Source organism: Pinus tabuliformis, chromosome 4_2, assembly GCF_031772625.1.
Source record: "Pinus tabuliformis cultivar Carrire ecotype Pingquan chromosome 4_2, CPIR1, whole genome shotgun sequence".
Lineage (NCBI taxonomy): Eukaryota > Viridiplantae > Streptophyta > Pinopsida > Pinales > Pinaceae > Pinus > Pinus tabuliformis.
Genome location: NC_142304.1, coordinates 752,688,345 through 752,976,702, shown reverse-complemented (window position 1 = coordinate 752,976,702; position 288,358 = coordinate 752,688,345). Strand labels below are relative to the sequence as shown.

Sequence of the window (288,358 nt, the reverse complement as noted above, 5' to 3'; positions counted from 1 at the left end):
ACCCTTGTATCAAAATAAGTTTCTGACTAGTCCTTGACATGCAAGGTGGCCTTAAGTAGTGCAAAAGTAATTGTTTCCCTAGTGGAGAAACTATGGATCGAAAAGTAATCTTCCAGCAGATTCAACCATTTATCTACAACATTTAAATCTACCTAACCTTCGAATATGGGGATATCGATGTTCAGTTGTACCTTGAAGGGGATGACACCTCTGAAGTGATTGGTTGATGAAAATGGACCGTTGGTGGGTATCCGTTGAAGGATCTGGGCAAAGCTGTCCATCATCTCATTCCTTTGTTGCCCGAAAGCTTCTTCAGGCAACTATTTAATAGGACCTCATGCTCCCATGTCTTTCTTTTCTTGAACTATCAAAGGTTGTGAATGTTGGTGGGGATGGTCTTGCGAACGTTCAATTAGTTCAACTTCCAACTCCTTATACCTCGAACTCATTGGGGACATGCATAAAAAAACTGAGAAAGAGCATATTGCTCTGATACCAGTGATTCCGATTTATGAAGGAATGAAATGAAACACAGATATAAACAAAAGCACATAGCTAAATCGAAAATAGAACTTCAATTCATTAATAACAAAGTATTGAAAATTGTTTACATGTAGAATGGAAATAAAGTAGTTTAGGCGAAGGTAGCTTATCTATAAGAAAGGATGTTGCGGCTACATGTCTTATGAACTATGTTACAATGATGCTCTTAGGCCTATTTATTATTTAAAAAAAATGGAAAACCCTAAACATCTAAAAACCTAACCCTAGGAGATGAAGCGCAAAAATTTTGCTGGCCCCATTGGGGTAAATTGGTACATCAACTTCTCGAGGTAATAATTTTTGCATACGATCTATTTAAAATAAAATCAAATATGATTCGACATACAAATGGGTTTCGCCATTCAATGCATGTAGGTGAATCCATTCAAATTAAATACTATCACATATATAATATATGGAATGACTCACAGTCCATGACATATGTAAACAGATTTAACACACATACGAATCTTCACATATATAGAGCACGAACACATATAGAGCACCAAACATAAAGTATTCACAAAGTACATAACGTTCATCGTATGCACATACCATAAATTAAATAACCACAGAGATGTTCATGGTCTTCAACCCAGAGTAGCAATACTGACTTCCAATACTAAACCATCAACACAATTTAATGTTCAACCATATGCACATAACAATACAATACCGATGCATGCAATCGGTATGAGAGGAGTTCAACACACAATGAAGAGCATCATTCAACACTAAATTCGCACCTTTCAACGCAAGCTCCAAAACTACATGGTCTCAAGCATTCAACATTGTATTTGCACCACACAACGCTACACTAGTTGTTACACCATACTCTGCTACACTCGTTCCTACACCATATGTTGTTACACTCATTTCTACACCATAACCTGCTAGACCGAGAGATTTAAGGCATTTCTCAAGAGAGAAATCAACTTCAAACATTTCTGAAGACTGCTACAATGAATTTCAACATAGAACTATGCAAAAGGATGCTCAAGAAGGTTCGTCGCATAGAGAATCCAAAGGGATAAGCCAACCTACACACTGATAGAGAATTAACACTCCACAGTTTGTAGAGGATAGATTAGGGAATCAAGATAGATTTTCTATCAAGGGAGAGAGGAGTTACTGAGTAGAAAAGACTAAATGGGACCTTGTAACTCTTATACCATATGAGGCTAGGCATTGGTAACTCCGTGAATGATATATTTGCATTAGAAAATATTATTGATATATACATTGAGAGAGAGACTCTTGGAATTCATATTCCAATGTCCCTTCGTTTTCTCATTTTCTTACTTAGAATATTTACAATGTTTTCCTAATCCCTAATGATTAGGCGTCAACAACTCCTATTATTTCTCCTTTAGAACTCTGCCCAGGAGGGCTTTGAACTGGCAATGAGGGGTAATAGAGTTAAGGTATTTTTTTTGTCTTCCCCTATTATGATCAAAGGTCAGGAATTGAATGGGATACATCTTGAGGGATATTAGAATTAGAAAAGGCTTGACGATTATGAGTTGTGAGACTCTTAGGGTGGAAAATCTCATCTCAATTAATAGTGGGGGTGTTTGAGTGCTAAATGGTCGCACCCTCTTGAGCCCAAGCCTTGGGATCTATCTTGAATCCCATGGCCTCCTCCCCTTAGTGACTGCACATGTGTTGCGAGAACATGGTTGTCAGAGTGAGGCAAGGTTGAATGTAGAAGTCATAATACCAGAACGGAAGAAGAAGCGATAGAAATAGGGGATAACATTAATAGATCTCAACAAAATTTTAAAGACAATATTACTTAACTCCACATATTGAAATATTTTATACATGACCCACATTTTTTTTCCCTTAAGGAAAAAGTCGTAATTTCTATTGATAATAGGAAATTACATTTTGTAGATGTTGGTCGCATATTCATATGAGGCCAATGGCCTGTCTGTATATACAAAAAACCTGAAAGAGACTGGATCTCCACGCAGGGAGTCATATAGTTGGCTGTCTATAACACCCATAGTGTTTTACAAAAATAATGCTATGTTCTAAGAGCACTAATATAGGCCGTTACAGAAAATAGAAATATACAATATAAGTCCATGTATCAAAATTTGCCAAAATTAGCTGTGATTGTTTTTGGGCGGGTCAATGAACCGTTCTATTGAGGTCCAAAAAAGGCCTGTGATAGTATTGATGGAAGGTTCCATCAATCTTCTCCTGGATCAGCCATTGATCTAGTTGGCTATGCACCGCTTCTTTGGAAAGTTGGTCCGCTTCGGTATTCTGTTCCCTATATATATGACGACAGACAAAGGATTCAAAAGATGTTGTCAGTCTTTTGGCTTCATCCAGTATGTGTCTCAAAGTATATGCATGACAATGAGATGCAGAATTTAGCCAATTGCAAACAATCTGTGAGTCTCCAAACAGTTGCAGGTGTCTGCAGTGTTTTTGGTGTGCAAAATGAATGATGTGTTTTGCTGTGCATAATTCGGCAAAATTGTTTGTGCCATTTTCAAGTTTGATCTGGATCTTGTAGCAGTGTGATTCATTGATGTATAATACAGCTCCACCACCACAGCCCGCATCCTGTGCGGATCCATCGAAGAAGGCCCAGGGCTTTGACTTATCAATAGCAATGGGATTAATAGTGCGGGGTGGGGGGTTGGAGACTGTTTCAGGTATTAGATTGTAGTCTGCTATAGTATGATTTAGTATTGTAGGCCAGTGGGGAGCTTTATTGTTGAAGATGATATGATTTCGAGCTATCCAAATAGCTCTGCATACCAAGAGCGGCATGTTAATGGTCTTCCCTGAGTGTTCTCGAATCCAATAGCTCCAAGCCTCCTGGATGTTTGCACCATGCCACTCAGTAAGGGAGGTATAATATGATGTTATTCTGTGCCAGAACTCTCTAGTGACTAAACAATGTAAGAAGAGGTGATCCGTGCTCTCCTCGTCGTTACAGCAGAGGTGACATCTGTATGGCCCGTGGAAAGATCTTTTCAAGAGATTTTTTCCGGTGGGGACTTTATCAAATATGATGTTCCACATTAATAATCGGTAGTGGGGGGCAGCTTGAAGCTTCCATAATTTTTCCAGAGAGGGAGTATATTCGGGGGCATATGTGGCTCCATTAATTTCAGGTACCCCATTTTGGGAGAGTACAATCCATGTTTAGAAATGGCCCAAATGAGCTCGTCCGATCCATTTGTAATGAGAGCCTGGGTGAGAGCGTCGGTGAAGTTACCCCATTCGTCCTGCCATTGCTCAGGTATACCCAGAGTCTCGGATGAAAGCCAAGCCTGTTGTAGGAAATTTGAGTTTTCACCGTCACCAATTTGATTGATATGTGTGATGCCTCTGCTGTGTAGATGTCCAATGAGGCCCTCCGAAAGTCTGTGTATATTACCACACCCGACCCATGGGTCCTTCCCAATTCTAATGCTTTGCCCACTCTTGATGCGCCAGGTAATACCCTCCCTCAAAAGTGGGAGAGAGCGCAGCAATGCCTTCCAAATATTGGATATGTTATGCCCAGGCTCTTGGTGCTGTCGGAACCAGTCCATGAGATGAGCAGGTCTGATGTATTTTGCTTGGGCGACCCGAGACCAAACGCTGTCGGAGGTCAGTAGCTACCATCCGAGTTTTGCAGCTAGAGCATTAGCAAAGAGATCAAGCCTTTTGATGCCCCAGCCTCCCCAACGTTTTGGCCTAGCAATAGTGTCCCATTTCACCCATGCAGATATCTTCCCAGTGTGCTATCCTTTCCATAGAAATCTAGAGCATATACTCTGAATTCTGTTGAGTACGCCACGTGGTATCCAAGCAAGGGTCAACCAGTAGACAGGCGTAGCTTCTATGACTGCTTTAATGAGAATCAGCCGACACGCTCGAGAGAGGAATTTGTGATACAATATCTGTAGTCTTTTTTCCACCTTGGCTATCAGCCAAGTCCAGTCAGCAATCTTGTAGCCAAGAGGTTTTAGTCTGTACCCCAAGTATTTGATACTGTCAGCTAGGGTCAATGAGGAGAAGGGGAACCGATGTGTGGCATAAGCAACTTCATGTCTAGAGCAACCAACCGTAGTGATAGTGGATTTACTATCGTTTACCATCATCCCCGTTGCTTGCTGAAATCGGAGAAAATTATTGTGGAGGGCAGTGACATCTCCTATGCCTCCATTTAGGAATATGAGGAGATCATCCACAAACAGTAGATGCGAGAGGAAAAAATTTTCCGATATATTAATTCCAGTAAGCAGATTCCTATCCCTGGAGGTAATGATAAGCCTGCTTAGCCCTTCCATGACTAGAAGGGAGAGGAGAGGGGAAAGAGGGCAGCCCTACCTGAGCCCTCTTTCCGATGTGAAGAACGGAGTGGCTTCCCCGTTGAGTAGAACACGATAAGGCACATTCGTGATACAGCTCATGACCCATTTAGTGAAGTGGTATGGAAAGCCGAGGTGTGTCAGAAGCAATCTGATGTAGAGCCAGTTGACTCTATCAAATGCTTTGGATAGGTCCACCTTCAAAATCATTCCTTTTTGCTTTTTAGTGTGGAGGGTATGAAGGAGTTCCTGAGCAGTAGCTATGGCTTCATGGATCTGTCGGTGGTTTAGGAAAGCGAATTGTTCTGATGAAATGTGGCGAGATAATATAGGCTTCAGACGGTTGGCAATGATTTTTGCAACAATTTTGTATAGACAATTGCAGAGAGATATGGGTCTGAAGTCATTGAATGATGCAGGGTGGTCAGCTTTAGGGATGAGGGCGATGAAGGTAGATTTTAGGGCCGAGGAAACTCTACCATCCTGCCTGCAGAGTTCGATGACTTTCAGGAGATCATTTGCCAGGATGTCAAAAAAAGCGATATAGAACTCAATGGACCAACCATCCGGGCCAGGGCTCTTATCCTTTTTAAACCATTTAATGGTCGCTTCTAGTTCCTCCATGGTCACTTCCTGAGTGAGGTCGTCATGATCCTCTTGAGAGACGAATCTGGGGAATTTCTCGGCCACCCTCATGATTTCGAGTATGTTGGCCTCCCTGGGTGCCTTGAAGATGCTTTTGAAATGATCAGTCGCTAGCTTTGCCAGGTGCCTCTGGGATGTGACGATATGTTCCTGATCATCCTTTAATTCCCAGATTGTGTTAATGGCCTTCCTGTCGTTTGCAAAATTGTGGTAGAATTTGGTGTTGTCATCCCTTGTTGTGAGCCAAATGGCTCTGCTTCTTAGCCTCCAACTTTCTTCTCTTTCTTTCAGGATATGTGTCCGTTTGGCTATGAGAGAGGTGTATAGATCCTTGCTTTCCTGAGAAGGGAAGATGCCTCCATCATCTTCCTCATGTGTTGCGATGATCCTTTCAGCCTCGCTCAATGTTTGGTCATCACGGAGACGCTTCTGATGGGCCCAGAGCTTAGAAATTGTTTTGAGCTCCGATAATTTCCTGGTGAAACCTTCAATAAGGTTTTCACCATCTCTGATGGGGTTATTCTACCAATAGTCGGTTACCATCTGGGGGAAGGATGGGTCCTGCAACCAGGAGGAGTTAAACTTGAAAGGGCTCTTAATTTTGTAATGGGTGTCGGAGATCTCCACATAGATTGGACGATGATCTGAGATGCCCCCTGATCCAATCCATTGTCTGATGTGAGCAATTCTATTGTATAGGGATTCTTTAATCAGGAATCTTTCAAGTCTCCTGGCTAAGCTCTGGTCACCGCATCGATTGTTTGTCCAGGTGTGTTGAAGTTTTTCCATAGGAGTGTCTATCCAGTGGTGATCTTCCAGCAGAGTAGATATTGTTTCCGAAAAAGGGTCCACCCTGGCTGCATGTCCCCAGGATTTGCAGAATCAAGGTCTCCTCCCATTATGATGTTATCTTCACGTAATAGGGCTGATCCCAGAAGGGAGCTCCAGTAGGTTGCCCTATCAGAGCAAGGGCCATATGCATTGATGAGGCGAACGTATGCATCTATACCAATATACCCTCGTCCACCCCAAGTATTCTTAAGCCTCAGCGCTTTATTATTGATACCTATGGCCAGTCTGCCAGATCTCCCGGAGGCATCTAAAGAAAAGAAGGTCCAGTTGGGTAACCAAGTTTTGAATATAGGCATAAGAGTATCAGCAGGACAAAGAGTCTCTTGTAGAAAAATAATATCCAATTGTGCGAGGGAGAGTAATCTCCTGAGTGCTAGTTTTTTGGGGTTACTAGCAAACCCTTTGTAGTTATAGGATAGTACCTTCATGACGGATGGGAGGCAGGGCCTGTCTGTGCTCTAAGCACCCTAAAGATGGTCTGTTGTCATCCAATGGCGACTTCGGCATTTGCAGTATGTCTAGCTTTCGATATGCGAGATGGCCTGCCCCGAGAGTGCTTGAGAGAGGCAGGCACAAAATCCAGGGCAAGTCCAAAAACATCCGGACCTCTGTCTTTTGATCTGGGGCGGAGGGACTATCTGGGGGGAGCAGGGGAAGATGGGGCCGGGAGCACATCAGAAGTAGTGGGAAGAGTCGGCGAGCTTGAGGAGGAGACCAGAGGAAGGGGAGGGATAGGGCAGATGAGAGAGGAAGGGAGAGGAGCGGTGGATGATATAGAGGATGCAGTAGGAGTTGTATGAGGGGGAGGATGCAAGTTATGCAGATGTGCAGATGCAGAAAATTTTTGATCAATCAACGGCGATAAAATAAAAGATGAAGATGGGACAGACATACCCGGCATATCGTCTCCCATCGGAGCAGTGACTGCGAGAGCTGAGGCAGATGATTTGCGGGTCTGAACCCCAGTCGAGGAACTCGGATGATCTGGAGGAGATCCGTCAACCTACCCCTGAGTGTCTCCGGGTTCCCTAGATAGTGGATGAGCAGGTGATGGGGAGGGTCTAGCCAGTGTATCTTCTTGATCTTGTACCATTCCTTTACGGAGAAGAGGGCAATCTCGATAAAGATGCCCAACCTTGTGGCATCTGCGGCATCTGTATGGGATCCCTTCGTAATCAATGATCTGCCTCCTGGATGAGTCCCTCCACTGAATCGTGATGTATTCCTGCAGACCTCCCCTAGTGTCCAGGTTGATGAGAAGGCGCACATAAGCCATCATGCCCGTGTGAAGATACGACTTGTCATAGTCCATGAAGCCGCCAATGGCATTTCCAATTCTCCTGAATATGTCTTCTGACCAGTACTGCAGGGGAAGACCGGGAAGCCTGATCCATACAGGTCCTATCCCAATCTGCTCAGTTGCCGGGTCGAATAACGGGGTCCATCGTTTGAGAAGGACCGGGGCGTGCTCGAAGTGCCAAAACGAGGATAGGACCCAATTAGTGTGGTCGGCATGAGCGAATCTGAATGCGAACCATCCCCTCACAAAGGTTTGCACGAAGGGGATGTCAACCAGATGTTGGCCCCAAACTTCTGTAGCCCAGGTCTTAAGTCAAGCTGCCGAGTAATTCCTGCCCTTGATGTGGCCCACAAGAACTCTGTCTGCAAAATCCATGACCTCGCCCCACTGTATGTCCTCTTCAAGCCTGAGAAAGGAATCCTCCGCCCTGGATTTGAAACATCGGTAGTACGATTTGTGACCAGATCTCGTCGGGGGGTTTGATACCGGGTCGGGGCCGAAACCCTGAGGGGGTGGAACGCTGGTTGCGGGGGGCAGGGGGATGTTACCGGTGGAGGAGAGGGGTCCAGAGAGTGGCGGGATCCCGGTGAAGCTACCAGATAGAGCACTGGCAGATGAGGAGGCGGTTAAGGGGGGAGCGGAAGGCGGAGTGACATTAGTTGACCAGGGTACCGAGGTTTGATAAGGGGCGGAACTAGGGTTAGGGTTTATACAGCCCGCAACAAAACCCAGGGTGGCCGGAGAGTGAGGAGGTGTAGACAAAGCCGGCCAGGTGGGGGGGGGGAATCCGAGAGAATCAAGGGATAGTGACGCGGCGACAACCCAGCGGAATATGAAACCAAATTTTCCGGGAGATCTGTTTGAAGCATACCTTCGGATGTGGAATAGGGTGTACGCCAGATGGAGACGCCCTCCAGCGGGTCCTCAGAGTAGTCGATAGCATCCTCATCCTCCATATTGACAGCGACAAACCTCGGAACAGCGGACACCTCGGTTGCAGTTAACCGAAGAGAAGTAAGGGTGAGGGCAGTGTCTGCCGTTAGCGGTTGATGGCGATCCGGTAACACAAAGCGGAGGTGTCGGTAGGTGAACAGGGATGCAGGGGGGAGCCCGAGCCCGAATGCGACCTAGAATGTGAACGGCGACCGGGGAATGTTGCGAGTGACCGGGTGGGTATTCATTCGTGAACCGCAGTAGTGTAATCAGAAACCCTAACTTTATCCGAACCCGCCGCACTCCATTTCCGCAGCGATGTGATCATACATGACCCACATTAATAACAAGATTTCTTAAATATCATATATCAATTTTATATTAAGAATTTAAATGAATAACACATTTTTCTTCTTTTAAGAAGTAATTGATATTTTTTACTTTTCATTACTTTTGTTCCGTATCTATATATATATATATATATATATATATATATATATATATATTCTTTATTTTTCTACATGGAGTTGATACTAAAATATATTACTTAGCATGGATATTCAAATAGATTGTTTTATGTTTTATATTGAAATTATTCTTAAAGGTATTCTTCATCATGTGAAGTGAAAATATAAGAAGTTTTTTCCTTTTAATCACTTTATCTTTCTTTAAAGTTATATAGAATTATGTCACTAACAATTACATCAAAATATTTTATTATTGCTTATAATCAATGAATTAATTTCACATTAGCTCATATTTATTTTTGTTTCTTATTATTGTTATTCTTTTTAAAAACATATTCTTATTTTATTTTATATTATACAGATTAACTAGGAATGGACCACTCAAAAAATTGCACATCTCCCTTATATTAGGTTTTAAAATAAATTTCTCGCCACCATATAATTTAAACCTTAATATATATATATATATATATATATATATATATATATATATAAAACCAAAATTAATACAAAGTTAGTAATGAATTCATCGATAATTAAAATCAAAACGAAAACTAATACCAGACTAACATTTCCCCGGTTAGTACTCCGTGGTTCTTATTAGTCCCTGCCATCTGGCAATGGCTAGGGACTATAGGAATCAGATTTGTTTGATTTAGCATTAATTTGAAGTACTATTTTGGAGAATGCGTTGGTTAGATCAAAGTTTTAAAATGCTCTGTGCCCTCCGTGCCAGGATGACCAAGGTGCTCAGGTTTGCCATCTTATTTGGCCTCTTCCCGAGGCGGGAGAGGCCAGAGCTTAGGCTAAGGGAAATAGGCGTGTATATTATTGCTGACCGTCAGAGGAATTTGTGTATTAATGTTAGCGTTTCTTAGCATTAGTTTGGAGTGTTTGGAATTTTAATTGAGTGTTTGGAATTTTAATTGTTACCAATTTTGATTTGAGCGTATTGGCAGGCACGTGTTCTGCATGTAGGGGCTGTAGCTGTGCAGCTGTCCATGCATGGAGCTTAATCTGGATCAGGTAGGGTATAACCTTGCGGGCGGTTTCACCTTGCTCTCCCGATGGTCTTCGTGCAGGTCAAGTTATCCGGCGTTCCTTCGATTGCCCTACCAGCTCTGCATTCCTTCGATTGCCCTACCACCTCTTCCTTTGGTTCACTCTGGTTCAATAGTTGTTAGGCTTCATTTATGTATGTTTTTTTTTGTTGGTTTCTGAAAGAAAGACTGTGCTGAGAGTGTTTGCGAGGCTGTTTGAGTCTTGTTTTTTAGAGCTTTAGGATTTTTGAATACGGGATCTGTCATGGAGGAGGCCGCGGAATGGAATTTGCTTTAGCTGCAACGAGATTTTTGCAGAATGTGTTGCTGGAAACATAGTCATGACGAGAATACAGTTGGGGATGCCTCGGTGTCCTTTCTTAGCCGTTAACAAATAACTCGAACGGTTATGGACGTCATAGGTTTGTATCTTGCAAGGAAACGGGGACAGAGCCTTGACATTGTTTGAGGAGGGATATTTTTGGTCGAAAAGGGAACGAAGAAACGGGAAATGGGCATGCAAGACTGTGTTGTCGAATGGAAATTTAGAAAGAAAAACAGAGGGCTCTACTGTTTCTGGCGGAGAAGTAGAGACATTTGCTGGATAAAAAAGGGTTACTGTACATAAATATCTGACAAATCTGCGCCAGGGGAAGTAAGCCTTGACATTGTTTGAGCAGGGATCTTTTTGGTCGAAAAGGGAACGAAGAAATGGGAAATTGGCATGCATGACTGTGTTCTCGAATGGAAATTTAGAAAGAAAAAAAGAGGGCTCTACTGTTTCTGGTTGAGAAGTATTTGGTGGTGGAAAAGTTGAAGTGAGGGGACATTTGGCGGAATATTGGGAAATCAAAGCTCGGGGGTTGTTCATTCACCCCAATCTTAAGGGTTGGTAACTCCAGGGAGCTCCAGCATGTCAGTTCCCCACCCGGGGCTATCGACAAAGTCCTAGGCCGTGCGACCCATCACCATGAAATGATCTCTCCCTTCCCGCCACCTTCACTCTCGTCTCCTTCTCAGCCACGACATGAGCCCCAGGCCATGCGAGGTCTCTCTTTCTCGCTCCCGCTCTTTTCCTAAATAAAGATATCTGAGCGCGTCGAGGCTGGCATAATAGGGCACAAACACATCTTCGGACTGAGTCGAGTCAGGCGTTAAGCAGCGGTACTGCTTCATCCTGGAGTGGAATATGATCTCCAGCATGTAAAAATCCGTGTCGAACCACCTGTCAGCGAGGGAGCTGTTCTACGGCTGCCCGAAGCCACCATTCACCACTCGCGGACATATGTTGAGCCATTTTGCAAGCGAAAACTCACACAGTTTCAAAACATCTGTGTTGAATTTCTCGGGCAATTCGTACATGAAAATCCTTCTACCTCTGCAACTGTCCTCAACGAGGCGCTCTGAGAAATCACAATCACATCAGTGAAAAGAGAACAACGATGAGAAAATTAATTAAATTTCCTGATTACCTTCTTCTTGATCGCTGGCTTTACTGTACGCTAAGGTTCTGTTGATGCCTCGAAAATCGCTGCAACAACATTGGGGGATAACCACCCGGTCCAGACCTTAAAAGCAGCTCCTTTTCCGTTTGGTGTGGTGGCTCCGACTGTTCATCTAGGTCCAGTTACCTTCTCCCTATTGCTATTGGTTTATAATGTATCTTTAACTACCAATAGACAGGGACATCAGATCAGTTCTTCTTGCTGATCAGGCAAGAGAATGACCCTTAAGTTGATTTGGGTTCAGCCAAGCCACAACTAAAGTTTTGCCTCTTTGAGGAGAGGACTTAAAAGAATGTAGAATTACTCTAAATGCAAGCTTACTCTATGATGCAAGCAAAAGAAGCTAATCTAAATCCTATCTTAACTAGGCAGATATAGATCTAACCCAACTAAGAGCAAGATAATTAAAGTATTGGGATTTAGATATGTCTTGTTTATAATGAATACCAAGTTAATGAAGTAGTTCAATTAACTGATATTATGGTTACCAAAACACATTCTATTGAGACCTTAAAACTGAAATAATAAACCAACAGCATTCAGGAAGTAGTTCACAAAATGATATTAATTATCAAATCAATAAATCCAATAATTGAATAATGATATGTGGAAATAGTTCACAACACATTATCATTCAATAAATCAGTTTCATAAACCAGATTTCAGAGTAAGTAGTTACTCAAAAATGAGAAATTAATCCATAAAAACAGAGATACATGATAACAACATTGAGACAAACTACCCATATTGAAAATAATGCACAAGCATGAATAAAATGAAACATTCCTGTTACCATAAAAATGAAATTGATATTTAAAACAGTAGTAGTAGAAATACCAATTTATTGCATCGATTTCTCTGTCCTTGGTCTCCAACAACCCTTTACATTGCTTGAATTTTTGCCTTCAAAACTAGAGCCACAATAGTGCAAGCTTTATTCTTCATGCATAATTCAATATACAAAGGGAAAATCCTCAATAATCCCCAGATCTGAGATTTTTCACTCCTCCCTCCTACAACTCTAAATTCCAATTACAATAGTGCTTTTAGAAGCTCTAAAATTGCAGAGGAGAGCAGCCCCTTTTTACATTCTGCAATCTGTTATTTATAATATTTGAGAAAGAATTTTTGGAGAGGAGAGTTTGTTGAAGAGAAATCTGCCAAATATAATTTTAATTGCTCCTAATTCTGATCTTCAATTGCTGGAGCATTCTCATTGCTTGAAATCCTTTTCTCCATATCTTTTCCACTGTTTTCCTGCAAAAGAAATCAAAATAAATTAAAATGCAATCAAAATATCATTTCTGGCAATTAAATCAAACCCAATCAAATTCTATTTAAATAAATAATTGAAAATAAAATATAAGCTCTGTATTGATGCTTGGAATGATTTGATTGGCAAAGGATATCATTGGCCAATGGATCTGCAATTAGAAGAGGCTTTGGATAAATGAAATTGAAGAAAATAACTCAGAAAATTGATTTTGTCTTCAAAATTCGGAGCCTGATCTTCTGCCTGATTTTTTACCCAATAAATGATCAAATCTGTTGGTGAAACCTCCTCCAAAATGTTCTCCTTGATTTTTTCTTTCCAATGAGCCGTCCTGGGCCTCATTTGGCCAAGTATAACTCAATTTATGAGCTTCCAAAGTTGAGGAGTCAAATCTGGCATAACTCTGGAAATTCTGTTGCTGGGCTAAAAAAATGTAATTAAAAACTAATCCTAAATTAGTCTCTAATTAATTCTAATTTAATTGCTAATTAGAAACTAAACTAATTATCAGTAAACTATTTATTAATTTAACTAACTAATATTTAATTAACTATTTATAAACGAATTTAATCTAATTAAAAACTAATTAATATTAATCTAACTGATATTTTAAATTTTAATTAAATTAATTAAATATTAAATATTATTAATTATAATATATTACATATTATTAATTTATTTTATTAATACAACATACTATTATATAAACTAATGTTAAGAATATACTAACCTACACTATTTTACTATATCTAATATATATATAAAATATTAAAACTAACCATATCTAATACGTATGAGTCCATGGAACAAGTCGTTTGACCCAACCATATAAAACTTTGCTTTTTATTCCTTTTCGCATCGGCATGGAGAGGGCTTATCGAAGTCTCTCGGCACTTCGCATCGGGAGGATGAAGGGTATTTGTTTTATAACTTTTTTAAAATGATGCGAAATCCCGATGCGATATATCGCATCGGGGGGTGACTAACAGGCTTGTCGGGGTTCTTTAAAAATTGTTCCGAATAGAACTCCCGATGCGATCTTTTATTTATTTTTTATATTCTTTTTTTTTGTTTGTTTTAAATTTTAATTTAATTAAATTAATTATATAATATATTAATTAATTTAATTAATTTAAAATTTAATTTTAAACTTAAATTTTCATTTTTTTTGTTTTATTTTTATGAACATAAGTTTTTAAACTATAGCTAAAAATAAAACTACAGCCACTTAGAAAATAAATGAAAAAATAATAAAAATAAACTACAGCCACTTGAATATTTGGTTTCTCGAGATTAAGATTTGATTAGAAAATTGGAGTGAATTTCTTAAGTCCCGATGCTTAATTATTTGGCTGCATAATGAAAAATGCTAGCAAAACCCTCTACAAGTTAATATTTAAAATGAATGTGTTATTGGACAAATTTATTTACAAAATGCAATATTGTACATTTTATGCATTTTTAACCCAGGCTAGATAAATGATGAGATTTCAAAGGAGTGCCATTTTCAAACCAGTTGACCAAATGAGGTGAAACAAGCGTCAATGGGAAGCTTGTAAAAAATCGATTCTAACAAAGCAATCAAAACAAGAATCCAAAGAAAACTAAAAATTAACGAAAGCATAGGGCAATTAACTAAAATAAAAATCCAAAAAGGTGCTTAGCCAAAATTTTTATAGAAAGGGTCCCCATTATTCGAAGTGGACGCATCAATAATGGGGGGGTGTTGTGTTTTTACCACAACAATTGGCGACACACGGGAGAAGAACCAGTTATCGCTTTTTGTTATGAATGAGATTTTCCTAAAATTGAAGTAAAAATAATTAAAGAAGAGAAAATTTTGCGTGAAATGCTTGACTAGGTTCATTAGTCTGACTAAAAGCAAGAATCATCTAACTGTAATTTTTCTTAAAATTCCTCATAAATTAAAATATTTCAAAACTCTATATCAGTCATTAATTAGCTGAAGGGATAAAGCAGGGGTAACTTTACAGCTTAGCTTTTAAGGTATACTCATTTGTCACAGGTAGAGCCACTGTTGCCAGCAAACATCCATAGTTTCGACAGGGTTACCTTTTAATCATCAATGATTCAGAATCCCATCTTTTCAAGAATTATTGACCTAGAGATAAATCCATTTATATATGTATTACTTTTTATTATTTTTTATTTTTTATTTTTTATTTTTTTCTATTTTTTTTATTAAATATTAAAAGCCATTGTCCTGGTTTGGTGGCCAGATAGTTGACAATGCCATTCACTGGTTAAAATTGGGCTGAACAAGCCGGCTCGTGATGAGACCCCTTGTCTTATAATTGTTTGCAATCATAAGCCATTACCCTGGTTTGTTTAGCAGTATTGGTAACGTCAGCCTATTTTTCCCCTATGATCATGGTAAGCAGGCTCATGATGAGACCTCTTATCTTTTAAGTTTAATTATATTTCTGGGTTATATTCTAGAAAATAAGACTCTTTGGGACAGGGAGAATCATTGACTCCTTAAGAGTTAAGAATGACAATTCCAGAGTTAAAGGTGCTTTGCTGTAAAGTGTCTTTACTTGGTTATAAATAACTTTTCTTGACTGATAATAAAACTTTGAAAGGTCTTAATAAAATTTTGAAATCTCAAAATGATTACAGCTTGATGAAAAAGGAAATTTTCAGATTTTATGATACTTTGCCAGCTTCTCTTGATTGGTAATATCTTTCTTAAGTATATCTGCTTTTTTAATAAGAAAATCAAACTCTACTAAAAGATGTAAGAAACAGCTAATAGGTGACTATTAACAATTTTTCTCCATGTATGCTGACCATTGTTAGGTAACAAGAAGGCCTTCCATATAAATAACGGCAAAGTCACCAAAATCAAAACTGAAAACCAAAAGAAAAGAATTCTTATGCTAAAGTGAAAAAAGAAATCAGCAATCAAAATAAAAACAAAGAAATCTCTAAAAATGGAAAGGAAAACCCAAGTCTCGCAAGATAAACTCAAACAAGAATGTTTATACCAATGTCTCCAACAATATGAAGAAAAAGAAAATAAGCATGTAATCATTTCTTCTTATGTTGAGATCTAGAAAAACATACATTGCAGAGTTGTGAATGCTTTAGGCTTTTAGATAATAGTGGTCGTAAAATTCAGCCACAATGAATAATTTCTGTTTGATATGAGTCTTCTTGTTTCCAAGCATCATCTTAATCATTTTCTAAAAAGGAATGCTTAGAGAAACAAACTAAAGGTTTAGAAACTTCATGGTGTGGCTGTTTCAATGAGGATTATCGCTGCTTCTTGAAATAAAGCCAGCAGAAGAGTATGGACTTTCGAAAATATGATCTGGCAGAGGATTGAAAGCTTTTAAATGGAGAGCTGCAAAACAGAGTTTTATATCAGCATAATTTAAAAACAAAAATGAAACTAGAATGATGAAATGGAAATTAATGAAAGTGGGTACATGAATCTTACCATTGGATCATTGCTTTTGATCTTACCTGAAAGGTATCAGTTTCTCCAAAGTTGCTGACTTCTTATTTTAATTAATATTAAAAACATGAAGAAGTCAAACTAACCAAAATCATATAACCCCAAAATCATTATTTATTTTATTTAAACTAAAGCAAGCAGTAAAAATGGAATGCTTAGTGCTCAAGGGAATTGAAATTAAAGCAAATGCATCAAAAATGAGAATGAGAATTTGCAGCAATGACTGTTTCTCAAAATATCACAAGTTTCATATAAATTCCATGATTTTATAAATAGTTCAGAATCAAGACCAAATCTACGATAATAAAGTTTAAATATGAAGATAGAGAGGTCTTGAATTCCATTTTTAATTATGGAATTATATATTTAAACTGAAATGTATGAGAAATTGAAATAATTTGGATATGCTGCAAATTGGTCATTAACTGCTTTCTTACCATAGTGGTTACCCAAGCTCGCTTTTAAAATAACACATTGCCGTATCGGATGATTCACATAACATGTTTCTTCACCATGCTTCAAATTTAATCTGCAGAACTTCACCTTTATTGCTATGCCATATATCGATTAAATGTTAATGGCTCATAGGCATGCATTGGGAGCTATTGCATCAGAGATTGTAATGGCAAATTGCCGATAAGAACATGTGCAATGAAATGAAGCGATCGCATCATTAAAGAAATATTATATCGGGGATCAGAGAATAAATTGCATCGTGCTTCCCATATTGCAAAATACACATTGTAAATTCAGAGAGGTGATGTGAGCGTAAGAATGTGATGAAATGATTGCGATATCAGCGATGCGATGGATGACGTAAATCGGCGATCGGCAATCTTAAGCACCCGATGTAACACAATATGATTGTTGCGATGCCGATATGCGATGAATGACGTGGCTAATCGGCGATCGCGATCGGCAATGTTATGCACACGATTTAACAATTCTCAATATGCCAATATGTGATGAAGAGTGGACCCGATAATTTTATGTTGAAAATTAGATAACATATCGGATCCGAAACATTGGCCTCCTTTAAAGTTATACTCCTACCATTATTGCGATTGAACGGACGCGATATTTTATGAATTTGATTTGAATTTCATATCGGATCCGGAATTATGTGTTTATCGCAATATCGGTAAAGTCGATTATCGGAGATAGGCGATTCATGTTCATGGAAGTATACTTCACTTGGAAAGCTCCGATAAGCGAAATGCAATATGACATATGAGTAAGATAATACATCGGAGGTCTTTAATGAACAATTTGTGATCAAAAGGAATGCTAAGAGCTACTTCCGATGAAATGTTGTGATGCGAATGGTCTTATGATATTTCTTGAAATTTCAATTGGGTTTTCTAATGAATGAAAGCAAAGCTAAAAAATGCTTAAACTCTAATGAATCAGAATTGAATTTCCCTGAACCTGTTTGCAAATTTAAAATGAGTTTGCTGCTTACTTCAGATTTTGAAAAGAAATAAAAACCTGCAAATAAAACAGAACATAAATCAAAAATAAGCTAAGAAAAACAGAACTAATAATGGATGAAAGTCAAGTTGTAAATGCGTACCTGAAAAGAATTTGTCGGTAAATTTTACCTCATAAATCTTCAAATTCTTCCTTTGATTAAAATCATCGCATTATTTATTTTAAATCTAAGTGCGCAATCAGCCTAAATGAAATCAATCATTCATGTTCATGGAATATAAAATTTACCAGAAATAAATATGAAACTATGCTTCCCTTTCGAAGTGAAGTAACAATTTATTACCTCTGCTCATTCCGAATTAATCTTGAGAAAAATCTGTATTATTATAGTGACTTTTTAATAATGCCTTTAGTAAATAGACATGATGCGTTTTTACAGCATCAGATAATAAACTAAAGATTAGAATGAGATTAAGCCACTAATTGTAGAAAAATGTCAAAACAGATTTAAATGTGTGCACTTGGCAAAATAGGCATCCTTAAGATCAGCTTTTGGCAAATTCTGAGGAATATAATATGAACTTCATATGATTGTTGTGACAGGTTAGATTGACTGATAATGATTGAATTAGAATTAGGCTTATCATAGTCAATCATACATCTCATAGGATAATGGGATCATGAAGCTTTTATATCCTCAAATCCTTACCATATAAATTTCAAAAGAAAATCTTAGAAGGAAATCCCGAAATGAAGAAAAGTGGCTTTGAGGCAATCGATGCCAAGTGCAATTTTAATTGAGTTTGATCAAGACATTATTCAAAATAGGCAGAGTAGAGAAATCGCTATAAGAAATTTCAAAAAGGAAAGCAAGAATTAAAATTTTCCGATAAGGAAAAATGTTTCCACTGAACATGTATGAGAAGGTTGATTGCTTTGTTTTATTTTTAATCTACAGAACTGCTGAAAATAAATTAACTACATAAAACTAACTAAATTAATTCTACTCCTATTCTAACCATATACATGAAAATGACTAGGTATAGTCATATTTCCAGTGTAGCCATTTTCTCATTTTTATTCCCGCGTTTATGTACAGTTCAAATGTTAGTAATAAAAATACAGATTTGACTAAACTAAGGAAAATAAATATGAAATCAGAATGTACAGTTATTGTTAGGGACTTAATTAAAATCTCTTTCTCCTGAAATTTCCTTTCCAATTGACTACCAATTGGATCATAAAAATCTGGATGGATTTCTATTAAGGATTGAGAAATGTTCAAAGGAAGAGATAACAGGCCAGATTGTGAAGATGAATTTTTAAATTCTTTGACCTGAAAAAATTTGTTAGTGTTATGTACAAATGTTAAATCATTGACAATTTTACTTGAAGGAAAAATTTCCAAACAATTTTCAAATGAGTCAATGAAAAATGGATGGAAGCCTTTCAAATAAAATGGCGATTTATTAATTGAATTGAATTGCTGGTCAGATTGCAAAAATACATTCTCTTGTTGACATTGCCTTTGAAAAAATCGAAGCTCTTGATGAAACATTAGCATTGATTGAAATTGAAATATTGATATCTTTTGATGCTCATGATTATAATATGAAATTTCAATTTCCCAATCGGGCAAGGCATCAATTGAGTGTTTGATATGCCAGCAAAAAGTGTGAAAATTCTGCAATATAAAATCAGAAAATAAATCTAAGTTTAAACAAAATAGCTGTGAAAGAAAAACTAAAATGAAGTCACTATTTGTACAACTAATGTTACAGCACAACTGGGATTGTTTTGAAATGATTTCATTTTCACAAGGAATGGCCAGATTTATGGAAATTGAATAATTTTGAATTCCAACTTGTGAAATAGAAAACGAATTATGATTATGAATAGGAATGGGAGTTTGATCCTCATATGAATCATAAATTGGATTGTTTTCAAGAATAATGAAATCATGAAGATAATTAGCTACTCTAAAATGAGGATTAGTTGGGATAATTTCTAAATTGAACCGTTCCTCATTCTCATATGTTATTTGAATTTTATCATGAGGATTCTTTTGAGAAAAATTGAAATCAACATCCTCAATATCAGAGTAATCATCATAAATGACCTCACAAGACTCTCTAGAATTCCCTTCAATCTCATCCAATATATCCAAACAAGGAGGAACAAGAATTTCATGTTCACTAATGGCAAAAGAATGATCATTAATTACTTCTCTATCTTGATAAAAATTTAATGGTAATTCATTTAGATCAGCCTCTGTTTTTTCTGAAATATCATTGATACTAAGAGGATAAAAATTACTATCATTAAAAATATCAGGATAAAGGGAAAAATGTGAACCTGAAACAATGCATTTAAAACTGTCTCTGTTTGAGAACTCTTGTGCGTTATGCTCATTGTAAATTTCACATTGCTGATCATTCCTTTGTGTGCATATGCTTTCTTGAAGAATGCTGCTTTGCTTTTCTGATTTTTGCATTTGCTCATCATGGAGAAATTCAGAAATTTGTACAGCAGTTTGCATTTTGATTGCTGCTTGTACTTTCTGATTTGCGATTTGATTTTCCGAATTTACTTCAAAGTAGATTTCAGATTTCAAGGCGGCTTTTTCTCCAAAATTGTTGTTGTTGTCTTCTTGCATTTGAATGGAAATATTTTCCAAGCTTTGTGAAAACACTTCATCACCATTTATTTGCACATCCATATTGGAATTCTCATTTGTATTGGAAGGGGATGGAACAAAGCTTGAATCAATTTCATATGGATTGGGAATGGTTGGAAGAGAACTAATATATTTAATCCAATCTAATGATTCTTCTTCCGTAGGTTTATCTTCGTCGCTAAATCTTAAACAATTCAAGTGAAATCGAATATGAAAATCATTAACAGATTCATTTTTAAACCTTCGTAGATATTCAATTTCTTGACATACCTGTTCATAATCGTAGCCGTCAAATTTACAAATGAAAATTGTAACAAATTGATCCCAACTATGGATTGAGGCAACTGGAAGAGTTTTGCACCAGTTTCTGGCTTTCGCCGCAAATGTCAGAGTAAAAATTCTACATAAAATGCCTTCATCAATTCCTTGAAAATCATAATTTGAAACATTTTGAATAAATTGAAAGACATGGTTAAAAGCAGAAGAATTTCTCTTACCATTAAACTTTGCCTGAGACAAGAGTCTTACCACTTCGGGTGGAGTATTGGAGGATGCACGTCCATGGATACAACTCCAAATTGGGAGCTTAAGAGGAGCCATAAACAAAATGTTAAAATTGAAAAGACTCCAATAGACAAATTTCTCAGGCCCTCCTTCTAGCGCCAAAAATGTTGATGCCTCGAAAATCGCTGCAACAACATTGGGGGATAACCACCCGGTCCGGACCATAAAAGCAGCTCCTTTTCCGTTTGGTGTGGTGGCTCCGACCGTTCATCTAGGTCCAGTTACCTTCTCCCTATTGCTATTGGTTTATAATGTATCTTTAACTACCAATAGACAGGGACATAAGATCATTTCTTCTTGCTGATCAGGCAAGAGAATGACCCTTAAGCTGATTTGGGTTCAGCCAAGCCACAACTAAAGTTTTGCCTCTTTGAGGAGAGGACTTAAAAGAATGTAGAATTACTCTAAATGCAAGCTTATTCTATGATGCAAGCAAAAGAAACTAATCTAAATCCTATCTTAATTAGGCAGATATAGATCTAACCCAACTAAGAGCAAGATAATTAAAGTATTGGGATTTAGATATGTCTTGTTTATAATGAATACCAAGTTAATGAAGTAGTTCAATTAACTGATATTATGGTTACCAAAACACATTCTATTGAGACCTTAAAACTGAAATAATAAACCAACAGCATTCAGGAAGTAGTTCACAAAATGATATTAATTATCAAATCAATAAATCCAATAATTGAATAATGATATGTTGAAATAGTTCACAACACATTATCATTCAATAAATCAGTTTCATAAAACAAATTTCAGAGTAAGTAGTTACTCAAAATTGAGAAATTAATCCATAAAAACAGAGATACATGATAACAACATTGAGACAAACTACCCATATTGACAATAATGCACAAGCATGAATAAAATGAAACATTCCTGTTACCATAAAAATGAAACTGATATTTAAAACAGTAGTATTAGAAATACCAATTTATTGCATCGATTTCTTTGTCCTTCGTCTCCAACAACCCTTTACGTTGCTTGAATTTTTGCCTTCAAAACTAGAGCCACAATAGTGCAAGCTTTATTCTTCATGCATAATTCAATATACAAAGGGAAAATCCTCAATAATCCCCAGATCTGAGATTTTTCACTCCTCCCTCCTACAACTCTAAATTCCAATTACAATAGTGCTTTTAGAAGCTCTAAAATTGCAGAGGAGAGCAGCCCCTTTTTACATTCTGCAATCTGTTATTTATAATATTTGTGAAAGACTTTTTGGAGAGGAGAGTTTGTTGAAGAGAAATCTGCCAAATATAGTTTTAATTGCTCCTAATTCTGATCTTAAATTGCTGGAGCATTCTCATTGCTTGAAATCCTTTTCTCCATATCTTTTCCACTGTTTTCCCGCAAAAGAAATCAAAATAAATTAAAATGCAATCAAAATATCATTTCTGGCAATTAAATCAAACCCAATCAAATTCTATTTAAATAAATAATTGAAAATAAAATATAAGCTCTGTATTGATGCTTGGAATGATTTGATTGGCAAAGGATATCATTGGCCAATGGATTTGCAATTAGAAGAGGCTTTGGATAAATGAATTTGAAGAAAATAACTCAGAAAATTGATTTTGTCTTCAAAATTCGGAGCCTGATCTTCTGCCTGATTTTTTACCCAATAAATGATCAAATCTGTTGGTGAAACCTCCTCCAAAATGTTCTCCTTGATTTTCTCTTTCCAATGAGCCGTCCTGGGCCTCATTTGGCCAAGTATAACTCAATTTATGAGCTTCCAAAGTTGAGGAGTCAAATCTGGCATAAATCTGGAAATTCTGCTGCTGGGCTAAAAAAATGTAATTAAAAACTAATCCTAAATTAGTCTCTAATTAATTCTAATTTAATTGCTAATTAGAAACTAAACTAATTATCAGTAAACTATTTATTAATTTAACTAACTAATATTTAATTAACTATTTATAAACGAATTTAATCTAATTAAAAACTAATTAATATTAATCTAACTGATATTTTAAATTTTAATTAAATTAATTAAATATTAAATATTATTAATTATAATATATTACATATTATTAATTTATTTTATTAATACAACATACTATTATATAAACTAATGTTAAGAATATACTAACCTACACTATTTTACTATATCTAATATATATATAAAATATTAAAACTAACCATATCTAATACGTATGAGTCCATGGAACAAGTCATTTGACCCAACCATATAAAACTTTGCTTTTTATTCCTTTTCGCATCGGCATGGAGAGGGCTTATCGAAGTCTTTCGGCACTTCGCATCGGGAGGATGAAGGGTATTTGTTTTATAACTTTTTTAAAATGATGCGAAATCCCGATGCGATATATCGCATCGGGGGGTGACTAATAGGCTTGTCGGGGTTCTTTAAAAATTGTTCCGAATAGAACTCCCGATGCGATCTTTTATTTATTTTTTATATTCTTTTTTTTTTGTTTGTTTTAAATTTTAATTTAATTAAATTAATTATATAATATATTAATTAATTTAATTAATTTAAAATTTAATTTTAAACTTAAATTTTCATTTTTTTTTGTTTTATTTTTATGAACATAAGTTTTTAAACTATAGCTAAAAATAAAACTACAGCCACTTAGAAAATAAATGAAAAAATAATAAAAATAAACTACAGCCACTTGAATGTTTGGTTTTTCGAGATTAAGATTTGATTAGAAAATTGGAGTGAATTTCTTAAGTCCCGATGCTTAATTATTTGGCTGCATAATGAAAAATGTTAGTAAAACCCTCTACGAGTTAATATTTAAAATGAATGCGTTATTGGACAAATTTATTTACAAAATGCAATATTGCACATTTTATGCATTTTTAACCCAGGCTAGATAAATGATGAGATTTCAAAGGAGTGCCATTTTCAAACCAGTTGACCAAATGAGGTGAAACAAGCGTCAATGGGAAGCTTGTAAAAAATCGATTCTAACAAAGCAATCAAAACAAGAATCCAAAGAAAACTAAAAATTAACAAAAGCGTAGGGCAATTAACTAAAATAAAAATCCAAAAAGGTGCTTAGCCAAAATTTTTATAGAAAGGGTCCCCATTATTCGAAGTGGACGCATCAATAATGGGGGGGTGTTGTGTTTTTACCACAACAGGTTCCTGAGTAGCCGTAGCTAGCCAGCAGCTAGAGACAGATGCGTGGAATGGCTGGTAAGATCCTAAGTTCAGTAGGGTATATGGCTTAGCAAGTAGGGAAAATTCATTAAAGCAAAGGTCGTAAGTTAATGAAGCTTAGTTTTCTAATTTTTATATTAATTCTAAAGCATTATAACATACATAAAGAAACCTTGGAGACCTGACATTCAGTCCCTCCAGATTTACATGTCCGAACCCCTCCTATGTGTACTAAAGTTATCCCCAACATCTGTTGGGCCATCACCTAAGCTGATTTGATGGGGGTTAAGGTAATTCAGGCCATTTGTATGTGTATTGTGTACACATTTCATTCCATTTCACATTATGCATGCAGCGCCCGCTACGTGTAAGTTACTTTTGTTGTTATATAATAAGGTTAGAAATGATTTCGTGGTTACCTTGCTTCCACTTCTTATTTTGCTTGGGGTCCACTACATTGGTCTATTTCAGGTATTGTTTATGTTATTACATTGTTTTGATATATTTTAGCCTCTGCAGGGTTTCAATTTTTTTACGTAAGGTCTGTACGATTTAGTTTTTGATATATTTCAGTCAATTTCAGTTTTCATCTTGGCAATGGTTTTTTTTTCACCCTGGCCAGTTTTTTTACCTAGGCTGTGTACGATTTCAGTTGTCATCTTGGCAATGGTTTTTTTTTCACCCTGGCCAGTTTGCACGAATTAGGTCTTCAGTTGCACCCTTCAAAATTATAAACCTCAGTTGCTGCATTTGACATCTGAATATTGGTCAAATCGCATTATATCTATAAGTCTGTTTGAATTTATGTAACTAAATTGCATGCATCAAGACTCCTGCATATTCTACTTGTACAATCCTCTCGTTTTGTTACGGTTGGTACCTTAGAAGTTTTTGGTGTCTCAGAGGCCCTGCAGCCATCGTAGACCCTATGAATCTTCGGCGTTAGCTTTTTAGGAGGGGCGCTTTTCACATTCTCAACTCGGTGTGAAAAATACAGAATCCAGTAATTTTGGTTCGCCGACTGTATCTGGCATGATATGTGTATCTTTTTCTAGTAACAAATTTAATAAGAATGCAATTTTTAGATCAATATGAACTTTGATTTCTTATTTCAGAAAGCCCTCCCTGTCGTTCTCTCATCTTGAATATCAGCTCAGCTTATATGTCTTAGACCATATCAACAAGTTCACATATTTCCATTTGATGTTGCTGCATTTCTGTATACCGCCTCGTTTCTGTTTCCGATATCTTCTTTTAGTTGTTTTCAATTTTGTTAATCAAGTTTAGCAACTTTTCATCTATTTTTAGCGTTTCCTCCATAAGCTCTTGATTATAGGAGATTTCACACGTATAGATTAGGAGCTTACATTAACCTCTTATTAGTGATACAGTTATAGCCCGTTTCTAACATGATTAACTAATAATCACAAAGCTCTGTGTAAGCTATTATGGATATTATGATATCTGTATAAACTAGTGATTACAGATTGATTCATATGCAATTGGGGACCCTATTGGGGCTTATGTTACTCGTCATATAGGGATTTAGACTATGTGTTAAGACTATTGAATGCACTATATTTATCTATGTTATGACAAGCTAACTAGTAGTGATTACGTGATGACTATGCTTACTCTGCTCATGAAGCTTAGTCTATACAAACTGCTACTTACCTTGGCCAGTTTGCAGGAATTAGGTCTTCAGTTGCACCCTTCAAAATTATAAACCTCAGTTGCTGCATTTGACATCGGAATATTGGTCAAATCGCATTATATGTATAAGTCTGTCTGAATTTATGTAACTAAATTGGGTGCATCAAGACTCCTGCATATTCTGCTTGTACAATCCTCTCGTTTGTTACGGTTGGTACCTCAGAAATCAACTCGCTCCTAACACCCTGTTAGACATTTACCTTCACTTGTAGCCTCATTGAGGCACCCTGTTAGACATCTCCCTTCACTTGTATCCTCATAGAAAGTATTCGTCGACTTTTCCATAAAAATAGTCATAAATTGGCATGAAAAGGCTAAATTTGGTACGCACTTGAGAATGATGAAGAGAATGGTTTCATAATCAGGTCATGATACATGTCTTGCATGGAGATTATAATGAAAATTAATACCAGGACTCTAACCAAATATAATTACAATTAGTACTAGCACTCTGTGCTTATTCGCAGGAATTAGGTCTTCAGTTGCACCCTTCAAAATTTTAATCCTCAGTTGCTATTGTTAAAAAATCATGACTACTGAAACAATCCCGTTTGCTGTTGTTAAATAATTATGATTACTTAAACAATCGTTGCATTTGACATCTGAATATTGGTCAAATCGCATTATATCTATAAGTCTGTTTGAATTTATGTAACTAAATTAGGTGCATCAAGACTCTTGCATATTCTGCTTGTACAATGCTGTCGTTTTGTTACGGTTGGTACCTTAGAAGTTTTTGGTGTCTCAGAGGCCCTGCAACCATGGTAGACACTATGAATCTTCGGTGTTAGCTTTTTAGGAGGGGCACTTTTCACATTCTCAACTCGGTGTGAAAAATACAGAATCCAGTAATTTTGGTTCGCCAACTGTATCTGGGATGATATGTGTATCTTTTTCTAGTCACAAATTTAATAAGAATGCAATTTTTGGATCAATATGAACTTTGATTTCTTATTTCAGAAAGCTCTCCCTGTTGTTCTCTCATCTTGAATATCAGCTCAGCTTCTATGTCTTGGACCTTACCAACAAGTTCACATATCTTCATTTGATGTTGCTGCATTTCTGTATACCTCCTCGTTTCCATTTCCGATATCTTCTTTCTGTTGTTTTCAATTTTGTTAATCAAGTTTAGCAACTTCTCATCTATTTTTAGCATTTCCTCTATAAGCTCTAAATTGCAGGAGATTTCACATGTATAGACTAGGAGCTTACAGTAACCTCTTATTAGTGATACAACTATAGCTCGTTTGTAATATGAGTAACTAGTTCAAACTATGTGATAAGACTATTGAATGCACTCTATTTACCTATGTTATGACAAGCTAAGTAGTAGTGATTACGTGATGACTACGCCTACTCTGCTCATGAAGCTTAGTCTATACGAACTGCTACTTATATATGCTTTTTCCTATATATATAGGTCATGTCTATTTTCCTCTGTTCCCTATGATTCCCATAGGTCATTCACCAAATACACGCGTAATATAGGAAGAATTGACATATCAATGGGTATACTACTTCCTTATTTCCATAATAGTATTGATAATATTAGCTTGTACATGATGGCCCACTGCTTGTATTACTCTTATTAAGTAGATATAGCAATGGTGATACATAATATTTATACATAGGATATAAAAGCCGGAGCTTGCTTACTGTGAACAAAGAGCTTGATTGGTAGGGTATACTAATGGTAATACTTTACCTTAATGAAAGGTGATATACTAGAGATGTCAAGTTTGATCACTACCTAATATCGATTGTTGGTTGACCAAGGGGAATGGAAGCAATATGGTGTACAGGTTGTAGCTCAAACGACATAGGTAATAAATAGTGATATGTAACTAGTTCAAATCCCAAAGTAGTAAGATGAGCTATCCGTATGGGCTGTAATCCCGAGCATTATCAATAATACATGGGGTCTCATCCCTATTCTAACCATACATAAGCTGTACCCATGATCTCTACTAATATAGTGTGATTTTATATTACTATAGAACCAAGCAGTGTATAAGCTGTATTACTTATGGTATTCATTCTACTTGATCTGATATGGAACTCATATCATACTAGTTCGATATAGTGCGATTACCAGTAATTACATAAGATAGGTTATATGCAGTTATAGAGCTTAAGTAGCTTACCTCCTCTCTTATATTGGAATAATGAAACAAGCGTATTCTTAACATAACGTATAAGGATAACACAACCACTATGTTTCACGTAATGTAATGGGCTTGATTAGGTTATCACTATAGCTTAAGACTCTGAGTAATAAACATACTAGCAATCACAGTCATAAGTATAGGAAACAAGTGTAATGATGCTGATCTGGAGTTTTAAGCACTGTACTAGTTATGTAGAAAGCTTTGGTAACTAATGTCTAAAAGGACTTTTACTTGCTGTCTAAGCTCTTATAAGTGCTAGTTGTGTTAAAGGTTTATAGTGTTTATTATAAATATACCTGTAATGAATAAGCATCCACATGTGCTACACTACTTCTCAGGTTCTCCAGTTGTTGTGTTTTTCCATCCAACTCTTTTGCAATCTCATCTCTGCACCCATCTTTTAATCTATTATCTGCTTGAAGTTTTGCAATCAAGGCACTCATGACTTTGATCCTCGTCTCCAAGACTACTTGCTCAGTAGCATTGATTTTCTCTTTAAGGTGGGATTTAGGTAATTTGACAATACCTTTGGCTCTGGCCCCATACCCCAAGGTGCTAATTGTTTTTTGAATGTCTTTTGGATCAGTGCTTGCACATAGAATCATCAATATCCTAGATTCATCATCTTTGAAAGAATCCTGAATAACAAGAGAATTTTACAAAACCCTCCTATTGGAAATGAATAAATGCATTGGTCTAGAAGACAGGCATACACTTTAGACCTTCATATGTAGTTTTATACTGATGCTAACTTGGTTCTTTTGCAGCCTCCGTCATCTGTTGTTCTCTCATCTTGAATATCAGCTCAGCTTCTATGTCTTGGACCTTACCAACAAGTTCACATATCTTCATTTGATGTTGCTGCATTTCTGTATACCTCCTGGTTTCCGTTTCCGATATCTTCTTTCTGCTGTTTTCAATTTTGTTAATCAAGTTTAGCAACTTTTCATCTATTTTTAGCATTTCCTCCATAAGCTCTGAATTACAGGAGATTTCACACGTATAGACTAGGAGCTTATAATAACCTCTTATTAGTGATACAGCTATAGCCCATTTCTAATATGAGTAACTAGTTCAGACTATGTGATAAGACTATTGAATTCACTCTATTTACCTATGTTATGACAAGCTAACTAGTAGTGATTACGTGATGACTATGCTTACTCTGCTCATGAAGCATAGTCTATACGAACTACTACTTATATCTCCCTTTTCCTATATATATAGGTCATGTCTATTTTCCTTTGTTCCCTATGATTCCCATAGGTCATTCACCAAATACATGCCTAATATAGGAAGAATTGGCATATCAATGGGCATACTACTTCCTTATTTCCATAATAGTATTGATTATATTAGCTTGTACATGATGGCCCACTGCTTGTATTAGTATTATTAAGTAGATATAGCAATGGTAATACATAATGTTTATACATAGGATATAAAAGCCGGAGCTTGCTTACTGTGAACTAAGAGCTTGGTTGGTAGGGTATACTAATGGTAATACTTTACCTTAATGAAAGGTGATATACTAGAGATGTCAAGTTTGATCACTACCTAATACCGATTGCTGGTTGACTAAGGGGAATAGCAGCAATATGGTGTACATGTTGTAGCTCAAATGACATAGGTAATAAATAGTGATATGTAACTAGTTCAAATCCCAAAGTAGTAAGATGAGCTATCCGTATGGGCTATAATCCCGAGCATTATCAATAATATATGGGGTCTCATCCCTATTCTAACCATACATAAGTTGTACCCATGATCTCTACTAATATAGTGTGATTTTATATTACTATAGAACCAAGCAGTGTATAAGCTGTATTACTTATGGTATTCATTCTACTTGATCTGATATGGAACTCATATCATACTAGCTCGATATAGTGTGATTACCATGGATTCACTGTAAAAAATCACTATAATTACATAATATAGGTTATATGTAGTTATAGAGCTTAAGTAGCTTACCTCGTCTCTTATATTGGAATAATGAAACAAGCATATTCGTAATGATCGTTTGTAACTAGTAGTAATATCAGACATATTATTAACATAATATATAAGGATAACACAACCACTATGTTTCACGTAATGTAATGGGCTTGATTAGGTTATCACTATAGCTTAAGACTATGAGTAATAAACATACTAGCAATCACAGTGATAAGTATAGGAAACAAGTGTAATCAGGATGATCTGGAGTTGTAAGCACTGAACTAGTTATGTAGAAAGCTTTGGTAACTAGTGTGTAAAAGGACTGTTACTTGTTGTCTAAGCTCTTATAAGTGCTAGTTGTGTTAAAGGTTTATAGTGTTTATTATAAATATACCTGTAATGAATAAGCATCCACATGTGCTACACTACTTCTCAGGTTCTCCAGTTGCTGTGTTTTTCCATCCAACTCTTTTGCAATCTCATCTCTGCACTCATCTTTTAATCTATTATCTGCTTGAAGTTTTGCAATCAAGGCACTCATGACTTTGATCCTGGTCTCCAAGACTACTTGCTCAGTAGCATTGATTTTCTCTTTAAGGTGGGATTTAGGTAATTTGACAATACCTTTGGCTTTGGCCCCATACTCCAAGGTGCTAATTGTTTTTTGAATGTCTTTTGGATCAGTGCTTGCACATAGAATCATCAATATCCTAGATTCATCATCTTCGAAAGAATCCTGAAAAAGAAGAGAAGTTTACAAAACCCTCCTATTGGAAATGAATAAATGCGTTTGTCTAGAAGACAGGCATACACTTTAGACCTTTATATGTAGTTTTATAATGCTGCTAACTTGGTTCTTTTGCAGCCTCTGTCATGAGACTTAACTGTCAGGTGTCGTGCTTGTCTTGTATTCTTCACATGTTACAATCTGTCAGTCTGTCATAAGAAATGCTTATTTTCAAGGTCAGATGTAAGCTTCAAGGCAGTTTTCATGTTACTGGTGTCTTGAATTGATGATATGCTAGCATTAAGCATCGATTATGCTTTATGTAAACTGCCTTACACTTTAGACGTTCATATATAGTTTTATAATGCTACTAACTTGGTTCTTTTACAGCCTCCGTCATGAGACTTAACTATCAGGTGTCGTGCTTGTCTTGTGTTCTTCACATGTTACAGTCTGTCAGTCTGTCATAAGAAATGCTTATTGTCAAGGTCAAATGTAAGCTTCAACACAGTTTTCATGTTACTGGTGTCTTGAATTGATGATATGCTAGCAATAAGCATCGATTATGCTTTATGTAAACTGCCTTGAATGCATTGCTATTGAAATTCCTTGTTATACCCATTATCTTTTAGTATGGTACACAGATCAAATTATTTGCCCCAATATAGTGATCAGTTGTGTGGTGTACGATTTATGTGTACCTACATGAACCATGGACTACAGGGATACTTTTTAAATTTTCCATGCTCTGGTGCATTCCTTTCATTAGTTTGATTATGCAATAATGGGCATTTGGATTGCAGAAGCTAGCAAGTATCTAATTTGTTGATTCCACTTATTAATTTGAAGCTATCTTCGACTGGTCATTGGATTGATATAGATTGATCAATGGATTTACAATGACTGATCCTAACGTACAGCAGGTTCTGCAGGTTCTTTTTTATCTTGGCAGTCATATTTTGAACTTCGGTATCAAAACTGTGCATTGGATGCTACCTGACATAAGCAGTCTGTGTAGCTTAGTAGACATTTGCAGTCCCAAAGGTGCACACAATCATTTCGTGTTCTATATTCATTTTCATTGTTCAACTTGCTATTATGATTCTGTGGTTGTAATTGAATTGCAACAGTAAACATAATATTGCATTGAACACTTAGTCGTCATCATGTCTTCTATGTCTGAGAAACACAAGTTGCAATTAGTATTGAAAAAGCATCACTTATTTCGTGTGGACAATTTCTCATATCTAATTGGAGACTGTTTATTCGATAGTTTAGAGCTTTTGCTAGATTTCCGATACACATCAGTAGAGCTAAGGAAAGGAACAATAGAATATTTTAGAGACTGTCTCGAAAAACAAGATAGTGAGGAAATTTTGTCTTATGAACATGAACTACATGAAGCCTCACTTAAAGAAATGCATAACATTAGCAACCGTGAAATCTATTTAGACAAAATTGCTAGATCTGCCTCAAACAATATACCCCTAGCATCTAGAGGTCTATGGGGAGATATTTTCTGCATCCATTGGCTATCAAACTGGTTGAAAATTCCAATTAGGGTTTGGTCCAAAACAAGGATGAGAGTGTATTTGCACTTCAATTCAAGTGTTACAACAAATACTCATGACATATTGTTCCATGACGAGGATCCTCTGAATGGGCACTTCGAGCCTTTGGTTCATAGGAAGCCTACAATTGGTTGTACCTTCCAACAACAAACCAATACCTCAAAGAACAATACTGAACCGCAACCTGAGACAAATGTCAATCTATTGAAGCTAAATTAAAACCATCTTGTCACTTAAACAAGCACAAGAGAAGTGTATCTTTTCATGTGCTTAAGTACATTGCTCCGAACAATCTGAAAAGACAAAAAATAGGCATTGAGTATAACAAAGTTACAATGAAACAAGAAGTTGTTCTAGAAAACATAGAAGTTGTTAGTGACTGTCATTTAAACAAGCACAAGAGAAGTTTATCTTTGCATTTGCTTAAGGACATTGCTCAGAAAAATTTGAAAAGGCAAATCATAGGCATTCAATATAACAAAAGTACAATGGAACAACAAGTAGTTCTAGACAACACAGAAGATGTTTGTGACACACCGCACACAGAAGATGTTAGTGACACACTGAGATTTCGATCACTTAGAAACTTGAAAGAACATATTAGAAGCAACGCAAAAACATAAATTGTAACTTCTTGTCCATTAGACAAACAGTCAAAAAGTCTATCTTTGCATTTGCTTAAAGGCATTATTTGGAAAATTTTGAAAACACAGAAAATAAGACTTGCGTTGAACACAACAATAATGAAACAAGAAATAGTCATAGAAAATGTGGACTACAATCCATCTGCAACAAGATCAAAGGATCTATCAGCACAATCAAAGAACCCAGTAAAATCTGAGACACTGAGATTTTGATCACTTAGAAACTTGAAAAAACATATTAGAAACAACGCACAAACAGAAATTGTAATCCCTTGTCCATTAGGCAAAGAGACAAAAAGCTTATCTTTGCATTTGCTTAAAGGCATTATCCGGACAAAATCGAAAACGCAAAAAATAGGACTTGCATTCAACACAACAAAAATGAAACAAGAAATAGTCATAGAAAACATGGACTACAATCAATTTGCAACAACATCAAAGGATCGTTCAGCACAATCAAAGAAATCAGGAAAATCAAACCTATCGATTCAATCAAGATCAATGAACAAATTAACAGAATTATCAGAGTTTGATCAAATATATCAAAGAAAAGTAACTGACACACCTATTTTCAATTGTTCATCATGTGAAACAACGTTTTTCAAAAGAAACATCTGCTTTGTGAAACAAGAAAGTCAAGCAAAACAAAATAAGATTAGGAAACTATCAAATAGTTTCGAGAATGTTAAATCTCGTGTTGAAAATTTCTACATTTGTAAACACTGCAAAAAAGAAATTAGACCTGAAACAATTGTTAAATATGCAGTTCCTGAACAGATAAGAAGAAACAATGGCACTAGAACACTGACAGAACTCACTGAACTAGAAGAAAGACTAGTTGCATTAAGATTTCCCTTCTTGCAAATAAAAGAAATGGGCCATCGACATAAGAAGTCGTAACTAGGCTTAACTGGAGGAGTCATCAATGTCCCCACTAACATTTCCAGAATTCAATCTGCATTACACTGACACGGTTGTCGTTGTTCTCAAAAAGAGTTTAAGGTTCAAAAGTGCTTATGCATTTGGTCGAGTTCGAGTTCACAAAGTGATGAAAGCATTAAAACAATTATGCAAAAGGATGATTTACAAGCTCGAGAACGCTACCATAAATGACAATTGGAAAGAGGCATTCCTACAAAAGCAAGAGGAATATCAAAGTTCAAGTGACGCTGAAGATAACGAACACGATAACCAAGACAACGATGAACCAACAAAAAAAACATTGGTCCATCGATTCATTAATGCACACACTGTCCATGACCTTGTAAATAAACAAATTAACATTTCACCTGCTGCTGGATACATGCCATTAGGAATCTTCAAAGATAAGTAATCATAAGAAATGAGTTTCCCATCGCTTTTCTATGGCAACAAACGCCCAGCTGACATCTCCAAAAACTTTACATATCAAAAGATTTGCCACTAGGAAGTGCTGCATAAAAACCACGATTTTTCTTATCATACTACAAACTTGTTCTATAAAGCAATTCGCATTATCATAAATCAGGTGTTGAATACAATGTGGATTAGAATCAGAAAAGGGAAGTTGAAAGGTAGAAAACTAGTTGCAAAAGAAGTTAAGTCAAAACCAAACCTAGATCGATTTTAAATTCTGACATTGGGTACATGGACCTAAAAACAATTCGTACCTCACCTGACTACCAGCAGCGAATACGGAACAAACTCTATGCAGTGATACGACAACTAGGGCTGCCCACTTTCTTTGTCTCCTTTAGCAGTGCAGAGCATCTTTGGGATCCTTTAATGCATGCATTGAGAGACATAAAACAAAACACTAGAAGACCAAATACAAGTGAACTTGATGAAAATGAACCTAGCTCATTAATAAGAAACGAACCTGTTACTTGTGTACGTTACTATAGATCTAGGAGGGATGCACTACATCAATTGATATCTCATGATCACAAGTATTATGGAGAGCTCACTGACCACTTCTATGTAACTGAATTCCAAAACTGGGGTAGTGAACATGATCATGGCTTACTTTGGATAAAATCTGCACCAATCTACGGTCAAAATACAAATATTGAAGTCGAACAATTCGTTGACAATTACTTGTCAACTAATTCACTCTTACTTGCGAGTGAACTTAGAGTTCTACAACACCATTGTCACACAAAAAGTTGTAGGAAGCGTGAAAATTCTAATTGTAGATTTAATTTCCCAATACCACCGATGAAAGTAACAAAAATACTTGAGCCTCTTTAATTCGATAGTGATAAAACAAAAGCACATGCAAAGTTAATCTTCGAAACAATAAACAGCACAAGATACAGTGAAAATGATACATTTGGTAGCTTTTTAGCCAACCTTGGACTAGTACACAATGAATACATACATGCTATCCAGTGTACACTAAATCGAACAACACTCTTATTGCAAAGGAAACCAGTTGACACCTGGACAAATAACTTCGCAAAACATATTCCAGGAATTTGGATTGCAAACGCTGATTCCCAATTTGTACTTGAGTCATATGCAGCTGCAATGTCTTGCAGTTCCTATATGAAAAAATAAGATAAAACACTCACAAAAACATTTAAAAACATACGCGACAATCATGTGAAAACAAAATATGATATCCTAAATACCATTAGTTCTTTAGGGAAAGCTTTGGTCAACTTGCAACAAATCTCTGCACAACAAGCAGTGCATATTGTGTTATCACTCCCACTAAACTGTAGTTCACGAAAGTGTGTATTTATTAACACATCTCATGTCGATGATCGTGCATTTGTTCTTAAAAGAAAAAAAGACCTGCAAAAGGAAGCAGATGACTCAGAAGACATAATGTGCCCATCAATTATTGACTACTATGCTCTACGACCTATCGCTATTGAACATGTATGCTTAGCAGAATTTGCATCTAGTTATACAAAGAAAGGACAAGAACGCAGAAAATAAAGTAGACCATATGTCATTCGATCTATTAGATATAACAAATACAAGGACATTGAAAGTCACTGTAGAGAGCAATTAATGTTATACTATCCCCATTGAGGAATTGAAATTGCAATTAAGCAACATCACACAACTTGCATATCTTCCGTTCGAAGAAATAGTCACGCAAAATGAACAAAAGTTCAAATTTTCTACAACAACTACATGGGGTGACATAGATGACGCAATGCACACAGTAGAAATAGAAACTGAAGAAATATTTGACATAGATAGTTTGAAATCAAATGAAACAGAAACTATAACATTTAACAAATCGATAGATGAAAAATATGAAAACTACGACTTCCAAAATGACTTGGAACATTTGCAAGATAGCAAGAACTTTGCTCTACCATCTACAATGCCATATGAAATCCTCAAACAACCACATATACTTGAAGATATAGAGTACTATGAATTAATGCGACAATTAAACACAGAACAAGCAAGCATAGTTACTGATCTTATAACAAGAAAATTGTACAGACCAGATGAGCTGATCTACCTATTATTAACAGGAGGTGCAGGAACAGGCAAGACACACACAGCCAAGGCAATCTTCCAATCCTTAGTACGCATACACAATGTGGCATTGCCTTATAACCCGTCACAACTAATAGGAATAATCGCTGCATACACGGGAAAAGCTACCTTTAATGCTGGTGGTGTGACATTGCATTTTGCATTCTATTTTCCCTTTAAAAAAGCAGATTGCCCCTCACTAAACAATGAAAAATTGGACACATTATCAAAGCATTTCCAACAATTGTGTGTACTCCTCATAGATGAGGCAGCGCTCGTTGGTGCAACAACACTATATCAAATTGATAAGTTCCTGCGACAAATCTTACACACATCAACTTCATACTTTGGTAATGTTGACACGATATTCTCTGCCGATCTTTACCAGGCAAACCCAGTCAGAGACTCTCTGATCTTTGAAAAACCCAAAAATCAACAAAAACACAATTCCATACGACTTTTGGCCAGAGAAAATAAAATGTTATCAATTTCACACAGCCATGCGCCAAAAAGACCCATTGTTCATTGATGTACTAAATAGGATGAGATTAAACATGCAAACAGATGAAGATATTGCTTATGTAAACAATAACTGCTATAGGATCCCACCTTCAAGCCCAGTTTTCCCATACATTTTCTATCGCAACAAAGATGTCCATATTCACAATGCGAAAATGCTTTCCCTAACAAAGGGGGAACAAATAATGCTCGTTGCAATTGACAACTACGAGATTCCTGGATCGAGTTATTTTGCCTTTGATAAATCAATCTCATTGCCATCAACAATTACAGTTAAACATAACATGTTAGTTGAACTATCTGCAGGAAATTACAATACAAACGATGTATTGGTTAATGGTGCTGAAGGGATTTTCAAATCCTATTCATCTAATAACAACAGGCTTGACATTGTCTAGATAGAATTTTCAGACCCAGAAATTGGGAAACAACAAACAAGCAAATTCAAACAACTATACGACATAAATATATTTCCAAATTGGACACCAATCTTTCAAATTGCAAAATTGCTAGCAATGTCTCGTAGCAAATTACAAATTACAATTCGAAAACAATTTCCAATCCAATTAGCCTGTGCACGAACAATACATCGAACACAAGGGTTGACATTGGATCAACTTGCATTTGACCCAACTGGTGTCACAAAACATGGTCTAGTATACACTGCATTATCACGTGTTAGAACTATTGACTCACTATACATGATTAACAAATTGACACAACGAAACTTCCATGTCAAAAGAATAATAATCAATGAGATGGCGCGGCTAGAAATAATTGGTGCATGGAAACTAGAATTCACAAAGAATAAATCTGTTAACAAGGATGTTTTATCAATTGCAAGCCTAAACACATGTAGTCTACGTGCACATCTTAGTGACATGATTGATCACAATGACTTAATGGACAATATGATTCTCTGTTTTCAAGAAACTCATTTGTACACTCCACCAATAGTCAAAGAATTCTTATCATTCAATTTTGCCACTGCACATTCTACACATGGAATTCTTACTTGCATAAACAAAAAAATACCTGTTAGAGCAACAAAGACATTTTGTAAAAACAAAATAGAGCTTACCCTAATTGACATGTACTTTCAATGACCAATTTGTTTAATGAACATTTATGCAGCACCATTTGAACAAGTATCCACGATAATGCAAATAATTAAGGAAGAAAAATCGCAAACTACATAAATTGATTGTGTTTTTTTAGTTGTTGGTGATTTCAACATTGACATACAACAAGAAACAACTCGTAGCAAAATCTTTGTACAATTTATGGAAATGAAAAGCTTACATGAAATAACAAGCAAACTATCTCCGCACCAAAAAACAGTAATAGACCATATCTAGACAACTTTGCCTATAAAACAGTGTGAAATAAATGTAACATGGGCTTATTGGTCTGATCATAGCATATTCTATGCGCTACTACAGCTCTAACGACCCTTGGTACAAACCAATTTTAGCGTGTAGAAAAATCAAAGTAGCATTGATATACAAGTTTCTCTACAATTTGCTAAACTTCATATTCAAACAAATGTTGTGTTATGTGAGCAATATCAATCTCCAATAGCCATACTAAAAGTCTATTTCTTGTAGCTTCCTTGCAACACTCTGCGCAAACTAATCTAGGTATGTAACGACACATAGAATAACATTATGCACAGATTTATTATTACATGGAACACATTTTGCTTGTAAACCTAATAGCTTGTACTCGTGTTGTACAGATAACTAATATGAAAAGACAACATGAAGAAGTAACTCCTCCAGAGGCTTGCTCTCTCTCAGAGACTTGCAACGTCTCAGAGACTGATAAACAGATAACTAATATGAAAAGACAACACGAAGAAGTAACTGCTCCAGAGGCATGCTGTCTCTCAGAGACTTGCAACGTCTCAGAAACTGATAAAAAGTAACTAAATAACCTTCAAATCTATTCTTACAAGTTTTGTAGTACAAACATAATGTTAATTCAGATTCTTTAATATTGTTCTACAGGCAGAAACAGGAAAATAAATCTGAAATAAGAGCTAAGCATCAACTATGCACACCGATCACAATACAGGAGTTGAAAGGCCTGAAAATGGGAACAATCTTTCACGGTCAGATTCTTGTAATATACAAAACACTGGTCGATCAAGTACACGAAATTCAATTGTTACGTGCTGACCTAGTGGATAGCAAAGGGAATATGACAATCACACTGAATGTGCCACATAACCTGATTGCTACTATTGAAGCCAAACTTGTAGTCGGCCAGGCAATTTGTATCAGAGATTTCAAGGTCTCTCCCAAAATAGTTTATGACCATGGAGACTGTACGTGCATACTTGTTCTACATGAGAAAAGCATCCTGGAAACAATCCCGCCCATCTGTACCCTATACACATTTGTACCGACAATGACTATTAGCCAACTCACAAGCACAACAACTACATTCACAACTGGCACAATAGCTAGTCTTGTAACAACTGCAAAAGAAATAGCCAGTCAATATGTGCTAACTATCAAGGACGGCCCAGCTCAAAAAGACAAAGCTACAGTATATACAAATTCAATCATTTATTCTTTTTAACATTTAAATCATCTATACTTTTTAACATTTACTTAAAAGCAATTACATTTAACACTAGTACATTTTGCAACGCAGGTTCATCTTTTCAGTACATTTCAATCAATTTTCAAATCCATACAACAACAAATTTCGAAACAAGAAGCACCAATGATGTTGTTTCGAAATCTTGTCAGAGGCAAAGAACATGGATCATTACGCACTTGCAGATCCACCTTCATTACAACCGTCACTTCGAACAGAGTACTTGCAGACCTCAGTAAACTAACTGTGTCAACAACAAAGGTTCTTTCATAGTGCACAAAATATATATTATAATTCTTTATTTGTTGTTCTCCTAAATTATGCTCGTTCATTTAACGCCCTCTTAGCATTTTTATTACAATATCTAACGCTAGACCTTTACTGAAACATCGACCAGGTTAAAGGAATGTTGACGATAGCAAACATACATGCAGAACCTTTTGTTACAATCTGCAACAATTGCTCTCTGCCCGTGGATACATTTCGAACAGTTTTCATGGATCAACTTAATTGTTCCACATGCAGAAAGTTAACCACATATCGACGCAGTTTACAATTGAATTGCATTATCCAAACAGAGGAACATGTTTAGTACAAGTGCATTCTAAAAGAAAGTTTGTTGCTCGAACTTTGTCCATCTTTAACAGGTCTGACATATGAAAAATATCTAGAAGACGTTGTTGATGTTACATATAGTTTACGAGATTTCCACGTACACAACAGCTTTCTGTTGGATAGTTCGGATGTCATTGTCCATACAGATTGACATATTTTATCCTCTGTAGGATTTGACTTTTTCAGTTTTCATGGTGTATTTCTCTCGAATCAGAAGCACACGCTAGGTGTGCCTCATCTCCTAGATGGCTTCATAGACACAGTTGATGTATATAGTCACTATAGTCACTTTCAGATGCACATTTAAGGGTTACAACTAATGCTCTTGTTCTTGTAATAATTAGGCTCTCTTGGAAAGATGTTTTACTGGCAGCAACTTTGTTTGCACTATCAAAAGACAAACGAGGTGAATGGTAGCAATCCCTTGATTGTTGCATTGTTGATATATCATGTTGTGAGGGTCATGGTAAAATACCCTTGTTGCACTTGCATGTTTTCGTTTTGATTCCTCTAGCTGAAACCATGAGGGATATGTAAACAAACCATTTGCTTGAATGACTTAGAAGTTAATTAATTGATTCGACAAAAAAGCAGGAGAAGCAAGAGTATATGAACCAATGGCCCTTTTCATAGCTTAGATAGCCACATTACCTTTTTGAAACTGTTTTAATGCAACATCAAAGCTCTCTTACATCTGAAAAACACTTATATCTTGTCTGTGTTACTGGTAGCCTGGTTCTATGAATCCAAGGTAATGAAGCTAACTAAGCTTAACCTATGTAATCATCTAAGCTTATGTACTTTATATCTATACCTATTACAGTAAGTGTGTTTAGTCATTTACACCTGTTTATGGCCATGTATTCATACCTGTACATATTATGGAATTCTCTATAGCTAAGATCTGAGCAATATAAGTAATTGGGCTTGAATACTGCTCTTTATTCATCATAGTACTTAATGGATGGGCATGATTTCATTCAACTCAACTAATGTGCAAGTCATAAAGAATGCGTTTGAATGCTACTTGTGTGCTTGTCATGCACTTTATTTTCCATCAATTACCAACTCACTGTCTTCTATAGGGTTCTGGTCCAACCATTGCTGTGAGTATTATAGCTTTTTCGCCAAAGAAGAGTGTCTGTCATTCCTATAAAGTTCAAACCTCCATCTCACTGAAAGTGGTCCAATTTTAATTAGAACTTGTATTCTAGACAGTAATAATTTAGTTCAACCTTCTTTCCTTTATCTTTTTACTTTTGCTAATTTTGAAATATTGGTTTTAGTTGTTTTTTTGGTGTGAAAATTGAAATTTGCCAAGGCTTATTCTTAATTATATTTTGTGTCTTTTCTAACCTTTCCACTTTGTGTCAACAATTAAACAAGAAAATCATGACCCGACATTGCGTTTAGGCTTATGTTTCTGAATTTTCTTACGCATGTTGCATGATATAGAGGTCAACTCCTGGAACTTGTTTTTGCATTATTATATGTTGTGTATAATAAGTTCTTTAAGCGACTGTTGCTTGTATTTTTAGGATATCAAGTATTGTTCTCTTGGTTGCCATTTGATTTTCAGGATATCAAGTATTGTTCTCTTGGTGGCCATTTTGCCTTTAAGCGACTGTTGCTTGTATTTTCAGGATATCAAGTATTGTTCTCTTGGTGTCCATTTGGCCACGTCTTTGTAAGCTAATATTTAGAAGAGCTTTATGTCGCCACTTTGTCCTCTGTGGTTTTTACAAAAGCTCATCAAGAAGCAAATTTATTAACAAGGAAACACTCAGTTAATCTCACTTTAAAGTGACTTCAATTCTGAAGGTCATGTCTCCTCTTGTTGGTTGCATATGGCTTTCATTTCACACATTAAACATACTTACATTGTAGGATATAAGGAGGCATGGGTGGAAAAGGTATGGATTTTTCTTTGGTGTCTTTTAATTGAAAATTGCCAAAGGTTATTATCAATTATATTTTGTGTCTTTTCTAACCTTTCCACTTTGTGTCAGCAATTAAACAAGAAAATCATGACCCGGCACTGCGTTTAGGCTTATGTTTCTGAATTTTCTTACGCATGTTGCATGATAGAGTGGTCAACTATTGGAACTTGTTTTTGCATTATTATATGTTGTATAATAAGTTCTTTAAGCGACTATTGCTTGTATTTTCAGGATATCAAGTATTTCCTTCAACTCAACCAATGTGCAAGTCATAAAGACTGCCTTTGAATGCTACTTGTGTGCCTGTCATGCACTTTACTTTCCATCAATTCCCAACTCACTGTCTTCTGTAGGGTTCCGGCCCAACCATTGCTGTGAGTCTTATAGCTTTTTTGAAAAAGAAGAAAGTCTTCCATTCCTATAAATTTTAACCCTCCATCTCACTGAAACTGATCCAATTTGAATTAGAACTTGTATTCTAGACAGTAATAATTTTGTTCAACCTTCTTTCCTTCATGTTATTACTCCTGCTAATTTTGAAATATTGGTTTTAGTTTCTTTTTTGGTGTCAAAATTGAAATTATCCAAGCCTTATTATTAATTATATTTTGTGTCTTTTCTAGCCTTTCCACTTTCTGTCAGCAATTAAACAAGAAAATCATGACCCAACATTGCATTTAGGCTTATGTTTCTGAATTTTCTTAGGAATGTTGCATGATAGAGAGGTCAACTGCTGGAACTTGTTTTCATGCAGCTTGAAGATGGGGACATCATTTGTTTACAGAGATCTCTAGTTACATCAAGGTCTACAAATTCCAAATTTCAAGCTTGAAATCACTGAATGCAGTGACTACTTTAGACCCAGCCTTTCTGTAGTGTTCACCCTCAGGTAGATATCCTATATTAAATAAATTTGGCTCGTTAAAATGTTGTTCTTGTGGGCACAAGGGCAAAAATTAGATTGTGAAGCACAAGCCAATGTGGTAGCACATGTTAGTGCTCTTATTGAAGCTTATGTGAAGCACATATCAATTTGTCTCTTAGCTTGCCAGTGCTGAGAGAGAAGTTGCAAAAATACATGGGGCGGCTATGATTGTAGCTGCAAAGGTGACCTTCTGTATATTAGAGACCATGCTACCTGCATAAGTAAGTAGTTCAGTCATCTGCATTAGAGTCTTATACATGGAGGCGCAATAAAATAGAATATATCTAGTATTACGTAGTGTGCTTTATAAGAAAGGGCTTTAGTTACACCTATTGTCTGAACATGTCTTTCATACACTCATTACTTGTCCTGTCTAGCCAATTGTTTATTAGAATAGCTTGGACCCAATCTACCACCAAGATTTCATTTGAGATCTGCCCCTGAAGTCAGATACATCACCTAATTTCGCATTTACTTTTGTCGCCACATAGATCATTTCATATGCCATCTACCTCTGATGTCAGATAGATCACTTAATTGCACTGATTGCTCACTTAACATAAGCTTTTCGTTTTATGGCGATCATTAAATACTGGCATGCTCCAATAAATGCTCCTCATATTGGATTATATCCCCTCCAATCTGATCTTCAAGTATTTCAGCTCCATTCCAAATCAATCCGTATATGTACTTACTTCTGCACATGTCAGGAATTTATCCCGCGTGATCTTGCACGCCTTTCCTTATTTGGTTGTACAGTAAAATATTCTCAAAAACCCAGTTCCATTCGCACTTAAAACCAGCTTGCAAACACGTTGAACTCTTTTATAAATTGGCAAAAGCAATGCCTAATTTCTCGCTTGCAAAACAAAACCACCTTCTGCACCTAGATATTGACATACATCTCCCCACTTCACATAACATGGAATCCATTAGCATAAGCCAACTTACTCAACTCGCGGCATTGTGTATCTTAGCACTTGTTCTCATGACTCTTCTGATTATTGACATCGTAAAAGTAGAAACACAAAGAAAAAAGAAACTAAGAAAACAATAACATCTCGAACGAAGAGCATATGAATCTACAACAAGTACTTGGCATGATTATGTACTATATTTGAGTTACAGCTCACATCTTTGTGGAGAGATAGTCAAAATTCTTAATCTCAAGCCTATTTTTGCATTATTTTATGCGTTGTCTTAATTCCCCGCTTCCTTCTCTATTACAGGTCTACGACGGATGCTTCAAATATGCATTGGGATCTGCCATGGTGGTGAAACTCTCATTTTTTATGCTTCTATCATCTCTGCTGGGATGCCGATGATTACAAAACTAAAATATCAAGCTAACAAAGGAGAGGCACTACAGACTGCCCTGATTAGAAATAACAGCGCTCCAGTGGCAGCGGGTATTCGAACGAAGCCAAAGCTTCAGAGTAAAAATGTCACATAGGATGACAGAGTTAAAGATGATTTTAAGATCGTTGAATCTAAAGAATCTAAACTGAGGACTGATAAATGTATCATTGATGCCAGTATTCCTTTCAGGGGAACTACCGTATACAAGTTTCCAGTTTTGTTTGGCAGCAGTTGCAGTTATCAATTGTTTGAGACAGTTTTGTATATATATGAAAACTTTCTGAAAAGAGTATCAGTCTGCTTGATAGGTCTAATGTCTTAATGGTTAGCATTCGTTCTTGTCTTGTATTCTTCACATGTTACAGTCTATCATAAGAAATGGTTATTTTCAAGGTTAAATGTAAGCTTCAAGGCAATTTTCATGTTACTGGTGTCTTGAATTGATGATATGCTAACATTAAGCATCGATTACGCTTTATGTAAACACAAATTCTTTGCCCCAATATAGTCATCAGTTGTGTGGTGTACGATTTATGCCTCCCTACCTGAAGCATGGACTACAGGGGTACTTCTTAAATTTTCCATGGTCTCGTGCATTCCTTTCATTAGTTTGATCATGCAATAAAGGGCATTTGGAGAAGTTACAAGGTAGCTATTACTCCATTTTGGCTTTCATGCAATATTAAACAAATGTCAGAAATGAGGTTTTCAAATGCGATTAACTACCAGATATCACACTCTTACGGTGTTAAGATTAGACTAAATTTGCTTCAAGCTCGACAGCTAGCTGGCTTCCATTCTTTTATTCCTGCTTAAGTGTGCATTGAATGTGGATTTCAAATTCATTCTTGTGTAGTCTGTTGTCTTTTGCTTCTGTCAGTTTATCCTTTTAGTCTATGGTTTATACTTTACTGTATATATGTATGGCAACCAATAAACAGAATGGGACTGAACTCTAAGAATGAGAGGCAACACAAACATTTCATCATGCATCCGAGAATGAACTCAAATGCGGTCCTGGAACACCCCAGTGAATTTAGAGACGGTAATGAGAACAAAAGTTGGCCTCAGTTGTAACTTATGACTGGCACCTACACAAGCTGCGACTTTCATTAAATGCTAATATATAGTTGTCTCTGCTGATGGTTATTTAGTAACTGATGGTTATTTAGTAACTGCATGTCTGCTTGTGAGTAATATTTACTTCCTCAATTATAGATTTGCATGATATCGCCTTCACTTGGTGCTGCATGGCGTAGGAATCGTATAAACATTTGCAAACAGAGTTGAAACATTTTTTTTAGTTCTATCTAATGATGGAGGGTTGGGGATGTAGATTGGTGTATGGTTTGATCTGAATGACTATGCTGACTGCTTCTTATCAAATACTATACAGGTCTAAGGCTAAGTTTTGAGTCTGAATTATCAACAATACTCGTAGAGATCGACACTAGTCACTTAGCAATGTATCAAACCCAGACTTAGATGCTTTCGCTTACTTGAAACATTTTTTCTTAGTTCCATTTAATGATGGTTTGATCTGAATGACTATGTTGACTGCTTTTTATCAAATACTATACAGATTAACCGAGGGTTTGCTGATTGTTGGCTGGTTTTCTTGAGCTGGCAGGGGAGCTTGTAAGCTGGGGCACTGGATGGGGAGCCGATCATGTTGAACAGCTAAAAGAGTTCATAGCAACAGAGTGCTCATTTATTTGGAAAAGGATTTGATTTCTGTATACCTCCTAGTTTCTGTTTCCGATATCTGCTTTTTGCTGTTTTCAATTTTGTTAATCAAGTTTAGCAACTTTTCATCTATTTTTAGCATTTCCTCCATGAGCTCTGAATTACAGGACATTTCAGATGTATAGATTAGGAGCTTACAGTAACCTCTTATTAGTGATACAACTATAGCCCGTTTCTAATATGAGTAGCTAGTAATCACAAAGCTTTGTGTAAGCTATTATGGATATTATGATATATGTATAAACTAGTGGTTACAGATTGATTCATATGCAATTGGGGACCCTATTGGGGCTTATCTTACTCGTCATATAGGGATTCAGACTATGTGATAAGACTATTGAATGCACTCTATTTACCTATGTTATGACAAGCTAACTAGTAGTGATTACGTGATGACTATGCTTACTCTGCTCATGAAGCTTAGTCTATACGAACTGCTACTTATATCTGCCTTTTCCTATATATATATATATATATATATATATATATATATATATATATATATATATATATATAGATAGGTCATGTCTATTTTCCTCTGTTCCCTATGATTCCCATAGGTCATTCACCAAATACACGCCTAATATAGGAAGAATTGGCATATCAATGGGTATACTACTTCCTTATTTCCATAAAAGTATTGATTATATTAGCTTATACATGATGGCCCACTGCTTGTATTAGTATTATTAAGTAGATATAGCAATGGTAATACGTAATGTTTATACATAGGATATAAAAGCCGGAGCTTGCTTACTATGAACTAAGAGCTTGGTTGGTAGGGTATACTAATGGTAATACTTTACCTTAATGAAAGGTGATATACTAGAGATGTCAAGTTTGATCACTACCTAATACCGATTGCTGGTTGACCAAGGGGAATAGAAGCAATATGGTGTACAGGTTGAAACTCAAACAACATAGGTAATAAATAGTGCTATGTAACTAGTTCAAATCCCATAGTAGTAAGATGAGCTATCCGTATGGGCTGTAATCCCGAGAATTATCAATAATACATGGGGTTTCATCCCTATTATAACCATACATAAGCTCTACCCATGATCTCTACTAATATAGTGTGATTTTATATTACTATAGAACCAAGCAGTGTATAAGTTGTATTACTTATGGTATTCATTCTACTTGATCTGATATGGAACTCATATGATACTAGCTCGATATAGTGTGATTACCATGGATTCACTGCAAAAAATCACTGTAATTACATAAGATAGGTTATATGCAGTTATAGAGCTTAAGTAGCTTACCTCCTCTCTTATATTGGAATAATGAAACAAGCATATTCGTAATGATCGTTCGTAACTAGTAGTAATATTAGACATATTATTAACATAACATATAAGGATAACACAAGAACTATGTTTCACATAATGTAATGGGCTTGATTAGGTTATCACTATAGCTTAAGCCTCTGAGTATTAAACATACTAGCAATGAGAGTCATAAGTATAGGAAACAAGTGTAATTAGGTTGATCTGGGGTTATAAGCACTGTAACTAGTTTTAACTTGATGCAGGGAAGGTCATGTCTATTTTCCTCTGTTCCCTATGATTCCCATAGGTCATTCACCAAATACACGCCTAATATAGGAAGAATTGGCATATCAATGGGTATACTACTTCCTTATTTCCATAATAGTATTGATTATATTAGCTTGTACATGATGGCCCACTGCTTGTATTACTCTTATTAAGTAGATATAGCAATGGTAATACATAATGTTTATACATAGGATATAAAAGCCGGAGCTTGCTTACTGTGAACTAAGAGCTTGGTTGGTAGGGTATACTAATGGTAATACTTTACCTTAATGAAAGGTGATATACTAGAGATGTCAAGTTTGATCACTACCTAATACCGATTGCTGGTTGACCAAGGGGAATAGAAGCAATATGGTGTACAGGTTGTAACTCAAACGACATAGGTAATAAATAGTGATATGTAACTAGTTCAAATCCCATAGTAGTAAGATGAGCTATCCGTATGGGCTGTAATCCCGAGCATTATCAATAATACATGGGGTTTCATCCCTATTCTAACCATACATAAGCTCTACCCGTGATCTCTACTAATATAGTGTGATTTATATTACTATAGAACCAAGCAATGTATAAGCTGTATTACTTATGGTATTCATTCTACTTGATCTGATATGGGACTCATATGATACTAGCTCGATATAGCACTGCAATTACATAAGATAGGTTATATGTAGTTATAGAGCTTAAGTAGCTTACCTCCTCTCTTGTATTGGAATAATGAAACAAGCGTATTCGTAATGATCGTTCGTAACTAGTAGTAATATCAGACATATTATTAACATAACATATAAGGATAACACAAGCACTATGTTTCACGTAATGTAATGGGCTTGATTAGGTTATCACTATAGCTTAAGACTCTGAGTAATAAACATACTAGCAATCACAGTCATAAGTATAGGAAACAAGTGTAATCAGGCTGATCTGGAGTTGTAAGCACTGTAACTAGTTTTAACTTGATGCAGGGACTTGCTGCCTCGCAGCTTCCCTTGTTTCATGTGTTCATTGCCGAGGAGATTCGAAAATATTCCATTTGTGGCTGGTGACATTTGTTGGTCAAACTCTAATACTCCCCCACTAAGCATTTGTTGGTCTAACATTTGAGAGGGCTTTGTTCATCAATGACACATGGATGGGGGCATTTGAAAAGTAAGCATTATGAGTGTATATATATATATATATTATAATACTGTAGAACTGGACAAGGATGCAAAACATAGACTGCTTTATTGGTTTTTAAAAAGTAATCAACTCGGTGTAAGTAGTGGGTAGCGGTTATTTCGCGGTGACCTTTCGAGGAAAAATATTAAATAACTGCGCATTGATGAGATCAAAACATGCGCATTATAACTCGCAGAGTCGTGTCCACATTACTTACAGAAATAGAAAACCTGTTTTGCCTACTCCATTCAAGTATGACGCTCACACCACAACTCGATGCTTTTCTGCTTCCACAACATCCTCTAAATACACATATATATAACTTCAAACCTTTATGCAAAGCGCTACTGCTTACTATTGAAGCTGTGCATCCACACCCGGCGTCACGGATTTATGTTTCCGTAAGTTATCGATAAAGCAATAGCCTCTCAATTCTGTTCAATAGCTAGAAACTTCATTTTCATCTGGAATTCTCTATAGGCTATTTACTTCGTTTTCATCTGGAATTCTCTACTGTTTACTGACGACTATGTAATGGATTCTTCATATTCAAACCATGATAGTGCATTTTTCGTGCGTATTGAAACGGCAACGGCGAACACCAATCAGTACTCGGCCCTTTTCTCCTATTACTTTGTGCAGCGGGAGCGGGTGTTGCTGGGGCTCTTGAAGTCGGTTTCTACGATTACAGTTGTCCAGAAGCGGAAACCACTGTGTTTTAGGTTGTGAGAGATGCATTCCTAAACAGTTCAGAAGTAGCTCCTGGACTCATAAGGATGCATTTTCATGATTGTTTCGTTAGGGTAGGCTTCAATATTCCATCATTATAATTGTATTAATATATCAACACCCAAGAATTCTGCTGAAAATGCAAGTTTTCACAGCCCTTCCTAATGCTTTCTGCTTACAACTACATGTGTTCCTCCCTGCCGATTTAGATATATATGCTTCTGCTTATCGTTATACATTATCAGCATCTACTAATGAGTCATATTCTAACACAATTATATGTTATAGTGGGTTTGAATGTTGAAATAATGTCGGCTTTCAGGGATGCAATGGTTCTGTTCTCATAGACTCCACTGCCAACAACACTACCGAGAAAAATAGTCCTGTTAGCAATCCGAGCCTTCATGGATATGACGTGATTGACAGGGAAAAATCGAGATTAGAGACCATCTGCCCAAACACTGTTTCCTGTGCAGATATCCTAGCATTTGCTGCTAGAGATAGCGCAAAGCTGGTAAGCATATCACAAAGTTACAATTTTATTACAGGAGTCTACATAACCGTTTAAAGTTTTATTTATTTAAAATTTTGAAGCATTACTGATTGGAGTCATTTAATTGTTTAAATGCAGGCATGCTGAATAAAGTATCTTAACTATTTCAATTTTCTTTCCTCAAATGGCATAAGTAATTACGTTATAAAAAAATACAAATGACTTTAGTAGTTACCCATTTTACGATACCAAATCCAGCGATACTGTGTATTCTAATTTGAGTCTGAAACAGTTATTGTTAAAACAGTGTTGAACAGCCAATAATGTTTTTATAATTGATCGCAGGCATCACCATATAAACTTACGAAGGGATGGAATTATTTCACTGGCTTCAGAAGTCGCCACAAATATACCTGCCCCTACCTTCAATGTAAGCCAGCTGACACAGAGGTTTGCATCCAAAGGTTTATCCCAGAGGGACATGGTTATACTCTCAGGTGCATACAAATTTTTGTGAACGTATTGATGTAGGTATATTTATGGTTGTGAAGTAAGAGCTTGCATTGGTTATACACTAGAGTAACCATATATCATATCAGGGATTAAGATTTCGATGGTTAGTAAAAATATTGTAATTTGTATATTCATCGCTGTAATTTGTAATGTTCATCCATGAGTGGGCTATTCATACAGGAGCACACTCAATTGGCATATCTCACTGCACATCATTCGTGAGCAGGCTCTACAACTTCAGCACCACTATTCCGACCGACCCGTCTCTTGATCCTAAATATGCTGCCCTCCTCAAGGAGAAGTGTCCTTAGGGAAGCCCCAGCAACAACATCACGACCGTGTTCATGGATATTATGACGCCTGAAACTATCGACAACCTCTACTACGACGGCCTTCAAATGAAACGAGGCTTGTTTACCAACACTGCTTACAGATCCAAACACCGCAACTGTAGTCAACGCAAGCGCTGGCAGCTATAACTTGCGCACCTCGCAGCAAAACTTTGCTGCTGCCATGGTTAATATGGGAATGATTATCGAACTGACAGGAAACGAGGGACAAATTCGTCGTAAATGCAGTGTCATCAATAATATGTCATAGTACATGTCTGCTACCTGATTAGTATGGCATTTAGTCCTCGGGTCACCGGAATTCGATTCATCTGCCTTTCTTCTGTTTGCCTTCCTCTCTTATATTAATATAATAAATAAATGGTCTTCATAATGTATTTGTTTTCCGCTTTGATACAGATAATGATATAGGAAGTTTAATGACTTTTTATTCATCTATTGGTTCCTCTGTGACTATGAAAATGATATATTACGGTCGAGTAACTGTTAAACTCAATTATTTAACTATGGTTAACGTTAGGCATAACAATTAGCGACATTGTTCCCCGAAATTCTTAGTTCAAGTTTTCCCGAATAAAACATGTAATCTAATATAAATAAATAAAAAAACAATAATTAAAAAAAAATAATTATTTAATTGCGTATGTCATACATTCTTCATGTTAACTCATAATAATGAGATATGAAGTCTTCATATTTGAGCAACGATCACTTAACCATGTAAATTTTTCCATATAATAATAATATATGATATTAACTATGAATGTAATATAATTATTTTATAAATAATTATATAAATAAATAATATAAATTTATTTTAATTTGAAATTTATTATGTATTTAAGAATTAGTTGAAAAAATAATTTGGGAAAATAATTATGTTTTAAATTATTTGATTTTTTTCACAGAATGACAGAAATTATATATTTCCATCATATTAAGAAATCTATAACTAAAGGCTGTAACCATAATATTTTTTATAAATTTATCTTAAACTAAAATCTATTATACATAAAAAGAGATCAATTTCTTGAATATATATATATATATACTTTTATTTATAATCCACATTGAAATATTTTTTATCATCAATATTTTCTTTAAATTTTACACTTCATCTTTATATTAAATATAAAAAAATACTAAATATGTAAAAGTCACTTTTTAATGTAATAATATATTATAATAAAAATACGAGAGCAAAACTTCACTATCATACCTATATAAGGCATCTCATGGCATAGAAGCATGTGTTTGACCGCACATTCATATGTTTAAATTCCTAAGATGTCTTAATGAACATCAAAAAAACTATCCAAAGGTGAATTTGGCATTTGTAGCATCGATTTATTTCCATACATAAGGGCACAACATAGCATAGATAGGATGACATTGGTTTTACTAACATGGATTTTACTTTTTCTTTTTTAAGTAAAGTAAGAAGTTCTATTAATTCAAGAAAATGTTACATTTATGCTTGTATCTTATTTCACTGGTTGATCATGTGATATATGGTGAAGTTTTATTTGACTTGTTCACTAGGTCATATATATATAAAGAGATAGACATACACAACACAAAACTATTTTTCCATACACCAGTAACCCTAATAAATGAAAAAAACCCAAAATTTGTATACATACCACAATCATGCTTTGCTTTTCAACATTAAGAAGGTAGTGTTTAAGATGGATTCCCAAACTCCTAGCCATAAAAAATTAAATCTCCATTTCCATAGGTTATCATTTCCATTTATAAAATCGAAAGTTACATTTCGCTTCTATTAGCCAATTATAGTGGAAGTGAAATGCACATAACTGGCTTTTATTTTCTCCATGCTTAAATTGATAGTTTATTATTGTGTGCACCCATCATAGCAACACTACAGTGTACACTTGAAATTAACATTTGTTATAGTACTGTAGATTTGGTAACATTTATATTTATTATAGTAAGTAGATTTGATTGATTTGTAGTAACATAGCAGTGTACACTTTTAATTAACACTTATTATAGTAGGTAGATTTAGTTCATTTGTTGAAATAATTTTCGAACAACTAATCTTTTTTTGGAATCAGTTGGATCTCACTGATCCAATAAATATGAGATGTATCTGTGATTAGTAATTAGTAATGTGTAATAGAACTTTTCAATAAATATGAAAGGTATCTGTCATTAGTAATGTGTAATAGAACTTTTCAATAAATATGAAAGGTATCTGTCATTAGTAATGCGTAATAGAACTTTTCAATAAATATGAAAGGTACCTATCATTAGTAATGTGTAATAGAACTTTTCATTTGTGTGTGCATCTCTATTTTTCTACTTGCTATCAAAGCTAATAGCTCTCGGTATACTCCTCACCAGAAGACCCATGAAATGTGTGAGGTTTCGTATACCAAATCCGATAGCTCTTGGTTTACTCCTCACCAGAAGGTCGAGGGAAATGTGAGAGGTTTCGTAAGGGATCATGGTGTGTCGTCAGCGCATTGGTCGGAGAGTGAAGGTACAGATAATTTCTGATTGTCTTCATTGGCATTATTTGCTTTGGTAACAAGATCTTTATACGCTACAACATACCATATGAATCCATCTCTACGTGATGCAGCAGTTGCCTATGTGACGGTACTTATTCCACCATGCACTTCGCGTTGATGGATTCTGGATGCATGAGCGAAGGTCTTCAGGAGCATTATGTGTTGACAGTAATCGGTACTCTCATGGTTAATGTTCTAGCTTGACGAGTTCAATTAGCCACGATCTCAAGGATTTGCATAGGCCTTTTTTTACTTCTTCCCGTAAGATATGCATGCGCACCTAAAATCCTTTTGGATATGAGCTACTCAGGATTCTGATGGAGATGACGATTATAGAAGAAGTGGGCAGTCGTTTCACAAATCTCCTCCGCCTTCGTGGAAGGAGATAACTCCAACAATTGTTTTGTCTTCAAGCTCGAGAACTTGTCCACTCGAAGGTATTGCTACTATTAAAGCTCCAGCTAGCAGATCTGTCATAATGTTTAGGATCGCGTGGCCAAAACTAGCTTCACACAATGCTAAATAATTGGATTGTGGTTCAATAGAGTTAGTTGCGACACCTTCCAAATTTCCCCCAAAGACTGCATCGGTTGGGTTGCCCTCAGACATCGCCTAAAGAGCTAAGACTTGAGGCATCTATGAATTACCAATTTACACTATTTCCGCTCGACGCCTCCTCCATTTCCCCTTGCATTTCCCCCAATTTCCCTTCCTAAGTATCTTCCTCTCCCCCAAAAAGAATCAAAGCAGTTCAACATTTCAAAGGAGGTGAAGAGCCAAGATACATACCCGTTGTCGCTCTAAGGTTGATGCCGTTGGTGCCTTCGCCTTCCCTCGCTTCTGTTCCAACTCCTTACTCCACAAGACAAATTAGAATCCTTAAACGTTTGCCTTGTATTAATTTCTATACATCCCTCCTCTCCCCTGCCATATTTCCCACCACCCTTGCATGTACTCATGCCAAAGGCCACCGTACCCATCACTTTGAGCGTGTGGGGGCGGTGGTACGTAATTCAATTGTACTCTTCATTATTGTCCACAGACACTTCCATCCACCGGCACGCACCCCGATCGAGGTTAATCAAGGTTAATCATGATCAATTATTATTATTATTATTATTAATCATGGTAAATTATTATTTTTTTCTTCTAGAGGCAAGAGAATTTCTCTGTCTAGGATTAACGACACCATGGGCTCTTATCGCTTTTCCCTTTTTACACCTGGATATTTCATAGTGTACATGTTCATGGGAAAAATTCCATGTGGAAGTTAGCGAAAATAGGTATTCTATTTTACATTGGAATTTCACACAGTCAATTTTAAATATCTTAAGATAGTTTTATCTTAAAAAATTCTCATTGGTTTAATGTTTTTCCTTCTACAGGTAATTTCATTTGAAGTATGTTTGTATACACCGGGACTCTAAAACCTCTGGTTTGTTCCAAGACTTTGAAAACGTTACTCCTTTTAGTGGTATATTCATCTCCTATTCTTAGGGTACTTTGCAGTCAATTTACTTGGGTTTTCTTGAAGGTTTGTTCCTTACATTTAAAACTTCTATTCAATTTCTCATTCACGTACCCAACATAGTCTGGAGCGAATATTTTGTCCCATAGTTGTACTATGATGGATATGGTAAGTTTTAATTTGATTTGTTCTTACAATTGCACTCTTACTCTTGTGTTTTATTGGTCAATATAATTGTGAGTGTTAATTTTCACAATGAATACCTTCAGTTATAGTAGATAAATGGTCTATGGAAGTTTGTTTTGTTTTTTCTAGAATATAACAATTTCCTTTTTCAGTTCAAGATAATTTGTGAAAAAAAAAAAATTGCATTGGGGTAATTGTAGTTCTTAGCCTACTATGGCCATGGTGAAGATAGTCATTTGGTTCATATTTGATTCGGATTTATGAATGAATGAAATAAAAAATAGATATAAACAGAAACACAGAGCTACAATGAAAATAAAACTTCAATTAATTAATAACAAAGTACTGAAAATTGTTTACGTGAAGAATGGAAATAAAATAGTTTAGACGATGGTAGCTTATCTCTGAGAAGAGATTTGGTGGCTACATGCTTTCTAAACTATTCTACAATGAGGCTCAGGGGTTTATTTATTATTGTTAAATAATCAAAAACCATAAACATAAAAAAACCTAACCCTAGAATATGAAGAACCAAACATTCGTCGCCCTAGTTGGGGTAAATTGGTTCATCAACTTCATGAGGTCGTAACTTTGGCATACCATCTTCGTTTGACATGTATGTTACCTCGTTAAAAATATATATCTGAGGACTATAAATTTTGACTGAAAACCCCTATTGCAAACTTTGGTTTTCCTATTTTCCAAAAAATGTCGTTTAGGGCCACAAAAAGGCTGCAAAACTTGAGGACCCGAAAAACTACGAGAAATAGTAAATTGTGCAATAATTGAGGAAACTGAAAGAAACAATGGTGGAGGTCCAAGTGGAATAGGTAGGTGGACACCAATATCGATGTGGATTAGTTCTCCCCATCGGGAAGAAATGGTCCCTATTGTGTTGAGTGCCTCTATGAGATGGGGAAACTTGTGTTGAACTTGGTCCCTACTGAGCCACTTACCTTGGTGCAAGAGTTGACCAGCTTTGACAACCCGATACAGTTCGATAGTTTGCAAGAAAGTTTTCGTGATCTGTATGTCCATAATCTGATTAGTTGTGTCTTTTTCCATGAAAACTAGTTTTATATCTATTGGTGTTAACTGTTTTACAATTCTTTATGTGTCCAACAATGGTGGAAAGTATCGCCGAAGGCAGTCCACATTGAACACTGGGTGGAGGAAAAATAATGGTGTTACAGGGAAAATTGTCTATATAGAACTGCTCTATCCCACTAAGGTGTGACAGTTGCCTTAGAAACAAACAGAGAAAAGCTACTTTTGTTTTTCCTTTATGGATTATAGACAGAGAGGAATAGAAAGACCAACCTCTGTCTTGCGCTAATCCCTTGATTCGATCCCTCTCTTCTTTGATAGTCCTCAGCTACCTGCTCCCTTGCACGCCCAGCTTCACAAAGTACCTGTAAGATCACAGAAGCATAGCACTATACAAAGACATGGATCTATATTCATAAACAATCTAGGATCATATGTAGATTGACCATACAAATGTAACAAGCATCAATGATACAAAAGCATGGAGGAAAACTCAAATAGCTTTTATTGATAAAACAAGAAAAGATCCAGGAGGAGTTACAACCGGTTGTTCTGACCCCGCATCAAACTCCCAACAAAGAAGCCCCTCTTCACCTCAAACAAACCATATATCACCCAACAATCTGATTTTTGTCTCACAAAACCAACAACAATTCCTTACAATATGTAAATTCCAGCCTCTGGATCTCTGGGATGAGGGATCCATATATAGATATCTGTAAGGGGGATGAGTCAGCTTGTGATTTGATTAGTGTCTTCTCTCTGATAGTTCTTGCTTCCACTTAGAGACTGAGGGTCTCTTACTCATCCTTGGTGGAATTCAGTGAGGCAAGTGTCACAGGGGAAGATTCTGGAAGCTTCCATTGTCTCTCCACCTCGTGGAATGACACTTCCATTTGTCATTTCTCGCCCATCGCACCCCACAGAAGGGACTTTTTAAATGCAACTCACCCTCACAATGTATTTAGGTGAGATGCAACGCACTTAGCCAATGGAGCAGCTGCAATGATCCTGTTTTGACCAATTCTGAGCAGTTTCTGGTGGAGAACTTCTGGGAGAAGCTGTAATCTGTTGACCTTGTTCCTTTAGTGGTTAGAACAACACTTTTAGGAACTTAGGAGCCCTTGGCTTATGGACATTTCATGCTTGGGGTTGTAGGGCACAAAAATGTCTATAATAGTTGCCCCCTAAAGTATGAGGCCGTTAACCTCTTGGTGTCGGGTGAAATGCTTTATTATGAGGATCCGAAGTTCTTTCAATGCTGGGAGGAGACCTGTAATAAGATACAATAAAATACATTATATTCATAATATTTTCATGATCTAGCTGAGGCGGGCATTCCCATGCTCAGCTTTATAAATTCATTTTCATGTACATAAGACAGACAATCGTCTGAGTGTAGACTGATGATTCCGGATAGAGCCATCATCCTTTTGATAGGATGATTATCTGTGTTCTAATGATGTACACTTAATGTTTTTATTTCCCTGAATATATATCGCAGCCCAGATGGATGAAACTAGATCTGGGGTCTTCAATCTCGTCTGATCTTCACTCGAAGTACAAGTCGATCCATGTGAGAAATGTTCTGAAGTCGAACATGGAAAGACATCGCTTGATTACCAGGCAATGATGTAAACTGTTAACAAGCGCGAGAGGAATCACCGATAATGATAATGACCCTCAAGGTACTGCAGTACAATTCACGTGGTGTGAATAAAGGACTTGGCGTTGAACACCACGCAAAATCTTTCGGTCGAAGGCCATTGATGTAAACCCGTCGCCGGAAGTGAGAAACTTGCCATTGAGGCATGCAAGCTTCAAAGTACTGAATGGGGTGTTTCTAGATCAACTTCTTGGATAATGAGCTGATGTCGACAAGAAGTGATCCGTCGCAGGAGGGCCTTAATGAATCCCACATCAATGACACGGAACGGAGCAAATGATTTTAATGGAGGTGAAAACGATCTGGTGATATAAGGTTCATGGTGGCGGTCATGAAAGAATGGAGTATAATGTATGGTAGTGGGTGAGACACAGGTGAATCCTCTGAATGACTTCTCTTGAACATATCGACGGCACTGATGTGATGGATTGGTAGCATTAACCCAAAATATGGATGGTATGGCGTGACCATGGTGATGTGACCAGTGAATGAAACGACCCAACCCGACTCGGACACGGAGTGGAAGTGTCATGTTCAAGAGCGACTTGCTACCAACAAAGTTTCTTTGAGTTTTCTTCCCAATTTTTCCCCAGTCATTACTGACCAGTACCTCTTTATTTTTGTCAAGCTTGAGGAGGATAACATATGCTTGTTCTATAATTTTCCCTTCGGGCAAACCCATCGCTATGTTTTAACGAGCCTAGCGATAGTGAAACTCGTTCTCATCTATAAACAAGTTTCTCACTATTAATCTTTTTAACAAGTTTAACGACAAAGATAACTTGGTCCTTTTCAATTTTAGAGAGTCTGCAAAGGAACATAAAGGTAACTCCAAAATTCCTTTTTCATCATCTAATCCCTTAAGTCCGAAAAAGTATAAAACAATACAGAAGGGATGAATTTTCGATACTTTTAACGAGCCGAACAAAACAAGTGCTCGATCTTTTTGTGTAATAATCCCTCAGGTCCAAAAAGATTAAAATCTAGAGGAGGAATAGCACTTCCTGTCCCTTTAACGAGCTGGAAAGGCCAATGGCTCGACAATCTTTTCATATTTTACGAGTCAGTTGAAAAGAGCTTAAAGGAGACTCGTCTTTTGAGGAATGAGTGATAAAACGGGTAGTAGCTGATTCCAGGTAAGGTTTGGAATTTTCCAATCACGGCAGTGTCACAAGGATGGCTAGTGAAATCACTCTTCGCAGCTGTTCCTCAAAATGGGTAAACAATCAAATGGAGGTGAATGATTGGCCAATGAAAAAGTGGAGGTGACGGTGCAAGCATGACCAAGGCTTTAATGGCTGAAGTACTACATTCACGATGGTTATTTACCGGGGAATAGTTCACTTTTTAAAGAGCTTAAACGTGGGTGGAAACATTTGCTCATGTCTTATGTTTATTTTTTAACGAGCTTGAACTATGTGCTAAAACTGCTCGATTAAATGGTCCCTTTTTTTATTTTACCATAAATAGCTCTGTTCTTTCAAAGATTGTACTCTATCTTTAATTGCTTCATCAAACTAGTCAGAAATGAACAATATATGCTTGAAAATGAGTTAGAACATGAATATTTTACTTTGAACTACGTAAAAAGTAATGAAAAAGTGTTTTTACCTCTCATTTTACCATTTCATTTGAACTTTGGTTTGTTGGAGCTTTGGAGGTGCTTTTTCCCCCTTGATTTTCATCAGTTGATTTCGGGAGATTCTGTGGATGATTCTCGGTGCCGTTTGGACCAAGTAGGAGCTAAACCTAAGCTCTTTCATTTCATGGTTTCCATTTTGCATCTTGAGCTTCATTCTTAGTTTTTCTGAGCCTCTGGGGTTTGAAGAACTCGTTTTGCCTTCAGTGCACCCTCTGTGTATCGAAAGTTGCGTTGAATGTTGACCTGTCTAAAGGCTATCTGACATTCAACGCACCTAGAACACTGCTGCAGGTGCGTTGGGCGCATAAAAGGAATTTAGTGCACAATTTTTGGATGGAAATTTTGCCCGTTTCTTACCAAAATGAGGATCTAACTCTTCTCTTGTTTTTTTTCAGAGATCTTTGGAGTAAGATGACCATTACATGGCGAGAACATGAGCATGAAGAAGAGGACATGCTTGCCCTACATGATCCGGTTACTGTAAACGCACTGCGGAACTGTGGCTTGCTGAAGTTTTTCCGCATTTCTAGCATGAGACAGCAGATCAACTTACTGCAGTATTTGCTCGATGCTTGGGATCCTACCAACTAGGTTTTCCAGATCAGGGGCAAATCTATCCCCTTGACTGTAATAGACATATATTTCTTGACTGGCTTGTCGAGGTGGGGTGCCCCCATCTCTTTGTCAGGTTCGGCCCGAGGAGGAGACTCTGTGAGAGATTACGTCCGCCGGTACTGCAGAGAAGGATCTCAGCCGAGTAAAGATGGCAAGATCATCATCCACGATGTCACTGATAGGTCCCTCAGGACTATTCTGTTTACTTTTGGTACGATGGCTGGTGGTGCGGCCCTTCATGTAGCCAACCGATCTTACATGCAGCATGCCTTGGAATGCCTCCAACCGAAGGTGTTCAACTGGTGCGACGCAGTACTTCTTGTGATGAAAGAACAGTTGACCAAGATAAAGAGCGGGAGGTTGAAGAACTTTGGGTATGGTTCTACTTTGACCGCCTTTGCCTTGGAGAAGATACCACTGATGCAGCCGCAGTACATTGCACTCGATTTACCTTCTCCTACTAAACCACGTATGCAGAGATGGGTTGACCATATGTCTAGGCATGCTGGCCAGTCTCAGATTTCATTTTCTGATACCTTCTTTAGGTGGTTTGATCGTCAGGAGATGGTTTATTCTGAGTATCCATAAGCTGGCATGGACTTCCGGGGTGATCCAGATTTAGTATTGCCGGATGGCGAGCAGTGGGGCGCCATTGGTAAAATATTTGACCATATCCCTATTTATCGTTTTTTGTTTATAATGTCCTTGTGCTTTATTCTATCAAGACTTTAATCAAACTTGTGTGTACATGCAGATGTTGATCCTGTTCGTCCAGTAGTTCGCCTGAGAGTACCGGCTGCTGCCCTAGTAGGAGAGGCCGTCGGAAGGGCTATCCTTCGCGACCTCGACGTGGCTGAGACTCTCACAGCATTACAGTAGCAGGTTGAGGGCCTCACTCTTGGTATTCCAGATGTAAGGACTGACGAGCTACCTTTGAGGTTACAGGGGCATACTACCAGTGTGCCCAGACGATGGACTCGTCTCTTACACATGATCGCACAGGCTGTGACTTGCTATCACGAGCATCATTAGACTAGGGTGCCCCTTAGCATTTTGAGTTTTTGGGTCATTTGACCGATTTTGTCTTGGTTACAGAACATTATGTGTAAAACATAAACAGTTATATATATTTTTGATTTTCGGAGTTTTACTTTGGTTAAGTTACATGATCCAAATGCAAACATTGATGGTATGTTTCTTTTTATAAATGTTGCAAATGTCTATCTAACACATAATTTGCTAATGAGTTAGTTAATGTGTTTAAGTTTCTGGAAATATGTTGATATTGAATAAAATCCAATTGTCTTTCCAAAATCTTAACCCTTAGGAACATGCGATAAATAGCTGGGTTTCAGACGGAATATATACCATTGAGTTGTAGTATTACGAGCTGTGAGTCTAGCCTGACAATTAGTCGATGTATACCATGTGTGATGGCATCAGAGAGAAGTTCTATCAACGCGCTATATTCAGCGATGTTATTTGTTGATCGACCAATACATAATCCTCTGAAACTTACTAACTCACCGCTTGGATCAAAAATAGCCCAGGCTGCAGAAGATAGGTTCTGCGAACTACGACTCGCACCGTCAGCATATCCAACACATGACTCCAATAGGTTTGACATCTGCAATAAATGTAAAAGTGGATTACTTGACCCAAATAAACACTTTAGCCAAAACAAAAATATAACAAAAGCACACAAGTTACCATTACTCATAGTAACGCTTGAGGTACAACCCATTACGAGGTTGCGCCAGTGGAATTCCGTCATAATCCATTAACTCGTAGGCTCCTTTTGCTAACACTCGTTTAACAGTATAGGGGCCCATCCATAAAAACTTAAATTTACCTACTCCCAATTTATCTGATTCTTGGTCATAAAACAAGACCAAGTCACCTTCTGAGAAGACACGGGGTTTGACATTTTTGTCGAACTGCGCCTTGACTCATTTCTTATGGGCTTCGTTAGCCAAATTAGCATCACAACGGGTTTCATCCAATTGGATTAATTCCAAGACATGAGCTTCTTCTTCTGAAGTTCTGGGGAGGAGATCAATTGCGAGTTTGAGAGACGAGATTTCACACTAGATTGGTAAGACTGCTTCCAGGCCATATACCAATTGGAAGGGTGTAAAACCGGTTGCATTCCTTACCGATTTTCAGTAAGCCCACAAAGCTGAGTACAGGATTAGGTGCCATTTTCTCTTGTGAACTCCAATCATCCTTTGCAACATGCACTTTAGGACGTTGTTGATTGCTTCAACTTGTCCATTGGCTTGCGGATAATATGGAGTGGAGCTGTCGTGAGACAACCCAAGTTTGGCAGCTAATTCGACCATCATGTGATTGTGAAAATGCGATCCATGATCTGTGACTATATCCTATGGTACGCCGAATCTAGCGACTACATGATTGAAAAAGAAGAGGGCAGTTGTTTCACCAGTATTATCTAATGTAGGCATCGCCTCGGCCCATTTGGTAAAATAGTCAACTGCGACTATGATGTACCCATGCCCCCCGGTCGAGGCGGGGTTACATGTCATGAAATCGATGCCCCATTTGGTGAATGGCCCAACAACAACTATTGGTTGCAGAGGTGTGGGTGGTCTTCTGGTTTTGCTATCGAAAATTTGACAAGCATGGCAACTTCTGACTACGGTTATGCAATCTTTGAACATTGTTGGCCAAAAGTATCCTGCTCGTAAGATTTTTTGCGCTGTAGCATATCCAAATTGATGCCCCCCACATGCGCCTGAATGACAATCATTCAGTACTTTTTCGGCCTCCTCATGGGTGAGGCACCTTCTCAGAACTGTATCGATACCACGACGGTAAAGTGTATCACCGACGATCATGTAGTCTTTTGCTTGGTATCGAATACGGTTTTGTTCAGAGTCGGAGGTGTTTGTCCTGTATTTTTGGGTTTGGAGATAAATGATTATATCCCCATACCACTCATTGCTTGCAAATATCAGAAACAAACTTTCATCCACGACTGTTTCTTCGGATGTGTCATCGTTGGACAACAATGGGAGATCGCACAATAATTCTGCGAAAACTGGAGCTTTCTTTGACTTGGATTTTACAAATTCCAAATCAAACTCTTGTAGGATTGCTATCCATTTTGAATATTTGCCCCCCAGCAATTGTCGCAACAATATATAAGTCATGGGGTTGCAATCTGATAGAATGGTAGTTTTCCGAAAGAGGACATAGTGTCGAAATTTCTGTATCACTTGAACAACTGCGAGTGATAGCTTTTCAACGTAAGAATATTTGCTTTGTGTATCATTTAGGTTTTTACTTAAATAATATATAGGATGTTCAATTCCATCGACTTCTTGAACTAAAACCATTGCGATGGTCGTATCCACTGCAGCCAGCTACAGGTTAAAATCTTTTTGATAATCAGGAGCGTACATTAATGATGCTTTCATTAGGGAATCTTTTAAAGCATCAAAGGAAGCTTGCGCAACCTGATCCCAGAAAAAGGGTACTTCATTTTTCAAAAGACGTGTATAACCTTTAGCAAGTTCGGTGTAATTTGGAATGAACCTCCTCAGAAAGTTCGCTTTCCCTTGGAGTTTCTGAATCTGAAGCAAATTCGAAGGTGGAGGCAAATTTATGATTGCCTGGACCTTACATGGGTCAAGACGAATCCCGTCCTTTGAGACTACAAAGCCAAGTAAACGACCAGAACTGACGCAAAATACACATTTGTGTGGATTGAGTCGTATCTTGTAGTGCCGACAACGTAGAAATATCGCTCTTAAATGCTGCGGGTGATCAGTCCGCTTTCGCGAATGAGCCGGAAGGTCGTCGAGGTATGGTTGAACGATGTTTTTGATGTCATGGAAGGCATAATTCATTGCCCTCTGAAACGTCGCCCCTGCATTCTTTAAACCAAAGGGTAATTTTCGATATGCGAATGTGCCCCACCGACAAATAAATGCAGTCTTTGACTGGTCCTGTGGGCAGATATTTATTTGATTATATCCGGAGAATCCAACCATGAATGAAAAGATTTCGCATCTGGCACATTCATCAATTATCTGGTCAATGAAGGGTGTAGGGTAGTTGTCTTTTGGACAAGCTTGATTTACATCCCTATAATCGACGCACACTCTAATTGTTCCTTATTTTTTCATAACAGGGACAATATTCGATACCCAATCGGTTAGAGGAACCGGGTAGATGAAACTAGCATGGAGAAGTTTTTCAACTTCTGCCTTAATGGCAGCGGCTTTCTTGCGGTGCACCAGCCGTAGCTGTTGTCGTACTAGTTTGACATCTGGATACATCTTAATTTCGTGTTCAACGATACTCGAGTCAATGCCTGGCATTTCATCATATGACCAAGCAAAGACATCTCTGAATTCGCGAAAAAGAGCGTTATATATCTCTAGTTCTGAAGGAGAACAACATTTGTCGACATAAATATTCTCTACAACATCTGTTTTGGTCGAGATATTTATGGCGGTAGTCTCTTCAATGTTGGACAAGTTTCGCTCAGAATCCACCGCGTTTACAGTATTTGATAGAAAATCAAAAACTGAAGGATGATAAAGGTCATCTTGAGTATCTTCTCCACAATCCGGAAGAAGGGAACGATGGTGGGAGTCATTCCATGGTGCTCCTTCAATTACCATTGATTGGACAATTCCTTCGTCGGTGACATGCACTTGCGACCAAGGATTTGAAGGGGTACCATATTATTTAGACCTATCTATCCAAACGCTTGATGAGCGTTGATTTGGGTTTGCCTCCCATGCTAGGAACATTGATTGCTACAATATTTCCGTTGGGCTTGGGGGCAAAACCATTGCATTATCCATGTCGATATTGTTTTCCGAGATCTTTTTAGAAGATATCATGTAGCAGGTTCTTATCAATTCCACTTCTGCCAGGTTGATTGGAGGTGGAAGGGTGAAAGTTCTCATTAGTATAGGATCTTTTAATAGGCCTACTCCGATATTTTGAAGCGAATGAGGGCTTCCATGGATCATGGGAATGCTTCCTGTAACTTGACAACCATTGGGGAGGAAGTTTTGTTGATCGACGATTGCCATCCCTCCTTGAAAGGGAAATGCAATCTTCCTAAAATAGGTCGACACAACAACCGCCATAGCATATATCCATGGCCTTCCTAGGAGGATGTTGTAATCAAGATTTCGATCGATTACTTCGACATCCATTTCTACTGTTTTCCCTCCTAGTTCAATTTTCAAGTTACTTAGAATACCATATGGGGTATATGTCCTTCCGTCGAATGCTTTTAATGTCGTCAAGATCGCGACAAGGTTGGAGATCCTAAAGTTTTCCACCAACTCATCGACATAATACATGTAGATGCTCCCTCATCAGTAATTGTTCGACGAACAGTTTTGTTGAGGGCTTTCACTTGAAAAAGGAAAGCTAGTTGAGCTAGTAATTGAGGATCGTATCCTTTATGATCGAAGGATACAAGATTGGAATCCTTTGGGTCTATCCCACCAATGGCTGATAATAAAGCCTGCCTTTGGGATGGGAAATTCTGTACTACTTCAAGAGTCGACATAGCGGATGGCGATTGGGCCAAATCTTCCACTATATTATAATGTTGTGCCACTCTACCGCGGGGATTAAATTTCGACTTGTGTACTACTCCCTTTGGTGGTTTTATCGTCAATTCAGGAATGGTAGGTCGCGCAACTTCTGTCAAAGTCAGTGTCGAACTACTAGGTTGATCTTTATCCTTATTGTTCGACAGCTGTGGATTCCCATAATCTTTGTTCCTTGTCGATATCAAAGCATCATTTTGTTGTTCTGAAACTGAAAACATTAGCACTTGAGACAGGGAAGCATTTTCACTTTCAACCAGATTTGTTCCTGGATTTGGAAACGTATCAATTAACACTACGGAGGTTTTTGAATTCTTCAGGAATTTCTTAACATCAGCTCTGTGTGGACAATTTGCGGTCCAATGATCCTCATCGCATATAAGGCATGGATTTTTTGGTTTCCTATCTCCAGGAGGGATTGAAGAAGATTTTTTAGGTGATGATTCCTCCTGTTTCTTCTTCTTCCCTTTGCCTTTCTTCTTGCTCCTCAGTTGTTTGGTTTCTTTGCCTTTATCTGTCGATACGGTATTTACTTCCGAAGCAAGAAGTTCATCTTTTGCATTTTGACCTGAAATCTTACGGGCCTTTTTGGATGTATCCTTTGTCGATTTTGTGTCTGTTGTGCCAATCACGCCATCGCCGGCATGAGAGTCATTGTTTGATTTAGGAGGAGGAGGAATTGAGAATTCCGGTATAGGTGCGTCAGGTATTTTATCGTAGAGCGTGCCAGACTGAGTGTAAATCAAGTCTAGATATTGCGCATGAGCAATAACTTGCTCTTTTGTTATGACTCCCCCCTTTGCCACATCTTCCGTGATGGAAGGCAGTAATGACTTGATAAACCATTCAGCTAATAGATGATCGGGGACATACATTTTTACCATTCTACGACGACATCGCCACTCATGTATATGATCAGATATGTGAGTGGCCGTTGTCTGTTTGAAATTGGTAAGAATTTCTATTCCCGTTTCGTACCTTATTGGTAACTGAAAATGGGTTAAAAGGGTTGTGGCTAAGGTACTGAAGTTGTCGAACGAAGCTCTAGGCAATTCGATGTACCATTTTTCTGCCGGACCCGTTAACATCCTCTGAAAGAGGCGAAGTCTTATCGAATCATCATTTAAGGTGTTTGATGAACACCATAGATTAAAGGTCATCACATGATTCGATGGATCTTCACTTGGATTTCCATTAAATTTAGGAATGTCTGATGGAAGTTTATGCGGAATTGCTGGCCACCAAGGGGCGTAAGCAATTGGATCGTTTGTTAACCGATTTAAATCAGGTAACTCTAAAGTTGCCACAAAGGGTAATTGTTGGTTCAGGCTAGGTGAAGCATACCCAAGATAAGATGGGATTGCCTGGGCAGTTGGTCTTTGCATACCGGCATAATGCATTTGATGCTGGTAACTTTGGTAAGGTTGGTGGGCATGACCACTGTAAAATTGTTGATTTTGACCGTTTTGAATGTACGGTTGCCCACTATTAGCAAAGATTTGTTTCTTAGAACCTTGGTATACTTGTTGGAATTGCGGTTGTTGGTATTGTACTAACCATGGTTGTGAAGCAATGTGCTGTTGACCGATACTAACAGTTTGACCAAGATGAGGGGTAATTGTACCCATTTGAACCTGTGTCATTCCACCAGTCGGCGATTGTGGTTGAGTACAGGGTCAAGGGGTTGTTGCATTACAACTTGAGAAACCTGAGGTTGGCATACAACAGGCAGCGCTTGAACTTGCGACACTGTCACAATAGCTGGCGTAGTCGGTATGTTTGACATAGGTAAGCATTGTTGCATCGAATATACAACTCTTGGTTGTTGAGGTAGTATTGGTACCCAACCGCTTGAGGTAATTCTAGTATAACCTGAATGTTGTTGTGAACTCATGTATGGATATCCTCCCAGAGGGGATAATGAAAGGGTATACTGCCCCCCATACGGTGGTAATCCAGAACTCAAGGGAATGGTTTTCCCTTGGGGGCTGGACTGCCCAAATTGACTTCCAAATGGATCAATTTGTTGAGACTCAACATAAGAGTTTCCGGATATTATTCCGGATGAAAAAACAGGAACAGACCATACTGTCGAAATAGCCCCTGAGTGGGCTCCTTCTAGCGGTTGAGAGCTAGTCAGGACAGATGGTATACCGGCGAACATTGTCGGAGTGATAACAGGGAGTTCTGCCATCGCCATGTCAGATGACACAGTCCTAGATGTTGACGGTTGTTCAGACATTTGTAGTCTATCCAAAATATTACCTAGCAATTCTACAGGAGCTTCCGCTGGTGGTAGACTAACTTCTGATGAAGAAGGATATAGAGTGATCCCGACTTCGAATTGGGTTGGAGTACTTGTTGGAGGATCTTCCACAATTTCTTCTATGGCAATCAGACTAGGTGGAAGGGGAAGACCGTCAGGTCCGTAGAATATTTCTGGTGCCGAAGAAGGTATGGAATCAGGAGCGACAGATGTTTGAAGAGCAAGACTTTCCGAACCGGTTGTAGATGGAACTAGTTCTGTAACACAAGTGTTTACTCTCAGACTAGGATTAATATTACTGTCCTTCTGTGGCTGTTGAACTTCTTCTGTAGAGGCAGGGATTCCAAAAATGTTTGGAGTAACCGGAGTCTCTAATGTCGTTGGAACACTTGTTCTAACTTTAATAGGAGATTTGGAACCGGTTAAACGAGTTCACTTTATCCGTACTGGCTTCGATTCCAGAGACAAAGACGGTTGACTTGTAAGCCTCCGCGAACGAGGGGGTTTCAATTGAATTTCTTCCACGATTGTGGATTACTCGATCAACTAAAATAAAGGGGAAGTATGTTTCCGAATTAAATGAATTTTAGACGCTTTGACACAACTTGTTTTTTCAATTTTTAAAAGTCGAGAAAAAACAAAAGATGGCTCTAGTCTCCTTCAAATTTTAATGAGCCTGAAGTGACAAGTGCTCAGATGGACCTTTTCTGTTAAGGAGTCTGAAAAGGAACGAAAGGGACTACTCTGGAAGTCTAGGTAGAGGGAGTACCAAACCAATCGCAAAACTGGAGAATACTTTTTACGGTACGACAGTCAATCTTCCCGAATGCTGTGTTCAATGCATTGTGATCGATAGGGCGGCAGACACGGCTTCCTATGGATAAAGGATTTAAGCCTATAGGGGTCTCCCAAAATATACTCGACGGTACGTGGGAGCACAAGTCCGTACTGGCACTTATCGTCTCAAAGTGGAGGAATCACCCAACCATCAGTGAGAACAACAGTTACCAGGCTTTACGACGCCGGAATATGTCTCTAGCCTAGACCTCTAAATGTTGTGCGTTAAGTTCCAAAGCGTTGTTAGATTCATTGAATTTATTTTAAGTTGATCTTGCTTATGAAGTTTTCCTTTCGGGTTCACCATGAGATGTAGATGTAATTCCTAAAATGCAATCTAAAGATGATAAACAAAATTTTTATCTCTTTTGTGCAATGAAAATCCTAGCTACTAGGGAAAAGAAAGACAGAATCTTTTCACAAAGAGCAAAGAGCACACTGTAAATGCACTTTCCTAAATCAAGCCAAAAAGACTGTCTATATGCAAATGCACATGCATGTATTTGTTTTTCTACTTTCTTAGTATATAGATGCTAAAAAGAAAGTTGATGTACAAATCTGAATTTCTTTTCAAGTGACAAACATAAACAAACTTCTTTTCGAAATCAAAAATAGAGATGATTACGACACCTTAAGATTTTGAAATGAATACTTGTTTTTGACACTAGAAAATTACAAATTCAAACCAAAAGCAATAGTAACAGGATAATCGACCATCAACAGCAATCAAACTTTCTCCTACTATTGAAATCGACACTTGTGACAGATTCAAATCAAAGGATGACAGTACGACTGCGCTACTTTTGCAAAGGAAAATTGTAAATGACTCAGCAAACACACAAAAACATCTACAGTTATTTTGTACAAAGGAGGCAGAATAACAGCAAGCAAAAGGAGTTTCAAGCAGACATATACTGATCACAGGCAGCAAAATTCAGGAATAGAACTGGAAAGGGTGATCCATAGAAGACACAGCTGCATAGAGCTAGTCTGATCAATGCACCTGTAACACAGGGAATCTGAAATGCAGCGCAGGTTGTCCACTCGGGAAGTGTGCTGAAATTTAGAATCTCTGAATAGTACCTGCGCTGGGCCAGAAACGAGACTCTGTTCAGGTTCCGGGTCACAGTTTGCAGTTCCTTCCTTAGTTTTTGGCCGAGTAAAAAGCAATCAGTAATGCAACAATCCAGGGTAGATCTAAGGAGGATCTAAGAGATATCACAAGGGTAATCAGATAGTTTGTGAATCAGTTGTGGGCGGATTGAAGCAACAGTTATCTACTTTGCATTTGTTATGGCAAATGCATTTCGAATGCTACTTGTAAGTTTATGAAACAAACAACAAAGAATGATACACAAACAAACTAATTAGACACTCCCCAGCGAAGTCGCCATTTTGTTACAGGGAAAAGTGTCTATATAGAACTGCTCTATCCCACTAAGGTGTGACAGCTACCTTAGAAACAAACAAAGAAAATCTACTATTGTTTTTCCTTTATGGATTATAGATAGAGAGGAACAGAGAGACCAACCTCTGTCTTGCGCTAATCCCTTGATTCGATCCCTCTCTTCTTTGACAGTGCTCAGCTACCTGCTCCCTTGCACACCCAGCTTCACAACGTACCTGTAAGATCACAGAAGCATAGCACTATACAAAGACATGGATCTATATTCATAAACAATCTAGGATCAGATGTAGATTGACCATACAAATGTAACAAGCATCAATGATACAAAAGCATGGAGGAAAACTCAAATAGCTTTTATTGATAAAACAAGAAAAGATCCAGGAGGAGTTAAGACCAGTTGTTCTGACCCAGCATCAACCTCCCAGCAAAGAAGCCCTCTTCACCTCAAACAAAGCATAGATCACCCAACAATCTGATGTTTGTCTCACAAAACCAACAACAATTCCTTACAATATGCAAATTCCAGCATCTGGATCTACGGGATGAGGGATCCATATATAGATATCTGTAAGGGGGATGAGTCAGCTTGTGATTTGATTAGTTTCTTCTCTCTGATAGTTCTTGCTTCGACTTGGAGACTGAGGGCCTCTTACTCATCCTTGGTGGAATTCAGTGAGGCAAGTGTCACAGGGGAAGATTCTAGAAGCTTCCATTGCCTCTCCACCTCGCGGAATGACACTTCCATTTGTCATTTCTCGCCCATCGCACCCCACAGAAGGGACTTTTAAAATTCAATGCACCCTCATAGTGTATTTAGGTGAGATGCAACGCACTTAGCCAATGGAGTAGCTGCAATGATCCTGTTTGGACCAATTCTGAGAAGTTTCTGGTGAAGAACTTCTGGGAGAAGCTGTAATATGTTGACCTTGTTCCTTTAGGGGTTAGAACAACACTTTTAGGGACTTAGGAGCCATTGGTTTATGGACATTTCATGCTTGGGGTTGGAGGGCACAAAAATGTCTATAACAAATGGGAGAATGTTTAGCTGAAAGGAATTGTATCCCACAACATTGTTGATGGTGTAAGGCTTGTATCAGAGTGGTTTGAGCTTCCAGTAGGCTCCAGAAAGGTGTTCTTTCTAAAAATACAACCAAACTTTATCATGCATCTGAAACTTCTGTGGCATCCAATGTTGATCATGCCACTACTTGTACTTGGCATTAGACTTATCTACGATGTTGTGTACATGTTGACAAATTTATTAGATGCATTCAATAAACTGGGTTTCTTATCAACCTTTTACTATACATGTGCAAATTCTATCTGTGTAGGTTAATGAGGCATGGAAACATCAATCAGACACAATGGTTGAAATATCAGACCCACTTGAAAGGGACATCGACGAGTCGAGCTATGGAGAGACCTATTATAATTATGTTTCACATAAGGAAGGCTCTCATCCCAAGTTCGTGGATACTTGGAGTTGTACATGCGTAGTATGTGCACTATTATCATGTTGATGATCTCTATATTGAAATTATTCTAGGGATGGAAGGCAGTCAACTTAGAGATCTTGATGTCCAATAATGTCGAGAGGATCAACTACGATGTGCTCAAGAACCTGTTATCCCAATCTAATATAATTGTCTATGGGATCCTAAAATGTACCCATACTCGTTCAAATAAGAGTTTGGTAGTTTCTTCTGTGGTGATGATCTACTTGCAATCAATCAATATATCCATCTTATAAAATATATCCACAAACACAAATACACAGTCATTACCAACCTTGGTAGAAGGGAGGCTCGACAGATAGTCCATGGAGATGGATTCCCGAGGGTATCTAAGAGTAGGAAGAGGAGTGTATATGAATTTCTTCTTTATTTTCCAACATCTGTCAGAGTTTTGGCCAATAAAAATTACTTTTGTAGCACAACCACAATTTTCGCCAGGCCAAAGTGTCCTACAACTTCACTGTAGTGTGCCTCCCATCAACTTGGCACACTCATTTGAACGAACACAAAGGTGGCCTGGGTACCATAATAATGCATCATGGGGGTGGAAATATGAAACTTGGTTTCCATCCACTAGCATCTCGTATGTAGTGGAAAACTTTGGATCATTTTTGTACAGTTGCGACCATCCAAGGTCTCATGGCAACATGAGTTTAGAATAGTTGCTAATGCTGCAACTGGGGGCCAGCTGAGGCAATCTGTAACATGATTGGTTCTACCCTTCTTTTATTTAATGTTCAAGTGGAACTGTTTCATAATTGTAGATCATGTTTGATGCTAATCATTCTACAACATCCCTTGTGTTTGTATAAACGAAATAGGTCAGTGGTCTGTGTGGATGACTGTATCCTTCCTCAGAATGTAATGTTTTCATTCTCGGCACACCTGCATGATATAATACATCTCTTAATCATAGGTGGGGCATTTCAAAATTCTATCGGAAAGCATGTCACTGTGATAGGTCACCAGATGCCTTTGCTGGGTGAGAACTTCACCAATAGCATAGTCAAAGGCATCTATATTAATTTCTAATGGTTGTTGTAGGTGTCAAAATGTGAGTATAAGTGCAGAGCTGATGCAGGGTTACCACGTTTATACCCACAATATGCATATACAATGCATAAATACATTTTTCCTAGGAATTTTAACTCTTTGACGAGTCAAAATCTCAACCATCAATGGTTAAGGACCCCTTTCTTAATCTCTGCGAAATAATTTATTAAAACCCAACATAGTCTAACCCTTAGGCAATATCCCCTTATCGGTATTTTAATCAACCCTCAAGCCTTCATTTATGGCTTTATTAAAGCCTTTCATTAAACCTTTCTATCGGGACTCATCCACTTCCATAAACCTTGGTTTAAGCTTTCGGTAACCATTTTAACCACATATATATAACCTTCACTCTTTAAACATTAGTTACATAGCATTTATCGCATAAACTTACCTTTGAACATGAAACTTCAAATTATATCAGAATACAAAGGAATAACCCGACCGAACACATATGCCAGACTTCAAACATTAAAACCCCGCATTTATAATTGTCGCCGGGTCTGCACTCATTCATCGCCTTTCCATTGTGCTCTCCATTCAAACTCTGATCAGTGATCAAATTATGACCTTTGATCTAGACTCGATCCAATGGTAGGACTTTCACCTTATCAACAGAACAGAACAACGACCATCTACCATCGATCTTCCTTCTTCATATCTGATGGTTGATGTTGGTTTCAGATAGACAATAAGCACGGGGATTAACCACCCGATAAAGGGGTTTCCCTTCACCACCTTTGTGCTACGTGTTGAATGGTGAGTGGAATTGGGTGCTCACCCTTCCATATTACTTACCATTTAAACCTCGCCTGATCTAACGGTTCTTATGCATCACCTCTTCACTTCTCCACTCGTTCCTTTCCTTTGACTTTAATTCATCTTTTAGTGTTTTTCCTTGTGGTTTTGGGTTTTCCTTGAGGGTTTCGGTTTTCTGCTCTTCCGCTTCCTTTGAGCTTAAATTCATGAATTCTCCCTTCGCTACCTCTCCAGAGGTTACTCTGATCCTTCAGCTGGATTCAAAGATCCCTCATGATTCCTCTGAATGATTCTCTCCTTTGCGTATCTACAGAACTCTGCCTGCAACCTTCTGTTATAGAACCTATGAATTCATAACTTACATGTAATTCATTCATTAAATACTCGTTTCACACACTTACACAGGTAGGAATTAAACCTCCGTATATATAATTATAAACAAATGATTACATATTGAGACTTTCTGTATCTCACAGGATTGATCTTCAATATCAGTGGCCTCCTCTCCTAGACTTTGCCCGTAGGCTTACATTTATACATAGGACTCTATAACCAATTTCCTGGTTTAGATCGTTAATATATTGAACTGACTCCTAAATGTCCTCTGTAGTTCCTCAAATCATGAAGCTACCTTAAGAGTTATAATTTACTTTTAGCTCTCTTGTCATTATTAACCACTCAGGTTCTCCTTCATTCGAGAGCATTTACAAACATCCTCACAACATCTAATTAATTCCTATCCTACTCAGTCAAAAGCCTAAATATTACATTAATTAAACACTTAGGAATCCAACTTCCTTAAAACACATGACCCCACTATGTCTATTAAAACACAATGATTTTCCCTGGGTTGAAAGCTCCTGCATCAGACTCCCAAAGTAAAAAGTATTCATGATCTCCTGATCATGTGTCTTCATAAGTTGATAAAAAACCTCCAGGGTCCCAAACTTTAGTTTGTAGCTGCCCAAATGCCTTGCACCTTTTTTTCTGCTGTATGTTTGTTATATTCTATTTCATCTTCCTCTCCTTGTCAATCAGGTTCAAGTTCTGATTGATCATGCTTCCTGTTGATATCAATTTCCTCCACATGGACTGTTTCATCATCAACTACCATAATTCTTCAATATATGTCTCCAGTTCATCCTTGGATTGGTCCATATTCTGCCTCTTACTTCTTCCTCTTTCTCTTTGCTTTAGGTTGTTGCTGTTGTCCACTAACTCTTCAAACTGTTGTTGTTACTTTCACTTTGTAGTTGCTAGTTTACTTTTTCTTCTACTTTGCTCTTGCTCCAACTTTTGCTTTGACTCCTACGCTTACTGCCTCCCTTTCATCCTTACCCTCTTTCATGATTATTCCTATCTGCACTGAATCATGACTTTCCAATATTCTCTCCAGTAATTGAGCATCTCTATTCCATGGATTAAATTCTTCCATAGAATATTCTTCTTTCATCTTTGTTTGGTTGCTCATCTGTGCCAAATTTCTTCCAGCATCTGCAACTAAACTTGCACTCACAAAACACTTGTTAAAATAAAAAAACATAAGGCTTCTGTGCCTTATCTTCCTTTGGAAATAATTCAGTTTGCTGCTCTGTTTCTTCCTCCTCTGTCAGCACATTAGTATGCTTTTTTGAATTCTCAAAGAATTCGTGAGACTGTGAGCTAGTCTCTCCCCCACATCATCTGCTCTAATGATGTCTTCCTACTCTTGTACACTCTAGTGAACTCCTTCTTCTGCAGTCACATTGTCATACTCTAAATTTCCCAGCAAATATTCCAGCAATGCAATTTCTCTGTGACACTTTGCAAGTACTTCATCATCACTTATAATCCCTGCATTTATAAATGAATTGTCAGTTTGAAAATTACAAGGCTCAATAGTTTCAACTATTGTTTCACATACCAGTTTTTCAAGCTAAACTTCATCTCATTTTCCCACAAGAAATTGTCTCTGTGTTGTAATAGTTTCAAACATCAATGCATTATTAAGTTCTTTCTACTGCAATAAATCACTGCTTCTCTCATTTAAGAGATATTCTCCTTTACCCTTTACTCCAAAGTATTCATCTTCTGAAAGCTACTCTTCCATCCTTTTGATAGCTCCAAAAGATTGCTCATCCTTTGCATAGGTTTCTTCCTTCTTAACATCTTTCAGTAGATGTCCTTCTTTTCTACTGTCTGCCTCAACAGCTTCAATGGTTATTTCCACGGTGCCTATCATCACGACAAATTGATGATCCTTTACTATGTTTTCAGCTAACATAGCCTCTTCTTCAAGTTTGCCTTTAATCTCTTCATGTTTACCTTCTCCAAGAGCTATCCTTGTCTCACCATCTGCATTAATATTCTCCTGCATTTGTTCTATATCCACAGACAAACTATCAGTCGTAAAAACATAAGACCCTGTGGTCCCACTTGATGTTTCAACCATCATATCTCTTCGTCGTTCTAAATCCTTCATATGATTTAGAAATTCTTCGATGGTCTCCTCTTCAATCTCCTCAAGCCCTTCACTTGGTTTCTTCATATATTTCCCCAACTGTATATGAGACCTATCTATCTCATCTTCTTCCATAATAGAATTTAGATTTTTCTTGTCTTCTTCCTCCTTTATGACAATATCAGCAAATTTTCCTTCTTTACATGTTTCACCTGCAAACATACACAAATTATCAGATTTAAAACCATGTGACCCTTTGGCCTCACTTGAAGTTTTAGTCTTCAAGTCTTCATCTTCACTTAGAACTTCACCCTATTCTGCTTCACAAATGGACACTTCCATTTTCATTTCCAACTCAACTTCCTTGAGTTTTTCCATCAGCCATCTTACTTGCCTCTGCTATAGCCTTTTCTACAACTTATGCCACCTCACTGGCTTCTTCCTCAAGACCCAACCTTGTCTCTGGATTTCCTCTAGTATTCTCCCTAATGCATCGAGTTGTTCTTTTAACTCGACAATCTCTTTGTCAATTTCCTCTTGACTCATCCCCTTTTCATTTGCCTTGGCATCCTCTTTCTTCACCTTTCTTCTGCTATGGTATTCCTGAGAACCTCTGCTATGAATTTCAATAGCCATCTTCTCCTTCTCTATTTTCATGAGCTCCTTACTTACTTACTATGATCTACATTAAAGGCTCTACAACAACAAGTCCTCCTTGTTGCAACTTACCTCACCAAGCTTTCCTCTGTACTTGGTCTTTTGGCAAGCCCTTGGTTCTTTGTCTCTAGAACCTCCTTTGAGCACTTCTCTCTACTCCTTCTACGCTTCAACTCATATGCAATTCTCAAGAACATAAGTGTCCTCTTGTATTTCAATCACAATGAAATACTTGGTGCTGACCACCTCTTCTTTCACATAGAAAGTCTTACCAGCGTCCTTCATCCTTTACCAATTCTACCCACATCCTCTGCGGAATTGCCTTTGTGATCTGCAACACTCCCTCTACAGTAAAAAGTCTCCTTCTTGCTACAAATTCCTCACTAAGCTTCTCTCCTTTGAGCTCAGTCTTTTAGCTTCTCTCTGGTTCTTTCCTTTGGAACCAATTGAGCACTCCTTGCTCTAGATTGTTGCAACCTTCACACCTTCTTATGCTATCACGTGCATATCAATATATAAACACACATTCTCAAATCAAAACAGAACATATCACCTCACCTTCAAGATCTCAGGATGATCTTGTTTCACCATTCCACCTGTACCTTGAATGTATTGTCCTCTGTTTCTTACATCTGCAAGTTCTGCTACACATCACCTCTCTGTGCCTACTTTCTGTCAGGTTAGAATATGATCCTTCCTTGCCTGCATAAACATCTTTGAAACATAACTTTATTCTCAATTCATTCACATAGAAATTTTTTTTTTCTGTTTTAACACCAATTGTTTCAATTAAAATTCTGCTTTGATACCAAATGATGCAGGGTTACCCTGTTTACACCCACAATATGCATCTACAATGCATAAATACATTTGTCCCCAGAATTTTAACTCTCTGAAAGTTCAAAATCTCAACCATTAATGGTTGAGGACCCCTTTCTTAATCTCTACGGAATAATTTATTAAAACCCAACATAGCCTAACCCTTAGGCAATATCCACTTATCAGGATTTTAATCAACCCTCAAGCCTTCATTTATGACTTTACTAAAGCCTTTCATTAAACCCTTCTATCGGGACTCATCCACTTCCATAAACCTTAGTATAAGCTTTCACTAACCCTTTTGACCACACACACACACACACACACATATATATATAACCTTCCCTCTTTAAACATTGATTACATAGCATTTATTGCATAAACTTACCTTTAAATGTGGAACTTCAAATTATATCGAAATACAAAGGAATAACCCGACCGAACACATAGGCTGGACATCAAAACATTATAAATTCGTGTTCATAATTGTCATCGGGTCCGCACTCATCCATCACCTTTCCATTGTGCTCTCCATTCAAACTCGGATCAGCGATCAAATTATGACCGTCGATCTAGACTCGATCCAAGAGTAGGAATTTCACCCGATCAACAAAAAAAAACGACGAACCTCCGCCGTCGATCTTCCTTCTTCATATCTAACGGTTGATGTTGGCTTCGGATGGACAATGAGCACAGGGATTAACCGCCCGATAAAGCAGTTTCCCTTCACCACCTTTGTGCTACGTGTTGAATGATGAGTGGAATCGGGCGCTCACCCTTCCATACCACTTACCATTTAAACCTCACCCGAAATACCACTTCCGCTTATAAACACGCCTTTTCATCAGTTATCTCTCGTGCTCTTCTCTCATGCGATGACCATTGGTCTATGAGATCTAACGGTTCTTATGCATCACCTCTTCACTTCTCCGCTCGTTCCTTTCCTTTGAATTTACTTCGTCCTTCAATGTTTTTCGTTGTGGTTTTGGGTTTTTCTTCATGGTTTCGGTTTTCCGCTCTTCCACTTCCTCTGAGCTTAACTCCACGAATTCTCCCTTCGCTACCTCTCCAGAGGTTACTTTAATCCTTCAGCTGGATTCAAAGATCCCTTATGATTCCACTGAATCATTCTCTCCTCTACGTATCTATAGAATTCTGCCTGCAACCTTCTGTTATAGAACCTACAAATTCATCACTTACATGTAATTCATTCATTAAATACTCATTTCACACACTTACACAGTTAGGAATTAAACCTCTGTATCTATAAGTATAAACAAATGATTACATATTGAGACTTTCTATCTCTCACAGGCTTGATCTTCAATACCAGTGGCCTCCTCTCCTAGACTCTGCCTATAGGCTTACATTTATACAAAGGACTCTATAACCAATTTCCTAGTTTAGATCCCTAATCTACTGAATTGACTCCTAAATGTCCTATCTAGTTCCTCGAATCATGAAACTACCTTAAGAGTTATAATTGACTTCTAAATATTTTGTCATTATTAACCACTCATGTTCTCCTTCATTCGAGAGCATTTACAAACATCCTCACAACATCTAATTAATTCCTATCCTACTCACTCAAAAGCCTAAATATTACATTAATTAAACACTTAGGAATCCAACTTCCTTAAAACACATGACCCCCCTATGTCTACTAAAATACAATGATTTTCCTTTGGTTGAATGCTCCTGCATCAAGAGTAGAGGTTTTGCTGCAACTCAATGAAGGCCTTCTTTTGGGACTCAGACCAAAAAAGAAAAACTTTCACTCTACCCTTGGTAACCCGACTGAGAGGCCAAGTGATATGAGAGAATCCAAACACGAAACTTCGATAAAAATTGTTAAGACCCAAAAATATGCGAAGGTCTGTTAGAGTGGTCGGGGCTGGATAATCTTGAATTACTTGGATCTTAGTCAGATCCACATGCACACCTTGTTTGTCAATGATGTAGTCCTGATAGTAGACCTGGCTCATGCTAAAGGTGTATTTCTCCAAGTTAGCACATAGTTTGTGTTGTCACGGGGGTTGAAGGACCTTCCGAAAGTGTTGCAGTTTCTCTTCCCAAACCTTGAGGAAGATGCGGATGTCCTCTAGATATACAACCAAAAACAAGTTAGTGAAGGGTTCCAAGATTTCATCCATTAGCCTCATAAAAGTTGCAGGGGCATTTTTGAACCCGAAAGGCATGGATAATGACTCAAAATGGCCCTTCTTGGATTTGAAGGTGATCTTCCATAAATCTATGGGTTCTGTTGTGATCCGGATTTAAACAGGAATGCAACAAATTACGGAGATAATCGTAAACATAGAGATGTAATGGAAATAATACTTCATTTCATTAATGTAAAATACTGAAATATGCTTACAAACAGGAATGGAAATAAACCAGCTAAGGTGTTGGTAGCTTATCTCTGAGAAGAGATGTGGCGGTTGCATGCCTCTGAATTTCCTTACAATGAGGCGCAAGGGTTTTTATTATTATTGAATAATAAGAAAAAACCCTAAACAACCAAAATCCTAACCCGAGGAGATGTAACACCAAGAGTTTATGGGCCCTGCTGGGGTGAGTTGGATAGCCAACTTCCCGGGGTCACGACTTGGTCATATTATCTCCGTTTGATGTGTATGATAGCCCATTGGAAAGATCTCTCCGAGGACTACGATGGAAAAGATGATTTTAAACAGACTTTTGATAGTGGTATATTTCCAAAAAAACGTCGTTTAGGGCCTCAAAATGGCTCTAGAAGTTTACGACCCAAAAAACTGTTAAAAATAGTAAATTGTGCAACAATTAAGGAAACTAAAAAACTCAAAGAAGCAATGGTGGGGGTCCAAGTGGAATTGGCGTGTGGCCACCAATATCCACTTGGATCATTCCTCCCCCCTTAGGAATCAATGGTCCCCATTGCGTTGAGTTCCTCCAGGAGATGAGGGAACTTCTACTGAACTTGGTCCCTGGTGAGCCGCTTGCCTTGGTGAAGGAGTTGGCATGCTTTGACAACTCGATACAGTTGGATATTCTGCTGGCGAGTGTGCTTGATCTATGTGTCCATGATCCAATCAGTTGCAGCTTGTTCCATGCAATCTGGATATAACTCTATGGGTGTGAGATGTTCTGCAATGCTAGATGTGTCTAGTAATGGTGGAAAGTATGGCTGAAGGAAGTCCACATTTAACATTGGGTGTAAGCCAAGGAATGGGGGAATGTTGAGCTCAAATGCATTGTCTCCCACAGCCTTGGTAATGGTGTAAAGACCGTATCGCAGTGGTCTGAGTTTCCGATAGGCTTCGGTAAGGTGTTCCTTTTGCAAAATGCAACCAGACTTTTTCGATCACCTGAAACTTGCATGGAACCCGATGTTGATCACGTCAATCCTTGTACATGACATTTGATTTCTCAAGAATGTCATGGAACTATTGGCGAATATGTTGGATGTGCTCAATGAAGTTGTTGGCCTTATCTATTTCAGACTAGACATGAGCCGAATCTACATGAGTAGCTGCAAATGGCATGGCCACATCAATGGGACATAGTGGCTGGAATCTCAAGCCCACCTGAAAAGTGTTGTGGCTAGTCGAGTTGTGGAGAGCCCGATTGTAGCTGTGCTGAACATAAGGGAGGCTCTCGTCCCATCTGTGTGGATGCTTTGATTTGTACATGCGCAGAATGTGTACGAACATCTTGTTGCCAACCTCTGTTTGGCCATCAGTTTGAGGATGGAAGGTTGTGGACTTAGTGAGTTTGGTGTCCAGTATCGACCTGAGACTAGACCAAAATGTACTGAGGAACCTGCTGTGTCGATATGAGATGATAAACTGTGGGATCCCAAAGTGTACCCACACTCGTTCAAAGAAGAGTTTAGCAGTGGCTTCTGCTGTTATATTATTGTTGCAGGCCACCATAATGGCCATCTTCGAGAACCTGTCGACGACCACAAAAACACAGTCATTTCCATGCTTAGTAGAAGGAAGGCCTGACATGTAATCCATGGAGATGGATTCCCAAGGTCGACTAGGGGTAGGCAGCGGGGTATAGAGGCTTTGCTTCTTGATGGTCAGTTTGGCAATAGCTTAGGCAGTGCATGATCGGATGTACTTCCCAACATCATGTCAAAGATTCGGCCAATAAATTTTGAGTATAGTTAAAGCATAGTCTAGTTATTCGATGTTGTTTCCCTTTTCTAGCATATTTTTTTATCAATTTAACCTAAAATTGATAAATGCATCATCTTATAAAATTTTCACCTTTTTTACTGGATTAAATCTATTTATACATTTAAAAACATGTTTTAAATAATAAAACATCCCAGTCCCTTATATTTTCAAATAAAAATATATTAAAAAATATTATTATAAATACACTATTATTAAATTTGTTTATACATTTAAAGTATATTTGAAATAACCAAAGATCATTCCCTTTCCAAAAATTATAATCATAAAATAAAAATATAATAAAAAGGGTTATCTAAAATACAACATTGACCCATGCATGAAGTGAAAATAGTGAACTAATCCATACACAAAGGAATTCGAACTGAAAGAGGATTCACGTCAAGTCAGTTCCCAGACTTCCAAAATACATGGCAGCATATATTGAACACGTAGCACTTTCCAAACCCTGCCGTCAGCCTTATGGATCATGAATAGAGCGGCGTGAATTCTCGTCATTTTCTTCTTTTCATGTCCTGAGTAAATTATATAAGTTTTTTTCATGTATAAAGTAAATGATATAAAAATTATATAATTTTTATTTAATGTATAAAGCAAGTTATATAATTTTTGTAAAAATGTGCTGGGGATTTATTTAAATCTAAATGATATTAATGTTAATTTTAGTGTAAGCATTATTTATTATTAAATAAAATTATATAAATTTAATATCTTACAACTAAAATTTTATAAATCTAATCTACATTACAATATAAATGTAATCATTTTACAATCAAAATATTTTGATTTAAAATATAATTATTTTACAATTAGTAAATTAAAAAAAAAATTATAATATTTATTAAAATTTTGAAAAAAATAATTATTGAACTAAATATATTGAAAATAAAAAATAATTTAAAATTTTTATTTTTATTTTTTTTATTAGTTCATATAAAGGAAATGGCTAATTTTATAAAGTTAGAAATAAATTTTGAAAACAAAAATTATTTAAAAATAGAAAATAAATAATAGTACACACATAAAATCTCAATATTTATCAAGGAATATGTGTTTGAATTGAAAATGAAAAATCTGTAAGTAATTGAAATGACACGAAAATACTTGCTTTGCTATCTGGTAATCAGTTGTTTGGACACACCTGAAACTTAGAATCTGCTAGCTTCTTTCTATGTATTCAGATTATTATATTTTCTTAATATAATTTATGATGGTTTTTCTCTCTGAAAAATCTCAATATTTATCAAAAATTTATTATTTTAGATATATATATATATATATGCATGCTACCAAGTAGGCTTAGAATTTGACGTCTCACAAGACGTATTTTTTATTTCAAAACGTATTTGACAGCCAGGGAAATATTTTCCACGTCAAGTTTGACTTCTGGTATACCTCTCCAACCCCTCAAAACAACGTCTAATTTCACAGGGAAAACATAAAAATCTATAATGCCCTATTTCATAAGAGTACCAGTACATAACACATTTTGAAATTAAAAAATCTTTATATGTTCCAGCGCCCCATTGCCTACTACCCTAGTACGTATCATTAATAGAAGAAAGTCTCGAGCTACCATTCGCTGCTCGCCCCGTACTAATGATATGTAAATTTATACTAATGATATGCAAATTTAATATGATGAAGACATGGAAATTGCAATGTTACAATTTACCTATTTCATGATCTCGCTGAACGCAACTATTGTATGTTGAATGCTAAATTGGTACGGGTGGATTTGTATTGGAATTTGGTTGTATATGATGTTCATTACTTCACTGTAAAACCTATTTGTTGCAGCCCCGCAACAAACCTCACTGTAAAACCAGTGTAAAACCAAACTGTTGTAGCCTCGCAGCCAATCAAGTATAGTTTGAGTTCTGAACATGCAAATCTGTCCTCCCTAATGGATTGAAGGTGTCTAATTGGAGCTTGCTAGGAGTCCTACATTTGAGTCACCCGTTCCTTTAAAGTAATCTGGTACTTCCCACATACACCTCTTTGATTTCTTCATAAGACATACCTTCAACCATGCCCTTCATCTTTGACGTAAACTGGATTTGCTCTATCTTTGACAACATGCGCTTTCATGTGAATTTTTATCGTTGCACGCTAGTTTTTTCCTGTAAAATTCGCAAAATAAAACTATCATGACTGGCCTATTTTGACTAGACTTAATAGTCATGAGTAATTGTTTTAGAAGAAAAAACACATTATATTTTATAAGAATATCTTTATCTTGCTTAATCAATCAATTAATTTAGTGATAATTAAATAATATAACCTCGTAAGATTTAATGTAGAAGTCACATGTCAACTGTTCTTGACTTTTTCTCATGGAAGAGAAAGAGAACGACTATCGAAACTCAGTCTTGAGATGAGATGTGAAGTGAAAAATTTTAGATTGTGAATAAAAATTCTAATTGAAATATGAAGATGAGTGCGGCATTGATTTCGTCTTGTTTGGTGAGAGTTTGCTAAGAAAAATGAGAAGAGAAAAAAGGAGAGTTTGCAGTGGTGTGGACCTAGCAAGGGGTGGGTTTTTTTTGGTTGTTAGTGTGAGTTTTTCTAGATTTTCATGTGACCTGGAATATGAATACTTCTTAGTCTGCTCCACGCTTGGTGGATTGGGATTGTTAGTGTCACTTTAGATTGATGGATGCAGCTATTGCAACTTAACACTAGGCTCGAGACTGTAGCGATGAGCATGAGACACAAACTGCAAACGAGGAAGAAATTTTTTGTTTTGATGGCAATGATGGAAGACTGGAACATTTTTTCATAGGGAGAATGTCAAACTACAAGAACTCTTGCTAGTTTTTTTAATATGTAACACAAAAGAAAAAGATGACAGTCATAAACTTACTGAAAACGTAAATTGACAGGCATGGAAAACCAACACCCATCTCCAAATTTTCAATTGATAGGCAATTGTTTTTTGAAATTCCAGGCATGCTACCAAGCACATGTTAAATCACAATATTTATGAAAAATAGTACACATCAAATCTCAATAAATATCGAATTTTCATTTCTACGTCTGTGCGTTAAAATCATCTTTGACTTTTAATTAATGCCTAAATTTTAAAATTAATTTAGAAAGTTTGCTTAATTTTTTGAAAAATTTAAACAATTACATTTTATTTTATCATATTTTTTGTGGTTTAAATATATATAATAATGTCAAATTACTTTTTATATAGATTTACTTATATATGTAATATTAAAATATATAATCTAAGCATCTAAAATTATTATGTCACTACTTAAATAAATTATTCGTAAGTTATAATGGGAAAATTTTAACAAAATCTCTTTTAAGCCTTACTACTAAGACTAAAATACTATTGCAACAACTAGAGAAAAAACCAGCAAACACATTTGTGATTTTCTATCGCTTTCCATATCAGTATAAAGATATTTTTGAAAATGCAATCTAAGTTTTTCTTCTAAACTCTTGTGCATTTGAGTCTCTTCCTACATTAATACAACTTCTTTAGATAATACAACTTCTTTAGATAGATGATCAACATTTGAGTTGAAATCTCTATATATATATATATAGTAATAACATGATTTGTAATTGGAATTGATATTCAATGGTTTAGTTTTATCATTCAATATTTTGAGATTTATACAGAGGTTGTATTTAGAGGATGCACATATACACGCGTGTATGCTTCAAAACAGTGGCGTATAATTTATGAATGAAATTTGATAAGGGCTTGTAATGACCACAAATTATTTTTGTGTTGATGACAGTGTGGCTATTATCTTGATTTATGTCTGATTATTCATTGGATTGATTTATCGCTCGATATGAGGATGGTTCATTACTATTTGGTATGATAATTTAATATTGGTCTAGTATTCAATCTTTCAATTACTTCAATAATTCAGTTAGTATTCAATAGTGATTCACTGATTGTATTTAGATTATGTGATTCAATATTTAGATTGATATATGGGTTTGGGCTTATTGTTGATGTGGGTACAGTGTGAAAATTTGATCAAAGGTGGGCTATTTTTTTTTGTTTGTTTGAGTTAGGTAGATCCAGTGTGAAACATTTTGAAACATGATCCGCAAGCTGCTGAGGGTTGGAGGCTTCAGTGAGGGGTAGGAACTCCCTTTTGGTAGGAACTTGTAAATGAAATCACGGGGTGTAGCTCCCTTCCAATGGATGTTGGAGAATGAGAAGAGGTTGTAGCCTCGTGCTGATGGGTGCTTACGTTCTGGTAGGAGTCTGCACTAGTATAAGATGTAATGAAGATTTTATTTATATAATAAGAAATAAGATAGAGATAACATCAACGATGGTTTTTCCCCAAATTGGGTTTCCACCTAAAATATTGGTGTTCAAATGTGTTGATGTGTTGCTTATGTGTTTTAATTTATATGTTCTTTACTCCATATCGGATGACTAATGAACTAACAATGAAATTATTAAGTTAAATGTTTGATGTAAGTTCTGGAAAATTAAGTAATCTGAACATAGGCGTTTTTTCATTCACTACAGTTGTGTACACACGGGTTTCATAAATAATAGTATCATACATATTTTTGATTATGTATTTGGAAATTAAAGTACATTAAAAATATTGATTCACCTCCCTCTCAGTATTTTTCTAATAGTTTGAAATCTCCGTCCGACTCGACATGAATCAAATTGTATTTTTAGGTTTTGGTTTATTGATTGATAAGGGTTCACCAGATACTAAAAACTTGAAGTAATTAGGTTATCCAAATCTTTTATTCACTGGTAGAAAAATTATTTTTTTAATATAGTTCTATCCATATTGGACTGGGATGCCACAACTGCTACATTCATTCTAGTTGTGGCCATGGGATGGTTTGTGATAAATCTACTTTCATGAGACAAAACCAGTGGGACACCCAACTGATAGTTTTTGACATGTATTGTCTAAAATTATTATTTATTTGCTATGTATATGGAGTATGTTTAGAGATCATCCACATACAAGTTGTCCCTACTGACTAGAATGAGCAAGGTTGATAGGAATCACAATTGTGTTTGATTCTGTTGAGTATTACCTTTGGGAGTGAATTAATAGAGTTCTTCGATTTCGACAAATGGATAGAGTTGATGTCGAATCCATTATGGCACTAGAGGATCTTGTGAGAAAAAATTTCCTATTGAATGGCCATAGTTTTGGGACCCAATATGCTTTCAACTTACATGCCCGACAACCTACACTTCATGATGACAAATTTTCATAATAACTTAGGAAGAAACATGGAGTGACAATTTTTTATAATAGGTTAGGAAGAAACATGGAGTGACAATTTTTTATAATAGGTTAGGAAGAAACATGGAGTGGTAATTTTTTATAATAAGTTAGGAAGAAACATGGAGGTCACTGCTATTGTAATCACGTTCAATATGTTTATGGTGTTAGAATATGGGTAGAGAATGCACCTTATGAAACACCCATTGGTTTCTTTATTAAAATTGAAAGTAACCAACTACTAAAGAATAATCTTGCCAACCTTCTGAATTTTGTTAGAGAATCTAATTCCAACCACCTCCTAAATGTCAAAACCATTCATACATGTGTATTAGTTCAAATTCAGTGATTCCAATTTACTTCACTCTCACCACAGTCATTTAATGTTGATGCATCCAAAATAATATTATTGAAATGAGTCGTAATATTGAGAAGAGAAAATATTTTCTCCACAGTATTAAATTTTTGTTATAGTACCAAAGATAGTTTGCATAGGACTCCCTGAGAGAGAAATAATGTGAATGAAATGAGGACAAAAAATGAGATCCTCCGTAAGACTCTTTAAGAGACCATTAGAAGTTTGAAAAACACTCCTGTGAGGTAGCCAGTTGCTACGTGAAGGCCAAGAATCCACGATGATACAGAACGTTGGCAAAGAGAAAAAGGAATTAAAAAAAAATGTTCAATGGAAAAACGCACCCACATTGAAGGACCACATGGCTTGAACTTGGAAAAATTATGACTCTCAGCAAAAGATTGATTTAGCGCTGCCATTTAGCATCACGAGGTGTATTGATCGTTGACTACTAAATTATGTGTGTCGCTAGGTACGATACGCAGATTATCAAAATTTTCAACCTACAATTTCACGTTGTTTGTTTGATGATGAGTGTTCATTTTAATATCGAAGATAGCACAGAAACTGAAACATTGAGACAACGAAAAGTCAAAGGATGGTAGTCATGAAAAATTTGATCTAAGAAATTCTTTTGACTTTTTTTTTAAAAGACCTTTTTAACCCAAAAAAAGAAGAAGGGAGTACGAATACTTTCGTGAGATATTCATGAGGCAAGCGGAAGGTTTCAAAAGCTTTTTTTATTCAAAAGGGACTTATATTATATTTTGAAGTGTGGTGGTATTATTAAAAGGAATGTGTAGAAGTTGCACGATCTCTTAAAAGGGGAAATGTTTATGAAATGAACGTTGGGAAATATTTTTAAAACTTGTTTTTTTCTCTTCGCATTCAAAAAAAATGAAAATTATGTTTGAGTGGTGAATTATTTAAATTGCATATTTGAGTGATAAAAGTAAATTTATTTGGGATTTAAGTGACTGAGAATTTATTTGCGATTTTTGAGCCAATATTTCTACATGCTCCCATCATGAGCCATAGCCATTATGTTGGAGATAACGGTGAAAGCTAAACTTAGGTTACTGTTATAATGATGATAGGATTGAGATTCTAATTTTAGATCTCATATCCTAATATCGAGGGAGTTGTTCAAACCATCTTGATTGTAAGAAAGGCTATATATAGTAGGTTGTTTTCCTGATTGTACAAAGTGTGTGTATGAAGCGCTTGGGCACTCTCCAGATATCTTACTTGGAGAGCCACTTAATTAATAGAACATCGTACTTTATCATGGTATGAGAGCTTCACGGTGGAGAGCACGAGTGAAGGCGTCGCATGTTTGAGGTGCATAAGCGCGCCGAACCACTGTGAGACTACGCGCATAATTTATTTTGTTAGTCTTCATAGATTTTAGGTGTACATCTGCGAATATCTGCGCGAGACCGTTGTATATAAGTGCGCTGACCGTCTTGCGTGTTGGGCTGCTGTTTGCGTGGTATGATTCATTTTTGTGCTTTGAAGCAGCGTGGTGGTGAGTCTGTTGGTGGAGTCATGGATCATCGATGGTGTAGCAGCTATCATCATCGATGGTGTAGCAGCTGAGGTGACAGCTGTGTGATCAACCTGCGTGTTTTCTTTTGACAAGATATTTGAAGTGCGGCAATGTCGGTGTCAAAGGATCTCTACCAACGATCTTTGAAACAGGGTGTGATATTTGATGTTATTCAACTTCAAACGTCAGGAGTTAAAAGGGTGCTACATCGGATCTTTTTTTTTTGAAATTGATTCCAAAGCATGCGAGGAAGCAATGCCCATTCCTTAACCTTTAAATGGCTTATTTAAGATGGACGATTTGTATTTGTCTCTCTGTATCAAGAAACAATGGCATTTCTAAGTGATAGCGGTTCACTTAAGTTGTGGTTTGATAAGAGAGGGGAGTGAGAGAAATGTGGAAATAAACATCAATTTTTTTCTCTGGTTGGTTTTTGTTCCAAACTTTGCAAGTGGAACATCCTTTGGGACGTTGGATCAAGTATTATACTATGGTTTAGATTCTTCTATTTGATTGCTAATTGGCATTCAGCCATATTGTATCAAATTAATTGCTACTAGTTTTTTGTGATCTTTGTCATTTTGTCCCCTAGAAGTAACTTAGCATTAGCTGGAAATTATCTGGATCACAGTTCAACAGTTGTTTTGGAAACTTACCGTGGATGCCAATGGATGGAATATAAAAAATGTTGTTACTTGTTTTGGGATAATATCACTAGGCCATGGATCAGACATCTTTCAGGGTTCACCAAAGCTAAGAATATTCACGCAGTCTGATACGCTAAGAATTTCAAGATTGGGGCAAACCCCTTCAGCGAACCTTATCTCTCATATTTTTTGTCCTTCCCAGTGACCATCCATTTTCAATTATCTGGAAATTTTATTGTTTTGAGTAACCTAGAAGGTGCAGGTTATGGAGATCTGAAAACCAACTTGGAAAATTTTCTTCTAAATTATTATATGCCACAAAAAAATGCGATTTTTTTTTTTGCTGATTTGAACCCATATTTAGAAATATGTGCATCAGAATTAGATAATGATAGCGTTTCCAACATGTGAGAGGTCATTTAGTTGCTCGTCGCCACAGCCGAGGGCACTAAGACCCGCGTGGCACAAAAGCCACAGTCTACAAAGTTCTACAGTTGAAGAGTTGCCAAAGGGAGAAGTTTCTCACCTATGTGGTAACAGGGTTGTTGGAACTCATTAGAGGACCGTGTGGAGTCGAAAAGGAATCTCGAAGCTAGATAAGTTGGACTTTAACAATATGTCTTTATTTGAAGATATTTTTAATTCTAATGATGACATTTTTCTCATGTGGGTGTTTGGCATTAACATGGGTAGTATATTCGAGTCAGAAGAAATTTCAGAAAAACAATGTGGTTCTCTTGATGACCATGAGAATCAAGAGGCACAGTCTATCGTGCAAGATTCACAAGCTGATCTTCAAGAAGGATGTGAAGAGGAACAAAGTGTTGAAGATCAATGGGATGAGCTAGATGAAGTTGATTGCAAAGATGTGGCAAAAGAAAACGCAGTTGGAGAAAAATTAAATTGTGATGATCTCATTAATATTTCTGTGTGTGCAGATGATTCCAACAACAACAAGGAAAAAGTAACAAAGTTTGAAGAGCATGGCTTGAAACACCATGTCTTTATGAAATCAACACAGAAGTTGCAGTAATGAATGGTGAAGACATCATCCTTGGTGTTTAGATGGTTGACACCGGAAATAGTGAGAAGGGAAATTCTCCTATCCAGCCTGCCATAATTCTGATAAGGGCAAGAATAAGAATTCAAGTTTTCCTTCAGAGGGGAAGAAATGAGGTGAAGATGCAGCACTACCTCATGGAAAAGAAACTGAAGATGAAGCCTCATCCACAAATGAACAAGTATGGGCTATGCTGCAAGAAGAGTAAAATGAAAACTCTGTTACCAAGTTTTTTCATGTTTTCAATTGTAAGCCTAGCTGAGACTAGACGAGTAGGCGTATGTTATTATTTAGTACCCTTTTCTCCATTAAGGGGGAGTTTTGGAGATAATGGAGAAAACTAAACTTAGATTATTGTTATAATGATGATAGGATTGAGACTCTAATTTTAGATCTCATACCCTAATATCCAGGGAGTCGTTCAAACTATCCTAATTGTAAGAAAGCCTATATATACTAGGTTGTTCCTTTGATTGTACACAGTGTGTATGTGTGAAGTGCTTGGGCACTCTCTAGGTATCTTACCTGGAGAGCCACTTAATTAATAGAACATTGTATTTTATCACATTATTATTAGAGCCAGAGGTTAAGCAGCAAAGAAGGCACCACAAAGTTCTTTTTTATTGTAGGTAGTCCCTATGTTTGAAGTTAGATTGGCTTTTTGACTCATAGTGAATCAACACTTAACAAATGGGAAAAGCCAAGAGTCCATGAAGGTTAAAGTAACAACATGAGATTATTTAGATAATTTTAGATTTGGAGGTGAAACGGCATAAGAACGTCATTCTTCGCTTAACTTCAAATGCCAAGACACCCGAGGAAGCCTAGCATACCCTTGAAAGTGGGTTTGGTGTAAGGGGGAGTATTGAGGATGAAGATGAAGGTGTATCTATAGCAGTAGATATACAACAAGAGAAAATTTTTGTTGAATCCCACTATGCTCATCCAAATGTGGATGATGAATGTCAAAACATAGCAGAAGAAGAAGAGAAGGATCACATAAATACTCGTGAATCCCGCTATGCACAACTGCAAGTGGATGAAGATTTGTTGAATCCAGCAACAGATCTTACTCATAACAATGAAACTTCCATTGGAGCACTCAATGCTATGATAAATGAAGCAATTATTATTGTTGATGTAAATTTTAATGAATAATTGTTGCCTAAAGATGAATGATTGTGGATGATGTAAAAAAAAACATCATATCCAAATGATGTTATTCGATGAGAGAAGCCCACTTGAATCTGAAAACCAGGTAGAAGACAACCTGTTTGTAGCAGCACATGTTAGTAAAGTGGAAGAGACAAAGATAAAGATAGAGGCAAAGGCAAAGAAGGAAGCCCACAAAGAGAAGATAGAGATAGATATAGAGGTAGAGGCAGAGAAGGAAGAGCAAGAAGAGAAATATCTCATTAGAGAGCACAACGAATAGAACCAATGTGGTTCTACAAATATTTTCAATTCTAGCATTGATTTCCAGTGTGCAGGTACACAAAAGGATTATGAAGAAGAGTTAAATTTTCTTGAAGCATGGCTTACAACACCATGCCTTGATAAAGGCTACATAGAAACTACATAAATTAACCTTGAAGATAGCTTGGATGATGAAAAAAGAAATGAAATTTTCAAGGATTGGAGTCGTGAAGAAATATTTTTTTATTATAAACTCATGTTGCTGCAAATTGATAATGAATATCACACAACGAAATATGACATGTGGCAAGAGTCCCCATACAAGCAATTTTTTGAAGAATTCCAGGACATGCTTAGGCAACCTGGAACAATAGAAGGGGTTCACAAACAAATGAAGAAATTGAGGTTTGAATGGTACAACAAAAAGAAAAAGTTGAATCAATTTACATGTTATTATATCTGGAAGAAGAGAAGAAGAAAAGTAAATATTGTTGATTTCAATTTTCAAATTATAAGCCTAGTTGAGACATAGACCGACTTTCATATTAGTTTAACTTATTATAGTGGTTGAAATTAAGGGGGAGTATTGGAGAATCTAATTCCAACCACCTACTAGGTGTCAAAACTGTCCATCCAATTGTCCTTGTTTAGTTTCAATTAGTCTAGTTTAGTTCAGTCTCACTGCAATCATTTATTGTTGATGTCCCCAATGTATTCTTATTTAACTAATTTGTAATATTGAGAACATGCACTATCTCCTCCACAATTTTCAATTTTTGTAAAATTTAACAAATTCTTTTAGTCTTAGACAACAACTAATGGATGGCGTTAAGATCACAAGTTCATTACAATCTTGAAGGAATTCAATTTCTCAACTATTTTGGGTATTGTATCACGACAATGGGAAGAGAATGACCAACATAGTCGACCTAAATGACTAGTGATTTCCTGGATGAATTTCAAAATGAGGAAGAGTTTGTTTGAATATGATTCACCTTTTATTAGTTTTGTGGATGTCTAGGTTAATTGAGGGAGGAAACAATTCTCATATATGTATGGAATCCCACTACCATTCGACATTGACAATGAACTAAATTGAAACATCATGGCATGAAGAAGGCTCGAGGTATGCTTGTATCATTTCTTGTTATTTTTTTCGTAATTGATATAACTACATCAAGTTTTGGTGATTATCTATCAATAAACTAGTTAATTGGGTCTATCTTAGAAAAAATTTATTAATTGATAAAATGTGTATGTGCATGGAGCACATTGAGCGAACAAAAACAATTCATATACTCGTTGATTGAACCTAATCGCTAATCATGCCAATTGCAAGTTTTATATGGGTCTCGGTTGACATGATTTCCATGCTGAACATGTAGTCCGTTGCTCATGGCCTACATTAATAGTGTGAGGTGGAGAACCTTCCCTGACCAGACTTTCGAATTCTAATTGTGGTCTGGGGATAGAAGGGAGTGCCAATGATCCAATAGACAGTATTGCAGATCTAGTAGGATTGACTCTGACATCGTCTCAACTACTGAATGAGTTCCAATCATCCAGTCAAGTCAACTCTATTTTTGACTCGACTAAGTTTTTCTTGTCTGAGTTACTATCTGACGAAATTCTTTCCAAATCGAAAACAATAGGATATACATGACTAATGGATTAAGTATCTTATATACATTTGTTGGCAGCTTTTTGTTCAGGGACATCAACCGGTACTTTTTGATAAAGTTCTGATAGCCAAATGGGTGGAGAAAGTAGAGAATCCTATTTAATTTGGTGAGAAATGGACTCGTTGAATATATTAATTTCTTGGATTCTGACAATTATTTCCAAATAAATTTTCTATTATGGTATTTATGAGAAAGATCTCAAATACCTATATATTGTAATTTAATAAACTACAAATATTACCTTGTGTAATATAACATTGGTACACTAGAGATATTATGTTCTTGTTATAGCATCATTTATGACCCTTGTATACTTGATGCTCTGAGTCAGTCTTGGGAAGTCCTTTCCATTCAGACTTGGTACATTTACTAAAAAACATTATTTTAAATTCCATACATGACTCTGCCCTTCAAAAAGCATGTGCACACATGGGTCCAACTATGCCCAACTTGCATATATAATTTGAAATATTAAAAAAATATAAAATAGCTATTTTATGGGAGGGGTTTACAGGTTACAACGAAAGCCCACATATAGGAGCCCATGGCCTAAATGTATCCCATATAAATACACCTCATGGGAAGGCCTAAAGGGGAAGAAAGATAGGATATTGATATTATATCCAATTGGTCCCTGATCAAGTCTAATATATCCTTGTGCCTCCTGCACTCCCAGCTATAGGAAACCCTTGTTTCCTCATAGAGATGCCCATCTCCTTTATATGGCATCTATGTGTATGCATTTTAAATAGGATTGTTCAGGCTTGGGATGTATGGATGTAGAGGAATGTTTCACTCAGTTCCATGGTCGAATCAGGTTGTATTCTTCCACATTCTTTGCAGACATCAATAAAGAAGCTTTGTCTTGTTCCTGATAGTTATGATCTTTATGATTTAACTCATGTTATGATCTAATTATGTATGATTTAATGTTTTATATCCATATGCTTATGTGGTCTAACATTCATATATTGAACATGCTTTGAAATACTGCTAGTATATATGCTTTTCTGGAATGTGTTACAGGTTTTGAAGCATTGGGGGAAGCAGAGGGTTTGGAACCTATGGGAACATCCTCAAACATAGGAGCTGATATTCCCACTATCTTGTCATCCCACTTTAGTAGTTTAAGAATTAGGATTGATTGTTTTATTTCTTCTGTTGGTGTATGCATTCGATCTGTTGGGGTTCTCAACCCAGGCCCTAGGGTATTTTATCTTGTAACAAAATTGGCAACTCCGTTGTGGAATACAATCTTGTATTTCCTTGTTTGGGTTGTTTCTCTCTTGATATGAGCCTTCTTTGTTTGGTTTCTTGATTTTTCTAGTATCTTTGACTTGTTTGCAATTTGGGAAAAAAGTCTGATCTTATGGATCAGGCGTGAAGTTTTATTTTTTCTTTTCTTTTCTTTTTCGTATATGTGATTTCTAATTCACACAGTCAGGTACACACACATTGTTTTCCAAAGTAACAGGTGTATATGCATGTTTCCTTGAGTACAATCGCGTATGCACGTTGCTCTGTCACTGCATAGTCGAGTATCCTTGGTTTTGAATGAATTTTTCAAATTATGAATCCAGCAAAGGCTTTCGCTTGATTTTTATTTGTTTTGTTTAGTCAATGATTGTCTCGGAAAGTCTTGCTTCTTGCAGATTTTCAGTTTCCTATCTCTCTTTGTGGAAAAACCTACTTAACCTAGGGTTTGCTTTATGGTGAAGTGTTAGTTTTTTTTATTTGGGTTCAAGGCTTCTTAGTGAATTTCTTGGCTATTCTGAGCTTTTGGAACAGGGAATTGGTATCAATTCAATTATAACCCATCCTTTACATTTCTTTGCCTTTCTTTCTTGAAAGTTGCCATATTTGGTTTTTTCTTGGTTTTTGATAAAGTCCTCCTTCAATCTTGAAAAATTTTTCTTGGTCTTCCTCAAATCTTTCTTGTTTTTTGGAGATTGTATGCTGTTGTTCAGAACATTTTATTTGAGTTTGCAGCAACTTTTCACTTTAAGGCTTACCATGTTAATGATTCCTATGGATTGTGAAATTTGAGGTTCTTTATGCTCAAATTTGATATTCAAGTCTTTAATAGTTTTTTTTTCTCAAGAACTCTTTGTGCCCTTAAAAATAAAAAAGATAAAAACATCTTTTTGTTGCTTTGCTTTTTCTTTCTGGTTTTGTTTTTGGTCTTCTTATCGTTTTTGAGCAAGTGTGAAGTCTTTTCATTAGGTTGAATTTGCTTGATTTTGGGGAAACGTTTTTTATTAAATTTGCTTTTTGTTTTTGTCAATTTTTAACCTCTTGATCACTTTGAGAAATACATTTTATTTCTTTAAGAGAAATCCTTGGGATATTGCATTAAGAATTTTTAGTTTGAATTAGGATAGATGCACTGTAAAACAATTTAGTCTTTTTGTAGATTTTGAGTGTGTGAGCATGTGTTTTGAAAAAGAAAAAAAAAATTCTTTCTTAGTTTGTTTGTAGAACCTTTCGTAGAAATATCTTTCATCGAAGAAAAAGAGTTGCATATCCATGTAGGTATGTTTTCTATTGCTTTTTTCTTGCATCAAATAACATCATAAGTTGCACTTCCATTTTATGCATGACTTAAGGAAAACGATTAAAATTGAGCGCTAAAACTAAAATGAACTAGAATTTTTTGATTTGTCATATATACATCAACTAGTATAGGTCATTTAGGGTTGTGGAATAGGTGTGTGGAGAGTCAACTCTCTAAGGCCACTCTGAATTTAAACATATAATTTGATTAAAAGAGTGAAATACAATGTCGTTAAAGAGTGATTCCATACACGTTGGTTGAATATTGAAAAGTATGGAAGAACCTGTTATTGTTTTGAAACCAACGTTTTAGACTACCTAGCTGAGTCCATCATCACAGCTGTCAATTGCAAGTTTAGGAAGAGAGAGCGTGGATGCATGGAGTGATTAATAGTTGATAGTTGATGGTTTAATCATAAGAATTTGAATGTCAACTATTTATCTGTAAAATTGCTAATATGGTTAAATTAAGTCTATTTAATTTCCTAATTTATTAATCAGAACTAGATGTAAGGGTTTAGTATATTTTAATGTTACAATATGTGTGTTGTTTAATGATTTTGAAGGTTTTTTTTTTGGCTTATTTCTTAACTACTGATGTTTAGTTTTAAAAACATTATGGGTTATTTGTTAAAGTTTAATGTTTAGTTTTAAAAAACATTATGGGTTATTTGTTAATGTTATTTATAGGTTAATTATTAATGTTTTTAATCTAGGTTTATATATGTATGTTACATTTTATTTTTAATGTATTGTGTAGGTTTATTTATGTAGTTAATGATATGGTTTAAGAATAGAATAGTATTAATTTTAATAATATTTTATTTAATTCTTAGTAAGGGTTTCCATGAAGTACTTAGTTTAAGACCATCATCTTTGTTCATGTTGTTTGATGATTTTTCTATTTCAATGGCTTCCTTCACTCTTCTTTTTAGATAATGATCTTCTTTGTGAATTAATTTAGCATGTTCCATCCAAATCTAGTGTGAGGAGGAATATGCGTGTTCTGCCAGGGCTAATTTTTCCGACCTATTCTTAGCAATGTCATTTATGTGTTCTTTTATCCTTATGCCTACTGATCTCCCTATTTCACCTATATATACCTTTCCACATGAACATGGGATAGAGTAAACTCCTTTGTGATTTTCGGGTCAGTTGAATCCTTGGCAGAATCAAGCATGTTTTTTAGGGTGTTAGGGGGAGCAAATGCGACCATGATGTTATGTTTGGTGAGAATTCCAGCAATTTTGTTGGTGGTTCCTTTTATATAGTGTAAGGAGATATTTGGGATTTCCTGAGGGGTTCTTTTTTGAGTTTTGTTTTTGTAGTTTTTAATAGTTTTTTGGATTATGTTTTCTTGGTAACCATCATTTTTGAATACTTTGAAGAGGTGGTTAAGTTCTTCCTCTTAGTGTTCGGGGTCACGGATTCTAAATGCTCTAGTAACTAGGGTTTTAATGACACCTACTTTTTGTTTTGGATGGTGGTGGGAGTTTGAGTGTAGGTATTTGTTCGTGTGAGTTTGTTTTCTGAAAACTTTGTGGCTCAGTTTTCCATTTTTCTTGGTGAGGAGGACATCCAAGAAAGAGAGTTGGTTGTCCTTTTCAATTTTGATTGTGAATTTAATGTGTTTAGAGAGGCTGTTGATGTGAGTTAAGAACTCTTTAAGTTTCTCCATACCATGGCTCCGTTTAGCAAATATGTCATCTACATATCTTTTCCATTCCTCAGGGGTGAAAGGGAAGGAATTAAGGGCAATTTGTTTAAAGTGTTCCATATATAGGTTGGCAGTTATTGAAATTAATGATAATGACCTCCTAGTAAGCTTTGACATAGTATCCCTCTACACTATGATTCCAATAATTGCCAACCTATATATGGAATACTTTTAACAAATTGCCCTTAATTCCTTCCCTTTCACCCCTGAGGAATGGAAAAGATATTTAGATGACATATTTTCTAAATGGAGCCATGGTATGGAGAAACTTAAAGAGTTCTTAACTCACATCAACAGCCTCTCTAAACACATTAAATTCACAATCGAAATTGAAAAGGAAAACCAACTCCCTTTCTTGAACGTCCTCCTCGCCAAGAAAAATGGAAAACTAAGCCACAAAGTTTTCAGAAAACAAACTGACATCGACAAATACCTGCACTCAAACTCCCACCACCATCCAAAACAAAAAGTAGGTGTGATTAAAACCCTAGTTACTAGAGCATCTAGAATTTGTGACCCCAAACACTTACAGGAAGAACTTAAACACCTCTTCAAAGTATTCAAAAACAATGGTTACCAAGAAAACATAATCCAAAAAAACTATTAAAATCTCCAAAAACAAAACTCAAAAAGGAACCCCTCAGGAAAACCCAAAAATCTCCTTACCCTATATAAAAGGAACCACCGACAAAATTACTGGAATTCTCACCAAACATAACATCATGGTCACATTTACTCCCCCTAACACCCTAAAAAACATGCTTGATTCTGCCAAGGATTCAACTGACCCGAAAAATCATAAAGGAGTTTCCTCTATCCCATGTTCATGTGGAAAGATATATATAGGTGAAACAGGGAGATCAGTAGGCATAAGGATAAAATAACACATAAAAGACATCGCAAATAATAGGTCAGAAAAATCAGCCCTGACAGAACATGCATATTCCTCCTCACACTACATTTGCATGGAACATGCTAAATTAATTCACAAAGAAGATCATTATCTAAAAATAAGGGTGAAGGAAGCCATTGAAATAGAAAAAAAATCATCAAACAACATGAACAGAGATGATGGTCTTAAACTAAGTAGTTCATGGAAACCCTTACTAAGAATTAAATAAAATATAATTAATATTAATACTATCCTATTCTTAAACCATATCATTAACTACATAAATAAACCTACACAATACATTAAAAATAAAATGTAACATACATATATAAACCTAGATTAAAAACATTAATAATTAACCTATAAATAACATTAATAAATAACATTAACAAATAACCCATAAATGTTTTTAAAAGTAAACATTAAACTTTAACAAATAACCCATAATGTTTTTAAAACTAAACATTAATAGTTAAGAAATAAGCCAAAAAAAAAAAAAACTTTAAAATCATTAAACAACACACATATTATAACATTAAAATATACTAAACCCTTACATCTAGTTCTGATTAATAAATTAGGAAATTAAACAGACTTAATTTAACCATATTAGAAATTAAATAAATAAATAGCCGACATTCAAATTCTTATCATTAAACCATCAACTATAACCTATTAATTGCTCCATGCATCCACGCTCTCTCTTCTTAAACTTGCAATTGACAACCCTGATGATGGACTCACCTAGTTAGTCTGAAACATTGGTTTAAAAACAACAACAGGTTCTTCCATACTTCTCAAATACAATGTCATTAAGTTGTCCGAGAAATCTCGTCTCTTGTGGGATTTAAGCACAAGGGCGATTGAGAGAAGGGAAGAGAGATACCCCATCTCGTACCTGTCGGATCCCGACCAAAGATGGTTCCACCCAGCTTTCGATACGAACTTGTGACCTTAGTTTCCAGTACTAGGGATCACATAGGTGACTACGGGGGGGAATACCCGTGGTACATAAGGCAGACATTGCATCACCTTCATAGTACTTTTGGAGGGTACCCGTGCTAAGTTAGCGTACTTTCACCAGCAAAGGCTTTTGTCTGGAGGTCAGTGTAACTATTACGGTTACCTTCGTTGTTAGGTTTGGGCCGTAATGATCCTAAACTATCTTTGGAAGGTCCTTTACTTCACTTGTATTTTGGTGTCCGGTCCTCATCAAGATGAGAATAAATACTTGGAAGTTTCTTGATTGGTTGCATCTTTAGGGACTTTATAGTGGAGTGCTCTTTTCTCTTTGTATTTAGTTGGCTTTAGGTGGATTTGACCTGTCACTTTTGGACCTTAGATTCTGATTGTCTGACCAACCACTCCATTGGTTTTGAAATAATTTTGATATTTCTTTTGAAAGTTGTGGGGGGGCCTCCTTAAGGGAAAAGGTTTGATTGTGCATCTCTCTTCCTTTGAAAGTAATTTGTATGATCCCCTCAGGGAAGGATCTACGTATAAGTTGGGTATGACCAATATTCCTATGGAAGCCAACCAAGGGATCCTTCCAAAAGGGGATCCTTGTGCTTTTCCATTCTTTAGAAACATTAGTACCCCCTTGATGGCCAGTTTGAATATTCATGGATTGAACATTGGACTACTAATTTGGCTGTGGTCCACTCAGAATATTCCAAATTTTCTTGAATATTATCAGATGAATGCTTTATTTTAAGGGTGTCAAATGGGTGTTAATTGTTCATCTTCTTCAAAAGAGAAATCTAGGATTCCTATCTCTCCTCCCTCTTGTAATAAGAGATCGAAAAAGAAAAGAAAGAGGAGGAAGAAGAAGAAGAATAGTTTTATCCATGAATCATCACCAACCCATGCAGTTCATGTTGGAGACAAGCTTTCAGCCATTGCAAGTGATGTTGGGGGCATAAGTCTAGTCACTACAAGTCATACTAGTGTTATAGCTCCAAATATCACCCTTGGTATTTGTGATGCTTGGTTTATGGCCTAGGGCAGCCCTCCTTCCAGACTTGGTCCAAATATTTTTAAAGCAATGTTTTACTCGCTGTACGCTACTTTTCCCTATGATAAAAGCATGTACACATAGGTTAGTCAATACCCAACCTGCGTATATGTGTTAAAACACATAAAAGAAGATTTGGACCAAGTCTGGAAGAAGGGATTGTCCTAGGCCATAAACCAAGCATCACAAATACCAAGGGTGATATTTGGAGCTATAACACTAGTATGACCTGTAGTGAGCATCCAGAAAAAATTGGAAGTCAAATTCCAATAAAACATGTGGAGAGCTTATCCTTTACATGGGCATCGTAGTTAGCACCTCACTGACATTGGTTGCCCATGCTGTTATATTGAGTAGGCTTGGGAGTCCTCTTTAGTCCCACCATGACTTGTGCATTGAAGACTCATTTCTCTTTGCTTCTTTGCTTCGTTTTAGCCTTATACCCTAGAGGCTCCTTTGTGTTGAGTTGTATTGCTGCATTGCATTTTGACTATTTTCACCTTTTGGCCTTGAGCCATCTTCACTTGGACTCGTGTTTAAGCCACTTATTTGACCATGTCTTCTGCAAATTCAAACTTGCAATCACTTAGCTTCTGTAACTTGACACACCCTTTGATCTGTGGAAGGAACACCCCTTTGAGTGTCCTTGACCAGTTTCGCCTCCTTGCATTGAGCATAGGAATGTTCCCATCCCAGGAACCAGATCTTTTGTTTCACTGACACTCATTCTTTCCACTGTACTATAAAATTCTTTTATTCTTTTTCCGGCTTAAAGAAAAAGAAAAATAAAATTATATATTCCAAAAAAGAGTGGGAACGGGACACCATTTCCATATATTATTAGTAGCTAGAGTTAGTTGTGTCACCCTTGAACAAAGCACTCAAAAGAAAGTCTCTCCTGCATTTTGGGCAGGATTTAGTTTGACTTAGGTACACCTTAACATTGTTATTGAGTCAGTTCTCCTCTGATTGGTTGTCTCTTCCAATCATATGGAAAGTTCGTTCGTGCCTCTTGCATGACGAACTTATATAGAGTTATCATATGCTGCCTCATAGTCATCATTGAGTCGTGATTTTGTTCAAGGGAAGTAAGCCTGAGTCGGCCTCCCTGCGGTGTCTCTTAACCTATTTTTCAGTTGGCCATCCCTGGTTGTCAGTGTCTTGTTTGTCATCACATCAATTATACTGGTCCTTTTCTCGTGCCGGTTTGAGAAGGTCTCCATTGACTTCTTGTTGGCAGGTCTTGTCCTTATCGACGATGACATATTACTTTGAGGGCAGGCCTAGAGCCGCACCCTAGCCCTATTTTCATTATTGATAGGTCACCTTGTGCTCAACATCGATCAATATCATGGGTCTTTGACTGATTGGTTTCCCTTGTGTTCGACATCAGCTTTCATTATCACACATTGGGATTCATGCAGTGCCTTGGTTTCCATTTAACCCTATTGGTGGATTCCTCGCCTCTGTGTCAGCTTTCATTATTGGTTGGTTCAGAGGGTTTCTATCGTGTGCTAGCTACATCTTGTGTACGCTGGAAACATGCTTCGGTTGGGTTACTACATCTTTTTTCATCTGATTCCTTCCACATTATTGGCCTACGGGTTACACTTGCACTAGATTGATGAAGGATGCCTTAATGCCTTCCTTCTAGCGGATCTTTTCCTATCGACTACAACTCATTGCTCTGGGGCAAAGATCTAGAGTCCATTTGGCAATACCTTGAGGTTTGCAGTCATAAGTGGCAGATCCTTCGCTATTGACAATGGGAAACCATCAATATCCCCTGATTGATATATTCTTCCAGGTGTTCGACCTCAGCTCATCCATTCACACTTGTTAGATTGTACTGGGTACCTTGACTCTCATTATCATTATCGATGAGTAGTCTCGCGTTTGTTAACAATATACATCAATGACTGCTAATCAAAAGATTTCTCACATGGTCGACTTCAGATCATTTATTCCCATTGTGTAGAAATGTACCACGGCAGTCGGTGAAGACCTCGGGTTGCATCAGCATTCTTTGGTTCACTTGTCAGTTTCTTCTGTTGTTGCTAGTTGACACCATCCACATTATATGTTGCAGTCTTTCATAGCGACATCTTATATGCTAGCATCCGAGTTGTGATGTAGTATCATATTATTCCATCATGTTGATTTGGTACTATTAGGATCAGTTTTTTACATCGGTGATCAGCTTCATCTTTTAGCTTCATTGATCATCTTCTTATATGTGATATTTAGACATGTACTTGTTCGATCACGATCAGATGATCCATTATGTAATTTCAGTTCTCTATACTTGTATACATTGTGGATCCACTTGTACTTGATATGCAGACATGTTTTACTTTCTTCGAGCATGGGTATGCCCACCTCAGACAGTTGTTTCTTTTTTATCTTCTTTTTGATGGATTGCCAGGCTGAAATTTCTGGTGAAGTGCTTCTCAGTTTTTCGACAGGTTTCCTTTCCATACACTTAATACATTTCAGCCATCATGTACCCCTTCTGACCGCATATATTAGGGGGCATTTGTTATGGCTCCAAATATCACCCTTGGTATTTGTGATGCTTAGTTTATGGCCTAGGGCAACCCCTCCTTCCAAACTTGGTCCAAATATTTAAAAAAAAGTGTTTTACTCTGTGTACGCTACTTTTCCCTATGATAAAAGCATGTACACCTGGGTTAGTCAATACCCAACCCACGTATATGTGTTAAAACACTTTAAAAAATTAAATTTCCTTAACTGTGGGTGGAATTCACAGGTTTTAACTATTGATTACCTCCTAGTGCCTGTGGCCCAATTGTTCCCAATTGTTTCCCAACTAAAAAAATAATTGGGAGAAGTATAAATAAGACTTCTATGGGAAGGCCTTAAGGAGGAGAGAAGAGATAGAATTACTATGCTGAGATTATCCCTTGATCAAGTCTGAAGTATCCTTGTGCTTCAAGCACTTCCCCAAGTTCAGAAAACCCTTGTTTCCTTAAGTGTTGATATTCTCCCACCTGCTTGGGATATCATGGTATTGGTTATGGAAGGAGGCTATTGAAGACTCGGAAAGGACGGACCTGGAGGACGGTTCTACTTGGAGCCGGAAGAAGGAGACTCAAGTGAACTCTTTCCATGTTTATTATAGTTTTCTACAACAAAAAGAAACATTGTCTTGTTCCTGAGATCGACTTTGTCTATGCATCGGATGTTGTTGCTACTTATGTATGAATGTGATTTGGATGTATAACTAATCATCTTACTTATATGATATAAAGTTGATTTCATTAAAATGCTTTATCTATATGCTGCTATGTATGCTCGGGTTGGTTGATTTGCAGATTTGAAGATCATCAGGAGTTGCAGAGGATCTGAACGTTGCTGGAACTACCCAAACAAAGGACATCCGGGTATGTTCATCTATACATAGTTTGTTTATCTAATCATGTTGCCTGAGCTGTATGTGTGTTTCTTGTTGTAGATTACTCTTGCTCTGTTGGGGTTTTGACCCTTCCTGTAACAATTAGCAATGGGTCACCTACCTCTGTGAGTCATATTTATGTTGACTCACCTGCTTATGTTAGTAGGACTACGGGCATAAGTCTAGTCACTACAAGTCATACTAGCAATGGGTCAGCTACCTCTATGAGTCATATTTCTATTGACTCACCACCTTCTATGAGTAGGATGGGGGGAACAAGTCTTATCTCTCTTGGGATAGAGTCACTAAACTTTGTGAGTCATGTTGGGGGCTCTCCACCAACCAATGCTAGTCATGTTGGTGGAATGGATGTTGATTAGACACCTAGGCATTGTAAGGGATACCATCTTGCTCATTTGTGCCCTATTATTTCAGTGGTACAAAGGTTATGGTTTAGGTCTGATGATTCTTCTACTCCTGAATTTTTTATGGTTTGTCAATGGTTTAATCAACCGTTGGTTGATGAATTGGTTGAGACAGTGCAATCTCAAGCTGATTCCACTCCCCTTTTGGGGGGTGAAGTGCATAACAATAGAGTCTTCTTGATTTCTAGTACATAGTCTTCTGGTCTAGGGGGCATTCTAAGTGTAGTTCCTCCAAGTTCTAGGCGTGGCTCATTTGATTGGGACAATTGTTTGGGCAAAGTGATCACCTGTCATTTAATTTGTCAACCTGGGGCTTTCGTAAACTTGTGAAGCACGCGTTCACTATATGTGCTAGAAATTGTCTTTCAGTGTAGATCAATCTAACTACAAAATAACGAAAACCAATTCATCTAATTCATGAAATTAAATAATGAAAATGAAATTCAACTAACCGATGAAATCAAAAATAACTAACATATACTTAGTTACTCCAACATTCAATTATGAAGTGCTACCTTCTTGAGATGATGTGTAAGAAACTATTTATACTTTAACTTCTAATGTCCTAGAAAAGCAAGTAAAGTGTGCAAAAAATAACTCAATAATTGCATGTATTAAATATTCAACCATTAAATCTTGAAATATGATTAAATAAATTTATTAAAATGATCTTTAGGAATATCAACTAATGCAATTAAATTAAGATCTTAAAAAAAAATATAAAAGCACGAAAAAGTAAAGCTCAATGATTGCATAGGTTGAACATTCAATCACCCAATTTGAGGTCACCTTCTTGGCTTGATATTTTATTCAATTATACAATGAATTGATAGTTTGATCTAAGAAAGTAAATAACAGAACATGAAAGGAAACTAAATAACTATGACCTCTTGCCTCAAACTTAGTCCAATTGGAAAATACATAAATCTTTCCTATTGAAATGTTTTTAGAAAAGAAAAGATTACACAGTCATTCTAAAACTAATACTAAGAAAGCAAATGAACTTTAATCTATAAAAGCAATTAAATCTCACACATTTTAGGTAGCTGATTTAAAAGTGTGAGAGATGGTAAATTGAGATGCTCCATATGTAATCAAAACCAAGTCAAAATTAAGGAACATTCATGAGTAAGGTACCATAATTTAATTATATATTCAAAGCTTGTGCATAAATCCAATTTTACAGATGAAAATGTTAGGAGAAAAATTCTCCTATTTATACAAAAATATGAGAAGCTATCTCATTAATGAGAGTCCATGAATCCCTCTGCATATCTCTAGAGTTAGGGTCAAAATAAGAAATGATAAGACACATATCTTCTTAGAGTTTAAATACGAATAGGAAATGAGACACATATCCTCATGGTCCCATGATCTTCTCCACTCAAATTCGAATTTGGTTTTGGGAGGCCACATAAGGGTCTTTTAGAAGCTTCCTTTTGACCTATACATGTCAACAATCTCATCCCACTTGTTAGGTATAAGAATATGCACATTATTTTCTAATTTTTAACTATAAATTCACTTAAAAATGATAAGAATTAAAAAAGTTTGGAAAAACATAAATGTGACCCAATAATGATAATGATAAGGTAAATGTAATGAAATGGAGGTAAATGTAATGAAATAGAGGTGGAGTGAAGGTGACAATATGGAAATATAAGTGAAAATGTAATGGAAGTGAATGACAATTTCAAGGGCCAACATACCCTCCAACTGAAGCTATTGCATGTCCTCATGCAATCTATTACATTAATTCTTTTTTATCCTAAAGCTTTGGCTTAACATTGCATGATATCATTTGATAACTTCATACTTCTGTAAAATCTTTTAGTTGAATTGAAACATGGTTGGTTCTTATGTTACAACCACACTTTGTTGTTGCATTGATTTTTTATCTTTGAACTTTGCATAATGATAATTTGATTATTGTTGCAAAGTATATCTTTATTGGATTACATCATAGTTGGTTCTTGTGTGACAACCATGATTGTGTTTGTATCCAAATATCTTTTTAGTACTTTTGACAAGCCTTTGTATGCTCATAATAATAATGTAATAGTTAATAAATTTTGAAAGTATGTGGGTTTTTGAATGTGATATGAATATGGAAAAATATGAATATGAATGTATTCCACCCCAATTGATGATATTGGCAATTTTATGAGATGAGGAAGATAAATGTTTTTTTCCAAAAATTATGATTCTAGCTTTTTAGGGAACTCTATGGTAAAAAGTTAGAAAATCACATACCTTAGCTTACACTTTAGAAATGGATGAGTTGCATATGTGGTGGCTACAAAATTCTAATCATAATCTTCTTCAAGTGGTTCAACAAGTCATGGAGAAAAGAGTCAAGATGACTTTTATTTGCTTCTATTAAAACTTGTTGAATCTGTTGCGGAATAGTGTTGATTCTGCTGCTACCATCTGATTCCGCAAATATTTTTGATTTTGCAACTGCCATCTGATTCTGCAGCTACTGTCTGATTCCACAACTGCCATCTAGTTCTGTAGCTGCATATCTTCTACATTTTCTCCAAAATGCTAAAAATTATAATCTTCATGTCTTCAAAACTCATTGGCACAATTCCTACTATGTGAATAAATACTCTGATCTCAAACATAGCAAGAAATTATTGACTTAGTGGCCATTAAAGGATTCCACTAATCAACACGAGAACTCTCACCATTGATGACAATTAGATTCAAGATGCCCAAACACATCTTGCTAAGTACGAATAATTTTGTTGTTGTCAAGTACCTAGAAGATCCGATGAACGAGGGACATTGATGTATTCTCATTGTTAGTCGGCATGAGGACTTTCCATTAAGGCATGCAAGCCTCAAGGTGTTTTTGCAAGGATTTTAGACTCAAAGGACTATGGACTCAATAATTTGCATTGAAGCAGGGTTTATTTTCAAAATGAAAAATGATAGAAAAGGAAAAATGAAAACGGAAGATGACAATGGAAAATAATAATGACAATGGGCAATAAGCATGTAAGTGAGCATCTTGCTTGTATTTGTGGGCCAGGAGGAAAGTGTGTGAATAAACGAAAATAAAAAACTGAGTCTTGTTGGGAAAAATGATTGTGGCTTGCATTGAATTGCTTGGTTTGATTTATAATTCAAAAGGGAGGAAAGGTAATGGTTTTGGTGGATATGGAAATGGACTTGTTCTTAAGTTTCTCATGGAATCAGTCCTTTGAAGACCAATTGTGTGCACAATTAGTTTTCTTCAATGATTATTCGATCATTCCAAACCTGCAAAAACACTTGATATAAAGAACATAAATGTGTTAAAAAAGAAATGACCAAATTACTTTATTATTCTTATGCAAAATGTAAATGTTAAATAAAATAGGTTAAGGAAAACCAAAAGTGTTATATTCAGTCCAATTCATGATATTGATAACAATCCATTTTTAAGAAATAAACATGAAAATTAAATTAAATCCTTGTTGTCGGATGACTTTATGCACTGGGCTCAGTAAAATAATTGGCATCACAAAGATTTGTTGTGCTTTGCAAGTTAAAACTTCATAGAAAAATACACAGCAACAATATTAATGGCAAATGTTCATAAATCATCTAAATAATTTTTCAATTGTTTTGCAAGCCATTATTGAATCGTCATTTGTGCTGCAAAAGTAACATGCTGTCAAAAATATTTGAAGCGGAAAAAATATGAAAAAGTACTTGTACAAAAAATATATATATATTTCAAGCAAATTTTGCAAGTATTTTTCTCTTTATAAATTGCTTCAATAAATTGATTGCACATGTATTAATCATCACAATTTGTTTTTTTTTCACAAATAAAATGATTTCTTTTATTCAATCTTTGAAAATTATTGTTGTTTTTTCATTACTTCAGAAGTAGGGATCTTTCAAATTCAAGCTTCTGTGATGACGGTTGGAAAATCAGTAGCTGCTGGATTCCGGGCCTTTCATCTTAGCCAGGTCCTTTTTTTTAAAATAATATTTAAGTTAAATTAGATTATAACCATGATAATTATTTCTCTTTATAACTAATTTTTTATTTTTTGCCCTTTGACTAAATCATTGTTCCGAAATAATTAAATAATAAATAATTATAATTAAAATTAAATTTGGTTAAACGTATAAAATTTTAATTTACTTTACAACCATGATAATTAATTTACTTTTATTTTTACTTTTTATTTATTTCTTCCCTATTGACAAAATTATTTTATTTGAATATCACTTTCCTTTATCTAGAATTATGTCATATGTGTTTTTCTTGTTATATTTTTTGGAATGAATGGTCATGTTAGTTATATCTAATTATTTATGTATTATTCTTATTTATTAATTTATTGAAATAAATAAATAAATAAGTGAAATAAAAATAAATAATAAATTATAATATTTTGTCCCTTTACCTATCGTGTCAAAAAATAGCCTTTTTTTTAGCCGTTGGAATGTATTGACTCTATATTTAACTTATAGCTACGATTTGATCATTCATCTTGTCTTGATGATGAACCACATTGGTTGGCTCGAAATGTGTCAGCCTAAACTTACAAATGTGATTTCTTCTGAAATTAGTTTCAAATATTCAAGTAGGGACCTTTCTGATTCTTCAGATTAATAGTGGCCTCGAAATTATCTTTCTTTGTTTCGCCTAGAAATCCACATCTCGCATTAGTCACTATCTGCATGTCTGGCACAAGTCACATTAATATATCAACCACAAATTTGAATTCACTAGTATTCATGCTTCATAGCATTGAAAACAGAATCACTCCCTGACTGCACTAACACGTGACAAAACGAGTATACACATGGGTTCAACATTAAGTTAGCAATTTCTTCCAAGTGTTCAAAGATGTAAGGAGGATAAATCTATTCAAATATTCAAGTAGGGACCTTTCTGATTCTTCAGATTAATAGTGGCCTCGAAATTATTTTTCTTTGTTTCTCCTAGAAATCCACATCTCACATTTGTCACTATCTGCATGTCTGGCACAAGTCACATTAATGTATCAACCACAAATTTTAATTCACTAGTATTCACGCTTCATAGCATTCAAAACCAAATCACTCCCTGACTGCACTAACACGTGACGAAACGAGTATACACATGGGTTCAACATTAAGTTAGCAATTTCTTCCATGTGTTCAAAGATGTAAGGAGGATAAATCTGTTGAAATTTTTTAGAGGAGCAAGATTCATTGTTTGATTAGAAGTCATAGTGAATTAAATTTTTTATTGTCAGCAAAACCTCGTGCATAAAAAACATTTGTTTTCCTCATGTAGTAACCAAATAAGGTCCCAAAGAACTGTGATTTTCTTCTGAATGGTTCAGAATCCAAGGAAATGGTTTCTGGGTTATTATATTACAACCCATGTTCCATTTTTTCAAATTCGTGCTAGTTTGCTCACAAACTTCATTTTAAAATTGGGTGTCAAGACAATTTACACTTTTTAGCAATTATGTCTTTTGCAAAAATCAATTTTGGATTTCTCCTAAATGGTTGCCAAAACCAAAAAATCGCACACAATTTACCTAATTTCACCCATTCTAGAGAAAAAACATGTCTCATTTTTTTTTCAGATTCACCCTTGTCTGCTCGGAATTTTCGTTTTAAAATCGTGTGTTTATGCTGCTGCGTTTTCTAGAAATGTTCTAGTGATTTTTGATTTGCAGGTTTCCAAGGTTGGGTTTGTGGCTACATGGATGTCTTCCAGCAAAGGAAAAGGGAATATCTAACTATATCGATCATCCTACAGACAATTATGGGGGACTCGAAATTTGGAAGGAGATAAAAGATGGGACAACGCTTTGAAGAAATCTAACTGCATCATTTTTGTAATCGTGCAGAAAAATCTTGCATTACAGAGGTAAGGATTTTTGCACATGGATTTACAAGTTTTGCAGTAACTAAATAATTTTTATGGTATACTAACAAAGCAATTTCTTTTTCTGATCCTCTAGGTCACACGAAGTGAAAAAGGAGAGCATACTTGAGAGATTTATTTTGTTAGCATAGTCAAGATTTTATCAATCTATTCCTCTGTAAATTTTGCAAACATAAAATGAAAAGGCTTGATCTCATACCTTAAATTATCGTTTGTGATCTTTGCTTTCGCTCCTTGTTCTAAACCATTTGTTTTATTGCAAATTTTTCCTACCAAGGGTTAGTAGGTGGGTGGTTCTTACTGCACCATAAAACGTCAAATTTATCCTAAAAACTATACAAATTTATTTTTATTTTTCCTATCTATCTAAAAACTATTTTTTTTTAAGTATATTCATGCTTCTAATGAAGCCATTTACGGATTAGAATTTTTGAAATTCTCAAATCCAAACTTGAAATATGTACCTGATTGTTTGTAAGGATATGCAAAATTGACTTGACCTTTCGATTTGCTGCAAGGATCTTTTGAAGAATTGATGAATATTGTGGTGTAACCACTTTTCGATACTATTCCCCGGCAATAATGCCAAAACGTTTGGGCAAAGTGATTTCCTGTCATTTAATTTGTCAACCCGGGTTTTCGTAAACTTGTGAAGCATGCGTGCACTGTATGTGCTAGAAATTGTCTTTCAGTTTAGATCAATCTAACTACAAAAATAATGAAAACCAATTCATCTAATATATGAAACCAAATAATGAAAATGGAATTCAACTAACCTATGAAATAAAAAACAACTAATGTATACTTAGTTACTCCAGCATTCAATTATGAAGTGTTACCTTATTGAGATGATGTGTAAGCAACTATTTATACTTTAACTTCTAATGTCCTAGAAAAACAAGTAAAGTGTGCATAAAATAACTCAGTAATTGCATGTATTAAATATTCAACCATTCAATCTTGAAATATGATTAAATCAATTTCTTAGAATGATCTTTAAGAATATCAGTTAATGCAATTAAATGAGGATCTTAAAAGAAAATATAAAAGCATGAAAAAGTAAAGCTCAGTGATTGCATAGGTTGAACAATCACCCAATTTGAAGTCACCTTCTTGGCCTCATCTTTTATTCAATTATAAAATGAATTGATAGATTGATATAAGAAAGTAAATAACAAAACATGAAAGGAAACTAAATAACTATGAGATCTTGCCTCAAACTTAATCCAATTGGAAAATACATAAATCTTTCCTATTGAAATGTTTTTAGAAAAACAGAGATTACACAGTCATTCTAAAACTATTACTAAGAAAGCAAATGAACTTTAATCTATAAAAGCAATTAAATCTCACACATTTTAGGTAGCTGATCTAAAAGTGTGAGAGATGGTAAATCGAGATGCTCCATATGTAATCAAAACCAAGTCAAAATGAAGGAACATTCATGAGTAAGGTGCCACAATCTAATTTTGTATTCGAAGCTTGAGTATAACTCCAATTTTACACATGAAAATGATAGGAGAAAACTTCCCCTATTTATACAAAAGGACGAGAAGCTATCTCATTAATGAGAGTCCATGGATCTCTCCCCATATCTCTAGAGTTTCAATACGAATAAGAAATGAGACATATATCCCCATGATCCCATGATCTTCTCCACTCAAATTCGAATTTGGTTTTGGAGGCCACATAAGGGTCTTTTAGAAGGTTCATTTTGACCTACACATGTCAACAATATCATCCCACTTGTTAGGTATAAGCATATGCACATTATTTTCTAATTTTTACCCATAAATTCACTTTAAAATGCTAAGAATTAATAAATTCTGGATAAACATAAATGTGACCCAATAATGATAATGATAAGTTAAATGTAATAAAATGGAGGTAAATGTAATAAAATAGAGGTGGAGTGAAGGTGACAATATGGAAATATAAATGAAAATGTAATGGAAGTGAACAACATTTTCAAGGCCCAATAATAATCTTGTCGAGACTCGTCTTCCTTCTATTGCACCTTTCCAAATAAGGGTTAGAGTTAACTCCACAAACGTCTATTGATGTATGGTGGATGAAGGATCCTTTTCAAGTATTATATCCTCCTTGACTTGGAAAAATTTGGGTTCTCCAAAGTTGTTGGTAGTTGATAGTTAGTTGCTAGCCTATGATAGAAGACATAGTGAATCTATCGATGTTCCTCCTCTATTGCCTATTACTTTAGGTTGGAAGACTGTCTTAATCGACATGATGGTGTTTAATCACCCTTTAGACTTTAATATGCTACTTGGGTGTGATTTTGTCTATTCTATGAATGTTGTGGTGTCTTCATTGTTTTGCATGATATATGTTTCTCATAACGGATTTATCATCACTATTGATAATATTGCATCTAATAATCACACCCCTAATTCAAATTTACTACAGAATACCCCTTCGTATGTTCCAACTGTTCAGGTAGACTCTACCCGACCATGGGTGAACTATGTGGAATTGTATCCTCAATGTTCAATTGCTTCTAAGAAGGATCCTTTGAACTATTATTTTCCTTCTCAGGACTTGGTCTCAATAACTGACCAAGTGATTTCTCCTATGGGGGCATGGGACTCCTTAATTCTCTCTTCTGATCCTTCTAGTTCTCATAATTTCTTAGAAGTTGAGTTTCTTTCACAGGAGGAACTTTTTGAAGCCATGAGTTTTAACTACCAAACGAGTCATTGGCCTGAGCTCCACAAGGGGCTTGTCCTGAAGAACTATTATGTGTAAGACGTAATGATGCGTGTTTGCCTATTTCATATAGTACATGTAAGGTACACATTTTCAAGTTTTGTATTCTATAACATAAGATTTTATTTGACTTTTATATATGGGATGTATTAACTTCTTGTCTAGTGTTCCTAATTATGTCTACAAAACTTCGAAGACTTCTCCTTTGGGCATTTTTATCATTGATCTACTTTGACAGGTATTGGTTCTTGAAACTGGAATATAGGTTAGGTTTTAACCTACATTATGCATTTATAAATTTCCTTTTCCATTTTGGCCTTTGGATCAACCCCACAAAGATATGATGCAGAACCTCTTGATTTCTTAGAAGTGTCATAACTTGTGTGGTGGAGCCTACCTTATCATGGGTTTCCTAGATAATACCTTATTGTCACTTGGCACCCATGTGGAACTTTTGTTCTTAGGCTCGGGAGTCCTCTTTAGTCCCACCATGACTTTGCGATGAAGCCTCATTCCTCTTCTTCTTTGTTATCTTTTTCGCTTTATAACCTACAGGCTCCCACATGTTGATTTGTACTCTTGCATTGCATGTTGACTATTTGTACCTCTTGGCCTTAAGCAAGCTTCACTTGGAATCTTGTATAAGCCACTTTTTAACCATGTATTTTTGCAAAATTAAACTTGTAATCACTTAGCCTCTGTAGCTTGACACCTTATGCCCATGGAAAGAACACTCCCTTGAGTGTCATTGACTAGTTTCATCACCTTGCATGGAGAATATGAATTTTCCACTCCAAGGAACTAGCACATTTGTATTTAGACACTCGTTCTTTCCACTGTACCATAGGAATTATTTTATTCATTTTCAAGATTTTCAAATATGAAAAAGAAAAAAAAATTATATATGGCAAAAAAGAGTGGGAATGAGACTTTACTTCCATAATTGATGGCAACAAGAGTCAGTTGTGTCCCCCTTAAACAAATCACTCAAAGCAAGTCTTTCATCCATCAGGATGGGATTTAGTTTGACTTAGAAGAGCCATAACCTTGTCATTGAGTCAGTTTTCCTCCTATTGGTTATCTCTTCCAATCATATGGAGAGTTCTTTTATGCCTCTTGCATGACAAACTTATACAAAGTCATCATACATTGCCATACAGTCAAATTTGAGTCGTACTTTTTTTCAAGGGAAATAAACCTAAGTCGACCTTTATACGATGTCTATTGACTCATTTTCAGTTGGTCACACCCAATTTGTTAGAGTTATGTTTAGTATCACATAAGCTATTTGGTCCTTTGCTCATGCTAGTTAAGAAGGTCTCCATTGACTTCTTGCTGGTGGGTCTACTCTTATCGAATTTGAAAAATTTCTCTGGGAGTAGTCCTAGAGCATCACCCTGTCCCTATTTCCATCATTGATAGGTGACCTTCTACTCAACATCGATCAGTATCATGGGTCTTTGACTGAGTGGGTTCCTTTATGTTTGACCTCAGCTTACGTTATCACACATTGGGATTCGTGCAGTACCTTGGTTTCCATTTGACCCTATTAATGGATTCCTTGCCTCTATGTCACCTTTAATTATTGGTTGGTTTAGAGGGTTTCTGTCATGCGCTAGTCACATATTTTGTACACCAAAAACATGCTTTGGTATGGTTACTTTATCTTTCTTCATCTAATTCCTTCCAAATTATTTTCTTGCAGGTTACACTCATGCTAGATTGATGTGGGATGCCTTAATGCCTTCCTTCCAGCATATATTTTCCCATCGACTCCAACTCATTTCTATGGGAATAAGGTCTAGAGTCCTTTTTTAGTACCTTAGGTTTTGCAGTCATCAGTGGTAGAATCCTTCGCTATTGACAATGAGAATACATCAATGTTTCTTGATTGGTAGATTCTCTCAATTGTTCGACTTCAGCTCATTTATTTGCAATTTTTATATTGCATTGGGGTACCTTGACTCTCATCATCATTATTAGTGAGTTGTCTCACATTTGTTAATGGTATACATCAATGACCGGTAATCAAACACTTTCTTGCATGGTTGACTTCAGCTCATTTATTCCTATAGTGTATAAATGTAAATTGGTAGTCAGTGAAGACCTCAGGTTGCATCAACATTTTTTGGTTGACTTGTTAGTACCTCCAAGTTTTTTCCAGTGACTGCAACCACCTTATTTATTGTAGTTCATCATAGCAACATTTTATATGTTGGCACCCGAGTTTCATGCAATACCATTATTCCACTTTTTGACTTGGTACTTTGAGAATAAGTTATGTGACGCCAATGATCATATTTCTCCTTTAGCATCATTGATCAGTTCTTTTATATGTGATATTGTGACATGGCCTTGATATGTACTTTTGCGGCTATGATCAGATGATCCACTATGTATGTCTCAGTTTCCTTTGTACTTATATACATATTGGATCCGCTCTACACTTGATATGAAAACATGATTTACTATCCCTGAGCATGGGTATACCTACCTCAGACATGAGCTTTCTTTCTAATCTCTTCCACTAGTTTGGCAGGTTGGAATCTGGTGATCTCCTCCCAGATCCTCACATGATTCTTTCTATACACTTAATACATTTTGGCCATCTGTTGAAGCCCCGAAAATCGGGTCGACAATAAGGGGGATACCCGCCCGGTCCGGACCTTGGTTGGCAGCTCCTTATCAGTTTGGTATAGCGGGTCCGACTGGGGATAATGGGACCAGTTTCCTAATCTATGAGTGTGTGTGTGTGGAATTCGATGTTTCTGATCTAACAATTCCTATTTAAGATGTTCTAATTCTAATTTTAATCTAATCCTATGCTATTGTAATCTAATAAACAGCACATCTAAATCTATACTAACCCGGGATGTAATTTTTCTATTATGTGATCTAAATAGATTTCAAATAACAACTGGTAATAAAGATCATTCAGTGATTATAAGAAAGGAAATCAATAAAGATGAACCACTTCGCATAAAAAGTTAGACGAAACAGTTGAGAAAAACATATCGCATAATGAGCTATTCATACATTAAGCATAAATAAATAGCTATCACCGTACAAAAGTGCCAAATGATAACTGAGGCATTCATGCAATAATACATAAACAACTAAAAACTGTATATCACTTTAACATATAAGCAGAAATGGTTAAGAGATAAAAGTACCATTTATGACTAGTCCTACTCTTAAGCTTCAAGTAACAATGATTTAACTCTCCTTGCTCTAACATCCACTAAGAGTACAAAAGTACAACATCAGTAGCAGATATCAAATGCAAACATCAACAAATATTGATCCATTCATTCACCAAAACCTCCTCTGAGGGTGCAAAAGTGCATGTTCTGAGGACAAGTTTTTGATAAATTTCTGGACCCTTCTCTAAATGCATGAGAAGGGTTTAAATACTACAAACTAAATAGCTTAATTACACAGATTCAGGATATGGTTTAAATGACTGTCCTTTTTCTAAGAAAAACTATTTCTAAAAATTAAATCTAACATCTAACTATTTGTGCATTTGCTCCTTAATATTGCAAGCATTCAGTATTTTACCTGGGTAGAGCCGGTTGACTGTCTTCCGCTTTTGGTTGAGCTAAGCAAACAGAAATGGTAAGAGCTAGCACCACCTTCTCGGGAAGATCGATGATATACTTGAGAGTTAGCCTCTGACTATGTGGATTTACTGCGTATGCCCAGTAATAATCCAAGTTGAACTTGGTTAACCCTTGAATTGTTTCTGCCTTCTTCTCTAGCTTTTTGTTTCGAGTTTGTTCTTTACCATTGCTTTCTTGCATTTTTCGGGCTTACAAATGACTGAGCAGTTAGAGGCTTTGCTTTTTGAGCAATTTTCTCAGTGATGCGCGATTAGTGCTAGGAAACTGCCATCATTCTTTGGTCCGGGCTCTTCTGATGCGTTTTTGGCTTTTAGCACCTTTTTCTTCACTCGGTATAAAGCTTAAAAATTTGCAAGAATAATGCTTTCATGAGCTCTTGACCTTGAGTCATTAAACTGCCTATTGATATCAGCATCATTCAATACTCATTCAACCATGGCTGTAAATGAAAGATCTGTAATGGATGGCTCAATAGCGTTCTATGAATCTGCGGCTCTGTTGCATGTGGTATGTGCTTATGAGGGTGTCTTTTCTCTCTTTGAACATTGGAGCGTTACCTTTTTTCCTCATAGCTTCCTGCACATCGCTTTGGGTAACTTCTGTTTTTCGTTCCTGCATTTCACAAGTGAGGAAAGAGTAATGACAATAAAAATCGACAGGAAAGCCTTAAACTCTATGGATGTACAAAAACATGCCACCTGATGTGAACTGACTCTTCAAAAAACACAAAACCATCTTTTGTTAACAACTGTCGTATAATTCAATAATTATCATTAAAGCATGTATCCAGTTCTTGGCTTATGGAAAACGTTTCTTGAATATTGAGCCGGGAAAATTTGCGATGGAATGTTTCTGTGATCTGTATCGCAGTATTTTATTTCGTTGTTATTTCATTTCGGTGTTTCATCGTGTTGTGCTATCGCAAGGTTGCTTGATCGTGCTATCGCAAGGTCGCGGATCGCAATATCGCAATATCGCGGCTCACAGTATTGTTATAATCGTTATGTGTCTTTCCTGCAGTTTTGCGATATGCGATATGCGATATCGCATATCAGTGATTTTTAATGTTTTCCAATGTGAGTGTTTATTAATGCATGTGATGCGATGGAGTTCGTGTCGCAATCTCGTAGTTTATCATTTTTACTCATAAGGAAATGTCCTATCCTTCTTTGCGCCATGCGATTTTTCTTTAAGGAGTAAAATACACGAGCCTTAATTGTTTGTTTGAATTTTTACTAAGGGTCCCCACTTACCTAGTGTTATTTCTAATACTAAATAAGGAGGGGGGTTGTTGGTGGCCACAACAATTGGTGATTCACTTGGAAGAACTAGTTATCTCTTTTTTTCTATTAAATTTTCTAAACTTCCAAAACATAAAATTTTTTAGAAAATTAAACTTTATTATGGAAAGATAAAGTACATTATGCTCTAACCTGTCAATGATATTTTGTTTCAACCATTTTCCACTTTGATTATTTGCTTCCTTAGGCTAGTCCTTGTATTTACATCAGCCATTACTTGGTCTTGTAAAGATAAAACAAAGTCTCCTCTGTAAAACAATTTTAAATATGCTCATTTGTCGGAGGTAGAGCCTCTGCTGCCAGCAGACGTTTATAGGCTCGACAGGGTTACCTGTTACCTAGCAATGATCTTGTATCCTACTTAAGGCAGCCTACAACTTTCAGAGAAAAATCCATATCCACACTTATTGCTTTGATTTTCTTTTTTATTCTTAAAGAACAATGTCTTAGTTTGGTAGCCAAATTATGACACAGTCATTCACTTAATTTATAACTTTGCTGAACAAGCTGGCTCGTGATGAGACCCCTTGTCTTTTGATTGCAACAATCTTGAGTCATTGCCCTGTTGTGGTGTACAGTATTAGCAAAGTCAACAAGTTATAATATCTGTGATAATGATAAGCCGGATCGTGATGAGACCTCTTAGTCTTCAAGATAAAGTGTATCCTTGGGTTGTTCCTCTGAAAGTTGTGATTTCTTTAGCAGGGAGGAAGTCATTGTTTCCTTAAGATAGCTCTGGATGACAATAATAGAGTCTTTGGAAACAGCTGTTCTACAGAGAATCTTTATTTTGTTATTGATACCTTTCATTGTACTGAGATAAAACAATTTCTTCACTAAGGGTTGTTTTCATCAAACTTTTTGAAGTTGAAACTAGTATCATATCTGAGGTAGAGTCTTTAACTGTATCTATCAATAATAAAGATCAGTGTTCCAAAAGATTTGCTATTTATACAAGCGAAAAGTTCAAAATATGAAAGAGAATTGGTGTCTTTTTCGTAAATGCCTAATGTAACCACTCACAACTGGTTTTATTACCAAAGATAAAGACAACTACTTTACAATAATAGAAGAATAATCTTCTATGGAAAATATTTCTTGAGAATTTGTCCATTAACAGGCAAAGGATCCCTCTTACCTGCTAAATCTTGTAACACAAACCTTGATGGATCTATGACTTCTACAATTTGAAAAGGACCAAGCCACATTCTTTGAAATTTTGTATGTTTTCCTTTTTCTTCATGAGCCTTGTCCCATTTTAAAAATAAATCTCCCATCTAAAAATATTTTCTGGTCATTATGTTTGAATAAAAAGAGGATTTTACTAGTGCTTGATGATGAGCATGCGTTTTCCTAGCCTGTTCTCGTTGTTCTTCTAATTTAATTATTTCCATTTGCCTCAGCTGTAAGGAGGAAGTGGATACTTCATCAATGTATTTAACTAAAGACAAAGATGGAATTGCTAAGTGAGTCGGAAGAACCACTTCTTTTCCATAAACTAAATTAAAGGGAGAAGTGCCGATAGAAGCCTTTTGCGTTATTCGGTCTGCCCATAAAGCATATAGCAAAGCCTTGTGCCAATTCTTATGATTTTGGTCAACTGTTCTTTTAATAATCCTGATTAGGTTTTTATTTGTGGACTCAACTAACCCATTGCCCTGCGGGTAATAATTGGCCAAATATTTAAGTTTGAATCCTCTTTTAAGTGAGAATTCAGTCATTGCATTTCCAGAAAAGTATGATGCATTATCAAACATTAAAGCGGATGGCAATCCAAACCTCGTAATTATAAATTGATCTATGAAATCAATGCTATTTTCAGAATTAGCCGTCTTGAGCGAAACTACTTCTACCCACTTAGTAAAATAATCTATTGTTGTGAGGATGTATCTATGCTGCTTAGAAGAGTGAGGAACGATCTCACTTATTATGTCCAATCCCCATTGACTAAAAAGTTTCTCGATGTTTACCGGCTGTAGTGGCAAGGATGGTTCTTTTGTCTTCCAGCAGTAGTTTGACAGACTTGACATCTCCTCACGTAACTGTGCGAGTCTTTAAACACCGTGGGCCAGTAATATCTTGCGTGCAAGATTTTATGTGCAGTAGCATCTCCAGCATAGTTTCTGCCTGCCGGCCTATCGTGGAGTTCCTACAAAACTTTTTCAGCTTCATATTTCTCAAGGCATCTAAGAAGAACAGAATCATAATTTACCCTAAATAGAATATCATTTGTGAGCTGATATTGTTTGGCTTTCAACCTAAGAGCTCTTTTCTTAGTATGATCGAGGTGTGAAGGAGCATACCCATTCTTAAGATAATAAATGATATCAGCGTATAATGACTCTGTATCATTTAGGCTTACCTCGCACATTTGTACTTCTCCAGATGGAATTTTATAAATTTGCGATGCTCCAACCAGCATTTTGCAGAAGCCTTGACCTCTTACAATGTTTGCTGGTTTAATCTCAATGTCATATTCCTGTAAGGCAGTAACCCAATTGGCCCTTTTATCACCCACGTCCTTCTGTACTAGAAGGTTCCTTACCGCTGGAAATGGTACTATAATCTTAGTATGGGTTTTAAGTAAGAAATGTCTGAAGTATTTGACCGCTTTGAAAACGACATAAGCCAGTTTCTCCACGTCTGAATAATTTTATTCAGCACCCTGTAAATTTGAACTGAAAAACGCAATTGGAGCTTCTGCTTTTTCTTGATTTGCTTGAGTTAGTATCGCAGCATATGACTTATCTGAGGAAAATGTGTATAAAATGAAAGGCTCTAAAAAATTCGGAGTTGCTAAAGATGGAGCATTAATAATAGCTTGTTTGATCAGGTTGAATGCTTCATGTTCATCTTGGCCCCATTTAAAATTTGAGTTCTTTTTAATCATGGTTTGCAAAGGAGACATGATTCATGAAAAATCTGGAATGAATCTCTTTACAAAGTTGATCTGACCAAGGAAATATTGCTTGGCTTTTTTGTTGTGAGGTAGGGATATTTTAAAAATTTCTTTGATTCTGTCGGGATCAATGTGAATACCGACTTTTGACACTATGAATCCTAGAATTTTCCCTTCACTTAGTGAGAAAAAATATTTCTTTGGGTTAAGTGAAATTCCATACCTTAAACACCGTTGAAAGATTTGTTTCAAGTCTTTGAGATGGTCGCTTCGCTTCTTCGAATACATGGTTATATCATCCAAATAAATTACTACAGATTTATTGACTAAACCTTTGAATGTGATGTCCATGGCTCTCTGAAATGTGGCACCAGCATTAATCAAACCAAATGGAATTTTTTGATATGCGTACGTGCCCCATTTAGTTCTAAATGTGGTTTTCAATTGATCATCCGGATTTACGAACACTTGATTGTATCCTGAAAATCCATCCAAGAAAGACATTGATTCTGAGCCCGCCACTGCCTGCAGTATCTATTCCATAGGTGGTAGAGGAAAATTATCTTTTTGGCAAGCGTTGTTAAGGTTTCGAAAGTCAATGAAAATCCTAATATCTCCGTTTTTCTTTCTAACAGGTACCATATTGGAGACCCATTTGGAATGTCTGACGGGAAAGATTATTCCGGCTTTCAATAACTTATTGAGCTCAGTTTTTATCTGATTTTCTAAATTGGGGTGGATCTTTCTCAGCTTTTGTTGGACACGTTTTTCATTATCGATCATGGGAATAGTATGCTGGATGATGGAAGTGTCGTATGTTTCCAGCTCATCATAATTCCACGAAAAAACATTTTTATATTGTCTCAAAAGACGAATATACGCTGATTTTTCTTCAGGGGTTAGGCCGAGGCCTAGATTAATGTTTTGTGGTTTGGCATCGGTTTCTAGGTTTATTAATTCATAGTTCAAGGTTGAACTTTGGAGTTTTGAATTGGTAGACCTTTTAAACGATCTTTCAAATCATACAAGTCTTCTAACTTGACCACCGACTTAGGTATAGGATTGTTAGTGCTATCTTGCTGCAATTGTCGATCATGTTGGTCTTCATCAATTATTTGATTGGAGTATGATCCTTCAGATGTGAGGAAAATTACAATATCGGGATCGTCATTGAATACTCTCCAATTTTTTATGTTATCAGGAATGGATGGTCTAAAGATTAATTCTATTGAGAATCTATCTGGGCTAAACTCTTCAGAAGGAATAAGCTTAGAAGCTACGTTAGCCAAAAGGTCTGCACTTGCATTTTGGAGTCTGGGAATTGAAGATATATTAAACGCTATGAAATGCTCAGTCAGATCTTAAACTAAGGATTGATAATGTTTTAAATGACCTGATAAGCAATGTATTGTGTTACGTACCTATTTAACCACAATCTCAGAGTCTCTGAAAACTTGAAGATACTTGACATCTAACCCAATTGCTTTGTACAAGCCTTGGACCAAAGCCTCATATTCTGCTGTATTTTTGGTGCAATCAAATTTGAGTCTGCATGTAAGCATGATTTTATCTCCTTTTGGAGTAATCAAAAAACATCCTGCTCCTGCTCCTTCGTTAGATCTAGAACCATCAAAAAATAATTTCCAAAACAAAGATTTATTTATAGGTTTATCTAAAAAATTGATACATTTCAAACTATCCAATCGAGAAAAATTATCGACTTGGGACAAAATAGAGTGTTCTAAATAGGGTGGCGCATGAGCATTGAAATTTCCAAGGAAAGAATCTACCGAGTACTTGCTAATAATGCTACTGTTATACGCTACTGGTTCATTCTCCCCCTCTAGCTCCGTTACTATGTACTTCTGGTGTAGCTCTCGTTCAACTTTTATTTGATTCCATTTACCGTAGTAGGGTAGCCACATGTGCGACCAGTCGGTTGCGAAGTATCCATGAAGTTTTTCTGACCAATCCCTGCTAAGGATTAAGCCATAGAATTCTGGAATATCAGCAACTAGAATGTCAATAACTTGACATACCTTCGGGTTGGATGACAACCTTATGATTACTTGATTTAGTTCACAGATCACTTCGACTTGAGATTGATCTAGCTGAATTATGCGTATAGCGGATTTTTGTGGTTGAACGTTTAAATTGGCACATATGGATTTGGGTAAAATATTTGATGAAGCACCAGAATCTACCAAACAATTGTTCACATTTTTATTGAAGATTCCATAAGTAAGGAGAAATGGGGGAGTGTGAGATCTTGATCTTCCTCCAATTACAGCGATGTCATTTGGATAAATCTTATTGATCGCGTTAGTTGGAGGTCTTCCCATATTATGAGAAGCTTGAGAAAGTACAGTGGTAGGAAAAGGTGCTACTGGCATGGCATGTAATTCTTTCATCATTATCTTCTGTTGATGTTTTAACTTGCTCAGTTCGTAAAGGGTGATGTTGTCCCTAGTCTTCTTCATGTATTCTATAATATTGTACTCCATTTCATCCGACACGATCAATGTTTTAGATGGAGTTGTTTCATCTGTTTGGGCTGGGCTAGTTTGAGTCGCTTTAGATGTCATTTTCTTTGATGTGACTTTATCCTTTATTGCAGAGCTTGCGCTCTTCGGCTTAGGGATAGTTTGGGGAGGATCAAGCTGATTTTTGGTTCGTGTGCTAACTAGAATACTTCTTGATATTCTCCTTGTGGGAGGATGAAATCCCACATTCCTTGTAATTCCACAACCTCTTCATCATCAGTCTACCCTTTAGTGGCCATTTCCTCTTCCTCTTCCTCGGATTCAGCATTTGAAATGGCATTGGGTGGCTTTGAATCCATATAAGGACCTCTTTTAAAAGCTCTATAGGGCTTTCTTGAAGAAGTTTCTGCTACTTTCTTTTTGATGTCAACCATTTCATTAGACATGGTCTTTAGAACTTTCTACAATCCTTCCAAATCAAATGGATTCTTTGCTTGTTTCTTCTTGGAGTCTTCCTTGAAGGTGACTTTTTTAGATTTACATTCCTCTATCGCAGATTTTTTTCCAGAGCTATTATTCGTTTCTCTACTGCTATTGCTTCTTTCATGTTATCGGCTAAGGTTGTTTTATTGGCCCTGTCCACAAAGATTGCTATGTTTGATGGTAGAGCGGTGATATACCATCCACATCATACTTCTTCGTTGGGCTGGGAAGCAGTAGTAATTTTGTTGAAAATTTTATTAAAATATAAATTGAAATCCTTGATAGGCTCTCTAGCTTCGGCTCTAAGGTTGGATAGGTCGTTGATTAATGTTGCCGTAGATATTTCATCACTAAACCTAGTTAGGAATTGCTCCTGGAATATGTCCCAACTTGCGATGGATCCAGAGGGTAATGAAAAATACCATGACACGATTGTTCCTTGCAGAGTATAAGGAAAAAGCCGAACAACAACATCTTCATTAGTAACCCCATTGAGATTAATGGAAAGCATGAAGTTGTTTATGTGATCTTCTGCTAGCATCCCTGCCTCGGGATTAAATTTAGGCAGCCATTTCACAGGATGGGTCGGTATTTCACTCAAGGGTGCACGCATTAGGAATGCCCCAGGGTTATTCCATGGAGACTGGGCCATTGTTGAACTGCTAACGGAGAAAAGTGTAGAAGATGATCCCTGTGGCTAGGAGGATGAGGATACTATGATTGTAGATGATTGAAGAGGGGTTGTGGGGGTTCCAGTGGACGGATGGACGATGATCTGGAGTGGTGGAGTGGATGGTTGACTTCGCAGTGAAGAAGTTGAGATGGATGATGTTGACGAAAGAGTCTCGCTGTCGGGCTCTTTGGGTGATTTCCTCGCTCTTTTCTTGGTGGGGAGAGGTAATTCGGTTGGCTGAACACAAATATTTTCACTCTTTAGCCTGGTTAGGGGATGAGCAGGATTGTAATGCGAAGTCACACTGCCTTGAGATTTTTCAGACCTTTGAGGAGAAATGGAAAATCGCTTAAGTTTGTGAATCAGAGATTCGACTTCAGGAAGTTCAACGGTAGATTGTTCTGAAATGTCAGGGTGGGTAGTAGCGGTTGATACTCAAGCGACTTCTAACTATGGATTTAAGTGTAATGGAGAAGTCGAGGGAGATGGTGAAGGCGATTTACTCTCTGAATGGTATTCAGATTTGGATTTACTTGCCATTCATAGTTCATGCCCTCCTTCTAGCACCAAACATGTTGAAGCCCCGAAAATTGGGTCGACAACAAGGGGGATACCCGCCCGGTCCGGACCTTGGTTGGCAGCTACTTATCCGTTTGGTATAGCGGGTCTGACTGGGGATAATGGGACCAGTTTCCCAATCTATGAGTGTGTGTGTGTAGAATTCGATGTTGTTGATCTAACAATTCCTATTTAAGATGTTCTAATTCTAATTTTAATCTAAGTCTATGCTATTGTAATCTAATAAACAACACATCGAAATCTATGCTAACCCGGGATGTAATTTTTCTATTATGCGATCTAAAGAGACTTCAAATAACAACTGGTAATAAAGAACATTGAGTGATCATAAGAAAGGAAATCAATAAAGATGAACCACTTCGCATAAAAAGTTAGACGAAACAGTTGTGAAAAACATATCGCATAATGAGCTATTCATACATTAAGCATAAATAAATAGCTATCACCGTACAAAAGTGCCAAATTATAACTCAGGCATTCATGCAATAATATATAAACAACTAAAAACTGTATATCACTTTAACATATAAGCAGAAATGGTTAAGAGATAAAAGTACCATTTATGACTAGTCCTACTCATAAGCTTCAAGAAACAATGATTTATATCTCCTTGGTCTAACATCAACTAAGAGTACAGAAGTGCAACATCAGTAGCAGATATCAAATGCAAACATCAACAAATATTGATCCATTCATTCACCAAAACCTCCTCTGAGGGTGCAAAAGTGCATGTTCTGAGGACAGGTTTTTGATAAACTTCTGGACCATTCTCTAAATGCATGAGAAGGGTTTAAATACTACTAACTAAATAGCTTAATTACACAGATTCAGGATACGGTTTAAATGACCGCCCTTTTTCTAAGTAAAACTATTTCTAGAAATTAAATCTAATATCTAACTATTTCTTCATTTGCTCCTTAATATTGCAAGCATTCAGTATTTTGCCTGGGTAGAGTCAGCTGACTGTCTTCGGCTTTTGGTTGAGCTAAGCAAACAAAAATGCTAAGAGATGGCACCACCTTCTCGGCAAGGTCGATGATATACTCAAGAGTCAGCCTCTGGCTATGTGGATTTACTGCGTATGCCCAGTAATAATCCAAGTTCAACTTGGTTAACCCTTGAATTGATTCTGCCTTTTTCTCTAGGTTTTTGTTTCTAGTTTGTTCTTAACCATTGCTTTCTTCAATTTTTCAAGCTTACAAATGACTGAGCAGTTAGAGGCTTTGCTTTTTGAGCAATTTTCTCAGTGACGCGCGATTAGCACTAATCGCGCATCAGAAACCACTTCCGTTCTTTGATCTAGGCTCTTCTAATGCGTTTTTCGGTTTGAGCGCCTTTTTCTTCACTCGGTATAAAGCTTCAAAATTTGCAAAAATAATTCTTTCGTGAGCTCTTGACCTTGAGTCATTAAACTGCCTGTTGACATCAGCATCATTCAATACTCATTCAACCATGGCTATAAATGAAAGATCTGTAATGGATGGCTCAGCAGAGTTCTGTGAATCTGCGACTCTATTGCATGCGGTATCTGTGTATGAGGGCGTCTTTTCTTTGTCTTTGAACATTGGGGCGTTACCCTTTTTCCTCATAGCTCCATGCACATTGCTTTGGGTAACTTCTGTTTTTCGTTCCTGCAGTTCACAAGTGAGGAAAGAGTAATGACAATAAAAATCGGCAGGAAAGCCTTAAATTCTACGGATGTACAAAAACATGCCACTTGATGTGAATTGGCTCTTCAAAAAACACAAAACCATCTTTCATTAACAACTGTCGTATAATTCATTAATTATCATTAAAGTGCGTATCCAGTTCCTGGTTTATGGAAAACTTTTCTTGAATATTGAGCCGAGAAAATTTGCGATGGAATGTTTTTGCGATCTGTATCGCAGTATCGCATTTCGCTGTTATCACATTTCACTGTTTCATCATGTTTTGCTATTGCAAGGTTGCTTGATCACACTATCGCAAGGTCGCGGATCACAGTATCACAATATCGCAGATCACAGTATTGTTATAATCGTTATGTGTCTTTCCTGCAATTTTGCGATATGCGATATCGCATATCAACGATTTTTAAGGTTTTCCAATGTGATTGTTTATTAATGCATGCGATGCAATGGGGTTCACGTTGCAATCTCGCAGTTTATCATTTTTACTCATAAGGAAATGTCCTATCCTTCTTTGCGCGATGCGATGTTTCTTTAAGGAGTAAAATACATGAGCCTTAATTGTGTTTTTGAATTTTTACTAAGGGTCCCCACTTACCAAGTGTTATTGCTAATACTAAATAAAGAGGGGGGTTGTTGGTGGCCACAACACCATCATATACCCCTTCTAGCGTCATATATTAGGGGGCATCTATTATAACATCATTTATCGCCCTTGTATACTTGATGACATGAGTCATGGCATTGGGAAACCCTTTCCATTTAGACTTGGTCCATTTACTCAAAAACATTATTTTAAATTCCATACACGACTCTACCCTTAAAAAAGTGTGTGCACATGTGGGTCTTGCTATATCCAACCCATGTATATAATTTGAAATATTAAAAAAATATAAAATCTATATTTTATGCGTGGGGTTTACAGGTTACATTGGAAGCCCACCTGCAGGAGCTCGTGGCCTAACTGTATCCCAAATGAAACAACTCTTTTAGGGTGATATAAATACACCTCATCGGAAGGCATAAGGGGAGAGAAAGACAGGATATTGATATTATATCCAATTGGTCCCTAATCAAGTCTTATTTATCCCTATGTCTCCAACACTCCTAGCTATAGGAAATCCTTGTTTCCTCATAGACATGTACATCTCCTTTATATGGCATCGATGTGTATGCATTTGAAAGAGGATTTTTGAGGCTTGGGAGGGACGAATCCAAAGGAAGGTTTCCCTTGTAGCCATGGTCGAATCAAGGTGTATTCATCCACATTCTTTGCAGACATCAATAAAGAATCTTTGTCCTGTTCCTGATAGTTGTGATATATATTCTTTAACTCATGTTATTATCTAATTATGTCTAATCTCATGTTCTATATCCATATGCTTATGTGATCTAACATTCATATCTTGAACATGCTTTGAACTGTTGCAATTATATATGATTTTCTGGAATGTGTTGGAGGTTTTGAAGCATTGGAGGAAGAAGAGGGTTTGGACCCTACAGGAACATCTTCAAACGTAGGACCTATGGGTACTATCTCTTCATACCACTTTAGTAGTTTAAGCATTAGGACTACTTGTTTGCTTGCTTCTTGTTGGTGTATGCCCTTGAATATGTTGGGGTTCTCAACCCAGACCCTAGGGTGTTTTATCCCGTAACACTTCTATAATTTTAATAATTTAGATACTAAGAATTCTCTTGCCACCTTGTCTTCAATTGCAGACATCCATAGTTTTGTTATTTTCTAATTTGACTTTCTAGTCTATCGCTGGTCAAAATTGGTTGTAATTTAGTTTCTTGAGTATGGAATTCATATAAGAATACATGAAGTATATTGAGCAACTAAATGTTTTAGTCAATAATTGGAGTCATAAGTTAAGGGTCGGTGAAAATAAGCTTGGTTCAAGGGAGGCGATCTATCAATATCTAGTAGATGGAATCATCCTTTTGGTAACATTGATTGATATTAAATCGACAAATATTATAAAATAGGCCCAACACTAACAAAAGTTACGATGATTTGTTGTTAAACTTTTCCTTCGTGAAAATTAATTGCAGAATCCAAGAATCATCAAAGGTGTGTGCAACAACCAATAAGAACTCAACCTAGCCACCCTTTATAAAACATACTCAATAATGCAACAACACATGAGCATTAATTGGAAAACATAACAGGAAAGTTGTTAATAATAACAATAGATATAATCTTAGGGAATAATAGAGCCTCTGTTATAGCCATGAGGAAAATCAAATGTGTTGTTTATAGAATTTTGTAGCAGAATTGGTAGAGCATCTAAGAAGCATATATTTTTTGACAGAAGTACTTGTAACAAACAAAGCATTAAAGAATGGGAAGTTAGATAAGCATAACAAACAAAAAGAAATGAAGTGACAACATAATGACAATATGAAACTATATTGATTGAGCCCTCAGAATCAAGTTGCAGAATGGATCTTGGGTTGTGACAATGACAAATAATAGCATGGTTTATGTCTACAATTTCAATAATTTTATGTATGAATGAGTAAATAATGGGAGAAAAAGTCACATGTTGGACTCATCCATAGAGAGGCAAGAGAGACCCCCAGATTGGAGAGAAGTTTCCCAATGATTCATGGTTGGAGTAGCAATATTTATGGTAGAAATACTATAGAGAATGATTGAGAGTTGAGATTTTCAATATGTATCCATATAGTAAGTAGAAGTAACAATTTACCTTGTATACGTGCATCTTTCTATCTAACGGGTAGTTTTTGATGCTAAGTAACCTATGTAGAGTAGTAGGCATGGTTTATGTGCAATAAGGATACTTCTACAATGGGTAGATGTCCAAGACATTATTTCAACCCAGCTTGGGATGAGCAAGCCATTAAGGGTTAGGGAAATATTGGCAAGGCCTCTTAGTCCTACGTAATAAGTCATCATACTTAATATATGTAAATCTATGTAATAAGCAGCAAAATCATATAACAAACCTAATGAGTGGTTGATTGGAGTGGGTACAACTTCTCCAACCACGTAATTTATGTATAAATATGAATGAAGGCTTAATGCAAAGTTGGTTGAAATTCCTTCTCGAAAATAATTTCTTCTTTGTGTGTATTACATGTGTTAATGATGTTTCTATAACATAGATTGTTCTTGTATGTGCATTTTACGTTAGGCTTACAACAATCATCATTTTTTCCAATATGTTATAATTCCTCCTTGAAGGCATCAAAATAATATTTATAAGTAGGATCTATCGTAAATGTTGTAGATTCACATCCTTCATGTCTCTTGTAGCAATCTTCCCACAAATATTTTCGTGGGGGACCTTAAGGAAGACAAAGGTGATATTTTTTATGATCCATATCGATATTTCAATTTCTAACAGAAAAAATCATGTATACAGTCCCTTGTAAACGACATGTTTGGTGGTATGAGCATGGAGTGTGCATGCATGCACACACACAATTGAAATATAGTTTTAATTGTTATTAATTTATATTTTGAAGAAAATTTCAACAATTTATGTATTTAATAAGAAAGCTCAAATGAACAATACATTTCACAACCATGTGAATTGGTGTATATAATCGTTTCAAGTAATGAACGCATAAGAAAGTGGGGGCATGGAAAATGATAGTTGCTTGTAGCTATTGAATCATTGCAATCACAAATTTTTCTTCAAATTGGAGAACTTCCAATTTATTTGTGTCAATATGAGTTTACCACAATATTACATATTTTAAAAAACATTTATTTGTAAACATTTCAATGAGAGTAAGTAATTGTACAAGCAAAGACCTATTTAAACACGTGCAACATCAAAATCAAAATACATCTCATTCAAAAATCCCTCAAAAGAATTGTAAATGTAAATAGTCTAATTCGATACCAAACTTTTTAATACACCATGTTTGGATATGAGAATTTTCAAATAAAGAATAAAAGTGGAATCCTTTTCACATTTCCTTGATAAATATTAAAAACAACATCGATGATGGACCTACAGGAATCATAACTTTTAATAATGAAGCTATATTGCATGGAACTAAAAATATATTGTAACTTCCTATAAATATAACCATTTTTAAGATGCCAAACAAATATTTTTTTCAACTACACCTTAAGTAGTAATTGTAACGATAAAATGGCATTGGAAATTTCAACTACAAAATTTGTCTCGTTTTACAATGATGGCTTTTGAAATTACAACAAAACAAGCATGAATAACCATCAACATGGCATCGCATCCAATTTAGTGAATCACTACCATAACTTCTAGAATTACATGTTTAAGGTTGTTATCCATCTTTAAAATTATATAGGAAAATTCAAATCTTAACTGAAAAACATAGATCACCGATACATTAAACGTTGTCGTATTTGTGATTATGAGAAAAAACTATGAATTACTTAATTGATTGAACTCGGATAATGCAATATTTCATGAACTTTTCCCAATGAGCTAATAAATTCAATAGATAATAAATACATGGTAAATATAAGATAAACCGAATTAAATTGCCTATAATTAGTTTTAACTATTTTGATAATGCGTAGGAATCAAAATCACCACTATAGTACCAAAACCACTATAAATTAATCAAATATAACAACTAGAATTCAACATAGTCCCAAAATATCTTAAAAATATAACAACTAAAATTCAACATAGTACCAAAACATCTCAAAAGTGAAAATTGCAAATACTAAGTTTTATTAACCTTTTTCCTACCTTAAATATATTCACAAAGAAAGCTTTTACTCCCTAAAAAATACAAAACTTAAAACTAACCATTTCAAATTTTAAAAATCAAAACATGTAATAATAAAATAGAAAATTTATGAAACATTTGAAATTAAAAGTGTAAATTAAGAAGAGGAAGTGTTCAGTATCAACAAGTATGTGTAATAAAACGAATTTAAATATTGACATCAAAAATAATATAATAAAAAGGAGTTTTCAGTATAGGCCTCCAAAATCATACAAGATGAGAAAAAATTTGAAATACCACACTAACACACAAAATGAAATGTATGAAAAATGTTTCAAATTTTAGTAATATCTAATCATTAAATGTAATCGAAAACCAACAAAAGTCATCACATAGCTAAACGTTTATGACCAAGATATTCTAAAAATTAAGATAGATTTGAACATCATATATGCTTCTCGTGCATGATTTATGTACCAGTTAATGTGATTCTAAGCATCGATTCTCTTCACATAGAGAGATGGTGTATGAAAATTTATAAAGCCTATTTTTTTTTCATAACTAAAATGCTCTATTGATTATGGTTGACTTTAATGTAAAATGTGAAAATTAAATTAAAAATAAACAAAGTCGCCAATCTCCCTATCTTTAAAATCCAAATAAAATATTACTATATATTTTCCTTACAACATTCAAAAGCAGTTATACCATTCTAAAAACTTTAAAATAGTATAGTAAATAATTTCAATAATTTTTAAAATATTACAGTAAATAAGTTTAAGTTGGGATCAATTTACAATTAAGAACTAAATAGAAAAGAAGCATTTATCTTGAAAAGGGAAGGAAAGAAGAAGGGGGCAATGTATTCTTTTTGTAATATTAGACTTGACGCAATTATTTTTTCGGGCTTTATTATTTTATATGTGTTTGTAATAATTTAGGTGGAAATGTTGATCGTTGGCAAGTTTAATTGAATTATATAAAAGGTTTTTTCTTTTCGAAATAATATTAAAAGCAACACATTAGTATTTTGGGTTTTTTTGTTTTTCCAAAAAATGTTAAATTGGTTGAACACAAGTTTTAGATAAAAAAGAGAAATGTGAATTTAGTGGTTAAAATTGTAGCATTCCGTAATTATCAAAGATTATGGGGAGATACGGTTGCCACTAGGAAATACCATAACTGAAAAGAAATGTAATTTTAGATGGGAAAAAAAGGTTAATCATTGTTAGAGATAAATCCATGTTTAAGAAGGCAAAAATGAAATATTTTTCCTATTTTGAAGGAGCCTAGGTAAATAAAAAGGCCAACAGACCTTAAAAGAAGGACATTGGTAGAGAAATACAGCTAGGAAGGAAAGTAATAAATACTGCTAAGTGAAAACAAATATAGTTTGTTTAGAAAATAAGGAGGAAGGAAGAAGCCTGGGTTTGAAGGGAGTTGGTAAGAGTGCAACTCGTTGGTTGGGTGGAATGTGTTGGTTCCCACTTTATTTCCCATAGTTGAGATAAGTAAACAAGTTTTGTACCATGTTCTATATAATATGTTCTACTCAATGTGTTAGTCTATAAATATTATTAATTGGTTTGTTGTGACTTAGAAGGAATACCTTAATATGTAGTAATAGGTATTTTGAAGAATCTAGGAATGTACATGGTTTCTAAGTAAGAATAGATGGTAAAACTACTGAATTATATCCCATCATTATATTAAATAATGAATAGGAAAAGAAGTTATGTTAGTGGAATAGAGAAAAGCCTTGCATAATTAAGCACAATGAAATACATACATGTATGTATAAGGTGAATTTGTAGAATTACATGCCCCCGTAAAGAGTTAGTAATAATATGAGAAGAATGAGTAGTATATATTAGATAATTAAATGGAAAACCCCATATGTATGTAATTTTGAGTAATAAGAAAAAATATAGGATTTTCTTGCTTAAAATTGTATAAAGTAGGCCTCATCATACTAATATGATGAATGGGGAAAGGAGATTGATGAAAGTGTTCCAAATATAGGTTGGAATGTTCATACATGAATTATTTCTAGAAATTCTAAAGTAAGTCTAAAGTTACGTGTATGTTGGTTACTTGTTATTGTTCAGTTGCTATTGTATATATTAATGGAATTATGTATTCTATGTATTAGGTGAAGTTTAATCTAAATGGATAACCCTTTGTTACATTCTTAATGTTTGTAAGAAAAATTTAATTTGTACAAACTACTTCTTTTATGTAAATTACAGCAATGGTATGCATAAATGTTTCATATTGAATATCTAATTATAGTTTTCATATAAGGGATAGAAACTAACTTGGAATTAAGAGATTCCAAGTCTAGAGAGTTGAAGAATTGTAAAGATAAATAATTATTATGTATGGGAAATAAATTCATATACATATGGCTAAATGGTTATGCAAGGGTAAGCATAAACAAAGAAGATATGGAACTTAAGATAATGTACAATAGAAGTAAAGGCATATAAATTACTTGTTGGAAGCTTAATGTATACTTCATGTATATAGAAACACAAAGGTTAGGAAACATGGATGAATGATATCAAATATAGTTAATTTAGCTAGCAAACAAAAAAATAAGTTGTTTGTACCAAAAATCATATATGCAATAGAATAGGTGCTATAGTGAGTACATTGGACTTAGCTTAATTAATGGTTACATAATATGGAATGAGAATTTAAAATCTCAAGAACCAGGATTTAAAAAAGTTTGTACAAGTAGATTTGTGTATAAAGAAAAAAAATCCTAGGTCAAATATTGTTATATAATAGAAGAGGAGGTGTGAGAAACTAGATTCATTGATGATAGCTAGAATACCAAGGGCCTTAACAATCTAGATAAAAACTTAAAGAAAGCCTATAAGGCTGCGAAGAATTCTAAGGGAACCTTGTACCTGGTAGAAAGTGGTATATGTATAATAAAAAGTTAATTTTGAGTCAACTAGAAACCCTATAAGGAGATGATGAAAGCTAAGGGAACGTTGTACGCGTATGAACTGACATAGGTATTATTGTTCCTTAAGAAACCAATTTACTAGCTGTAGGGAAATTGTGCTTAAGACAATAATAAATATTATTTACTGTCACTTATTTGTCACTTAGATATATGTTGTGTCTTTAAATGAAGGCCCTGGAAACTTGGTCTTTAACCCTTAGTACATGTATGACCAGAACATCTGAGAATGCCATTTTTTGCTAGATATAAATGACGAATGAAGAAAGCTTGAAGGAAAATTTAAAGATAGTATGCTGATCTTTCACTGAAACTACTATCCATCACTTAGAAGAATTATGGAAATGAGAAGTGAATCATAGACAATATGCTGCTTAACACAGAAACTACTATCTGTGAAACTGGGAGAAGTTAAAGATAATATGATGGTCTTTCACAGAAACTATTATCTATAACTTAGTAAAGAAGGTGAGAACTTCAAGTATAGGAGCACTCTTTTAAGGAATTTTAACTTTATCTATATCTAAGCAAATAAAGACCTGCAACTTCATTAGGATAGTTGAAAGAAGAAAACATAACATGACACATAACAGAGAAGGTTACAAAATTATACCCAACAACTCATGGAAACTTTTGATTATTTCGTTAATCAATGATGACATCAGGAATAAAGTGGCCTAGTCTCTGGGTTTTCCAAAATTTGAACCCTTTCTTCGTAAATTTTCCTCTTTTTATACACTGTCGAATAGTTGTTGATTTCTGAAACTTCCCAAATTATTTAACTGCTTTTCTAACTATATGAAGTAAAAACTATTACAAAATTTTACAGAGGGTAAAAGACACCTCAAACAACATGAAATAATAGGAACATAACTGAATTCAGAAGGGGATGATAACTGTTGGCTTTCTTTGTTAATCCGCTGTCGAATTCCTCTGTAAATTCCCTAATGATGCTTAATTTGTTTTAGTCATAATGAAATGCATTTATTTCTTGTAATCTTGGGCTTACATGGGCATTCTAATTGGCCAAAATGCAAAGAAACATACACTATTGTCTTCCTCTTCAGCTTCGGCTCTAACTCTGTTTTTTCACTTTACACAGCGAAGTTAACGTGACCTTTGATTAATACAAAACTCAAAAAGAGTTAATCTTGCTTTATAAATATGTTAAATCCGCCCGTTCAGTGCTCTGTTGACTTCCATTACAAATCGCAATCGGCTCGATATATCACTATAAAACTTAACTTTACGCACCCTTAGGCCGCATAACTATGTAAGTGTTGGACTTATGCATAAATCCTTTATATCTGCATTTTTATATTATATACCTTTTATAATGAAAATGTACCATAAAACATGCTTTTTCTGCTTTTAATATGGTCTGCACAACTATTGAGGCATACCTTTCTGCCGATATATCCCCACCGTAGATCTGCGCTTTTCGGATCAGATGGTCTATAAAGATTTCGGGTGGGACATAAGCCCAGAGAATACTAGCTTGAAACGGGTGGTTTTCTCTCTCCACCCGGCTGCTACATGTCAAATGATAAGTGGGATCGGGTGAGCTCCAATAAAAACCATTTACTGTTTTTTCTCTACCTGAAAACTTGCTTGTAGCTTGAAATCTACCTTTTAGTATGCCTTGCAGACCTGCTAGACTTATATAACACAATATATATCAACTATCGGATTCGGCCCGTCACAAATCGCAATCGGCATGCCATATACATATATATAAAGTGTTATGCGATGATCGCGAACCTACTGGGGCTTTTATATATATATATATATATATATATATATATATATATATATGCTTCGAGTCTGGCCTTTCTATTATAATCGTTTATAATAGAAATACATATAAAACTACGTAAACAAAATATATATGAAGGGCTTTTGATCTATCAATAAAAGCCTTACAACCCGCGATAAGAAAAATGCGATGAGTTATAAATTATAGCATATAAACTATCAGGTCCGGAATCCCCATCTCTCATTGCAATCGGTAAAGGAACCAACATAAATGCATAGAAGCCTTTGGGGACCCGCCAGAGTTATTAAACACGTTATATATATATATATATATATATATATATATATATATATATATATATATATATATATATATATATATATATATATATATATATATATATATATATATATATATATCTATATATATATAGATATATATCTATATATATATATATATATATTCGAGTCTGGCCCTTATTGCAGATAACGATCAGCGGGATCACATACATATAATAAGCGCTCTGTGTTATTTCGGTCCTGCGGACATTATAAAACATGACAGATGTAATATCAGATCCAGAACCCAATCGCAAATCGCAATTAACGCTTTTCAGCGGAACCAATCGTCCATAATCATTGCGGACCCGCTGAACTTTTAAATGCAGCATATATATTTCGGGTTCGGTGTTAACACTTTAACACTTGTTTCCTTTATAAATCCGATATATTTCTTTATTTCTTTTATGTTTTGATTTCGATATACAATTTATTAAATCTCCCTCTTTCCTTTTATTTTTTCAAAATATTTTTCAAGTGATTTTTTGAATGAAACAAAGAAAAGAAATAGATGTTACAACAGGTATAATAAAAAGTTAATTTTGAGTCAACTAGAAACATGTTGAAGACCATACCTAAAGCAAATAGAAGAAGAAACCTTTAGTCAATATGATACTTCAAAGTTTCATGATGATAAAAAGAAACACATTAAAGGGTTGGGGTTCGAAAATTACCCCGGAGAGGGTTTCTCCTGTTAACTCTTGTAACTACTAGGGCCTATTCATAAATTTGTTATAGTTATGTTGGTGGTGCTAGAAATCCATCAACAAAGGTGTATCCCCAATGAGAAGTCCCAATTCCATCTAGAATATTGGCCCGATTTCCATATATCTTAAACGATATGCCTTGGCTCTAACTATCAGCCAAAGAGAGAGGGATGCAATGGTTTCTTCAAAAAGAAAGAACGTGTGCCTAGTGAGTGTTCAGTTGTAAATGTGTCAAGGATCTTCTACTACAAAGAGGGGACAAAAGTGAGCCTCCAAGTGAGAGGTAGTAGTACCACCCAAAAAGCGACACACATGAACCAGAAGGATCCATCTAACATCTAGTGGAATAGTCCACAGAGGATGCAATGGTCATTACAACCAAAAAATGAAGAAATATCTCTATGATATCCTACAGGATAGTCCACAAGGATGGGATAGAAATAACAACCATTACAACACATTCTTAATAAGATAATTACTAAAATAACCAAAATAGTTCAACTATCTTAGCATATGTGAAAGCACACATGAAATAGAAACATCCACAAAATATTCTTACAAACATTCATAATCCATGCATGAAGAACGTGTTGGCCTTGAACGCTTTTGTTATTAAACAAAAGCTCCAAGACATGTGTTTACAATGTACATCACTAGCTCCAACAGTGGAGCATTGCAGCCACTCCTTGCTCCTCAATGAGCTAGATTATATCTCTAATGCCTTGTGGGAGGAGCCAAGATGAAAAGTATTTTGCCCATACAATGAGGGAGTATATATAACCAAGGGTGAATCGTTGACTACTATCGTAACTCTTTGACTTCCTATGACTTTTCAACCTACGTGAGTCTTTTCATTCCATGTGTGCCCTTTTGATTTCCAGTTTACAATACATTTTTTATACAATATACATGATCCACAATAGTAAGGTGGCATATGACCAGTCATGACATGACATGAGATGTCACTGCTAACATGGACTACTTGATCATGTGGCAATGTCAAGCCACTATTGCTACTAAGTGTTGGATGTCCTCTTTAAAATGATTTTATTTCCATCTCCACATGGCCTAGTGATGAAGAATCTTCAATGATCTCAAGTCTTGATTAGTGGTTACAAACTAATGTCCCTTCACTTTCTCTCGATCGATCAACTTGTAAGTATAGCTGTGAGAGATTATTTGAGAATTCTTCCCTCCTTCTTCTCCTTCTTCGTCATTCTGTCATCACATGATAGGGTACTTCTTCCTACAATTCACTCATGACGAGACAACATCAATTTGAAAACCCCCTAGTCTAGGATGATACATTTTGATCCACCAACTGAGCCCAAAACAAGTGACAAGCTAGGAAGAGGGACTCAGTGACTATGCAGTGAAAAGTTGGAGGAGCCATGGGAAAATCTTGGGCCTTGAAATTCCACAGTGCACAGTTTAGGCAGGTTTGAAGGATAAGGCTACACAATTTCTAGAGTCAGTACGACAGGCTGAAGGGATGGGCACTAGGAGAGCTCATGGCGTAGTTTTGTGAGTCAAGGAAGGTTGGACTGCTGTGCAACCATGCATTTCAAGGGCTCAAGTAATGAGCTTGAAGCTTGAGGTTATCAAGTTCACAATTTAAGCTGGGTTGGGGGACAAGATTGCATAGTTTTGGAAGCTAGTCAGGCGGGTTGTGGGAATGAGCACTAACAGGACACACTGCACAGTTTTGGGAGATAGGGGAGGCAAGGACACTACAAAGCTAAATAGTTTAAGGGCTAATAGGATGAGCTTGAGGTTTTTGATTGAGTAATGCGTAGAGGAGGCCAAGGTGGGAACAATGAATGCACAATTCTTGAGGTGAAGGTCTAGTTTTTGGCACAAGAACTGAATAGTGCAACAGTCCTCAGAGGTAGGAATTGTACATTGTACAATGCCAAGAAACAAGGTCATATCTAGAGGAATGATACTATGTGGTGCATAGCTCAAGGGAGGCCCGTTGAAGCTAGGTTGCCCAGTCAGGAAGTTTTTTCTAAAAATCGCTAAGTGTGGGATCAGTGAGATTGGTGTGAAGGGTGATGAAATTTGACTATGATCACACCCGTAGAATATTTGACGACACAAAAACATAGATCATCTGAACATATGAACAAACAATTTCCCTCCATGTGAGAGCTTTAGGGCAAATTGAGATAAGTGTAACACCAAAGATGCAATTTGTAATGACCGTGACGACACTTGTGCAACAGTGCTCAAAACTTTCGAAATGAAGATGACAGGTAATCACAAGGTTAGAAAAACTAATTTTCACAAAGATGACCTCTTATAACCACCAAAATGGGCTTATACACAGGATATGATAGCCAACATGTTAAAATATGACACTTTTCCTATCTTGCAAAGGGGAACACAAAAAGATAAGAAAATAAATGAAATGAGTTCCAAATTTTGAGAAAAAAACCGACAAGATCAAGGAGGGATATGAAATTGGGTATAGGCCAAAATTTTGGAGGGTGTTGTAGTAGCTACAACACTTGGCGACACGCTAGTAGAATTAAACTTATGTGTCTAAGTTGAATTTTCTTTGTGTAGGGCCCTGGTTCTTCAGGGAGTATATATTCATGGTGTAGATTACTTTGGTATTATCACTTACCCCATGAATAGACATGGTCCCCTTTATTCCTTCTCGGTTTAAAACAACATAAGGTTCAACAATATCGCACTGGTTCGAGTTGGGAAGGGTAGTGTAGCTCACGAGCTTAATATTTTCAGTATAATTTTTCATCTCTGGTGTTTCTCTACTACCAGCAGGCTTGGACAGTACCCTGACAAAGTCACGTAGGATCAAATACATTTCTCTGCTACTAGCGAGCCTAGACAATACCTTGGCAGAGTTTCTTGCTTCACCTCTCTGCACATGAATCCTTTTCTCTTCTTTCACCTTTATTTATTTATTTTAAGAGGACTATGCATCGACACTTATTTATTTTGGGGAAGAATAGGGATCCTGACTTATTGAGAGTAGAAGAGGTTATTCCTTTAGAGAAGCATACAAAGAGCTTTGATTTAGGATTTCTCATTTATATTTTCCCCTTCTCCGCTTCTACTGATTGGATAAGCATGAAAACAATGAAACATAAAGGTAAATTGTAGGCATGAGGTTTCCAGAATAGACATGGGTTCATGGTTGGACCAAAACTCTCCTTATGGATGGATCGTATTTTCTGTCGAAACTTCATCAGCTAAGAGATATAACAAACATAAGGAAGATGGACATAAGGTTATCCAAAAGTTTTAGTGTCACAAGACTCTTTAGAGTTCAGCCACACATATAATAAGAAGACAGAACATGCCTATGAACACTAGTTCACATGATGAAAATAGGAGGAAAACAAAAGAAACAAAATGAAAGGAAAGAAAACACAAAAAAGGAAACAACACTAGAAGCTAAGCAAAATAAACTAAAACAAATCATAATGCTAGAAAAAAAATAAGAATGTGCAAGTGAGACTAAAGAGAACAACACGAAATGAATGCAAGATATGGTAAATTAGGATGTGACTAATTCTACTCCTAACCTAACAAGTTAGATGGTCCGGGCCATGTATAATAAAATTTCTAGTGAATCCACCATAGTTGTTCCCTCCCTGCATCCACAATGATATGAATAATTAAAAAAAATATAAAGTAATTGTGCAACAAAAAAGATAAAAACATGAATAACTTGGAGAAAATATTTGAAGTTCTTTCCTGTGGGAAGAAAGATGTGTAACAACAACTACCTTCAACCAATTCACATTCTTACCAATCCGACAGAAAGAATGATCAGAAAAAATTCGAAGACTTCTTGCGAACACACCTTCTTCTATGTCATCCTGCTTAGCAAGCATGAGAAAAGGCTGGAACATGTTTATTGTAATGGAGCTTTCTAAGTAATATTGAACCAACCATTCAATGATTGGATCATAAAATTCATGATGATCCTCTTGAAAACCTTGAAATATTTGAAAAGATGGATTTTCAATTAGAGGCACGTGATTATAATAAGAATATTGTGAGGGAAAATAGATCTGATCGTATTTAGCAGTCATATCCAAACAATGAGGACTTGACATAACTATTAGTGGAGACAGAAGTGCCTCAACCACTCGAAAAAAATCTGAATAGTGAGATTTTTAACAATGAAGATTAAAGAATGTAAAACAATTTCCATTTGATATGTTGGTGGGAAAATGATAACATAAATTACATTCCACGAAGACAATATAATGATTAGACGAGCTTATTATAGCATCAGATTCCCATTTTTTTAATAAATTAAGAGAAATTAATTTGAACAGTTCTACGAATGCTCTGAACAACTGAACCAAGTTCCTCGCTAGCCAAATGTGATCAATTATTTTTGTGTAACTGGTGACAAACTATGTAAGAATCGTAATCACGAAAATAATTTAAAAGGGATTTCAGCACAACAAATACATGAGAGCAGTCCCGACACAGTGAATGGAGAGCTTGATTTCTATGATAAATCGTGCATTCATTATTACTCAAGAGGATTTTAGGTGCGATCAAGAGGGATATTTGTGATATAACATTCACAAGAAAAACTAGGAGATGACTATTAAGAGATGAATCTGATAGGAATGATTTCTTTGGCCAAAGATAGTCTTTGAAATGATCAACATTGCAATTCCATAAATCTATGAGAGATAGACACTCCAAGCCTTAGTTTGATGCGAGAGATTTGCATGAATATGAATAAACTAAAAAATATTTTTGAATTCGGTCAGAAGTAAAATTTTGAAAACTTGAAATCTCATACTTGAAATACCAAACATTTTTCAAAAAGGACTTTAAATCGAGTGAAACAATACTGAGAGGAGGGTTGTGTGGGAGAAACCAGATCTGGCTTAGTTCAGGGGACTTAGCGGAGTTGTGAGATCCTGAAACAACCGTCAACGGAAGTTGAAGTGCATCGACTTCCTATTAGCTCCTAGAACTTTCCAAAATTGTAAAATTGCATTTTGAAGATTGTACCAGAGCATGCATGGTGTGAGGATAAATTTTGCCACCGGTTTAAATAATACCACTTCTCACTGGATGACAACCATCTTTTTCACTGGTTTAACCATATTCTTCAACTTAAACAACCATATTACTCAAGTCAAAAGGTTCTTCTTATCGAAAATTCAAAGATAAATGAATCGAGGAATTTTCATGAGAAAGATGATTTGAAGAGTTGTCTTCATGAAAGTGAATAGATGACGAGGGTTGGAAAGAGTACTCAAAGATTTGATTATTTTGATTTGTATCATGGATAATCTCACTAACTTGTGCCATTTGAGAGGTGAAATCATTAGATGATGGACTTGAAGAACATGGAGTACCCCCGCCGCAAGTAGATGCAACATAGATGGTATAACACAAGGGATAGCGAGATGAAGAGGAAATTTCAATAAGCACATATTCTTTGACTGAATCAGATTATGGATCCAAAGTAAAATCTCCATGAAAAACCCAATGATCAGTTGATGCACCTAGGCATTCATGATCACATACATTAATAAAATCATCATCATTATAATGATTGTCCTGAGGCTATGAATTTATTGAAAACATAAAGTACATTTGATTCACTACCGAGATTAGCAGATTGAAAATCATCCAAGAATGGAAGCACATCATCTTCACCTGGAGTATTTGTAAAAATAGAAGAAATATTGAAAGAATCTTCACCTTCTTTCTCCTCTGCCTATGTAAAGTGATTGCCTTGTATCTGGTTGCAATTTCAACCAGTAACATGAAAATCAAGAGGGTATGAAAGTCTAGCTGGTGGAATAGATTGATCAGGCAGATCACAGTACAAAGAGTCATGGCATGTAGATGATAGAGGATCAAAAAAATCTAGATCATATTGGAGGCTAGAGTTATGAATGATAACATCATGTTGCGAAATGGGGATGTTAGTATTCCCCATGGGCCTCATGAGCCATTTTGGGATTTCCTCCATTGAATTTGATTCATGAGAAACAAAAGAAGAATGGGAAGGTGAATTAAGAATTTGATTTGCGTATTTCCAACTTCATAATCACCGCAAGTAGGCACCCACATCAAGACTGGTAAAGGAGGAGGATGAGGAAAAAAAGGAATAATAGGTTCCTCGTATGAAATTAGAGGTGTCTCATGGGTCAGAAGAGTTGGGGAAGTAGGGAAATAAGGGGGTTCAGGTTCATCGTGTAAAGAGATAAGAACCATTTACTCAAAATTTTGTTTCAAGAATTTCCAATTCATATCTTGTTTAGGAATTTCATAACAAAGGTGAAGGAATCGATCAAAAAAATCCTTAATTGATTTGTTAGGCTTCATTCTTAAGAGATTGATTATGTTACAAACATCTCAGTAATTATACATATCAAAGGCTTGATGAAACTCCCTGAGGAAATGATGAAGGGAAGGGATGACACCAGGTGGTAAGGTATGGCACCATTGATTAACACGACATTCAAGGGTGAGAAAGAAAATAACACAAGAAAATTATTCATCATTGATCTCATAAGATTCACAAAATTAAAGAAAATCAGAAATGTTCTTGGTTATGGATGTTCCATCCTCAATATCAAACTTTAATTGGGACAAGTCATAGAGAGAATCATCGGGGATTAAAAAATGATAAATGGAAAAATTAGAGAAATACCCCAGGATTAATATTTGAGTATAATCCATTTTATATAAGAGGTTCAAACCATATTCAATGGGCTCACCTTATTGTCTGGCCCTCCTTCTAGCAGCATTGTTGACACTGTTGGAAATTCATCAACCAAGGGGTCTCCCTGATGTTAAGTTCCAATTATACCTCACACTATTTGGTGTAGGAGCCCCATACGGAATATTAGCCCAGTTTCTATATATCTTAAAGATATACCTTGGCTCTAACTATTAGCTAGAGAGAGAGGGATGCAATGGTGTCTTCGAAAAGCAAGAAGGTGTGCTTGGTGAGTGTTCAATTGTAAATGTGTCAAGGTTATTCTACTCCAGAGAGGGGAGAAAAGTGAGCCTCTAAGAGAGAGGTAGTAGTACCACCCAAGAAGAGACAGACATGAACCAAAAAGATACGTCTAACCTCCAGAAGAATAGTCCACAGAGGATGTGATCGTCATTACAACCAAAAAATGAAGAAAGATATGTCTAATATCCTACAAAATATTCCACAAAGATGGGAAAACAATAATAAACATTACAACACGTTCTCAGTATTATAAGTACTAAAATAACTGAAATATTTCAACTATCTTAGCACACGTGAAAGAAAACATGAAATACAAACATTCGCAGAATAGTCTTACAAACATTCGAAATACATGCATGAAGATCAGCCCGTCTTCTATCCAAGCTTTGGAAGCAATATGTGGATGACACTAATGTCATCTGGTCATGGCCAATAGGAGTTAGATCTCTTCTTCGATCATCTCAATAATCAATCCTCGCCCATCAAGTTCACTAAGGAACAAGAAGTCAATGGTTGCCTCGCGTTCCTTGATATTCTTATCTCGAAGAATGAGGATGGTTCCCTCTCCCACTGAGTGTTTCACAAGAAAACTCATACAGAGTAGTATCTTCATGCTAGTTCCCACCATTTCCCAGCCCAGAAGTTGGGTGTTCTCAACACCCTAGCGACTTGTTCCTTAAGGATCTCTCATGAAAGGAGCTTTGAGGAGGAGAAGTCCCATCTTCTTAATGTCTTTGTTGATAATGGTTATAGTAGACATTTGGGACAAAAGGCTTTCTTCAAAGCAACTAAGAATTCGTTATCCAGAAAAGAACCGAAGGATCGGATTCCTCGTGTACATCTTCCTTATCTCCAAGGGACCATGGATAGGATTATTAGGTTTCTTAAGAAGCATAACGTCCCCGCAATCTTTAGACATCTTAACACCATTCGTAAGTCCCTCAGATCTGTAAAGGATCCTATCGACCCCAAGGACATGAAAGGTGTTTATATTATTCCTTGTTCTTGTGGGACCCCCTATATCAGTGAGACTGGTTGCTCCATTAACCAAAGGATTACTGAGCACACAGCTAACCTCAAGCATATGAGAACCAAGTCTTCCGCTTTAGCATAGCATGTGGAGAAAACCAATCATCATGTCTGCATCGAAGAAGCTAGTGTGATTGCTAGAGTGTCGCAATTTCATCACCGAAAATTTAGGGAAGCCCTTGAGATTGAAAAAAGGTCAAACAATCTCAATAGAGAGGATGGCTGGAAGATCAGTAGTTGCTGGGTACTAGCCCTCTCCTCCTAGTCGTTTTCTCCCTTTAGTATTTTATTTTATTTTATTTATTTTTATTTTTTTGGTAACTTTTTCAAATACTTGATTTCTGTAATATTTATATATTTAAAATCTTTGACTTTTAAACGAATATTAATATTTCTTTTTGATTTGATTTGATTTATTTATTTTATTTTATTTTAATTAATTAATTAATTAATTTTTATTTTTTATTTATTTATTTTATTTATTTATTTATTTATTTTTATTTTTATTTATTTATTTAATTTTTTTTTTTTGAATACTTGAATTCTCTAATATTTATTTTTGACTACTTTTGAGTATTAAACTTTTATTTTTATTTTGTATTTTTTTAACTATTTTTACCCTTAATAAACTATTAATTAATGTTGTAATCTCTCTAATATTTTTATAGGGATACTCTTTGACTACAAATATGATACTAATCTATTTATTTTAATATATATTCATAAATATATTTCCTTCAGCTTTTATTTTAAAATAGAAATAACTATTTATAGATTATTCTATTTTTAACTTATTCAACTAACTAATATTTATAAACATGTTTGATAACTAATTAATTTATTCATTTATTTTCTTAATTTAAATTAATATTTAAATGTCCCTTAACTTATATTTTATTTAAAATATAATTAACTTATATTTAATTAAAATATAATCAACTATTCTCTATGACTTGATTTATTTTATAATTATAATATATTAACTTGCTTATTCTAACATATATTTTCAATTATAAAAATGGTCCATTTATAAAGAAACTAATAACTGAACTTAATTAAATAAATTATGCCCTTCATAGTCTAACTAGCTGTTCCCTGGTCAATCTAGCTGTTATCATTTTAGCCATTACCTGATCTGGAAATTTGGTCATTGGACGTTCTGCCTGATCTCTTTATAATGCTTAGCAAGATCTGCTCATTCAACTTGTGCTGACGATGAACCACACTGGTTGCTTCAAAGTGCGTCGACAAAAAATATATCTATGTGATTTTCGCCGAAGATTCTTCTCAAAATTGATATGGATCACAGAAGCCTAAATTATTTAACATACTATCCTTGAAGACTTTTGTTATTAAGTAAATTTTCCAAGACACATGTTTACAATGTACATCACTAGTTCCAGCAGTGGAGCATTGGAGCCACTCCTTGCTCCTCAAAGAACTAGTTTCTCTCTCTAATGCCTTACGGGAGGGGCCCAGGTGAAAAATATTTTTCTCATGCAATGAGGAAATATATATATATATATATATATATATATATATATATATATATATATATATATATATATATATATATATATATATATAACCAAGGGTGACTCTTAAACAACCCTCATGACTACTTGACTTCCTATGAATTTTCAACTTACATGACTCTTTACATTCCATGCTTGTCCTTTGGAATTCCACTTTACAATACATTTTGAATATAATATACATAATCAACAATAGTGAGGTGGCATATGGCCACTGATGAGATGACATTACATGACACTACTGATATGGACTGCTTGATGATGTGGAAATGTCAAGCCACTGCTGCTGCTAATTGTTGGATGTCCTCTTGAAAATTCATTTCTTTCCACCTTTGCATGGCTTGGTGATGAGGAATCTTTAATGATCTCAAGTCTTGCATATTGGTCACAAACTAGTGTCCCTTCACTTTCTATTGATTGATAAACTTGTAATTTCAGTTGCGAGAGATTATTTGAGAATTATTCCCTCCTTCTTCTCATTATTCATCATCTTGTCATGACATCATAGGGTTATTATTCCTACAATTGACTCATGATGAGATGCCATCAATCTGAAAATGCCCTAGTCTAAGATGATGCATTATGATAAACCAACTAAGCCCAGAAAACATGGTAGACTAGGAAGACAGACTCAGTGACTTTGCAGTGCACAATTCTAGTAGGTAGGGGAAAATCTTGAGCCTTGATACTGTGCAATGTGAAGTTTAGGTAGGTCTGAGGGACAAGACTGTGCAATTTCTTGAGCCAGTGGGATAGGTTGAAGGATGGGCACTGCGAGAGCTCACTACACATTTCTGGGAGTTAAGGAAGCCTAGGCCACAATAGAGCTATGCATTTCAAGGGCTTAGTTAATGAGCTTAAGGCTTGAGGTTTCGAAGTCTGCATTTTAAGTTGGGAACAGGGACAAGACTGCATAGTTTTGGAAGCTAGTGGAACAAGCTGAGTGAATGAGCACAGAGAGGACACACTACGCAGTTTTGGAAGACAAGGGAAGAAAGGATATTGTGGAGTTGCACAGTTCAAGGGATCAAAGGTTGATCTTGAGTCTTGTGATTGCGCAATGCATAGTGGAGACCGGGCTGGGAGGAATGTCTACGCAAATCTAGAGGTGAAGGCAAGGGCTTGGGCACAAGAAATATGTAGTGAAGCAATCCTTGAAAGAAAAAACTCCACATTGGGTAGTGCCAAGAAACAAGGTCACAACTAGAGGACTGAGACTATGCAGTGAAAATCTCAAGGGAGGCATACTAAAGCTAGGTTTCTCAGACAGGAAGTTTTTTCAGAAAATGGCTAAGTGTGGGATCAATGAGATTGATGTGAACAGTGATGAACTTTGACAGTGATCACCCACTTAGAATATTTTATGACACAACAACATAGATAATCTGAACACATGAACAAATCATTTCACTCAGTGTGACAACTTTACAACAAGTTATGATAAGCATGATACCAAAGATGCACTTTGTGGTGATCATGATGACACGTATGCGACAGTGCTAATTTTTTTTGAAATGAGTGCAATGAGTACTTACAAGGTTGGAAAAAATAATTTTCAAAAAGATGACCTCTTAGAACCACCAGAATGACCTTATACACAAGATACAAAAACCAACATGTTAAAAGATTACACTCTGCCCATCTTGCAAATGGGAACATAAAACTATAAGAAAACAAAGAAAATGAGTTTCAAATTTTGCGACAATGACCAATAAGATCAAGGAAGGATCTGAAATTGGGTATAGGTTAAAATTTTGGAGGATGTTGTAGCAGATACAAGTTAGTATTGTAATTATAAAGAGAAATAGAGAAGAAGCATCAAAATTAAAGTCATTGAGTACTAGATTATAAATCAGATTATATCTAACTTCAAATGCACAAAAAGGAATGATATTATACCAGACAACAAGTGGGACAACTCTAGGAATACTGTGGTTGAACCTTGAATGGATGGGTGAATAGGTGTATTACCTTGTAAATACTTATGTAGGACCCATTACAAAATTTCAAATTTAATGAAAAGTATGGGTCTTTGCAACCCTTAGTCAGTAGAGCAAGAATATAGAACACAAACGCCTTTAGTAAATGAAGTATGAAATGGAAATGAAAAGCACTTGAAAAACAAATAAAAGAGAAATTTACAATGTTTCTCAGCAGTAGTCTCGTGGCCACCTTCTAAGTCAATAGGAACATGTTTTTCCCTTCCTTAAGAGGAATCCTGTGTCAAAAAAGCAAGAGGATATAGGTTAAAAACCCTTGTATGGAGCGAAGTAAACAATTTGAGTGGATTATACCTCAAACAATGAATACCCTTTTGTTAGAAAAATAGAACAAGCTTACTAACTAAATTCATAATTATTAGAGGAGGTTCTGTGGGAGAACATATTAAAAAAAAACCCCAACTGAGTTAGAGTTCATAGAAATAACAGAAAAATGAAATTTTCCATTTAGGGATCATACGACGGTGTAATAGAATCCCTTTCAGATAGCAAGAAAAATCATGGAATGGTTATAAGAAAGACATTCAATTATCATCTAGAAATTATGATTACCTTAAATAACATACAATTTCAACAAAGTCAAAATAATAACATGAACAAAGAAGAGAAACCAATAAAAATTAGAATTGTGGATAACATTTTAAACAAAACAACTATAGCAAATAGGTGAAAAGAGGGATTTTTTTTTCAAGGGACATAACTTACCTATTGTTCCATGGCATGAAGGTCGATTCCATGAAATTGAATGGCTCTGTGAGCGAAAAAAATCTCAAAACTCATATGACATGACTATAAGCTAGATCCTAGGTAGATTGCAATGAAGAAGTTGCAACTCTGAGGAAAAAACACAACAATTGATGGAAAAAAAGGGTATTCAATCGAATGAATTATGCCCCAAGTCATTTTGAGCTTTTGATTCTGCGGAACAATAAGGATTGTACACATGTGATCTTGTCACATGGATGCATCATGTCTTTCTCCTTAGCAAGTTCACAAATAACGCAATTTGGTACCCACAAATATTAACGAGTAAGGGAGTAAGGTGTTTGGTCTTGAAATTGTCATACATTTCCATTACACATTCACTATTATGTCCATTATATCACCTCCATTTCACCTTGATTTCACTACCATGTCACTAAACTCATCTCACTTTCATTATCATTGGGTCACATTTATGTTTTTCCAAACATTATTAATTCTTAGCCTTTTTAAGTGAATTTGTGGTTAAAAATTAGAAAATAATGTGCATATGCTTATACCTAACAAGTGCGTTGAGATTGTTGAGATGTGTAGGTCAAAACGAGGCTTCTAGAAGACCTTTATGTGGCAGCCTAAGGCCAGATTCGAATTTGAGTGGAGAGTATCATGGGATCATGAGCATATGTGTCACATTTCCTATTTGTATTGAAACTCTAAGAAGACATGTGTCTTATCATTTCCTATTTTGATTAGACATCTAGAGGTATAGGGAGAGATTCATGGACTTCCATTAATGAGATGAATTCTCATATTTTTGTATAGATAGGAGATCTATCTCCTTCATTTGGTAGTCTTAGAAAGATTTTTAGTTTTGGAAATTTTTTGGAAAGCCTTGGAGCTTTGGAAAGCTTTGGAGAGCTTTGTAAACTTTTGTAATTTTGAAGAATTTGAATAAAGCTTTGATGTTCTCAACATGGAAGGATATGTGAAGTAGATATCATGGAGCATATTAGAATGTAAGGTATAGTAGATTTTGTTTTGTAGTTTTGATTTGATTTCATTCAAGTATGTCATTTTGTTTTTATGATTGTTTTCAAGTTTTCAGGTTTATATTTTCCATTCATGCAAGTTTAATCCATGCAAGTGTGTTCAAATTGTTGATTGTAGATTTATCTAACTGTGTAATCTATGTTTAGCAAAATATTCCAAGAAAGAATTTTCCAATTGGTGATTGGAGCATTAGAGCACACAGTAGATTAGTTTTCCTTTACATGTTTTTGTATTTGCTTATTAGAGTAGTCACTCATTACATAAATAGATGTTTCCAAGGCCATTTGTTGATGATTAATCCTCAAACTAAATGGAGAAATTTTGTGTTTATGAATGAGATTTCTTGTTGTTCATTAGTTTATAGTTAGATAGCTTAATGTCATTTTCTTATCAATTTTGTAACTCATGATTTAAATAGATATTTCCAAAAGCCCTTCACTCATGGTTGAAATTAAGATTAAGTGGTGAAATGTTTTACTAATGATTGAGTTTTTCCTTGCATTTTCATGTTTACTTCTTTTAGAATGATGAATATTTTGTTGCAATTTCATTTTCGATTTTTGAACAATGAAGTATTGAATCCCTTCGAATGCTATCACAAGGAGGTAGTTCTCCCAAAACTGTATAGCAAAGTGATAAAACACTTCAATTAGATGTTATCATTTTTTCTTTCATTTCATAGACATTTTTCCGGCTTAGATTAATCTAACTGTTCAAAGTTTTGATTTGTTTCATTTTCTCCTTTCTTTAGAAACTAGATTTTAACATTGAAAGTCATTAGATTTAGTTGACCATTGACATTTAGAGATTTCATCTAAAAGCATAAATTTTCGTTCTTAGATTAATTTCCTTAAGCATAAGAAAAAAAATCCCCAAAAACAACATAAACTATAAAACAACGAAGTAAGAGAAAGGTTAACTAAGCACATATAGTGCACCACACTTCATCAATTTACGATACCCAGATTGATAATTTATGTAGAGCAATTTAGGACACTAAATTGACTAGACATAAGGGTATGATACAGTTGCTTTCTCATGAAATTTGTAAGGAGTAGTTAAGTGTAAGTCTTCACAAGTTCTAGAAAATATTATGGTTAACATATGAGTTGTATGTAGTTGGGGAATGCCATAACCTAATTTCAAATCTATATAAACCTATGCGCTATACAATTTTCCATCATTACAATACATATATGGTGGAAAGAAAAGCGTTGTGGGTACTATACTAACAAGTTCTAAGGTTTTGACCCATAATTTGTCATCATCATTTACATATGAATTTCATAACAAAAACCCATGGTCATTATTATTTCTATGTGGAAAGTATATATCCTTGTATTATGTTAAAATATCCTTGGGGAAAATCATTTTAGCCATAAGACTCAATGAGGCCTTAGAGAACCAATATTTGGTATAAAGAAATAATACCTCCAACAATTTAATAAGAGGAGAAACTATGCTAAACAATACCTTTAGTTTAGTATGACAATTGTATCAATATTTGACTGTGGATATATATATATATATATATATATATATATTTATTTATTGTGTGTTAAATGAGGTATCCTACATTCTTGAAGGGAATTGGAAACACATCAACTAGCCATTGATCGTTGAATAATGTGTATTTATTATGGCTCCATATGTGAATACATGAAGTCTTACTATAGTTCCTTTTCCCTTATGTGAAGATATCCCATTAAAAGTACATGAGCTCATTGTAATGTGTTTTTTCTCCATGTGGGTTTCTTATTAGAATCCTTTGGTTTTTAATTTTTCTATTCACATATTATTGTTATGGTTATACTAACGTTTATATATTCAAATGGAAGAGGGTATAAGTTCAAGAAATAATTGTATAAGGTTTAGGAATTATAGGAGACCTTACGGATGGTATCAGTGACTATGATAATATTATTAGGATCAATGCTAAAGGTTATACTATAGGAATGATTGGCTACACATTTATTGAATTTCCATTAGAGTTGGATTTTTGGAGATGTATTCTTGCTATTTTGTTGGGGTTCCGCTAGAGTTAGCTTTCTAGAGAGGCATGTTTAGATATTTTCTCAAGATTCATTGAGTGGGCTTTCTAAATATGTATGCAAAAATTGAAGACAATTTAATACACATAGAAACTAGAATATGTAAACCAAATATATGGAGTGCGTTGTTAGACACTACAGCACAATGAGAAGGGGGTAGGGGTGAATCAGTGTGTCATTTGTTTTACCAATTTACAACCTTTCATCAATTAGGAATATAGAATTCAATCTAAATCACTTGCAATATATCAGTAAACACAATAATGCATTATCAGGCTATCACAATATAAATAGTAAACAAAGAGGCCATCATATCAACACAAGAAAACACAACCATTTTATGTTGAAACCCATACTAGAGAAAACCACAAATCTTATTATTCTTAATCTTCAATTCATTTACATAGATTTGTAGGCTCCGACTAGATAGAGACAACTACCACCAATATTTGTAAGTTACAACTTGTGGTAGGCTACAACTTGATTGAGAAGAGAACATGAAAAATATGCAAGAAACTACTCACTATAAACTACAACCTGACTATGGAACCAGCCTCAACAATGAGCAAGCCCTAACCTACTCTAGTCTCCAACCTGATTCAATCTCCATTCTCCTTATTCAACTCCTTGTAGACCTTTGTTTCGTATCATTTGTGAATTGGACACATTGTCATCATTTATCATTGAACCATAAGTAATATCACAATTTGTAACCTACAACAACTACCACTTGAATCACTTTCACCGTAGTCATTTATCATAGCATGCAACCACTTTCATTGAAACCATTATCACAACCTTCAACCATTATTAATGCAACCATTGTCATAAATACTAACACAAACAATCATTTAAGCAACTATCACTAGTTGTTATGTTGTTGTCCATACTCTTCTTCTACACATTCTTCAATTTGGTCACTTAATCCGCTTCTTGGAACCTATTTTCACAATGCATCCAAAACCAATGCAACATAGTCATAACCCCTCAAATCATTAAAATGTATTATGGCCATAAAATAAGTGTGAAAATGGCATCACACAACTCTGATTGGATTGATCTCTAAGCCTTGATCCCATATCTTCTTTTGGAACTCACTTTGGATAAATACTCACCCAAAAAGCTCATAAAAGCCATATAAAAAATATCAAAAATTTAATGGTTCTAAAAAATACCCTTTTTCGGGCACTTATACATAATTCACTTTCTCTGGTGTCTCATCTATATATATCCCATATATGTTTGCTAATGATGCAATAGAATGAATACATATAAAAATAAAAATAAAACATTTTCAAATCAAACCTCTCAACCAATGGGGTCAAACACGTAACCTCAAAGTTCCTAATGGAGCTCTATACCAATTGCACTACCCAGTGTTTTGTGTAAGGTACCTCCTCCAAATTTAGTTTATTGACCACTAAACACTCATATGAACTGGGCATAAGGACCAATCATTTTTCAACTCATACATAGACAAAGTTCACTCATTTTGTTGGACCTACCTGTAACCAAACCATGGTGGGTTCTGCTAATGCAATCATCAACAGTCATTGTAAGGAAACAAGAACGGAAACCTTTATGATGAATAAATCATTCGTAATATTTCCTAGACTTAGAAGATATCATTTGATTCAAATTTTTATTTTGTTAAAGGCATGAGCATTGGCATATATAAGGCTTTCATGTAGTATGGTACTAAGAGGGCCAACCAAAATGTAAGTGATAATTCCTAGAAGGCCAAGGCTTTGATCAAGTCTAATAGGATCCATATGCTCATGCATTAATATATTCATGTGATCTGGAGCTTATGAGTGACAATGTCAGGGCTTAGTCCCTCATTTTCAATATAACCTCATTCATGTGATCATGACTGAAGAATGGGTCCTTAACATTCCTTGGTATCCTGCATGATTACATTAGCATGACATCATCATGCCACATGGCAACCTAGGAGGGGTGTCATGTGTCACTAACTTTGGGCATTTCGATAATCCAAAATTTCCATTGTTAATTTCCATATGGAAACCCCTAGTCATGACATGTCATTATGCTGACATCAGTTGTTGATGTATCCTACCACATGTTCACATATCTACCACGTCATGCCATGCAAATGTTTTCCACATGTCCAAGCTACTATGTCATCATTGAGTGGGCAGGGGACCCGAATGTCATCCACATCATCATATATATCCAACAAAATTGTGCGAAGCATCGATGCTTAGTTGGGCCTCTAGTGATCCAACATTGTTTTTCCATGTGTCATCATTCTATTAGATTTGGGGAATGTCTTAAACATCATGTAATTTTTGACACCATCCATTGTTCATGATTTACACAAGAGTCGCACACTGCTTAACGATGTTACTCAATGCACATGTTTGTGTGCCCAAGGTCATGGATTTCTCTCTCAATGATGGATTTTCCTTGAACATGTGCAATTGTTAACAAATTTTTTATTTGGGTTTTTTCCCTATAGTTTGGGCCTCCAACTAGTTTTGGTTTTCAAATGTCCATAACTTCTCATCTAGGAGGATTGTTTTAGAGCAGGGTGTACCATTGGAAAGGTATCAATGAGGCCTATGAAACCATGTCCTTTTTAGGGTATTCAACATCATAAACTCATCAAAAAGTCAAATAAATTCAAGAACCTTTAACTTCATGTTATGAGATATTCTAAGACATCCACTTGTGAGACTCCTTCATAGAGAGTATTGCTTCTTACTTAGGCATAACGAATAATGCTCTTGCTATCTCATAACCTTCACTTAGACATTAATGGCATATTTTTATTGTCAATGAAAATACTATGTGCAATAGTCTTACCCTTTATGATTGAAGGAAACACCATCACACATTGATGGTCATTAATGTCAACCATTCAAAAACTCCCTTGTTCAAATGCAATGTCTATAATTATTCCCTACTCAAATGCAAATGTAACTTTTGTAATCTCTCCCTACACAAATTCCTTCCTTTATCAATGTTAATGTATCAATGTATACAATCTCTCCTCCTTTAACATCAATGGAAAAGGGTTAGTGATGGTTGTTGAAGCTTCCATGTTGGTGTTCCTATACAAGTATCTAGAACCAAATTGTCTTTGTATTTCTATGTTACCATTTTGATAGAATCTCGCCCTAAGACCATGCTTCCATTGCTACTCATAGTTTTTCTTGTTCTTCTAAAGTATCCCCTTGATACCATCCACTTTCATATGGACTTGATCTAAGTAACCTTCTACTCATGATTGTGCTTCAAAGAAAAAATAATATCTCCCCCTAAGACCATGCCTCCTTTATCTATAAGTAATTGTCATCTCCGCATTTTTTAACTTCCCCTGACATAACCTTCTTCACTTATCCTTTCCTTAAACACAAAACATAAGAGTCATTATTCTAGAGAACTATAGATTCAACATACCTGCCACCAACCCTACTTATACTTTCTTTACATCTAAGGTATCATCACCAAACCATACTTGATCAAGGTAAATGTTATAGTCCACATACTTCCCTCATATATGTATTTGCTTCTCCAAGTTATGATTGGAAAATGATGATATCAAGTAGATTTATCAAATGGTTTGGATCTAATGATTCAGATCTAATGGATGTCCTCCTTGACTACTTCTTCATTTTCTTGCATAGATAAGAAATCCCTTTCTGTTGTACCATCTTACATTGATTCTGCAGTCTTGTTCTATATGAACTTTGTTGTGACATATGTGGCATTCAATGTTGGGCTTCAACACTTGCAAAAATGGTTTAGGAATTATCTTGATTTGGTCCCTATGTCTCCATTCTAGGTACCTCACCATATCCTCTATACCTGACCGCATCATAGGTTTTCCAATCCTATTCTTTGTGCCCAAACTTTGTAAAAAAAAAAAAATAGTCAAAAACGTTATTTTGACCTTTGCATGTTGAGAATGTGATATAGGGACTTAATTCCTTTAAGTAATTTTGAATTGAGTTGCTCTAATTCTTCAATCACATATTTTTTCCTTCTCATTTAGTGATTCATAAAGAAAATCCTTTATTTTTGTTCTTCTTCGAACTCGACTTTGAGAGAAAGAATGACATCTTCATTTAGACTTTTGTCATGAAGTTGTTGTATCAATGGAATTTATTTCTTTTTGAGAGTCCTTCTTTCTTTCAATTAACTTTTAAGTTCTCCCTCATAAATATCTTCCACTTCAAGTTTTTCAAATTTAGAAATGAATAATATTTCACCCGATTCTTCATCAGTCAAGCATTCATTTCTTTCATTTTCACATTGCTCTTTTTAATAGATATTATTTTGCTTACTAGCTCACTTTACCTTGTAATGGTTGGGTTTAAATATTGACTCACCATCATTATCATTCATCTTAGCATAAGGAAATTTAAATGCATAATGATGTATCTTTCCACATTCAAAACATCTAAAAGGAAGATTACCTTTGAACTTGCTAGTTCCTATCTTTTACTTTAGGACAAACTTCGCTTATTCTTCATTAGTGTTAGTGTAATATTTTTATTTTTATTTTTCTCTTCTTTTTTCCCCTTTAAATTTGTTACCTTGAATCCAAATTTGTATTCCTTTTTACTTAACTCATTTGTGGAGATAATTTTGATGAAGTTTATCCATAGACATTTTGTCTAGTTTTGTTAGTTCCTCAAAGGCGGATACTTTGAGATTGAATCTTGAGAGAAGTGATATTAATAAAATTTTAACAATATCTATATCTAGGACTTGTTCACTAAGATCTACAAGGGAGTCGACTATATTTTCCACTTGATGAAAATATAAAGTAATGTCCTTATCTTCTTCTATCTTCAAACTTTCAAATTGGCCCCGAAGAGCTTGCAACCTAAATTCTTTAACTTTCCCATCCCCTTCATAATAAGTTTTGAGCTTATTTCATACCTCATGAGGTACTTGAAATGGATTAATTTGACAAATTCATATTTTTCCAAGCGACTTAATATAGAATTCTCAACTGTGCATTATATGTGTATACTTCCTTCTCTACTACATTTATGGATTTTTGTATTTGTTCTCCACGATTTCTAAAAATTATACACCTAAGTAGATGAGATAGGTCTCAATCCTTATTTCCAAAACACATAATTGGTCCCATAAAATATATGGATTACCCACTACTCTAGGTTTGGGCATCTTCCTTTGAATTCAACCTTCCAGTAGTTAACAGTTCTGAAGGTAACCTTCTATGATTCCACCTTTTAAACGTAAGAGCACATTGAGAGGGGTGATGGTGAATTAGTACATCAACTATTTTACCAATTTACAACTATTTATCAATTATAAATGTAGAAATAAATCTTAAGCACTTGCACTATATCACTAAACACAATAATGCACCGTGATGCTATCATCATATAGACACTAAATCAATAGGTTAGAAACTACCTCCAAGATATGAAAAGTACCACTTGTAGTATGCGACAACATAATTAAGGTACCAACCTCAAAAATAAGCAAGAAACTGCACACTTTAGGCTACAACCTCGTTGATGCAACAATCTTAACAATGAGTTTGCTCTAACCTACTCTAGGCTTGAACCTAATTGATGGTTCAACCTTGACAATGAGTTAGTTGTGACCTGCTCTAGGATCCAACTTGATTGAGACCCCAATCTCCTTCTTCAAATCCTTACTGACTTCTATTTCATGTCATTTCAAACTCGATCCATTGTCATCATTTATCATTGATTCAAAAGTCATATCATTATCCACAATCTATAAACAATGCCACAACAATCACTATAGCCATTATCATTTCAATCGTTATCACAACTTACAACCATTGACACTGCAATCACTATTGCAAATTGAAACTATTTTCATAAATACTACGACAAATTGTAATATAAACAACTTCCACTAGATATCATTCTATTGTTCATACTCTTCTTCTATCAGTTTGTTATTCTGGTCACTCAATCCCCTTCTCGGAACCTCTTTTCACAATTTATCCAAAACCACCACAACCTACTCATAGCCCCTCAAATCATACAAAAGGGGCCATGGTCATCAAATAACTGTCAAAAGGGCCTTACACACTTATGGTTAGTTTAATTTCTAAACCTTGATCACCCAAATTCTTTTGAAACTCAATTTGGATAAATATTAACCCCCAAAACTATATAAAAATTAAGGGTTCCACAAGAGACCATTTTGTAGCCACACTTATACAAAATTCACTTTCTCGGACGATGTATCTATAGAAAGCCAAATTTTTTTTCTAATGGTCCAATAAAATGTCTACATATAAAAATATAAAAAATATTTTCAAACCGAACTTGTTAACTAGAGGGGTCAAACACATTACCTTAGAGTTCCCAATGGAGTTCAATACCAATTATGTTGCCTAGTGTTTCCTTTGGGGTACCACCTCCAACATTATTTTATTGACCACTAAACATTCATATGAATTGGGTGCAAGGCCAAATCATTCATTGACTCATATGTAACCAAATTTATTTCACTTCATCGAACTTTCCTGTAACCAGACCATGGCAAGTTCCACTAGCGTAACCCTCAAAAGTCACTATAAATAAACTAGAAACAAATACTTTTCAACAAATGAATCCTTCATAATATCATTAAGACTCAAACCAAATCATTCAATTGAATTGTGTGTTTTGGGAAAGGCATGGTCACTAGTATATATAAGGGTTCCATGCAGCCTAGTGCCAAGAGGGATGATAGCACTCTAAGTGATAATGCCTGGAATCCTGGAATTTTTACAATGGTAAATAGGATACATGTTCTTGTGCCTTAATATGTTCATGTGAACTATGGCTTATGCATGATGATGCCTAATATTAGCCCCATATTTTGAATATGAACTTATTCATGTGACCATACATGATCCAGATTTAAACAGGAATGCAACAAATTACAGAGATAACCATATACACAAAGATGCAGCGGAAATAATACTTCATTTCGTTAATGGAAAATACTGAAATATGCTTACAACCAGAAATGGAAATAAACCAACTAGGGCGATGGTAGCTTATCTCTCAGAAGAGATGTGGTGGCTACATGCCTCTGAACTGTCTTACAATGAGGCTCGAAGGCCTATTTATTGTTGAGAAACAATGGAAAAACCTTAACATTCCAAAACCTAACCCTAGAAGATGAAATGCCAAATTGTGGGCCCCGTTTGGGTAAATTGGTACACCAACTTCCCAGGGTCGTAACTTTGGCATACGATCTCTATTTGACGCGTACAATAGCTCGTTAGAAAGATCTATCCGAGTACTGCCACTTTGAGAGGCAACATCGGTCCATGGACCCATGTTGCCCCAGATTTCCCAAAAAACGTCGTTTAGGGCCTAAAAACGGCTCCGGAAGTTCAGGACCCAAAAAACTGCTAAAAACAGTAAGTTGTGCTACAATTAAGGAAACTGAAAATGCTGAGAGAAACAATGGTGGGGGTCCAGGTGGACTTGGCAGGTGGCCACCAATATCCACCTGGATCATTCCTCCCCCCTTAGGAAGCAATGGTCCCCATTGCATTGAGTTCCTCCATGAGATGAGGAAACTTTTGTTGAACTTGTTCCCTAGTGAGCCACTTGCCCTGCTTTGACAACTCGATACAGTTGGATATTCTTTTGGCGAGTGTTCTTGATCTGTGTGTCCATGATCTGATCAGTTGCAACTTGTTCCATGCAATCTGGATTTAATTCTTTGGGTGTGAGTTGTTCTGCAATGTCGGATGTGTCTAGCAATGGTGGAAAGTATGGCCAAAGGCGGTCCACATTGAACACTGGGTGCAGGCCAAGGAATGGGGGAATGCTGAGCTCAAATGTATTTTCTCCCGTAGCCTTAGTAATGGTGTAGGGACCATATCAGAGTGGTCTCAGTTTCCGATAGGCTCCAGTAAGGCATTCCTTTTGCAAATGCAACCAGACTTTGTCGCCCACCTGAAACTTGTGTGGCACCCAATGTTGATCATGTCGTTGCTTGTACTTGGCATTTGATTTCTCCAAGATGTCATGGACCTGTTGGCGAATATGTTGGATGTGCTCAATGAAGCTGGTGGCCTTATCGGTTTCGGACTCGACATGAGCTGAATTTATGTGAGTAGCTGCAAGCGGCATGGCCACATCAATGGGGCATAGTGGTTGGAATCCCAAACCCACCTGAAAAGGGCTATGGCCAGTGGAGTTGTGAAGAGCTCGGTTGTAGCTGTGTTGAACATAGGGGAGGCTCTCATCCCATTTGCGTGGATGCTTTGAGTTATACATGCGCAGAATGTGCACAATCATCCTATTGACAGCCTCTGTCTGGCCATCAGTTTGAGGATGGAAGGCTGTGGACTTCGTGAATTTGGTGTCTAGCATTGACCAGAGACTGGACCAAAATGTGCTGAGAAACCGACTGTCCCGATCTGAGATGATAGACTGAGGGATCCCAAAGTGCACCCACACTCGTTCAAAGAAGAGTTTAGCAGTGGCTTCTGCTAAACTCTTTCTTGTTGCAGGCCGCCATAATGGCCATCTTCCAGAACCCGCCGACGACCACAAAAGAACAGTCATTTCCATGCTTAGTGGAAGGAAGGCCTGACATGTAATCCATGGAGATGGATTCCCAAGGTCAACTAGGGGTAGGCCACGGGGTATAGAGGCCGTGCTTCTTGATGGTCAGTTTGGTAATGGCATAGGCAGTACATGATCTGATGTACTTCCCAACATCCTGTCGAAGATTCGGCCAATAGAAATAATTTTGCAGTACTGCCACTGTTTTCTCGACCCCGAAATGCCTAGTAGCCCGATTGTAGTGTGTTTCCCAAATCATCTTGGCAGGCTCGCTTGCAGGAAAACAAAGGTGACCTAGGTGGCATAACAGGGCATCCTGGAGGTGAAAATCTGGAACATGCTGACCCTCCAAGAGTGTCCGGTATGTGTGGCCGAATTCTGGGTCGCTTTTGTAGAGAAGTGGCCAATCAGAAGTCTCGTGCCCACAAGAGTTGAGCACGGTGGTTAACACCATGATCGGTGGTCGACTGAGGCAATCTGCCACATTATTGGTGCTGCCCTTCTTATACTTGATATTCAAGTGGAACTGTTGCAGGTATGTAGACCACTTCTGATGGCGATCATTCTGCAATTTCCCTTGGGTCTGTATGAACTGCAGGGGTTGGTGGTCTGTGTGGATGACCGTTTCCTTCCCCAAAATGTAATGCTTCCATTGTCGGCAGGCCTGTACAAAGGAATACATCTCTTTATCATAAGTGGGGTACTTCCGGACTGTGTCTGAAAGTGTTTCACTGTGATATGCCACTGGATGTCCATGTTGAGTAAGGACTACCCCAATAACATAGTCAGACGCATCTGTCTCGACCTCAAATGGTTGTTGTAAATCTGGTAATGCGAGCACTGGTGCTGTGCAGAGGCGATCCTTCAAATCCATGAATGCCTTCTATTGAGATTCAGACCAAAAGAATTTTGCTTTCACCCCTTCCTTGGTGACTTGACTCAAGGGCCAAGTAATATGAGAAAACCCCAACACGAACCTGCGGTAGAAGTTGGAAGACCTAGAAAGTTGCGGAGCTCTGTTAGAGTGGTTGGAGATGACCAATCCCGAATGACTTGGATCTTGGCTGGATCGACAGGCACCCCCTGTTCATCAATGATGTATCCCAGATACTAAACCTGGGTCATGCCAAAAGTGCATTTCCCCAAATTGGCACATAGCTTGTGTTGCCGCAGTGTTTGGAGAACCTGTCAGATGTGGTGGAGGTGATCTTCCCAACTCTGGCTGAAGATCAAAATGTCATCCAAGTATACTACTACAAAGGAGTTGGTGAATGGCTGAAAGATGTCATCCATTAGCCTCATGAAGGTTGCAGGAGCATTTGTCAATCTAAAAGGCATAACCAACCATTCAAAAAGGCCCTCCTTGGATTTGAAGGCAGTCTTCCACACATCAGAGGGTTCGATTGGTACCTGGTGATATCCTGACTTCAGATCGTTCTTGCTGAAATATTTCACCCCCTTTAGTTGGTCCAGGAGGTCATCAATCCACGGGATCGGGTACCTATTATGGACAATGATCTTTTTCAGCGCCCTATAGTCAATACAGAGCCTCCACGTCCCATCCTTCTTCTGTACCAACATGATCGGGCTCCCACAAGGTGATGAACTCGGACAGATGTGACCTTTCTGCAGGAGCTCCTGAATCTGCCTCTTGATTTCATTGGTCTCCAGAACGGAGCGCCGATAAATTGGTCCATTGGGTAGCGGCGCACCTGGGGTCAGATCGATGGAGTGCTTGACCTAACAGTGCAGAGGAACCCCTTCAGGGGAGGTGAAGATGTCCTCGTACTCCTCCACAACCTTGTCCATCTGTATTTGTCATGCAGAGGGACCCCATCTGGAGGCAGCGGCCACCGTCTTCTTCTTTCCTTGAGGGCGTATCATCAGGAAAACAAAATTCCTGGTTTTGGAAATAATCTTACTCCATTGTTTTGTAGTAATCAAAGAGATGGTGGTAGGTGGTGCTACCTCTAGTATCCTGTACAACTTATTTCCCAATGTAATAATAACAGCACGGGACCTTGATTCATACACAGCATGTCACTTCCATAGGTATGGTTGTCCTAATAATATAGCACAAACTTCAAGGGGAGCAATGTCACACAATACCTCATCCGTGAAGGGCTCGATGTTGTATGGAAAGCGACACTGTTGGCTCATGCGAAGATCTCGTCCTTGGTGAAGCCACCCAATGGTGTATGGCTGTGGATGTGCTATGGTCGGTAAGCCCAACCGCTTCATGATCTCTGCCTAAATGAGGTTCTTTTGACTCCCGCTATCAACAATGAACTGTATCGGGGAGCCCTTTACCCACATCTGGGAGTGGAAGAGACGCTCCTCCTCCTTTGGATCTTCGGGTTCATTTTTCTGGATCTTGGCGATAGCAACAGTGGCGTTGGGATCCACATCAATGATCTGCTTCCCTTTGTCATTCCCCTTATTGGGTTCTGACTCAGAGTTGGAACATGCATCTAATTCTGAAACCTTTAGCTCAGCCACCAGTGACTGCTTGGCCCGACACTCACTTGTGTTGTGGGTGGAGCTCTTATGGAACTCACACCATTTTCCCGTGTCCTTTTTCGGCTTCGCGGCGCTGTTCTTTGCTTGCAGCTTCGGCGAGTTGTCTTGGGCTATCCCGCCTTGGCTTTGTCCTTTGTTATGTGGTTTAGGGGCACCTTTCCCCTACTTTGGATTCGCAGATCCAAAGTCTCGCTTCTTTTGTTTAAACTTCTGCTTGACCTTGACGGCGTATTGGTATGCTATGCCGAGCGAGGAGATTTTTAGGAATTGTATTTCTTCCTGGATGTACTTGTGCAGGCAACCACGGTATTTGAGTGTCAAATGTTGCTCCGAATCCTTGATACCTAACTTTGTGCGAAGGGTATGGAAAATATTGGTGAACTCCGACACGTCTTGGTCCCTTCCCTGCCGCAGCGTGGTCCACTTTATGTATTCATCCTCATAGCTTCCGACAGGGTAGTACTGCTCCTTGATGGCATCCTGGAATGAATTCCCGGTGGGTGCGGCTGAAAATAGTGAGCCAGTACTTTCATCCTTCTGCTCGCAGTAGGTTTCCCACCAGTCCTTGACATGGGGGGCTGCTTTGAGAAGAGCGAAAACAATATTTTTCTGAATTGAAAATTCATGAACAAAAAAATAACCCTCTAGCAGATTTAACCATTTATCTACGGCATCTGCGTCTATCTGACCCTTGAATATGGGGATTTTAAAATTAACTTGTACCTTAAAGGGCGTGGCATTTCCAGAGTAGCTACTGGAAGCCGACGCGTCGCTTCTGGGTAGCCGCTGAAGGATGTGGGCAAAGTTGTCCATCATCGCGTTCCGTTGTCGCTCGAGGGCTTCTTCGAGCAAGATTTTGATGGTATCTCCTGCCCCCTCGTCCTTCTTCTCATCCGCCATGGGAGGCCGTCGGGATTTCCAAGGCTGGTCTTGCAAAGGTTCGACCAGTTCAAGCCCTAACTCCTTATATCCTAACCTTGTTGGGGACATGCAAAGAAAAACAGAGAAAAAGCAGACCGTTGTGATACCACTGATCTGGATTTAAACAGGAATGCAACAAATTACAGAGATAACCATATACACAAAGATGCAGTGGAAATAGTACTTCATTTCATTAATGGAAAATACTAAAATATGCTTACAACCAGAAATGGAAATAAACCATCTAGGGAGATGGTAGCTTATCTCTGAGAAGAGATGTGGTGGCTACATTCCTTTGAACTGTCTTACAATGAGGCTCGAAGGCCTATTTATTGTTGAGAAACAATGGAAAACCCTTAACATTCCAAAACCTAACCCTAGAAGATGAAATGCCAAACTGTGGGCCCCGTTTGGGTAAATTGGTACACCAACTTCCCAGGGTCGTAACTTTGGCATACGATCTCCGTTTGACGTGTATAATAGCTCGTTAGAAAGATCTATCCGAGCACTGCAACTTTGGGAGGCAACGTCTATCCACAAACCCATGTTGCCCTAGATTTCCAAAAAATGTCGTTTAGGGCCTCAAAACGGCTTCAGAAGTTCAGGACCCGAAAAACTGCTAAAAATAGTAAGTTGTGCTACAATTAAGGAAACTGAAAATGCTGAGAGAAACAATGGTGGGGGTCCAGGTGGACTTGGCAGGTGGCCACCAATATCCACTTGGATCAAGACATCAAGACTGGGTCATTAGAATTACCTGGTCTCCCACATGATCACATCAAATTCACATCATCATGCCCTGTGGCAACGAGAGAGGGGTTCCATGTGTCACTGATTTTTTGGCCATTTCACTAAGCAAAAGCTACCAATTTTACTTGACATTTGAAGTTGTATCCAAGTGTTGATCTTCAACAGCCCATAACTTCTCACGAGGAGGAGTTTTCCGAAGCAGAATACACTGTTCGAAAGGTATCAACGAGACCTATGTAGCCATTTAATTTGTAACATGATTTTGACATCATAACTACATCAAAAACTCAAATAACTTCAAGGAGATTTATCTTTATGTGATGAGATCATGTAAGAGAGCCAACTATCTTACTCCTTCATGGAGATTCCTTCTACTTCCGTAGGCATCATGAATTATATTGTTGTTGTCTTGAACCTTCCCTTTCACATTAATGACAAGAATATGTGCAACATATGAAAAAAATTAAAAATTAAAAATAAATAAAAAATTAACGAAAGGTTCCTAAGAGGTATTGCACATAATGTACATAAACAATTGTGTTTACCAAGTTCAATTTCCACTTTCTTACTCAACTATTTACCATTAGGTCAATTATTGTGTTGAAATTATAGTTTAATTGTTGGGGTAAACATTTATATTGAAGGTCTTGGAGGATACCCGTATCTTCAGACCTATTTGTTCATGAATATTAATCCCTTATGAATATTTTTCTAAAGTCTTCTAAAATAAGCAAAGATATGTTATCTTTACTATACATAATAAGTTTTGTGATTTCTTTTAGAAAAAGAAAAAGGATTCTCTTCATGATCGATTGATTGTTTTCTTCGTTAAATAAACTTTTATTTCATAATTTTAATCAATTAACATGAGTACTAGCACTACTACATATAACACTAAATTGTGAAAATTCTATGTTTTTCCCGCGACAATCATTTGTAGCTATAACGACAAAAAACATCATTCACCAAACTTTGGACATTTTATGGTCATATTTTTAACATCTCCTTGGTCATCAAAAGTTCAACGGTTGTTGTCATCACAATTAAATTCGTTGTTATTTCGACAAATATTGTAGTTTAAATGTTAGAAATTGATGTTTAGGGCATCAAAATTGCAACGTTTGGACAATGAAATTGTGATGGAGTTGGTGTAGGAATTGCAATGTTGGGGCTTCAGAATTTCTATGATTACATGTTGAAATTGTGACAAAGTTGACAATTAAAAATAAATAAATAAATTGGCCTCCCAAAAATGTGTTTCACCTTTATGTTAAGTTTGGGCAAGAACATTGAACTAAGATTCAAGAAAATAAATTCACCCTCTCTCCCCATCCCCAAGGGAAGAAGACTTGATAAATCCCATATGACAATTTCACAAACTTAAAAAACATAATAATACACTCTAATTTGATCTTTTTTTTTATGTAATTTGTTTGTTAAACTAGAGATAACTCGCTATTCTTTCCACCCCTACATGTTATTTTTGATATGTTTACATAATCTTTGTGAACATTTATGTTACCAATCTTTCATTGTTATTAGGATAGAAAATGTCAGTCAGTTGGCATGAACTTTTGGATTATTTCCACTTTTTTAGATCTACATATTGCTTCCATGGCTCAAGTTTCTTGTTGCATCAAATCTTGCATTATTTTCATTTTAATCTACAAATTGTTATCAGGAGAGAAAATGCCAATCAATTAAAATGAACTTATTTCAATCAATTGGTATGAACTTTTGGATTGTTTTCACTTTTTTAGATCTACGTATTTCTTCCATGGCTCAACTTTCTTGTTGGATCAAACCTTTCATTATTTTTGTTTTAATCTACAAACTATTATCGAGAGAGAAAATGTCAATCAATTGGCATGAACTTATGCTAATCAATTGGCATGAAATTTTAGGTTATTTGCACTTTTTTAGGTCTAAATATTTCTTCCATGGCTCAAGTTTCTTGTTGCATCAAAGCATGCATTTTTTTTTTTTAATCTACAAATTGTTATCGGTAGAGAAAATGTTAATCAATTGGCATGAACTTTTGGATTATTTGCATTTTTTTAGATCTAGAGATTTCTTCCATGGCTCAAGTTTCTTGTTGCATAAAACCCTACATTATTTTCATTTTAATATACAAATTAGTGTAACACTTATCATCGTATTATGCGAGCTACCACATCATTTACATGAATTTTTTTTAGATTTGGTCTCGAGGATCTCTTCTCTTCATCAAACCCTATGCATATTCTTTCAATAGGTTAATATGTTCATAAGTGTCTTCTTGTTGGCACATGTGGTTGTAATAGGTTCTTTGGTCTCTCTTGCTCAATGATTAGGTATCTATGATAATATTTCCTTGGCAAAAATGATGATTCTTCCTCCTAAAAGTTTAACCCATGACTTTTTGATCTATAATGCGATTTGGAGAAGCCTGTGTTATGAAAAAAGCTCACAAAAAGATAGAAAAGATAGATGAATGCCTTAGAAATCAGCCTCTTCGAGGGGCAACCTCCTTTACATTACACAAATGAACAATTCTTGGTTGATACAAATGACAGGGCCTCCTCTCTATATATAGGAGTCTAAGGGGTCATAATATAATCAAAGCCGACATAAGAATAATAATGTAAGGGCACAATAATAACAATAATGGGCTTCTATGGGGCACAATAATAACAATATGGGGACTAAATGGGCACAAAAATATAATAAGGGGGTTGTACTAATAACAATAAGCAGTTACACTAGTATTATAGGGACCCAACATGCCCCTCTCCTTCAAAAAGTGTTGTCCTCAACTTTTGAGTAGTTCTTGATGCTTCCGTATAAAATAATTGTCCTCGCAAGTGGAATCTTCAGCGGGTAAGTTCTTCCACTTGATGAGATACTCTGAAATTGACCAATTTCATAGTTGTTAGGTTCTTGTTTTTGTGACTGCTCCAGGCTCCAATATGATTTTTCCTTCCTCGTCAAATTCTGGGAATATTATTTGAACTGGGATCTTCTGCAACTTTTGAATGAGTGGCCACACATCTTCATTCTTCTTCCATTCATCCCTTGCTTCATTTATCTAATCTAGTTGGATAATAGAAATAACACAAAACAATGCTTCCACATCCTCATCCTTTCTTGAGAGTGTATCTGCAATAACATTTTGCTTCCCCTTTTTGTAGATGATTTCAAAGTCATAACCCAACATATTTGTGATCCATTTTTTATGTTCTCCTAAAGATAATATCTGTTCTAAAAAGTATTTAAGACTATCATGATCCATTTTTTACCCTGAAGTGTCTTCGCATTAGGTAAGTTTTCCATTTCTTAAGTTCATGTTGTATTGCCAACATTTCCTTCTCATAAATATCTTGCTTGAGATGTAGCCGTAAAAATACCCAATCGCCTACATCAAAACTTCTTTCACTGCGATTTTGATCTGCTCGTTGTTTCATTCGATTCTGCACCAAAGTGGCATTATCCTTTAAAAGTTGGAGAACTTGTTGTTGATACTCGATGTGATATTTCACTGCTTGAATCTTTTTCTTCTGGATATGTCCTTCTATCTTGAGAGTTGGAGAAGTCGTAATTTCTTCAAATGCATTAAAATATATGGTTGGATTCATTTCTTGATGTTTGATGTGATCTTTCACTTCTTCAACACTTTTATTCTTGATATGTCCTTCTATCTTGATAGTTTGAGGAGTGGTAATTCCAGCCAATGCATTGCAATATATGGTTGGATTCATTTCTTCGTTCTCGACGTGATCTTTCACTTCTTGAACATTTTTCTTCTTGATATGTCCTTCTATCTTGCGAGTTTGAGTGGTAATTCTTGCCAATGCTTTACAAGATATCGTCGGATTCATTTCTTCTTTCTCTGGGGTTGGTACCTGGTGTATATCCTCTTCTTTTGATGTTTCTTGATCCTGTCTTCATGTTCTTCATAATCTATGTAAAATAACTTCTTCTCAGCACACCTATGGCCTATAGTGTATTTTGTATCACAATTGTAACAAATCCCTTTTTCTCTTTTTTCTTCCAATTATTGTCGTGTAAACCTTGATGGTTGTGGAAGGCTAGGAGAAAAAACACTTCAATAATTATAGTTGTGAGTGGTGGGATTCCTTGTTTCCGTAATTTCTCTTTCAATTTTTCTTGCCAACCTGAATGCCTTCTCCAATGAATCAGGTTCCCAAAGACGTACCTCATGTTGAATGTTATCCTTTAATGTCCCTATGAAGACAATCAATCCTTTGCTTCTCTGGAATATCATTGCCCTTATATTCAATTTTTGAATGTCCTCAATGTGCATTTCCATTGAACCCTTTTGTTCGAGATTTATCAATTGGCTAAAGAAGGTGTTACTCTTTGTATCCTCATAATGTGATATCATTTCTTCCATGAAAATTGACCAAGTGACAAGTGCTTTACGAGAACAAAGCCCTTTATACCATAAAAATTGATTTGGTTCTAAATATAAATATGCAATATGTACCTTTTATAACATTTGAACCTCATGTAGAGCAAAATATTTCTCCAACTGTAGTATCCAATTTACCAGATCCTTATCATCAAACTTCCTCCTATTGCCTTTTCTTGATTTTGGGAGCTTGATCTTGAAATAACTGTAACTCGGTAATTTCATATCTCCAAGTTTTGAAATTGAGTCTTGCAGTAGCACTCTGAGTCCTCTTTCTAACCCCACAAGTCTAATCAATATTGTATTCCCAAAGAAATATTTATTCCCAAGCTCCCACGATGACCTAATTATAGACTAGTTCAGTAGAGTGAACTTGTACAACGTGCCATGTGTCACTATTTCAACCTTAGGTTCTACAAATTATACCCAAATAAAATAAATTTCATCCTCTTTCTGTAACTTCTTAATAATTTTCAATCTGATGCTCAGAGAGATAGTTACGACGATTTTCCCAAGCTCACCTATTTAGGATGTAATTCAAGAGTATGCAAATACCCCAACTTCCTCAGATCATATATCCAAAACTATAGCGAACCAAGACCTGAAATTTGGACCCAAGGTTTAGACCGGTTTATTCTCAAATGTTTTTTTTTTTAGCTTCTAAAACTTCATAGAAAAATCGTTATAGTGAAAATTCAACGATGCCCTCTTTTAGATAAAATTATGGAGCTTGCAAAAACTCTAACTTCCTCAGATCATATCTCTGAAAGTATATCGAGGCAAGATCTGAAATTCGTACCCAAGGTTCAGTGCGATTTCCTCTCAAATGGGTTTTTGTTTTAGCTTCTGAAACGTTGCAGAAAAAAATTTATAGCGCAAATTCCACGATGACCTGTTTGGAGCAGCGAAACCCTAGAATCCAAAGCTCTAATACCAAATGTTATGAAACCACCTCACAAAAAGATAGAAAATATAGATAAGCACCTTAGAAATCAGCCTCTTCGAGGGGACAACCTCCTTTACATTACACAAATGAAAAATTCTTGGATGATACAAATGACAAGGCCTCCTCTCTATATATAGGAGTCTAAGGGGTCATAATATAATCAGAGCCGACATAACAATAATAATGTAAGGGCACAATAATAACAATAGTGGGCTTCTATGGGGCACAATAATAACAATATGGGGTCGACATGGGCACAACAATATAATAAGGGGGTTGTACTAATAACAATAAGGGGTTACACTAGTATTATAGGGACCTAACAGCCTCCTTAACAAAAATCGCTATAGAGACATTGCTACTATTATATGTTAGAATGTATATTTACTATTTACAATATTTGATATTGTTAAATAATATATACTATAAGTATTTTCACAAGTGCTATAAATGATATTATGTACAATTAGTTTTTGAAAAATAATAATAATAATAATAATAATAATAATATATTATAATAAAAAATATCTAATTTAACCTTTTTAGGTTATAGTATGAACATCCATATTGTCTTTTTATTGCATTCAATTATACATACAATATATGTAATATAAATTAATATTAGTAAGTTAAAATTGCATTTTTAATAAATAAAATATAATAAAAATATTTAATAAGAGTGATTACAATACATGTCAAGTCTCACTAGCACAACCAGTTCACGATGGGCCTCATGAGCAAGATAACCCAGGATCAAACCTCACGGGGGGTGGTTGTACCCTGTGGTAGGGGGAGGAGACATGCTAAAAAATCCAGTCATCTAAGGGTTGTTGTGGTCCAGGCCAGGTCTAATCCTCAAGTGACTTTGATGGATTAGATGCCCCTGGGTCACATCTCCTCAAACCAGAGGTCAAGCTTGGAGAATCATAGAAAACATGATGAACAAAAAAGAGTGATAGAAATATGTATTAATAGTTATTTACATTATTTATAGAAAATAATCAGTACATTATTTACATTCCTTTTATACTTTTATTTTCAATTCAATCGACCTACTTACACAAATTTGTTTCCAGAATATGTTCCAACACTATCCTATTTATTTCATTTCATCGCAATTTATATTTGGGATGTTGCTAAAAATGGCATTGGTGCTTCTTATTTTTTTTGGGATAAATTTTCATGCACATGCGGATAGGAACATATCCCTCACATTCCAAATATATCTCAACTTTAGTTAGGTTTCACTCAGGGGTTTAGGGTACTATCAGAGAGCCAAAACACATGAATTTTTAGTTAACACCTTTCAACAAGGTTCTAATACAGGTTATGCCATATTTATTGAAACAAAATAGTCTCTAAATTCACTAAGAATTTTTGTAGACATCCCTCACTCTCTTTTGTCTTCACAATTTCTTCTTGTAGGAATGATAGAAAATTTGTTACTAGAGGTAGTTCTTTTTCTCTCATTATGGTATTTCTAAAAGTTTTTGGGAGACCATCACTAAACCACTTTCCTTGACTATATATATATATATATATATATATATATATATATATATATATATATATATATATATATATATATATATATATATATATCCAAATGACATTTATTTTCACCAGCTATGATATAGTTTATAACTTCAGACTTGTAATGATAACATTTAGGAAAAATTAAAACAAGAGAATTGTAGGTATTCAAAGGCATTAACAATTAAAAATCCTTAGAATAAATTTTGTTCCTATTTGATTAAGGTGCAAGGTTTATATACTTGTATCATATTCATGTAATATTAAGAATATAATGCTCATTTCATACTATGCAAATCATAAATACCTCACATAAATTGCTCGTGTCATTCAATCATGTGTAACTGAAATATTTCACTGGATTGACCAATTGTCTAAAATGCAATGTATCCACAATTATGAGTCAACATTTGAAGTTTCAAATAAAATTCATCAATAAAATTTACACCAGGAGTAAATAAATCATACTTATTCTACCTACCAAATGAAGTAATTATATAATAATGAATATCCAATGAACATGGTGGCCATCAAGTCTGTCTTGATAGTTTGAGAGTGAAATCACAAAAAAAAATACTAAAGAGAGAAATAGTCATATCATCTAATTTAATATAATCCAATCAATTTGGATGAAAATAATGCTAGATACATCATAGAGGAAGATGCCTCCTGCAATTAAAGTAGCTCGAAAGATAGTCATATTCTCTAAAGTAGTGGTAGGGACAACTCTGTTGTTAGCATTGTTCGGTGAAGTGGTCGCTAAGACATGTGAGGATATAACCTAAGTCTTCTAACTAAACCATATTTATCCATTAATTTAATTATAATAAGAATAAAATAACATGTTTATAACTCTACATATACTTGATAATAACATACAACTAAAATTTGATTTAAAACATATTAAACATGCAAGAAAATTCATTGGCAACAATTTACATAAATAAAACAACAATGGAAGAATATTTTTTCTAGTGACTTGGTTGAGATGCTTCTGACTCTATTAGGATGCTCCTACTGGGCTACCCTATTGAATTTACCTCCTAGCCAACTAGGAATAATTTCCTAGCCTAGGGAACCTCCATAGGTTGCCTCTCCCTGCAAGCCCAAGTCCTACCAGTTGTAGTGTATCTAGGTTAAAACTAACACTTTCCAATAGATCCAAGTTTGTGTTCTCTCATTTTTCTCTCCATTCCCCACTTCTCCTTCTCCACATTCCTCCTCCCAAAATAAAATCATCTAATTCAAAAATAAAGAACAAGGGTCTTGCCCTTCTCATCTCATCCTCATTCCCTTTATGTCGATCCCTTTCATCCACCTCAACGAATTACTATTAATTCCATGACTACCCCTCATCCTTTCAATTTAATGACCTTGATTTTCCTTTCCATATCTTATCCCAAATTAAATTTGAGAAAACACCTTGAGAATGGAATATTAATATTTAATTTATAATTAAACTGGAGAAGACAACTTGGAAAACCTTAGGAATTGAAATATTGATATTTGGATTAGAAATAAATTAGAGAAGACCATATCTTATCCAAAAGTAAAATTGAGAAGATACCATGCAAATTGAAATATGGATATTTAATTTACAAATAAATTGGATAAGACCATATCTTATCCAAAACTAAAATTAAGAAGACACCTTGGGAATTGAAATATGGATATTTAATTTAGGAATAAATTAGAGAAGACCATATCTTATCCAAAAGAAAATTTGAGAAGAGACCTTGAGAATTGAATAATAACAAATATAAAATTCATATCGGTAAAATAAAATTACAGATTCATAGGTGTAGGTATATACACATATTACTTAATAATTAAACACTAATTAAAATAAGCATGATAGGATCAGGTAGGGAATTACAAGAAAAGTGGCTAGATCATAGAGTTCGATCTGTGGGATATGAAGTTGAGTTTGGTGGGGTAGTGACTTTAGGAGGAGGAGATATGGTAGAAGAAAGATCTAGGGCAATTGCAGGAGGAGGATATATTGTTGATGGTGTTGTCAACAATTGAATTGACAATGACTTGGATGTTGCTACTTTAGGGGAAGGTGTGGGTGTTAGGTGTGAGATCCCCCAAGGTATTTTTTGGGGCTTAGAGCGCATATTTTGGTCAAAAATTGTAATTCCAATGTAAAAACTCCGCATTTTGTAGGTACAGAGCACGTGGTTTGTTAAAGAGTCATAGGGTTATTCACCCTTAATTTTGTTATTGTAATGTCATCTATAGAGATCTACCATGGTCTGTGGACCATGGGATTGTATAATTAGAGCGAGGCTCTAAGTAGTTTTAGAGCATAATGAAAATAAATAACATATGATGTGTGGGAGATAGATTTGAATTGTAAAGTCTAGTTTTGTGTCGTAGAGTAGGAGAAGGCTCTGTAGCTGAGTGGGTGGACCACTGCAGCTGAGTGCATAGGACAAGTCGAATATGTAACAGTTGGAAGTATTAATAAAGAGAAGTTTCCTATAATTTTTTATGAAACCAGGTCACAAAAAGATAGAAAAGATAGACAAACACCTTAGAAATAAGCCTCATCTAGGGGGAAACCTCCTTTACATTACACAAATGAACAATTATTAGATGATACAAATGACAAGACCTCATTTCTATATATAGGAGTCTAAGGGGTCATAATATAATCAGAGCCGATATAACAATAATAATGTAAGGGAACAATAATAACAATAGTGGGTTTCTGTGGGGTACAATAATAACAATATGGGGACTACATGGGCACAACAATATAATAAGGGGGTTGTACTAATAACAATAAGGGGTTACACCAACATTATAGGGACCTAACATGCCCTCTCCTTCAAAAGGTGTTGTCCTCAATGCTTGAGTAGTTCTTGATGCTTTTGTACAAAATTGTTGTCCTCCCATGTTCAATCTTTAGAGGGTACAAAAATTGATTGATTTCGTAGCTGTCGGGTTCTTGTTTATGTGTCTACTCTAGATTCCAATATGATTTTTCCTTCCTCATCAAGTTCTGGCAATATTGTTTGAACTAGGATGTTCTTCAACTTTGGAATGAGTGGACACACTTCTTCGTCCTTCTTCCATTCATCCCTTTCTTCATTTATCCAATTTGGTTGGATAATAGAAATAACACAAAACAATGCTTCCACATCCTAATTCTTTCTTGAGAGTGCATCTACAACAACATTTTGCTTCACTTTTTTGTAGATGATTTCAAATTCATAACCCAACATATTTGTGACCCATTTTCTCTGTTCTTCTAAAGATAATCTTTGTTCTAAAAAGTACTTCAGACTATCATGATCCATTTTTACCCTGAAGTGTCTTCCCATTAGGTAAGGTCACCTTTTCTTAAGCACATGTAGTATTGCCAACATTTCCTTCTCATAAATAGCTTGCTTGAGATGTAGCCGTAAAAATACCCAATCTCCTATATCAAAACTTATTTCATTGCGATGTTGATCTGCCTGTTGTTTCATTTGATTTTGCACCAAAGTGGAGTTATCCTTTAAAAGTTTGAGAACTTGTTGTTGATGCTTGATGTTATCTTTCACTGCTTGAATCTTTTTCTTCTTGATATTTCCTTCTATCTTGAGATTTTGAGGAGTGGTAATTTCTTCCAATGCATTATAAGATATGGTTGGATTCATTTCTTGATGCTCAATGTGATCTTTCACTTCTTAAACATTTTTCTTCTTGATATGTACTTCTATCTTGATATTTTGAGGAGTGGTAATTCTAGCTAATGAATTCCAAGATATGGTTGGATTCATTTCTTCTTTCTCGTTGTGATATTTCAGTTCTTGAACCTTTTTCTTCTTGATATGTCCTTCTATCTTGAAAGTTTGAGTGGTAATTGTTGCCAATGGTTTAAAAGATATGGTTGGATTCATTTCTTCTTTCTCTGGGGTTGGTTCCTGGTGTATATCCTCTTCTTTTGACATTTCTTGATCATTTTCTTCCTCCTATTGATAATCAATGTGAAATAATTTCTTCTCGACACACTTATTACCTTTAATGTATTTGTTATCACAATTGTAACAATGTCCTTTTTCTCTTTTTTCTTCCAATTGTTGTGGTGTCAACTTTGTAGGTTGTGGAAGGCTAGGAGAAGCAACACTTCCATATTTATAGTTGTGAGGGGTAGACTTCATTGTTTCCATAATTTTTCTTTCCACTTTTGTTGCCAACCTGAATGCCTTCTCCAATGAATCAGGTTCCCAAAGACGAACCTCATTTTGAATGTTATCCTTTAAAGTCCCTATGTAGACATCAATCCTCTGCTTCTCTAGAATATCATTTTCCCTTATATTCAATTTTTGGAAGTCCTTAATGTGCTCGTCCATTGAAAACTTTTTTTTGAGATTTATCAATCAGCTAAAGAAGGTGTTTCTCTTTGTATTCTCATAATGTGCTATCCTTTCCTCCATGAAAATTGACCATGTAACAAGTGGTTTATGAGAACAAAGCCCTTTATACCATAAAAATTGATACAGTTCTAAATATGAAGATGCAATGTGTACCTTTGTAACACTTGCACCTCATGTAGATAAAAATATTGATCCATCTGTAGTATCCAATTTACTGGATCCTTGCCATCAAACTTCCTCATATTGCCTTTTCTTGATTTTAGGAGCTCGATCTTGAAACAACTGTAACTCTGTAATTTAATATATTTCAGTTCTAAAATCGTGACCTGCAGTATCCCTCTGCGTGCTCTTTCCAATGCCACCAGTTCGATCGAAATTGGATTCTCTAAGAAAGAGTTATGCACAATCTCCCAAGATTACCTGATTATATACCTTTTCAAAAGGGAAAACTTCTATGAAGTGCCATGTTTCACTGTTTTCACCTTTTAATCTGAAAAATATATATAGAAAACTATAGTCCATCCTCGTTCTGTAACTTCTTACAAAATTTCATTCTAATGCTCAGAGATATAGTTATGAGAAACTTCCCCAGGTCACCTGTTTAGGATGTAATTCGGGAGCCTTCTGAAACCCTAAATGTCTTGGATGGTATCTTCGAAAATATAATGAAACAAGATCTAAAATTTGTACCAGAGGTTCAGACCGATTTGTTCTCAAATGGGTTTTTGTTTTAGCTTCTAAAACTTCATAGCGGAAAATGTATAGGGAGAATTCCACAATGACCTGTTTAGAGTAGCGAAACCCTAGAATCCAAAGCTCTGATACCAAATGTTATGAAACCAGCTCACAAAAAGATAGAAAATATAGATAAATCCTTAGAAATAAACCTCTTTGAGGGGGAAACCTCCTTTACATTACACAATGAACAATTCTTGGATGATAGAAATGACAAAGCCTCCTTTCTATATATAGGAGTATAAGGGGTCATAATATAATCAGAGCCGACATAACAATAATAATTTAAGCGCACAATAATAAAAATAGTGTGCTTCTATGGGGTACAATAATAATAATATGGGGACTACATGGGCATAAAAATATAATAGTGGGGTTGTCCTAATAACAATAAGGGGTTACACTAGTAGTATAGGGACCTAACATCATTTCTGTGTATTTATTTCTTGTTTTATGGATCTATTATCTTGGGCATGAAATTCACTTCTAATACTTATATGATGTGCAAATGTGTATAATTGTATTGATTAAGTGAATGCAAGATACAATATATGTTTACATGAAGCTAACTAAGAATTGTTAAGAAGATAAGTAAGATAGGCGGTGTAGTTTGGGGAAATAGTGCAGTTCACTGCCATAGCAACGTGAAAGCGTCTCAGCCCTTGGTTAAGGCTACACAAAAGATGATTGTAACAAATCACAAAGGTACTGAAGGTTGGAACAGTGCACGAAGAGACCTGGGCGAAGGCAGACATAGTTGGACTAAACTGACATCACAGACATCTCAAGGGTGTGGAAACTTGGTTCCAGCATCCCCCCATACTACTTCGGGTGAGACTTCAGTCTGCGCTCTATGAGATGATGTTGAAAGGGCCAATAGTGTAGGGTTTTTAACTCTGAACCTGGGTCAGGCCCCCATAATCCAACAAATGGTTCCGTTGCCATGACCAGAATCTGCATAGAGATGTCTTATGTCATATCATTGGAATCCAACTAAGAAATAAATTGAAGGTTGGTTGGACAAAAGAATTCACAAGTTTGCATCGCAAGAATACAGAAACCTGCGACTGTCAAAAGAAGAGTGGTTGGATAGATACTTGTACATGGAGATTCACAAAATATTTTTCTCGTCCTTCCCCACTGAGCTATACAAGTGGATCATGATGCTAGCAGATAGCCAAGTAAGGTGGAAACTTGACGATCCTATTATGTGGACCCCAGAGTTAGTGTTAAGTTTGGAGGCATCAGAGGATAAGATCACGCGCGTTGTTGATCATTTGCTCAATCATATTATAGGAGGATTTTTTAATGAGTTCGTGGTTGATACCTCATTCATCTAAATCGAGGCAGAATGACACTTTCTCAAAGGACTGCGAGGTAAGTACGTAAAGTCTTTGAATACTTGCATTAAAATGTTATTGTGCAAAAAGAGGGTTATGCGGTTACCTTGATGTTTGGAGCTACGTGAAGTGGAAAGGTTTATAAGAATGAAGGAAATAAGGGACCAAAAAATAACCCCTTGATTTCACCTCCACGAGGGAACAAGGAAGAGCTCGCGAAGGTCTCACTGCGAAGTTCCATCCATCTGATAGGGCAAAGAATTCCGCGAATACCACCTCCACCCACACCACCACTAGCTTCACCACCATCACCTCCATCTTCACCTGTACCAAGTCCACCACCACCATGATTCAATATGTCAAGCAGAGTGAAGTTGCTTGTGTTCCAAGGTTTGGGAAATGAGGATCCAGACCAATTATGGTTTGTTATAAGGGATGTGTGGGAAGCGCAAGGCGATACAAATGACCATATAAATAAGGCGATGCTATTTAGCACCCTAAAATATCGTGCACTAACGTGGTATATTAAGTACTGCAACTATAACCCGAATGCAAGAGTCACAGATATCCAAGCAGCGCTAAATAGAGAATTTAGTAAGCCTAAATTTGAATGGCAGTAGATTATTGGATTTAAAGAGATTACGATGCTACCAAGATAGACTTCTTGGGAGCTGGATCAAAGGCTGAAATGTATGATTCATGAAGCCAATATGAATCTGACAGATGGCCAACATCGCAAGTGGTTTGTAGCTTCGCTACTACCACTTTTAAGGAGTTCGTTTTCGCAGCAGAAGATAACGACTCATGCAGAGACCTTAAAGATTGCTATGAGGCTACATGAGACCCTTATGTAGGATCCTAACCTAGGAGTTCAATAGATCCACGCGTAACTAAAGAATCTATGCCTTGAGATGCAAAGTTTGAATCAGGATAGGATGGTTTGACCAGAAGTGTGCGAAGAAGTATGGTGTTTGAAATGCAAGAGTCAGGTTCATGACCAAGACCACTGCCCAGTTTTTACAAATTATCTCGTAGGAGGAGAACCGATGCCTTTAAGCCTGGAAGCTCCATAAGGACCTAGTGTGGCACCTGCTTTGTCATGTGCAATCTGTCAAATAGTTGGAAAACATGCCACAGATAATTGTCACTTGTTACAGAAGTATACGCAAAATTCGCAACAGTTGTTCTGCAAATTTTGTAGGTTAGTGGGACATGATGAGCATAATTGCGGAAGCTATGAGCTGATGATGGATAGAACTCCCACCTAGAAAGTCCAAGCCAAAACGTGGCCCCTTGACCAGAATGCATGAATGGCGCGAACAAGATTTCAGGGTGTGGACGAGGCGAAGGCAGAGGAGGACCTAGAAGAGGTCACAGACATTTGATTTGCTACAATTGCAGAGGACGAGGACATTACGCCTGTGATTATAGGAATCCAACGTGCCCGTCGTGTTTGTATTGCACAATGTTTGACCATGAGATAGATGTTTTTCCTACGCTAATAGCTAGGATACACGACAAAGGAGCGCTATTGCCTCCCCCGACTCAGAACCTACAGATGATGAGGTCTCAGCCATGCGAGGAAGATCCAAATGTAAACATTGTGCTCCGAAGTAGAATTACAATGAGAGATGACAAAGGAAAACATTCGGAAGACAGTACTTGGGTTCTCAAAGCTCTGGCGAAAGAAGCGGAGTTTGATTTGAAACACACTCGGGAAACCTTCATGGAAGCTAAGAAGAGTTTCCCTGATGCCTCCACTTTGGGAAGCAAAGATAAACCTGAGTCGGAAATGAACCCATCTATGCTCACAACGTTCTTGGAAACCTATATGAAGTTACTGTGTGACAGTAAGGCTGTGAAAGGGTTACAGAAACTCATCAAAAAATGCGTTGGGACCATGCCAGGAGAACTGCACATATTCCGGAAGATTGGAAAGCATAAGAAAAGGACGGGACAAGAAATGAGGCTAAACACGTAGATCAGAGAATATGAGATGGATCAAGCCATCCTGGATTTGGGATCGGATGCTAATGTTCTGCCGAAATAGACATGGGAGCGAATGGGAAGACCTACGTTGTCCTGGTCTCCAATTCAGCTAAGGATGGCGAACTAGTAGAAAATAATACCCATGGGGTCATTGTAGGGAATCACTATGGAATTGAAGGAGCGAGCGTGCTCGCTAATTTCGAAGTGATAGAGATTGTTGATGACAACAATCCCTACCCTGCGCTCCTAGGAATTGACTAGGCCACTGATATGAATGGGGTAATTAATCTTAAAAAGCAAAAAATGATCTTTGAAAAGAAGTCACTACGCGTAATTATACCCCCAGACCCTGCTGAAGAATCATGCTATATGGAGCCCATCCACGACTATGAAAGTGATGATGATCTGGACTGCATCTACAAGATAACAGCGCGAGACCAAGACTGGGTGAATCCCACCATGGATGGGTGGATTACATGGGAGTGTGAGAGTTCCTACACTTCAGATTTTGACGACGAAGTAGAAATATGGCAGAATCAGTTACACGAAGTAACTACATTGAACTGCAATATGATGACAAGGTCACTGCACTGTGTGTCAAAAAAAGTAAGAGATCTGCCTAGTTATGATTGTCTAAATGAGGTATATACCTTCTTGGATGCATTTGAAAGGGAGGTTCCGGAATAGTAATGCTTCGAGGCCTTCGACTGGGTACTGTGCGCTATGCCCGCGAGATGGTGGGGTACTTACAAAGGAAGCTTTGATGATTGCTGTGAATGTAGGAGAATGATGTGCACATGATTTGGAAAGCCTAAGGTGCGACTGACAGACAAGTATGATGGGAAGGATGATCCGCGCGTGCATCTTGCCAAGTGGACACAGGCCTATGGCGAAAAGCCACAACCTGAATGGGTGCACCTATTCTGTCATACCCTAGATGTTATACTAATGAATTGGTGTATAGAAACAGAATTCTGCCATGGGACATGTGAATGTGCTATCTTGTACGAAGGGTTCTTAATGACCTTCAGTTTTGAGGATGGGTGGGACAGTATTGATGAAGCGCTACAAGAGGAAAAAGTAGCCATCTTTAGGATACCACAAGAGCTAGTAGAATTGATTCAGCCTGAATGGGCTACTCGGTTGAGTCACGCGCTGGAATGTTTTAATATAACTGTTGAAGTGGAGGATGAGGATCCACGAATATTAACATTCCAGAAACAGAAGGCCACCATAAGGTTCGCGGGCAACAGATTGAAAAGCCTGATATGACCGTGCCAGTGAAGACCAAGTAGGTAAACATTGGTATGGAGGTAAAACCTAAATTCGTGAAGATCAGAGACTACTAGGATGACACGATGGTGGATAAGGTCGCTGAATTACTTCGCAAATATCAGGATTTATTCCCAACCAAGTTTACAGATTTGAAAGAAATATTCAAAGATTTAGGAGTAATGAAGATCACGTTAAATCCCGATGTGAATCCAGTTAAGCAGAGGCCTTACCATTTAAATCCGAAATACAAGGAGAAGGTCTGCATAGAACTAGACAAAATGCTTGTAGAAGGCATCATTGAGCCTGTTGAAGAATCCGATAGGGTAAGCCCAATGGTGGTACAAGAGAAGAAGAAGAAGGATGAGATAAGGATACACGTGGATCTCAGAAAACTGAATGACACTTATTTGCATGATCCATTCCCAAATCCTTTCACGGATGAAGTTTTGGACAATGTAGGAGGTCAGGAAGCATATTCTTTCATTGATGGGTTCTCAGCGTACCACTAGATCAAAATCGCACCAGAGGATAGGAGCACGACAGCCTTCGTGACTCTATGTGGTTGCTTTCAATATACTGTCACGCCATTTGGATTGAAGAATTCCCCTTCTATATTTTTGTGCATGTTTGTTGCGGCATTCAGGGAATATATTCATAAGTTCTTGGAGGTCTAGTTTGATGACTAGACTATATTTGGGCTGGTTAGGTGCCATGTAGTGAACTTGCACTTGATGCTGGATACCTGTCAAAGATGCCAAATCACACTCAACATCAAGAAATGCCTATTCCTTGCTTCTTTTGGGAACGTGTTGGGGCATGTGGTTTGTAAACAAGGGCACCCCATAATGATCACAACAATTCTGAACTTGGAAGTGCCGAGAAGTGTGAAACAATTGTGCACCACTTTGGGACATATGGGATATTACAGAAATTTTATCAAAGGCTATGCCTAGATCATCGCACCGATGGAAAAATTGTTGAAGAAGGATGTCACATTCTACTAGAACGATGCCTATAAGAAAAGTCTCGATATATTGAAAGAAAAAATGTTTACTGCACCGATTCTAGTCTTCCCGAACTGGAAGAAAGAGTTCCATGTACATGTCGAAGCGTCGTGTATAGCACTGGGGGCAGTATTGACGTAGGATGATGGAGAAGGCTTAGATCACCCTATCGTGTTTTCCAGCCGCAGATTATCCAAATCTAATAAGAACTATTCCACCACTGAGCGCGAGGGACTAGCTATGGTATATGCACTCCAGAAGTATCGACACTGCTTGCTAGGAGGCCATTTTACAATGTATATAGATCACTCCACGCTAAAGTACTTAGTCAATAAGCCTGTGTTGGGGGGCGCATTTGCAGATGGTTTTTATTATTCCAAGAATATGATTTCGAAGTTGTTGTGAAGCCTGGATGATTGAACGTAGGAACAGATCACCTATCGTGCATTGAGACTGGGGAAGAACCTACTAATTTGGAGGAAGGGTTACCTGACGTGTAGCTCTTTGTTGTGCACTTAGTAGATGGACATTTTGAAGATATAATTCACTTTCTAACAAATGGAACTGTGCCGAAATAATTAGTGGTGCGCGCGGTAGATTTCTCTATCATTGTTGGGCATATATACAAGATGGGGAATGATGAAATACTGCGAAGGTATATACCTGAATTTGAACAAAGCAGCATCCTCATGGACACTCATGTGGGCGACGTGAGAGGACAATATGTGGGAAGAGAAACCATGCAGAAGATTCTATGCACTAGGTTGTTGTGGCAAACCCTTCACCAGGATTCAGAAGCACATTGCAAGGCATGTGATGTATGTCAGTGGACAGGAAGGCCATTACAGAGGGATGAAATGCCTTTGAATCCACAAATGACGTTGCAACCCTTCGAAAAATGGGCAATAGATTTTGTAGGACCTATTAAACCTCAAAGAAAGATAGGCGCAAGGTATAATATCATTGCGACAGAGTATCTGACTTGTTGGGTAGCAGCACAAAAGGTGAAGGATTGCACGGGCGTAACTATTGCAAAGTTTTTATTTCAACATGTAGTGACACGATTTGGATGTCCGAAGATCTTGATGAGAGATTGAAGTACACACTTCCATAACGAAACAATCAGCATGCTGATGGAAGCGTTTTAGGTGTATCATCAGAAGAGCACACCGTATCACCCACAAGCTAATGGGATAGTAGAAGCATTCAAAAAAGCACCGGAAAAAATCGTGACCAAGGTATGCGACCCGCAATGAAGTGATTGGGACCTATGCATACCTGCAATGTTATGGGCTTATTGGATGACATGCAAGAAGCTGACAGGACAGACGCCTTTTAGGCTTGTCTATTGAGTGGAAGCTATAATGCCTATGGAATACATCATGCCTAGTCTGCGCATAGCAGAGCTCACAGGTATGACGGATTGCGAAGCCCTGGAGGAGAGGCTCACAAAGCTGGAAGAGCTTGAAGAAGAACAATTTTTAGCTAGATTCCACCAGCAGGTCCAAAAGCAACGTGAAAAGGTTTGGAACGATTGACATATTAAGTTGCGCACATTCAAGGTAAATGATCTGGTGTTGTTGTATGATAGTAAGTTTGATAAATTTTCAGGGAAATTCAGAATGCATTTGTTAGGGTCATATGTAATTAAAGAGATTACAGATGGAGGCATGGTACAGTTGGTCAAGTTACATGGAGAGCGCTTCCTAGGAAAAGTGAATGGAAGTCGTTTTAATCCATACACAGGTGGCCCGGCCACCTAACTAGCCGACAAAAACACAGTCTTAGAACTCTAGGGAGCTGAAAGGAGGCACAAGACTATAAACTACTCTGCCCGGGGACTGTGTGATGTTAGGACTGCGCACAGTACCGAAGTTTCACAAGATTTGCGATAGCGCGAGGGTAGCTACACTGCCACATGAGTCGGCTAGAAAGTGATCGTTGCAGTCACTATTCACAATTTGATGCTTGGTTTGAGACGAAATGGAGCGAGCGACAGGCATTTAATGTGAACATTGTGTGTTAGGGTCCCACCCTAACCCCCTTATTTATGTCATGGGATCACGTCATAGTCTAGAGTCAATAAAGCCCATATTAATATTTGTAAGTGGTTAACTCACAATTAATGACGGGACCACAGTTAGTTGCAAATGGGCAGTAGTATTAGATAGATGGTATTAATAAAACCCACGGTATTGGCCCGTGGTATTGCATGTAGGAGTCATATATAAAGGATAGACACTCCCTGCGAGGGGTATCGTGTCTTATTTTGTAATCGAGATCTGCTCTATTGGAGGTTGCCCCCTCGAAGAGGCATGTGAACATTTCTCTTTGAATAATAAAATCATTGCTATTCTGTGTTCTGGGTATCTTTTCTTCGCATATTCTGTGTTCTGGGTATCTTTTCTTCGCATATTCTGTGTTTGGGTATTACTTTGCAGGTTAAGAGCATAACAAGTGGTATCAGAGCACTTTCCAGGGCTCGGTGGGATCTCCAATTTTTAGCAATTTTTTTTTTGGCTAGAGACGTCTTCCAGCATCTTTAAACCACGGGATCTGTCGCTAAGCGCATAAACCTATGGATTTGGGGAGGCATGCATGTAGGAAATACAAGAGGTGGTCACGTCTGTTTGACTCCCTTGTAACCCCTGTGGGTACCCCTTCGAGTAGTAGCGCATTAGACAGAACCGCGCACGGACTGTCTTCCACGTACCCTCTGGGTATATAGGAAGCCCCCTAGGCTACCTTGAAACCTCGCCATAGATAAACCTTCGGCCGTCTTGTGGCTACAGTACACTGAGAACAGCACTCGGAGAGATTACTCGCCTGTACGATAGGGTAGTCGGGTTGTACGGCTAAGGGTATGGTCGATCATCCTTAGTTAGAGCCCTGAAACATTGGGCTGAGTACTACTGTCAGAACCTTATGTATATTGCGATCTGTAGCACCTGACACTCCTCAAGACCATAGTTCCCTTTCTATCGGGGGATCACACATCATCTATTCCAGATCAGCGGGTGCAAAGAAGTGCAGCAGCAACAGACATCAATCTGGCAACTCCATCAGATCAGCAGCAGCAGTTGTTCCACCATTCAGATCTCTCAGATCAACCAGATCGGAGTAGTTGTGAAGGGTTCCTGTACCTGGATATACTTTTCGCAGGACTTTTGGCGGCATTGACATTTTGAGGCTTTGGCGACTGCAGTATTGATCAGGAAGGAGTAAAACTTCGTTAGGAGTTTTCCAAAAGAAAAATAAAAAAATATCCAGCCCATCAGAATCAGGACAACGAGTTGAGCAAGGTGGTACCATTCAATTTCTTAGTAAAAAAAATTTAGGCGGTCCCAATTTTTCATTAGGTTGGTGTATCGTAGAAACTCGCGCTCAAGCGATGGCCAATGAAAGGATGGACAAAATTGAAGACCATGTGAACTCTCTCCAAACTGCGGTGAAGGAAATCGAACATGAGATTAAAGGAATAAGTCTCCAGATACAAATTTCACTCGTGAAGGGCAAGGAGCCAGCCCACGAGGAGGTGTATAATGGCCATGAATACCATGAGGGTGAGTCTAGCCACTCTCCTCACGTCTGGCACACCCATCCACCCAGTCAGCGACCTCCCAAGTTGGACATGCATAAATTTGACGGTTCTCACACGTCCGCATGGCTAGCACAAATGGACCAGTATTTCAAATTGAATCGTATCCTAGATGAGGGGACTAAGCTTATGGTGGGCACCATGTACTTGGACAATGAACGATGGCAATGGGGGGAATGGCATCAGCATTGCAATGGACACTTTCAGACTTGGGCCCAATTTGCCAAAGCTCTTCGAAATCGCTTTGAACAGGAAGACTCTTTTTTGGGGCGTCTCACTAAGCTCCGACATACGGGTACAGTGGAGGAATATATTACTGCTTTTGAAGCCTTAGCCTTCCGCACTAAGGGTCTCACAGATGAGTTCTACATGGAATGCTTTATCAGTGGTCTTAAAGAAGCCATCAAAGCTCAGGTTCTGCTCCACCACCCTCCCACGTGGACAGAGGCTTGCCAGGTAGCTCGTAAGGTGGAACGTGCATTAACAGCCCAATCCAGCCGCCCCAACTTCCCTGCTAAAGGTCGTCCCCCACAGGCTCCCAACACGACTCAGACACTTAAGATTCAAAAGGTGTCACCTGCAAAAATGGCCGAAAGAAGGAAGCAAGGACTATGTTACTACTGTGATGAAAAATATTCCCCGGGTCATAAATGCAGGGAGCCCAAGTTTTTTCAAATAGATGCCACTGACTACAGCTCCACCGAGGAAGATCCACCACTTGAGGAACCGGAGGCAATCGAGGAAGATAACCAAAAGGTGATTGTATCTGATGAACCAATTATTTCGCTAAATGCATTGGCAGGAATTTCTTCCCCTCAAACTCTCAAAATCAGGGGTTTTCTTAAACATCGCCCAGTAGTAGTCTTGATTGATAGTGGAAGTACCCATAATTTCATCCATCAAAAGATCGCTAAAGCAGCACATTGTTTTGTCCAGGCAGTTTCTAACTTCCAAGTCCAAATTGCAGATGGGGGCACAATGAAATGTGAAGGCCGCTGTGAAAATGTCAAACTCCAAATGGGGGATTATCAGTTGAAAACCCACATGTTTGCAATACACATGGGGGGTTGCGACATTTTCCTAGGCGCGGAATGGCTCCGCACTCTTGGGCCAATCACAATGGATTTCCAGGAGTTATATATGAGTTTTAAGCAGAACAACTCCACACATACCCTCCGTGGAATACAGGCGGGAGCCCCCTCTATCATCAGCTCGCATAGGATGGAAAAATTGTTAAAAAAGGGCCATCATGGAGTGGTAGCTCAATTTAATGCCATCCAGGTAGTCGAAACCATGTCTCTGCCAATTCATCCGGAGATGCAACAGATTTTAACTGAACATCGGACAGTCTTTGACAAGCCTCATGAGCTTCCACCCTCGCGAGGGGAACATGATCATAGCATCACATTGGTTCCAGGGGCCCAACCCCCAAATGTGCGGCCATATAGATATCCGTTCACCCAAAAGAATGAAATAGAAAAAATCATCAAGGAATTGTTGGAAGTAGGTGTCATTCGTCCCAGCATTAGTCCTTATTCATCCCCAGTGGTCATGGTCATCAAGAAATATGGGGAGTGGCGGATGTGTCCCGACTTCCGGGCCCTCAATAAGTTGACAGTCAAAGATAAATTTCCCATCCCGGTGGTTGACGATTTGCTGGACGAACTCAATGGGGCTCAATTCTTCACTAAGTTGAATCTTCGCTCAGGCTACCACCAAATTCGCATGAAGGAAGTCAACATTCCCAAGACGGCTTTCAGAACTCATGAAGGCCATTATGAGTTCCTGGTGATGCCATTTGGTCTCTGTAATGCCCCCTCTACTTTTCAGAGCCTTATGAATCACTTCCTCAAACCATATCTCAGAAAATGTGTCCTTGTCTTCTTCGATGACATCCTCATCTATAGTGGCACTTTGGTGGCACATCTTCAGCATGTAGATCTACTCTTGCAACTGCTCCGCAAGCATAAATTATTTGTCAAGATGTCTAAGTGTTCATTTGGCATGGAAGAAGTTGAGTATTTGGGCCACATTGTGGGGCGTGAAGGTGTCAAGGTGGACCCCAAAAAGATCCAGGCAATGCAAGAATGGCCTCAACCTAAGACCTTGAAAAGCTTGAGAGGATTTTTGGGTCTCACAGGATATTATCGTAAATTTGTCCGCAACTATGGCCGCATAGCGAAGCCCCTCACTCAACTCCTAAAGAAAAATTCCTTCTTCTGGAACGAGGAAGCACAACAGGCATTTACCGCTCTCAAAAACGCCATGTGTTCCACTCCCGTATTAGCACTACCTAACTTCACCAAATCCTTTGTCATTGAATGTGATGCTTTGGGTACAAGTATTGGAGCGGTCTTAATGCAGGAAGGGCGACCATTGGCCTTCACCAGCCAACAACTCAGTGGGAGGAATCTGGGCCAATCTACTTACAAGAAGGAAATGATGGCCATCTTACATGCAGTCAAGACCTGGCGACCTTACTTGTTGGGGCGACGTTTCCAAATCCGCACAGATCATCACAGTCTTAAATATTTTTTGGAGCAACGCCTATCCTCCCCACAACAAAATAAATGGTTAGCCAAAATGCTGGGATATGATTATGAAATCATTTACAAGAAAGAGAAAGACAACAGTGTAGCAGATGCATTGTCGTGCCAATTTGAGGAGGAAAGTACTCTACTCGCAATTTCCCTCCCCATTTCAAACTGGATTGAAGAGGCTCGCATGGAATGGTTTTCACACCCCGGGCTCTCCCAACTTATTTCTCAATTGCAGGAAGATCCTAATTCCAGCAAGGGCTACTCGTGGCAGAATGATATTCTTCGCTACAAGGACAGAGTCGTAATATCACCAACATCCACCCTGAAAAGTCGCATTTTGGCAGAATTGCACTCATCTCCCATTGTAGGACATTCGGGATTTTAGAAGACGTATGCTCGCACCAGAAGATCATTTTTTTGGACCGGCATGAAACAGGACATCCTTACTTTCGTAGCAGAATGTGACGTCTGTGAACGCCACAAAGGGGAAACCGTCAACAAACCAGGCACATTACAACCATTTCCCATTCCGGCATCAATTTGGACGGAGGTTTCCATGGATTTCATTACAGGTCTTCCAAAGTCTGGGAACAAGTCAGTCATCATGGTGGTTGTGGACCGACTGTCAAATTATGCTCATTTCTGTGCCCTACCAAAACCATTTACACCAAATTTGGTTGCTCAAACTTTCATGGATCAGATCTTCAAATTGCATGGCATGACCACTTCTATTGTGTCCGACCACGACCCGATCTTCACTAGTAATTTTTGGCAGGAAATCTTTAGAATACAAGGCACTCAACTCAAACTCAGTACTTCATATCATTCGCAAACAGATGGTCAAACCGAAGCCATCAACAAATGTCTAGAAACCTACCTTAGGTGTTTCACTTCAGAAAAGCAACACCTTTGGGTACAGTGGTTACCTCTGGCTGAATGGTGGTATAACACCAACTATCATGCTACCACCAAAATGACTCCCTATGAAGCAGTCTATGGTCAACTTTCGCCTTCCCCTACTTCTTATCTCACGGGGTACTCCAAAGTACAAGCCGTGGATCAACTCCTCCAACACCGCACAACCATGCTCGCCCATCTTCGCGAGAATCTGCATCAAGCTCAGAACCGCATGAAGCAACAGGCCGACCAACATCGCTCAGAGTGCCAATTTCAAGAAGGGGATCAAGTCTTTTTGAGGCTGCAACCATATAAGCAAACATCACTCAAAGACAAGGGTTGTCAAAACCTCTCTCCAAAATTCTACGGACCATAACAAGTACTTCAGCGCCTTGGAGAAGTGGCTTACAAGTTGGCTTTGCCACCTACAGCAAAAATCCACCCAGTTTTCCATGTATCGTGCCTCAAGAAAGTGATTGGGAACAATTGCCAAGTTCAAACCAATCTACCTGAATTGGACGAAGAAGGGTCAATCTAGCTTCAAACCGAACAGATTCTAGACACAAGGGACAAGCACCTGCGCGACCGCATGATTAAGGAAGTCCTCGTCAAATGGAAAGACACCTCTCCGGAAGATGCAACTTGGGAACCAACCACTATTCTTCAGAAGTTTCCGCAGCTTCAGCCTTGAGGAAAAGGTTAGTTTTAAGGGGGAGGGCATGTTAGGGTCCCACCCTAACCCCCTTATTTATGTCATGGGATCACATCATAGTCTAGAGTCAATAAAGCCCATATTAATATTTGTAAGTGGTTAACTCGCAATTAATGACGGGACCACAGTTAGTTGCAAATGGGCAGTAGTATTAGATAGATGGTATTAATAAAACCCACTGTATTGGCCCGTGGTATTGCATGTAGGAGTCATATATAAAGGATAGAGACTCCCTGCGAGGGGTATCGTGTCTTATTTTGTAATCGAGCTCTGCTCTATTGGAGGTTGCCCCCTCGAAGAGGCATGTGAACATTGCTCTTTGAATAATAAAATCATTGCTATTCTGTGTTCTGGGTATCTTTTCTTCGCATATTCTGTGTTCTGGGTATCTTTTCTTCGCATATTCTGTGTTTGAGTATTACTTTGCATTTTAAGAGCATAACATTGTGGGCTAGATCCTTGAAAATTCGTTGCCAATCGAGCCTTAATGGACCGAAAGTGGGGGGAATGGATGAATTCAAATTCAAAAGGCACTATAAATTACAAGGGGTTGTCCATCAAACAACACTTGGAAATTTGAGGAGTAAGTTGTTGCACGCATATATATTCATGAACCGAGACTTGTTCGATCTTCTGAAGGTGAATTCGTTGCTTGAGAAATTACTTGATATGTTGAGAGAATTGTGGAATCGCACTATGGTAGAACTCGAGGAAGCCATGGATATCGGAACAATGACCGCTGAGGAAGCTACGCAGGCAATTACAAAAGTAGAAGCCCCAAAGAGCGCTGAGATAGTCGCTGAAATACCTAAATCACTGTGCATGCTAAGACCCAAGAAAGACAAGCAGGCCATGGTATCGGTGCACGTATCACCTAGAAATCCAATAAGGACTAAGCTCACCATGGAAGAAAAGGGGAAGGCTATCAATTTGGAGGTCGATGAGGAAGAAGAGTTCGAAGAAATCCTGGTTAAGGAGGAGGATGTAGAGATGGAGGTCGAAACCCAAGGTGCAGACCCTCTCACCAAACTCCCTGCATATGTTCCTCTACGGAAGGGTAAAGTAAAGGTGCCCAAGGATATAGACAAGAGCAAGAGCTCTTTGCAGACTCCGTTGCTCCCTGACAACATTAATTTTGAAGGAGCACACTTGGGATGGTTGACCATGCTGAAATTTGAAGATTGAGACCTCGCAAACCACGAGAATTTCCCTTATCTTGTGACCGTGCGGCTAATGCGCAAGAAGATAGATGTGTCGGCTAGAATGACAGAGTTGGAGCCTCGCAAATGGCTCAGAGCTGTTCTGAACGAAGGGTTGCTAAACCTGCTCTGCGTGTCGCATTACCAATGCGCCACAGTGACCATTTTTGTCACCAGGCTGTTGTTCTGCTTGGTTCATGACTGGTGATTATGGCTGGAGGAGGCCATCCCCATCATAGACCATCTGATTCACAGGATTACTTGGCTCCCTTGCACAGTGGAGGACCCAGCAAACGTATTAAAAGGAAAGAGTGACGATTTGGCCATTGCAGAGACCATGAAAAATAAATTTAAACTGGGGAAGAAGAAGCGAGGGTATGCCATTTCTAGCATCAACAACCCTGTTGTCAAGGTTGCGACATAGATATTTGCAGGGAAGTTGATGCGGAAGTGTTGTGTGGATGAGGTATCAGCACTGGTGGTTGCATTAGCAACATAATGTGAATAAGGGGTTTAGCTTAACTGGGCAAACTATCTATGCGATGAGTTCCTCGAGAACTGCCGTGAGGCACAAGAGCAGGGAAAAACCTTTAAATATGCATGGCTTCTATTATCAATAGTATTGGTGGCTTGGGAAATGCCCAAAGATAGCCAGTTCCTGACAATTGCGCAGGACCTTCCAGAGGAAGCGAAGTACGCTTCAGTGTGGGCAACCAAGGATGCACAAAGGATAAGGGAAAGCAAAATATTATGTGTTCTCATGGAGATGAATACCATAATTAGGATTAATCACGAGCTACCGTTATTTCCCATGGTCTACAATGGTCTGCAGAGCTTCGCGGAGTTCAAAGCAGACTTCCACCATGTCTTCATCAGGGCATGGAAGGACCCTACGAAGATGTGGCGTGAGTTACCCTATTTGGCAACCGACGATGTCATAATCACTGTCCTTGAGTCTTGGTCACCCGAGTGGTGTGCCCCAGCTAGCTCTGCGGTGGAAGCAGAGAAGTTCGTCGGGCAGCAAAAGATGGAAGAGGCGAAACTGCAGATGGCGCAGCTGAAGGAAAAGTGTAGGAAGGAAGAAGCAGCGGCTAAGGCCTAGGTGGAGCACGACACTGCAAAGTTGGTAGAGGAGCAGCAGAAGAAGAGCACGAAGGACATAAGTCGCCTTCATTCGAGCTAGAGACCGATACAGAATAAGGTGGCGTAGACCTGTAGACAACTACCACCTATCTAAAACGTCTCCTCTGAAGAGAAAAGGTAGGGCCACAAAAGAAGATGAAGGCCTCAAATACTTTGTTCAACTTGATAACCCTCACTGAGGGGGATGTACATGATATTGGCGAGATGGTGAGGGATGTCACCGCGGAGGTCCTCCAACAGTTTGAGGATCAACACCATATGGTGTTGGGGCTCTCCAGATGCAGATACAGGAGTTGCAGGTGCACACTCCACAGGCTAGCACTGTGTCAACTAGCCTCACAGTAGGCACGTCCGTGGCCAAGGATATGTTGTGCGTCCAGATGACCAACACAATAGTGCTACCAGATCGAGCACTCATTACAAAAAATGAGGCTGACAGGCCTATGGTTAGCAGGTTGAAAGTATCAGGTAAAACATGGTTGCGCTCCCTTAGAAGATGCTCTATACTTTACAGGATGGAGTCAATTCAGAGCTTCGGGCCAGGGAGAGTCGCACAATACAAGTAATGGGTGAGCATCACATCAACATTGAGCAATTGAGCCTACAGCACGATGAGGTAGTGGCACTAAACAAAGAGATAGTGCAAGTGGTGAAAGAAGCCTTCTAGATGGTCCCAGAGTTCACAATATTACCAAAGGAATTCGTGGAGGCACACGTACATAAGTTAGCAGCAGGGGTGTGCGACACAAGAGAGGAAATGGTCAGGGTTCAGCTGGAGGTGAACCTTCAGATAGCAGAACTATAGTTGAAGGCGCAGCCTTCAACTCCACTAGAAGTTAAGGAACAACGCACCACCACGCTCCTAACAGCAATGGCAACGGTTAACAGTGCAGTGACAGACTACACAAAGCTGTTCGAGCAGTTGTTTGAGGTCCTCGCCACCCTGCAGGAGGACCCAAACATAGAGCACCTAGAGACTAAGGCAGGCGAGCTACAATAGAGATACGACGAAGTAAAAGGGACTGCGCAAACGGTTTCCATTACACAGAGGCTCGTGAGGATGCGGCATGCTAAAGTGTTCAAGGAGCAGGTGGATGCTGCTCAGCATAAGGAAGTAGTTTTGAAGACGTGCCTATAACCGTGGATCGGTGAGGCTTATACCATTACAACCACATTTGAAGCAAAGCTCACGTATCTGCAAGCAACACATGAGACGATTCAGGGCAGCAGTTCAGCCACAACGGTCACTGAACAACGTGTAGAGGATGTACAGTAGGCACTTGCTCAGTGCGTTGCCAAACTTGCAGTAATCCAGTTAGAGCTGGGATCTCTTCACGCAAAGACATCCGCATCGATAGAGTGACTCGAGGGTGAGTCACGATGTTTGTGTTGGGGGCTTATTGGGCACGGGATCCCACAAGGGATGTTTTGGGGCTTACAGCCCAGATTTTGGTCAAAAATTGTAATTCCAATGTAAACACTCTGCATTTCATGGTCACAAAGCGCGTAGTTTGTTAAAGAGTCATATGGTTGTCCACCCTTAATTTTGTTATTTTAATATCGGCTGTAGAGATCTACCCATGGTCTGTAGACCATGGGATTGTATAAATAGAGCGAGGCTCTAAGTAGTTTGACAACATAATGAAAATGAAGAACATATGATGTTTGCGAGATAGATCTCAAGTGTAAAGTCTAGTTTTGGGTCGTAGAGTAGGAGAAGGCTTTGCCGCTGAGTGTGCAGAGGCCTAGTAGTGTGCAACTAAGTGCGCAAACACCTGCAGCTGAGTGCACGGGGCATGTCGAGTCTGTAATAGTTGGAAGTATTAATAAAGAGAAGTTTGCTATCATTTTCGTGTATTTATTTCCTATTTTATGCATCTGTTATCTTGGGTATGAAATTTACTTCTAATACTTATATGATGTGTGAATGTGTATAATTGTATTGATTAAGTGAATGTAAGATAGAATATCTGTTTACGTGAAGTTAACTAATATATGTTAAGAAGATAAGTAAGATACACGGTGTAGTTTGGGGAAACAGTGCAGTTCACTGCCATAACAGTGCGAAAGCGTCTCAGCCCTTGGTTAGGGTTGCGCGAAAGAAGATTGTAACATATCGCGAAGGTACTGAAGGTTGGAATAGTGCGTGAAGTGACTTGTGGTAAGGCAAGCATAGTTGGACTAAAATGACATCACATACATCTCAAGGGTGCGGAAACTTGGTTCCAGCATTCCCCCCATATTGCCTCAGGTGAGACTTTAGTCCATCCTCCGCAGGCTGATGTCGAAAGGGCCAGTAGTGTATGGATTTGTTTGGCTAAATAAATCTAAACCTGGGTCAGGCCCCCATAAGCCAATAGTGGGTGTGGGCACTACCATAAAGGTTGAGCTCAAAAATATCAAAGAAAAAACATAGAAAAAAAGTGAATCGAATCGGCCATCTCTTTTGACAGTTGTTGTTGTGGAAGAATAGAGAAAATTCATGTCATTGAAACCTTACAATGTCGATATCTTCCTAAATATGAAAAAGTGAAGAAAAATCAAACAATGAGACTTAGAAGATGAAGGGAAGAAGACTTGATAAATCTCATACAACGAGAGGCTTAAATAAGGGTGTCACCACAATAACCATAAGGAAGAAAAAAAATTACTTAGCGATTTTTATAGTCACTGCGTAAGAAAGGAAGGAACCACAATAGCCTTCTCTTATTCTATGCAACTCTAGTACGAGGATTAAGTCAGAACAAGACCTATAGAGTAAATTTGCTAATGAACATAAGAACATGTCAAGGTAATTAGGAAATCACCTCACCCTGGAAGCTTAAATATCGAAACCCTAGGATTATAAATCAAGATGGAGCACATAAAAAAATACACACAAGAATTTATGAGTACGTGTGTGCAATAATTGTGACAAAACCAGTAAGGAGAATTGTAAATTGAAACGAATAGGTTAGGAAAAGAAAAAAAACTGAAAGATTGTATCTAAGCAACCATATTAGTAATATGCAAGTGATTTACCTCTACTATGGCAACAAAGAAGAAAACCTCTGCTCACAATCCTGTCTACCAATAGTATCTACATAGGTAAACAAAAATATAGGGCCTCAAAAGGGTTGAGAGATATTGCAGAATTGCAGTGTGGCATCCTTGCCCTATAAACCAATTTGAAAAATGAAATGTGTTTGACAATCAAATTTCAATGTTTTAATTAAACCTAATCACTCCCCAACATTAGATATAGGGTTACAATCTGAGGTGTTTGTGGTAAAAATATCCTCGAATGATGCAATCATTACGTGGAATGGATGTCATGACATCCAACCATAATGGGAAATATTGTATATCAAATTTTGAACTTTAAAATATTTAATTATTTTGGATTTTGATTTTTCTTTTTTATTTGTTCTCAATGTCCTTTTGTAAAGTAATTTTTTGAAATTATAATTTTAGATTATATGAAATCTTGTGACACCAAACATAGTCTATCACAATTGCGACAAAAAACTTCGATCATCATGATTGTGATGACTTAATCATATGTCACAATTATGACTTAGTCGAAATTATGATAAACATAAGCACCAAAACAAAAAAAAAATGACATATTTCTTAGCCTTTGTGACAATATGGGTCATACCATCAGACTATATCATCACTATTTAGTCTTACATGTATTAATACCAATCCATTTACCCTAAATTAAAATATAACCATAATTCTTTGTCAAAAATTACAATACTATAGTCCAAACCACTGTACACCATAAAAATGCTAAAAGCAAAAACCATATAATAAAAACAACCCATTCTTTCCTTCAAAATGCAAGAGGTCTTCCACTCAATTACTCGGTTGACACATTGAATAAAACCCATGTAATAAAAACCACCCATTCTTTACTTGAAAATGAAAGAGGTCTTCCACTCAACTAGTCAGTTGACACAATGTACGACGCATGTAGATAACCATGAAAAACATTTGACGCATACACATTGTACACCCACTTCTTACTTTAGTTCTATAAAAAAATGTCATAAAGTCGTAGGACTACAATATTGTAAGACCTCTTCAACATAAGAGAGTAGATATTTTTATTATCTAAATTATATAATAGAAAAAAGTTCATAAAGGCATTTCCTCTTCACTAGTCCAAGCTAACAAAATATCACAAATTAAATTAAGATGAATCCAAAGCACCTTCAAATATCCAATATTTTATATTTCAAGAAAAATACCATGCTATAAGCAGAAAATCCTTTATATTTCATCGAAAAATACAAAATTAGAAGTAACCATTACTTTATCTATCTATGTAGAAAAAGTAAAGTACATAAAAGAAAGATGGAAGTAAAAAATAAAAGAAGCAAAAACGTTTTCCTTCGTAGTGGATAATTTAGTGTTAGAATGTTTCTTTGGAACCTGGGTCACCGAAAAATAATCCCTATGCATAATGACTAACAATAAATGAGAACAAGAAATTAAACTAAAAATTTCAATTTGGCGGATGAGAATAATTGTCATGGGGATTAAAAAGCTTAATAAATAATGAATTTTTTCATCTCACACCCTTCTCACTAAAGGAAAACTAATTATTTTTCTTGTCCTATTAAGATGACAATTTTTTTCAAAAAGACCAGTGTAGATCATTTCAAGTGTCAAACATCCAGAACAAGATATTTTAATCCACTGAATTTATAGGAAATACAAGATTTTATTTATATTTAAACCATAAATTTTGATAAATATTTTGACAAAATTATTGAATATTGAACTAATAAATTATCCAAAGAAATTTTATACTACAAAATTTTTGGTACAACTATTTTCTAATATAGATCTAGCATAATTATGTCACAAAATTATTAGTGAACATGCATGTTAAATATAAATAAAGATGTAACACAAATTTAGATAATAACTTGAATTGACATAAAGCGAAACGAAAGTGAGATAAAGATGAGTAATTAATTAAACCTCATCACTCCTCACTATTAGATATAGGGTTACAATATGTGTTGTTGGTGGTAAAAATCTCCTCAAACGATGTGACAATCACGTGCAATGGATGTCGTGACATCCAACCACAATGCCAAGTATTGTATATCAAAATTTCAACTTTAAAAGATCTATTTATTTTGAATTTTAAGTTTTTTATTTTTTTTTGTTTAATGTGATTTAGTAAAGTAATTTTTTGAAATTATAATTTTAGATTAGATGAAATCTTGCGACAAACAAATTCTATCATCACAATTGTGATGACTTAATCATACTTTGCAATTATGACTCATAGTCAAAATTTTGATGAACATGAGCACCAAAACAAAAAAATGACATATTTCTTGGCATTTGTGACAATATAGGCCATACCGTTAGACTATGTCACTATTTAGTCTTATATGTAATAATGCTAATTCATTTACCCTAGATTACAATATAACCATAATTATTTTTGATAAAAATTACAATACTATGATCCAAATCACCCTACATCATAAAAATGCTAATAACAAAAATCATGGAATAAAAACCACCCATTCTTTCCTTCAAAATGCAAAAGGTCTTCCACTCAACTACTTATTTGACACAATGTACGAGGCATGTAGATAACCATGAAAAACATTTGACGCATACACATTGTACACCCACTTCTTACTTTAGTTCTATAAAAAAAAAGTCATAAAGTCATAAGACTACAATATTGTAAGACCTCTTGAATATAAGAGAGTGGATATTTTTATTATCTAAATTAAATAATAGAAAAAAGTTCATAAAGGCATTTCCTCTTCAATAGTTCAATCTAAAAAAATATTACAAATTAAATGAAGAGGAATCCAAAGCACCTTAAAATATCCAATATTTTATATTTCAAGAAAAATACCATGCTATAAGTAGTAAATCCTTTACATCTCATCGAAAAATACGAAATTAGAAGTAACCATTACTTTACCTATCTATGTAGAACAAGTATAGAAAATAAAAGAAGCATAAACGTTTTCCTTCGTAATGGATAATTTCGTGTTAGAAAGTTTCTTTGGAAACCAGGTCACCAAAAAATAATCCCTATGCATAATAGCTAACAGTAAATGAGAACAAGATATTAAACTAAAAAGTTCAATTTTGCGGATGAGAATAATTGTCACGGGGATTAAAAAGCTTAATAAATAATGATTTTTTTCATCTCACACCCTTTCGACTAAAGGAAAACTAATTATTTTTCTTGTCCTATTAAGATGACATCTTTTTCAAAAATACCAGTGTAGATCATTTCAAGTGTCAAACATCTAGAACCATATATTTTAATACAATGAATTTATAGGAAATACAATATTTTATTTATATTTAAACCATAAATTTTGATAAATATTTTGAGAAAATTATCGAATATTGAACTAATAAATTTTCTAGAAAAATTTTATACTACAAAATTTTTGGTACAACTATTTTCTAATATAGATCTAGCATAATTATGTCACAAAATTATTAGTGAACATGCATGTTAAATAGAAATAAAGATGTAACACAAATTTAGATAATAAATTGAATTGCCATAAAGCCAAACGAAAGTGAGATAAACATGAGTACATGAAAACAATCAATACTTTGTGTTTTTTTTTTTTTATGTTAACACTATTGTTTTATATGTGATAGACCAATAGTGTCAAATTTATAGTGCTAAAGATTGTCTTGATTGAGAATGCAACATTGACATTTTGGGTGCTTTCCATATGACGATGTAAGTTCAAGAAACCTATAAGAATATAGTGAAAATAAAAGCTTTTTTATGCATCACACTTCGTTTGCGTGTTTCGTTGATAAAAACCATGAACTTTTCTCACACATATACGAATGATATTTTATGTGAAATGGAATGGAGATTAAACATCGCATTTCTAAAGGGCATCCTCGTAATATAGAGGTTAGGAGCATCCCAAGCATTAGCTTTCCATTATTAAAATATAGTAAAATCCATGTCGTCTTACTTGAACTATGCCTTTATTTATTGAAATAGATTCTTGCTACAATGCCAAGATGGATAATAGTTCTTTAATTCTTGTCTAAAAAAACTAATGGTTTTTAAGTGCATGGAATGTTCCCTCAAATGCATATGTTTTTATGCAAAGAGAAACCTCTATATATATATATATATGTGTTGTGTTTTTATTAAAGTATATTTAATATTATTCAATAGTATTTTTTATATTAGAAAGATTTGTGATTCTTCTCGTATTAAACACAAAATTAACTTATACCCTCTCCCACACTTATAAAATTAGTGTAAATTTATTTTCATTAAATATATATCATAAATAATTAGAAAATTCCTTTTTTTTAAATTTCTCCTCAACTAAATCTTCTATAAAAGAAATAAATTTAGATTATTTTTATAACATTTTTTAAAATATAATTATTTATTAAAAACAATATCTGTTTTAAAAATATATGGCCTACCTAACTAAACAAGAATGACTCAAACATGAAATTTCATATTTGGGAAAACAACAAATATATGATAAAATAATCACTTGAATACTAAACGTTTTAATTATTATTAACCAAAACCGGTACATAATACATGAATAACAATCGTTTCACTTCATATCTCATTATCCTCATCCTCAGCAAAGAGCAAAAAAAATACGAAGACGATGTTATTATTATTATTATTATTCTTTCTATTACATTATTATTATTAGAAGGATGGAAGGCACGCAAAATAAACCACATGAATTGAATTCGTTGGAGACGAGGATTAAATCCCATTCCAAGCAACTAGCATCCCATCTGGGTGCAACGTCTCGCTCAGCCTATGAGCTATTGATGACACTGCACTTCCGACGAATTTCTCCCTCATTGCCTGTCAATTCGATGATCATTCCCATATTGACCATGGCAGCGGCAAACCTTTCTTGCCACGTGCGCAAGTGACGCCGCCCAGCGCTTGCGTCGACTACGCTTGCCGTGTTTCGATCTATGAGCAGCGATGCATCGGAGGTAAACAAACCATGTTTCTTTAGAAGGCCGTTGTAGTAGAGATTGTCGATAGTTTCAGGCGTATAAGTATCCATGAACACGGTTGTGATGTTGTTGCTGGGGCCTCCCTGAGGACACTTCTTCTTCAGTAGGTCAGCAAGCATAGGATCAAGAGATGGGTCAGTCGGAATAGTGGTGCTGAAGTTGTAGAGCCTGCTCACGAATGAAGTGCAATGAGAGACACCAATTGAGTGTGCTCCTGCATCAATACACCCACTCATCGATGAACATTACAAGTTACAGCGATGAACATTCAAATTGATATGATATACAGTTACTGTTTTACTCCATTGTAACTTATCTTATTGCAATGGAGGGCCTTACTTCACAAGCATACATATACCAACATCAATACGTTAAGAAAAATTAGTATGCACCTGAGAGTATAACCATCTCCTCCTGCGATAGACCCTTGGCTGCAAAGTTCTGTGTCAGCTGGGTTACATTAAAGGTAGGGGCAGGTATATTTGCCACGACTTCTGAAGCCAGTGAAATAAGTCCATCCCTTCGTCCAGCAGGAACATCCCAGCTCAGAGTATGTTTATGTGGCGATGCCTGCAATCAATTATAAAAGAATTCATTTTTGTTCAACATTGTTTTCTAATTCTTGAGGTAAATTAGAATACACATTGTCGCTTGCTTCAGTATCATATAAAGGGTAAATAGACTTATATTCGAACGATGTCTGTACAATGGTAACTACAGAGACATTTGTATTCTTTGATAACGTTATTTGAAACATTTGAGGACAGAAAATTGAAATACTTTTGATACTTTAAATTAATAAAACTTTAAATCCTTTTGTAGACTCCTGTAGTAAAACTGTAACTTTTTATAATTTGTGATATGCTTACCAGCTTTGTGCTATCTCTGGCAGCAAATGGTAGGATATCTGCACAAGAAACAGTGTTTGGGCAGATGGCCTCTAATCTCGATTTCGCTGTGTCAATCACGTCATATCCGTGAAGGCTCGGATTGTTAACAGGGCTATCTTTCTCCGCAGTGTTTTTGGCAGTGGAGTCTATGAGAACAGACCCATCGCATCCCTGAAAGCAGTCATGATTTCAACATTCAAACACACTATAACTTATAATTTCGTTAGAATTGGACTCACGAGTTACAGATTATGACTAGATGGTGATAATGGATAACGATTAGCAGAGGCACATATATCTAGATAGATAGGAATAGAGATGGAGAGGAAAATATGTTGATATGCTTTGTCCTATTGAGTGGGAAACGTCTAGAACTAGCCCAAAGCATGAAAACTTGCATTTCCCGAGTGTTGATATGTTTATCAAACTTTAATGATGGAATATTGAAGCCTACCCTGACAAAACAATCATGGAAATGCATTCTTATGAGTCCAGGAGCTACTTCTCGACTCTTCAGGAATGCATGTCTCACAACCTCGAACACAGTGGATTCCGCTTTTGGACAACTGTGATCGTAGTAACCCACTTCAAGAGCCCCATTAACACCCGCTGCCAAACCAGCACAAAGTAACAGAGCAAGAAGGGCCGAGTACTGATCGGTCTTCGCCATTGCCGTTTCAATACGCATAAAAACTGCACTATCTTGATTTGTATATGAAGAAACTATTAGATAGTCAGTACATAATAATTATAGAGCCTATAGGAAATTCCAGATGAAAAAGAAGTTTCTAGTTAGCGTAGAGAAGAAACATGCTAATGCTTTGTCGCTAACTTACAGAAATCCTTGCCACTGGGGATGGGTAAAGAAGCTTTGATTATAAGCAGTACCACCTTCAATAAACGCTCTGTATTTATAGGATAATGTCCAAACAGAAGACTTCGTGAAAATACATCAACCTTCCTCAGAAGTAGAAACGTGGACACGTCGTTATCAAGATGCAGTGTAAGCGTCCCGAATCGAATTCCTCAAAAGTCAGACTTGAATTGAATAGGTAGAACAGGTTTCCTATTTCTACACGTAATTTTGACCTTACAGCTATTCGACTAGTTATAATGGAGAGCGTCTGTAGATTGAGTGGCATAGTTCTGACATGTGTGCTAAATCTGCTCTCTCGAACTTTTTATATTGTTGACTATCTACAGAGTTTACCTCCTGAATTCCTTATATTGTTGACTATCTACAGAGTTTACCTCCTGAATTCCTTATATTGTTGACTATCTACAGAGTTTACCTCCTGAATTCCTTATATTGTTGACTATCTACAGAGATTACCTCCTGAATTCCTCAATTTACTATGTACAGAGACTACCTCTTCGAATCTTCGAGAACAAAAGCAAGTGTTTTTTTTCTCTATTAATATAATTTTATCAATCAAGATGAATCCAGAGCTAAGAGCAGGAAGGTATTTTTCTCTATTAATATAATGTTATCAAATAAAATGGGTTTTCAAGTAAGGTGCTTTTCTCGATTAATATAATGTTATTAAACACAATGGGTCTTACATCACATAACGAGGAAACTTTATGCACACGTTTTGATGTCATCAACATGCAGAAGAACCGCTACCGGCTACGTAGACTGAGTCCTGATCACTTTTTAAATGCCGGCCACTCTGACATCGCTCATGCATTTTTAAATACTGCCACTCTGACACCGCTCATGCAGGTGTGTTTTGCGTCTTTGTCCACTTATAAACCGCCTAGAGCAACCATTGGCTGTGAACACGAATTAGGTAATCAACTGGTTAGACACAAATAATAAACTCTGCTTACTTTTCAAATGCCGCCCATGGTGTCATTCCTGAACAAAGCTCTCTCAAACGTATGTGTAAGGTTGGTCAAATCGGGGAGTATTATATGATAATTACTTTAAACTTAGCCTAGCAAATCTCACCCACCACAAATAAAATATTTTCGAATCTCTTCGGCAATGAACAAATGAAATAAGTTTGCATCATTATAACAACTTTGCTGATAAGCACTAATACCGCGAGCCAGAGATGAAATCTTCCCAGCAGTGAGCAAAATGAAATACGTTAACATCATTATAACCGCGTGTGCAATGGGAAGCCTAGTATTGTCGTTACTTTGGGTATAGCAATGAGTTAATCATTAACCTTGTGTTAGATGTGGTTTTTATTTAATTATTAATGAATCAATCATCAATTCATTAACTTCTAACTTCGTATTAAATTTAGTTTTCATTTAATTCTATCTTTATATATCATTTTTGAGAGTTTATATTTTTTATTTAAAAAAAATAATTTTATTATTTTGAAGTGTAACGAATTTCAATGTAAACTTTCTTTTTTAAAGGTCAAAAAGAAGAGAAAGAAATATATGATGAATTTTTTTTAGCAAGTATGGAAGAAGGTTGAAGTATGAATAAGATTAGTAATGATAGATATTTTTTTAAATATTAGTATAAAATTTCACAAATGAGATTACTTCTCTTAATAGTATATGGTATATGATGCATGTGGTATATGGTTTGAGAGAAATTTAAGTTTATAAATTCCTATGATTAAAAAAATTCTAGCCTTATTATTTTACATTTTGACACACACACACGTATATTTTGAAATCCACTAACAATGTGTTTGAACTGTAAGTTTACATTGTATATTCTATAAAACTTGCAAGAGATTGAATTACTTATGTATTAAAAAATACAGTTTAAATAACAAAAAATTACACATGGTATATACATGCACATCTTAATTAGGGATCTACCAAAATAATGAATATAAAATCCATCTTAATCACAAAAATAGAAAACATCTAATGGGATTGAGGAAAACCTTTTTTCAATTTTTGAACTCTAAAATAAGTTTCTACCAAAGAGATTTCATCTCTCTAAATGGTTGCTAAATCTTTTATTATGATGGATATATCATGGTAATACAAACTTAATGTTACGAATAATGTTTCTTTTAGAGAGTGGTTTTAGGATTATTCGATTTTGGTGAGAGATTTTCTGCACAATATTCTCCTAATTCAAAATCTGTTGGATCTCATATGCACTATATTATTGTGATGTATATTGGTTTTAAAGATGAATATACAAATAAATTTTATGTTGTGCAATTAGATTTCTTACTTGGTATCAAAGCCTTTTTGGGCCATACTCCCTCATGAGAGAAGCGGTTATAGAGGGTCCAAGATACTGTAAGAGGTAGAGTAGAGTGATTGGTTGTGTGGATTTTGTTTTTTCCATCAATTATATGGTAGGAAAAGAGAGAAATTTGTATAAATAGGTAGCCCACTATATCCTAGTGTTGAATAGTCCTCAGTGTGAATGAGAGAACCCATGTATAGATCTTTCTACTCCTCACAAGATTGATCCACCGAAGTGTATGTGTGCATGTTTGCGAGTTTGATATTAATCAATTAATTGACAATATATGGTGTATGAGGGAAGCTTCTAGAAGATGAGAGAGTGAATGTTCAAGGAATCCCTATGGAGGCCATTGTTCCATTCGTCAATAATGATCATGTATTCTGTTTGCTTTACAATGAAAGATTTCCATCTTTCGCTATCAAAAAATTGCAGAATAGCTCTACAAATGCATCTAGATAAGTGTTTTCTATATCATTACATAATGATAGAATAAGGGCCTCATTGGTATGGAAGATATAAAAAAAATTTATTGAATGGCGAGAAAAGAAATTTGGGAGCTTCAAGAAGATAGTAAACAGTGGGGGTGAACGTAGAAGTTTTGTTTCTGGAAGAGGGCACCATGGTCTTGACAAAGTTGTTCCTTTGTTAAGTGTATAATTACCAAGCATATGATGAATTTACTAGGTAAAATTTGTGGCACATACTGGTGAGGGATGAAATCACTGTATCTCTAATTTGATATTTGTTCCACCAATTTTTCTTTACAAACATTTTTATTTTCACTTAATTCAAAAATGGAAATAAATATACACAAGGCCCAAGGGTTGAATCAATGCTCTTGAGTACTTATTTCTTGCAACTTTATATGTGACAAGAGCTAGATGTGGATGGATCTTCAATTTGCATGTAAATTTATTTAAGATTTTGGAAGCTCGGAATCAGGGTAAATTCACCCAAATAACAACGCCTATCATTTTTAAGAATTATGGATTTTCTGAAGCTGTTGGTTGTTTGATGCTAGATTTGTTAGATGCCAAATGTAAATTCTCTTTGAGCCACTTTTACCAATTGTATAGTTGGGATGGTTTATCTCTAAAGGTTACTACTCGAAGACCATGATCAAGGTGGTTATTTGAATGGAAATCATGATATCAACATTTAGTGAAGGTCATGGAGAAAATGAGGAACATTGGGTTTTGGTCATATGAGATTTGTTCATTGCTTTGTTAAGTTGTATGTTCTCCATATAATTTTATTTCTATATGTAAAAAGTGAAGAACCAACCAATTAACATTGTAACATAATGTAAATTGATTGTTCTTGACGGTTAGAAACCCCTGAACACATCAGCGGGTTGATTATGTTTACATATTGTTACAATTTGTGGTTCTTGGGGCTTGGAAACTCAAGAACAAGGACTATTGGTTACAGTATTAGATCCTTGTCTATTAGATAAGTCATGTTGTATGATTAGCTTTTTAATACATTAAATATCCAAATTTCATTCTAGAAAATGACAGAGAGATGAAAGCTAAATATCCAATAGATGATGGTATGTCCATAGTGTGATTTAGTTAACTTGAGAACTTTTCTTGTAGAAGCCCTCACGAGTAGAGTATGTAAATAGTGGTGATCATTACAAGTATGCCAATGATGGTCTGAGGCAGTTTTGTCTTAAATAGGTCTAGTGGTAAGGTCAAAGTTGTGGTGGAGAAAGAGCACAGTCCGAGAGATATCAAAGTGCCTATAAGTGCTTATCAAGACCATACCAGTATATTGAACAAATGTGACTTGATTGTGAATTATATGCGTTTTCTATACTGTAATTTATAAAATAAACATTATGGGAGAGTGTTAGGAATAATGTTTATTTCAGAGAGTTTTTTAATAATTGTGGGAGTTTGTTGAGAGATTTTCTCAACGACATTCTCCTAATTCAAATTTTGTTGTATCTCAAATTCAAAATTTGTTGGATCTTGTGCACTATATTAGTTTGACGTATCTTAGTTTTGAAGATGAATATACAATTTTTTTTATGGTGTGCAATTAGATTTCTTGCTCTTAACTCTGCCCAATATTTAAAATAAATATTTATTTTAATAAAATAATCCCTAATAAGCATTCATTATAGGTCATAAAAAATTCCTCAATAGCATTTCACACTAACTGCCTCACCACCTTCCCACTGCTAGGACATTTTGATAACCTTCCCTTGTTTGTTGTCCCACGACCTGGCCACCTCTCTACCATGCCTTAGCATAAAGACATATCGATTAATTTAACTAAACTAATAACACTGGTGACATCCATTCCCAAACTCTTCTTACCATAGATATACATAAGCTAGTTTTATAAAAAAGATTATGCAATGTACCAATTAAATGCTTTAGCTTTCTCTAAAACACCAAGAAAATAGTTGTAGTAGTTTTTGATATCATTATCTATTACTTATGCTTTAAGTTTCTCTAGAAAGCCAAATTGATGGAACATATTTTGATTTTTTTTATCTATTATGGTCGGCAGCTGGATCAAAAATATTCATAAATATAAACAATATATGAAGTATAAAAATTTAAAATTTAGGTTTCTTTGACTAAATCAATGACTATAATTCTTCATTTTTTGTCCCGTGAAACTGTGAAATTTGTATACTCTTACATGATCATGTACACCTTATGCTATCTTCTTCTTATGAAAGTCCTCAGTACTTTGGATTTTAATTCAAATCAACGTAAGCGTCTTCTTCATTTCTGCATTATAATATCTTAGCAACTGTCTTTATGCTGGTTCTACTTTAAAAATCAAAGTCAGTTTCTTTTTGGTGTTTTCATTACACTATCATAGTAATTGTTATTTTCTTTTCCTGTAATATTTGGCATGATAGTTAAAAAACTATTTACTCATAAAAAAATGATTTTTATAAGCCATTTTAATATGTACTATCAAACCTATTTCAAATGATGGAAGAATACTAAACATACAATACTACACATTTATCCACCAAACATATATAAGCTGAAAACGATTTTAGATGATAAGATACAAAATACTAAAAATGATTTTGAATTATACCTATTAATATATTGTAAAAACCATATAATACTTTTGCTCTTCCCCTTTTCATCTACTAATGTTTCATAAAACTTTAGGTATTTTATATTTGGTAACTCTCTGTCTTTCATAGTACTTGTTTGTCCAGTGAGGATGCCATAAAACAATATCTATACTTTAAAAATGATAAAAAAGAAGTATGCTCATTATTTGTTTCATTTAGATTGTATACTTCGAGCTTTATTTTTCCCTTGTACGGGGTGTACTGAAATGGGTTGTAATTTTCTTAAATTTTGAAATGGATTGTACCATAGTTGAAGCATTTAATTTTTTTGTTGAATTTAGGTGAGGAAGATATTCAAGAGATAGTAGATATTCACTATTTAAAATGTGTTTTTAAATATATGAATGAATTCAGCTTCTTGAAAAACCCTTGAAGCATTCAAATTATGTAGATTAGAAAACTCATATAGACCATTCTAAGAGATCCCCATTATTTTGGGACAAAATCAAAAGTATGATAGTTAGACTATGAGTCATTTAGAAATTTACAAGCAATAATAATATTCTAATTTTGTTTTGAGAAAGTCCTCACACATCTTCAGATGGGTTGTTTTGCGTGTGAGAAGGTGTGGGGCACGTTGCTTCCATCCCAATTAGACACGTAGCAACATGCCCCCTTAATTTCTTTAATATAAATTGTGATCAAAGAACATGGGATGTCCCTAAGCTATATTCTTGTACTTAGAATATCAAACACCACTCTTGCACTTCCACTATGTGACGAGTCCATTCACGCTGACAGTGGGTCTTCTCACTTACCTTGATTTCGCCATGTGACTGGTTTACTGCAACAACCATTCACGAGGGATCTAATTTCTAAGTTTATGGTTGGCACCTACAACACATCTACCAACATAATTTGACAACAGGTTATCCAATAAGGCAGGATATTTCACACTATTAAATTGGTGACAATGGAAATTCAAGAGAATTTCTCTTAGAGGAGTTGGCTCCATGGTAACAAACTCGGCCTTTCCCAATACTATGTGTCACATAAAAGACAATTTTCTCCTCTTCTGGCATTACTAATCCCTGACCTTCTTAGCATTCCTAGATAATTTCTCAGAAAGGAATGATAACTCAATGACGAGCCCTATTTTCTAGTCTATCATTTTATATCCTTGTTCTAAACTTGTTGTGGCCACAACATCCCTTAAATGGACTCAATGACGAGCCCTAATTTTCTGGTCTAGCATTTTATATCCTTGTTATAAACTTGTTGTGGCCACGAAATCCCTTCAAATTTTCCATTTAAGAATTCTTTCAAATGAATTTTGATTGATGTCATGTTCTCAATGTTTTTGTCGCACGGGGGCTTCACTCAATGAACCTCTGAAGTATCATGTGCATTCGTGGCATATTAAACAATACCCTTAATTTGACTACATATTGGAAAATACCTCTAAAAATCACATTATTTAATCCCCTACTAATACAAACCCAATACACCTTCCCAATTTAAATACCCCTACTTTCACTAGATATTGCAGATATCCATTTTTCATTAACATTTTTTATACCCCTTTATATTTTTTCATTAACTTTGGCCTCCATTTTTTATACCTGTCAATATTAAAACCCTCTACCCCCTATATATCCCCCAATATATTATGTCATTTTTTCCTCAGTAAATATCCCTCAATATGAACCCACGTGGTATGATATTGCTCCCCCAGTGAAGCCCCCATGTTTTATCGAATCCTAGTATACTCTTAACTCCATTGCGCTTATGGCCTTGGCTTTGAAATTGTTTTGGCATATCCTACATTTTAGGCATTGTGTTTGTCCCTTTTCCTATTTTATTATAATCCTCATATTGTTACATTTTCACATTCATGAGAACTTTGGTTTGTTGGGTGCGGGATCCCACAAGGGAAGTTTTGGGGCTTAAAGCCCAGATTATGGTTAGAAGTTGTAACTCCAATGTAAAGACTCCACATTTTGTGGGAGTGGAGCACGTAGCTTGTAGATGAGTCATAGGGTTGTCTGCCCTCAATTTTATAATCTAAGGTTGACTATAGAGATCCACCCATGGTCCACGTACCATGGGATTGCATAAGTAGAGCCAGGCTCTAAGTTGTAAAAGAATCAATCTTAGAAGTGTAAGGATGAAGAATTGAGTCGTAAGTGTAAAGTCAAGTCTTGGGTCATAAAGTAGGAGAAGGCTTTGCAGCTGAGTGCGTAGAGGCCTAGTAGTCCACAGTTGAGTGCACAGACCACTGCAGTTGAGTGCGTAGGGTAGGTTGAGTCTGTAACCATTGAAGCATTAATAAAGAGAAGTTTTACATCATTCCTGTGTATCCATTTATTGTTTTCTGCATTAATGTATTGGGTATAAATTACATTTCTGATGTTTATATGGTGCGTGAACATGTATGAACATGTTGAATAAGTGAATGCAAGATCAAACATCTATTTATGCGAAGTTAACTAACCTTAGTAAGAAGATAAGTAAGATTCGCATTATAGTTTGGGGAAATAGTGCAGATCGCTGCCATAATAGCGTGAAAGCACCTTAGCCCCTGGTTAAGGCTACATGAAGGATATTGTAAGAGACCATGAAGGTCTCGCAGGTCAGCATAGTGCGCGAGGTGACCTGCGCAAAGGTAGGCATAGTTGGACTAAATCAATCTCTCAGACATCTCAAGGGTGCGGAAACTTGCTTCCAGCATCCCACCATACTACTTCAGGTGAGACTTCAGTCCACGCTCCACGGGCTGATGCCAAAAGGGCCTGTAGTGTATGGATTTGTTTAGCTAATTAAACTCGAACTTGGGTAAGGCCCCATCAAGCCAACAAATGGTTCCATTGTTGGGACCAGAATCTACATAGAGATGTCTGATGTCGTATCATTGGAATCCCACTAAGAAGGAAATTGAAGGCTGGTTGGACAGGAGAATTCAAGAGTTCGTGACACAGGAGAACATGAACCCACAACTGACAAAAGAAGAGTGGTTAGACTGCTACCTATACACAAAGATCCATGAAATCTTCTTCATGTCTTTCCCTACTGAGCTATACGTGTGGATTGGGAAGCTAGCAGATAACCAAGGAAGGTGGAAACTTGATGGTCCTATTGTGTGGACCCCAGAGTTAATGCGCAGGTTGGAAGCAGTGGAGGATAAGATCACACACACCATTGATCATTTTCTCGATCGAATTATAGGAGGATTCATTACTGATTTCGCAGTTGACACCTCAGTTAGCTACAGAGAGGCAGAACGACGCTTTCTCAGAGGACCGTGAGGTAACTACATAAAGGCTTGGAATACTTGCATTAAAATGCTACTATGCAAAAAGAGGGTGATACAGTTACCTTGATGTTTGGGGCTACACAAAGTGGAAAAAATTACAGGAACGAAGGAAATAAGGGACCAAAAACCAAACCCTTTATTGCACCTCTGCGAAGGGACGAGGAAGAAATTGCAGAGGTCTTGCCACGAAGTGCAATCCATTTGATAAGGCAAAGTATTCTGCAAATACCACCCCCACCCACACCTCCACTAGCTTCGCCACCATCACCTCCATCTTCACCCTTACCACCTTCACCACCACTGCGATTCAATATGGCAAACACCATAAAGTTGCATGTGTTCAAGGGATTGGGAAATGAGGATCCAAACCAATTTTGGTTTGTTGTAAGAGTTGTATGGAAAGAACAAGGAGTTACAGATGACAATATAAAGAAAGCGACATTGGTTAGCACCATGCAGGACCATGCGCTGACCTGGTATATTAAGCACTGCAATGATAATCCAAATGTGGGAATCTCGGATATCCAAGCAACGCTAAATAGAGAATTTACTAGGTTGAAGTCTGAAGAACAGTTTATCATTGTATTCAAAGAGATCACAATGCTACCAGGCAAGACTCCTTGGGAGCTGGATCAAAGACTAAAATGCACAATTCGCAAAGCTAATATGAATCTAACGGATCGACAACATTGCGAATGGTTTGTATTATAGCTAATGCGACATTTGAGGAGTGCGTTGTCATAGTAGAAATTAACGACTCAGGCAGAGGCCTTAGAGATCATGATGAGGCTGCATGAGACCTCGATGCAAGATCCTAACTTGGGAGTTCAATATATCCACGCGTAGCTGAAGAATTTATGCCCGGAGATGCAGAGTCTGAAATAGAATAGGAAAACTTGACTAGAAGTGCACAAAGAGATGTGGTGCATAAAATGCAAAGGTCAAGGTCATGACAAGGACCACTTCCCGGTTTTCTCGAATTACCTCGCAGGAGGAGGACCGATGCCTTTAAGGCTGGAAGCGCAAGCAGGACCTAGTGTAGTGCCTTCTTTGTGGTGTGAAATTTGTCAAATAGGTTGAAAACATGCTATAGACAATTGCCATTTGTTATAGAAGTATACAAAAAATTCGCAGCAATTGTTCTGTAAATTTTGTAGGTCGGTGGGACATGATGAGTGCACTTGTAGAAGTTATGAGTTAATGATGGACACAACTCCCACCTACAAAGTTCAGGCTAAATCACGGCCCCTAGACCAGAATGCAAGAGTGGCTTGAATAAGATTTCAGGGGCGCACACAAGGCTGAGGCGGAGGAGGACCTGGAAGAGGTCGTGGTCAGCTGATATGCTACAATTGCGCAGGGCCAGGAAATTATGCCCGCGATTGTACAAATCTAACGCACCCATCATGTTTGTATTGCAACTTGTTTGATCATGAGACCGAAGATTTTCGTACGCTGATAGCTAGGATACGCAACAAAGGAGCGCTACCACCTCCCCTAGCTCAGAACCTACAGATGATGAGGTCTGAACCGCGTGAGGAATATCCAAATGTGAACATTGTGCTCCACAGTGGAATAGCGTTGGGAGATGACAGACGTAAACAACTAGAAGATAGTACATGGGTTCAAAAAGCTTTGGCAAAAGAAGCAGAGTTTTATTTGGAGCGTGCTCAGGTAACCTTCATTGAAGCTAAGAAGAGCTTTGTGGAGGCCTCCACTTTAGGGAGCAAAGATAGATCGAAGTCGCAGATGGACCCCTCCATGCTCACAACGTTCTTGGAAACATGTACAAAGTTACTGCGCGATAGTAAATTTGTAAAAGGATTGCAGGAACTCATTAACAGATGCGCTGAGACCCTGCCAGGAGAACCAAGTGTGGTCAGAAAGATTGTAAAGCATAAGACAAGGACAGGAAGAGAAATGAGGTTAACCGCCCAAATTGGAGAATATGAAATGGACCAAGTAATTCTAGATTTATAATTGGATGCGAATTTTTTGCCGAAGTATACATGGGAGCGAATGGGGATACCTATGCTACAATTGTCTCCTATTCAATTGCAAATGGCGAACCAAAAAAAGATAATACCCATCGGGCAATTGCATGGAATCACTATGGATATTGAGGGAGTGAGCGTGCTAGTAGACTTTGAAGCGATAAAGATTGGTAATGATAGCAACCCTAACCCGTGCTCTTAAGAATTTATTGGGCCACTGACATGAACGGGGTGATTAATCTAAAGAAGTGCAAGATGATCTTTGAGAAGAAGTCACTACGCATAGTTATACACCTGGACACTGCTGAAGGATTGCGCTATACAGAGCCGGTGCACAACTATGAAGGTGATGATGATTTGGACTGCATCTATAAGATAACAGTGAAAAAACAGGACTAGGTGAATCCCACTGCGGATGGACGGATTGCATGGGAGTGTGAAAGCTCCTGTACTTCAGATTCAGATGAGGAGACGGAGTGATGGCAAAATCCGTTACATGAGGTAACTACGCTTAATTGTAATATGATGACAAGGTTGCTGCGCTGCGTGTCAAAAGAAGTAATTTAATTACCTACTTATGATGGCCTAAGTGAGGTAGACACATTCTTGAATAAATTTGAAATGGAGGTGTAAGAAAAGCAACGCTTCGAGGCCTTGGATTGGGTATTGTGCTCTACACCTGCGAGGTGGTTGGGTACGCAGAAAAGGAGCTTTGACGACTGATGCGAATGTAGAAGGATGATGCGCACACGATTTGGGAAGCCTAGGGTGTGATTGACAGTTAAGTAAAATGGACGAAATGGTCCGTGTGCGAGTCTGGCAAAGTGGATGCATGCATATGGAAAACAACCTGCGCAAATGCACATGAACTTCACGCTGAAAGATATGGTCAATAAGTATGTGTTGGGGGGCCAAATGTGAAAGTGGCTCTTAATGTTGGAAAGACATTACGTAGGAAGGATAATTTCGTAGAAGGTTATCCATGTGGAAGCATTTGTAATGGTGTGCAATGCACTAACGAAGGTATGTAATGCACAACGAAGTGATTGGGACCTGCACATACCCACAGTATTATGGGCTTATAGGACAACATGCAAGAAACTGATGGGAAAAACACCTTTTTGGCTTGTCTATGGGGTGGAAGATGTAATTCCTATGGAATACATCGTGCCCAGTCTAAGCATAGTGACTCTCACAGGTATGATGGATCGCGGAGCCCTGGAGGAGAGGCTTGCGTAGTTGGAGGAGCTCGAAGAAGACTGAGTTTTGGATAGATTTCACCAGCAGGTGCAAAAGCAGCGCGAAAAGGCCTGGCACGATCGACATATTAAGTTACGCACCTTCAAGCCGAATGATTTGGTGTTGCTATATGATAGTAAGTTTGACCAATTCCCAGGAAGGATCAGAATGCATTGGCTGGGACCATATGTTATTAAGGAGATCACAAATGGTGGCGTGGTGCAGTTGGTAAAGTTAAATGGAAAACTCTTCATAGGAAAAGTCAATGGTAGTTGTTTGAAGCCATATACAGGTGGCTTGGGCATCTGACTAGCCGCAGGAAGTACAATCTTAGCACTCCATGTAGTTGAAAGGAGGCGCGGGGTTATAAACTACTATGCCCGGGAGCTACATGATGTCAGGACTACGCTTCGAAGTGAAGTGTCATAGGATCTGCGACATCGTGAGGGTAGCTGCACTGCCACACGGGTTGGTTGGAAAGTGACCATTACAGTCATTATTCACGATGTGATGCTTAGTTTGAGACCAAATAGGAGTGGGCGATAGGCATTTAAGGTGAAATTTATGGGCTAGATTTGGGAAATTCAAATTCAAAAGGTGCTATAAATTACAAGTGGTTGTCCAACAAACAACACTTTCCATTTTAAGAACTGAGTTGTTGTGCTATCAACTATGTATGTACATTTCGAACTTTAAGGCTTTGAGAGCAAGTTCAATGTTTGAAACATTGCTGAAGGAAACACAGGACCTTCTAACGAGAATGATGGCAGTGCCTAAGGAAGCCGTGGATACTAGAGCAATGACTGCTGAGGAGGGCGTGTAGGCCATAATGGTAGGGGAAGCCCCAAAAAGTGCCAGGATAGTCGTAGAAATCCCTAAATCATTGCGCACACTGAGACCTAAAAAATACAAGCAACCTATGGTACTGGTGCGCATGTCCCCTAGAAACCCGCTGAGAACTAAACTTAACATGGAAGAAAAGGGGAAGGCGATCAATTTGGAAGCCGATGAGGAGGAGGAAGACTTTGAAGAAATCCTAGTAGAGGAGGAGGATGAAGAAATGGAGATAGAAACCTAGGGTGTGGATCCTATGACCAGGCTGCTCGTGTATATTCCTCCACGGAAGGGGAAAGAAAGGGTTCCCAAGGACCTAGATGAGAGCGAAAGCTCTCTACAGACTCCACTGCTCCCTGATGACATCATTTTTGATGGAGCGCACTTGGGGAAAGTGCCGGTATTAAAATTGGAAGATTGGGATCTCGCAGACCACGAGAAATTCCCACATTTGGCAACCATGTAGCTCATTTTCTAGAAGAAAAACACACTGCTAGGAGTTATTGAGTTGGAGCTGCACTAATGGTTGCGAGGTGTAGAGAAGGTAGGACTATTAAACCTGCTCTGGGTGTCGCATTACAGTCACGCTCTAGTGACTATTTTCGTCATCAGGCAGCTGCTCTGCCTGTTGCATGATGGGTGTTTCTGGCTAGAGGAGCCCATCGCCATCACAGATCATTTGATTCATAGAATTACCTGGATACCTTGCGAAGGGGAGGATGTAGCGAATATCTGGAAGGGTAAAAGTCATGATTTGGCCATCGTAGAGGCCATGAAGAAGAAATTGAAGCTGGAGAAGAAGAAAAGAGGGTACGTGATCTCCAACATCAACAACGCAGCGGTCCAAGTTGCGACGTAGATACTGGCTAGGAAGGTTATGCGGAAGTGTTGTGCAGATGAGGTGCCCACGCCAGTGGTTTCTTTTGCCGCGTAATGCACATAAGGGGTCCAGTTTAACCGGGTGGATTACTTGTGTAGAGAGTTCTTGAAGAACTACTGCGAGACAAAGGAGCAAGGGAAGACTTTCCACTATGCATGGCTTGTGCTATCCATAGTGCTGGTGGCTTGGGAATTGCTTGAGGACAGCTAGTTCCCAGTGATTGTGCAGGATCTTCTGAAGGCAACGAAGTACACTTCACTATGGGAAACCAGAGATGCGCAGAGAATCAGAGACAAAAAAATATTCTGGGTGTTCATGAAGACTAACCGTAAGCTGCGGTTATCACCCATGGTTTATAACAGTCTGCAGAGCTTCACGGAATTCAAGGTGGACTTTCATCATGTGTACATCGGGGTGAGAAAGGACCCTTGGGAAGGCATGGAAGGAGCTATCTTATCTGGTGACAGACGATGTCACATTCGTCGTCCTTGAGTCGTGGCCATCGGAGTGGTGCACTCTAGCAAGCTCTGTGGTGGAAGTAGAGAAGTCCGCTGCACAGAGTAAGAAGGAGGAAAAACTGCGGATGGCATAGTTGGCAGAGAAGAAAAGGAATGAAGAAGCAGTAGCCAAGGCACAAGAAGTGTAGGACACTGCGAAGGGAGAAGAAGAGCATCATAGGGCAGCTAAGAAGGAGCATGAGGGAGAAAAGTCACCTTCGCCCAAATAGGAGATAGAAATAGAGGAAGGTGGCGTAGACCCACAGACAGCATCCAAACAACTAAAGCGACATTTCTAGAGAGAGCAGGTGGGGCCAGGGAAGAGGTCGCAGGCCTCAAAGACTTCTTTCGACCCGATCACCCTCACTGAGGGAGATCTCCATGACATTGGGGAGACGGTGAGGGACATCCCCACGGAGGCCCTCCAACAGTTTGCGGAGGAACACCAGATGGTGTTGGGGGCCCTCCAAGTGTAGCTACAGGAGTTGCAAGTACTGTGTCAACCAGTCTCGCACTAGGCATGGCAACGACTAAGGAAATGTTGCACGCCCACATAATTAACACCATAGTACTTCCAGAGGGAGCACTCATGATAGAAAATGAGGCTGACAAGCCTATGGTCAGCGGTTAAAGTGGATAGGGATAAACATGGTTGTGCTCACTTGGGAGACACTCTATGTTTTTCAGGACATAGTTACTACAGAACTGCGAGCTAGGGAGGGTCACGTGCTCCAGGTCATGAGCGAGCATCGCGTCAACATTGAACATTTGAGGCTGCACAGCGACGAGGTAGTGGTACAGGATTGATAGATTGTGCAGGTGATCGACGAAGCCTGCTAGATGGTCTTGGAGCTGGCCATCCAATTAGGGTAACCAACGGAGGAGTGCATCCAGAAACTAGTAGCAAGGGTGCGCGAGGCTAAGGAAGAGATGGCCAAGGTTCATCTAGAGTTCAACCTTTACATAGCCGAGCTATAATTGAAGGTGCATCCTTCAACGCTGCTAGAGGTTAAGGAAACACATGCAAACATGATTACCGTGGCCATAACAGAGGTCAACAGCGCAGTGAAAGACTACACCAAGATATTTGATGAGTCGTTTAAGGTTCTCACCACTCTGCAGGAGGACTCGAACATACAACACTTAGAAAAATAGGCGCGCAAGCTGCAGTAGAAATATGATGAGATAAAAGGGATCACATAGATGGTTGCCCTTACATAAAGGCACGTGCAGATGCAGCAGGCAAAAGTGCTCAAGGAGTAGGTGGATGCTGCTTGACACAAGGAAGTCTTTTTGAAGGTGGGAGTACAACCATCGATTGACGAGGCATTCGTCATTATAGCCTCTATTGAAGCAAAGCTTGTGCAGATGCAGGGAACACAGGAACAGATTTAGGAAAGAAGTTCATCTACAATGGTTTCTAAACAGCACGTCCAGGAAGGACAACAGGGAGTTGCTCAATGCATTGCCAACCTTGCATTAGTCTAGGTAGAGGTGGGAGATCTTAACACAAAGATCTCCACACCAATAGAGTGACTCAAGGGTATGTCATGATGTTTGTGTTGGGGTCCTATTGGGCACAGGATCCTCCAAGGGAAGTCTTTGGGCTTAAAGCCCACATTTTGGTCAGAAGTTGTAACTGCAATCCAAAGACTCCACATTTTTTGGGCGCATAGCACGTAGGTTGTAGAGGAGCCATAGGGCTGTACGCCCTTAATTTTGCAATCCAATCTTGGCTATAGAGATCTACCCATGGTTCGCGAACCATGGGATTGTATAAGTAGAGCGAGGCTCTAAGTTTTAAAAGAATCAAACTAAGAAGTCTAAGGATGAAGAATTGAGTCATAAGTGTAAAGTCAAGTCTTGGGTTGTAGAGTAGGAGAAGGCTCTGCAACTAAGTGTGCAGAGGCCTAGTAGTCTGCAAATGAGTGTGCGGACCCCTGTAGCTGAGTGCGCAAGGTAAGTTGAGTTTGTAATCGTTGAAGCATTAATAAAGAGAAGTTTTATATCATTCCTGTGTATCCATTTACTATTTTCTGCATTAAATGTATTGGGTATAAATTACATTTCTGTTGTTTATATGGTAAGCGAACATGTATGAATATGTTGAATAAGTGAATGCAAGATCAAACATCTGTTTATGCCAAGCTAACTAACCTTACTAAGAAGATAAGTAAGATCTATGGTATAGTTTGGGGAAATAGCGCAGATCGCTGCCATAATAGAGCGAAAGCACCTCAGCCCTTTGTTAGAGTTGTGCGAAGGAAATTATAATAGACTGCGAAGGTCTCGCAGGTCAACACAGTGCACGAGGTGACTTGCATGAAGGTAAGAACAATTGGACTAAATCGACCCCTCAGACATCTGGAGGGTGCAAAAACCTAGTTCCAGCATCCCCCCATACTGCTTCAGGTGAGACTTTAGTTCGCGCTCTGCGAGCTGATGCCGAAAGGGCCAGTAGTGTAGGGATTGTTTGGCTAATTAACTCTGAACCTAGGTTAGGCCCCATCAAGCCAACATGGTCACAAGAAGGTGATGTGGAACTTTCAATTGCCATGTCCCTTCAATTATAATTCTATATTGTATATAATGTTATCAATTGTAAAAACATTTCATATCTTATTTTTATTTTGTTATATATATATATCTATATATATATATATATATATATATATATATATATATATATATATATATATATATATATATTATATATATATATATATATATATAATTGTATATTTGTTATGAAAAATAAAACAAAATACGCCTTCTTAAGCTAAGACCGAGGTCGTTTCATTTAAGGCAAAACAAACTCGAGTGTCTAAGTATAGATGACCAACAAACCATACCATCTAACCATCACCTAAATGAGCATACCCATCTGTTATTACTTGACTAGCATTGGAACCCTCGGTGAATATGAACCACGATTGTTTTAGTATTGTGCTACATGTGGGATAATTCCCACAAGCACCAAAAGGTAAAATGAAAAAAAATAATCGACATGAAGGCTATAAATTTAATGCAAACGTCATCACCATCAACCTTTTGACTTCGCCCTCGCCCTCACCATGTTTCTTGGAAAATGTACAAGCATACCACACATATAAACACTTAAAATGTTCTCTTCCCCGTTGATGTGTGATAAATGTTTCATAATAATAGTAAAAAATACCCCTTGCTGATAAATTCCCCTACGTGGCTTTACAATAAGACCAAGCACATCCAATATGCTCATTTTATAAGCCTCTTATGGCTGGGAAGTTTTATACTTGTTATGGTTCCAACTCCTCTAGAGTCGCCCGAATACCCAACCTCTCACTTACCTAGTCATTAATTAGATTGCAAGGTGGGCATATCCTTCTGGGCATCCATATATCATATATTTGCAAGCCTACGAAGTCATACTATGCCATGTCATGCCTGCTCCTTATAAGCTAATCGTTCTTATATTTCAAGCTTACATGGAATACACCATAAACAATCAAATTCTCCCACTCCTTTTTACCATTTATACATTTTTTTAAATGGTTTTACTAATTCTTATGATCAATTTCTTCTTATGTGGAAGGATTTTATGGTTTTATTGAGATCAATAACATGCTAAAGGGGAGTATAATATTAATTTGAGTTGAAGACAAGAACGTTTCAAGTGTAAGCTTTAAAGTGGAATATGCCCCATTATATTAATTCCACTCCTTGTCAAACATATGATATTGCAGTTGAGATCAGTTGCATTCTTAATTATGAAGCATCACCACATTATTCGCAATTGTTATTCAACATTGACTGGCTATATAAGCAAACAAGAATTACACAAATATTAATTCAGTTACTAAATCACCCAAATTTCCAAGCATTAAGGCTTAAAAATATGTTGTGGAGTGCTTTAATGAACAAATGAAAAAACCGCACAGAATGCACGGGGGCCTCAATTAAATAACACAGTTCTTATTTTAACCTTGTTCATTGCTTGATGCTCGGGTGTACCAATTGCAATCAATGGGAAAATCCAAGGAATAGAGGAGGCTGAGAGTGTTTTGTAATCAATACAAACGAGAGGATCTTGTTGTGTAAGTGGGTTAGGAGGAGGGGGTTCCAGATCCACTTATTAGTGAGGCTTACAATAAGTTCCAATTTTTAATATAATCTATGTAGTCTATAAAGGGGGGACACTGTAGTTTTCCTTTTATTTATTGCATGGTTGCATATGAGGGAAAATTTTTGTAGAATTGTTTAGGGATTGGACTTTGTAAGAGAGTGGCTATGAACTTTTGTTAATCATTGTTCTGAAGGAGTTAAAGACCTTGAACGACTATACATAAATATGGCATTGGATCAAATAATAATAAGTTAAATTTTCTTTACTCTATCGTAACTGATTTATTATTTGTTGTTGTTGCTTTTAAGTTACTCTAACTTTAGTTTAAATTCTATAACAATTTGTATATTGATAATACATTTTAGCACTCTTATTGAAGTGATTTATCTTGTGCTAACTACTGTAGATTGAGCTAGACTAAGACTATGAATTCATCGGGGTTTGTTTATAGTTTATGGATAACTTTTTATCAGATTACTATAAACTTGTCTTCCTTTATTTTCTATCGAGTTTGAAGAAATTTCTCTTTCTTAATATAAATCTTACAGTGATTTCATTTAGCTTAACGATTTTATTTAAATATATGAGTGGATTATCTTGATAACTATTTATCATAATTTTTTCATTGTTTATTTTCTTGAATAACCTGTAAATTATTGAATTCTTTTGATGACTTGCTGATTTATCTTAATCCTAAATACAATCATTTCGCTCCCATTGTTATACACATTTAGCTCTTGGCCAGGAGTTTGGTTTTCCTTCTCCTTAATAGAGTTCAGGATTTTGTGATCCATATCAAGTTAGAGAGAGATTCTTCAGCGAAAATCACATGGAAAACCATTTGTCGACGCGTTTCGAACCAACTAGTGCGTTTCATCGTCAGTAAGCTGGATCTGTTTCTTCAACTTGTCCTGACGATGAACCACTCTAGCTGGTTCGAAACGCGTCGACAAATGGTTTTCCATGTGATTTTTGCCGAAGAATCTCTCTTTTCCTTCTCCTTGTCGAGATAGGTTTTCTTCTTCTTTTTCATATTAGGGATTATATTGCATTTGATTTTTTGTATTCTTTCAAGTCTCCTTTTGTAGGAGAAAGTGTCATTGCGGCTAGACTGAACCCTAATTTCATTCAATGAGAAGGAATTATCATCCTCAAAATAATAAAATATAAATTATTCCTTTCCCTTGATTTTGTTAATTATAATCATCAATATCATACACTAACAAACTCAAGGCATTGTATATAGGTAGTCATGCATATTAAGGTAGCTTAGGATAGATTAACCTTAGGCTAGTCTTAGGGTAGGGGTAAGTAGAGAACCATTGAACTTGTCAGAATCACCATACCAAATAGATAAGGGTCTAATTCAGTCCTTGACTTGGTGATATTCTCTCGTGTTTCAGCGAGGACATTTCTAGGCTTCAACATAATTGGTGCTAGAAGGAGGGAAAAATTACTATCTATGCAGAATTTTATTTTTACTAATTATGAATCATACTTTGGGTCATGATTTTAGTTCACATGAACCTACCAAATGTTTTCTTAGGAAACCAATGTTGTCCTTGATCAAACCAATGTATGACAAATAAAATGTATTTTCTGTTGTATATCTAGTTGCACAATTTATGATTAAATGTAATTCTTCTAATATCTCTAACGATAATGAGATATGCAAGTTATTTGCTTTCACATTCAAAGGAAAAATTCAAGGATGGTATAAAACACTTACAAATAATTATGTACATTATTGGGAACATTTCATTAATATTTTTCTTTCATCTCGTAAGTGTTACGATTACGATAACTTGTTCTTAGAAATAAGAACTCTTTATGTGCATGAATATAAGTCAATTGGAGAATTTTATGATAGATTTAAATATCTTTGTTTTAATTATGCCTCGAAGATCCTCCTTCAAAATATGATTTGTTGCAATTTTTTTAATTTCATGTTTCTCCTTCTTGTAAACATAATAAATATAACAAAGATGAACAAGGTAGTCTTGATTCTTTTTCCAAGTTGAACCCTTGAGTGAATTAGAAAATATCTTAAACTCTGAAACACTTGGAGTTTCCTTTACAAATCCTCCAATTTGATAAAATCACAATTCAAATCCACTTATGTAAATTGAAGATATATATTACTTATCTTATAATTCTTGTCATTAGCCTTGAGCAAGTTCAATAGGAATAACTACACCTCAAGATCGGATTAATAAACATTGTGTTAGTACTTCTTTGAAGTAAAATTTAGTGCTAGTTACTATTCATTTAACAAAAGATCTCCCACTAATCAAACTGCTTGTCACTTCCACGATGAAGAAAATAATATGGATGTACTTTACATGATATACTTTGTTGTTCACTACTTCTTGTACATAGAGCTCTTCACACATGAGAGTACAACTAACAGTAATCCTATAGATATTTCAAATGAAACCCTACCTTCAACTAGCTCAAATTTCTTTGAGGATTATATTTTTTGTGAGACAGACTCTTTAACCATATATAATCATTTTCAACCAAAATCTTCTTCCCTTTTGTTGATTCTTTTCACTCAAATAAACCATATCGTTTTCAATAAAAGGAGGTTAAATATGATTATATTTTTTATGATGATATCTTTGAGTTACCTTCATCAAAAAATGACTTTTACTTGGACCTGTTGATGGGTTCTTCATGTTAGTAAATACAATTCTAAATGCATTGATGAATTGGATCATCATGTTTCCAATGATGTACATCTCAATAATCCTATGGAAACTAATCTTGAAAAAATTGCATTACCCCTTATTAGTGTTCAATCCAATCATGTGAATAAGTGCACATCTCATAGTTACCATACTAGCTTTAGTGAACATAGAATATATAATTTTAATACTGACACTCTCTATCCACAGGCTTCAACATATGAAGTTACAAGATCCTTGACAAGCCTACACTCTTCTTCTATTTAGGATACTCTTCAAGTAATGTAATATAATCATCTCTTGAAATTTTGGGAGGCGGGAGTGAAGCGAAGGCGACTAGGGTTTCAGTTTACTGAAGAGGTTTTTCTCCATGGATGGGCACAGAGGAGGGAGCTCCACTCCCTCCTACAAGGAGGTGGTGGCCAACAAGGGCAAGAAACCTCCGGAAAAAGGCAGAGGTAATGCTGAGGAAGGAAGAAGAAACAGGGAAGAGGAAACAAAAAGTACCAAATCGAAGGAGAATGATGGCACAAAAGACAAGGAGGAAAATGACAAAATATAGGGAACCAAAGACAAAAATTAGAAGGGACCGTGCAAACCCAAAGTTGAAATCACTCCTAGAGTAGTTTTAAATGATCCAGCGTTGTAGGCGCACAAGGATCACATGTGGACTTATGCAGTCATATGCAAATTCATGGGGCTATGGCCCACTGAAAAAGCTTTACAAACATGGATCAGATACCATTGGAAGCCTAAAGGGAGCATCGATCTTCATCTGGGGTCTAAGGGATTCTTTACTGTGGTGTTCACTAACATTGAAGATAATGACAAAGTGTTTGAAGGTGTGCCCTACTTCTATGCAGCACAGGGCTCTATATGCGGCCATGGATAATGAACTTCGTACCAGAGCGAGAAACTTTTACTTCAGTCCCTGTTTGGGTAAGAATCTATTCTCTACATCTTTATTATTGGAAAATAGAATCACTAGTTGCCATAGGCAATAAATTAGGACAGTTTGTCAAAGCTTCTGAAGCCACAAGGAGGGGAAAATATACCTCCTTTGCAAGGATCTGTGTGGAGATGGATCTATCCAGAGCTCTTCCGGGTGAGGTCATCTTGGAGGTTTTTGATGAGGAATGGGTGCAGACAGTCAACTACGAGCATATTATATTTAGATGTCGTAGATGCCATGAACATGAGCACCTTCTAAGAGACTGCCCCCTCAGTAAAGCAAAGGACAAAGTCAAAACTAACACAATGAAAGACACAGACAACTTTCACAAAGTAGATCATAAAGGAAAAAGAGGTAAAAAAGGGCCAAAGCAACACCAAAATGAAGGACTAAAGGTTAGTCAGAATCAGTTCCAAGTTCTTGAAAAGGATGAAGAAATAGCAGTATAAGATCAGGTAATCAATGAAGGTTATGAGAAGAAGGAGAAGGAAGAAGAATGTGATCAAACATAGGAAATCAAAAAACATAAAGGGATCATGATGAGTGAATCAAATCTAGAAATGGATCAGGAAATGACCTAGAGTGAGATAGAAATGGAGGACAATGAGCTACAGGAGATTCTTGACAGAGAAAACCTGGATCTAGAAGAGTTCTTGATTCAGGGAACAACTGGTGGGGTAGAATCACAACCACAAGAAGAGTTCAATCGAATACAACAGTTATTCTTATGGAAAACTTAGGCAAAGGGTGTGGAGGGAGTAAACAACATTGAAAGACAGAGTAGTGAAGGGGTGAAAGCGGTAAAAACAACTCCAGGGTTAGCACCAAGAAATCCAGGAAAAAAAGAGGCAGGAAAAGGCAAAACGAGCTACTGATGGAATGTGGAAAGCTTATGGTAGACTCAGGTAATATGAAAGATCTAACCAGTTACTCGTTTACCAATCTTTAATTATGAAGTTCACAACTTGGAATATTAGAGGTCTAGGCAGCAAGAGAAAACAAACAATGTTGAATAACAGAATGAAACAGGTAGCTCCAGATATAATTTTTGTCCAAGAAACAAAATGCTCCATTCAAAAGTTAAGGCAAATCCATAGTAAATGGCTCAGTAGATTTGAGTTTCTAGAAGTTAACGTATAAAATACAGTAGGGGGTATCCGCACTCTCTGGAATCCCCAAAAAAATGGAATAATTGATGCAGAGGCATCAAGGAATTATCTATCAGTGGTTATACAATGTGTAGGAGACAGGGACACTTATCTAGTTACAAATGTTTATGGCCCTCAAAGGTTAGATGACAAAATTAGGCTTATAGAATCCTTGGTCGATCTTCGGGTCAGGCATGAAGGATTACCTTGGGTTATAGGAGGGGACTTCAATATGATTAGATCTCTCTCGAAGAAGAAAGGGGGTACAAGAACTCTAAACAAAGATTCCTTAGCCTTCCAAATCTTTTTGGAAAACATGAAGCTTGTTGATATTGAAACAAACAATGGCCTCTGAACATGGAACAACAAAAGAGGAGGGGATTCCCTGGTAGCCTCCAAGTTAGATAGATTCATGATCTCTGAGGATCTCATGCTTCTAGACAAGGAAATAATATCAGAAATTCTTCCTTTTGGAGGCTCAAATCACTGGCCGGTTCAAATGGAGATCAAGGGCATAGGTACCCCAAGAAATAGACCTTTCAAATTTGAAAATATTTGGCTTTCACACCCAGAATTCATCAGCAACATTGAAAAATGGTGGGCGGAGGATTTGCAGATTCAGGGATCAACAATGTTCCTGCTACACAAAAGATTAAAGCACATCAAGTTGAAGCTAAAAGCTTGGAACAAGAATGAATTTGGTAATATTTTTGCAGGAAAGAAATCTATGGAAAATAAAATTTTGGAGCTCAACCAAGCTTTGATCAAGGTAGGCTTTGATAAGAACAAAAATGAACAAGTAGAGAAACATCATCAAGAATGGGAAAATGTGTGTCAGCAAGAGTAAATTTTTTGGAAACAAAATTCAAGAGTTCAATGGCTAAAAAAAGGAGAGAGTAACACTAAATTCTTCCATAGATCCATCATTGAAAATAGGACTCACAATAGGATCTCTTCGATCAAGGACGAGGATGGGCAGATACATCAATCCAATGAGGAGATAGAAGCAATGTTAGTTAAGCACTTCCGAGGTATTGCCTAGGAAAACATTTTAGTAAGGGAACCTTTCATCAAGGAATTCACTAAACATATCCCTAAGTTGGTATGCAGAGAGGATAACTGTAATCTCAACAAACCTGTAGCTAAAAAGGACATCGGTGAGGTCCTCAAGGAAATGCAAAATGGCAAGGCTCCAGGTCCGGATGGATTCAATGTGGATTTCTTCAAATCTTGTTGGAATAATGTCAAAAAGGATATTTCAAGGGTAGTGGAAGATTCTAGGCTGGACAAAACTATTTTGAAAGCACTCAATACCTCCTTTATCTCCCTATTTCGAAAACAGGGTAATTCTCAAACACCAGAGAGGTATAGGCCCATCGCTTTATGCAATGTCGTTTCCAAGATAATTTCCAAGGTAGTGGCCAACAGACTCAAACCTTTGCTGCCTACGCTTGTTTTGGGGGAACAATCTAGTTATGTGGAAGGCAGACAAATTCTAGATAACATCATTCAAGCTCACGAGGTGGTTCACTCATTAACTAGTAAAAGGAAAGCGGGTATGATCATGAAATTGGACATAGCCAAAGCATATCATAAAGTGAACTAGACATATATGAAAAAAGTGCTTACTGCATTTGGTTTTGATCATAATTGGGTCAGATGGGTCATGGCCCTGGTGACTTCCTCCAACTTTTCAATATTAGTTAATGGCTCTCTCTCTGAAATTTTTCTTCCTTCTAGAGGACTCAGACAGGGAGATCCACTCTCTCCTTTTCTCTTCATCCTCATGATGGAAGGTTTGGGGTGATTCATTAAGCATGCTAAAGTAATGGGAAAAATTCAAGGACTCCAACTATTGGAGAATGGTCAAGTTCTGACTCATCAACAGTTTGTAGATGATACCATGTTACATGGAATTCCCACAGTCAAGGAAGTGCTAGCATACAAACAAATTTTGAATGACTTTGCTATGGCAACAGGTATGGAAGTCAATCTTTCCAAATCAAAAATATTTTTCTTTAACACCCATATATCCATTCAGAGAAATGTCTTCAGAATTCTTGGCTTTCAAAGAGAATCCCTCCCCTCTAAGTATTTGGGAGTTCCTCTAATGGCTAAACCTTTGCACAAGAGCATATGGGAACCGTTAATCATTAAGATGCAAGATAAGGTCAGGAAATGGACAATCAGGTCTTTAAATCTGGTTGGTAGACTGGTTCTTACAAAGGCAATGCTCCAAGCTATCCCAGTCTTTATGCTATCAGCTCTCCCAGCACCAAAAGGAGTCTTACATCAATTTAGAAATATCCAGAGAGATTTTCTTTGGGGAAAAGAGGAAACAAGGAAAAAATAGGCTTTAGTCTCATGGGAAAAGATCTGTAAACCCAAGAACCAAGGAGGCCTATGATTGGATGATTTAGAGAGTCTCAGTAAGGTTCTAGGGGCCAAAATTTGGTGGTAGTGGATTAAGGATGCTAACGCTTAATGGGAAAGCATCTCGAAGGAAAAATATGCCAGCACTTGGCTTTCTTCTGATATCATAAGAATGTCTGGAAATATGAAGAGCTCTCCCATATGGAACAAGGCCTGGGAAAATAGAGGGGTGGTTCAAAAAAATAGTTTCTGGGAAATCAGAGAGGGAGATCTAGCACTATTCTGGGAGGAAAAAGGGCAACAAAAACCAACACTATTGAAAGAGGAATTTTTGGGCCTCAAGCATGAGACAAACAACCAAGGATTAGTAAAGGTAAAGGAATTTTGGGAGCATTCTCACAATACAGGAAAATGGAGAATCTGGAGAAAAATAGATGGCAGAGAGGACAAAAACCTCAACAGTAGAGCAGAGACACTTAAGATGATGTTGGATCAGAGGCTGATTTTAGTTGGTGAAGGGCAGGATCAACTAAGATGGGGTAACAAACCAGAGGGAAGCTTTAATATTAAGGAAGCAAAAGGTATTCTTCTGGGGCTGGAATCCCAAGCTCCGGATAGAACCTGGCAGAAGCTATGGAGGCACAAAGGCTGGATGAAGATCAAACTCTTTATGTGGCTGGTTCACCACAGGAAAATCTTAACCTGGGATAATATTAGAAAGAGGGGTATGCTGGGACCCTCCAGATGCCAGCTCTGTGAAGCCCAAGAGGAGACTATGGAACATCTTCTCAATAGCTGCATTTTCACCTCCAGGTTATGGGATATTTTTGCCACCATCTTCAATCAGTCCGATAGAGACAAAGAAAGTATCACTAACACCCTAAACAATTGGAGGAATAATTTTTCAGATTATGAAGTTCTTAACTCTGCCTGGGCTCTTTTGCCAAGTTTCATTATATGGAATGTGTGGAAAGAAAGAAACAAAAGAATCTTCAAAGAAGAGAAGAATTCCTCTCTTCGCCTGTTGGAGCAGATCTTGAAACAGCTTAAAGAGACAGTCGGCACCACAGTAAGGGATCTCCCCAAAAATCCTCCCTCAGAAGCAGAGTTGAGAATTCTCAGGCAGTTAGGCATGCAGGGGCTCATTCCACAAGGTCTAGACAGGAAAATAATCATGAGGGAAACGATTAAAGAATTCTGGAATCCTCCCCTGAAAGATTCTTTGAAGTATAACATTGATGGAGCTTCAAAAGGTAACCCGGGAATGGCAGGCTTTGGAGGAGTTCTTTGGGATGAAACTAGAAGCATTATCTCCCTCTTCCATGGTCATTTAGGAAAAGCCACCAACAACATGGCGGAATTAATGGCTTTGGAGCAATGCTTAGAATTTTTGAAACAGGACAACCGCCAAAATGTGATAATAGAAGCTGATTCACAGTTAGTTATCAACGCGGCCAAGAGAATTAGTCATGGAAAAAGGCCGGAAAATGTTAGAAAACACTAGAGGTTAATACGTGTTCTCCATAAAATATAGGGACATCTTTAGGAACTATGCACACTTAGATTCATCCATGTGCCTAGAAAGGCCAACAAATTGGCAGGCATTCTTGCCAACCAAGGTGTCAGCTGTAAGGATAGCAAAATTTTGATGGATTGGATCGCAATGTTGCAGAGCAACCTAAGAGAACTTTGCCTTAACCAGGTGGAAGAGGATAGAGAAGTGTTTAAGAACAAAACTAAGGAAGCCAATTCACAATGAGCAAATTTCTGCAAGAATCACAATTTTGGTCAGACAGGTCTATGGTGGAAGGCTGGCCAGGGTCGGCCTCAACAGCCATGGTAATCACAACCCTGAAAATCCCCGGAGTTTGGCACAAGGTTTTGTCAGTCTGGAGAGAGGTTGAAAGTAATAATCGACGACATCCATTTTGGCGGTAGTATTTCCCAATTTTCCAGTGGCGGGAGACAAAACCACTTCCTGAGTGGTTTTGGAGCAATCGCACCACTTTCAAGCCGAAGGTGGTTTTGAAAATTTGGTAGTGATGCCATACAACTCATGACATGTGGATGAGGGCTGGGTCTGAAAACCACCCTCATCGCACACTAAAGTTCGATGACTTCAGCCATGTAATATTCAGCTCTGTCGTCTGATTTTGCAAGGCCGATCAACGATCAGGATTGAGCAAGCGGTTTGGTGGGGTCTGGGGGTTAACCATCTTGCTTCTTCATGGAGCGATATGTATCTCCAACATCAGATTAAAAAAGAAGAATGGATGGCAGTGATTAAGAGGCAGGTTAGGTGTTTGTTGGTGCGGTTATATGTGGGGAGGGTTCATGTGCCTTGCGATTCCTGTTGCTTATTTTTGTTTGTACTCAAAAGGGTTGGGCGGGTACTTTTTGGGGTTTGAGGGCTTGGATTCAGTCGGGCATTTTCCTATTTTGCCTTAGACCACACAGTATGGTGGAAATGTGTATATATTGTAAATTATGTTTGATTTAATGATAAAGAAGGCACGACTCTTGCTTTAGAAAAAAAAGTAAGATAATCATCCCCTTTTCATTGATCATTTTGTAATATACTTGGAGAATTCATTCCCAAGGAATATTCTTGTATACAAGTTTCTTCCTTTTAATTTGGTAAAAGTAGATGTACATAAATGTTTTCATGTTTCATACAACTTCATCTTGTCATTTTTACTAATGTATGACATATATTCCTTGTAGGAATTGACCTGATGGAATGACTCCACTTGAAATACATTTGATTGGTTTATTTATGCAAATTTCTACATAGTCTATATAGTAGCAGTATGATTACTAAGCACAATTTATTTAGTTTTCTTTGATTTTTTTAATAAATAAATACTGGTAAACCACAATGATTAATATTAATTGAGAAGTTTTTCTTATCTAATTTCATTTTTTAGCTTTAGATACTTAATTTAGATATTTTAAAGTCTAAAGATTTAACTATCTAAACAATGGCATCACAAATAATGTTTCAAATGTGTTTGCACCTTTCTTAGGTTTTGAAATGCCTTATAAGTTCAAACATTAGTTATCACCCTCTCAATGCACTAACACATATTTATCAAATTTTAAGTTGAGAATTATTTTACTTTCACTACAACAAAACAGGTAATATGTGCCAGATTTAGAACCATATTTTAGTGCATTTCTTCTCCAATTAGGATGAGTAGCTTGGCGCTAAACCTAGCTCTATTGTACATTTTTTAAAGAGTCTCTTTTTGCACCAAATTTTGCATCCTTTTTTACACCATATTTTGCATCCTTTTTTACATCATATTTTGCATCTGGTTTTACGATAGGTTTTGCTTCTAGTTTTGTGCCATTTTTTGCATCTATTAGTTCGTCAATATTTTCTTCCTATTTTGTTCTAGTCTTTGGTTGTAGTTTTGTGCCATCATTTGCATCAAGATTTACTCCATATTTTGCATGCAATTTAATGCCCCTTTTTGCATCTAGTTTGTGCCAGTTTTTGCATCTAAGGTTACACCAGTTTTTTCTTCTTATTTTGTACCTATTTTTACATCTTATCTTGTGCTAGTTTTTGTGCCTATTTTTGCACCATTTTTGGCATCCAAATTTTCATCATTTTCTCTTCCTCATTTTTTGTCCACATTTGCAACTCATTTTGCACCTTGGTTTGAATCTAAATTTGCATCTAGTTATGCATCATTTTTGGCATCCAATATGGTGTCCTTGATTTGACCCTTTTTTTAGCTCAATTTTGCATCCCAATTTTACATCATTCTTTTCATCCTCATTTGTCATCTAAATTTGCATCATTTTTTGTTTCTTTTTAGCACCCAACTTGGCATCCACTTTGGCATTCAATATTTTCTAGTTTTTTTTTCTTTTTTGCATCTAGTTTGGTGTTGATTTTTACATCCTTGTTTTCACGTAGTCTGGTGTCCTTTTTATGACCTATTTTGTTCCTTTCTGTTTCTAGTGTTGCACCTTTTTCACTTCTTTTTTAAAACCCTTTTATGTCCTTGTTTTCGTTTTGTCTTGATGCATAGTTTAAAATTCAATTCTACTTACAGATTTGCATCCACAATTACATCCACATTTGGCTTCTTGTTCAGAGTGTACTTTTCTTTCCATTTATGACCCCCTTTATGGCTTCATTTTACTAATTTCAATTACATACTAAAATATATTACAGTTTCTAAATATCGTTAGATAATATATTACAATTTAAATTGATAAAATAATGTTTGTAAATATATTTGAAGGAAATTGAAAACATTCCTTCATGAAATAGAAATATTATCATATATAATAATTCTCCATAAAAAAAACATTGACAATTTTCAACACATACCTGAAGTAACAAGATAATACTAATAATATCATCGAAATCTTTAACCAAAACAACTAAAATTCAAATATGTCATTAGAAAATTAAAATATTTCATGACTATCATTATTCTAAGGTAAATTCAAAAGATCCATCCAAAAATAATAATATCATCATACGTAATACGTTTCCCTAAAAATAATGTTGATAAATTTCAAAATTTACATAAGGCATATAAAATTTAATCTTATAATGTTGTGATATGTGATGAGCCAAGCACCTAAATAAGCCGGCCATGAGCCTTGATCACACCATTATTCAACCAATGAAAGCTTCAACATACAAGTGGGAGTATCATATTCTTAAATTTTTTAACCAAACGCCATTGGTATCATATATATCAACTTTGTAACCAAACATTGCTCGTATCATATATGTAAGGTTAGAGACCTTTTAAAATATCTAAGATGTAGAGAAAAGTCCAAAGGTTACCATATGCTTTAGAATGTATCATATACCTAAGGCTAAAGATATCTTAAAACATCTAAGATATGGAGAAGAGTTCAATGGTTTCCATATGCTTTAGATGGTCTATCCTTGATCCCCAACCTTTCAAAAGTAGAACCTGGTGGCAGAGAGTGGTTGCAGGTGCTACGAATGTTTTTGTTGTTGTTGGTGGTGGTGAAGCTTCAGACATAGGATCCAAGGTTGTTTCTTCTAATGCCATTGGTATTGAAGCCTCAAATACATGACTTAGAGGAGACGAAACATGCGGTGTAACCAATGGAGGAGCAAAAACCAACGAAGAAGAAGCGACACATGAAAAATACTAGGGGTATGTATGAGACATATGCTAGAGATATGGAATGGGTGAACTTTGGAAATGAATCCACATGCACATATCCTTGCGTAACAGGAGAGGCCACTCAGCAAACTCTAATGACGTAGCCTGAAACAGTGGAAATGAAAAAACATACCATTAAATTATGCATGCCTTTCCCCTCCACTGCGAATCCATTTTTCTCATATGTGAACCCATTACATGTTAGTTCAAAATGATATGTATTAGATGTTAGTTCAAAATGATATGGATTACCATATGTCATGCCAATATTTATAATAATAGATATCTAACCATTCAATATAGTTGTGATGATTCCATATTCTCTAATGAATGTGTTAATCAGATTCATTATAAATAAAAAACAACAATTTCAATATAAATCAAAATATCTCATGATTCAAAAGGTTAAGATTAAATCAAAATTCAATATAAATTAATAATCAATCAAAGTGATATGGATTTACATATACCATGTTGATAGTTATAATAACAAATATCTAACCATTCATTGAGGTTGTGATGATTCCATATTATCTAGTGAATTGGTTAAGCTGATTCATTGATAATAAAAAACAACAAATCCAATATAAATTGAAATATCTCATGATTGAAAGGGAAATCGAGTGAATAAAACGACCAAGGTAAATGCCACACCATTATCATGGAGGAAGGATTTAGCGGAAAATAGGTTATATGTTTAGAACATGGAAAAGAATCGGTTAATTAGTCAATGTGGCTACAACTCCACATATGAAAACCTTTTTTTTATTAAAACACTTGTATTGAGGGATTATAGCTACTATGGACATATACATTTCAAAACAATAAACACCTTCTACTCTTGGAAGTAACTGGACTAAGTGGAGAAAATTTTGTGGTCAAAGCTTAATGCTTCTTCTTCCTCTGAGTTACAGAGCTCTTATCATTGTTAGACCTGCATTATCAAAACCCATGCATAAGATTAGTAGATCCAGCTATGGATATATGAATCCCATGGAAATAAAATCTTTTTATCAAAACCCATGTAGTATTGTTCGTAGACTTGCGTTATCAAAACCTATGTACCACGTAAATAGATATAGCTATGGATATGTGCATTCCAGAACAATAAAAATCATCTATCTAAAACCCCTATATTAGTTATGGATACATGCATTCTATAACAATAGATATCCTCTATCTAAAGCCACTATAAAGTCAATGAACTAGATATACACTTGTATCTATGAATTAGATTTAGAAAACCCCTATATCAATGAACTGTATCTACAAAACCCCTATATCAATGAACTGGATCTAGCGAACCCATGTATCAGCAAACTAGATCTAGCAAACTCTTCTAGCAAACACCTGTATATCTAAACTACATCTAGAAAACCCTTCTAACAAATGTTTCTATCAGCAAATTGGATCTATCAAACCACTAGATGTAGACAATAGATATATGCGTACCACAACAATAAAAACCCTCAAGATGTGGAAACCGAGGTGCTTCTTCTACTCCTTAGTTATGTAGTTGTTATAAGAAAAATAGATAGAGATATTGATAGAGTCTATAGATAGATAAGGACGGAAAAAACAGATTAGGAAGGAAATCGAACACTAAAAAGTGAGGGAAAAGCAATAATCTAAGGAAATTAAGAAAATGAAAAAAAAATATCGAAAAAAATAAATTATTAATTATTTCATTAAAAAAAATATTTCTTTCTATTTTTAATACATAGTGTCTAATTTAAAACCATTTTATTTCCAATTTTGTTATATATTAGCCCCAAGATTTAGCCTTATGTATTTTCGTTCAATTTAAAAAATGTTTTTTTCTAATAATGGTTTATAATAATTTATTATATTTATATTTATAAAAAAAAATGTTTATTCTTTTTATTCCTTTAAATAATTTATCGTTTTATTAGTTTTTTTGGGTAATTAAAGTTGACTTTTCTTTTTATTTTTTTTTATAGATGATATCTAATTTAATTCCATCAGTCGTGAGGATTGAGCCTTATTTATAAGACTTTTCATAACTTGTTTTCATTCAAATTAAGAATAATGTTCATGTTTTTAATAATAATTTCTAATAATATACTTTAAATATATTTATATTTATAAATACTTATATTTTTCCTTTTTATTATTTTTCTTTTTTTTAATGTTTAAATAATTTTTTTTATTTTATTATTTTTTGACTAATTAATGTTGACTTTCCTTTTTACTTGATTTTTATGTTGGATTCTCTAAAGTATCTCCACATTATTTCTTCCTTGTTAGATTAAGTCCTCCATCTATGTCATGATGATGAGTACAAAACGTTGACCCTAAAAGTATTGTTGTAATTAATCTCGAAGAAGTCATTTTGGATTATATTAATATTTAATTTTCATGGAATAAAGTTTATAAAAACTAAAATTTATATTACTTTAGGTTGACGGTACATTCTCATTCTCTAAATATAAAAATCTATATTAATTTAAGTTGAAGGTATATTCTACTTTTCTGAAATATAGAAGTAGAGTAAGATAAAGTTAATATTAATTTAGGTTGTTCTAAATTTGTAAAATACAAAAGGAGATTGTATTGATTAAAATATTTATCTTTACTCTCAATCTACCAAACATAGAAAAGAAATGAATTTCTCGAGATATAAACCTTTTTTTGAGTGCAAAACTGAAGAAAAGATTTTCACCTTGAGAGATTTGATCCCTCTTGACACTAGATAGATTTGGAATTAAGATAAATATTTGTTGGATTTCTCGAATGCCGAGAGGGATCAAATCTCTTGAGATGTAAACTCATTTTGAGTGAAATTTTTGAGAAAATGTTGAGAGATGTGATCCCTCTCGACAGTTACTAGATGCGTAATTAATATGGCCATATGTTTGTTCTTTATTATTATTAATTTTATTACAATCCTCATATATAACTACATACATGTAAAGGGAATTTTTTAAGACATGTTTTGTTATTATTATTTTTAAAATTTTTAATGTAATATGCATAGCATAGAGTATATATAGAGAAAGAGTGTGCGCACACTTAGAAAAAGATTTTATTGTAAGTATTAGGTTATTATATGTTATTAACTAAATTTAAATATAAAGTTTTGAAATGGCATACTTAAAATATGAATTTCCCCTTGATGGAATGCTTAAGACATGTTAGTCGGGAGATTGCATGGTAATCCTCCTGTTATCACTGAGAACTGCAGTCACATGTATATAAGTTGAGTCCAAGATTTCATTGTTAAAAATGGATGTCAAAGGGTTGTTATCCTATGTTTACTACTTAGGGGTCATGTTTTTCAATGATGTTGATGAGAATCATTTTCAAAACCGTTAGTCATCCTCCATCGTGATAAGACATGTCTTATCTCGTATATGTCATTTGTCCTTTTCGCAGTTTCGTAGCGCAGTTTGATTGGCTGATTTTGAAGCACAATAATGTTTTAGCCTTTTCATAGCGCCAGCCATTTCGCAGCACATGTCGCTAAGTTATAATTGTCTGCGCTACGAAATCGCGGATTCGGGGATTTTGCAGCGCAGATCTTCGAAATGTCATGTCCGGGGATGAGTCATTGTGTCCGGTCGGTTGTTGTTAGTTAGTGTACCTTTCAAGCACTTACGAGACATCATTCCACCAATAGGTTCATAGTCATGCACATTAATTTCATTCAAATGTTTTTGTCATACATGGTTGTGTCATGATGTTCAATTATTATTACATGAAGTGGCCAGCTTATATGTTAAGATATTTGAATTGAAATAAGCCCGACTTTCTTCTTCAAGAGAGCTGCATTGCAAGCGAGCCTGTGTTCTAAAGTTTGAATTTGCTTTTTGAGTTGAAGCTGCCGGTGTTTCTCTGTGCAAAAGTTTTCAAGGTGTAATGGAGAAGAAGGAGCATCGGTCCGGAAGGTGTCAAAGGGCAGAGCCCGAAGGATTGGACTTGACATTAAGGGAGGAAGGTGTTAAAAAGGCCTTCATAGACGCTGGTTGCTGGAGTTTTTGTGAAAAGCTGAAGGGAGGACACACTCAGGTAACAAAAGAGTTTGCCTTGAATTTTACAGGTTTAAGTTCCAAGGTATCTATGTTAGAATTCCCAGTATCTCCAGAGGCTATTGCTAGGGTAACTGAGATTCCTAGAGGAGGGCAGGAGTGGTTCAAAAATTTCAAATTTGATATGAGCCCCTGTAAAGTATTCTTGAAGGAAGCCTATGTGAATGAAGATTTAACCAAGGCTGTACCTAGAAGTTATGTTAAGGAGAGTTATGCTATGCTTCTTACTTGTATTCAAAAATATTTAACTTGTGAGGGCAGATATAACAAAGTTTATTCATATCATTTCAAGTTGTTGCTGCATTTCACGGGTAAAGCATCTATAGATCTCCCATTTTACTTGTTTCGAAGCCTCAGTAAGATGTGTGATAATATTCAATTGAGGAAGGATGATTGTGAGTCATCATTGTTTCATCATGGCCTAGTTAAACTGTTAGTGATGGATGGTTTGCAGAAGATTGGTAGGGATTGGGATTCTTTCATCTATATGGCCGGTTTCCAGAGTAAGACAGGCCTCACCCCACAGCCACTTAGAGGAAGAGAAGAATTAATGGAGGAACCTACTATTGCTGAGCTTAGAAAGGAGGCTAGGGAGAAAAAGAAGGTTAAATCTCAGTTGAACAAACCAGTCAAACCCTTGGTTATTAAAGAGCCACCACAGCCACCACAGTCATCATCAAAGGAAAAGGTCAAGCAAAAGAAGGATGTTCATGGATCAACTGAATCTGAAAAAGCATCAAGAGTTAAAACTAGGGGTCAACTAAGCAAGGAGAAAGGTAAATCAGTAGCTGTGGAAGAAAGTCCAATTTCAAAGGCCAGCCTAAGTGACCTACTTGAGGCTATTGAATTTGAGCAGGAAGAACCAGTGCATCTTGAACCCATGCATATTGATTTGACCCAATCTTCTCCTGAGAGCACTAAGAAATCAAAAGCTTCAAAGAGATTAAGGTTTGATGAGCCTAGTGAGGAGTTTATGTTCAAGCCAAGAAGGCCAGTTACAAGGAAACAAATTAAAGAGGTTGAGAAAGTGCATAAAGGAGAAGAAGTTGTAAAGGAGAAAGTGCATAAAGGAGAGAAAGCTGTAAAGTCACCCAGAACAGAGGTAATTGAAGTATTGACAAAAACAGTGGAGGCAGTCAAACATAAAGACAAGAATAAGAAGGTCATCATCACCCAAGGAGGAAATGTGATTTCCATAAAGAGTCAAGTGGAAACAGCCATAAAAGATCAGGTGGGAGCAACCAAAGAAGAAATTGTCAAAGCCAAAAATGTGATTAAGGAGCGTGCAGTTAGGTATGCCAACTATAAAAGAGCTGTGTTAAAGGGCAGCAAAAACCTAGTGGGTCAGACAGATTCCGTGGCTGATGTATATACCTGGACAGTCCTAGCCCTCAAGCAAGCTAAACTCCTCAGAAAAATGAACCTGACCCTGAGAGCTAAAAACAAAGCTTTAAAGAAGGAGATTTCAAATTTGAAGATACAGCTAGGTCAGCTAGCTCATTGATTTGAGGAAAAGGTGATATTTTCAGTTTTGGTCAATTTTGTTTGAGTTCCACTATTTTGAAGTCATCTAAGTCTTTGACACCTGTAGAGGAAGTTTGAAAAGTCAAAAGTTCAAGCAAAGGAAGCTTTAGTGCAAATGCATTATGTTTTAGCAAAAACAGCAGTTTCGTAGCGCGCTACGAAACTGCTGTAGGTGCTGTTTTATAAGAAAAACAAGGAGTTTAATGATGAGGTCAGCAAAATTTTTGAAGGAAAAGCCTGAAAGACATAAGGGAAACCTTAAAAGACTCTCCTAGCTATTCAGAGAATGACAGATGTGCATTTTGGAAAAGGTGAAATATTTTGTTTCTAGCTCAAGTCTCGTTAAAGGTACTTTATGACCGAATTGTTAGGGTTCCTGTTAAGGTTATCGGAGATTTTTGTTTGTACACTTGTTCAGCTCACAAGGCTTCCAGCTCATTGGAGAGTATGGTGATATGCGTTGTTTATGAAGAATTAGAGAACAGGGGACATGTTCTTTAAGTGATGAAGAATGATGGGAGACAGGGACCGTAAAAACAGAGCACTTCTCTTTGTTAATTAATGAACCATCTGCGCAACTAGAATCCAAAACCAGCTCGTTCAGTGTATTCTCCTCCAAGATACCTCAACCAAAACAGATAGAGGACATGTGTCAAGAGTCAGAAAAGCATCATGCTACGAGGAGGACAGATTTTGAGTTTTGAGTAAATTAAGACCATTTGTAATTACAGTTCAGCAATCATGTAATTAATGAATTAGTTATACAGTAGATAAGGATAGTTAATAGCAACCTTCGATGCTCCCCTCATGCTGGAGGAGGAAGCTCGAGGTGGTTAAGCATGTATTCCTATATATGGATCAAACTTGGATGTAATAGGGGTTGGATACTTTGATAGAGAACAAGTCTATTTTGGTTTATGTAAAGCATGTTTCAGGAATACAAATGACTGTTGTTTTTGCCTCAGGATTCTCAATAGATCTCATTGTTCAAATGTATGGTGGCTTGTTATTTTAGTGTTCTTTTACAGTTCTGTTATTGCATAATCACTCAGAACTCATGCCCACATGCTCTGACTTCCTGTATGTTATGGCAGACTGTGTTTTATGTTAGTTATGTTTGAGCATAGATGTAAAGAGCCCTGACTTCCATGAAAAATAGTATTTTGGTTTGCTGAGATGTGTGAGACTCCATAAGCCCAATGGGAATCAATCTGATATCTGTCCAGCCAGCTTATTTTCATGTGTTTGTTAAAGAGTTAGCCATCTTTCCTTGTTAGTGATCAACATTCATAATCTGTGAGAGAGCCCTCTCAGACTAAGGAGGCTAAGCCTTAGTCCAAAGCTAGGTTTGAAATAGTTACACATTATCTTACTGATAGACAGCCTTCAGTGTGTGATTTTGTGATAACACCTCCAATCAACAACTCGAATATGAGGATGTGGTCATGCACCCTCCCAATCTCATTAAAAAGCCATCAATAATTTTCCGAGAGGATCTTTTGACATCAGTTCAATTTCGAGTCAGATCCCTTTGGAACTAGTATTGGTTTAATGGTTGCAACTGAGTTGAACTTAATAGTAGTTATGATATTGAGGTATGTATTTCTACCACCATCATTGGTTTCATTCTTATCCTACATGCCTCTACAGAACATTCATAATTTGTAGGTGTGTCCATTTTCTCCAAGAATTAGTAATAATTTCCACAAAGTAGATGTTAATTCAAGCTATAGGGCCTTGTAATGTGGTCAATTATTAACATTAATTAGCTATTGCTATTCAACTAAAATAATGCCATAAGAGGTTTCCTCTAGGTATACTAATTTAGATTTGTATAATGGATAATTTCCTACCCTTTTTTGTTTCTTTTGTTTATGATGTTCTCTCCCAGTGCATCCCCCTAGGCATTGGTTACATTTTTTCTCTTTTCTTTTTTTTCTTGTCAACTCTCAACCCCTCACTTAGACTATTATAGTGAAGTTTGGTTGGGTTTCTCCTTTGCATTGGATATATTTTTCAAGTTAGAATGGTGTTTCCCCTTTAAGTTATTCTCTGAATCCATCATTGAGAAAATCCCTCATCTCCTAAGTTCCTCTCCTCCTTAGCTTCCACTACCCTTCACTTCCATCTCTTGAGAAAACATTCATATTTTAGGAATTTTGTGTTATTATTGATTCAAGCTTACAATGAATTATTGATACACTCAAATATGATGAGGAGTGGCCCACTGCATAAAATAAGGAGGCTTTTGAGCTGAATAGAAAGCTTAAAATTCAACACCTTTGTATTGCATACACATTCATTATTTATTCATGACAAAATCATGGCAGTGAAACGTGACATTGTAGGAAAGCACAAATGTTTGATAGATATCAAAGTCGCTAAAGAGGTATAATATTGGGTTCTTAACACAACATAAACAAGAGGAATATAAAAGTAATACATGTATATTGCTAATATCTACTAGCATTTGTAAATTTTATTGCATAGTGTATTTTTGGATCATAATAAGGCCAAGGAGGAAGTCTTCCTCATGTTGGATGAGTTAAAACATTCCATGAAGAACCTAGAGAGACACTTGAATCGAATCAAATATAATTTGGGACTTCCTCCATATCTAAGTTATGCGTGAGGAAGTAGCAAAGAGATAATCACAATGGAAGCAGCAAACTCTTTTAAGTTTGAATAATGGGTTATATTTAGCTGGCTAGGAGGTTAAACTAGTTAGAGGTTTCCCATATCCCTGCAATGACTGCACCTATAGCCAAGACGACTAAAATGTTTTCCCAAACATCCACCATTAACTTGGTTCAGTCTAGAGGATTAGGTAGACCACAACAACTAGGTGGTAAAAAGAAGAAGAACATGAAAACTACTTCAAATGAGTAGGAAAAATGACAAGCTCTAAACACCAATGATGGGGGTAAGAAAGAGAGAAAGATAAATTGCTCATGCAATATTTGTGGTATGAGTCATATGACACATCGTTGCCCACATTTGGATGAGGTTAATGAGTACAATAATTAGTGAAAGCCCGCAACACAACCTGTTGTGTTGAAAAATCCTTTCCCACCTCAGCAACAATGCCAAATCATGATTGTTTCCAATATTGCTCCTCCACAAGAGGGTAATGTAGGTCATACTCCTAGTGGGGATGCACATGTGACTATTATGTTATGTGAACAAATGGAAAACTTTACCATGAGATGAAACATCGATTTAATAGTCAATGCAGACTTGAATGCAAATATAGATTCGAAAGTGGAAGCAAATGTGGGTGCAACAATAGGTGTAAAACTTGGCAAAATTTGTGGTGAGATAAATTTGGATGCAACAATGGATACAAACTTGTAAGAAAAATGGATCCAAACCTAGATGCATAATAATATGTAAAAAGGAAAGTAAACATGGAAACAAACATGGGTGAAATGGTGGACACAAAATTATATGCAAAAGAGGATGCAACAAAAGTAGATGAAATAGAAGTAGATGTAAAAGTAGGTGAAAGATGAGAAGAAAAACTAGAGGTAAAATTGGATGCAAATGGGGACATAAAAACATACAAAAAAATAGGAAACAAAAGAGGATTCAAATGTGCATGCAAAAGTGGAAACAAATATGGGTGGAGTGGTAGATGAAAAATATGGTAGAAATTGTGGCTCAACAAATGTGGATGTAAAAGTGGATACAAAAAAAGAAAGAAAAGAAGATGCAAACTTGGATGCAAAACAAGATGCAAAAAGAGATACAAAAGTGGACGCAAATGTGGGTGCAACAGTGGACACAAAATTGGATGAAAAAATTGATGAAACATAAGTAGATGTAAAAGTGGATACAAAACAAGATACAAAACCCAATGCATAAACCCAACACAAAAGCAGATGCAATATTTGATGCAAATTTGGATGTAAAAGAGGATGAAAATGTGGATGCAAAAGTGGAAGAAAACATGGGTTCAACATTAGGTACAAAACATGGCACAAATTGTGCACAACAAAAGTGGATGTAAAAGAGGATGCAATGATTGATGCACAAAAAGAATCAAACTTTGATGAAAAATTAAATGCAAAAAGGGATACTAAATTGGACGTAAACATTGGTGAAACAGTGGAAGAAAAAGTGGATGCAACAGAAGTTGATGAAAAAGTAGATGCAAAATCATACTTAAAACCCGATGCAAAACTTGACGCAAAAGTGGATAAAAATGGGATGCGAAAATAGATGAAAAATTTGATGCAAACATAGATGCAAACCTGGATGAAAAATTAGAAGAAAAAGTGGGTGCAGAAGTAGGTGTCAAACTAGGCATAAATTGTGTCACAACAGAAGTGGATGCAATAGTGGACATAATAATAGATGCAAAAGAGGATGCAAAAGTAGATGCAAAACAATATACACAATTGGATGCAACAAAATTAGATTCAAAACTAGACACAAACCTTGGAGCAAAACCTTGTACAAATGGTGACGCAAAAATGGATGCAAAAGGCGATGCAAAAGAGGATCCAAAAAATGATGCATGTGTAAGCACAAAAAGTGGATGCAATAGAGGATACAAAAGTAGGCCAAACAAAAATTAGGTGTTGAACTTGACACAAAACCTGGTGCAAATGATGGCGCAAGACTTGGAGAAAAACTTAGTGCAAAACCTCATGCAAATCCTGCTACAACACTTGGTACTAAAATTCGCAAGACTTGATGCAAACAGTGGTGCAAATTTTGCACCATATTCGATAAATGGATGCAAATAGCACAAAAAATGGGATCTAGATGAAAAAAAGGAAGCAAAAAGGGATGTTAATCATAGTGTTTTGTTGTGGTGTTTGTATTTTATTTTAAAGGTTTGATAGCACCATTTCTTCAAATACTCTTTATGTTAATTTTGAGTTTCTCTTCTTGACTGAGTTTGTTTTCATTAACATAATTTCCTTTGAGGGATTGTGTTATTAAACAAATACAGTTGGTCCACAAGGAGAAATATTTACTCTTTATCACCTTACGTTATAAAGTTTCCACCTTTTGTACCTTAACTATTTTCCATGGTGGACATTGAGTCATGATCCAAGTATTCTATTTTCATCAATATATACAAATTAATGGCTACTATTCTGAAATTTGAATCGCTCTCATATCCCTCCACATATACCTTCTCTGCTTTGGTAGATAAATATAAGCTTAGGGACAATATTTAAATTGTATTTTGTTTGTATGGTTAAGTACTTAGCCTCTTGTACCATCCTTCTCTCCTCACCTAGATTATAATAGATAGTTTTTAAGCATATTGATACAAGGGCACACACATGTGTGGGGAAATTTATGCAAAGACATCGGGGTACTCAACAAGCTCGATGGAAATGATTCCATGCATACATGGTCTTATCACTCAGGTTGTCCTTTTGATCAACATCAAAAGGATACGACCAAGGTAACCATAGACCAACTTTGGACTGCAGGTTCTAGCCCACCTGCAGTCAGAGAGGGCTCTCTCTTCCATATTTAGCTCTGTTGAAGATGATTTTAGGCTAGATATTGATTTTCAAGGGGGTTTTGCTTTAAGTTTGGTGGGAGGATTGATGTTTTCAGGTAAAGAGGCAGGTATAGTATGATAGTCTCAAAACATTGGGCATGGAGTCAAGGGGTAGGACTACTGGTGTGTTTTCTTTGTCAGAAGAGGAATAAGGAGCAAGGTAGCGGCACATGGAACAATTTTTCAGGCTAAAAGGATGGAAAGAATGCTAAGGAAGGAGAGGCAATTAAGAATCTCTCAATCAGCTTAACAGAGAAGGGTGAATGAGCTCTATCTAGGGGCAGTAAAGAATCCCTAGATAACTCTCAACACAGGTGAATTAGGGTAAATATCCTTAGGATACCTATAGCTCATATTTACCCTAATTCACCTATGTTGGCAGTTATCTAGGGATTCCTTACTACCCCTAGATAGAGCTCATTCGCCCTTCTCTGTTAAGCTGATTGAGAGATTCTTAATTGCCTCTCCTTCCTTAGCATTCTTTCCATCCTTTTAGCCTGAAAAATTGTTCCATGCGCAACTACCTTGCTCCTTATTCCTCTTGTGACCAAGAAAACGCACCAGCAATCCTACCCCTTGACTCCATGCCCAATGGTTTGAGACTATCATACTATACCTACCTCTTTACCTGAAAACATCAATCTTCCCACCAAACCTAAAACAAAACCCCTTGAACATCAATATCTAGCCTAAAATCATCTTCAACAGAGCTAAATCAGGAAGAGAGAGCCCTCTCTGACTGCAGGTGGACTAGAACCTGCAGTCCAAAGTTGGTCTGTGGTTACCTCGGCCGTATACTTTTGCTGTTGATCAAAAGGACAACCTGAGTGATAACACATGGAACCATGACAACTTTGTCAGGGTCCTAAACAAGCCTACCGACAGATATGCAATTTCATGTAAAGAGGTCGTTTTTCAATAGATAGATACTAATATTTAATATCATCCTAATTGTTTTCACTATCAAATGGTAGATATTTTAATTTTAATTAATAGTTCTCTCTTTGCTTGGATTTAATGATTTATTACTAAACATTCAACTAATCTTATATTTTAGGCACCCACCTTGCCTCATTTCTATGTCATGTGGGACCCTTGAAGAAAAGGTTAAGTAAAAATCCTTTTGGAGAATCTGACCTAATCCTATCATCTAAACCCAAAGATAATTGTTTATTCCCCATGAATTGCCAGCTATTGTGGCCAGAACATCCCTTAATTTTTTCAATTGAAGGAGCCTTTCCAATGAAATTTGATTGCTGACATTTTATCAATGTTTTAGTCATATTATATTATACGTTTAGCTCCATTCACTTATGGCCTAGGCTTTTGAACGTTTTTGGCATATCCTCCATTATAGGCATTTTGTTTGTCTCTTTGGCTATTTTATTATAATCCTTGTTTTGCTACCTTTTCACATTCATGATGATTTTGGTGATAACAAGTTGATATGGCACCTTTGGTTGCCACATCACCTCACTTCCCACATGGGTTTTTTCTTTGGATTGGCACATACCTACCTCAAAAATAAGGGTTGAATTATTAATGAAAAGTATAATTATATGTTTTAAATAATGTTCTCAATTGTAGAAACATTTCATATTTTATTTTTTCATATATATATATATATATATATATATATAAGCCTCATAAATGGGTAATTATATGGGCTCATTTTACCTCCTAACGTAGTCAAATCAACCATTCTCTTAGCTTATTGTATGATTTTCTAATTATATTTATGCTTATAGGGTGAGTTTAGTTAGTTCTTATGCCATGTGGTCTAACATGTATTTAACGCAAATTATTGATGGATTTCGAGGTCAAAGTCAAGGATCTAGTGGTTAAACTGCAGCAATAAATTGAGGTAGACAGGGGAGAGGACGTATAGTAGGGAATCCCCCTCATTTATTTCTCCTCACTTCGAATTCCCCTTCATTCAGCTCGGAGTACAAGCAGACGAATCATGCACTAGAAGGCAGTCGAGCAATTGGAAGATGATTGATATTTATCTCGAGTTTTGGGAGCCAAGCCTCCCTGATTTTAAGGATGTTATTGGTAGCTCCATATGTATAAGTAGAGATGCCGAGGGTCTCACTAGGGTCGACTTTTTTGCTTGTGTAAACTCTACTCAAATTTCGAGCTTACTATTTTATGACAGTTTTAGGTAATCTTGCTATTTTTTGATAATGAAGATGGAATCCTTTTTGAGCTAGCACTGAGTTACCTCAGAGGGATGAAGCTCTTGCGTTAGGGCCGAATCCAAGCAACCAAGCTTCTCTTTACTTGTATTTGTATGCTTTACTTCATTTTGTAGATTAGTTTGGTGTTAGATGTATTTCTCTTATGGTTAAGAATAGGTTTCTTTTGATGATTTAGTAGCTTGGTTCTATTTGTGCTTTCTGTAGCAGGTTAAGCAGTGATCAGAGAAGATTTAAAAGGCTAGAAATAGTGCCTTGACCTCTCTTCCTTCCTCTGGGACCATTATTTGAGGCAGAGACTCTATTGTTGCCCCAAAAACATAGATTTTCCTCATTCTTAGGACTTGTAGTGTTTGCAACTCTCTAGTAGGTTAATAGTCCAATTTTGCTTTGATTTACATATTATTTATCATGTTCACTTTCTGCTTTTCAATAGTCCTTTTTCATGCTTTCCTTTCTTATAGCATTTCCTTCTATACATCATAGTTTAGGTCATTTTAATGCAAAACTCTATTTTTCCTAGGATGCACTCATTTCATTGGTTGCTTGATCTTATTGGTTGACTATCAGTTTCTATGTAGTAGATATATTGTGGCAGTAGGCCAGCTTACCAAAAATCACACCCTCCATCTAATCCATGCCCTATAGGTCTCCCAAACCTCACCTCAATTCTACCCTAGTTTCCTTCATTTTTCATAGAACTTCTTCCTCTCTCCTTGAGCAAACCCAATAATATTTATCTCTCGTGTTGATTCATGGAAGACCTTAGGTGCCCTAACACCTCATTCAAACATTCATGCACCTTTTTCACCCACTCTCACACCCTCAAAACAACGAAAATATCTCTCGGCCTCCTCCTGTAGGCCTCCTATAGTTTCCCTGTTTTCCTCCTGTAGTTTTCCTGTGTCCTCCTGTAGTTTTTCCTGTAGGTTTTCTTTGAAGGCCGAGTGTGGGAAAAGCCTCCAGAAAGCCACCTAAGACCTCCTAGGACCCATCCACACCATCCTACATCCTCCCAAGCTCCAAAACCACCCTCTAACGCCACCTGTTTGCTGCCACACTTACACAGAATAAATTAGACGCATGTTAAATTCACATAAGAACACATAAAAATAAAAAAATATGTTTTTTACTTATTTACTTCCAGAAATAGCATGGTCATATGTTGATTACTTCCTTGAGTAGGTAATGGCATTTGTTTCATGGTTTTCATAATTTTTTTGGAAAAAGTAGAATTAGCTTGTTAATTAGGGTTTACTAGGTTTTTCTTTACATTCCAATCTTTCTCCTCTTGCAGTTAGAATAACATCTATAGAGTAATATTTCTTTCCTTTCATCACACATAGAGCTTCTTCTGAAATCTATAGAATTTGGGTTGAACTCTTGGTGTTCTTGCGCCAACTGACCAAGTGACAACCTGCAGTGAGAACTAGTACTTGTGCATATAGCACCGACACTTCCATGTTTGTTACGAACTACTTGGTTGATAAAAGTAAAGTTGGTAGCCTAGGAGTTGCAACATTCTTGCTGCAATACTGGCGCTCACCACTTTTTGGTGCCACTACTGGGGAAGCTTCAGAGTATTCTATGATTACTCCTTTGTTCTATTTCATATTGCAACATTCTGCTAATATTTTATTTCGGCAAAAGTAGACTAGTCATTTCTTTTCGTTCAGTTTTGCATTTCCTTGATTTCCTTTTCAATTCTACAAATTTCCATTCAGCAATTTCATTTCAGCTAGTTGCAATTTGTTTTGTTCAATCACAATTTCATTTTCTGAAGGTACTTTCATTATGGGGAAAAAGAAACAAAAAACCAACCAAAAATATTTCCTTTCATGCCTCGTAGGAGTAGAGATAACTTAGGAAAATTTTTGTTGAACACCTCCACTGCTTCACACAACCAACCTTCTCTCTTCTTTGGTGGTTGCAATCAAGAAGAACCCTTCGGTGAACATCCAGACATATTTGAAGAACCTATAAGGGAAGAAGAAGAAAAGTAGCTGAGTTTTTTAGGGAAAACATATTCTACAAGTTTGTGTATCTGAGAGAGTTAGTCAGAGACCAAGGCAGTCAGTTCACTTCCAACCTGATTGAAGACCTACTCACACATCATAATATCAAGCACAGGACTTCCACCCCTTACCATCCACAAGCCAATGGGCAAGTGGAGGTCACTAACAGGGCATTGGAAGGGATCCTAACCAAGGTAGTGAGCAGCAGTAGAAAAGAATGGGCAGACAGATTAGTTGAGGCCACTTGGGCCTACAACACAACATGGAATACCACCACTGGGTTCACAGCCTATGAACTGGTCTATGGGAAGAAGGCTTTGATGTCAATAGAGTTTGAATTCAATACCCTAAGGATGGCAGCTCAGTTGGACCTAGACCTCGGCCATGCACAGAAGGAGAGATTACTTCAGCTCAATGGATTGGATGAATACAGATTGCAATCCATTCTCCATATAGAGGTAGTTAAGCTTTAGAGAAAGATATGGCATGACAGAACTATCAGGGAGAAGTAATTCCAAGATGGATATTGGGAACTACTCTATGATTAAGGATACAAGGATTTCGAAGGCAAGCTGAGGACAAGATGGCTGGGACCCTACACTGTGGAGAAATGCAATGACAGTGGTTCAGTTCTAATCAAAACCGTTGATGATGAAGCCATCCCCATGCTTGTCAATGGAGATCGGTTAAAAGACTACAAGAAACCCCTCTCCAAGTGAGAGTTTATTGAATATTTTAATAAAACAATGATGGTAGTGGAGCATGTATTAGCTTCCACTTCACCCACTCACTGTAGAGAAAAGAGAAAAAGTAAGGACTCAAGTGAAAACCTCCATGAGGTGCTTGAGTCCCATCATTGGGTTGAAAACCTCTTCTGAGGTGGCCTAGTGATGTCAAAAAAAAAAGGGGGAAAGAATAATATCCCTGGGTGAAAACCTCCCTTGGAGGCACACAGGGCAGGCAATTAAGGTGAAAACCTTTCTGAGGCACCCTAGTTGTTTTCAAAACAAAAAAAGAGAAGAAAAAAATGAATTTTTATTGCATTGCAGGTTTGAAGGAGGACTACAGGGATCAGAAGAAGGTGCCAAGGGGACCCTAAAATTCATACCAGCATCCATCTCATCTTCTCCACACCTTCCTCCATCATTTTTGGCATCTCTTTCACCCCACTATACCTCTTCTTCCAAAATTGTGTTTTCTATAGGAGGCTCTCGTAGGAATTATAGAGAGCCAAAAGTGTCTACAGGAGGCGGTTTGAGGGACAAGAAAAGCTTCATGAGGAACCTATAATGCCTCTTACCATCTTTATACCTCCTTGCCATCATTTCCAAGCCTGCATCACACTCAAAACATCATTATTATTTTTTTCCTTTTCAAGAAAAAACACAGAAAAATAGTTTTTCAGTTTTGAAAAAAAAATAAAAATAAAAGGAGGAAAAGGCACCATTAACTTTACCTGAGTCTTACCTACTATCCCTCCATCATTCATCTCCACCTATAACATCATTCTCGAGCTCCAAGAATAGGGAAATAGCTGAAGTTTCAAGGGGAGAAGCAGCTACAGGAGCTCCTGTAGGAATTCCTGTAGCAGCTAATCCCATAGAAGTCCAGCAACAATATCAAGCGACAACACATCTGAAGGTTGAAAAGGCACATGCAGCTTAGCTCCAACAAAATAAGAACCTCCAAAAACACACAACAACACATCACGAAGAAAAGACAACATGCATGAAGGAAAATGAAGGCATGCAGCAGAGAAAGCCACAACATCTTGCAGTCGATGGTAGCAAATACACTCGGATTACAAGTAAGTAGCTAAGTCACTCCTCTATCCGCATTTGTGTAATTAGCAATCATACAAAGGCAACAAGATGGTTGAAATCAAAAAAGGGAAAGGTTTCCATTTAACTTGGACACCTTCATTTAGTTGACTCCACTTAAGCGAGATATCTCCCACACATGTGCACAGTCAACTCAAGCAAAAGATGCGAAGGACAGGTAGTGGGAGGAACAGTTAACTTCGATGTAGTAATGACTGGATGATTACGAGGGGGGTCATGATGACCAAGCAAGTGGGGACCAACGGTCCTAATCTAGGCAACGTACACCTTGCCAGCTTAGCACTCATAACTGAAAATATCCATAAAAGGTAATGAGCACTCCTCCCCGTGCATTCTCACCACCTTTTCTTCAGTTTCTCCTCGTAACTCAGCCGCACAAAAATCTTCTTATGCCCCCACAGCCTCATATCCACCATCCTCCATCGATTTCCTCCATATTTTTTCTCTCGGCATCTTCTACATGAGCCCTACAGGTTTTCTACAGGAGCACCTACAAGAAATCTACAGGAGGGACAACGGGCTTGTACAGGAGGGGCAGTGAGTCATTTTGAAGGGAGGAAATGTGATTTTTTGCACGAATTTCAGTCTGAAGAGGTAGGGTTCATGAATTCCCTCTGTTGAATATCAAAATGTTAAAGAGTTGGTCTCAAATGAGTCTTTAATAGGGTAGAAATACATTAAAAAAAAATCTTCTTAAAAAAAAAAAAACACAGTCCCCTATGTTTTTCTATTTCACTCAAAATTCCTTGTCTCCACCTCGATATATGGTTTTTCAAAATAAGTACAGGCAGTATGACAAGGTATTTTATGAGAAAAGAACCCACTAACTCTACTAGACTCCAAGCGCATCCTCAAGTGGTGGAAATATTTACAAGGGCAAACTGGATGAATTTCTTTGAGAAGTTTAGAGGGTTTGATGATGAAATTTCCCATGAATTTTTTCTCTCTCTAGTACCTCACACAAGAACTCATGCTACTGTAACCATTAGAGGCCATTCCATTGAAATAACCCCTGAATTCATTAGTAGGGTCACTACCATTCCTCTTGGGTTTCCTTGGAGTAAAGATGAGAAAATAATTGGTCAGGCTTCCAAGAGGAAAATTTTCCAAGATAATGAAACCTCTGTTGAAGACAAAAATTGAATTAGGAGGGCTAGTGTACCATATCCCTAGGATGAGGTTAGCTACCAAGTGATCAAATACATTTCTTGTGAGGGGAGGCACAACATTGTTTATGGATATCATTTCAGAATCCTCTAAGAATTGAGATATGGCATGGATACCCTAGCACACCAAAAGCTCAGTATCTCTTACTTTCTCCTTTAGTCCCTCATTGACCCCAGCACCAAAGTACAAGAAGGAAATTCACAACAGGTAGCTCACCATGGCCTAATAAAGATCCTAGTAGAATAATCCCTCCATACCCTTACAATCCCTATAGCATGGGAAGTTTTCAGAAACATGATAGTTGAGGATGACCTCAAGGCATTAACCTATGATGCCAGTCCTACTGTTAGTGAGGAGGGAGAACAATAAGGAGGAGAAGATGAAGCTAGTGGTTCCATAACAGAGCAAGAGAGGAAGGAGGGAAGAGAAGAAATAGAGGAGGGGAGAGTTGAAGAGACAGAACAGGAGGTAGAAAAAGAGACAAAGAAAGAGGAGGAAAAAGAGACTGAAGAGGGAGAAAAGGACGCAGAGAGGGCAGAGAAAAGAGAAGAGTCCCCTGAAATTTTGGAAAGAGAAGCAGTAGCTATCTCCACTTCCCTCATTACAACAGTCAAGCAGAAGCAGAACAGGAAAAGAAAAACCTCCATGTATGTCAGGGCAAGGAAGAGTACCAGAATTAAAACAGGCAAACCTTAGCCCTCATCAAAGACTCCCATTAACATTGAAGATTCACCATCTACCAAGGTGAAGGAATCTCCTTCCAAGACACCCATAACCTATGAAAGGAGGACTACAAGATCTTCTACATGGAAGGAAAAGGAAATTCTATAAGACCCCAAACCAGACCTGCAGGAGGATAAACCAATCCTACAGGAGACACTATCCAAACTACAGGAGACACAAAAACTTGAGTAAAAGATAGGAGGATAGCCAGAGGTGAAAGAGGAAGCACAAGAGTTACAAGAAGCTGACCCCCAGCCTATTCTAGACTCCTATTACACACTACTTGAGGGAGGCAAGGTAATCCCACAGAAATTTGCAATTCCACTGTTTTTCGGATTGGAAAAAGAGAGAGTGAGAACGCATAGGTGGATGCAGATAGCCAAATCCAAAGAAGTTGAGGATATTGGCCACATGGAAGACAAACTCAGGGAAATGTGCAGGGAATTGGGTGCTCTTAGAGACAAAGAAGCCATTACAAGAAGCCACCTTGAGAATGAGAATGAATTACTAAGGAGGCAGTTGTAGGAGAAAGAGACTCATTTGGCATACATGGCTTGCTTATCCATAGAAGCATTAGAATGCAGAACACCATCCAAATCTTATGGCCTCTATTTGAAGGATCAATGGCTTCAATTCCAAATAAAAACTTTGGCACAAAGAGGCATAATGCCTTTCCAAGACTATAGGTAGTTCATGGATTTGTGTGACCAAAGAACAACCGAGGACAAAGAAAAGATGTCAGAGTTATATCTACACAACATGGCCCTCACAGACCTGAATGTGTGGGACCCCAATGCCAAGCTAGGGGATCTGCAATTAATGGCCATGGCATCATGGATGAACCATGAAGAATTGAGGGCAATAGAAATGAAAAGATTGTTAATAAAAGATCAGAATGAACCATTGATGATAAGAGCTGTGCCATCATATCATATGGCACTCATCAACACACACAACCTGCTTGCCAATGACCCTCACATTACACCTAAATATCTATCCAGTCAGGAACAAGCCATTGCACACTTTCAAGATATGCTTAGGCTACTTGGGGATGACTGTGTGCATGCATGCATGAGAAGATGGGACACCCTACCCCACAGCTTGGAGATCAGAGAATACCATTCCCCCATAAGGCTGAAGGAGGCATTGAAAAGAGTGCCAATGTACAAGTGCTCCATGCAAAGGCTAAAGGTCAACTGGATTGGCCTCAAACTGAGTCCTCCACTCATATTAGGAATGCTGGAAGGGAGAAGAGAAGAAGAAGAGAAGGATCAGTGGAAGGACATAGACAGAAAGGTGGGATTTTATGGAGAGCATGAGTAGACCACATGAGAAGCCTAGAATGCTACAGAGGCTGCCAGGGCCATTGAAGACGAAGCGATTGACTAGGTTACTGAGAGGATGAGCAACATCTTCAATAGGGGGGTGATGATGAGCCTCATAAATGTGTAATTATATGGGCTCATTTTACCTCGTAACCTAGTCAAATCAACCATTCTCTTAGCTTATTGTATGATTTTTTGATTATATTTATGCTTATAGGGTGAGTTGAGTTAGTTGTTATGCCATGTGGTGTAACATGTATTTAATGCAAATTATTGATGGATTTTGAGGTCAAAGTCAAGGATCTAGTGGTCAAACTGTAGCAATAAATCGAAGTAGACAGGGGAGAGGACTTATAGGAGGGAATCCCCCTCATTTATTTCTCCTCACTTTGAATTCCCCTTCATTCAGCTAGAAGTACAACCAGTTGAATCATGCACTAGAAGGCAACCGAGAAAGTTGAAGATGATTGATAGTTATCTCGAGTTTTGGGAGCCAAGCTTCCCTGATTTTAAGGAGGTTGTTGGTAGCTTTCGATGTATAAGTAGAGAGGCCTAGGGTGTTAGGCCCCTATACTACTAGTGTAACCCCTTATTGTTATTAGTACAACCCACTTATTATATTGATGTACCCATGTAGTGCCCATATTGTTACTATTGTGCCACATAGAAGCCCACTATTGTTATTGTTGTGCCCTACAATATTATTGTTATGTAGGCTTTGATTGTATTGGGACCACTTAGACTCCTATATATAGAAAGGAGGTATTTTCATTTGTATCATCCAAGAATTGTTCATTTATGTAATATAAAGGAGGTTTCCCCCTCGAAGAGGCTGAATTCTAAGGCGTGGATCTCTCTTTTCTATCTTTTTGTGAGCTGGTTTCATAACATTTGGTATCAGAGCTTTGGATTCTAGGGTTTCGCTGCTCCAAACAGGTCATCATGGAATTTTCGCTATAACCTTTTTTCTGTGACGTTTCAGAAGTCACAAAAAAAACCCATTTGAGAAGAAATTACTCTGAACCTTGGGTCCGAATTTCAGAGCTTTTCGCGCGATATTTTCGGAGATATGATCTGAGGAAGTTGGTCTTTTTGCAGACTCCTGAATTACACTCAAAACAGGTGACCTGGGGAAAATCGTCATAACTGTGTTTCTGAGTATCGGATTGAAATTTCGTAAGAACGTACAAAAAGAGGACGGAATGTAGTTTTCTTTTATGTATTTTTTAGAGTCAAAGGTTGAAGCAGTGACTCATGGCACGTCGTACAAGTTCTCTCTACTGAACTAGTCTAAAAGCAAGTCACTGTGGGAGATTTCACATAACTTTTTGTTGGAGAATCCAATTTGGATCAGACTGGTGGCATTGGAAAGAGAACATAGGGGGCTACTACAGGTCACAAATTCAGAACTTAAAGATCCAAAAGTACGGAGTTACAGTCATTTCAAGGTCGAGCTCCTAAAATCAAGAAAAAGCAAGATGAGGAAGTTTGATGGCAAGGATCCGGTAAATTGGATACTTCAGATGGAGCAATATTTTGATCTACATGGTGTACAACTGTTACAAAAGGTATGTATTGCATCTTCATATTTAGAACCAGATCAATTTTTATGGTACAAAGGGCTTTGTTCTCATAAACAACTTGTTACGTGGTCAATTTTCACGGAGGAAATGATAGCACATTATGAGGATACAAAGAGCAACACCTTCTTTAGAGCAACACCACAACAATTGGAAAGAGTAAAAGGGCTTTGTGACATAGTGGAAAGAAAAAGTATGGAAACCAGGAAGTGTACCCCTCACAACTATAAAGATGGAAGTGTTGTTTCTCCTAGCCTTCCACAACCTACAAGGGTTACACCACAACAATTGGAATAAAAAAGAGAAAAAGGGCTTTGTTACAATTGTGATAGAAAATGCACTAAAGGTCATAAGTGTGCTGAGAAGAAATTATTTTACATAGAATATGAAGAGGAGGAAGAAAAGGATCAAGAAACAACAAAAGAAGAAGATATACGCCAGGACCCCACCCCAGAGAAAGAAGAAATGAATCAGACAATATCTTGTAAAGCATTGGCAAGAATTACCACTCCTCAAACTCTCAAGATAGAAGGACATATCAAGAAGAAAAAGGTGCAAGAAGTGAAAGATCACATCGAGAAAGAAGAAATGAATCCAACCATATCTTGTAATTCATTGTTCAAAATTACCACTCCTCAAACTATCAAGATAGAAGGACATATAAAGAAGGAAAATGTTCAAGTAGTGAAAGATCACATCGAGCATCAAGAAATGAATCCGACCACATCTTGTAAAGGATTGGAAGAAATTACCACTCCTCAAACTCTAGAGATAGAAGGACATATCAAGAAGAAAAAGGTTCAAGCAGTGAAGGATCACATCGAGCATCAACAACAAGTTCTCCAACTTTTAAAGGATAACGCCACTTCAATGCAAAATCAAACGAAACAACAGGTAGATCAACATCGTAGTGAAAAATGTTTTGATTGGGTATTTTTACTGCTACATCTCAAGCAAGCTATTTATGAGAAGGAAATGTTGGCAATACTACATGCACTTAAAAAATGGCGACCTTACCGAATGGGAAGACTCTTCAAGGATGAGGATGTGGAAGCATTTTTTTGTGCTATTTATATTACCCAACCAGATTGGATAAACGAAGCAAGGGATGAATGGAAGAAGGACGAAGAAGTATGGCCACTTATTCAAAAGTTACAAAAGATCCCAATTCAAACAATATTGCCAGAAATTGAAAAGGAAAGAAAAATCATATTGGAACCAGGAGCAGTCACAGAAACAAGAACCCGACAGCTACGAAATCGATCAATTTCAGAGTATCTCATCAAGTGGAAGAACTTACCCGCTGAAGATTCCACATGGGAGGACAAGAATCTTATACAGAAGCATCAAGAACTACTCAAGCGTTGAGGACAATGCTTTTTGAAGGAGAGGGGCATGTTAGGCCCCTATACTACTAGTGTAACCCCTTATTGTTATTAGTACAACCCACTTATTATATTGATGTACCCATGTAGTGCCCATATTGTTACTATTGTGCCACATAGAAGCCCACTATTGTTATTGTTGTGCCCTACAATATTATTGTTATGTAGGCTTTGATTGTATTGGGACCACTTAGACTCCTATATATAGAAAGGAGGTATTTTCATTTGTATCATCCAAGAATTGTTCATTTATGTAATATAAAGGAGGTTGCCCCCTCGAAGAGGCTGAATTCTAAGGCGTGGATCTCTCTTTTCTATCTTTTTTTGAGCTGGTTTCATAACATAGGGCCTCACTAGGGTTGACCTTTTTGCTTGTGTAAACTCTGCTCAAATGTCAAGCTTACTATTTTATGACAGTTTTATGTAATCTTGTTATTTTTTATAATGAAGATAGAATCTTTTTTGAACTAGCACTAAGTTAACTCAGAGGGCTGAATCTCTCGCATTAGGGCCCAATCAAAGAAGCCAAGCTTCTCTTTACCTGTATTTGTATGCTTTACTTTAGTTTGTAGATTTGTTTGCTGTTAGATGTATTTCTCTTATGGTTAAGAATAGGTTTCTTTTGATGATTTAGTAGCTTGATTCCATTTCTGCTTCCTGTAGCAGGTTAAGTAGTGATCAGAGAAGATTCAAAAGGCGAGAAATAGTGCCTTGGCATCTCTTCCTCCCTCTGGGACCATGATTTGAGGTAAACACTCTCTTGTTGCCCCAAAAACACAGATTTTCCTCATTCCTAGGACTTCTAGTCTTTGCAACTCTCTAGTAGGTTGATAGTCTATTTTTGCTTTGCTTTAGATCTTCTTTATCATGTTCACTTCCTGATTTGCAATAGTCCTTTTGCATGATTTCCTTTCTTACATAATTTCCCAGCATTTCCTTCTATACATCATAGTTTAGGCCATTCTAATGCAAAACTCTGTTTTTCCTAGGATGCACTCATTTCATTGGTTGCTTGATTTTCTTGGTTGAATGTCAATTTCTATGTAGCAGATCTCTTGCAGCAGTCGGCCAGCTTACCAGAAATCACACCCTCCATCTAATCCATGCCCTATAGGTCTCCCAAACCTCACCTCAATTCTGTCGTAGTTTCCTTCATTTTCAATAGAAATTCTTCCTCTCTCCTTAAGCAAAGCCAATCATCTTTCTCTCTTGTGGTGATTCACCGTAGACCTTAGTCACCATAACACCTCATTCCAACCGTCATCCACCTTTTCCATCCACCTCACACCCTCAAAACAACTAAAATTTCTCTCGGACTCCTCTTGTAGGCCTCCTATAGTTTCCCTGTTTTCCTCCTGTAGTTTTCCTGTGTCCTCCTGTAGTTTTTCCCGTAGGCTTTCGTTTGAAGGCCGAGTGTGGGAAAATCCTTGAGAAATCCACCTAAGACCTCCTATGACCCATCCACACCATCCTATATCCTCCCGATATCCAAAACCACCCTCTAACGCCACCTGTTCGCTGCCACACTCACACATAATAAATTAACACATGTTAAATTCACATAAGATCACATAAAAATCCAAAAATATGTTTTTTCCGTAGTTACTTCCAGAAATAGCATGGTTAGATGATGATTACTTCCTTGAGTATTGAATGGCATTTCTTTCATGGTTTTCATAGTTTTTTTGGCAAAAGTACAATTAGCTTGTTAATTAGGGTTTACTAGGTTTTTCTTTACATTCCAATCTTTCTCCTCCCTGAGTTGGAATAGCATCTGTAGAGTAATCTTTCTTTCCTTTCATCACACATAGAGCTTCTTTTGAAATCTATAGAAGTTGGCTTCAGCTCCTAGTGATCTCGCGCTGGCTGACCAAGTGACAACCTACAATGAGAACTAGTATTTGTGCATATAGCACTGAGGCTTCCAAGTTTGTTACGAACTACCGGGTTGATAAAAGTAAAGTTGGTAGCCCAGGAGTTGCAGCATTAACAACACACAGACACACACACACATTTTTTATTTATTTTTTAACAAATGTACAATTATAACAATATATATATATATCTATATATATATATATATATATATATATATATATATATATATATATATATATATATATATATAGATATATAGATATATATATATATATATATATATATATATATATCTATATTGTTATAATTTTACATTTGTTAAAAAAAAACAAAAAAATGTGTTGTTAAGCCAACACCGACCTTGTTTCATATAAGGCAACACAAACATGAGCTCCTAGTGCAAATGACCATTGAACCATACCATCTAACTATCACTTGAGTCAGCAAGCCCATTCGTTCTTACTTGAAATACGTTTGGACCCGGCGTATATGAACCACAATTATTTTATTGGTGTGGTGCATGTGGGGTAATGCCCACAAGCACCAAAAGGTAAAATGAAAAAAACCTCATCACCATTGACCTTTTGACATCACCCTCACCCTCACGCTCACCATGTTCCTTGGAAAATGCATAAATATACCACACATATAAACACTTAAAATGTTCTCTTTCCCATTGATATGGGATAAACATTTCATAATAAAAATAAAAAGTATCCCACATTGATAAATTCCTCCACATTTCTTTACAATAAGACCAAGCACATCCTATATGCCTGTTTTATAAACCCCTTATGGGTGGGAATTTTGATACATGTTATGAGTCCAGCGCCTCTCAAGTCAGAGCCTGGATACCTGACCTTTGACTTACTCGACCATTAATTAATTCACATGGTCGACATATCCTTCTGAGCATCTCTATATCATACATTTCCAAGCCTACGAAATCATACTATGCCATATCATGCCCACTCCTTATAAGCCAATCATTCCTCTCATTTAGGCTTATATGGAATACATCGTAAAAAGAAAAATTCTCCCATTCATTTTTCCCATTCCAGTGTTTGTTTTAAATGCTTTTTAAATTACTTATCATCAATTTCTTCTTATGGCGTAGGCTTTTACAGTTTTAGTGAGATCAATAATGCACCATAGGGGAGCATAATATTAATATGAGATAAAGACAAGAACTTTTCAAGTACAAGTTGTTAAGTGGCGTATTCCCCATTATGTTCATCGCGCTCCTTGTCAAACCAAAATTATCCTACAACTGGGATAGAATGCATTCTTAATCGTAAAGCATCATGAGATTCTTGGAAATTGCTATTCAAGAAGCGATTGGCTATATACATAGACAACCATCAAACTAATATCAATTCAGTTAGGAAATCACACAAATTCACAAGCATCAAGGCTTGAAAATATGTTGGGCATCACTTTAATGAACAAAACTTTTTCTTTGCTTCATGCTAGGGAGTAATGATTGAAATCATTGGGAAACTCCTGAGAATAAAGGAGGCTAATATAGCTTTGTAATCTATTAAAAGGGGAGACTCGTACTGTGTAAGTGGGGGGAGGATGTGATCCGCTGGATCAAAAGTATGCTAAAAAATCAAACTTATACAAATGTCTCAACACTAGACTGAACACATAGATTGCATCATTTTGAAAATGGACATCCTATGCTCCCAAAAACATGTTCTGATCATTTTGGGGAACAACTAAACTTTCAAAAAGGCAATTGCAAGATTTCCTAGCCAACAGTCAGTATATCTGACTGGGCCTACTGACATGGTAGGTTGACTGGGCTCCAGTGGCTAATGACTACTTGACACTTGGCCTATTCTGATTGGCTGCGAAATGGGTTAATTTTATTAGTTTTGAGGTGCAAGTTTCGAACTTGTGACCTCATTTAAATCAACCAAACCTAACACCAACATGCCATGAATGTTTCTTGTTTAATGTTGTGAACAAAATGAATTTTAAGTTTATATTAGCACATTTATTTGGGGAGGGAGCCAGCGTTAAGCTCTAGCCCCGAGTCACATGGGGTTAATGTCACCAGGCGCGTGGAGGTAAGGGGCTAACAAGAGAGGGGCCAATCCCAGGTTTTATGCAGCAACTACATGATTGAGGGCATGGGCAGGTAGATAGAGCCCCAAAAACATGGCCTCCAACGTGGTTGCATGAGCGCTACGTGACGCAGATTTTCAGAATAAAGGGTTAATGGCGAATTTAATGAGGCAACAAATTACATCAGCTGCTAACCAGATTGTCACTGCGTTAGCGAATTTTCCGGCAAAATTGTAGGACAGTTTGGAGACAGGTATGTTTTGTAGAACAAATAACAGAAAAACTTGGGAGATCATAGCTTTCTCAGTTTTTGGTCTTTTTGGGAGTAGAAAGAGGTTAGATATGAATTTTTGACAATTCTTAAGCCATTAGAGCTATTTTTGAGGCCATTTGGGTACTCTAACTTGATTCAAGGACCATTTTATGAGCATAATGAAAGAGGCCCAACCATTGGAAGCTGGACTAGGAGATGTAGCCCAGGAGGGCTGAACTCCATCATCATTTTCTTGTGTTGTGTTTGCTGTTATGGTGATGTTGTCTCATGTTTTATGCAAAAACTGAACTTTTAATTCATGCTTATGTGTTTATGAATTTGGCATCAGAGGCTTAAAAGACCCTAATTTAATCACTTGCAATTTATCATAATCCTAAAGAAGTTTCATATATAGATCAGGAGGGGGGGTTCCAGATCCACATATTAGTGTGGTTGTAGATAAGTACCAATTTTTAGTATAATCTATATAGTATGTAAAAGGGGAGGCATTGTAGCTTTCCTTTTGTCTATTGCACGACTACATATGAGGGAGATTTTTTGTAGAATTGTTGAGGGCTTTGACTCTATAAGAGTGATTGTGCTCTTTTGTTAATCAGTGTTCTGGAGTAGTCAAAGGCCTTGAAGGACTGTACATATATATAGGGCATTAGAACAAATAATAATAAGTTTCATTTTCCTTACACTACTACAATTGATTTGTAATTTTTTTTGTTTCTCTTATGTTACTCCCATTTCAGTTTAAATTCTATAACAAGTAGTATATTGATGATACATTTTAGCACTATTATTGAAGTGATTTGTATTGTTCTAACTGTTGGAGACTGAGCTAGACTAAGACTATGAATTCATGGGGATTTGTTTATAGTTTCTAGATAACATTTTATCAAATAACTAAAAACTTATCTTGCTCTATTTTACATTACGTTTGAAGAACTTTTTCTCTTGCTTAATATAAATCTTAAAGTGAGTTCATTATTTTTAATGACTGTATTTAATATATGCATGGGTTATTTTGATAGTTATTTATCATAATATTTTCATTGTACATTTTCTTGAATAACCTTTAAGTTATTGAACTCTTTTAACGACTTAGAGGTCTATCTTAATCCTAACTACAATCATAGTTTTGTCCCCTTGTTAGACACCTTTAACTCTTTTCTAGGAGTTAGGATTTCCTTCTCCTCGTCAAGGTATGTTTTCTTCTTCTTTTGCTTCTTAGGGATTATATTGCATTTGAATTCATGCATTATTTCAAGTCTCTTTTCATAGGAATAAGACTCAGAATGGCTAGACTAAGCCCTGGTTTTAGTCTACAAAGAGGAATTATATATTTTGAATAATAACATATAAATGATTCCTTTCCCGTGAGTTTGTTACTTATAATCATCAATATCATACACTAAAAAACTCAAGGCATTGTATATAGATATATATGCATATTAGGATAGCTTAGGCTATATTAACCTTAGGTTAGTCTTAGGGCAAGGGTAACCAGAGACCCATTGAACCAACCTGAATCACCATACCAAATGGATAAGAGTTGAATTAGGGCATTGATCGGGTGATCTATTGTCATGAGAATTTTAGACTTGGGTTGGAGATTAATGATATGTTAGATGGATATATGTTATTTAAATTCATGAAAGCATTGTAGCCATGGGCACAAATACAAGTGAGAAGAAATAATGTTCATATGCGTGCATAAGTTATTGTCACAACATATAAGCTCTTAGATTTCCATGCAGATGGGAAATTTAGAGGGAAATATTAGGGTGGTTTAAAATGCAAGAAAAAGATAGACAAGGAAAAAGGGAAGTCATTGAAGGAATATAGGCCAACGTAGAGCAATTTGGGGATGTACAAGAAATATATTTCATGTGGCTTGTGTGGATAATAATATATGGCAAAGAATTTTCTTTGTAAGTAGAAAATATCTGTGTTGTAGCAAGCAGAGAATCCATATGTAGGAGTGATGCAAGTTTTGGGGGCAACTTCATTGAAGGAGTCTACTCCAAAGCATGTTTGGTGTAGGAATGAGTTGAACTATGTGAGTATATGTGTAGGTGGGAGGCAATAGATTTATTTGGTAGATAATGATGCATCTCATAACTCCTTGAAGGAGGATGTAGTGACGATATTAGGTATGCAGATTATTCTAGTCCATGTTTCCTTCAAGGCTATCAATTCTGAGGATAGGAAAGTCATTGGGATGATTAGAGATGTTCCATTAAATATTGGACATTGGAATGGGAATATTGAATTAACCATTATTCATTTTGATGATTTTGATATTTTATTGGGGAAGGAGTTTCTGATTAGAGAGCGAGATGTGCCTCTATCACATTTTAGTGTGACTATTCATTCTTTCAGGAGTGGAACTTGTGATTCTTCTCACTATACAGGCTATTTCAAATGGTGATGTGAGGATGATGGTTAATTATTTTGAGGTGAGGCAACATGTTGATGAGATTGTGAGGAGTTTGGATCATGCATATTCTACTCTTTTAAAACATGTAGAGGTGATGAATAAGTTGGAAGAGAGGCTTTCGAGTATTGATATGAGACCTAAGATGGTTGATGTTGAGACATCAATATATGATGAGGATGGTGATTTGATTAAGTATCACCTTGATGTTAATAATGATGGAGCTAGAAGGATATCATCTGCAATCTGAGGTGGGGTTCAAGATGATGAGCCTTGGTGTAGCAATGCAAGAGGTTGGAATGAGGTTGGCCTAACGATATAGAGTTGGAGATATTGATTGAGGAGAGTGATGGTAGGATGGGTTCCTATCCCTGTTTACTAAGCTACATTGTAGATAGGTATGGAGAGTTCATTCCAGGAGTGGGTGGACCATTTCTAGGATCAATTGGAGCATGCTCAAGAGAGAAAGATACATGTTTGGGAGGTGGAGTTGGAGTGTGGAGTGGTAGTCCTCAGGGCTACCCCACTTCATCTTGTTTGTGAGTATCTTAGAGATGGGATATCTTTTAGTCTCTCATTACCCTAAGTGCAATAAAACATGGAGTGCTTAGTATGGGTACTTCTTGATGAAAAAATTGGAGATTTAAGATGTTGAGATCTGTATGTGTCAAGATGTTTCAATTTCATGAAGAGATGTGATGGTTTTTGCATGATGTTCGAGTGATGTGGGTTGTTGTGGAGTTGGCACTATGATCACATTAATAAATTCATTAGCTAACGACGCGAGGGGAACCAACACATGTCAGTCTTATAAGAGAATTTGCAGAGTACAAATTTGAGTTACGTCAGAGATGCAGTTTATTCATATGGATTCATGTAGTATGTTTTGTGATGAATGGTTTTCCAGTGGAGGTTTTTTATCGATGGTGACAACATTTCTTAGTAGGGGAGGATGTTAAGCCCTTGAGCTTGAATGGTAATAGGCAACATGAAAAACATAACACATTTTACGATGATGATTGTGACAATCTGGTTATTGAGACATGGAGATATGAAGGGCACTTGAAATTTGATGTTTGAGAATGAAACAAACCCACTTGATATGAGAAAGGAGGAGCAAGTTGTACATGAGTGTGTCCAAGGTGCACCCTTATCTTGGATCACCGGAGTTGGCACGACCATGCACATTTGGTCTTATGATGCCCGAGTTGGATGAAAGGCAACAATGTGAGTAGGGTGCCTGAAGTGCAGTGAATGTGCCTGATGTGCCCAGGTGGAACTATGGAATGAATTCTCTTGACATCTCCAGGTGGAATGATGGAACAAGCGTGCACGACATGAGTATGCCTAATACTACTTAAAGCAGAAGAAACCATCTCGAACTTAAATTTGGGAATTCTTGCACGATGAGGCAGAATGAAGCATCAACTCAAACGAAACACTTGATTAGCATGATGGTGTCATATATATAAGAGAAGAAGGAGTGGAGGAGTAGCTATGATGATGTTGGAGCAAGCATGAAAGTCCTGAACAAAGAGGTGCAGGAACAAAGACAAGCCCACAAAAGGGAAAAGAAGAACTGTAGCATTTAGGAATGGATTGAGAGTTGGGGAGGGATCTCTTTGCTACATGATATAGGTGAACCTAGTCAATCTAAAATTGCATATGCGAATAGATCCTTTGAATGGCCAAACCATGTGAGGGTGACTTGGAATGAAGACATGAAATTTTAGTTGGTTTTTGTTGTGAGACGTGGTTGATGAATTGAGAGGCTTGGATTATGTGGTATGTTAATTGTGATTAGGGAATTAGCCAATTATGATGTAAATATTTCAAGACATGTACGAAGAAGAAGTTCCATACAAATGTGTTGTCACGTTTCTTATGCGATGTGAAGTGTTGTGTGGTGATGTTTATAATTTTGAAATTAATGCAACATTTACATTAGATGTTGAATGTTGATGTGGATCTTAATTGGGATTCTTTTTTTTTGGGTGACCTAGAGGAACCTGGCAACCCTCCTGACACGTAACTACTAGTAAACCTCTAAGGGGCTACGATATGTCCTCCTCCCCGTAGGCCGAGTCACAACATGGCAGATTTGAAAGTGGGTCATTCATGTTTTAACAATTTCACATTTCTTGGATTAACCAATAGAGGTACCCCCTTAAGACATTAATTGGGCATTATACTTGTGTTGATTTATTGAATTTTGATTCCTCTCACATGTTAAGAAGTATAAGTGCTAGAGGGGTAGTTCGAATGTAGTAGTGGTAAGTTGGTGACAAACATTGCTAAACCTTATCGACAATGCACATCTACAGGACAAGACACACCTTAACTCGAGTGTACACTCCGGCATTGAGAAGAACCTTTGCATCCCTCGTACTATTGGTTGCTCACTAGGTAGCAAAAAGGAGCCAACTCATGTTGCAACAATTGATTCAGATCCATCCTCTTGGCCAATTACATTTTTCTATGTATTTAACTTATAATGAATGATTTCTTTGTCTTTTGTCAAGCCCTTCAAAGCCCAATTTTTGGCATATGTGTTTTATAGTTTGATTCTTCAAGCAACATTGTGTCTTCTATCTCTTTTAAAAAAAAAACATTTTTAGATATAGTTAAACTTCTCTAAAATATTCTAAAATATTCAACGCTATCATGTGTTAATTGTTTGGAAAACAATACAAATATTTATTATTGAAAAAAGTAGTCACATGCTCATTGGGAGCCATTTGTTATATAGCCATTAAAAATGTATAAAATAGTAATATCTTCTAAAGAAGAGATAAGAGAGAATATATGATGACTCACAAAAATAATAACACAAACAGGTGATGATTGAGCCTGTCCACTGGACGCTCTCATGTATTTCGCAATATGCAGTCCTTTAATGTCAGTCTCGTTTCACCCTCGTTGACCAGTTTCAAAGGTCCAGGCTGTTGTGGCTGTATTTTAAATATTTTGACATGCGCCCACTGTGACGGATTCGTGACATTGAATCGTTCACCTACCCTTTTCCATGTAGTGTTTGTATGAAGTAATTTTAATGTATTTGTAATCCTTTATAAAAATAGTTTTACAATTTTTTATTTAATATTAAATAGTGTATTTTTTTGTTAGGTTTTAGAGTGAAATTTTAGATATATTGAAGATGAAATTTACTTTAAGGAAATTAAGCTATCAAAAAGTGTCCAAATTTAACTAAACTTCATACAATTTTCATTGTAACATCTAGCTTACTGAAATTAAGCTAATTAAAAGTAAATTGTACTTTCAAAAAAGGATAATTGACTGTGCAAGGATTTTGGTAGTAGGCAGATTTCTAGCTGAGGTTTTCTCTTTCGAGTGTTGAATAAAGGTTTACAGCTTATTTCCAACAATGGATAATAGAGAGGCAGTGGTAGCAAATCCAAATTACGGCAGACAACATATAGAATATCAGAGGCAGTTATATTGATAGCATAATATCTGTCAGGCAGTTATATAATAATAGTAACATTATGAATTCTATTCATAAGATTGTGAATTGAGTGTCTATTAGTTTTTTTTTTTGGTATTAAAAAAAAAATCATAATTAAATGTTAGACACTGTTATTATAATTAAATTAAAAAAATATAATTAAAATAATAAAAAATTATAATATCATTAATAATTATATAAAGAGTATTAAGCAACCTATCATTTGTGTCTGGTGTCCTTTTAATTTTAATTAAGGAATTTTTTTAGTTGTTTTTTTATGGAGAATAATAAATATGAAAAGAGTTGATGTGCCAAAATAAGATCAGTCTGAATTGAACTCATCATTAACTGAGAAGTAAACTCCACTTTTAGGATAATGTGTATTGTCTAAGGGATAATGTGTATAGATTAAAGAATGTTAAAAAGATATTTTAGTTATGTAATGAAAAGGTTTGAAGGTAGTAAAGATATTTTTGTAAAGAAGAAGAAAAGAAGATCATATAGGTTGAGAGAAGTAGAATAGGAAAAAAAAAGAGAATAGAAAGGTGGATAGAAGAGCATAAATGGAAGAGGAAGAAGATGAGAAGACAATGTTACTATGAAGCTAGGTGGAATTGTCAATAGTACACATTGTTGTGTAGGTGGAATTGTCAATAGTACACATTGTTGTGTAGAACAATATAACTTTTGCAGCAATTACTGAGAAAATCAAAAGTTATATTGTTCTACACAACAATGTGTACTATTGACAATTCCACCTACACAACAATGTGTACTATTGACAATTCCAACAAGGAGCCTTGAATGTGAAGAGGGATTTGGTGGTAGTGATAGAACTATTTAGAACCAATTATTAAAAGTAACAAATGGTATTTCCAAAGTGTTTTCTTCTAAAATAGGTACAAATATGAGTGTCCAAACAAGAGAACTGCCTCTTGGACAGTAAGCTGCAAAGAAGAAGACCCCATAATCATGTGGAAGTATCAAGTAAAGAATTCTCTTTCTTTAAGAGGGAAAACCAACCTAATTTTGTGATGGATGTAAGCTGAACCAAGATCTAGACTAATACCACTATATAGAAAACAACTAGCTGTGAAGATTATTAATTAACCTCCTCCAAAAATGTATTCCTTATAAATGTATTCCCTTTATGTTTACATTAGTGGTTGCTAGTGGAAGTGTGCTATTGAAGAATTTTTGTGGAAATTTTAAAATGGTCTACCTAAAGTCCTAAAAATGCATCAATGATGTCGTGAGTGGGAAACATAAACACATACTGACCACCAAGATATATTACAAAAAATTTGAACTATGGTTTTGGAAAAAAGAAATGTGGTGCTTCTCATTACCATAAGCATACTAGCACACAAGAGGGGGATGCATGGGATTAGTGTATCAAGAATGCACACTCACTAACCATTATTATTATAAAAAAACAAGTTTTATTTCTGACAATTGTGTGCCATGCTTCATAATTACATAAATGCCTTGGTATGTATTGTTTGAGTAGGATAGTTCATTATTCCACACAAATTTTAAAACAAAATTTAATGGTGCATCATGTAAAGAGAAAGGTGCCAATGGGTACATAGTTTGTCACAAACATCGCACTAGTTTATCTCAAAAAAAAATCCAAACTGAATTTCATTGTTACATTTCATTTAGTTCTTTTAACATTTCACACACAAACGCTAGTGCTTACTGATTATGTGTGGCCACCCTAGTGTTAATATTCCCTATTGTTCGTTAGTTTTTTGTTTTTCAATTTAATTCATGTTTGAATTTTAGAACTTTTTAATTTTTATGTATATAGAAACCCTACCATAGAAAATTTTAGGGGCGAATGTTCACCCTTTTGCGAAATTAAGGGGTTTTAAATTTTTAGTGGGTGAATATTTTGTATCATAGTACATTTTTACAAATCACCTCAAATAGCCCACCTTATTTAAAGGGAGAGGGTAAAAAAGGTAAATTTAGCCCTTGAAATTAGGAGTTACAACCTTCTATTCACCTATTTTCAAAAATAGGTTTTATTTAAGTCAATCCATTCACCCATTTTCAAGAATAGGTTTTATTTAAGTGAATCCTAAGGGCCAAATACTATATTTATAAAAGAGGTATGGTAAATTAATAAAAATATAAATAAATGAGGTATATGGTAAATAAATAAAACCTTTTTTATATTTACTCCATAAGTCACCTTATATACATGCAAGGGTGTAAACAAATAAAATTATAAGTAAAGTGGAGGTATGGTAAATAAATAAAACCTCTTTTTATACTTACTCGAAGAGTATGGTAAATAAATAAAAATATAAATAAACTAGACGTATGGTAAATAAATAAAACCTCTTTTTATATTTAGTCCATAACCCTCGTTCTATTTATGAAGGCTCAAGAAAGAGGTTTTATTTAAGTGAATCCTATGCGCCAAATACCATATTTGTAAAAGAGGTATGGTAAATTAATAAAAATATAAATAAAGGAGAGGTATGGTAAACAAATAAAACATTTTTCTATATTTACTCCATAAGTCACCTTATATTTACGAACACTCAAAAAATGCGTTATATTTAGGTGAAACCTATGGGAAAAATACTATGGGACAAATACCATGGACTAGATTGTTATTAATACCATGCAAAAAACATTATTAACCCTAATATTAGTATTAATAAAAATAAAAATGGCATATGGTATTGACCCATGGTATTCACCAAAATGGCACATAGTATTGAGCCATGGTATTCCCCTGGAATGTGGCTTATTTAAATGGGGTAATTAAAACAGCATAGATCCATCTTTACTCTGGATCTACTAACCCCCAAGAGGTATCAAATATCGTGATATGCAAACTAGCATAGAGTGAAAAAATATTTGATCCCTCTCGTGTCTTGAAGATCAAGAGTAAAAATGGATGTTGTAATTTAATGTATGTTAAACATATTAGCTTGGTTAAAATAAAAATCAACTATTAATTTTATTAATCTTTATTAATTACTAATAGTAATTTTTAAGCTCCAGGTTTATGATAACCCATGGTATTGACCCATGGTAATACCATGGTATTCATGTGAGCATAGAATATTTAAAGGGGAAATTCTATCATCTTAGATCCATCTTAATTATGGGTCTACTAAGTGCTGAGAGGGATCAATAGATTTCATCCCCCTAAGAGTGGTAGATGCGGAGTTAAGATGGATATAAGTTGGTTTTTATGATAATGAAGATATTAAATAGACTTAGGAAATTATATTGTAAAAACATCTTAAGGTGAATGGTTAAAACATAGACATTCGACAAGTATATTTGTATACTTCTATTTTAAACTGAAACAAATCCAGGGCTAAAAGGAATGGATTGATTGCACTAGTCATCCTTCTATAACTTTCCAACATATGCTAGAGTAAACAGATTGTAATTTGGGTAATTTTTCTAACTGCAAATAGGAACATACTTGTGTATTGACAGGGTGGTTACGAGGTCCCTATAAGTGATGAATTTTAATTTTTCTTGGTTTTATATATAGTATTAGGTTTTTTCTCATGCTTTCTATGAATGACACGGGTAAAATATTTTAATTTTTCTTGGTTTTATATATAGTATTAGGTTTTTTCTCATGCTTTCTATGAATGACACGGGTAAAATATTCGCCATGTTTGGCGAGAGATTCACAAAAAAATTATATATACATATGATATTATTGATAAAATCGCCTTCCATTTTTCCTATATACCATGGAGATTCGCCCATTTATTATACATATAAATTCGGGGGGGGTTCTACACCAAGAAACACCATAAATAGTTTATTACGTTCATTTTTATTTTGACTAGATTAAATTTTCAATTGGGCTGCCTATTTTTTCAATTTTTTATAAAAAGTTTGTAGAGTTTGCTAATGTCATTAAGCTCACTTCGGAACAATGCTTAATACACATAGAGTAATGGGAGTATTCTTCTTAAACCATTTGGATCACACTAGACCAATGCTTGATAAATATGATGCAATGATAGTTGTGACCCATAAGAAAATGATGATTTTTTCCTTTAGAAAATATAATAACCTATTTGACACTCCTAACTAAATCCAAAGCATTGATGCATGACTATATAATGCATTGGCAATTGAGATTCATAAAAAAAAAATTATATTATCTAAGCCTCCTTAATAATATTTGTGCATCGATGTGCTTGTTGAGGACGCATTGGTAGTTAACAACTCTCAAATTCCATTTTCACAAAATAAGATAACCTATTTAATGTGCTTAAATAATTCAATTCAATGTAGAACAATGCACTATTTTGCTCACCATGGAATGGTACATAAAATATATGGTGGACTACCATAATAAAAATTACAAATTTCATTGAGGTACCCCCTAGGGACATTAATTGGGCATTATACTTGTGTTTGTTTATTGAATTTTGATTCCTCTCACATGTTAATAAGTGCAAGTGCTAGACGGGTAGTTCGAATGTAGTAGTGGTAAGTTGGTGACAACCATTGCAATAAACCTTATTGACGATGCACATCTAGAGGACAAGAGACACTTTAACTCGAGTGTACACTCGGGGCATGACGGTGTTGCATTAAGAAGAACCTTTGCATCCCTCGTACTATTGGTTGCTCACTAGGTAGCAACAAGGATTCAATTCATGTTGCAACAATTGATTCAAATCCATCCTCTTTGCGAATTACATTTTTCTACGTATTTAATTTATAATGAATGATTTCTTTGTCTTTTGTCAAACCCTTCAAAGCCCAGTTTTTGACATATGTGTTTTATACTTTGATTCTTCTATAGTTTGATTCTTTTAAGTAAAAGCCCAATTTTTGGCATATGTGCTTTATAGTTTAACTCTTTAACCAAAAGCCCAATTTTTAGCATATGTGTTTTATAGTTTAGTTCTTTAAGCAAAAACCCAATTTTGGGTATATGTGTTTTATAAGCATATGTGTTTATAGTTTAGTTCTTTAAGCAAAAACCCAATTTTGGGTATATGTGTTTTATAGTTTGATTCTTTAAGCAACATTGAATTTTCTATCTCTTTCGAAACAAAATACATTTTTAAATATAGTTAAACTTTTCTAAAATATTCTAAAATATTCAACGCTATCATGTGTACCTGGTTTGGAAAACAGTACAAATATTTATTATTGAAGAAGGTAGTCACATGCTCATTGGGAGCCTTATGTTATTTAGCCATTAAAAATTATAAAATAGTAAAATCCTTAGAGAAGAGATAAGAAAGAATATATGATGACTCACAACAATAATAACAGAAACCGGTGATGATTGGGCCTGTCCACTGGACGCTCTTATGTATTTCACAATATGCATGCGTTAGGTAATCAAAGGTCCACGCTACTGTGACGGAGTCGCGACATCGAACCGTTCACCTACCCCGAACCGTTCACCTACCCTTTCTCGATCAGTGAGATCATTTTTTATGGTATTTTATTGTGGGGTATAGTTGATGCTGTTAAAGGGAGGGCTTGTAAATATCTGCTGCGGGTAGCATGTAGTGTTTTTATGAAGTAATTTCAAGAAATTCTAGGTTTTTAATAAAATTAGGTTTTAAAATTAACCATTTTATATATTTGTAATCCTTTATAAAAATAGTTTACAATTTTTATTAAAACGAGTAAAAACACGATTTTTTTATTTAATATTAAATAGATAAATATTGGGTGTGTTTTTTATTTAATATTAAATAGATAGACAGCTTATTTCTGACAATGGATAATAGAGAGGCAGTGGCAGCAAATCACAATTATGGCAGACAACATATATAATATCAGACGCAGTTATATTGATAGCGTAATATCCGTCAGGCTGTTATATAATAGAGCATTATATTTTGAAAAATAACAGTAACATTATGATTTCCATTCATAAGATTGTGAATTGAGTGTCTGCTAGTTTTCCTTAATTGTAATAAAAAAAATATTTTCATAATTAAATGGTAGACACTGTTATTACAATTAAATTAAAAAAATATAAATTGTAATATATATAATAAAAAAAAAAACATATTTCCAATATTAAATGTTAGACACTGTTATTATAATTAAATTGAAAAATATATAAATTGTAATATACATAATAAAAAAATAGAATTAAAATAATAAAAAATTATAATATCATTGATACTTATATAAAGAGTATTAAGTAGCTTGTCATTTGTGTCTGTTGTCCTTTAATTTTAAGGAAGGAAATTTTTTTAGTTTAGTTTTGTTTGAAAAAGAATAGATGTGCCAAAATAAGGTCTATATGAATTGAACTCATCACTAAATGAGAAGCAAACTCCACTTTTAGGATAATGTGTATTGTCTAAGGGATAATGTGTATAGATTAAAGAATGTTAAAAATAGTTTTTAGTTATAAAATGAAAATGTTTGAAGGTAGTAAAGATATTTTTGTAAAGAAGAAGAAAAGAAGATCATATAGGTTGAGAGAAATAGAATAGAAAAAAAAAAAGAATAGAAAGGTGGAGAGAAGAGCATAAATGGAAGAGGAAGAAGATGAGAAGACAATGTCACTATGAAACTAGGTGGAATTGTCAATAGTACACATTGTTGTGTAGGTGGAATTGTCAATAGTACACATTGTTGTGTAGAACAATATAACTTTTGCAGCAGTTACTGAGAAAATCAAAAGACAAAGAGAAAAAGGTAAGGAAGAAACTTGGGAAAGTAAATAGAATAGAGAAAGGGTCCTAGTGTATTAAAGTCAAGAAGGAGCCTTGAATGTGAAGAAGGATTTGCTTCTAGTGATAGAACTATTCAAAACCAATTATTAAAAGTAACAAATGGTAGTTCCAAAGTGCTTTCTTCTAATATAGGTACAACTATGAGAGTCAAAACGAGAGCACTGCCTCTTGGAGAGTAAACTGGCAACAAGAAGACCCCATAATCTTGTGGTAGTATCAAGTAAACAATTCTCTTTCTTTAAGAGGGAAAACCAACCTAATTTCGTGATGGATGTAAGCTCAACCAAGATCTATACTAACACCACTATATAGAAGACAACTAGCTATGAAGATTATTAATTAACCTCCTCCAGAAATATATTTCTTTTAAATGTATTCCCTTTATGTTTACACTGGAGGTTGCTAGTGGAAGTGTGCCATTAAATATTTTTTGTGGAAATTTTAAAATGGTCTACCTAAAGTCCTACAAATGCATCAATGATGTCGTGAGTGGGAAACATAAACACATATTGACCACCAAGATTTTTTACAAAAATGTCGAACTATGGTTTTGGAAAAAAGCAATGTGATGTTTCTCATTACCATAAGCATATTAGCGCATGTAAGGAGGATGCACGGGATTAGTGTATGAAGAATGTACACTCACTGACCATTATTGTTATCAAAAACAAGTTTTATTTCTAACAATTGTGTACCATGCTCCATAATTACATAAATGCCCTGGTATGTATTGTTTGAGTAGGATAGTTCATTATTCCACATAGATTTTAAAACAAAAATAAATGGTGCATCATGTAAACAAATATGTGCTAATGGGTGCATAGTTTGGTGCACGAAGGTGTTACATATTTTTACGTAGGTTAGGAATTACTATTTTAAAAACTAAGTATTTATGCATTTGAGTACTATGCATTGGTGTGTAAGTTTGTCATGGGCATCGTACTAGTTTATCTTAAAAAAAAAATCCAAATTGAATTTCATTATTACATTTCATTTAGTTTTTTTAACATTTCTCACACAAACACTAGTGCTTACTCATTATGTGTGGCCACCCGAGTGTTAGTATTCCCTAGTGTTCGTTAGTTTTGGGTTTGTCAATTCAATTCATGTTTTAATTTTAGAACCTTTTTATTTTTATGTATAGAGAAGCCCTACCTCCTTCGACACCAAGAGACCTCATAAATAGTTTATTACTTTCATTTTTATTTTGACTAGATTAAATTTTCAAATGGGCTTAAAAATGGCTATTTTTCTTTTTTTTTAAATAAAAAGTTTGTATAGTGTGCTAAAGTCATTAAGCTGACCTTGGAATGATGCTTAATACACATAGAGTAATGGGAGTATTCTTCTTAAACCATTTCAATCGCACTAGACCAATGCTTGATAGATATGATGCAATGATAGTTGTGACGCATAATAAAATGATGACTTTTTTTTCTTTAGAAAATAAAATAACCTATTGGGCACTGCTAACTAAATCCAATGCATTGATGCACGACCATATAATGCATTGGAAATTGAGATTCATAAAAGATAAATTAAGTTACCTAAGCCTCCTTAATAATATTTCTGTATTGATGTGCTTGTTGATGACGCATTGGTAGTTAACAACTCTCAGTTTCCATTTTCAGAAAATAAAATAACCTATCTAATGTGCCTAAATAATTCAATTCAATATAGAGCAATGCATTATTTTTCTCAGCATGGAATGGTACATAAAATATATGGTGCACTACCATAATAAAATTTACAAATTTCTTTTTTTTTTTATAAAATAATGTAACTTATTGAGTGTTCCTCAATAATGATAAGGAATTGGTGCATGACTATATAATACATGGATAATAGAGATTTATAAAAGAAAAAAATAATATATTTATGGCTCACTGATAATATAAACACTAGCACATGAGGTAAGCTCAATTAATGATTGTCGCGTTATGAAGTATAATATAATATGAGATTCAAGGTTCAAATACACCTTGGGTCAAGCTAAAAATATTAATAATATAAACACACTAATGTACTTATGGAAGAAGCACCAACAGTAAAAAAATATCTTAATTCTATTTTCAATAAATGAAATAACCTTAGGAATCCACTAAAACCATTTGACGTGCCCTAAATCAATGCATCAATCTACTTTCCCATGACCAGTGCTTAATAGACAATGCACAACAGTGGCAGTGACCCATAATAAAGATCACGAATTTTATTTTAAAAAATTAAATAACCTATCTTGTGGTACTATGTAAAAAAAATGCATACGTGCATGACTATTTGACACAATGATAACTATGAATGATTAAGAAAAAAACTAATAATCTTTTCAGGTTACCTTAATAAAGTAAGGTCATCGAAGTTATTTGAAATGACAACTTCCTCCTTGAGAATATGATTTAGGATATTAATGATCACTCCATTATTGGTGGAGGAATCACCAATAACATTCTTGATGGCAATAATTTCCTCGCAGACCCTTCTAATGGTTTTTCTCTTTTCATGTATCAATTCCATATGACCCCTATACTTGTCCACCACCTTCATTATTTCATCCCAAATAATTTTGTTAGCAATTGTGAAAGAATATTTGCTTGGATGGTTCCTCCTCAAGACTTCTAATTCATCATCAGTTTTATCCTCATATTCTTGTGCCTAATACATCTCCATATTGACACTCTCAAGCTCTTATTCCTTTGCTTTCAGTTCCTACTCTTGGCTTGAGAGAAAATAATATATCATCTTTTCATCCTCTGGCACTGTCAAGGATTCCTCTTTCCTAATCAACTCGTCCAATGTTTGTTGGGATCTCATAGTTTCATCTATATTTTCTTTGATTCCTTGGACCTATTCCTCTAGTAGCACAATGTGGTCCTTGCATTCCTCACTCTTTGCAACTGCATCATGCAATGTATCCTTAAGGGCTTGTCTCTCCTTTTCTACCACTTCCAAATCCATTGTTTTCACAAGATGTGCATTTGGAATCTTGAACTCCTTTTTATGAAGGCTATCTCCCTAGCATTTTCCTCCAATACTTCCTTATATTTATTAAAATTCCTAGGAAACATGGTCGTACCTGTGATTTTTTCCTCTAGGGTTTTAATCTTCATTTTCCTGGTCCTGCAAACCATCCTCTCATATTTCAATTGATTATTGTCCTTGGTATACAAATCTTGTAGCCTTTTGGTGGTAGCATTTGTTTGGTTCATCTTTGTATGCACCATGTGGGTCACTTGCATTCTTAGCTCAATGATATCAATATATGAAATATGATATACAATCAAATGAAATCGATGCACTTGATAGTCTAACATCGACCTTGCTATCCCCAATTTGGATCAAAACACTTCCAACTTAAAAATTCCCTTTTCATAATATAATGTACTCTTAAGATGCATGGCTGACTCTCTACAATTTTTATGTCACTCTTCCTCCCCTTAGAGGCTTGATTGTTTATTTCATGGAATTGTTCTACTACTGACACGTGTCCAGCCTTAGACACCTCCCCTTACCCCATTGCCTCTGATCCTAGAATGGTAGAGGGATAGTCTGGCATGGACCTTTATATCTCCAATTTGGGTTGCAACACTTCCAGCTTAAAAATTCCCTTTTCATAATTCAGTGTGCTCTTAAGTTGCATGGGAGGAAGTGCCTCTCTCTTCTATTTTTATGTCTCTCTTCCTCTCCTTAGAGTATTTCTTGGCTATTTCCTTGAACTATTCTACTATTGACAATTCCAGCTTAAAAATCACCTTTTCATAATTTAGTGTACTCTTAAGTTGCATGGTAGGAAGTGCTTGACTCTCTTCCTCTCCTTAGAGGATTTTGTGGCTATTTCCTTGAACTTTTCTACTATTGAAATATGTCCAGGCTTCGAAACCTCTCTTGACGTCATTTCCTCTAATCATGGCATGACAGAGGGTAAGGTTTCCATGGTAAATGCTAATTTTAATGGAGTTTCCAACCAATTGTTGTAGATCATTAATACCTGTGATTATATTCATCATCATCATCTCGTATTGCTTTACATATCTTAGTTTTCTTTAAGCTAAGCTCTTCTCCGTCGTCAACAACCATAGGTTTTGAAGTACCTTGTTTCTCGCTAAAGAGGTGAGAGAAGTCTGACTCAGCTACATGTAGAATGGATTTGACATGTTCCTAAGTAGTTTTTTTGGCACAATCTTCTACTATGGGATTTAGATTGTATTTGTGCTTTTCTTGATACTTATCCCTTTTTAGTTCATAAATGATATTGTGGGGATCATATTTCAAGGCTCCAATTTGTGGGAAATCAAAACCCTCCAATATCTTCTCGATGATCTCCAAGGAATTTTTTGAATTAACACAAAATGGTCCCACCTTATGAGGAAGGTGGAAAGTAACTCATGCTTTCCTTGGGGTGAAATTTACATTATCACTACCAAATCCTTGCCTAATTTACTCCAATGAAAAATTACGAGGGGTAAAAAATATTGGAGATTGGTATAGTTTACCTTAAAACCCATATATCTTGATGAATGTGTACTCCTTGAAAAGGTACCAATCACTAAAGCTGGTATTTGGGCTAAATTGTAGCTTATCCTTGACGAAGGGAGGCTCTCTAGGAAAATGTTGACCATGTACAAGGGTGTACACAACTGAGATAAAAGAGGAAATGTAATTGAATAAACCCTAGTTAATTTTGGGTCTTCTAACCATTGATAGCCATTCATAGAATATCAACAAGCCATTGTGTTCATTTACCATTTTGGGCTTTAGGTGCTATAAATAAGAATATTGTTGATGGATTAATTGGTGGACTAGATAGGCTTTGTAGCAAAAGGGACTTCCTTCTACGAAATCTATCATGTAAGGGTGAACTTAATTTCACATAAATTGAGGGCAATCAAATTTAGTGCAGGCCTTAGTGGCTGGATGACATAATGATACCAAGAGACCTTTAATTGTCTCAGTTATATAGACATCAATATCAAAACCAACAACTTGAGCTACCATGGATAATGATAATTTTGACATGGAATCAAAATTTGTGATATCGTAAGGAGGATGAACATAGGTGGGAACCAATCCTCGTTTCACATAATGTGCAACCATTTATTTATACACCTATGCTGCAAGAGTGTTCAATTTCTCTTCAATTTTCTCTTTATTCAACCTTTGTAATTATGTCTTGTCGAGAAATGACAACATTTTTGCAATAAAATCCAATGTTGTTATGATTATTTCCCCTCCTTGATGGGATGAGATAATAACCCTTTTTTCAAACAAGTACTTATCCACACACCTACTCACCATATTTTTTAAGTGGACCACTTAGTGAAAATGATGAAGAAAACATTTCATGCATACATATTATTATGGCCTCCTATTACTTCCTTGGTGCTATGCACTATTTGAATAATTGCCTTCATTTAATAGGTGTTTATCATCATGTCACAAACATCTACATCTTCATCATAAAAGTCTACTTTTTTGGTGTTTCATTTCATTTTGACATTAGTGGAACTCTTGGAATATGAGGAGGCCATTGGGACAACACAAGTTACTAAGAATGGCTAGTTGATTGAAAGGGAAGAAAAGGACAAAAGGGATATTCTCAAGGGTTAAAAAACCAATGAGGATGTGCCACATGGAAGGACGATATTGGCCAACATAGTGGAGGGAGAATCTTTGAAATTTATGAATAGTGGTACTGCTAACATGTGAGAGAGGTTAAATTCAAGGTTCGTGGATGGTATTGAACTTGAATTTAGTAAATAATGTGGAGAATTGAGCTAGCAAATGAACTTAGGATGTAAATTTGGATAAGTAAGAAGTTTTCCTTTTGGAAGAAGAAATTCTTCATGCACAAACATTGTTTTGTGAACACATGGCTAGGGTTTGAATTTGGCTCCAACTCGTGTAAATTCATGAGGATTAAGGTCCCTACCAAGTGGAAATTGTGCATATGGAGTGAAATGGTAATTTAGATTCGTGATTTATGCTTGGAACATATGTAATTAAGGAGATGAGCTCCACGGGTGCATGCAAACTGAGTTGGAAGGATGTACTATGCAAAATTACAAAAGAAATTGGCACGTTGGCATTTTATAAAAAAATAATCTGACTTTCACACATGGTAGGGCCATATTGGGAAAAATTTGTGATCAAATGATGATGAAATAAACACTACATGGGCCATAACGTGTAGGGAGCTAATGTGGTGGGGTTTTGGTGTAGCAAAGCTATACAAATTGAATGGATGTGGAACATGTGGATGGCAGGTGAATTCGGTAGCATGTGGTGGCACTAGCATGGAATGGTGGATAGGGAGCCTACATGAAGGACCATGTGGCTCCCCTATGTATCATTTAAAAATATGTTGGTGTTGCGACATTCCCTCACAGGTTGTTTCCTCGGTCTTGGGTGAGCTGCAGGATGAGAAAATCCCTCAAGAGATACCCCCAGATTCGAGAGAAGTTTCCCAACGATTCATGGTTGCAGTAGCAATATTTATGGTAGAAAGACTATAGAGAATGACTGAGAGTTGAGATTTTCAATATATATCCATATAGTAAGTAGAAGTAACAATTTACCTTCTATACGTCAATCTTTCTATCTAACGGGTAGTTGTTGATGCTAAGTAACCTATGTAGGGTAGTAGGCATGGTTTATGTGCAATAAGGATACTTCTAGAAAATGTAGATGTCCAAGACATTATTTCATCCTAGCTTGGGATGACCAAACCACTAAGGGTTAGGGAAATATTGGCAAGGCCTCTTAGTCCTACATAATAATTCATCATACTTAGTATATGTAAATCTATGTAATAAGTAGTAAAATCATATAACAAACATAATGAGTGATTGATTGGAATGGGTACAACTGCTCCAACAACATAACTTATGTATAAATATGCATGAAGGTTTAATGGAAAGTTGGCTGAAATTCCTTCTCGAAAATAATTTATTATTGTGTGTATTAGATGTGTTCATGATGTTCCTATAATGTAGATTGTTCTTGTATGTGCATTGTATGTTAGGCTTACAACAATCAGCAGTTTTTCCAATACGTTATAATTCCTCCATGAAGGCATCAAAAAGATATTTATAAGTAGGATCTATTGTAAATGTTGTAGATTCACATCTTTCATGTCTCTTGTAGTAATCCTCCCACAAATATTTTGGGGGAGGACCTTAAGGAACACAAGGGTGATATTTTTTATGATCCATATCGATATTTCAATTTCTAACAGAAAAAATCATGTATACAGTCCCTTGTAAATGACATGTTTTGTGGTATGAGCATGGAGTGTGCATGTGTGCACACACACAATTGAAATATATTTTTAAGTGTTAGTAATTTATATTTCTATGAAATTTTCAATAATTTATGTATTAAAAGGGAAAGCTCAAATGAGCAATAAGTTACTCAATACTGTGAATTCCAATGACATATGAAATCGTGTATCTAATCATTTCAAGTAATGAATGCAAAAGAAGGTGGGGGCATGGAAAATGATAGCAACTTGGAGCTATTGAATCATTGCAATTACAAATTGTCCTTCAAATTGGAGAACTTGCAATTTATCTATGTCAACATGAGCTTACCACAATATTACATATTTAAAAAGAAACATTTACTTTTCGAAATTTCAATGAGAGTAAGTAATTCTACAAGCAAAGACTTATTGAAACACTTGCAACATCAAAATCAAAATACACCACATTTAAAAATCCGTCAAAAGAATTGTAAATTTAAATGTTCTAATTTGATACCAAACTTTTTAATACACAATGTTTGGATATGGGAATTTTCAAATAAATAATAAAAGTAGAATCCTTGTCAAACATCCTTGATAAATATTGAAAACAACATCAATGATGGACCTACAAGAAATGCAAATTTTAATGATGACTTTATATTGCATGGAACTAAAAATATCTTGTAACTTCATGTCTATAAATATAACCAATTTTAAGTTGCCAAACAAAAAAAAATCAACTACTTAAGTAGTAATTGCAACAACAAAATGACATTGGCAATTTCAACTACAAAATTTGTCTCATTTTACAATGATGGATTTTGAAATTGCATTAAAACAACATATATAAGCATCAACATGCCATGGAATCCAATTTAGTGAATCACTACCATAATTTCTAGAATTACATGTCTCAGGTTGTTATTTATATTTAAAATTATATAGGAAAGATCCTACCATAACTGAAAAGCATAGATCACTGATATATTACACATAGTCATATTTGTGATTATGACTAAAAACTATGAATTACTTAAATTGTAGAACTCAGATAATGCTATTTCATGCACCTTTCCGAGTGAACTAATAAATTCCATATATAACAAATACATAGAATATCAGATAATCCAAGTTAAGTTTCTTATAATTAGTTTGAACTATTTTAGTAATGTGTAGGAATCAAAATCACTATTGTGGTACCAAAAACACTATAAATTGATCAAATATAACAACTAGAATCAAGCATTATCCCAAAACATCTAAAAATTATAACGACTTAAATTCAACTGATCCTAAAACATCTGAAAATTGCAAATTGCAAATACTAAGCTCTATAAAAAATCATGGGGCTTCAATAGGGGAGCAATACCATGTCATGTGGGTTCATATTACGGGATATATATTGAAGAAAAATGACATAATATATTGGGGGATATGTAGGAGGTAAAGGGAATTTATATTGGCAGATATAAAAAATGGAGCTCAAAGTCAAAGAAAAAATATAAAGGGTTATATAAAATGTTAAGGAAAAAATGGATACCTACAATATCTAGTGAAAATAGGGGTTTTTTTAACTGAGAAGCTGTATTGGGTTGATATTAGTAGGGGGTTAAATAATGTAATTTTTAGAGGTATTTTCCAATATGTAGTCAAATTAGGGGTATTATTTAGTATGCCATGAATGCACGTGATATGTTAGAGGTTCATTGAATAAAACCTATGTGTAAAAAAATGACTTTTTCTGCTTTAAATATATTAAAAAAAAGCTTTTACTCCCTAACAAACAAAAAAAATAAAAACTAACCATTTGCAATTTTAACAATCAAACCATGTAATAATAAAATAACAAAATTATGAAACATTTGAAATTAAAAGTGTAAATTAAGTACAAGAAGTGTTCAATATCAAAAGGTATGTGTAATGAAAGGAATTTCGATATTGACATCAAAAATAGTATAATAAAGGGAGTTTCTAGTATAAGCCTCCAAAATCATACAAGATGAGAAAGAAGTTGAAATACCACAGTGACACACAAAAATGAAATGTATGAAACATGTTTCAAATTTTAGTAATATCTAATCATTAAATGTAATCCTAAACCCACAAAAGTCATTACATAGCTAAACGTTTATGACCAAGATATTCTAAAATTTAACATAGAATTGAACATCATATCTTAGCGTGCCTGATTTATGTACGAGTTAATGTGATTCTAATGCTTGATTCTCTTCACATAAACAGATGGTGTATGAAAATTTATAAAACTTTCTTTTCCAGAAATAAAATTCTATATTAATTATGGTTGAATTTAATGTAAAAAGTGACACCTTAAATTAAAAATAAACAAAGTTCCCTATCTCTAAAATCCAATAAAATATTACTATATATTTTTCTTGTAACATTCAAAAGCAGTTATACCAATTTAGAAATTTTAAAATATTATGGTAGTTAATTTTTAGTTCTGAACAATTTAAAATTTAATAACTAGAAAAGAAGCATTTATTTTGAATAGGGAAGCGAAGGGAAGGAGGAAGGCGAGTGTATTTTTTTTTAATGCAATTGTTTTTTCAAATTTTATTATTTTATATTTATGTGTAATTATTTAGGTGGAAATGTTGATTGTGGGGCAAAAAAATAAGTTTAATTGAATTATATAAATGTTTTTTTCTCTTGTAAATAATATACAAAATAAAATATTAGAATTTTAGGTTTCTTGGTTGTTCAAAAAAATGTCGAAGTGCTTGAGCCCAAGTTCTAGATAGAAAAGAGGGAGGTGAAAGTGATCGCAATTGTAACATTCCATAATTTTAGAACGCTCATGGTAGAAAAGGTTACCACTAGGAAATAACATAATTTGAAAGAAATGTAATATTGGGTGGGAAAATAAGGTTAATCATTGCTAGAGATAAATCCATGCTTAAGAAGGCAAAAATGAAATATTTTTCCTATTTTGAAAGAGCCTAGGTAAAGAAAATGGTGGGCAGACCTTAAAAGAAGGACGTTGGTAGAAAAATACAGTTGGGAAGGAAGGTAATAAATACCTCTAAGTGAAAACAAATGTAAGTTGTTTAGAAAATAGGGAGGAAGGAAGAAGTATGCGTTTGAGGGGAGCTATTAGGAGTGAAATTCATTGGTTGGGTGGAACATGTTGCTTCCCACTTTATTTCCCATGGTTAGATATGTAAACATGTTTTGTACCATTTTATAAATAATATGTTCTACTGAATGCATTAGTGTATAAATGTTATTAATTTCTTTTTTTTTCACTTAGAAAGAATACCTTAATATGTAGTAATAGGTATTTTGAAGAATGTAGGAATGTACGTGGTTGCTAAGCAAGAATATATGGTAAAATTATTGTATTATATCCCATGATTGTATTAAATAATGAATATAAAAAAAGGTTATGTCAATGTAATAAGGAAAAGCCTTGCATAATAAAGCACAATGAAATACATCTGTGTATGTATAACGCGAATTTTTACAATTACATACCCCGTTAAAGAGTTAGTAATAATAGGAGAAGAATGAGTAGCATATATTAGATAATTAAATGGAAAATCGCATATGTATGTAATTTTGAGTGATAAGAAACAATATAGGATTTGCTTGCTTCAAATTGTATAAAGTAGGCCTCGTCATACTAATATGATGAAATAGGAAAGGAGATCGGTGAAAGTGTTCCAAATACAGGTTAGAATGTTTATATATGAATTATTTCTAGAAATTCTAAAGTCAGTCTAAAGTTACGTGTATGTTGGTTACTTGTTATTGTTCACTAGATGTTGTATATATTAATGGAATTGTCTATTATATGTATTAGGTGAAGTTTAATCTAAATGTATAATCCTTTGTTACATTCTTCATGTTTGTAAGAACATTTTAATTTGTACGAATTACTTCTTTTATCTAAATTACACGAATGGTCTGCATAAATGTTTCATATTCGATATATAATTATAGTTTTCATATAATGGATAGAAAATAACTTGGAATTAAGAGATTCAAAGTCTTGACAGTTGAATAATTGTAAAGATAAAGAATTACTATGCATGGGAAATGAATTCATATACATATGTCTAAATGTTTATGCTAGGGTAAGCATAAAAAAAGAAGATATAGAACTTAAGATAATGTATAATAGAAGTGAAGGCATATAAATTACTTGTTGGAAGCTTGATGTATACCTCATGTATATAGAAAACCTAAAGGGTATGAAAAATGGATGATCAATCTCAAATATAGTTGATTTAGTTAGGAAAAAAAAAAAAAGTTGTTTGTACCAAAACTCGTATATTCAACAGAATAGGTGATATAATTAGTAGATTGGAATTAGTTTAAGTAATGAATACATAATATGGACTGAGAATTTAAATTCTCAAGAAGCACGATTAAACAAAGTTTCTACAAGTAGATTTGAGTTTAAAGAAAGCAAATCTTAGGTCAAATATTGCTATATAACAGAAGAGGAGGTGTGCGCAAATAGAGTCATTGATGATAGCTAGAATACTAAGGGCCTTAACAGTCTAGATAAAAACTTCAAGAAACCCTATAAGGAGATGAAGAAATCTAAGGGAATCTTGTACTCAGTACGAAGTGGTATAGGTATAATAAAAAGTTAATTTGGAACTAGAAACCCTAAAAGGGGAAAAAGAAAGCTAACGAAACCTTGTACGTGGTATGATTGGTATAGGTATAATAAAAGGTTAATTTGGAGTCCACTAGAAACATGTTGAAGACCATACCTAAAGAAAACAGAAGGAGAGACCTTTAGCAAATATGATACTTTAAAGTTTCATGAGGAAAAAAGAAAAAAAAATCACATTAAAAGGTTAGGTTTAGAAATGACCCTGGAGAGGGTTTCTACCCTTAGCTCTTGTAATTACGAGGGAATATTCATAAATTTGTTACAATTATGTTGATAGTGCTCAAAATCCATCAACCAAGGGGTCTCCCTAATGAGAAGTCCCAATTAGACCTCACACCATTTGCTGTAGGAGCCCCATCTGTAATATTGGCCTGATTTCCATATATCTTGAAGATATGCTTTGGCTCTAACTATCAACCAGAGAGAGAGGGATGCAATAGTCTCTTTGAAAAGAAATAAGGTGTGCCTAGTGAGTGTTTAGTTATAAATGTGTCAAGGATATTCTACTGTGGAGAGGGGAGAAAAGTTATCCTCTAAGTGAGAGATAGTAGTACCACCGAGGAAGAGTCAAACATGAACTAGAAGGATCCATCTAACATGAAATGAAATAGTTCCACAGATGATGTGATGGTCATTACAACCAAAAAATGAAGAAATATATTCCTAATATCCTGTGGAATAGTCCACAAGGATGGGACAAAAATAAAAACCAATACAACATATTCTCAATAAGATAAGTACTAAAATAACCAAAATAGTTCAACTATCTTATAACATGTGAAAGTAAACATGAAATACAAACATCTGCAAAATAGTCTTACAAACATTCCTAGTCCATGCATGAAGAACATGTTGGCCTCGAATGCTTCTTTTATTAAGTAAAATTTCCAAGACATGTGTTTACAATGTACATCACTAGCTCGAATAGTGGAGCATTGGATCCATTCCTTGCTCCTCAAAGAACTAGCTTATATCTATAATGCCTTGCAATAGGAGCCAAGGGGAAATGTCTTTTGCTCATACAATGAGGGAAAATATATAACCAAGGTTGACTCATTGAATACCCTCATAACTCTTTGACTTCCTATGAATTTTCAACTTACATGACTCTTTACATTCCATGCGTGTCATTTTGACTTCCACTTTACAATACATTTTGTATACAATATACATGATCTAGAATAGTGAGGTGGTATATGACCACTCATGACATGACATGACATGACACTTTTGGCATGGAATACTTGATCATCTGGAAATTTCAAGCCTCTATTACTGCTAAGTGCTGGATGTCCTATTGAAAATGATTTTTCTTTCTACCTCCACATGACTTGGTGATGAGGAATCTTGAATGATCTCAAGTCTTGAATAGTGGTCACAAACTAATGTCCCTTAACTTTCTCTTGATAAATCAAATTGTAAGTTCATCTATGCGAGAGTATTTGACCATGATTCCCTTCTTCTTATTCTTCTTCATCATCCTATCATGACATGATAGGGCACTTGTTCCTAAAATTCACTCATGCTGAGACAACATCAGTATGGAAACGCCCTAGTTTAAGATGATGCATTTAATTCACCCACTAAGCCAAAAATAAGTGATAAGATGGGAAGAGGGACTTTGTGACATTGAAGTGCAAAGTTCTAGCAGTCATGGGAAAAGTGTGAGCCCTGAAACTCCATAGTGCATAGTCCTGGTAGGTCCGAGGGATAAGACTGCATAGTTTTGAAAGCCAGTGCAACAGGATGAAGGGATGGGCACTAGGAGAGCTAAGTGCATAGTTTTTGGAAACAAGGAATGTTGCGTTGTTGCACAACCATGAATTTCAAGGGCTCAAGTAATGAGCTTAAGGCTTCAGGTTTTGAAGTGTGCGGTTTAAGCTGGTTTGGTGGACAAAACTGCACAATTTTGGAATGTAGTGGGGCACGGTGATGGAATGAGCACTAGGAGGACACATTGCATAGTTTTTGGACACAAGGGAGGAAAATATACTACAAAGCTACATAGCTTAAGGCTTCACGGGATGAGATTGGGGTTTTTGATTGCATAGCGCATAGTGGAGGCTGAGGTGGGAGGAATGACTATGCAATTCTGGACGTGAAGGTCGGGTTTTTGGCACAATAATTGCACAAAGTAGCAGTCCTAGGAGGAACGAACTGTGTATTACGCAATGCCCAGAAGCAAGGTAATAGCTAGAGGACTGAGATAGTGTATAGCTCAAGGAAGGCCCAGTGAAGTTAGGTTGTTTGGTCAGGAAGTTTTTTCTGAGAATGGCTAAGTGTGGGATCAATGAGATCAGTGTGAACGATGATGGACTTCAACTATGAACACACAGTTAGAATATTTGATGACACAACAACAAAGATAATCTAAACACATGAACAAATAATTTCCCTCCATGTGATAGCTTTACGACAAGTTATGACAAGTGTGACACCAAAGATGTAATTTGTAGCGACCTTGATGACACTTGTGCAACAATGCTCAAAAATTTGGAATTGAATATGACAGGTAATTACAAGGTTAGAATACCTATTTTTCACAAATATAACCTCTTAGAACCACCAGGAAAAACTTATAAGAAGGATACGATAACCAACCTGCTAAAAGATGACACTTTCCCCATCTTACAAGGGGAGCACAAGACTCTAACAAAACAAATGAAATGAGTTCCAAAGTTTGTGGCAACAACCAAAAACATCAAGGAAGGCTATGAAATTGTGTATAAGCCAAAGTTTTGGAGGGTGTTGTAGCAGATACAAAACTT

At 36.3% G+C, this 288,358-nt stretch overlaps 2 protein-coding genes across 2 annotated transcripts; both read right to left on the bottom strand.

The window, feature by feature from the left end:
• Positions 1–3,587: 3,587 nt before the first annotated feature.
• On the bottom strand, positions 3,588–4,844 carry LOC149171780 (uncharacterized). The gene is made up of 2 exons (XM_089426073.1): positions 4,347–4,844; positions 3,588–4,169 (listed from the first exon to the last, which is right to left on the bottom strand). Exons 1-2 carry the CDS (start codon positions 4,842–4,844, stop codon positions 3,588–3,590), a joined length of 1,080 nt encoding a protein of 359 aa, XP_089282199.1.
• A 196,129-nt stretch (positions 4,845–200,973) lies between these two features.
• On the bottom strand, positions 200,974–202,954 carry LOC149171779 (peroxidase 5-like). The gene is made up of 4 exons (XM_089427599.1): positions 202,562–202,954; positions 202,087–202,278; positions 201,610–201,787; positions 200,974–201,431 (listed from the first exon to the last, which is right to left on the bottom strand). The coding sequence occupies exons 1-4, from the start codon at positions 202,793–202,795 to the stop codon at positions 201,007–201,009; spliced, it is 1,029 nt and encodes a 342-aa protein (XP_089283725.1). The 5' UTR covers positions 202,796–202,954; the 3' UTR covers positions 200,974–201,006.
• Between the last annotated feature and the right edge of the window lie 85,404 nt (positions 202,955–288,358).

What these genes read in the sequence shown, in the direction of transcription:
- LOC149171780 (XM_089426073.1), bottom strand. Translation starts at nt 4,844, where the DNA reads ATGGAAGGGCTAAGCAGGCTTATCATTACCTCCAGGGATAGGAATCTG. An exon ending in TTGCTTGGATACCACGTGGC is followed by an intron (nt 4,170 to 4,346) that starts GTACTCAACAGA and finishes CTCGGATGGTAG; the next exon opens with CTACTGACCTCCGACAGCGT.
- LOC149171779 (XM_089427599.1), bottom strand. Translation starts at nt 202,795, where the DNA reads ATGCGTATTGAAACGGCAATGGCGAAGACCGATCAGTACTCGGCCCTT. An exon ending in TCCATGATTGTTTTGTCAGG is followed by an intron (nt 202,279 to 202,561) that starts GTAGGCTTCAAT and finishes GACTGCTTTCAG; the next exon opens with GGATGCGATGGGTCTGTTCT. An exon ending in CCAGAGATAGCACAAAGCTG is followed by an intron (nt 201,788 to 202,086) that starts GTAAGCATATCA and finishes AATTGATTGCAG; the next exon opens with GCATCGCCACATAAACATAC.